This window comes from Saccostrea echinata, unplaced genomic scaffold (assembly GCF_033153115.1).
Source record: "Saccostrea echinata isolate AGI-Se365-2 ecotype Australia unplaced genomic scaffold, CSIRO_AGI_Sech_v1 ptg000056l, whole genome shotgun sequence".
Lineage (NCBI taxonomy): Eukaryota > Metazoa > Mollusca > Bivalvia > Ostreida > Ostreidae > Saccostrea > Saccostrea echinata.
Window position 1 is genome coordinate 10,315,001 of NW_026889805.1, and position 274,423 is coordinate 10,589,423.

The 274,423-nt window shown below is 33.2% G+C and overlaps 10 protein-coding genes across 14 annotated transcripts in view; 3 read left to right on the forward strand and 7 right to left on the reverse strand.

Annotated features, from left to right (window-relative positions):
• Window positions 1-5,032, forward strand: part of LOC133173228 (N(G),N(G)-dimethylarginine dimethylaminohydrolase 1-like) — an 8,921-nt gene extending 3,889 nt beyond the window's left edge. Inside the window, exons 4-5 of one of the 2 annotated variants that reach the window (XM_061308204.1) lie at window positions 746-877; window positions 3,860-5,032. In XM_061308204.1, the coding sequence (XP_061164188.1) occupies window positions 746-877; window positions 3,860-4,039 (312 nt within the window). In that variant the 3' untranslated portion in view covers window positions 4,040-5,032. Of the gene's footprint in view, window positions 1-745; window positions 878-2,121; window positions 2,296-3,859 lie in introns of those variants that run through there. The other variant, XM_061308205.1, reaches the window with a different exon arrangement.
• A 9,999-nt stretch (window positions 5,033-15,031) lies between these two features.
• Window positions 15,032-17,240, reverse strand: LOC133173397 (uncharacterized). Its single transcript, XM_061308377.1, has 2 exons — window positions 16,682-17,240; window positions 15,032-15,107 (listed from the first exon to the last, which is right to left on the reverse strand). The coding sequence occupies exon 1, from the start codon at window positions 17,238-17,240 to the stop codon at window positions 16,701-16,703; it is 540 nt and encodes a 179-aa protein (XP_061164361.1). The 3' UTR covers window positions 15,032-15,107; window positions 16,682-16,700.
• An 8,090-nt stretch (window positions 17,241-25,330) lies between these two features.
• Window positions 25,331-44,649, forward strand: LOC133173080 (uncharacterized). 3 transcript variants are annotated; one of them, XM_061307997.1, is made up of 6 exons: window positions 25,331-25,549; window positions 29,808-30,373; window positions 34,744-34,899; window positions 36,573-36,714; window positions 42,201-42,380; window positions 44,224-44,649. In XM_061307997.1, exons 2-6 carry the CDS (start codon window positions 29,835-29,837, stop codon window positions 44,425-44,427), a joined length of 1,221 nt encoding a protein of 406 aa, XP_061163981.1. In that variant the 5' UTR covers window positions 25,331-25,549; window positions 29,808-29,834; the 3' UTR covers window positions 44,428-44,649. The 3 variants fall into 3 exon arrangements, with proteins under 3 accessions (XP_061163981.1, XP_061163982.1, XP_061163983.1); XM_061307998.1 differs by having other exon boundaries at window positions 25,331-25,399; XM_061307999.1 differs by lacking the exon at window positions 44,224-44,649 and adding an exon at window positions 43,134-43,219.
• A 2,084-nt stretch (window positions 44,650-46,733) lies between these two features.
• LOC133173681 (uncharacterized) lies at window positions 46,734-85,711 on the reverse strand. Its single transcript, XM_061308672.1, has 21 exons — window positions 85,389-85,711; window positions 83,824-83,970; window positions 83,287-83,460; window positions 79,971-80,054; window positions 78,253-78,426; window positions 77,803-77,905; window positions 77,014-77,180; window positions 63,503-63,691; window positions 63,226-63,285; window positions 62,475-62,714; window positions 60,182-60,517; window positions 59,954-60,100; window positions 59,402-59,572; window positions 59,092-59,175; window positions 58,744-58,920; window positions 57,283-57,385; window positions 56,697-56,863; window positions 54,189-54,371; window positions 53,333-53,392; window positions 49,499-49,753; window positions 46,734-46,858 (listed from the first exon to the last, which is right to left on the reverse strand). Exons 1-21 carry the CDS (start codon window positions 85,692-85,694, stop codon window positions 46,775-46,777), a joined length of 3,411 nt encoding a protein of 1,136 aa, XP_061164656.1. The 5' UTR covers window positions 85,695-85,711; the 3' UTR covers window positions 46,734-46,774.
• A 7,817-nt stretch (window positions 85,712-93,528) lies between these two features.
• On the reverse strand, window positions 93,529-111,957 carry LOC133173615 (uncharacterized). Its single transcript, XM_061308593.1, has 21 exons — window positions 111,655-111,957; window positions 110,011-110,157; window positions 107,418-107,591; window positions 106,584-106,667; window positions 106,065-106,238; window positions 105,799-105,901; window positions 105,331-105,497; window positions 103,287-103,475; window positions 102,345-102,404; window positions 101,842-102,081; window positions 101,031-101,366; window positions 100,804-100,950; window positions 99,791-99,961; window positions 99,456-99,539; window positions 99,081-99,257; window positions 98,434-98,536; window positions 97,088-97,254; window positions 96,486-96,668; window positions 95,227-95,286; window positions 94,155-94,409; window positions 93,529-93,612 (listed from the first exon to the last, which is right to left on the reverse strand). The coding sequence occupies exons 1-21, from the start codon at window positions 111,955-111,957 to the stop codon at window positions 93,529-93,531; spliced, it is 3,408 nt and encodes a 1,135-aa protein (XP_061164577.1).
• A 2,402-nt stretch (window positions 111,958-114,359) lies between these two features.
• On the reverse strand, window positions 114,360-127,905 carry LOC133173617 (DBH-like monooxygenase protein 1). Its single transcript, XM_061308596.1, has 11 exons — window positions 127,849-127,905; window positions 125,023-125,169; window positions 124,284-124,718; window positions 124,006-124,152; window positions 123,663-123,833; window positions 121,674-121,850; window positions 121,312-121,414; window positions 119,045-119,211; window positions 118,700-118,882; window positions 114,563-114,817; window positions 114,360-114,440 (listed from the first exon to the last, which is right to left on the reverse strand). Exons 1-11 carry the CDS (start codon window positions 127,903-127,905, stop codon window positions 114,360-114,362), a joined length of 1,923 nt encoding a protein of 640 aa, XP_061164580.1.
• An 11,060-nt stretch (window positions 127,906-138,965) lies between these two features.
• LOC133173137 (uncharacterized) lies at window positions 138,966-150,443 on the reverse strand. Of its 2 annotated transcripts, XM_061308077.1 has the most exons (16): window positions 150,336-150,443; window positions 149,018-149,127; window positions 146,054-146,168; window positions 144,714-144,793; window positions 144,040-144,131; window positions 143,232-143,285; window positions 142,437-142,515; window positions 142,083-142,164; window positions 141,365-141,485; window positions 141,176-141,258; window positions 141,001-141,064; window positions 140,705-140,894; window positions 140,470-140,593; window positions 140,197-140,344; window positions 140,007-140,090; window positions 138,966-139,821 (listed from the first exon to the last, which is right to left on the reverse strand). In XM_061308077.1, the coding sequence occupies exons 1-16, from the start codon at window positions 150,437-150,439 to the stop codon at window positions 139,597-139,599; spliced, it is 1,755 nt and encodes a 584-aa protein (XP_061164061.1). In that variant the 5' UTR covers window positions 150,440-150,443; the 3' UTR covers window positions 138,966-139,596. The 2 variants fall into 2 exon arrangements, with proteins under 2 accessions (XP_061164061.1, XP_061164062.1); XM_061308078.1 differs by lacking the exons at window positions 146,054-146,168; window positions 149,018-149,127; window positions 150,336-150,443 and adding an exon at window positions 145,451-145,552.
• Window positions 150,444-175,108: 24,665 nt separating this feature from the next.
• LOC133173680 (LIM/homeobox protein Lhx3-like) lies at window positions 175,109-200,394 on the reverse strand. Its single transcript, XM_061308670.1, has 5 exons — window positions 200,059-200,394; window positions 194,161-194,335; window positions 182,526-182,737; window positions 176,122-176,433; window positions 175,109-175,926 (listed from the first exon to the last, which is right to left on the reverse strand). The coding sequence occupies exons 1-5, from the start codon at window positions 200,180-200,182 to the stop codon at window positions 175,556-175,558; spliced, it is 1,194 nt and encodes a 397-aa protein (XP_061164654.1). The 5' UTR covers window positions 200,183-200,394; the 3' UTR covers window positions 175,109-175,555.
• Window positions 200,395-236,224: 35,830 nt separating this feature from the next.
• Window positions 236,225-240,930, reverse strand: LOC133173201 (N(4)-(Beta-N-acetylglucosaminyl)-L-asparaginase-like). Its single transcript, XM_061308157.1, has 8 exons — window positions 240,822-240,930; window positions 240,327-240,480; window positions 239,707-239,819; window positions 239,509-239,621; window positions 239,065-239,288; window positions 238,871-238,978; window positions 236,732-236,865; window positions 236,225-236,649 (listed from the first exon to the last, which is right to left on the reverse strand). The coding sequence occupies exons 1-8, from the start codon at window positions 240,928-240,930 to the stop codon at window positions 236,468-236,470; spliced, it is 1,137 nt and encodes a 378-aa protein (XP_061164141.1). The 3' UTR covers window positions 236,225-236,467.
• A 13,733-nt stretch (window positions 240,931-254,663) lies between these two features.
• LOC133172874 (myotubularin-related protein 2-like) lies at window positions 254,664-268,739 on the forward strand. Its single transcript, XM_061307706.1, has 16 exons — window positions 254,664-254,927; window positions 255,806-255,884; window positions 256,090-256,184; window positions 256,620-256,730; window positions 256,838-256,939; window positions 257,699-257,782; window positions 258,936-259,010; window positions 259,120-259,194; window positions 259,381-259,572; window positions 259,700-259,791; window positions 261,678-261,771; window positions 261,885-261,983; window positions 262,206-262,406; window positions 263,191-263,304; window positions 268,031-268,210; window positions 268,347-268,739. The coding sequence occupies exons 1-16, from the start codon at window positions 254,754-254,756 to the stop codon at window positions 268,503-268,505; spliced, it is 1,926 nt and encodes a 641-aa protein (XP_061163690.1). The 5' UTR covers window positions 254,664-254,753; the 3' UTR covers window positions 268,506-268,739.
• The last annotated feature ends 5,684 nt before the right edge of the window (window positions 268,740-274,423 follow it).

The following is a 274,423-nucleotide window of genomic DNA, read 5'->3' on the forward strand; positions in this document are numbered from 1 at the left end:
CCCCCCCCCCCCCCCAGTTCATTACTGAACTGATTTGTGCCTTAGTCTAGCCAATGTGCTCAGGTGAGCGATGTGGCCCATGGGCCTCTTGTTTTGGGAATGTTACAGGAAACAAACAAACATATTTTTTTTTAGGCCTAGAAAGTGTAAAAGAAGCAGAACAACAAAGAAAATAATATATAATATATTTTATATATTCATGTTAAAGAAATAGTATGAAATAATTGTAATAGTCTGTTTTTTGTATACAAAACTATGAAATCCGATTATAATTGGTAAAATCGCATCGGAAGCAGTAACCGATTCCAACCGATGATCGATTATGAAAATTAACCGATGTCTTATCACTATGTGATACAGCAAGTTAATATTTTACATTGGATTAGAATAATTTTGCACACAATCTCAGTACAGTAAAACATGCTTATAAGGAAGTGCCAGGGACGGACAATTTTGCTTCATTATAAGCGTAATACGTTATATCCTTTAAGTTTACAATATGTTTTAAACTCACAGGGAATGACAATCACTTCACTGTAAGCATCAATTCATTATAAGTGTGTTCGCTATAAGCGTGTTTTACTGTATTCCAATTTCTCACAAGGAATTAATCATAAAGTGAAATGATAGAATATAATGATATATTCAGGAAGTTTACATTTGCTATGATTTAGAATACTAAACTGTTGATTATATTTTTGATGACATGAAAATTAAAATTATGTTTGTTTTTCTTTTTTCATAGCAAATCAAGCAAGTGGCACAGTACAGTTATCGTATTTTGAAACTTGACAATGATAAGGCAGCTAACATGTTGTATGTAAATGGCCGACTGATACACAGAACCAGGGAAGAAATCGGGGATAGAAGTTACAGTGTAAGTACTCACAATAAAGTTAGTTAATGTAGTGACATCAAAAATAATATACAGATCTATACACTGAGTAGAACTTATAGATTAGGACCTTGCACTATAGCTAACTAATTAACTCAGTAATATTAGTATATTTGACAAATCTATACACTGTGTAGAACTTATAGAGTAAGAACTTGCACTATAGCTAACAAATTAACTAAGCAATGTTAGAATATTTTACAAATCTATACACTTGGTAGAACTAATATATTTTTAAGTTTTAATTAATCAAATAAAATATTTTTAAAGCTTTTGCATCAAAGAAAATCTTGTGTTCAAGTCAGTTATTTTTCCAAGACTTTGAGATGTGACAACTTTATGTAGGATTTAAGTACAGAGTTATTTCTCTTGTTTTAATGTGGTATTTTTAAAAGATTAGGCAGAATACACAAAATAAAGTAAAGGAAATGTAACAATTTGATTAAAAACATAAATTTTCACATTGAAAAAGAAACAGATTTAATGTCATGTTTCTTTCCCATAATTTTTTTTATTCTGAAGGAATTAATAAATATTAATTGGAGAATTTCAATGTTTTGTAGTTGGATATGGAATCTATTTCACAAGTGGGACATCATTTTTTTAAATATTTTATGAGTGTGAAGCATGAGTAAAAATAAAAAAAAAAATCCTGTTTTACTAGCGATTGTGAGATTGAAAACTTGTAAACATATTTCAGCAACATATTTGGAGAAACTGGGACGGAAAACATTGTAAACATATTTCAACAACATGTTTGGAGAAACTTTGGCAGTTTTAATTTCTCTGTCAGGATGCTTTATTTACTCCCAGACTGTATTATAACAGTCCAGGGAGTATTTTTTTAACAACACCCATCATGAAGGGAAGAAAGTTGAGAGTTTTGCAGCACTTCTGATATTCTTTCACACTGTGACAAAATATCTGTTTTATTCAATTACAGTATTTCAGTGTTGATAATGTAATAAATGTTCATATGTGGCACACATGTTTCTTAAATATCATTTAAAAGTTTTATCTTTTTTATTTTTTTTTTTTGAAAAACATGATTAGGTGATCAAAATCAGTCTTGACATTAGAATGAAGTGATGTGAAACCGCATCATATATACATATTGATATTAAGGAAATTGATTAGATTAGCAATAAAATCAAGCAATTAAAAGTGATATCAAATTGATTTTGATGATGGGTTCTTGATGAAATATCTTTTTCGGCTTGAAATAGGTTATACAGAAATTGATAGAGGACGGCATTCCAGTCTCCCAAAAAGAACTATTTCAGGCAGGGGGGACCATTCAGAACTGTTGTTTATTGTGTATGAATGTGTCCAAGTTCAAACATATAATCTCCACCCTTCCATCAACAGGTATTATTGTTACTTAGGCATGGATTGGTTGATTTTTGTCATCATGGCAAGGATTAACTAATCCTTATTGCCAATGCAGGGGTTGGCTATGGGACTTCAAATTCTCATTTTTAGCTCATCTCGACAGTCAAATTGAACTTACTCTATACCCCCGTTGTCAAGGTTAAAGTTTTTGGAGCAATTCCATTCCAAAGTACCGGTAACTATGATTACTATGTTGAACAAACATGAATGGATGATGCACTTAGGGTTGCACATTACCAGACATACTTTGGATGCTAGATCTGACCTAGTTTTTCTAGATAAATTACCAGGTTAAAGTTTTCAAGCAAGTCCATTTCAAGTAACTATAAGCCCTACATGGACTAGTCTAAACTTTTATGAATGATGCATCTAGGGATGTACACTACTAGACATGCTTTGGATGCTGGATCTGACCTAGAATTTCCAGATGAGTGACCAGGTTAAATATTTTGGAGCAAATTCATGTCCCAGTAACTATGAGTCCTACCTGGATCAAACTTGCATGGAAGATGCATCTGTGGATGTAATCTACCGTATTTATCTCAGATGCTGTATCTGACCTAGATTTACCATATGAGTGACGAGGTTAAAGTTTTTAGAGCATGTCCATTCCCAAGTAACTACAAACCCTATGTTGACACTACTTGACAGGATGATGCATCTAGGGATGCACATTGCCAGACATGCTTGGGATCAGATGCTGGATTTGTTCTACATTTTCCAGATGAGTGACCAGATTTAATTATTTGCAGTAATTTCATTTTCAAGTAACTATAAGCCCTAACTGGACAAAACTTGCACGTATGATCCATCGATTGATGCACACTTCCAGACATCCTTCAGATACTGAGTCTGACCAACATAAAATTAGCTATAACCCCTATGTTGACAAAACTTGAATTGATGATTCATATGGAGAAGCACACTAGCAGACATGCTTCAGATACTGGATCTAACCTTGATTTTTCCAGATGAGTGACCAGGTTGAAGTTTTTTGGAACAAGTCCATTCCCAAGTAACTTTAAGTTCCATCTAGACCAGACTTGCATGAGTGATTCATCTAACAATGTACATTAATACCAGAACTTTTATTGATGTGACACTTTGCCTCACTCCTTGATAATATTCGTCGAGATGAGCTTCATAATTTTCGATTACCTATGTTTCTATTTTTCCCCTCTAAATTTATTAACAAAAGGTACTGTTGTTTGCAGAATTATTGCATGACAGATCTAGGTATATTAAAAATGACTAAAAAAAAATTGCATGACTGACATATTTCTGGGGAAAAAAATTGTAAATGTGGTACTCCACATTCACCAAGATGGACATCACAATTAGTGAGCTTGGTGCCTGTGTTGGAAGGGTATTTAAGTAAAGAAAATTAATTTCTGAATGAAAACTAACAAATGGTTTTGCATGTAACTAATATTTTTAAGATAGAGTTCATTGATGACTTTTGCAGGTTGAATAAACCAATGAAATGTTATTATTGCTTGTAAAATTATTTTTATTGGTTTTCCAACTGATTCTTTAATAAAATCAAACTAAAGAAGATAAAACTTATTGTAGGTTTTAGATGAGAAGATAACATATGCAAAACACAAAGTGCAACTCTCAGAAATAGAAAAGTCTGGTGGTGTATTATCCAACCTTGTCTTATTCCTTAAGAAGTCAAGTCTTCCAAAAGAGATTGTGTCTACTATTACTTCTCGAGATGTCACCATGTATTCAGAAGTCAACTTCATGTGAAAAAATGGCTGTATTTCTAAAAAATGTGTTGTAGCATTTATATACTTATGTTACATGTTAGATGTGCTTTAATTAACAGTATTTGCTTAAATATAGACATGACATGTTTTTCCTTCATATGATAGCCTGTTCTTGACATTGATAGGATTTTTGATTTTTGCAGTTGCACAGAATTTTTCAGAGCTTTTTGCTTGCCATCTGAGATGAAAATAATATACAGAGCTTGTGTTACTTATATGTATTTTTGTAGGAATTTTGCAAAGCAATTGTTTAATATGCTGTAGACCAGTTAAATTGTGTTCATAATTCTCATTAAAGTTTTTGTTGAATTATTCAAAGGAAAAAGTTTAAATATTGTGGTTACACTGTACATGTGTTAATTTTGACAAATGTCATTTAACCCTGTCAAATCGTATTGCTCAGTTGTCCATCAAGATAGCAATCAGATGGCACTATGATTGTGTGATAACATTCTTGTAAGTTTTTTGTGTTTAAATTATCTTTGTTAGGTTGTGATAACTCGGATATCAGATAAATCGTTGTACACATTCCTTTGGACACTTTTTAAGTTTGTGATAATTCTGATATCAGTTAAATCATTGTATACATTCCTGGACACTTTTTTAAGTTTGTGATAAATCATGGAGTTGTGAAACAAAAACATTTACTGTTTTTTTTTTTTTTTTCACAGTCAGGGATCTGAAGTTTTCTAATATTCTTTATAATATTGTTACATTGTGTTAAGATACTTTTCGTGTACATTAATATATAAATATACCATGGAGCAATGAACCAGATAGTTTTTTTGTCGGATATCACTTTAATATTGTTGCTTTTTATATATGTGTTTGTTGGTTCTAGACTACTTGTATATAAAACTTTATGCATAAATAAATAATCATGTTCAGAAAATCTTAAATTTATATATGTATGATTCAACACAAAATATTGTATAAATTTATTTTTTATTCAAATAAATTAAGATCAACAACTGCTCTAAGTTAATTTTTTCCATAAAGAATTAGAAAGGAATATAATGATTTAACATTTATTTACGAAGACTAAAAAATATATCCAGCAATATATACCTGTATGGGAAAAAAAATCGTTTCTGATGCATGCATTATAAGAAATATAAACTTTGAAACTTGAATTAAACTGCAAAATTGATCATCTTTTAAAACGTAATATAAGTGCTGAATAGTTCAAACTGTTAATTTCTGTAAGAATGACCTCCTCCTTACTGAAAGGAAATTTCTCCTCTAACGTTGACAATATTCCACCTTTTGGGTCGGATAAAAAATGAATTTCAAGCAAAAGTTTACAGTGTGTGGCAATTTTTAAAACGACCGTGTTTAAAGATGAACATTTTACAAAAGAAAGTTTCATCAATTTTAGAGTTAACTCTCCTACCGGGGGTCACCTCCACCTTAAGTTATTTGCAGTCACTCAGTAAAGTGAATCAACTTGCAAATCCAGAGTAAAAACATTTTGTTGCTAGTAAACTGAAGACAACTGGTAAAGATGATTTCTCTTTTGGAATTCCATCTCATTGAAACCTCACATATAACTTCTTTTTCAATGTATCTTCCTAAACCCAAGGCATCTGGTGCATTAACAGTCCTTTATGAAGTACATCCGGGTGTTGCCGAAACCCGGGAAACTTTTTTCGCCTTTTGATGATGCAAGCTTTCGTTGCTTTAGTGGGGCCCTCGTATTTAAAGCTAAGATGACTGATATTACTGCGGCTCCAGGCAGGGTATTGGTTTGCAATCTCGATTTCTGGATCATTGTTCCTGTGTTTCTGTTGATACAGGCGACTGATGACATCACGGATTCCGTGGCGGGAGTAAGTTCTGAACGCTGCAGAGTTTGGAAGATGACGTGGCCCTTCTAAAGACTTCTGATACTGCAAAGAATTCAGCACTTTGTGCTTCATGTCTGCTCTGTCCTTTTGAAGCCTCAGCTGGTCAAAATTAGGATAGTCCGGACTTGTACGATAAGTCATTTTTATGGGATCGCCAGTGTACAGATAGTGAACGTCATTCTGTAGTGCGTAATTTTGTGTCACTTTGAATTCTCCCATATCTAATTATGAAATCCTCGACTTCAATCCATTCTTTGCACCTTAGATATGACGAGTGTTAAGCCTTCTCAGCATTCACACTACTGGTGCTAGGTTTAAAACGAATGAATATTAAAACCGTGTTAATAAATTCATGGTATGTAACAAAACTGCTAATTATTGCAGACATATTCTCTGTGTAATTTAAAGAACTGACAATGTATTTAAAGGTTGGATTAAATCCTTTTTTTTAAACAATTGGATAAAGCAAGACTGAATAAAGCAGATGATCCTTATCATGATATCTCCGGTAGCATCTTACTGAAGAGTTTGATCCCGTCATTTGACCAGTGATGTATCTCTCAGATTGGTGTTGGATTTCTTCTGTAAACCTCTCCCACAAAGGCATATTTGACAGTGGATTGTTTACTGATAGATACATGCTTTTATTTGATTCGAGATAATTAAAAATGACATGAAAGTTTTTACAATTCATGAAGTGCATTGCACAGAAAGTATAATTAAAACTGGCTTATACTGTTATCTGTAATGTTTACACACAAGCGTGCATCTAATAGCTAAAATTTCATGATGAGTGAAAAAATGTGGAGATAACGTCGATCAACCTTCAAGTAATACGAATCGTTAACGGGACAAAAACACGAACATATGGAAACACAGAGACGGGAACAGGTACATATGAAAAGTAAGCAACACAGTCATTATAAGTATAACAATCGGTATGAAACGTGTCACTCAAAATATGACCCAGAGATAGGTTAAGCTGTCATTTTAACGACCAAAGAATTTGCGAAATGTTTACAAGATTGTTGAAAGCCCTGTAAAATCAAATTATTTGGCAGTAGCGCACCTCAGCTTAAAAATTGATTGTACATGTACTATGAACATGCTAATATTGTGTACCGCATCAGTTGCTGTTATGAGACATAACCACCAGATAGTGGAATATTACAATAAAGAAAGGAGAAGTTAATAATGAAAAGCTAAAGTCATCTCTTCTGCCAAATAGGTTAGTTGTTTGTTAGCCATCATGAGGTATTTTCTGTGAGCACTTAAACTTTTTTGGCACGCATGATCATGAATTTTCTGGAAACTTGTGCACAAGTACATGTAAAACTTTCTCTATCCTGCAAAGTGAAAGCGAATGATTTTATGATTGCAATAGATGTCTATTTCCATGGCAATGAACCTTAAAGTTGAAAAAATTATATTTTTTAAACTACCGTGTACCTGCATGTATGAAGGAATGACAAGTCTTATTTCTCAAGATGGTAAAAAGAGACTAATGGGAATCCACGTGAAATAGGTTGTAACTGTTGTTACATTTGAACAAAATCTTGAAATTAACAAAACTCCTAATTATTTCTAATTTATTAAGTCTTGTGCTATATTTTGAATGAGTAAATAGGTCAAAAGGCATTAAAAAAATTTAAAAAGACCTTAAACAGGTATAAACACATTAATAATTTGTTTACTGCTGTCTTGGTTGCCATGACAACAGGGCTTTACGCCATTATTTTTGCACAGGAAATTGTGAGTTATAAATTGTAACATACTCAAAAATCACCAGAATTTATTTATCTGATGTAATAAGACATAATTACATGTATATTAAGGTGTGGTACATAGAATTTAAAATTCTAAAAAGTGGTAATCCACCTTATATTCATAGTTTCCTTTCTAAGGAAGACATTCTTCAAAATCATATGTCAGTTTTGAATATTTTTAATATTCAAACAAACAAAATGAATTTGAATTACCATATCTATATTGGACTCCGAAACTTCGAAAATTCCTAAAATTCCTTACAAACAAAGATACAAAGTGGGTTCCAGTAAATGTTCAACCAAGCCTCTTTCGTTACTCCTCACTAAGATATTAAAAATAGTGAAGGAGAAACTTCAAGAGTACTGTGCAACAATATATTCGAGAAGTGGTGTAATTCAGATGTGAACACTTAAAAATTCAAAGGTACTTTTGGAAAATTTGAAATCACAAGATTTTGCCAAAATCAACAGCTTAAAACCTTAGAACTTTTCAACTTTATGCACAACCATTCCCCACGATAAATTAAAGTCTAGGCTTTTTGATATCATTGACAGCTGCTTTTTCAATAAAAATGGAACTCGTAAATTTACTTACCTTGCCATTGGTCATTTGCAAAATTATTTTGTTTAAAAACATTCTGATTGTACACACAAGTACTCTGAAGTTGACATTAAAAAAGATGCTTGAGTTTCTGATTGACAATATCTATGTGGTTTTTTTGGAGACCAGGTCTTCCAACAATCTATTGGAATTCCCATGGGTACCAACTGCGCCTCGTTATTAGCAGCCTTATTTTGTATTCATATAAAGCAGAATTTGTCCAAAATCTTATACATGAAAAGAAGAAAACACTTGCTGTGGCCTTCAACTCGACATTTAGATATATCGACGACGTATTGTCAATTAACAATGATTATTTCCATTATTATGTCGATACGATATATCCCGGTGAGCTTGAGATAAAAGATACCACAGAGTCTGATACATCTGTTTCATATTTGGATATTTTACTTGAAAAAGACGTTAATGGTAATCTAACAACCAAGCTTTATGATAAACGTGATGACTTTAACTTTTCAATCGTCAACTTCCCTTACTTATGCAGCAATATATCTTCATCACCTCTATACGGGGTATATATATATCTCAGTTGATTCGATACGCAAGAGCATGCTTTACGTATGTACAATTTCTAAAACGAGGTAAATTATTGACAAACAAGTTGATGAATCAAGAATATCAGCTGTCTCGTTTAAAGTCATCATTTCGTAAGTTCTATGGTCGATACAATGACCTTGTCAGCAAATACAATTTATCATTGAGTCGAATGCTAATTGTTAGGCCATTATTTACACACTGAATTGTTGACGGATTTTTCCGTTATTTCCCGATCATGATAAGGAGCACACAGCGGGTATGACCGGTCGGCAGGAGATGCTCACTCCTCCATGGCACCTGATCCCACATCTGATGTTTTGGAGGTCCGTGTTTGCTCTGCTCCTATTTTGCATTGTTTAATGGACTTTTGAGCTGGAATACTGTTCGTTATCTCCACATATTTCATTGAAAAAAGTTGTTTCCATAGGTTACTTTGTACGTAAGTATAAAAAATATTTCAGTGATTTAGAAAAATCATGCAGTTAGATTTCTAAATTGTCAGAAATTTGCATTTTTCCAATTTAGAGACCCATTGTCATGTTAACCATTTATTCATGACATTCCAGATTTCCCAAAAAAATATTTCTCGAATGAAGCCTTCATTTTATGCAAGGTTTGCAGGAACTCTGTGTGCCACATCACTTAATCCTTACAGAAAATGGCTCTTTATGTATATAGCGAGCTGAACATCCAATATGAAAATGAAACACTTATGTCAGACTCTGAAGTGTTTGTAATTTCGAGTTCACGTTGATATCTCGATCCTCAGGTTCTGAAAACCAGCGGTTAAGTAATTGAAAAGTCTCAAAAAATGTCTGAATTCACGAAGTAATGTGTATTTACCCATAGCAAGGCCATAGCAAAAATGTTCTTAAGTAGACGTTTTTTTTTTAAAAATAAATTCTGCTTCATTTGTATTTGAAAACAGGTCTTATAACAAAGGAACACAAGTAATGCCCATCAAAATTCCCAACAGATTGTTAGAAGACCTGGTCTCTAAAGACTCCTTATATATTTTCAATAAGGAAATACAGCATCATTTTATTATGAAATTCAGAGAATCAGAATGGTTTTATGACCAATCACAAGATATGAACATTTCCGAGTTCACATTTTCATTGATGAAGCAGTTGTATATAATGTCAGAAAGTCTCAAGGTGATCAATTAAAAAAAAAACATTCTGCGTAAACTTATTTAAAGCATACATAGTTGCATTTAGCTGTTATTCGCACAAAAAGGGGAGCAAATAAGACTAAAAAATAAACCGCAATCCTGAATAAAAATATATTATAAAATTGCAAAAATTCTTTATATCTTGTGTCTGTCAATTTAAAGTAGCAAAATTTTTATTTCCAAAATGTGCGTTTGATTAATTTGTTCACAAACGTTTACAGACTTTGAAGCTGATTATATGTACTATTATTTCTTCAAATTTAAGATATTTAATTGGCCAAACAAGGTCACAGGAAACATCTTAGCATATTTACATGAGTACAATTGAAACATTTCACAACAAGAATTGAATTTTTTATAATGAAAAAGATGAAAATAACGAAAAGTAATCGATCAAAAATAAATAAATAAATAAATAAATAAATAAATAAATAAATAAATAAATAAATAAATAAATAAATAAATAAATAAATAAATAAATAAATAAAATAAAATAAAACTAGAGGTACTGTGAGCACTTAGCTCACTAAATGATACCCCAGCCTCCCATATGATTATAATGGCAAAGTCCATGTTTTTGCCCTGGGAGACCTGAAATAAGTGTCAGATCAAAAAGTAAAATAGGAGGTGCACAATGGCACTATGTAACAAAGATTCTGTGAAAGTCTCATTAAATTTCATTCAGTGGTATAAGAGGAGTTGCGGATAAGAGATAGGTACCCCAAAGCGTAACAGACGGACGGACGGACGGAAGGACGGACACCCTAATCACTATATACCCTCCCACTTTTCAAGCGGGGGGTATAACAGGGCATAAAATATTGATCCCCGGAAATTCCTCGGATAGGATCAGGCGCCTAGGAGGATAAACATCACCTGTCGATCGGTCACACCCACCCTGAACCATATGTAATCAGAAAGACGTAATAATCCGTTGTCAAATTTAGAATAAAAACAAAAATACGGCCCAGTGATAGATTATATCTTCTAGCAAGGCCATTATAACGACTATAGAATTTACGAAATGCTGGCTTGAAATAAATTGATCGTTCTTCGAGCATGCTCTTGAGTTCGAATAAGTTGGGAGACATAAATAGCATATGCAGGTGATGCTGGAATATTACTATATAAATAATGAAAAAAAGTGAAAACGAACGTGATCGATCTAAAACAAAATCTTCAAACAATACAAATCTATGAACAGGACATAAAAACGGACCTTCGAAAACTCCAGAGGTGAGATCAGGTGCCTAGGAGGAGTAAGCATCCCCTGTTGATCGGTCACGCCCTCCTTGAGCCTTAAGTATTGATCAGACAGATGGAATATTCCGTAGTCAAATTTAGTATAAAAACAAAGGCCTAACAATCAGTTAGAAAAACGTCAGCTATAAAATATGACCAAATTATAGGTTATATTTTGCTAAAAAGGTCATTATTACGACCACAGAATTTTCGAAATACTGACTTTTAAACAAGGTTTTTGAAATCCTTGTTACATCAACTTATCTGTCAGTAGCCTGCTTCGGTTTGAAAATTGAGAGTACTCGGAGCATGCTCTTCAGTATCGAATTACATTGTAGTTTGGAGACATAAACATCATATGCAGGTGATAGCGGAATATTACTACATAAATTAGGAAAGTTGACGATGGAAAAGACGAAGTCGTCTCGCTTGTGATAAAATTTAGTTGATAGTCAGCCCTTATCGTCTATAGTCAGTAAAACATCCAAATATGAAACAGGTGTGGCAGACTGAGTGGTGGCTTTCATTTAGAATTCACTGGGATATATCGAGTCGACATATAAATGGAAGTAACTATATTAATTGATAAAACATTGTCTATATATCCGAATGTCGAGTTGAAGACTACAGCAAGTGTATGTTTTCTTCTTCTCGTGTAGAAGTTTTCGAATAAATTCTGCCATAGGAATATATAAAAAAGGGCTGCTAATAAGGGAACAAAATTAGTGCCCATCAGAATTCCAACATTTTTTGGAAGACCTGGTTTCCAAAGACTACACAGATGTTGACAGTGAGGAACTCCGTCATCCTTTTAATAATTTATCAGGCTCCGTGTAAAGTTTCAATGATACTAAGACAGTTATGCATGTACATGTTCATTTATGCATTAATGCATTTGTTGTTTTAAATTTCATTTTAAAAAAATACAGATCATTCATGTACTGTTAAACAATGTTCATGAATTAATAAATTTTTAAAATGTTTTCAGAAATAAATTTTCCATGCAAGAAAAAAACTTCTTTACTTTCAATATTTAGAGTCCATATCAGTCTCTTGGAAGGTGTTATACAAGCTTTATTGTTATATTTTTGGACAAACAAACTCCTGCGTTTTGCATTGAAAGCATACTTTAAATTCTTTGGTTTGAGTTCTGTGTATCTTCTTTTTAAATGAGCAAAAATGCAGAGTTTAGATATGTTTTCCCTCTGATCATAGTTATTAACAACAATGGTGAGCAACATGAAGCGTTCCCTTCCAAAGTTGTGTTGAATGTACTGTATGTATTGGTGTCGTATACTAAACGTTCAGCAAAGCAAACTTCCCACATTTTTGGTTGAAAATCCTGAAATCATCTGCTCGATGAAAACGTTGCACATGATACTAAATGATACTAAATGTTACCGTGGCACATGATATTATTCAGAGGAGTTACTCTTTAAGATATTGAATCAATTTTTCATTTATTTTTCATTTATTTTTGTATTTTTTCCTCCAATTTTTCATTTAAGGGCTACCCTGGTGTTTTGCTTCGGTATATTCTTGTAACAACACTGTTTTCTTATGCCCGTATTTTTTTTTTTTCATTTTTTTCCACCGAGGAGTGAATCTCGACTATAAGAAAGATTACTAAATTAAATGCTGTACTATTTTTGATGTAAAAATCTTTTCCCTTCTTTTCTTTCAAACCTTAAAATCTTTAAAAAAAAAAAAAAAGATTATTACCACATTTCTTAGGAGATATATTTCTTTTTGTTATGATCGTCTGTCTCAAAATCGAGTCATTATGTAACTATGACTTTCTGACTATAATGGATTCAAAGTTTAGTATGACATTGCCCATGGCCTGAAGGTGCGTCATGATTTTGATCTTAAAGGAATAATTCTAATCTCTAGCAGGCTATTGTCCATGATGTAAACGTTTGTTGTCAATTTGACTCAAGGCGATATATCAAAGTGCAATGCAAAGCTGAATATGTGCCCTTAAGTCTTTTCTCTAAATGAATTTAAACTCAAGTGCGTTGTTTTATATGTGTCATGGCCTAAGCTGAAAGTCATATTTTAAAACAGATGCCAAAAACAATCTTTTTTTTTTAAATCATCAAATTAACTTTATGAATGTCTATTTGATTAAAATAAAATGGTTTAGCTGCATTTTCATTCAATGTTTCTCAACAATGTACTATAAAGTGAAGAAAAAAAATAGCATAGATTTATAAGTAGTGGCAAAAGGGAACAAGTTGAACATCATATAGAAAGTTTACATTTTCTTAATATTCTAGAAATTTGATATAAGCATCATTTACAACCTTTTTTTCTATCAGTATAATCTAGTTATTATTATTTCTCAGTTTGATTTTGCTTTTTATGCCCCGAAATCGAAGATTCGGGGGCATATAGTTTTTGCACTGTCCGTCTGTCTGTTTGTCCGCAAAAACTTTTACCTGCCCATAACTTTAGATTGGTTGGAGCTATGGCTTTCATATTTCACGTGTGTATTCCTTGTGATAAGAGCTTTCTTTGGGAATTATCATATTTGACCTTGCCGTCTGACCCAGTTTTGCTAAATTTTACCCAACTTTAACCTTCATCATAACTTTTGAACAGTTAGTGCTAGGGATTTCATTCTTCACATTTGTTATCCTTGCGACAAGACCTTCCTTTGGATACCAACAACTCTGACCCTTTGACCTTGGAGTTTGACCTACTTTTGATAAACTTTAACCATGGTTATAACTTTTGAACAGTTGGTGCTATGGCTTTCATACTTCACATGTTTATTTCTTGTGACAAGACCTTATGTTGGATAACAACAACTTTGCCCCTTTGACCTTGACTTACTTTTGAAAAACTTTAACCTTATCCATAACTTTTAAACAGTTGGTGCTAGGGCTTTCATATTTCACATGTGTATTTCTTGTGAGACGGCCTTTCTTTGGGCACCATTAATTTTGACTTTGACCTTAATGTTTGACTTACTTTTGAAAAACTTTCTTTTTCATACCCTTTCAATGGTTGCTGCTAGGGCTTTCATATTTCACAGGTATATTCCTTGAGACAAGACCTGGCTGTGGGTACCAACATATTTGATTTGCATTTAGAGAAGGTTTAACCCTCGCTATAAGTTGCCATACGGGGGGCATCGGTGTTTCACAACACACTTTGTTTTAAATTATTATAAAATGAATTTAAAATGATCATTGTACGCACCCCCCGATGTATTCAGAAATATAAGACGTTAGATCAATTAAAAAAACGATCTATTGAAAACTTAAGCATATTATAACGTAGTCTCATTTAATTCTGAATTCTGCAATGGAAATTCATTTTGCAATGAAATCAAATAATTTGTTTTAATTTTCTAAATTTTACGTTGTTTTTAATCTATCGTCATTTTTTAAATTATATTGTTCATTGCTTTCAGTGATTTAAAGATTGATAATCAGTACAGTACTATCTCTTTTGTTTCATACATCAAAATTAACACAAGCAGAGCTTATAATCAAACAATCAACTGATCAATGTTTATTCTGATTTTAAATTTAAGAACAGGATAAATTACACATATAAGATATCTTTAAAAGTCTCAAACAACAAAGAAATAAACATATGTACTTGAAAGACGACAAAACAAAATATTGCAACAATATAAATTATAATAAATAAATATTCTTATAAACATGAAATGGGTAATTTATTCTCGTGTGAATGAGAAAAGGTTGAAGTGAATACCAAATCTTGCTTAAAAACAGTTAAAGATTTAAATTGATGACAATGCTGTGAAATCGACATATTTGATTGTTTTAATTGATACAGGACCTCTCGTGAAGAAATGGTATGATCTTGCGTAACTAAAGATGAGCCTGAAAAAAGTAAAGAATTTCCAATTAAAACACAAATCATTAAACTTACACTTATTCTGCAAACATACATTTATACATGTAATACTAGTAGTTATACCTGCACTTGGTACCCTTTTTTAATGTACATAAATACATGATCATTTGCACAATCAATATGTTTAACATATTGCGCATTGACCATTTAAAAAATGTGTATGTCAAAAATTATGAAATTAGCTTAAATTCATTCACCGAATAAACGAATATTGGTTTGTTTCTTTGTTTTTGTTCCCTTCCAGGAATGGAGTACGGTTATCGTTTTGCATTTTGTCCGTCAATCTGTCCATCAGTCTGCACAGTTTTCTACGTTTTTTGAAGATGCTTGCATGCAGATTTAAGATATGCGAGTCTACCTTGACAAGTTACAGTCGATCGTTCCGCTTTGATGATTTTTGACGGAATAACGACCCAATAACAATAACGCATATTCACAGATTTTCCAGACATTTTTTTTCTAGACTCTGCAGATATTAAATCAATTATTTTCCTTATAGATATAGAACTTCTAGACTTTTTTAAAGACACTTTGCACATATGTATACTTTTAAAAGAATTGTGAATCTTCTTTCTTCGCATACTGGTTATATGCACATTTTGTTCAGGTTTGTTTATTTTTTTTAATGTTCTTGGACTATCACTTTCTGTAAATATTAATCAGTAATATATGTATATCACTTCTGCCTTAACTAAGGGGATCTACAGTGCACATGCATGAGGGGCCTCAGTGTTGCATATGTAATATCAATACTTTCACTTTCCCCCCTTCTTTTTCAGTTTATATTTTATTTTTCCGCAATAAGAAATGGAACTATAGTTTTTGTCGGATGGAGTTTCTTTGCTGACAAAGCAGAATGAATTAAAAGGATTAGACTTACTTCATTTAAAATAGAACTATCCAATTCGCAGTTTTGGTAAACATGTACGTGGTTTCCTTTGTGGAGTATTAGTATAGGGTAACGTGTTTTAAATACTGTTGAAAGATCAGCTTTACTTTGATTAATATTAATATGGACGTCATTAATTAAACAAGATTTTATGGCACTGAAGTGTAACAGCATTAACAAGGAGCTTATTTACAGCGAGTAAAGCGGTAAAAAGACACATTTACATTACGGTGATCCTCTTTAATTATAATTAGTTGCCCTAAAATCTTGACATTATAATGCACTTAGCAAAATGCACAATCACTGCTTTCCAGTAACAACAAGCATAAAAAAGTTACATTTAACAAGCCGATAAATTGGAACTTTGTAAAAATGTCCAGTAATCCCTCGCAAACTGGAGCGGATCCAGGATTTCAAGTTAAGGGAGGGGGTCCGAACTTTTAAAAAGTGGTATGACAACAGATGTTCACAATTCTTATAATCAATATGATTTTAATAGCACAAACTTTACAAACTTACTTAATTTTATGAAGAATCCCCCTCCCACCGAATCCGCCACTGCTAGATGCCATGGAAAATGTGTTTTTTCTTTGGTAGAAAAAAAACACACCCCAACTATCCCCTACAAACTAGAAAGAACGTTACTCATACCTCATGGAACTGTTTTTTGTCAACCATCAACAATGGGCATGCTATGCATCTGGACAACTCTCGCTCTGTCTGGGTCTTGTCGTAGAGGTGGGGGTGGGAGACGCTGTTTCAAAGTGCTCATGTGAGTCGGCTTCAGCAGCCGTGACGTAATTCCTCGTACCTGGTCCTCGGGTAATTTCTGATAACTCGGAAAACGTGACTTATCTGGGTCCCGGGTGTACTCTTTGCATCGAAATTTATCCGAGTGCTTCTCCGGAGAAAATCCTTCCCGGGCAATCGTTGGCTTTAGCAAACGATCGATAACTGGATCCACTGCATGCGAAGTGAACTTCCGGAAAGCAGGTGCTTTAGGGATGAGGAATGTGTTCATGCGTCTTTGATACTCATCAGACTGCAGAACTAGTTTCTTGAGCTCAGAATTTTGCCTGGTAATTCGGAGCATGTCAAAGTTCGGATAATCTCCACTTCCTCGGTATTTCATTGACTGTGGAAGTCCACTGTACATGTATCTCACATTATTTTGTAATACATATTTATGTGTAACCTTAAACTCGCCCATTATTCTCTTCTGCTCCTAATAACCAAATGTAGTGGTGATCAACAGAAACTGCAAAAAATGGAAAGATGCAGAGTCGTCAATAAGTTTAAGACAACTGGAGACAAATGTAGATCTAAATCAGATCGAGATCCTTTTCTTCCCTCACATTACCAAGGCCAATACACTATAGTAACTAATGGCTTACGTACAGGTATGGTCAAATAGGTTTTTTGAATTGTAAATAAAGCGTTCAAATCTTCCAGATTATCCGTGTAATCTTAAATGCGGGCTTCTATTCATTCGGCGCTCGCACGAAGAGGACGCGAAGAAATATGAAAACGTCCATCAACTTTAAATTTTAACAATAAGACTTCATGTTGAATCGGAATACTGCTTATCAAACGTCCGGAGATCACAAAGGTTTGATTACACAGGAAGAATAAATAAAACAATGCATGGATATTAATCGAGGAGGTTTTATCAGATACATTTAAATTACTCTTAACAGAACCTTCGCAATGTACTTGTCAAACAGACCACTGCAAACTCAGCCAATTCCAACTGTACAAAACACTTTTGGCCGGCGGACTGATTTTTTCGAAACGTACAACGAGAACGAGCGATCAGCTGGCTCCTAGAGATTGGCATCAAATATGCAGCTGACGTGTTAAAGTTGGCAGGTTCTTGCATAATTTGAAGATCATGTACCCCCCGCCGTATCAATAGAGCACTTAGCCTGTTATTGGTTCAAGTATATTGTCTTTTTTGTCACTTGTGAATGCTTCCGGTGTTAATGTTTGAAAAGTGATTTTAAAACTCACTAGCACTGAATCATTAAAGTGAACTAAATTTTGGTTGTTACTGATTTGTGACATTGCATGTTTAAACTTCTAATAATTTTAGTTTTTATATTAGTCTAAATTTCATTTTTTTTTTAAAGCAGAAAACCCAAGACCGGTCAACTACTACAAATCAAAGTATAGCCAACTTACCCGATAATATTCTGAGCCAAGCAACCACTCGAAGAATTACCTGTTTTAACAGAAAAGTTCAGCTCCCTTAAATGCAATTAAGTCCACAGTGTATATTTTTAATTATCAATTGACCATAACGATAAGCCAATATTTGTAGTCTGTCACTAAAAGGCGTTTTTAAACATTTGATAACAGGCCTGATGTCGGATCAAAACAAGAACTACTTAGGTATTGTCAAAATAAATCGGCTTTATAACTGACCACTTTAACCGTTTAAGGTTTTATATATATTACTTGTACCTTAGGGTATTAAAGTCTCTTTCTTATTGTCGACGTTAATAATGTTTTATTTGTTTTTGATGTGATTTCATGCGAGAGTAAAAACACAATGTTATAAAGATTAGATATTATTAATACATTTAGTATGAAATTTGTCCTAGTACAGTTTTGACAAATACCTATTTTATTAAAGTACGTGTATACATGTATATCTAAGGAGCAAGATCGATATACTAGTACTTATCTCTGGTTGATTTATATATCCAGGGGCCCGTTTTATAAAAGAACTTACGACTACGATGATTGCAAAATAAAGTATTCTGTTAAAAAATGCATACATAAATAAATCTTTCTAAAAGTTTTTTTCTTTTTTTAAAGATCAAAACCATTTACAAATTTATGTAAAAAAGAAAGTTATTCCCAAAATTACGTTTTAGTCTAATTGGTCGTCTGTTCTTTTGTAAAATGAAGCCTCTGTCTCCCTGGAAGATTTCAAGTATATATAATAATCATTAAATTTTTTTAATATAAAAATATATTTAATTTTCTGTCGTTTGTCATTTTTATCAGTTGTTGGCATATAATGAGCGTGGGGGTACTAAGGGCATCAACATCATATCAGAACCAGTGACGTATTATTTTTTTAACCTTTAATGATCTACATATGTATATTATTTTCACACTAGATTTTTTTAACACGATCGGATGTCTTCTCTTTCCCCATCCATTCCTGAATCCATATTGTGACATATGAATGCAATGGTCTAGAAAATACAAAGACTGAACATTGGTACCACAGGCACCTGACGTTACCTATTTTTCTTTTAATAAAAAAAATATACCCCCTACCTAATAATTCACGTGAATTATTAGGTAGGGGGTATTTTTTGTTTTGATTAAAAGAAAAATAAGTAAGGTCAGGTGCCTGTGATTGGTACATGTATTTAGAAAGTTGACGAGATTTCAACATCAAATATCAATATTATGAATCATCTGTTAAAAATACTGTTACCTTCTGGAGGATAAAACCGCGCCCTCAAGCGCGTCTTAGTGGATGGGATGCCATTATTTATGGCATATTGTGTCAAATATATACGCCCTATCATATGTCATTCCAAAGTAATCACCAAAGTTAATTTTTTTTTGAAAATTAGGTCAAACATGAAAGTCAAGGTCAAGGGGTAAAAATTTATAGCATGCTCGGAAACATCTTGTTACAGCAATGCACATGTCAAATATAAAGCCCTATCTTTTCTCTATAAAGTTGTAAGGAAAGATAACTTTTAAAAGTAGATCAAACTTCAAGGTCAAGGTCACGGGGTCAAAAATCATAGTATATTTGAAAAGGTCTTAATACAGGTAATGCACATGTGAAATATAATGAGAAGTCCTATTCACATTCAAACGTTATGACCAAGGTTAAAATTTTTGTGACAGACGGACAGACGAATGAGATTTAATGTCCCTTTGCTTTCGCGAAAGCGGGGGACAATTATTGGGGTATTCTGTTATTGTGGTTACAGCATGAACTACCAGTAAAAATTAACCCACTCCCCGCCAAACTGAGAGAATTTGTACTGCTCATCTCATATTATGACTACTGTTCGTTTGTTTTTGTTTGTTTGTTTGTTTATTGTTTAACGTCCCTCTCGAGAATTTTTCACTCATCTGAAGACGCTGACTACTATTCGTAATATGGGAAATAGTAGAATTAAACAGGGGGAGAAGGAGTGGGGGTGAGATAATGGAAAGGATGGCAAGAGCTAAGAAAAAGAGGAAGAAGGGGAAACGGGAGGGAGAACAGTTAACGGGGGCGTGGGATGGGATGCCAGGTCAAATTGAAAGAAAAAAGGGTATCCTATGTCCGCCCAACATTACTGCATGGGTATTAGAATTCAACTAAAGTCTAGAAATATGTGCTGTTAATCGTGTTAATCGTCGATCTCAGAGTGCAGAACCTGTTTTCAGACCCGTAGGAAAAAAAATCAGGGGGGGGGGCACGACCAAACATTTTCGGTTGGGGGGGGGGAGTATGGAAGCAAAAATTCCTTTACAAGAAGAACAAAACAAGATGTGTTTGTAAAACACTGATGCCCCGTATGGCAACTTTTAGCAAAGGTTAAACTTTCTCAAATGCAAATCAAATATGTTTGTACCAAAAATAAGGTCTTGTCTCGAGGAATATACCTGTGAAATATGAAAGCTCAAGCAGCAACCACTGAATAGATATGGAAAAGGTTAAAGTTTTTCAAAAGTAAGTCAAACATCAAGGTCAAGGTCAAATGGTCAAAATTAATGGTGCCCAAGGAAACGACTTCTCACAAGAAATACTCATTTGAAATATGAAAGCCGTAGCACCAATCGTTCAAAAGTTATGGCCAAGGTTAAAATTTTTCAAAAGTAGGTCAAACTCCTAGGTCAAGGTGTCAAAGTTGTTGGTATTTAAAGGAAGGTCTTGTTACAAGGAATAGACATGTTAAATATGAAAGCCCTAGCACCCACTGTTTAAAAGTTATGGCCAAGATTAAAGTTTTTCAAAAGTAGGTCTAACTCCTAAGTCAAGGTCAAAGGGTCAAAGTTGTTGGTATCCAAAGGAAGGACTTGCTACAAGAAATACACATGTGAAGTTTGAAAGCCCAAGCACCAACTGTTCAAAAGTTATGACCAAGGTTAAAGTCTCATAAAATTTTGCAAATGTTAGTCAAACTCCAAGGTCAAGGTTAAAAGGTCAAATATGATGGTACCCAAAGAAAGGGCTTGTCACTAGGAATACACAATATGAAATATAAAAGTCATAGTTCCAACCAATCAAAAGTTATGGACAAGGTTAAAGTTTTTGCGGACAAACAGACGGACGGACAGGGTAAAAACTATATACCCCAGAATCTTCGATACGGGGGCATAAAAAAGTCATCATAACGTAGCTATGTTTTCAATTATAAATTGGAAAAATGTTTGGAGAACCGCCCCCCTCCCCCCGATTCCTTAGGCCATGGTTCTGTCCTCTTTTTATCGGTATTACTACATTCAATTTATCTCTTTTCATGATGAGGAGTTTAATTTAATTCACGAGGAAATAAAAAAAAAACCCACCTAGCATTGAAACTCTGGTTATTTATTACCTAAGTATTTTGGACCGAATTTGCTGGAGAAAAATTGTCAGAAATCTTGATAGTTCGTCTTAATAATTCGGCGAATACTAATTTAACATGTCTACGACTTAAGCTCCTTACACAGGTAATAGGACGGAATCAATCATCGATGAAGCTTTGGAGACCCGCCTTATCTTCTGTAAGATACAAATAAATTACCTTAATACATAGAATATTGGCGAGGTCAAGCTTTTCTTTCTTTGATAAAACCTTTCAAATTCTTTGTGTGTGTTTCCATTAAAACACGATTAAATTAAAAAAAAAAAAAGACCAGAGAAGGCTTTCATTATTACACTGTGTTTGGTAGTCTTGACAGTAATCATTATTTTAATTAATTTTCTCTAACAATTATACTGTCTTCTCAAATTTGCTTCGGTCAGTGGACCCCAAATGTGGTTCCTTTCATTGCTCTATATTGATTTAATTTGATATTTTCCTTTAATTAGTACATAATCAGTACCCAAAAGGCCAAGTCATACTTAAAAAATGGACCCAGTTCATTTTTAGCTCACCTGAGTTGAAAGCTCAAGTGAGCTTTTCTGATCACCCCTTGTCCGTGCGTCCGTCTGGCCGTCCGTCTGTAAACTTTTCACATTTTCAACTTCTTCTTAAGAATCACTGGGCCAATTTTAACCAAACTTGGTAGTTTAAGGGAAGTTGAAATAGTTAAAATGGAGGACCAAACCTCCTTCCAAGGGGAGATAATCAAGAAAAGACACAAATAGGGCGGGATCATTAAAAAATCTTCTTCTCAAGAACCACTGGGCCAGAAAAGCTGAAACTTTTGTGAAAGCATCCTGGGGGTAGTGTTGATTCTAAATTGTACAAATCAGGACCCCCGGGGCAGGGCGGGGCCACAATAGGGAATCCAAGTTTAACATTGAAATATGTAGTAAAAATCTTTAAAAATCTTCTTCTCAAGAACCACTTGGCCAGAAAAGCTGAAACTTATGTGAAAGCATCCCGGGGTAGTGTAGATTCTAAATTGTTCAAATCATGACCCCTTGGGGTAGGACGGGGCCACAATAAGTACTACAAGGGGGGAAATCAGGTGAAAAACAGCAAGGCCAAAGTTATTCAGGTGAGCGTTGTGGCCCATGGGCCTCTTGTTAACTTAAGGACAGACGATACGTTTCTCAATAATATATATATTTTTTCTAAAATTTTGTCATTGAAGTATTGCTACTTGAACATATTTACTCACAAAAAATTGAGGTACCTTACCAGACATTTGTGCAAGATATCAGATGATGGTTTTCTTATATAATCCTTTTGCAAATAACTTAAATTGCCAATATCAAAGGTTTTAGCATTTGGATTTTTTAAAGACAATTAAAAACCAGTTTAGAAATCATAAGGTAATGATAATTTTACACATTTTTTTTATATATTACAAAGATATACAAAACAGATATCTGAGGAACGTATCGTCTGACATTAATGTTGGGTTCAAAAGAATACAACTCTTTTCAACCTAACATGCTTCTGTGAACAAAATAGATACATATTTTGGAACTACATGTATTGCTTCTAATCAAAGATATGATGAATTGTGCACTTTTATAATAGTTTTAATAATTTTTAGTTTCAATATTGAGTCGCCTGTAGAAAAGAGCGACACTAATGGATTACTTTACCCGGCCTTTGTCCGTCTGTGAGTCTGTCCCACATGGTTTTTCACACTTTTTTATTCAGGCTTTTAGAATGGATTTGAAACTTGTTGGGTAGCTTCATAGTACAAACTACAGATCAAGTTTGAATTTTGTCACAGGTGTTAAGGTGCACCATTACTAAGTGCAGTATTGACCTGATCCTCTCTTGCAAAAGTTCTCAACTAACAATTAAATTACTGGTATGGTTCATACAATGAAATATAAGCATCACATGCATTATTATAACAGTATAACTTGATCCAACAGTCCAAAGAGCCGTATCACGTTAAGTTGACAGGCGCGGATCATCAGATCAAACGAGACGGCTCTTCGGATCAAGTTACTGTTATAATAATAAATTAATTAACTAGCAAAATATAATAAAAGGAAACTTTTTGGATCAATTACATAACTTTTATACATTTATCAAACCATTTTGTCAAGGAACTTTTTGATGCGTGAGAATAAAAACGCCATTTATCTGTGTACTACGTCATCAGTTTCAGAGAGGTGTGAACCACAGTGTGGGTGATCTGGAACGTTGGGTCACACCTTCACGTGATTGCATAAATTCAACAGTAAAACTGAGTGACAAACATTTGGGTATATAATAAATAACTAGAGTGTTCCAAGGAACGCACGTGTCGCCTGCTTAAAAAGGCTTCTTTAATTGTAGCTTTATTAAAGAACAATCAGCTTTAAATCTCAAAATATGTTGTATATCGGCACTGTGAACTATTTTGAGAAGTAGGTCAAAGGTCAAGGTTGTATATGTTGTATATCGGCACTGCGAACAAATTTAATTATTGAGAAAAAAAATTGAAAAGGCCCGGGGTCAATATGGGGGTGGGTGGGGTGTCCTGTCCTCCAACACCTGTGATAGATAATATTTTCTGTAAAACTTCTTTGTATAATTTTTATGTATCATATCTAAATAAATTAAATTTGAACGTGAAACAAATATAATGGAGAAGTTTTTGCTTTTATTATAGGTTTTCATATATCCAGTGATTTTTTTTTGGGTCAAAATGCCACCGATATTCGGCTGTTTCCCCTCACAAAAATTAGCTATTTTTTCCCAATTATTAGTATATTTTTCCCAATTTCAAACATACGGAAATTACGTTTTAATTTTGAACAAAAGTCGCTAAATTTGCTGACAGAGTAAATACGTTTTTATTCTTCAATTTCATTCTCCAAATCCATGCATATGCAGCCGATTTTTTTAATGAATGTATAAAACAATGCAGATATCCATATAAGCAGATAAGTAGCTTATAATATCCTAAATGAATTGGTAAATAGTTCCCAGATACAAGTCATTTTGCATGTTGACATAATGAATTTGGTTTGACCGCCATTATTACATAGAGGGTCAGGCTAATATCAGGAAATGGTCAATACTACAGGGTTTCTCTAAAATCAGGAACAAACAAACAGTAAAGAATGTAAACTTGATTACCAATATAAGACAGTTTACTAAATTATGAGTCTAAATGCTGGGTTTTTTTATGAAATTAGACAAAGCAATTCCAAGAAAATAGATACAAGGTGTGACTAATATAAGCCATGTTCAGATTCAATAAAATATTCATGTTAATTTTTTTTCAATGATTATTTTATGAATTTAAATCAAATTTAAAGATAAAATCAAACAAAAACTGTTGTTGTTACTTATGTTTGATTATTTTATGTAATTTTTGGCATTCTAATTTACTATAAATGATTTTTCCCAATTTGAGGAAAATGTCGCTAATTTTTCCCAATTCAAAAGGAGGGGGTGGTGGTTTAAAAAACAAAAAAAAATCACTGATATCAGATCATTATCAATTTTAATTGCTTGTTATATGAACAAAATTTTTAAAAAAAATTCTTCCATGAATCTAATAGAAAAGGAGTATCTGGATTCTAATCAGTTAAAAGTATTTTTTTTTTTTGGACTTTACAACTTCATATTTTAGAATATATAACAATGTATGTGATCAGGTCAATCAGGGCATTATACTATCGGGACATTATGCCCTACCTCGTGCATCTTGGGCAGAAGAACGAACTCGATTCATAATCATTAATGTCTGACTAACAGTCTGTCGGTCTGATTGGTTTTCTTTAGATTTATGTAGGTATGGTATTCATGTATGTCAGGATCCCACAAAAGTGAAATCTATTAACGCTGATGCACCTTAGCTAAAAGCATGCTAAACTCAGAAAAAAGTGCTCCCCCTTCCCCGCCGGTGCATCGAAACGCCGAAATGTCGGGTTTGTACCGAAATGTAAGTAGAATGCGCCGAAATGATTAATGAAATACTGCAATGACTGTGGATATTGATTGATACGGATACTAATACCCCACAAACATAAACTTTTTGAGGTCAATCCTTACCCCTAAGGTTTTAGAGCCCATTTTATCGTAAATATTGGAGAAAGTCAGCCGCCATTGACGGGTTTCATAGTATACCGTATACCACGGGCAAGCGGTAAATCTAGTCTTCCCGACTCCCGACGGTCCCGGATTTGGGTTTTTTGGCGATTTCTTTTTTATCGATGCACAGAAATTCTTCAAACTTTTCAGGCACCTTTTCTAAGTTTAAATGAATTCATTAATGCATAAAAACCTTTATAAATTTAAGTATTTAATACTGAATCAGCAGTATCACCTGCCAAAAAGCGGTAAATCTAGTACTCTGTTAGAAATGCGAAAACCAAAAACGGACATCGATGTTTTCGTAGAATTGCGATTAAATACAACAAATTGAAGTATAGATTTTTAAAGAAATAAGAGGAAAACCTCATTTACATGCCAGTTAATTTTCATGCACAAAACCCCCACATTTTCTGTTTTTCTTTTCTTGTTGAACTCTTAATTTGCCACAACATGTTTGTGTTCCCAGGCTCTACGACGTGGACGTGGTTCTACCCCAGAGCTTCCTCACCCTTTTTTATTTAATTTTTTCTTCTTTTTCTTTCAAATGTGAATTAACTTTTTATTTATTTATTTTAAGTTTTCCCTTTCTTTTTTCTTCTTTTAATTTTTTTTAATTATAGTTAATTATACAATCGTTTCTTTCTAAATTCAAAAGCTTTATATCGGAAGAAATTTGTTTTCTAGAACATTTTTTAATGTAATATTCTATAATTTTCAATCTAATTAAAATATTATATATTGTATTTTAGCCACATCTTTTGGAATTACGTTTGCTTTTTTAATTATATGTTTACCTTAACGAAATGCAATAGATTTTAAAATAACATGCATACGATTTATGAATCATCTAGCAGTATTCAGGGTATTCCCTGGCACAACCAAGTTACTATAATAGCTTGGACTGTATCTTCACTTTGAACTGTATCAGATGATTAGGAATTTAATTATTTTACCCAAGCTGACATTGCTAAAATATAGCTTTAGTTACTGAAGTGATAATTGTATTAAATAAATTTTCTATGATTAAAAATGTCTTAAGGAACCTGACTTTAAAATCACTTTGATGTTATGGATTATTATAGAATTATTTTTTTTTTTTATTATTATTGATAACACCATGCAATTATTCCCGCATTCACTGAAATACTTAATCCATCTTTTTGAGAAAAAATATCTTCCCAATTAATATCAATAATTTTTTTTTTATTATCTTTCATATCTTTAATATCTACGAAAACCCACGTCTCCGTTATGTATCGATGTCCGTTTTTGGTTTTCGCATTTATAACAGAGTACTAGATTTATCGCTTTTTGGCAGGTGATACTGCTGATTCAGTATTAAAAACGTAAATTTGTTAAGGTTTTATGTATTAATGAATTCGTTTAAACTTAGAAAATGTGCCTGAAAAGTTTGAAGAATTTCTGTGCATCGATAAAAAAGAAATCGCCAAAAAAAACCAAAATCCGGGACCATCGGGAGTCGGGCGTCGGGAGTCGGGAAGACTAGATTTACCGCTTGCCTATACCACGTCCGATTGGTTTTTTTTTTTTTTTTGTTTTGGTTTTTTGGTTTTTTTGTGTGTTTTTTTTTTTTTTTTGTCTTATAAATTACAGATATGTTATAAATGTTTCAGTCATTATACAATTATTATTATTTATGAGGAAAAACATTTATTTTTTCAAGAATAAAGGAATAAATGATTAAAAAATATAATTATCAATTATAAATTATTGTAAATATCAATGGAATAACATTGATATACAATTGATCAATTTTTATCGTAAACAATGTTTGGAAACTGGGGATTTTGTTTTCTATTTGTTTGTGTTTATTATTATTTTTTTTCTGTGTATTAATGAAATAAATCTCGAAAAGGACAGGATGCAAGTTATTTCAACTTAATTATAAAAGATCCTTTCCTCATTATACAAGCAGTGTATAAAATATGATTGTCATAACAAATAAATTGAGACAAGTTATACAGTTATATCATACATGCAATATATATTAATTTGAACAAGAAGATTGCATGTTTATCAACTTCATGCAGATGGATCAAGTACTTAATGAATTTTTTGAGAATTTGGAAATTTGTCACAGTTTCAATCACCTTATAAGTAATAAAATAAAATTGTCTCTCATATGGTGTGTACATTAATTTGTTAGACACAATTTGTGCAATAAATTATTCATGTATCATGCTGGTATCAATTGAACTTAACATATATTAATGATGTGGATTAATTAATTTAACAAAACAAAGGGAAACACTGTAACATAGTAAATGTCATCTGATTCATGTTTTGGTTTCTTAAAAATGCTTTTAACTATATAAATACATATGTTTACATATTGAATCTAGTTTAATCTTATAAATCTTCTGCCTTTATTGTATATGTTGTGCCTCTTTCATTAAAAATCATTAGTGAACCTGATACAAGTCAGGCATCTTCAATTTCACACAGGGAAGCATCTTGTGTATACACTTGCTGACACCTGGGCATGGTGGTATAATCAACTCCTATTGTTTAAACACCTGTTTGGTTCACACATGGTATAATTTGTATACATGTGATATACACCTGACCTAGTAATTTGAATCTGAATTCCAATTCACTGATCTTACATTGTTTAACTTACAGTATTTCTACATCTAGTAAATAAACTAATTCCTAAATTCTCATTAATTATTTTCACTTCCTTATATCACAATTATGCAAGATTAAAAGAAAGTGATTTAAAAATAAATTAATTAGAATTATCATTATAAATTGATTTGAACATCAATGATTTATTGAAATTCACTTCAAAGGATTGGATACAAGTTCTTTCAACTTAATAGATCCTTTCCTCATTTTACAAACAATGAATAGAATATGAACGTGAAAACAAATAAACTGAGTTATTTTACAGTTATGTTATACATGCAACAAGAAGATTGCATGTTTATCAAATTTATCCCAGTTTTAATTAAATATTAAAGAAGCATAAAAATTGAGTACTAAATGAAAATCATTTAATTTGAATTAAATACTGAATATTAGCATTATAAAACAAAGTTATATACTAATTTAGTAAGGACGTCAGTCATAAGGAAAATATGCGTTCTACGGGCCTGTTTATTTTATGTGAAAGTTAACGACTATGATCATAAATCACACAAACCAAAAATTTTCACATAAAAAACACAAACACAAAAAAGATGAAACTTAAAGGGACAAGTCTTACAATTTTTTCATTTATTACTCTCAGACACAGAACATTATATAGGTATCATATATATGAAGTTTAGGTCATCTGAATGTCTGTTTATTTGTCCATTAAATTTTTAGCTTACCTGAGCCAAGGGCTTAACTGAGCTTGTCTGCTGTGAAAGGTGTCTGGCGTCCATCTGTTGTCTGTAAACTTTTCACTTTTTCAACTTCTCAAGAACCACTACCATGACTAGGGCAATTGAATTTCACCCAAACTTAATTACCACAAAGCATTCTGTGTGCATTATTAGATTTGAATTTATTCAAATGAAGGGCCACACCCTCTTTCAAGGGGAGATAAATAAGAATTAACGAAAATTTGATGGCATGCTTTTCTGACTCAAGGGTACAGGGCCGCATTCAGCACTTCCCCTTAGCAGGTCTAGGGAAGCTTCCTGAGGTAGTGTAGACAGTAAATTGGTCAAATCATGTCCCCAGGGTTAGGGTGGAGGCACAATAGGAAATCAAAGTTTTACATAGAAATATAAAGGAAAAATCTTTAAAAATCTTCTTCTTAAGAATTGCTGGACCAGAAAAGTTGAAACTTATGTGGAAGCTTCTTGAGGTAGTTTAGATTATTTTAAAATTGTTCAGATCATGATCACCGGGGTAGGGTGGGGCTACAGTAGGGATTATATAGGAAAAAATCTTCAAAAATCCTCTACTCAAGAACACCAAAGCTATGATGAATCATAATAAAGTGGAAGCATCCTCTGGAAGTGTGATTCATTTTGTTCAAATCATGCTATGGGGTCACAAAAGACGGTCAAAATTTTATACAGGAATATATGTACCGTTATATAAGGGAAAAAAAAAGCTGATGCAGTACATGGGCCTCTTGTTATTTTTAGGAAGAAGTGCTACATTAACAGAAAACAATGGAAGAAGATTCATGGAATCCTAGCCCTTCAAGCTCCATTTCACAATCACCACTGAATTTCTTATCCCCTTCAGAACCACGACGGAAAAAAAGAAAATTAACCTCAAGCTCTCGATTGCAATCTCGATCTTTTGAAAGTGATGACAGTTACAACTCTGAAGTGAAATATGGGAGGTGTTGTGGAAATCATGTTTCAAAATGGGATATTTGTGTGTTAGAATCAGTTGGAATCTTATATGATGAAAAGGCAACAGAATTGTCAGAGTTATATAAATCATCCCTGGAAGACTTGTATCCAATAGTATTTGAAGGTATCAAGGATCATGCAGTGTTTTGGACTAAACTTCTTGAGATTAAGGAATGTCTGATAGAATCAACGGAAAAATGCATGCAAAGCTTAGATGCTGGTCATATGTCACAATTGGAGTCAAGTGTTTATAGAAAAGAATTTGACAAAAGTTTTCAAGCAGTAACAAAAATTAAAGAGGAAATGTTGATGAAGATTGGATCTCCATCATCATTAGATTATCTTTCCAGGTTTGGTTTTATTTACAGATTTTGATCCATATTTTTATCTTTTAACATTAAAAAGTGCACTGTTCTTGACCATAAACATTTATGTTTGTTTCCTATGTAGCTGGTAACACGAGCTTTGATTGGTTACAAAGTCGGGTGTAAATTTCTGTACACCCGACTTGAGCCAGGGGTAAAAAACATGATGTCACAATGCATAGTTTCTCTATGATAAAAAGCAAATAACATGACGTCACGATGCATTGTAGGACATAGTAAATCTTATAGATAGATTGAAACACAGTTGATTGGACTTGTATTTGAGTACATAGGAAATAAATTCATTATCCAGGTCCAATCAAGGGTGTACAGGGATTTACCCCGGGTTGTATTCCATACACCCTTCAGCCTTCGGCCTCAGGGTGTATGGAATAAAACCTGGGGTAAATCCCCATACACCCTTGATTGGACCTGGATAACTAATAATATATATGATGCATTTTTAATATAATCATAATAATGTTGGCAATTATAACCCATCCCACCACCCGAGGCGGTCTCTTTCTTAGGTGAGCGGGGACAACACCTCAAATGATAGCCAGGTGGTTGGACTAATTTTAATAGCCAGTTTCTATTTTTAGGTCACCTGAGTCGCTCAGGTGACCTATTGCTATCTGGTTTTGTCCCTCATCGTTTGTCATGTGTTATTAATTAAACATTTTCAGCTTCTTTTCAAGAACTCCTGAACCAATTTCAATCATTTTATATCATCTGTAGGTGAAGGAGAACAAAGATTGCGAATTTTTTGGTCCCTGCCCTTGGCAGCCTGAGGAGAGGGGCTAATAAATCTTCCAAAATGAGTGCAATCTTTAAAAATCTTCTTCTTTACTCCTGAACACCAAGCAGTCAAACTGTTGGCATGGTTGAAAAAATCATTAAGCCCTCTACCAATACTTTGAAATTCATGGCCCCTGGGTGAAGGGTTCTCTAGATCATATAGTGAAAATTCTTTTAATATTTTCTTCTCTCCCCCTGTATTTATAGGAGATGGTTTTATGATAAGCAAGGGTAGCTCTTCCAAATTTGTGAAATTTTGCCATAGGGTCAGTGGTTCTGGTGTTGGGGTGGGGGCTCTACTGATAACAGATTATATAGTGAAAATGCATTAATTCATTAAAAATCTTCTTCTCTGCTCTATGTATTTAGCAGATAAACTAAGTGCATAGTTATGAAGAGCAGGGATGCTTCTTCCAAAATTGTGAAATTTGTGGCTCCTGGGTCAGGGATTCTGGTGTTTGGAGGAGGAGGGGGGGGGTCTAGTGATTAGGCCAAATAAAAAAATATGTGTGGGTCCGGTTACCCGACCGTCCCTATTTTATACCCCCGACCTTAAACTTTTTTTCAGCAATTTTCATATTTTTTCCGGAATTTTCCCAGATTTCTATCAGTGGCTCCGGTTTAAGTTTTAGTTTCAGCAATGACTGCCTCCTTGCAAAACATAGTGCAAGTGTTTAATAGTGTTAAATCCAAAGCAAGCTAGCAGGTAGGTGTCCCCTACCAATATTGACTAGTATATTATCACACCACATATACCGGGTAAATGCCATTTGCAAAGGAGTGATAGGTATTATTTAAAAAAATTAAGAAAATCATTTTTTTTTTTAAAAAAAGACCCTACCTACCTACCCTAATTTTTTTGGAGGTGTAACCAGAACCACACATATTTTTTTGTTTGGCCTTATATAGTGAATGTGCATTATTTTTTTGAAAATCTTCTCTGCTCCTGGATATTAAGCAAACAAAGGAAGCTAGTGCATAGTTATGATAAACAAAGGTGTCTGAATGTGCAATCTTATCTGGGCTATTAAACTTTGTAATAGAGAAGCATCGCAAGCTCATACTTGGTACAAAGATTGTTTATGACCCGAGGGTGTGTCATGACTTGACTAAATGATCATGATGATACTGTATGTGTTCTTAAAAAAGTGGGCTTCATATTTTAGCAGCTTTGGTGCAGACAATGATGCGCTAATTCATGAATACTGCTAAGAAATCATTTATAAATACAATTTATCATATACTTAGTAGTAAATACACCGATTCTGCACTGTGCAATACGGGTGACGTCACAATACCACATATCAAGGACCGGTCCAAAAATCCATATCACGTATCGGACCGGCAGGCAAAAATCCATATCAAACTGGAAGTAACGATTGTTTAAAATTTAAAAGTTAATTAACTTGATTTTATTTAAATTTACATGTAAAATAATTCTTTACTTAAAATAATTCTTTACTAACATCTGTGGACTTAATTTGTTTTCAAAGACCTAAAATTTGCTTTATTAGATTTGAAAGAAAAAGGTCATATTTTTTTTTTATACGCCCGTCTTTAGACGGGACGTATTATGTTATGGCGTTCATGTCCGTCTGTCTGTCTGTTAGCTTTTCTCGTGTCTGGCTTACAACTTTAATACTATTAGGCCTAGGATTATCAAACTTTGTGAGCTAGCTGATATTTCTTGGGTAGAAGGTGTGTCGTGCACTAAAAGTAGGTCACTCTGACCTTTAATTAAGATGCTATGGCCAAATATGGAAAAATCCTGTCCGGCTCATTACTAGAAAACTATTAGACTTAGAATCATCAAACTTGGCCGATTTATGCATCTTGGGTAGAAGGTGTGTTGCAACCTATTTCAAGGTCACTGTGACCTTTAATATAAGTGAAATAAAAAAAAACTGTCTTTTTACTATTAGATCACAGGGATGCTCACTCCTCCATGGCACCTGATCCCACCTCTGATGTTAAGAGGTCCATGTTTGCTCTGCTCCTATTTTGTATTGTTTAATGGACTTTTGAGCTTGAATACTGTTACGTTATCTCCATATATTTAACAATCCAAAAAAATGCAAGAGCGTTGCAGTATCCTTATTAAAAAAAATGTTAAATCAAGAAAATACTTATTTTTTTTCATTATATACTTTACAGCAGTCTATAACAAATGTAATGTTACAAGAGAAATTCCACCTCTCCCAGGGGTGTAATTATCAAGCAATGGTCAAGGAGAATTTGATAACAGAAAATTGCACGTCAAATTAGAGAGAAATTAATTGAGTTTAGTGTGAGGGGCTAACTGGTAGAGCATCTCCGATCAAGCAGGTGTTATCTATATCTCTTGGGAACTAGGCAAAAAGAATCAGCTGTGTTGGATTAAATAGTTGGCTAGCCTAACTTTTAAAATATTTGATGAAACGAAATTAAAACTTATTTGATATTGTATAATAAATTAATTTGATATTGTATAATATAATTAAAGCTAATTATACCCGGGGAGGGGGGGGGGGGATATTGGAATGAATTGCGGCTTAAAACCAGTCTGACATTAAATCTGAAAAAAATCAAGTATTTAAAAAAACGTTTAATTATGGTAGATAGTCCCTACAAATCTAAGGGTAATGCAACAAAAATGTTAAAAATGTTGCATCAAGATTACACAAGTTTTTTTTTCTTTTTATAAATCTTTGTAACAAATTAAAAAAAAATCTTTGTTTTCAAATTTAATTTCAGAATGACATTAATGTGCATTTTTATTGCACTACAAAGCAGATATAGTATGTATAGATCCATTCATCCGTTGGGAGTAATGAGTGGACATGCATCCAGTTAAAGATTAATTTATGAGTTCAGGGTAGGAAGGCTAGCTGTCTCAATCATTTCTTTTAGAGGATCTCTGATCAAGCAGCTCTTATCTGTATCCTTTGGAAATTAGACAGAAGAACTGCTTGTTAGTTTGTAGCATATGTCATTTGATGGCCAGCCTTTTATTTTTAATATTAATTTGATATAGATTAAGTTGTTAAGACTAAATTGATATTGTTTAATATGATATTTTTATTGAATTTTTTGAAAATATCAACTAATTCAGAGCATCATGTCTCACAAATCTGAAAGCTGGGGGGGGGGGGGGGGGGGGCTGCAGATGGGCATTTGTCAAGCTCTAACACAACCAGCTGAGGATCTATAATGTAATATTTGTTATAATTAATGCCTACACCACAGGAGATGTATAAACAAATATTATAAGGAATGGAAAAATCATTGAAATCCTTGTATCAAGGTTGACATGATTTTCTTGCACTCTGAACTGTTATGACAATTGAACAATATTTGACGGGCGTATCATGCTGTGGCGGGGCACTTTAACTTTTTGGCAAGTTCAAGATCACATTAACAAAATTTGAATGGACACTTTAAAAACAATTGTAGCAGGGGGTATTATTTTGTAAGCTTGCTCACAGTACCTCCAGTTTTATACTTCTATGGATCCTTTACAATGTCGTATTATACTCAGGTGACGATTAAGGCCCTCGGGCCTCTTGTTATTTTTATAGGTACATATTTAGCATATGGGGCACTGGGATTTCGGAGTATGTTCACTATTACTCTGGCCTAATAAAAGAATTGAATACTGAGAGAAGATCTGGAGTGAATGGAGAATTCAGTCAGCTTCTAATATTCTTCAGCAAGATATTCCTGTTGAACCCTTTGTAAGTTTATGTTATAAATGCTTGAAACAAATTTAGAATTTAACTAAACATTATGGAGGGATTTTCCATGTACTTGTTTCTTTTTTGTCCCAATTCATGAAATAAATGCACATTTTACAAGAAACGTGAGATTTCTGGAGGACATTTCATGTAAGGGCTACAGTCAAGTTTTCTGACCATTCTCTGTCTTATCATCCCAAATGTGGTTGTGATGACATTGTTACTGCTTTTTGAAGAAACTTGGTACAATCTTAATGAAACTTTCCGGTATGATGATCAGCAACTCTAGTTGTACACTAACAGTCAACATTTTGAATTTTCAAAATGGCTAACTTTCCGTGGAAACATAAAAAGTGAAAATTGTTTAATTTCATTTTTCTCAGTAACTGCTCAGCCAATCTTTTTGAAACTTCATAGGATTGTTCTTTTCATGGTGTGATTTCTGGAAAAAAAAGAAAAAGAAATTGAAGTGGTTGCACAAAGTTTGTAGCTTTAGCTGTCCAAACAAATTCTAGGTAACACTTTAATTGTTCCATCCAGAAAGCTTTAACAATCCATGAAACTTTACAGCAATGATAATCAGCAACTCTTACTGTAAATCAAAATTTTAATTTTCAAAATGGCCACCATTGCCATGGAAACAGATGAAAAGTGAAAATTCTTTAATTTTATTTTTTCTCAGTAAATGCCCAGCCAGTCTTTTTGAAACCATTAAGGACTGTTCCCTGCATCTTGTTAAAGACCTGTTTCTGGAGAGAAAAAAAGTGGAGTTGGTCAAATTTTGTGGTTTCATCGAGGCATCCTTGGGTGAAGGGGATTCACATTTGTTCAGATGAAGGACCACAAATAAAATGTTTTCTTTACAATGAAAATTAATCATAAAATATGTTGTGAAAAGGGCTACAGGTTAATGTTTCAGGGTAATTTTTTTGAACAGGTCTAATTCCAAAGTACCCTGGTAGCTAAAAGCCCTAGGATGACTTAGCTTGCACATGTTGCATGAATTATGCATCAAGGAATGCACACAGAATTTTTCTGATACTGGATCTGGCCAGCATTTTTGGGATGATTCAGCAGGTTAAATTTTTTAGAACAAGTTTCATTCCCAATAAATGTAAGCCCTTTGATGAATGATGAACAAGCTAGATGGATGATACATCTAAGGATGCACACTGTCAGACTTGCTTCTGATGCTGGATTTGTCCTGCATTTTCTGAGTAGTTGACAATGCAGATTAAAGTGGATCTATAAATCCTACCCAGACAACTTGCACAGATGTATCATTTAGGGAAGACCACTATCAGAACATGAGGCTTTGCTTTATACATGTATTTGTAGATAAAAATTGTCAAGGTTCAAGACATGTCAAAAATTTTTCTTAGAATAGCAAGTCCTTCTTTGTTGCATGTTTGAATGAACAACTTTCAAAAAACATAACTGAAGGACAGTGTGTATGTTTTCCTGTCTTTTATTGTATTTTTTCATAACAAATGAGGGGAAGAGTTTTTTTTTAAACATTTCATGATCAATCATATTTGATAATTTTATCATGAGAGTAAAGAAAGTTTAAAACATGCATAAATCTAGCTTTAAGCAGATTTATTTGATAACAGCTGAATATTATTTCATCAACGTACTAGAAGAAAATGTATTATAGTTTTGAAATTTTGCAGGAGAGGGGATGCTAAGCGGAAAATGCAAATGAGGCTTAATGGTGTAGATACAACTAGTGTTCCAGATGTAAGATACAGCTTGCTTGGAGATTGTACACCTTATCAGAGAAATTCATCTGTGCTGACAGTGACTTCTGGAGAGGTTGGTGTAAGAGTTCTAAGTGGTATCTGTTAATGATTAAGATTTTGAATAATGCATACAGTAAGTGTATTACAATTGGCTGTGTATTCTATTTAGTGCCTTTCCAAGAACAGTTCCGCTAAAGCTCAAGTGAGTTTTTCTAATCCCATTTTGTCTGACGTCTGTCTGTCCATCCGTTATCTTTTCACATTTTTGACTTCTTATGTATCACTGGGCCAATTTCAACTAAACTTGCCACAAAGCATCCTCGGGTGAAGGGTATTTGCAGTGACCTAAGAATAGAAATTCAATGTCAACTCTTGAAGCCATCAGGCTTCCTCATAGAATGCACCTTATCCTGCACATCAGATATGCTTGGTTAGGGGGGAAATTTTCAAAAAATGAAGTCTTGCAACCGGAAGCCAATTCTATAATGATACTGGACATTATTCAAGATACTGTATAAGCAGAAATTTTTAACAAGGATTCAATTTTGGGCATTTTTATCTAGGATGTTGAGATCCCTAAATTTAAATATCACTAACAATTTATTCCACACAAGAGGTAACCTTATGTTTCTATGCATAATAAAATCGCTATAATAACTTCTCTCTAAAATTATATACTTAATTTTAGTGACAGTTTCTTAAATGACAAATTGCTAAATTTGTGTCTTGCTAAAAATTCGACTTATACGGTTTATATGATGTCAATAATATATGAAAGTTTTTTACAAATCTTAAAGCAACAAGTGAAATTTATGGGAAATTCAAAAACTAAATTTTTCAGGTTTTTATAAACCCGTCTAAGATGGGCCAAATTATTGTATAGTGTTCATGTCCGTCTCTCTGTCCAGCCATCTATTTGTTAGCTTTTTCATGTCTGGCTCATTATAACTTCAATACTAGAAGGTCTAAAGTCAACAATCTTTTTAGATGTTGCTACTTGGGTAGGTGTGTTGCACTTAAAAGTTGAGTCACTGTGATCTTAAACTAAGATGATATGGCCATATATGGCAAAACCCAGTCTGGCTTATAACAAGAAAACTATTTGACCTAGAATCATCAAACTTGCTCAGTATATTACCGGAGTATGAATCTTGTGAAGAAAATGTGTTGCACCCAACATCAAGGTCACTGTGACCTTAATGTAAGATGACATTTGAAAAAAAATGCTATTTTTAAAGGTAAGCAATCCCTACAAATGTAAGAGTAATGCATTAAGCTAATGCAAAAATGTTACATTTTTTTCATGATATATTGCAGGTAATTAACATTGCTTTTAATAATTATTTTGTTTCTAACAATAATTGCATAAATGTGCAATAATATTTTCACTAGGATATGCTCAGTCTTAACTAATTCATCAAACAACAAATAAATTAACTCCATTTGTCCCATAGGAGTAATGGTCTAAGCCATGGAATTTCAAGGAGTTCAGTTGGACATAAGAAGGGTATTTTAATAAGAGCCAAATTGCTTCTGTCAAGTTAAAGATTAATTAGTGAGTTTAATGTAAGAAGGTTGCATTAATCATTTCTGTAGGAACATCTCTTATCCATATGTCCTGGGAATTTAGCAGAGGGATTAAAGATCTGTCCTCTTAATTGCAATTGATAGTATCTGTCAAATTAAACTAGTTTTTAATGGTGTAAAATTATCTAAATAAATTTTGTATTGAATAATACCATATTTTTATTTTTTATATCCCAGCAACCAATTTGCTGTGTCGAGTCTCACTAAGATAGATTGTTGCAAAAGTTTTGTCAGTCTGATAAGCATTTTGTTGTTTTATTAAGCAGTGACATTATTCATCTTTCATAAAAAGTTCAATGAACAAAGCTGCAGATTGGACATTTGTGTCACTCAAACATGACCAGTTGAGAAATATATGAAGTACCGTATATACTCGCCTATAAGTCGGTTTTTTGGGAGTTAAACTTTGGCCCAAAACTCTTTATCCGACTTATACCCGAGTTATAAAAAGACTGGCATTTTAGTGGGTCAGTCCCTCTAATTTAAGCTTAAAAAATACAACCGACTTATAGGTGGACCGACTTATAGGCTAGTGTATATGGTATTATTTGTTCTGTCTGATTAATAACGACAGCAAACTAGATTCTCATCAGACATCAGCAATAGAGAAATAATTAAAATTTGTATACAAATTATTGAAAATTCAGGCAAATCCTTTGAACCTTCTCAAGAAATCATGCAGTCTCAAAATGGGAAAAATAATTGAAAAATTGAATTGATGGATCAAAGAGTGTTGTGTTGATTATATTATTCCTTAAATCATCACATCAGAATAAAAGATAGCCTCGACTTGATTCTAGCCATTATAAGCTGAGAACCCCCATGATATGATGATATTAGAAAGCATAAAATAATCTCAGCCAAAACAAGGATGACTTTAAGGATTTCTTTTTATTTGGGTCAGTGAACAACCTGTTGTAGAAATCTTGAACTGCTGTGCCTTGTGGTTCTCTTTTCATTCAGATTTTTAATGCTGCCCATTCTGTCTCCTTCAGATGCCCCTCATTGCATCCAATCTTGTTTATGTCTCCTGCATAGAACTTACAAAGTGCTTCTTTTTCTTCTTCACCATACACTGCTATCTTTTGAAGGGAAGTTATCACGGTTAAAAACTTGCATTTCCTGCAAAAGATGATTTGTGTCAGTGTCATCAATCCTATTGTCATTGTGCTTCATCATAGATTCAATTATTTGGTTCCTTTTTCTTGTGAATTGCTCATCTGTTAGCGTTGAAGACTTCAGCTTGATGTCTTTGAATTTGTACTGTTCATTTTCTTGAGTGACACCATCCAGAAAAGTTTACAAGGTTTTTCCAAGCCGCTGTTGTAATGCTATCAGTTGAAGGCAAGTTGTTTCCAGAGCCTCTCTAGCATCAGGTAAGCAGCAACTATTCAGATAGAATTGAAGTGATAGATCCTTCAGGACTGTGAGCATATCTTTGAGAAAATGCATGTAAAAGAGAAGATTATATGGGTACAGTCCACTAATACATTTCCCATAGGTGACAATGTTAACATTTCTTCACTTAACTTTGCCCTTATTGTCATTGAACAATGAGACATCCCTTAAATGGAAGCTCAAATTCTTTGTCACTGATTTAAGTCTTTAGGTGACATGTCATATTCATTTTCCAGCAAAATGCACATGTTCTGAAAAACATCTGAAAATGAAAGTAAAAATAGGGGCTTTTACAATTTCAGGTTAGGCATACTTTAAGGAGGAATGCCACCCCAAAATTTTATTGAATAGATCTTTAAGAAATCCCTTTTAAAGTAGGGTTTCAGCATTGAAAGGCCGATATCATCTTCGCTAGCCAAGGGTTTCTGATACGCTACTCTCCTCATAAGCCCTTGGCATACGGTGTTAAAAAAAGTTGGGATTTTTTTCTCAAGTTGTGATTGGAGTTGATCGACATCGTTCGACCAATCAGAAATTGTTTTTTGTAAATGACGATATTTGCGTTCGGGATATATCTTGACTCTTTAATATCGGGAATGAAAAACGCAAGCAAACAACGATCCGTAAGATAACATGCCATTCTATGAATATAGTTATATGGTGTCATCCAATATCTTAAGCTACGTGCAAAATATGTGATTAAGAATCTATACTGAAGATGTAGATTTGCATTTTAACATGTTTAAATAACAAATTAACATAATTCAATACCTTCTTGTTAATTATTCTTTAAAAACATTATATTTTTAAATACGCTTTTTATTTCTGTCGATGACGCAATCCGTGCGAACCTGGTAAGAATCGTGATCACGTGACGAAAACAATCCCGTCTTTTGTCAGCACCGTATGCCAAGGGCTTATGAGGAGAGTAGCGTATCAGAAACCTTTGGCTAGCGAAGATGGGCCGATATTAGCTTTTAATTATTTGAATTTTTTGGCATTTTTTCACTGAAAATAAAAAAAAAATGTTTTATTTGCAAATAAGATGCTTTATGGTTTAAAATTTGCTATTAATAAATGCATAATATGAATGTCTAATAAAATATGTTAATAAATTAAGGCTGGATAAACATTTTAATCGTTTAAATAAAAAATTATTTATGAAAATAAAACACATAATTTGTGAATATTTGTTAAACCTGTGGTTAAAATCTTCAGAAAACTAGTCACAACTAGGGAGAATATCTTAATCAATCATATTTTAAAAAGAAATTGAAATGAAATTGAGAAATTTTAGGGAAAATAATTATTTTAATATTTGGACCAATCCCGATCAAAATTAAACTGATCCCGATCAAAATTAACACAAAATAAATAAAATAATAATTTACTGCCTTCTTTTTGTATTTACGTCTAAAAAATCTATTTGATTACCAAGTTCAATTTCTTTTTAACCTGTATTACACCTAAACAAGCTATAGTATTATTATGAAAATGTTATTTATTTCCAATTATTACAAAATTCTGGTTGGGATCAGTTTAATTTTGATTGGGATTGGCCAAAATTAAAAAAAAATAATTTCTCTAAAATTTCGCAATTTCATTTCAATTTCTTTTTAAAATATGATTGCCTAACATATTCTCCCTAGTTGTGACCTTTTTTGTGAAGATTTTAACCATAGGTTTAAAAAACATTCACAATTGATGTGTTTTATTTTCATAAATAATTTTTTATTTAAAAAATTAAAATGTTTATCCAGCCTTTATTAACACATTTTATTAGACATTCATATTATGCATTTATTAACAGCAAATTTTTAACCCTAAAGCATCTTTTTAGGAAATAAAACATTTTTTCATTTTCTATGAAAAATAGGAAAAAAATTCTTATTAAATAATTTTAAAGAGCTAATATTGGCCTTTTAAATGCTGAAACCACTAATTATCATGGATGTCTTAAAGGTCTATGAAACAAAATTTTGGTGTGGCATTCCTCTTTAAAAAAAAAAACACAATTCCTTTCCTTTCATAGATATTTCAAAACTGAAAATGTTTTCTGACTTGAATTTTCTTTTTTTTCATATATATATAAAGCATCTTTAGTTCAGGTTACCAACTTATTTTATATACAGCTTGCAAGTTCAGGAACAATTTTGTTTTAATGAACTACTTTCTACCCCTACCAATTCTAAAAATAATTAGTGGGGTGTACCCATATTCTTCCAGATGCTTTAGAATTATTTTGGCTGTGTACATCAAATGTGCAACTTTACCTTCAACTGTACTATTTTCAAAGTGGGCTATAAGAACTTGGTATTACTTTATGATAACATCAAGATAACCACTTAAGTGGCAATCAAAGTTTTACATAGGAATATATAGGGGAAAAATCTGCTGATGAAGAACGTTGGGGCCATAGTGACAGAATTGAGCGCTGTGGGTAATGGCTTCTTGTAGTGTTTTGTCTTCCTTTATTTTAGTGTAAATAAGCTGAGCTTCTATGTCATCATAGACTTCTAGTTAATAATCAAATTCATAGATTTTAAAAATAGCACAATAAAAATTTAATTTCAGATGAAGATGTGGAAGTTTAAAGATTTGGAATCTGCCCCTGATTTCAATATCAGAGACCTGAAGTTTCAAGGGCAATCTTTAGACAGATTATTAGGACAGCATGGTGGTGAACTTTTAGTGGAAAACTTGAATTCTGTTCTATTTAATACAGTTTTAGGAATAATTTGCATTCAAACCACGGTTAGTAATTTTAATTAATTTTATTACCTGTAGAAGTGATAACCTATTTCTAATAAAAGTTTGTCAATTGCACATCAGTCCATTAACTTTTCATATTTTCGACTTCTTCTTTAGAAGCACTGGATCAATTATAGGCAAACATGCAACGAGTAAACAACCTTGGGTGAAGGGATTTCAAGATTGTTCAATAGAAGGGCCCCACTCTCTTCCAAGGGGAGATAATTAAGAAATAATGAAAATTGGATAATTCAGGATGAATCATACTTGGATTAATTTCTTAAGAAAATTTTTTCAACTTTAAACTTTATTTTAGTATCTCACATAAAAACGTAGTTACGGTTACAGGGAAAAAAAGACATTTTTCAGTAGTGCCACTATAAAGTTGGAAGTACAGATTGATCCTGCATGGCAAAATCATCCTCAAAAAAATCATATCAAGCTATAAAAAAGAAATCACTCGTAATTAAAGAAAGATTTATATAGGATTTCTTTGACTTTTATTATACTTTAGTATGAAAGAATAATTTTTAATTGAAAAAATGAATAAAATATGTTCATATACACTTCACTAATGATGCAAATACATGTACACCCTTGCTGAAGTTCTTATTGTGCAAAGTATGGAATTAAGAAAAATGAAACTTTTTCTGCAGAAATTTTTTTCAGCAAAAATTAACATGATAAAAAAATATTTTGGTTTTCTTTGGGTTTGAACCCAAGAGATAAACTTTGAATATGAACATCTTCTTACAGACTGACTCAATAACCGCTATGCCATGCAGCTTATAAAAGAATGTGGCATTTAAATCTTGTTTTTGATATGACCCTTGAAGGAAAGGACAGAGGTATACAAATATTGTGGCATAAAAGTGTACTTTTAGGTGTATTAGACCTTGCTCCATGTTTCTGTTAAATTGATCAAAAAATGAATCAAATACTCCACTCATATAGAAAAATTGTATTATAGTTTGAAGAAATGTGCTGGATTTACTGTGTGTATACTGTTTTATATGTGTTGTTAAGTCTGGTGATAGTGAAAATTGTAGTTTTTTATTTTCATATTTTCACAGTGAAAGTATCACATTGGTTATTTTCACTGTGATTATAATGAAGCACATTGAAGTGGTAAAATTCTCCGTATGAATGGAACGTTTTGGGCTCTCTTTAGAAAGTTGATTGTCGTATAATGACACGCCTATTTCTTTAGAAAGGAAAAAGAACGGTCAAATGGTTCATTTGAATACCTGTATATTAGGTATTCCATAAATATGAAAGCCAATCAAATTGACAGTCTACATAAACTACGAGTAAATGCGTGTTAGACCGATACATCTGTTGTAACTTTAGTAAACAGATTCATAATTATGTACATATTCGTTGCAATACATGTTTTACAGAAGCGGAGTCTTTAACTCTCTCATCTAACTTTGTAAAATCTCCATTTCAGTGTAACCTATGTTGCTAGTGGCAGAGAGTGGGGGTGTCCTAAAGCATCACGACGAATATTTCTTTCTCGTTTGTAAAGAAATGGGCGTGTCGTTTTGTAGGAATTGGCGTTCGATAAGAAACACCCAAACTTTCCACTAAAACGAAAAATTTTACCACTTCAATGTGCTTCATTGTACAACACTTGCAAAAATATATCTTTCAACAGATAAGTTACAGTATTTCACTATTGTTATAAATTGTATCTGAATTATAATTAATGACTACATGTAGCATATAAACAAGTGATTTTGACAATAATACATGTATATGAAACATCCTTAAATCAGTCCATGAAAAATATTTTTTCACATTATTGGTATAAAATAAATATATTATGGTTGTATTAATATTCCAGGTCATTTTCACATGTTTGAAGTTGGACCCTGAGCATTTAAGAGAATTAGAGGATGCTTCTAAGCCGGAAAATGGGAGAAGTAGAATTCATTATTCAAAGCCTTACAACTTTTTAGTGAAAAAAGATCGAGAAGAAATTTTGGATACAATGTTTCATCTTGGATTGCTATGCAGAGTTAGAAGTTTACACTTTTATCAGGATTAGCAACATACACATTTTGCCTTTTTGTGTTACTAAGTCCTTTACATGTAATAAAGATCTTTCTGCCCCACCATTAAAATGGACAGGGAATATAGTGTTCGGCAAGAATGTCCATCTGTTATTCCTCTATCTTTTTGTCCATTTGTCTGTCTGCCATACCCTCTATCTTGTGAACTGTAAGAGGTATGAATTTGATATTTTGCACATATATTGTTTGGCACTTTGGCTTTTGTTAAATACCATGGTAATCGACCTCATGACCTTTGAACTTGACCTTTGACCTACATTTCAAGAAAGTTCATTTGTGCAAATATACAGCTTATTTTTGACATTTAAGGGGTAAATCTATGCTATTTAGCATAGGCACTATTTGTCATAAAAAACATCATGACTGTAAAAGTCCACTTGACCATAACCTTTGACCAACTTTGCAAAAATATTCTGGACGGCTGATTTAACTTGTGTCTGTTGACTTTTGAGAGACAGGGTTTTGAATTTATTATACTTTATTTTACATGTTTAGTAGTTCATTGCACTCTACTTTAAAATTGTATGCTATATACCACACAAACTAAAATTTCTAATACTATGAAAATACATGGGGATCGGTATATCAAAGGGATCGTTGTAGACATACAGTTGCAGTAAAGACAGACTGAAATCTTTTGGAGATAGTTGGATTAAACACGTATAAATTCAAGCGAAAACTAAATTGATTGCGTGTTGCGCGTGGCCTGTGTTTACATACGGTAACAGTGGTTATAGTTAAGTTCACTCTCAAATAGGTATTACTTTTCCTTAAAAGCTTGTAGGACATGAGAAAATTTCTGATATTTGAGAATTTAAAAAGTTTAATCCAGCGTCATGAATTATTTGAGAATGGGAACTGATCAATTTGAAAAGCGTAATTTATTTTTATGGTTGTTGGATTACTCCGCGCAGATCGGCATCCCTGTAACTAAACCATGAAGTAGCTTAAGCTATGGAGCCTGGCTATAAATAAAAAAATAATTTCAATTTCATTATTCTTCGTAGCTTTGAGGGTTGTGGAATCATGTTCCTGTTTGATTGTTAAATTTTATACAATTATTACTATTCTATCTCTCTTATTATCCTTCGATGTTTCATTTTCTTTGCATGAAAATGCCTGAAATACATGTATAATGCTAGCCCTATCAAAAGTTAACTATAACTCAATATATGTTACAGTAAATATGTGTAATCAGGAATTTCAGGTATTTCCTGAAATGTTCAGTAAATACATATATACTGGCTGTTTTAGGAAATACATGTACATATAATCACTGATAGCGTTAGGAATTATATGTATTTACTGAAAATCTTAGAGATTTTTTTTTTACAAGTTTTTAGCTCTTCTGGTCAGAGACCAGAAGAGCTTCTGCGATAGTAAGGTGACTTCTGGTTACTGATCATGATTGTTAATCTAACATCCTTATGAATAGCTGCAGAACTATAGCGTTATGGTTTTATATAATTTTAGTCTTTGACCGTAACGCTTCAGATCCCTTAATGTAAATAAAGTGCAATTTACGGACCAAGATTTTCTGCGCACTTAGGGAATGTATTTCGCCACTTTCCAGCAATGGTCAATCAACGACTTTTCATCCCTTAATTCTAGACGTATTCTATAACCAACCTGTATATTTTGTCCACCTTCTAACCGTTTATAGTCGTCTCTACAGACCAATAAACTCGTTTTGCCATCTGAAAACAAATTCAAAACAAGCGAATTTATTGGTCTGTAGAGACGACTATAAACAGTTAGGAGGTGGATAAAATATAACGCTACAGTTCTACAGCTACCTTATGAAAAGCGATATGACACATAAAACTTTAAAAAAAAATTATTAGTGTGCTTATTGAATACATTTTAAAAATCATACGAGATTACTATATATATATATATATATATATATATATATATATATATATATATATATATATATATATATATATATATATATATAAAGAAACAATGTGCTAAGAATATTTTGTTTAAAAAGTCCTTTGTACTTCAAGTTTACTTATTGTGGCATGAAAGACTGTTGTGGTAATCTATAGCAGTATTTCTATCTGTGGATGTTTTTTTCCTTTTCAGCCAAATGCATGAACAATATAATGTCAGTAGCAAATAAGTAGCTTACTTCTCTTAGATTTATTTACATCTTAAATGATGTCGCAAAGCAGGCAACACAAGGTTTCTTGGAACACTCTAGTTTATATGCATAAGCTAACATAATGTAGTGCATGCCATATTTTATTCAAATAAAAAAAATAAACATATACACCCTCAACGTTACATGCTAAGATTTAAAACAAAGTCAGTAGTTTAAACAGTACAGGTTGTGTCTATCTGCTCTGTGTAAGGTACTGTAGGGTACATAGTCTGGGGGTGGAAGACACTGTAGTTATACTGCAAAGAAAGATATATAAGAGAAAATAAGAAAGGATAAATTACACCGCTTACATATACAATGGTTGATACACTGTTAACTGTTGGGGGTACATTGTAAGTCATAACATGTTGAAATACAAATAGAATTTCTGTTATGGAAGAGAAATATTTTTTATCCATGCACATGCCATATAAAAAAAATCGATTCGAGATTTTAACCCTATTCTTACCCCCAGGGTCCATAATTTGAACGAAAATTGAACCCACATAATTTTGGTTATATTTGAATTTAAACACACTTATTTTTAAGAGATATTTTGTGTCGCCTGTAGAGCAGAGCGACCCTTAGGGAACACTTTACGTCTTTGTGTCTGTCCGTCCGTTTGTCACACCTTTTATCTTGAAAACTGAAAGACCTACGGTATGGATTAAAATTTGATATTTTGCACATATATTGCTTGGCCCTAGAGTTTTTGTAAAATACCGTGGTTACCGACCTCTTGACGTGTGAACTTGACCTTTGACTAACTTTTCAAAATAGTTTATAGAGTCGATATACAGTTTTTTTTTTTAATTTAAGAGGTAAATATGTGCTATTTAGCATATATACTGTTTTTAATAAGATATTTAAAAATGCCAATCCACTTGACCTTTGACCTCCTTTGCAAAAATACTTCGAACAGTTAATTTAAAAATTGTCTTTTGAATTTTGAGAGGCAGATTTTCGATAACTAGAATATATATCACATGTTTATGAGTGCCTGACACTGTACTTTGAAACTTTATTATGTACAGGTACCATACAAAATGAAATTTAAAATCTATGAAAATACATCGGAATCGGTATCCCAAAATGGATGACAACGTTGACTGAGAATTGAGATAAAGGCTGACTGAAATCTTTCTACTGATTGTGGAATAAACAGTGAATAAAATGACAAATAAATTTTAATAATTTATTTCATTATTAATTTTAACCTTGAGAGTTTGGGAATCATTTTAATCGTCAGATTTTATATTCTATCGAAGTCTATCTATCACAGGCACTTGTTTCGGTAATAAATTTTTAACCCATAGTATAATAAGATAACAAGGTATCGAACTCCGAATTACACGGAGTACCCCCCTCCCCCAGAATCGCACTCATTTACACTTTCAGAGGAAATACACTGACAAACTGTTTATACCTATGTTTTCTACGATAATTTATATACACAACCATACATGGCATGCTTGTCTTTATTTTCTTTAGTCTCCGTAAACAGCGTCAAAACTCTGCTCGCCGTGTGGAAAAGTCGAATTCAACCATGAAATGGTATGTGCTAATCCCTCAGAGATTTTGATTGGCTAAAAATCTGTTTCTAAAATTACATCGGATAAACTTCTTAATGTTTTCAGGGAAAATCAGACGTACACAAGTTCTATTTACTCATGCAATATTTAAACACTGGAATTGAATTTTTAAACCCACTCATTTTTTAATTTTGTTCTCTGTGCGGGATTAGCACATACCATTCCATGGTTGAATTCGACTTCTCCACACGGCGAGCAGAGTTTTGACGCTGTTTACGGAGACTAAAGAAAATAAAGACAAGCATGCCATATACATTGTATGGTTGTGTAGTCTAGTTTGTAGTCTAGACTCTGACATCACATGACGTCAATGTAAGTTGCCTTACCAAACCGAAGCCTGAACATTGCTAATTATATGAAGAATATTTAATCTTTTTTTCTGCAATATTCGTTTAAAAATCAATTTGTTTTTCTTTTTTGTTGAACTTTTTGTTGCTACCGCGAGAAAATAGTTTGCGGTGAGATACAATTCGCAAAACGTTATGGAACCACAGGTTACTGCGGAAAAAAATCATTTGGATCAATGTGTAAAGTCTGATTTTTCTCTTCTCCCGGGCGTTGCTTTAAGAGCTTGCAGTGACGAGAAGCGCTTCGCGCCGCTCGCTATAAATAGTCAGGGTTCTGCTGTTTTGAGAAGAAATTTTTGAAATTTTTTTTTCCAATATGTTCCCAGGCAAAAATAAAATCCTCACTGTCACCCCATTTAACACACGTGGATCATGATTTGGAAAAAAAAATGAATATGCACTACCTAAGGAAGCCTGCGTATTAATATCACTATTTACGACTCTGCTGTTCTTCGGGAGGAGATTTTTTAAGATTTATTCCTATATATTCCCATATTTAATACCCTATTGCAACCTCACCCTACCCTTTGGAACAGTTTTTATGGTTCAGTGGTTCTTGTAGATTTTAATATAACCCTACCTATTTTTGCCGTTTCTTGACACCCCCCCTTTTTTTTTAAGATGACAAAACCCTTCGTTTTAGCATTTTGAATTTCTTTTACCAAAGACTGCCATGTCCCAAACTTTGATTGAATTGATATATCTTTAAAACTTAAACATGCTGAGATGTTGGGAGTTTATTTAACACGGGGGGGGGGGGTTGCAAATATAAAATTATGAGAATTCGCAATCCACTTGGCTTGATTTCTTATGTTACAGACTACAGCATCATTATACAATGTAGTACCTATCTGTATCTTAAAAGTAATTTGTTTTGGATTCTATCCTTTCTTTTATTGCCTTTTTAAAAAAAATAGGACAGATTTTATCCACATCAAGCTAGATTTAAAAAAAATACCATATTTTTGTCGTGACCGTATACGTAGAAGTAAGAGTCGTTAGCCAGACTATCATTAAACTCTTGGAACACAGTCGAGTTCTTCCAGTCAAAGCCATTAAACTCAGATGCCAATGTTCCTAAGAGACTCCACTGATTCTTGCTATTATGATGGAACCTGTTATACAGTGGTTTGCTCAAACAGTCATAAAGTCGTGTGCGTGGATAGTGGAATATAAATGAAATACACATTTCTTCACTTGTAGAAAATCCTCCCTGCAAGACAAAGAATAAAATTGAATAAGTAAATTACAAATACACAAATGCCATATACAATTTTTGTTTATGGCAACAGTAGAGAATAACCCTTTTGTAACATCTTGTCTGAAAAATTATCAATGTGTTTGATATCTCAGGCATGTTTTTTTTTTTTTTTTTTTTTTTTTTTTTGGTCTCTTTATAATTATTTTTTTTAAATTTGTGCCTATTGAAATTGAAATAAAACAAGCATATTCAAAGAATTGTGGTTTCCCGCTTTCAGTGTCTTAGTGGGTGGGATGCGATTATTGTTGGCATATTGTAGCTGTTTTGTTTGTGTATCCTGTCTTGTCTGTCCATCATACAAAAAGACATAGATTATTAACAGTTATGCCAAAGATAAAAGCTTCCCAAAACTACATAAACCATCAAGGCCATGACGTCAAATATCATAGTACAATCGGAAAGGTCTTGTAATAAGTAATGCATGAAATATATGGTGATAACAATCAGTATTCAAGCTCAAAAGTCCATCAAACAATACAAATTTTAGAGCAGAGCAAGCACCGGACCTCTAAAACATCAGAGGTGGGATCAGGTGCCATGGAGGAATGAACATCCCCTGCCGGTCGGTCACACCCGCCGTGTGCTCCTTGTCATGATCGGGAAATAACAGAAAAATCCGTCGACAATTCAGTGTGTAAATAATGGCCTAACAATTAGTATGAAAAAAAGTCAGTCAGCATTTGACTTAATGACAGATTGTATTTGCTAACAAGGTCATTGTATCGACTATAAAGCTTACGAAGTAATGACTTTAAACGAGACTGCTGATATTCTTGTTTCAAAACTTGTTTGTCAATAACCTACCTTGTTTTAGAAATTAGTCATACGTAGAGCATGCTCTTGTGTATCAAATCAATTGAGAGATATAAACCCCGTATGCAGGTGATAAAGGTATATTGCTGCATATGTGAAAAAAATGAAACCCTGTCTCTTCTGGAGCAAAAAATATGGCTAAAGTTTTTTTTTTATACAGGTCAAACTTTTAGATCAAGAAAGTGATGAAATGATATGATATATCTTTCTGAAAGGTGTTGTCATAGGTAATGTACAGTGAACATGTAAAATATGAAAGCCCTTTCTTTTTTCATTCAAAAGTTATTATCAATTTTATAAAAAAAGAAAAAATGAAAATGAGTATAGGTTAAACTTTAAGGTCAAGGTCACGAGGTAAAAAATCAGAGTATATTTGGAAAGGTCCTCAAACAGATAATGCACATGTTAAAAGAAATGTCTTATCTCTTCTCATTCAAAAGTTATCAGTAATGTTAAAAAATTTGAAAATTAGATCAAACTTCAAGGTCATGGTTTTAAAATCATAGTATATTTAGAAACGTTTTGACACAGTTAATGAACAAATTTGAATGCCCTTAGTCCTCTCCAAACGTTAGCAGCAATGATAATTTTTTTAATAATTAGGTCAACCTTCAAGGTATCAAGGGGTCAAATATCAATGCACATTCAGAAATTTCATGTCACAAGTAATGCGCTTGTCAATGATTAACGCCCTATCTTCTCGTATTCAAAAGTTATAACCAAGTTATATTGTAATTTTTAAGTAAAACTTCAAGATCAGGGGTGAAAAAAGTGCATTACCTGTGACAAGTAGTTTTCGAATATGGTTTGATGTTTTTACCCCGTGACCTTGACCTTATTTTCATACATAATTTTTTAAAAAATTCTCATTGATGGTTATAACTTTTGAATGACAGAAAATAGGGCATTCATATGTGACAAGTGCATTACCTGTGTCAAGAAGTTTCCTAAAGTGCTATATTTGACCTGTGACCTTGACCTTCAAGTTCCACCTGATTTTTAAAATTTTTATCATTGCTGCTAACTTTTGAAGGAACAAAGATAGGGAATTCATATTTGACATATGCATTACCTGTGACAAGACTTTTCCAAATGTACGATGATTTTTTTTTTTACCACATGACCTTGATGTTTGACCTCATTTTCTATTAAGATTTTAACATTGCTGATATCTTTTGAATGTGTCATGTGCATTACCCGTTTCAAAACCTTTCCGAATGTACACTGGTTTTCGGCCTCGTGACGTTGACCTCTAAGTTTAACTTACAGTCTTTTTCAATTTTTTTTAACATTGGTAAGAACTTTTGGATGAGAGAAGATAGGGCTTTCATATTTTACATGTAAATTACATGTACCTATGACAACACTTCTCAGAAAGGTATATCAGTGTTTGACTTCATGACCTTGATCTTTAAGTTTGAAGTATTACAAACAAGACAGTTGACATATGTCATAAAATCATTGCATCCAAACCACTAAGACACCAAAAGCGGGAGAACAAAAATCTATTTTGTAACAGGAATATATACTTACATAATTAACAGATCCTTTATTTATAGTTACTTACATATGTTACATTGGTTACTTACACATCTTACATTGGTTACTTAAAGGTGCTTGGACACAGATTTGAAGTTAATATTTTCTCAAATTTTCTGTATAATGTCATGACTTATATGTTGCTATAGCATTTCATACTAGAATATAATAAAAATCTTATTTCATCTCGAACTTATTAAAACTTCGATTTTCTGGACGCGTTGGATTGACACATCCTTACGCTTTCACATATTTTAATTTTATTCTTAATACTTAAGAAAAGTGTCAATTTTGTTGTGTATTAATGAAAAATATTAAAACTATAACCCAGAAAATTCAGAGTAGAAATGTTCGAAAGCAAAACCCACTCACAGTATTGTAAGTCCGTGCTCAGTGGTGTGTGGAGAGTCTAACCATTGAACACATCCGGTGAATCGTAAACATTAACAATAACAGAGCTCGTGTCCTGTTTACAGAAACAGTTTACGTTTCACGGGTGTGTTCAATTTGTTAAACTCTGTACACTTCACAAAGCACGGACTGACAATACTAGTGAGTTGGTTTTGCTTTTGAACATTTCTACTCTGAATTTTCTGGATTATAGATGTTATATTTTTCATTAATACATAACAAAATCGCTTCTTTTCTTAAATATTAAGGATAAAGTTAAGATTTGTGAAAGTGCAAAGATGTGTTAATCAAACGCGTCCCGAAATTCGTAGTTCCAATAATTTCCAGATAAAATAAGTTTTTAATTATATTTTCGTGTGAAATGCTATTGCAATATATAAGTCGTGATATTATACAGAAAACGTGAGAAAACATTAAGTTTAAATCTGTGTCTAAGCACCTTTAACATATGTTACATTGGTTACTTACATATGTTACACTGGTTACTTACATATGTTACATTGGATTTTAACATATGTTACATTGGATTTTAACATACGTTACATTGGTTACTTACATATGTTACATTGATTATTTACATTGGTTACTTACATATGTTACATTGGTTATTTACATATGCTACATTGGTTATTAACAGATGTTGCATTTTTTATTTACATATGTTACATTGGTTATTTACATGTATTGCATTGGTTATTTACACATGCTACATTGGTTATTTACATATGGTTGCATTGGTTATTTATTTTTGTTACATTGGTTACTTACATATGTTACATTGGTTCGTCCAGTGGAGTCATAGGTACACTCAACTATAATGCTGTCGCCCTAAAATAGATTAATCTTCTTTTTTTTTAAATAAAAATGTGCTTTAAAATTAAAAATTATATAATTAAATATAAATAATTACTGAGTATAAATAATTTAGATTAATAAAAGAATAGAAAAGTTTATTTTTAGTGGAGAAATTCAGCAGGAGGAGGTACTGAAAAAAATATACATAATTAAAAAAAAAACACGTACATGTGCATAAAAGTAATTCAGAAAATTATTTTAATTAGTAAAATGAAAATTGTAATATCGTCATATGTTTCGAATAAGAGTGAAGCTTATACCGGGTATTAGAAGTTGGCTTACAGAGAGATTAAGCAAATCAATATTCAAAAATCATCATAAATAATAACATATTTATGAAAATATTTACATCCACTGAATATTATTTCCTTTATTTCTTATGAAAACCATTGCCATTCATCAGTCAGTAAACGACACTAAGCTAGCCACCTGCATAGATTTCTTGAGCAAAGGCTGTTCCATCAATTATGCATACAGTGACATACACATCTCTAATACAATACATATTTAATTTTATTTGAATGGTTTTTTTTTATGCAGATATAAACAATAAAATGTCTTTCTTTGTTTGTTAGTATGGGAATTAACGTCGCAGCTATTGCAGAAAAAAATACATAACCCACGTAATAACGTCGCAGCTATTGCAGGAAAAAATACATAACCCGCTTACGCGGGTTATGTATATTTTCTGCAACAGCTGCGACATTAATTCCCGCACTAACAACCAAAGAAAGCATTTTATTGTTTAATAGTGTTTCATCATACATACGTCTCTTAGTGTTCTGTTTGTTCGACGGAAATCCTGATAATTAAAGTCGTAATGTCTGTCGTCTGCTAACGGTTTCTGTTCCACTCCACCTCGAATAAGTCGTGTTTTTATCGCCTTGCCGAGAAGATGGGCGTGTTGCTGGACTCCAAAGACATGGATACCGTCTGGAAAGTCTTTCAGTCCCTGAATTGTCCAGAGCATCAATTGTGTAAAATGTATTTGTAAGCGTTAACCTTGTATATAATACAATGTTACAATCAACTAAGCAATACCTGTAGATACTGAGAAAAAACACGGATTTCTACCTATATGTGAAGTAATAGGTAACTCCTCAAAGGTTCAGGGAACTTAAATGTTCAATACATTAGCAACTTAGCAATCAAGTGGCCTTATCTTGAAACCATTGGAAATGTTGTTTAACGCCCTTTCGAGAATTTTTATATTAAGACGCGCCACCAGTTGCCGTTGGAGGCCTGCAAATCTGTAGATCTGTACTCGGCACTTTCGGCTTTTGAACAGTGAGGGATCTTTTTCTTGCCAGCACCTACTGTGACACAGGGTCTCGGTTTAATTATACGATCTCATCCGAAGGACCGGTCTCTGTAGTGGATTCAAGCCCGCGACATAAGGATCAACGCCTTACTCCGCGACTCTATTGCAACGCTCTTACCACGTACTGCGAGCGACCCATTTGAAATGAATGTCACGATTATCATAGAGGGCTATTTCTTCTTTAAAATAAAGCAAACTGCTTGTTAAATGTCCATGAGTAAGGAAGATTTTCAAAGACGTAATGTTTTTTCAATGTAAAACCAGCTCCATACCATCCTGGGGACTAAGCCCAATGGAAATAGACTTTAGTTTTAGGAGATTTTTCATTTAAGTCATGCAATTTGCTTGTTTTTTTTTATGCCCCCGGATTGAAAGATCCCAGGGGTATATTGTTTTTGTCCTGTCTGTCTGTTTGTCTGTTTATCTGTTTGTCTGTTTGTCCGTTTGTCTGTCTGTTTGTCTGTCTGTCTGTTGTCAACTTTAACCTTGCCCATAACTTTTGATTGGTTGGAGCTATGACTTTCATATTTCACATGTGTATTCCTTGTGAGAAGACCCTTCTTTGGGTATCATCATATTTGACCTTTTGACCTTGACCTTGGAGTTTGACCTACTTTTGCAAAATTTTATGAGACTTTAACCTTAGCCATAACTTCTGAACAGTGGGTGCTTGGGGTTTCAAACTTCACATGTGTATTTTTTGTGACAATGCCTTCCTTTGGATACCAACAACTTTGACCTTTTGACCTTGGAGTTTGACCTACTTTTGAAAAACTTTAACATTGGCCATAACTTTTGAACAGTTGGTGCTTAGGGTTTCAGACTTCACATGTGTATTCCTTGTGACAAGACCTTCCTCTGGATATCAACCACTTTGACCCTTTGACCTTGACCTAGGAGTTTGACCTACTTTTGAAAAACTTTAACCTTGGCCATAACTTTTGAATGGTTGGAGCTAGGGCTTTCATACTTCACATATGTAATCCTTGTGACAAGACCTTCCTTTGGATACCAACCACCACTTTGACCTTGACCTAGGAGTTTGACCTACTTTTGAAAAACTTTAACCTTGGCCATAACTTTTGAATGGTTGATGCTAGGGCTTTTATACTTCACATATGTAATCCTTGTGACAAGACCTTCCTTTGGATACCAACCTATTTGACCCTTTGACCTTGACCTAGGAGTTTGACCTACTTTTGAAAAACTTTAACCTTGGCCATAACTTTTGAATGGTTGGTGCTAGGGCTTTCATACTTCACATATGTAATCCTTGTGACAAGATCTTCCTTTGGATACCAACCACTTTGACCTTGACCTTGACGTTTGACTTTTATTCAAAAAACTTTAACCTTCGCCATAACTTCTGAACAGTTGTATCTAGGTCTTTCAAATTTCATAGGTGTATTCCTCGAGACAAGACCTTTCTTTGGGTTTCAACATTTCTTATCTTTTGGCCTGGATTTTGACTTGCATTTGAAGAAACTTTAACCTTCGCCATAAGCTGCCATACGGGGGCATCAGTGTTTCACAAACACATCTTGTTTTTTTTTAAATCCAATGTATTTTCAAATATGAAGATGATATTTCCAATCATGGACTTGAATCACGATACCAGGATCATGAATTTCGCAGTTTTTGGTGAAGGGGTCAATGTTCATTATAACAATGTCACAATTTCATTGCTTGATTATCCAGCAGTAAATAAAAGATTTACATTTTATATGGCCCTGTTTATCTTGAGGGGTTGTACCGTGGGGTCATGAATTTCACAACGCTCATTGCTCATTACAATCATGCAATCGTTTTGCTTCCTTAAAGTTCGGGCGTAAAGAAAACGATTTTAAAAGACATAACGACATATCTTAAATACCAAATTAGATACGCTGAATAAATAGTAAAAAGGAAAGTTTATGCATGCGTCGCATATAATGCTTTTTTAAGAAAGTTGAATACCTGATGTAAAATGGATGCGTTACAGAAGACGGTCGAGATAAAATTGGGCTGATGAGGAGGAATTACTTGACTCTGGTCAACCATGGCCGACACCTCCAGAATACCAGCGTCATGAAGTCTCAGGGTGGGGGTCACGGTCAACCGGAACCCGGAGCTGTCCACCAAGTCTACAAGATAGATAATATACACCCCAATGTACGTAGAACCTTTTTTAGACTACCAAGTCTACGCTACAGGTGCTAAACAATTCAGCCACGGATCTTTCTGGATTTTCAATTTGACCATTATTTCCACTAAAAATTAAATTTTTGTACACGTGTTTGAAAGAAAATGGAAAGTAAAAACTACAACAATCAATCAATTTAATGATTGAAAATAATTTTTAGAATGCACAGGAACTACCCAAAATGGTACCCATTTTTAATAAAAATCCTTGCTTCTGGGAGGGGATACAACTCCCAGACCAGACACACACCCTCATTTCCAGAACCCTGGCGATGGCCCTGCATGACTTGGACTTTACTATTTTTTCGAGCAGAAGTGTAGAACAGTCTAGAATTCTTAAAGAATGATATGAAATATTAACCATTTCTTAATCCTGGATTGTTGTAATGGGTCTCCATGATGTACAGATCTGTGTCCCCGGGTTCTGCCACAGGAAGTCCAGCCTCGTCAGGGAAGTAAAACGCCTTTAAAATAGTTAATATTTAATTATGTTGCCAAATAGGATTGGATGAGTGGAATCATTTCTACGAAGCTTTTTCCCAGGAAGTAATTGCAAAATTGAAAAAAAAATGAACTACTATATTTGAAAAATTTATATGAGATAAAACTTTTTTTTTATCAAGTAACTCCCACACGATAACAATAATCATCGCGTAAAAAGAAAATCAAAATATTAACACTTTTATTATGTTAAAGGGCATGGACACTTTTAAATTTATCTGCCTTTTTGAAACATAGCTTAAGTATAATGAAATGAACTTCATTACAGGAAATTCTAACATTAATACTCGATGACAACGGCATTTTTATAACCTTATACTAAACACCTTGTTAACCAGGGCAGTAGCTCTATTACTGTATCTGATAACGTTTTATCGGATGTGTTCGATTTGTTAATATTGCTTAAGTGTCACAAAAACACTGGTATGTTAATTTTGATTTCTTACATTTTTATTCTGACTTTTCTTTATTATAGTTTCAATATCTTTTATGAATGTACCTCAGATTTGAATATTAGGAAACTTTTGTTCGTGAAACTGCAAAGATGTATGAGAATCAAACACGCCCTGAAATTCGTAGTATTCATAATTTTCAGATAAAAAGTTTCTATACAAGTTAGTGTAACATGTCGGTCTGAAACACTCCAGAAAAATATGTCATCAAATTCGCCAAAAGTTTCGAAGATTTACACCTTTAAGACAACAAGGGACCCTCTAGATCTGAAAGAGTATACAAACTGATACAGTGAATATACGTTCATACATGTCATGTTATATATACCAAAGACTATACCAATGCTATATACATATTGGAACACATGGTAATTTATGCACAAGGGCTTGGCCGTTTATGCAAATGACCATGTGCGCCGTTGTATCTATTTGCTTTACGCTCAATCATATTGGGACGACATCAAATGTTGACCTGCTCTCAAGACCATAAATTGAGAAAAAACTTAGGTCAAAATTAGTATAACTTTTGAAATAATTGTGAAAATGTGACAAAATTTTCATCATGTGTTTGTATTTGAATTTATACAACCTTGCAACTTTTTAAGCATGTTTGTTAAAGAGATCTTAAACTATTCAAATCTAAATTACAAATGAAGTCTGTTCTCAGCTTGCAGCATTTATGGCCATGGAGGAGCTGTGAGAAATCCTTTTCCGTGTCAGCATCTGCGACCTGACACCTTGGTATATTCGTTTGGTCTCAACGTCCCGCTGTGGGATTCTAACCGGCGACTTTAGTACTGATATCTACACCTTACCCCTCGACTCTAAAAAGAAACGCTCTTATAACATTTACATGTATCAAGATTTACCTCTCCTCCCACGGCCCAGATGGCCACGATTTTACCACACGGATGTTTGGATTTGTCTGGATCCTCGTAACACACGTAATTAGGGGAGTTGACGAGGTTTCTGTTGATTCCTGGACACTTGTAAATAACCATGTGGTGAACCAAAACTTCATGACCTTTCTGTACTATAACCTCGAACTGTGATAGAAATCATAATCTAAATATCAAAATGAATTGAAAAAAAAGTTCATTTCAAATATTAGTAGCTGTTACGTGTATCATAGAAAAATTCATCCAAATATAAAATGTAAAATATGCTTTGAATAAAAATATATATCAGTCCATATATAGTCATGATATTATCAATACCTTTGTTAGATGGTGCTTTTTGTGAAGAGAAGAAAAGTCAAAGATTCGGCAGCTGTACGTCGTGTCGACAGCAGGTACGTGGTACTGAAAAGAAGCCGGAAAAGTTGCAAGTTACCCTTTCTTATAAACAAAAGTAATTATATATTTTCTGACTAAGTGATGCAAAACTGAAGATTTCTTTAGAAAGTTCAGAAACCATATTAAAGTAAAAAAAAAAAAAAAAAAAACATTTTCTTTAAAAAAAAAATCCTATTCCAATCTCTACTTATTTAAAAGTTTTTCTGTTTTACAAAAAAAAGAAAAGTCTTACGTTATTGTTGAAAAAATCAACAACTTGGGAATCGCTCTCTAGCACTGGAGGGGTTATTTTGGACAGAAGCAATAGACTTTTGACCCCGCGGTTGACTCCATGGTACATAATGGCGTCATGATTGACGGGATCATTGTGGTGGTACGAATAAATTATCTTCACTGTGTCATCCTGTGGGTCAAAAAAGTATAAACTGTAATTACAGAACATGGTGACGATTTTGAAAATTAATTTTTAGATATACATTCTTCAATAAAAATATATCTTTGGAAAACATGATAGATGTGTATAAACAAAATAGATAATTTTGTGTAATTTAAAAAAATAACCCCGACTTAAAAATTATCATTTGGAGAATATTTTTAATATCTCCAGAAACTAGACAAACGTACTATACATTAGACTACTATTGAAAATCTAAAACCTGAAAACAGTTTTCACTTGAAGAAACGTAAGTTATACTTTTTTTTTGATATGACATTGCATTCCCAACAATAATGCAGGTATGTATACCGTGGTTTTTCTGACAATTACGTATGTAGATATGCATACCGTGATTTTGAAGTCTTTATCATCACAGGTGTCTAGCTTCCTGACCATTTTTAAGGAAGTCCGACAACTATCCTCATTTGCGTAAAGAAGATGCCAGTCTTGAGACGAATCCACGATAGGTCTAGAGTGACCAACACTGTACATGTCCTACAGTGAGAGACATTTTGGTTTAAATTATTCTAAATAGTAATGTATCTCCCCCTTTTGATGTCAGAATTACAGTTATACCTTGAAATGAGGAACTCCATCTTTGACCCATCCAACTATGATGTCTGCAGGATACATTTTACCGTTTGGTGATAATCCAAATCCAATGTAACCCTTAGTTTCTACGTGTGCCTCAAATACAATGTGTGTTTTGTTCACATTCCAGAAGAGTACATATTTTCCATCAGGATCTATGTTTTCCTGAAAGTCAAATTGTTCCGTCGGTTTAGGAGATCCACATGGATTAGGCGTTGTTGGAAGTGACGTCATCTTTAGATTCAACGACGTAGGACAAGTAGATGGCGGTTCAAAGTAAGGAGAATCTGGGATAAGCATCTGGAGTTCTTGATGGCTGTGCTGAAATTTTATCCATTTCAAGTCTTAGTTTTATCAGATGTCTATGCACAAATTCAGTTTCATTGAGGTACTTCAATTTCAAGTGATCAAGTAAACGTAAATAATTTTGCGTACTTCTCGCTTCTAAAAGCTACCAAAAGTTGGAATAGATTACTTGGAATATCTATCTATATAAAAATATTATATATATATATATATATATATATATATATATATATATATATATATATATATATATATATATATATATATATATATACAGGGTCATCCGTGGACACTAAAAAAGTGAATTAAGAAATAAGGTATCATTTTTAAACATCAATCCGGATATACGAGGGGTTATCAAAAAGTTCGTGGACTGATGCGATAAAATTAATACTATGTAGTCTGTGCTTATAAAATTTATGAAAATCATAAATCAACAAAAGTTTAAGAAATGTTGAACATTTTAGCTTAATAAGTTGATAATTTGCCAAATTATTCTAAATTAAAAAAGACATTGTGTAATCATCCGGCGCAGTCGCCGTTTAGTTTCATGACGTCCGACAACGTCATTGTTTCTCAATGTCCACTCCGTCTACCTTATACACTTATCTTGATGTGATTACCTGGAGTAAAGTAAGGACTTTAGCCCGTCTTGTTTATGTGACTTTACAATGTCATGAACAGCTGCTTTCATTGCATATAATATTGTAAATGTATCTATATATAAGGAAAGATCCTCACTTGATTATGTCAGAATACTTAGCTTGTTGGAGTTCAACTTTTACCAAACATGATCAACGTCACTTTTCGACGTGACTGATTTTTGACACCCTGACTACAAATTGACTTTAACTGTGCATCTTTCAACTCTCTGAATCTTTTTGGGTATTTAAAACGAGTACTCTGGGTGTATCTTATTTTTCTGGAGCCGATTTAAACATTCTCTAGGTCTATACCAGTTTTTCCAGGTGCGAAACTGTAAAGAATGTTGGAAACAGAAACCCCTCCCCCTTTTTGACGCCATTTTCAAGTCCTTAATTGTTTGGATACTCCATATAAAATTTACGATAAAATTTCATAGAATTTACAGAATGGGGTAAAAATTGAAAATTTTACGGAACAATTGTGTTGTATCATATGCCTGAATTAACCGGGTTTTTGGACGACAAATGCTCATATCAAAAGAGTTTTTCTCAGTTACACTCAGGTAGATAAAACGTCATATTTGAGGTTGCGCCGCTTGGACATACCATTGCTTACAAAAACATTTACAATTTATTAAAAAAAATATTTTATGATTTACGGTTTATTCTATAGATAGAAAAGATGATGCTAGCTAGATGTATTAAAATTCATTGGTGTATTTAAAGCGGTTTTAATTTTATGGCGCTAGTCCACGAACTTTTTGATAACCCCTCGTAAATACGGGTTGGTCACGAGATAAAGTAAATTTGATCTCGTACCAGCCCGTATTTATAAAAATGATACATTATTACTTATATTTACATTTATGACTTATTCATATTTTATATTTTCCTGATTATAATCTTTAACGCGTGAAATATTTTATTTTTTCAAACTCAACGTCACGTATTTGATCCATTGATTGCGCGTCGACCCTTTATGACTTCACTGAGAAATTACGTCGAACGAACCTGTGTTTATACGGATATAGATACGCGTTGCTTTCTATAGTGTTATATAAAAGAAAACATTTGCAAATGTAAATATAAGTAATTATTTCAAATAGAGAACTGCTAGAGTTACGGACCGAAAAGTTGCAAAGGCTATAGTCGAAAAAATCGACTTTGCCACAAAATGGCAGAAGAGATACAATTTATTAATTAAGAATTCTTGTATCTTCTTCAAAACACTAAGAGTTCGCGGTTAATTAAACAAAATTAAAGTTTATTTTCGCTTAAATGTTAGTTTTTTAAAATTATATGTAAACATAGAGAAATAGTAAATGTACCTTTGGTGTCAATGATGACCCAGAACAGGACGTCCGGTGGTTTGTCGATGCGAGAACAATATTGAAATAAGTTCTGGAGGCTGATGAAGTCAAATCAAACATGGATGCCACTGGACGTCCGCCATAGCCCACTCTGTGGATACTGTTATACATCGGGCTACTCTGACAGCTTTCTACAGCCATCCGTGGATAGTAAACCAAGAAAGATAGACACATCTCATCAGTTGTAGCTAATCCTCCCTAAAGAATAAGATTTATCAATATGAGAGCAAAATTCGCATCAATTTAAAAATGTGCGTGAGTATTCGAGTAGATTATTTTAAACAAACACACGAGTGCGCGGGAAGCAATATAGTTCAAATTTCATTCTTAATTCTAAGATGTAGGCCAAAAGATATGCTTTAACATTATATCTCCTTTTAGAAAGACGTAGGTTATTTGTATGTGACCCTAAAAATCAAGGTCCCGTGTAATAGTAGGCGTAAGCGCGATACAGAACTCTCAATGCTACGTCAGTAAGCGCCCACCATGCATATATAGGTAAAAATTTGCGGCACTTTACCTAAAGCTCGTTACACACTAGTATCTAAATGAGTGAAAAATTCTCATCAAAGAACTTAAACACAGAATCAAACTGAGAAATAGTAATAAAGAGTCCATTAGATTTACGTTCAATATCTAAGTTTCTTGACACATGATGAAATCCATTTCAAACGTCAAGCTTACCACGTTTTATATGTTTTTTACTTACATAAGTAACAGCAGACTTTTGTGAAGAATCGTAATTGCATTCCACAACCAGTTCATCGCCCTAAAAATATTTTAAGCAAATGTTTAAGATTGCCTAATGTTTTTCTCTAATAGTTTTTCCTTTTTAAATTTAATTCACAAAAAATCCATAATTTTCAAAAAATTGTTCACAAATGATATATTTTGTAATTTAACTTATATAGAATAAACAAGTTTATGATTTAAAAATTGATGCCTAAAAGGATGTAAAATGTATGTCCTGTAATGAAATTACTCACCGACATTAATTTTCTAGTCTTGGTAAAGTATCGATAATCTTGGTAATTAAAATCATAATTATTGTCCATTGCTAACGGTTCTAGTTCAGTCCCATTACGGATAATTCTAGTCTTAATTTTTCTGGCCAGCAAATGACCGTGCTCGAGAATTGCAAATACGTTTACTCCATCGGAGAAAGAATCAAGACCCTGTAATAAAGCAATACATATTCTAGAAAAATGTCGTCAAAAACGGTGTCTTATCCAACATTCACCTGGCAAAAACAAAGAAAAATTCTGGTTTTTATTAGGGCAGGCGGACATATCAAACATGTAGCAGTGTGTTTTAACTGTATATAATGTATATCACATAATATTTGAATAAATATTATGGATATAAATGAAATTAAATAAGATTTTATGATTTAATACAAAACCCAGATCCACCCCTTTATTTACTTGGTGAGCGATAGAGTTCAAAGGTTATGACATTAGGGTTCTGTAATTTTATTGGTTTTAAGTTTTGGTGGTTCTGAGTTGTTCTCAGATGGACTACTCAGAGAATTTGGTCAGGATAGTTGTGGTTTTTGTAACAAGAGAATTTTTAGACAAAGACAAAGACTTTGAGACCTTTAAGACCAGACCTGACAGTAAGTATAAAGTTTAACATTCTATATCTTTATAATATGTCTATTTAGCTAATATCACTGTTTGAAAGAAGAGTGAAAGTTTAAATATGAATAAAACTAAATTTAAAGCATTTTACCTCAGAGTATAAATTTATTTGAATTATGAGTATTATAGTATGTATAGTATAGTGTACAGTATTTGTTATTAGATATGTAGACCTGTATGACGCATCCAGGCTATTTACTATGTTTTATGGAATGGGCCTTGTCCCATAGAGAGGTAATTTGAATATATGTTACCTTTTGTATATTTTAAGTTATAATTACATATTGTTACATTTCTTGAAATGTGGCAGTAAATTATTTGTGTAAAGAATATTTGTACAGTGATTTAAGTATATGCTAAATATTCAAAGTAAAGGAAGATAACTCTTAACTGTTAAATCTATTTATTGTACATCAATAAAAATAAGTAATATATATTGTATACATTTGTTATCTCATGTGATATTCATTGTTATTATTTTATTTTATAGGGCCATTTTGTTTATATAAATACTTTCCATGAACATCAGTAATAAACATAATGATGAACCCTTAGCCAGGAGTTGAGCTATTTACATTTAGTATAAACCACCCCTGCAACATTGGCGCCCATGTAGGGACTGGATGCCTTCAACCATGATGAGATGGACAGGTCAACATGCAGCAAATTCGGTGCAGTGTGACAAACTGTGACATTTCAGTGAGCCGTGTTTGATTTTGAACTTGTGTGCGCATAAGAGTAACAGCTGTGAACTTCAGTGGATTCGAACCTGGCCAGTAGAGGTATTGTGTACGTACACTAACTGTTAGAAACTGTTTACAAGGTACATGTAATTTTTACAGGCATGCCATACAGTTGTTTTTAAATCTTTCGCAGATAGTGTGTAAATCATGTGAATGCTGTAATTTAATTTGCAAAGGGTTTGAATATTTTTTTGTTTGATTACCCTTGATTTCTAAAATGTAAAATGTAAATTTTTCTTGTTTTACTCAAATTTTGGGTTTTAAATCCAGTACTGGTTATCTTTGTATTTTGGCCATAGTTTATTTTTTTTTTTTTTAATTTTTGATTGAAAATTTCTAGCTAATTTTTTTTTTTTTTTTTTTTTTTTTTGTAAATTCATTGTGTAAATATTTATTTTTTTTATCAGTGATATCTGGTTAAATAATTTTCATTTTAATTAAATCACTTAAAGTAAAGTAAATTTTGTGAAAGTTATGTGAGAAAGTCCCGAGCACAGCATTCAGTTTCTCCATTTTTTTTTTCAGCTTATCCTTCTTAGCACTAATATGTGACCAAAAAGTTTACTGACCTTATTGACAGTGACATAAAATTTGACTGGTGTATATAGTTTAGTCAGTGAGTTTAATTGGTCAGTTGTTTGCATTGTGGTTTGTTAGTTCCTGCAGTTTTGTGTAGATATGTAGTTACTAGAATCTGATCAGTGTTTGTCTGTCATAATCATCTTTTATACCCCACAAGCTTTGTACAGGTAATTTAAAATTTACTGTAGAAATAAGTACTGAGATCCGCGCCCGTTATCGTGTTGTGATCACAATCATTAAGATCGGGTTCGAGGTCCGCTTCTAGAATTTCACCGGAAGTCGGTTTGTTTTGATGTTTTCGTGAAGAAGTTAGAGAAATATTTTGTTTCTTTTCTCAGTCATTTAGGTAAAGTAATTGGTTCAAAATACACAGTGAAGTTATTTTACTTACTGTTATCACACTTGTTCGTCTGGGTTAGCTGAAATAAATTTTAGTCCATACAATTGCCAGATTTCGTTGACAGTTAGACCTCTGTCAACTTCACGTGTTTTTGTTGTTATTTGACAAGCTTAAAGTTGGAACGAAGCCCTATTGAAGTGTCAGCATTCTCAGCATGTAATTAGAATTCTGTTTCAGAAATTCTTTATTGCAGATTTATTTTTTTTTCCAGGAATTATTAGTAAATACTTTGCATACATTGACAAACATTTTGAGAGGTGTATTTTTTGTCTTTGAAAATTGCACATAATCATATTTGTTTACATGTTCTGCAAACCGGAAGTGCATCTTTACATACCGGAAATACTGCTTGGTTACAGGAAGGGGTTTGTTTACATTGATTATGCAAATATTTTATAGTTTTTATGCTGCATGCTTGTGTTGCTGCCATGTACTTTGTGTTATGAGAATGATTGAACTTAGAATAATTGACATATGTATTTCACACTGATTTGTACCATTTTGTGTACTTTGTATGTCACCATAGACACTCTGAGTTTTCATCTCATAGGTGATAGTGAAATTACATACAGTAGTATCATGGAGTTTTCAGCAAAAGAGATTGACAATATTGTCACAGCTTTTAAAGAATTAGATGTTAAACCAAATGTAGATTCACCTCAAAGTTTTATCGATTGGATGGTAGATTATCATGAATTTGTTTGGCCTATACATATTCCTAAATTGTCATTGTTTTCAGGAAAAGGTGCAACTTCATTTCAGGTTTGGCACTATGAAGTTCGATGCTTAATGCAAGAAGGATATCCTACAGATAAAATACTTCAAGCCATTCGACAGTCCCTGAAAGGAGAAGCCAGCAGAACTGTCATGAACCTAGGTGTCGAAGCAACTCTATCAGACATTCTTGCTAGGTTGGACAGTGTATATGGACTTGTCGATAGGGCTGAGGCTATTCTTGCAGAATTTTATTCAGCACAACAGAAACCCAGTGAAAATGTTACATCATGGAGTTGTAGGTTGGAGGATATTATGTGTAAAGTACGTCAGACTAAGGACATTGACCATACAGAAAGGAATTTAATGCTACACAACATGTTGTGGATTGGACTTAAACCTTCACTGAAGCACATAACTGGATATCTGTATGACAGCATTCAAAGTTTCGAAGAACTGTTAGTGGCTTTGAGGAGAGTGGAACAAGAACACTTGGTTAATAGTGATTGTCCTATGGAAAACAGAAATTCTATGGAATCAGAGGAGAAACAGAATTCACACAAGAGACAGAAATCTGTGAAAAAGAAAGACACTAGTGACAATGTGAGTTCTACCACAATGCATATGTCCATGAAGTCAGACGTAGATAATTCTATCATGAATAGGCAGGATCATGAACAAATGAACATTGGAACTGTGTCATCGTCATCCTACGTACCATATGATAGTCCAAACCATCATACAGCGAATGAACCTGTGTGTTACAAATGTGGACAACATGGTCACATTGCAATTGGATGTCGAGTAATTACGCACCACAAGAGACGACCCTACTACACTTGGAAGTCTTCAGAACGAGGATACATACATCAGCAGTATACACCATCCTCAAAGACTTACAATAAGAAATCATCATTGATTGGAGAGTGTAATGAAGTGTCCGTCAAGATTTTTGATGTTGCAACCACTGCACTACTTGACACTGGATCAACCGTCTCTACCATCAGTGAAACTTTCTACAAGGAACATTTCCCTGAAATTCCCTTGCAATCTTTAGACTTTGCATTGAATGTGGAATGTGCAGATGGACTACAACTTCCATATTCAGGATACATTTCACTGGATGTACAGATATCGGGAATTTCATCATTCCCATTACTGAATAACTGTTTGTTCCTGGTTGTTCCACAGAGTGCGTATAATTCGAAGGTTCCTGTTCTTATTGGGACAAACCTACTATGCATCATAATGGAGACTACCAAGGATATGTATGGAAACCAATTTTTACAGAGAGCAGACATGTATACGCCATGGTACCTGTCCATGAGATGCTTGGTAATGCGTGAAAGAGAACTTGCCAAGAACAGAGACATTCTAGCTTTCATCAGATCAGCAGAGAGTAGGAAGATAACTATACCTGCCAACAGTGAAGTTGTAATTAATGGTTACCTGGACAAGAAAGTTAATTATGAACCAGTGTGTGCTATTGTACAACCAACAACTTCATCGTTCATTCCTGATGATTTGGATATTTCCCCTACTCTTGTCTCATACCATTACCAAAATACTGAACTAGTGCCTATCCACATAACGAATGTATCAACTAGGACAGTTACAGTTCCACCAAAAGCGTTATTATGTGAACTCCAGCCTGTTACAGTGGAAAGTCAGAAGCAGTTTACTGGAGAGAAAATGCCAGATTTTGACATCATGGAAAAGATAAAGATTGAAGATAGTAACTTGGATGCAACAGAACTACAGAAAGCAATTCGACTAATAAGGGCATACAATGATGTATTTTCCAAAAATGATGAGGATATTGGACTTACAGCTAGAGTGAAACATCAGATAGAACTTACCAATACAGTGCCATTCAAACAGCGACACAGAAAGATTCCAATCAGTATGATTGATGAACTGAGGAACCACATACAACAACTTCTAACAAGTGGTGTCATCAGGAGATCAAGGTCGCCATGGGCCAGTAATGTGGTGTTAGTGAGGAAGAAGAGTGGTCAACTAAGGATGTGCATTGACTACAGACAGTTAAATCAGAGGACAGTAAAGGATGCGTACGCTCTTCCTAGAATTGATGACATCTTAGATTCTCTTCATGGTAACAAATATTTCACCGTCCTTGACATGAAGAGTGGTTATCATCAAATAGAGATAGAGGAAAAGCACAAGGAGCGCACAGCCTTCACTGTAGGTCCACTTGGATTCTTCGAGTATGAACGAATGCCATTTGGATTAGCCAATGCGCCCGCCACCTACCAACGGCTGATGGAAGACATATTTGCAGATCTTAACCTTAGTATTTGCCTAATCTACTTGGATGATATTATCGTGTTTTCAAGGACATTTGAGGATCATCTCGAGAGGCTAGACAAAGTTTTACAAAGAATACGGAATTCTGGATTAAAACTATCACCATCCAAATGCCAGTTCTTCAAAACTAAGGTTAAATATGTTGGACATATTATTTCTGCAGAGGGAATATCACCAGACCCAGACAAAGTGGATAAAGTGAAGTCATGGCCAGTACCAAGAACACCCGAGGAAGTACGAAAATTTTTAGGATTCATTGGCTATTATCGGAAATTCATTAAGAATTTTTCCAAAATTGCCAGACCACTTACAGATTTAACACCTAGTCCACAGTCTTCAAAGAAAAGAAGAAAACAACAGATATCAGTGACATGGAAATGGGGTAAAGATCAACAAGAGGCTTTTGATGTTCTACGCCAGCACTTAACATCACCGCCCATACTTGGCTATCCAGACATGACACTGCCATTTGAACTTCATACTGATGCAAGTTCCAGAGGACTTGGTGCCATTCTTTACCAAGAACAGAACGGGATGAAGCGAGTCATTGGATACGCTAGTAGAGGACTTACACCTGCAGAACGAAATTACCCTGCCCATAAGCTTGAGTTTTTGGCTTTGAAATGGTCCATCACAGAGAAGTTTAAGGATTATTTATATGGATCCAAATTTACTGCTATTACAGACAACAACCCATTAACTTACATCCTTTCCAATGCCAAATTAGACGCAACAGGCCACAGATGGGTTGCAGCATTATCTGCCTATGATTTCGACATCAAATACAGACCAGGGAAGAACAACGCAGCGGCAGATGCATTATCACGATTGGAGCCTAACAGTACAGAAATGGTTACCATCTCATCTGATTCTATCAGTGCCATCAGCAAGTTACAAACAACACCTTGCATAGAATCAATTTCCATCTCAGAACGACCACTTGCCCAGTTACAAGATCCACATGGCTTGATGAGGTTTGATATTGCAAAGGCTCAACAAGATGACCCTGAACTATTACCCTGGATACAGAGTATTTATGATGGATACAAGCCAAAGAAGAGTGAGTTATCGGGATCCTTTGCAGACACCATATTGTTTAGAAACTTTGACAAACTAAAGCTAATTAACAACATCCTGTACAGAGAAGTTAAGGTGGATGAGAACAAAGTCAATCAGCTTGTTGTACCCTCAAGCTTAGTAGGTCATGTACTGAAGTCTCTACACAACAACATGGGACATCCTGGAAGAGAGAAGACATTAGGTTTACTTAGGGATAGATTCTTCTGGCCTGGACAGTACAAGGATGTAGAAAACTGGATTACAGAATGTAGAAGATGTATACTTAGGAAAACACCGGCCCAGGACAAAGCTGAACTTACCAACATCATCACCTCGCAGCCACTTGAACTGGTGTGTATGGATTTCCTGTGTTTGGAGAGAAGTAAGGGAGGTTATGAAAATGTACTTGTGATAACGGATCATTTTACCCGTTTTGCCATCGCCGTACCAACTAGAAACACAACAGCCAGAACAACTGCGGAAGCATTTTTCAACAATTTTGTAGTACACTATGGACTCCCCAAACGCATTCATTCTGATCAAGGTGCAAACTTTGAGAGTAAACTTATCAAGGAATTATGTCAACTTTTTGGCATTTCAAAATCAAGAACTACACCATATCACCCCATGGGGAACGGACTTTGCGAGCGCTTTAACAGGACTTTAATAAACATGTTAGGATCATTAGAACAATCAAGAAAAGCAGACTGGAAATCTTACATAGCTCCCATTGTACATGCATACAACTGCATGAAACAGGAAACTACAAAATTTTCGCCTTATCATCTTATGTTTGGAAGAGAACCTAATCTGCCAATTGACATTGAATTTGGATTAGATAAAGGAAATCAGAAATCAGCATCCCTTACAAAGTACATAGACAACTTGAAAGAGCGACTAAGGAAATCTTATCAGTTGGCATCAGAAGCTGCAAGAAAATCACAGCAAAGACAAAAGGACAACTATGATCTTAAATCCAGAGGAGCTGTATTAGAAGTTGGTGACAGAGTCCTGGTTAAGATTGTGGCCTATGATGGACGTCATAAACTTGCAGACAAATGGGAAGAAGAACCCTATCTGGTGATTAGCCAACCAAATGAAGGGATCCCTGTCTACAAAGTTCAGAGAGAAGACGGTGTTGGTAGAGTAAGGATACTTCATAGAAACCTACTCTTACCCATTGGACATGTTACAGAGTTTCAACCAAAGGAAGATTCCAAACAAGAGAAACCTATTCCAGCAATGCGGAAACCTACACCAAAGCCAAGGACTAGACAGAACAAGAGGGAAAACAGTGACACACTGTCCACTGTCGATACCCAGTCAGATACAGATGATGAAGAAGCAGTCTATATAACAATACCAGATGGAACACAACGTCATCACATTGATGCCCCTAACATTGTGTTACCTGAAATTGAGACGGAAATTGGGATTGTTGATGAAGATCTCCAAACAGTTGGGGACGCCCATCAGATTGGAGAAGACATATTGCAAGAGAATGCAGATAAAGAGACTGCTATGGAACCTGCACCACAAGCAGATGATCCAGAATCTGAAGCTGAACCAGCACCTGTTATTGAACAGGAAGATAAAGTTGAACTAGCAGAAGAAGCTGAACCAGCAGAAGAAGCTGAACCAGCAGATGAAAGTGAACCAGGATTAGATGACATAAGTTCACCTGTTGCTGCTCCACGCAGATCAACCAGGCCTAGAAGAGAGCCAGATTGGTTAAGAAGTGGAAATTATGTGCAATTACAACAGGCGAATATTGATCCGCATTGGTCTGAAAAAGCAAAGTTGCTACAGAACCTCCTTCAAGATGAACGATGTCAAGGATTTGAACGAGGTGAGATTTTAAAAACTTTACTTGATATTGTAAAGAAAACTTAAATCTGTAAATTTCAGTGAATTGTATTATAATTTTACATGATTTTAAATTTTACATTCTTCATTGAGAATGACGAGGACGTCATTTTTCGGAGGAGGGGAAGAATGTAGCAGTGTGTTTTAACTGTATATAATGTATATCACATAATATTTGAATAAATATTATGGATATAAATGAAATTAAATAAGATTTTATGATTTAATACAAAACCCAGATCCACCCCTTTATTTACTTGGTGAGCGATAGAGTTCAAAGGTTATGACATTAGGGTTCTGTAATTTTATTGGTTTTAAGTTTTGGTGGTTCTGAGTTGTTCTCAGATGGACTACTCAGAGAATTTGGTCAGGATAGTTGTGGTTTTTGTAACAAGAGAATTTTTAGACAAAGACAAAGACTTTGAGACCTTTAAGACCAGACCTGACAGTAAGTATAAAGTTTAACATTCTATATCTTTATAATATGTCTATTTAGCTAATATCACTGTTTGAAAGAAGAGTGAAAGTTTAAATATGAATAAAACTAAATTTAAAGCATTTTACCTCAGAGTATAAATTTATTTGAATTATGAGTATTATAGTATGTATAGTATAGTGTACAGTATTTGTTATTAGATATGTAGACCTGTATGACGCATCCAGGCTATTTACTATGTTTTATGGAATGGGCCTTGTCCCATAGAGAGGTAATTTGAATATATGTTACCTTTTGTATATTTTAAGTTATAATTACATATTGTTACATTTCTTGAAATGTGGCAGTAAATTATTTGTGTAAAGAATATTTGTACAGTGATTTAAGTATATGCTAAATATTCAAAGTAAAGGAAGATAACTCTTAACTGTTAAATCTATTTATTGTACATCAATAAAAATAAGTAATATATATTGTATACATTTGTTATCTCATGTGATATTCATTGTTATTATTTTATTTTATAGGGCCATTTTGTTTATATAAATACTTTCCATGAACATCAGTAATAAACATAATGATGAACCCTTAGCCAGGAGTTGAGCTATTTACATTTAGTATAAACCACCCCTGCAACAAACATATTTTCAAATATCAAGATTATAACCTTGAATTTGTACAACTTTGTAGATATCTTGGTATATACTTAATGTGTCAGCCATCTTCTCCTTTGCTCAAACTCTAAAACATGCCTAAATGTATTTGATTACACAATAAAACATGCATCTTCTGCTATATTTATTCGAAAATTAGGGATCGTTCAATTGCAAATCTCGTAAATTCATAAGAGATATAATGTTTACTAGTATTTGGATCAGATTAGATATACTCTAATGCCGTACATTAAAAGCTTCATACAAAGGCTTAAAGGTGCTTGGACACAGATGTGAAGTTAATATTTTCTCAAATTTCCGGTATAATATCATGACTTATATGTTTTTATAGCATTTCACATAGAAATAAAATAAAAAACTTATTTTATCTGGAAACTACTATTTTTGTAAACAGGGCACGAGTCATGTTATTGTTAATGTTTACGTTTCACCGGGTGTGTTCAATTTGTTAAACTCAGCACACATCACTGAGCACGGACTGACAATACTGGTGAGTTGGTTTTGCTTTCTTACATTTCTACTCTGAATTTTCTGGATTAAAGTTTGAATATATTTCATTAATACACAACAAAAAATTTACTTTTCTTAAGTATTAAGGATAAAGTTCGCTTTATGAAAGTGCTAGGATGTATCAATCAAACGCGTCCCGAAATTTGTAGTTTCAATAATTTCCAGATAAAATAATTTTTTTTTATTTACATTTGAAATGCTATAGCAACATATAAGTCATGATATTATACCGAAAACTTGAGAAAATATTAACTTTAAATCTGTGTCCAAGCACTTTAAACTTGTTAGTTTCTTCTTGGTCATCGTCGGAAACCCACGGTCGGTCTCACTTCTCTTGAGGTAAGAGAAGCGAGACCGACCGTGGGTTTCCGACGATGCTTCTTGGCGTGCACATAAAATCAGGAAATTTTGCTATATTTGAAAGCTTAATACATTCCAAATACACTTTGACATAGTGAAATGCATTTTTTAATGCATTTATTAGTTACCGGCAAAGACTAAAATATTTGGAAGAATATCAGAGTGAATTAGCAGATCTATTTTGTATTCATATGAAGCAGAATTTATTCAAAAAGTTCTACATGAAAAGAAGTTCGCTTCCTGTGTCCTTTAACATTCAGATATATCATCAATGAACAATTTTCATTTTCATTCCTACATTTATTCGAAATATCCCTTTGAACTAGAATTGAAAGGTACCATAGAGTCTGGCACATCTGTTTAATATTTGGATATTCTACTAGAAAAAGACGTTAATGGTAACCTAACAACAAAAGTTTATGATAAAAGTGATGACCAACTTTTCCGTTGTCAACTTCACATATTTATGTTGCAATATACCCTTGTCACCTGCATAGGGAATTTATGTCTCTCAATTGATTCAATACGCACGAGCATGCTCTACGTACGATTCGTAGACTTTTGTCTTAACATTTTTATTTAACGGCATATTGTAACAAACTTTAACCTTAAATCCAAGTAATTTGAATAAGAAAATTCAACTTTATCATGCTATATATATATCAAAATTATCTAAAATTAAAGACTAAGAAAATGGGATCGCGGAGCACGATCAAAATTGAGTAATTCTCTAGCAATACACTTAATGATGTTTATAGTTATATCTCTAAAAATGGCGCTAAACAAAATAAAAATTCAACGCTCAAATTTAGTTTTGTTATATAATTTCAAATGCCAAATTGTAATGGAATACACTGCTTCGTTATTTAAAGACAAAGCAATTTCAGAAGACAGATAGCCATCTTTGATAAAAGGAAAACAATGTGACTTTGAAGGAGCAGTGAGAAACTCTGAAAATGCTGGAGGAACCAGGGAATATATCATATATGGGTTGTGCTTTTGTACATGTAAATAAAGACAGTGTTTGATTGGTAGCCACTTAAATCAGACAATGGACGGTCTGTGAGGAAACGGATTATCATTAATCATTAAAAAAAAAACCTAGTCAGTACTAATACTTGATAGCACTGATACATCCTGTCACCCGCGTGGCGCAGTGGTAGAGCGTCTGCTCTAGAGTCGCAGAGTAAGGAGTTAATCCTTACGTCTATGGTTCGAATCCCACTAGGGGACGTGGAGACAGGTGCTTCGGATGAGACCGTATAAACCGAGGTCCCATGTCGCAGTAGATACTCGCACGAAAAAGATCCCTCACTGCTCAATGGCCCTGAGTGCCGAGTATAGGTCAAAATTTGCAGCACTCCACCGGCAAGTGGTGGCGTCTCCATATGTGTGAAAAATTCTCGAGAGGGAAGTTAAACAACAAACAAACAAACAAAAACCAATAATACACCCCCTGTGTCCAAAGGTCAACTGCAATGATTTACAAAAAGGAGATGGGCGAACAAGGCGTGCAGAATGCCTATAGCTTTAGATATATGAAAATCATAGTCAATTTGTAAATTAAGCATCAGAAAGAGTAAAGTTCCCATTATTGATATTAATGAAATTGTGACAAACAACACTTTTCTGAGGAAAAAATAATATTAAAACAAATAATGTGGTATTCATGGGGTTCTAACCCTAGCAATAAAAAATCCTGGTTATCATTTTCCTTTGAGACAAGAGCTCTTCTTTTTTTATCATCAACTAACACTCTAACCAGTACGCTACACAACTCCTGATGAATAGTGGCATTTAAATCATGTTTGTTGTATTACTCTTGACTGAATGGACCACGTATTTCTCGGGAAGATACATATGTTGTGTCATAAAAGTGCATTTTTAAAGTATGGTGGTTCTTTGCTCCATGTTTTTTTTAAACCAAAAATTGTATATTTTTTATCTCAAGCTCTGTGGGATATATCGTGTCGACATAAGAATGGAAATAGCCATTGTTAATTGACAATACGTCGTCGATATTTCTAAATGTCGAGTTGAAGGCCACAACAAGTGTTTTCTTCTTTTCACGTAAAAGATTTTGAACAAATTCTGCTTCATATGAATACAAAACCAGGTCTGCTAATAACGGGGCGCAATTGGTACCCATGGGAATTCCAATAGATTGTTGGAAGACCTGGTCTCCAAAAACCACATAGATATTGTCAATCAGAAACTCTAGCCTCTTTTTAACAGAGTACTTGTGTGTACAATCAGATTGTTTTTTATCAAAGTAATTTTGCAAATGACCAATGACAAGGTAAGTAAATTTACGAGTTCCATTTTTATTGAAAAAGCAGCTGTCAACGATGTCAGAAAGTCTGGACTTTAATTTATCGTGGGATATAGCTGTATATAAATTTGAAAAGTCGTGAGTTTTTTATGTTGTTGATTTTGGTAAACTTTTAATACAATGGAGTGAAGACTCACTCATTTGGAAAAGAAAAATGTGTTATGAGAAAAATCCTTTTTGCTTTGGTGTGTGTATGCTATTTCAGAGGCACATATTTTCAATCTTTGTGAGGTTTTTACAAACTATGTAGATTTTACATAAAGTACACTTTAATGTTAGATGAAATATCAAAGAAAACTTTGTTTATAATTGAGATTTAATATATCATATCTGTCGCTCTATAGGCATTTCGCTCGCTTTCTTCATCCATCTTCTTAGTATATTTTCATAATTTGATGACTAGGGCATTGTGTTGGGAGGTTAAAAATTTATAAAACAGTACGAAGAATTTACCTCTCTACTTCGTAAGATTTCTGTGCTGCATGATGACACTTTTTAAATACGCCAATTCCCGTATTCTTCTTCCCTATACAGTATCTATGCATATATTGATCTGTTTAATTTAAATAGGGCCCTTTTTGTGGCAAATTCTCTCTGGCTTAATGGTTCTTGAGGAGAAAAAAAATCTAAAACGACCAACCTATTTCTATTTTTTCTTGATTATCTCCTTTAGAGTAGATCTTCTTTTCTCACTATCTAAAGATTCTTTGTTTGCAGGTTTGATTGAAAATAGCTTATTGAATCTGGAGAAGACATGAAAAATGTGAAACTTTCAAGACCGAAAGTCGAAAAGGGAGAGCAAAAGTCTTCTTTGTGACTAGGTGCCCTGATAAGTTTAACTATTTTTTATTACCTTTTTTAAACACTCTTGTGAACAAAATCCACTAGATAGGAACTCCTTTTCGAATGGAGGAATTATCTGCATATCATTGACTTTCATTCCTGCTGTCAGAATACCAGCATCATGTCTCCTGAGTGTCGGGGTCAAGGTCAGACGAAATCCAGAGTTATCCACAAAATCTGACGAAAAATAATTGTTTTTTATAAACTTTCATTTTTAGTATGCATCTTCTAGAAATTTTTATCGTCTAATGATCATGATTGACCCCACAGTCAATGACAAGCTAATACATGTAACAGGATCGATTGAAAAATAGTTGAAATAATTTGCTGTCAAACTTAATGTGGAATTTGCAGGGGAAAAATATATATTTATGTTTTAAGAGACGTTGTTTTGCATTATTAATGACCAAGTAAAGAATTACCTAAAACCTGGTTGCGCGCGTGGCGCAGTGGTTAGAAGCGTCTGCTCTAGAGTCGCGTAGTAAGGGGTTGATCCCTACGTCACGGGTTCGAATCCCACCGTGGGACATGGAGACCGGTCCTTCGGATGAGACCGTATAAACCGAGGTCCCGTGTCACAGTAGGTGCTGGCACGAAAAAGAGCCATCACTTCTCGATGGCCCTAAGTGCCGAGTATAGGTAAAAAATTTGCAATTCTCCACCGGCAAGTGGTGGCGTCTCCATATGAGTGAAAAATTCTCGAGAGGGACGTTAAACAACAAACAAAAAACCTATGACCTGCAGACAAACACTGTACTGGTCACTAGAAAACACTTAAAAGAGGGCACAGAAGACGTACCATTTCTCCTGTCAGGATTGTTAAAATGAGTCTCCATGATATAAAGGTCATTGTCTCCTGGTTCTCCGATAGGTAGACCCGCTTCCTCGGGATAATAAAACTCCTGAAATATACCGAATTTTACTTTACTGGAAAATATATACTTTTTGACACACAATACAAAGCATTGTTACTTCTTTCCTCTTTAAAAAAGTTTCTTAATATTACGGTTTCATTAATTTCGTTGGGATAGAATTTCGTTGTTTTGGCAAAGATAAAAATGTACATTCGTGACCAGCTTCTTCTTCCTATTCTATCATAAGTAAAATTGGTGATTCGTTTATAATCTAAATTCATTGTTTTGAATAACCACAAAAAACAACAAAAATTGGTGTTAAACGAAAAACAATAATAAAACCATAACATAATTATTTCTCATAGAAATATATTCTTTTTGTAAGACAGACTGACCTTTCCTCCAACTGCCCAAGCCAGAATGACTTTGCCGCAGGGTTTGAGTTGGTGGTTGTGATTAGAATAACAATTAAATCTAACGCCAACATATTTTCTGTCTATTCCAGAACACTTGTGAAGAAGAATGTGGTGAACCAATCCTTCATTGCCTTTTTGTATAATTGGTTCATACTGCAAAGTATCGAAATTTTCAACTGGTGAATTGTGTCGAACAAATTAATAATTAATTAATTTGATTGGCTATAATTCTTACAACTTCAGAAAACAATAAATGTCCTTACCTAAAAGCAAGCCTAAACTGACAAAGCACCAGAGGCACTCCAGTTAAGGTAAGAATTTAATTGACAGAAATATTTTACATTGACAGAGATCAAAAACTAATGTGTTTTTTGTATACTGACTACAGTGGCTTTAAGACGCAGTTTTCGTTTTGCATGTAACTAAACATAGTCTTGAAAACAATTTTCCTCTTCCACTTAAAATAACTTTGAAAAATTATTAATCCCCCCTTGTTTTTAGAAATATGGCTAAACAAACTGCAATAAATAAAATAAACAATATGTATAAGCTTTGACATTAGAATAAATAAGCAATGAGAGTACATAATATGTATTAATTCATTCAATAAACCTTGAGTAAGTCAAATGTTGGGAGAGTGGCTTTGTGTACTTCAGTTGAACGTGAAACACAGAACCTGTCAACAATTAAAATAAATCCTCTTTAAGATCTTGACTGGCTAAATTTCTCAGAAAATAAGTTTTATAGATGTAGTATACTGCTGTTTGACCCCCCCCCCTTTTTTCATCCCATTCCTAATTGACGACCCTTCAAAAATGGTTTCTGCAAGTGATGTGTTGATATTTTCTGCGGCCAATCTTGATTTCCCAACATGACTATTAATACCTTCGCAATGCGAGTTTTGTGCATGCTCAAAACTGTTGCACGTGTATCTCTTCCATGACCTACCACACGCAATGACGATCTCAGTTATTTTTTTTTAATAAGCTCTCTTTATCTTTTTTAATGCAATACCATGTAAATGCTTGAGCATGTACGATATGAACTCTTAACTGATAGATTCAAATTAAACGGAGTAAAGGAAATGCTTGAATTATACTGAAGTCGGGATGTTACAAACTTTTTTGTGATAATTAAGTTAAGAAATAAAGTTACGTCAAACATTTTAAGTACGATCACCATCATTGGATCTGCCAGAATTGTAGTAAAGAGTGTATTATTTAAAAAATCAGTTCATAGTCGTGTGAATCTACCAAACTAGGCGAAAAGCACATACGATATCTCGGGGAAGGGTCAATTATTGACAATTAAACGTTAAAATCTAAGTCTCCTTTCTGAAACAAAAGCGAACTCATTCTTTGACCGCGTATATTTTTCGTTGGAAACAATGTGATATTCATACGCCAGTCGTATTTGAGTAAAAAGAGTGACATCTCTGCTTAGAAGATGTTGTGGTTGCGGTGCATCACTATTCTTCGTCAAAAATATAATCTGACAGTTTATACGAGTAAAATAGTTGATTATACACACAATTTCAAGATAGACTGTATTTTATATTCTACATTCTACAAATTTTATTATTTACCCATGGCCAATGAATATGGTTTGGTGTTTTTAAAATAAGTAAATCGAGACCATCAATGTTTTAGATGAAAATAAGAAAACTTTGATAATTAACAAATATGAAAATCCATTACCTTTATCATGTGATGTTTCTTTCCAAAGTCAGAAAGGTCAAATACTGTACACATATAATAAGTGTCAACATCTGGTACGAGAAACTGGAAAAAGTTTTACAGTAAAAGGAAAATAATATTAGAGAAGATAAAAAAAGATTCGTGGATAAAAATTAGACGGAACATGAATAGTTTATCAATGAGAATGATTGTGACTGTTTGGACAAAAACATTGACACCAGAAAATTTTAAGGAAAAATGATGATTGATACTGTAGTGACAAAACGCTGCAAATAGACTGTTGGTTGTAATGATGAAATTGGGAAAAATCAGATGACTGTCGGATGACTGGCACTCACTGCAGTGATAAACTTGGGGTTAAAATATGATTAGTAATGCAGTGAAAAAACACTGCATAAAGGGCATATAATGATTAATACTGTAATGATGAAACGTGGAAAAATTGTTAATGATAAAACAGTACAAAAAGAGATGATTGATGCTGTAGTAATAAAACATTTGAAAAAGATTATTGGTATTGTGATAAAACATTGAGATCGACAGGTGATTGGTTCTGTAGTGATATAACATTAGGATCGACAGATGATTGGTACTGTAGTGATATAACATTAGGATCGACAGATGATTGGTACTTTAGTGATATAACATTAGGATCGACAGATGATTGGTACTGTAGTGATATAACATTAGGATCGACAGATGATTGGTACTGTAGTGATATAACATTAGGATCGACAGGTGATTGGTTCTGTAGTGATATAACATTAGGATCGACAGTTGATTGGTTCTGTAGTGATATAACATTAGGATCGACAGATGATTGGTACTGTAGTGATATAACATTAGGATCGACAGGTGATTGGTTCTGTAGTGATATAACATTAGGATCGACAGATGATTGGTACTGTAGTGATATAACATTAGGATCGACAGATGATTGGTACTGTAGTGATATAACATTAGGATCGACAGATGATTGGTACTGTAGTGATAAAACATTGAGATCGACAGGTGATTGGTACTGTAGTGATATAACATTAGGATCTACAGATGATTGGTACTGTAGTGATATAACATTGGGAGCGACAGATGACTGATACTGTAGTGATATAACATTGGGATCGACAGATGATTGGTACTGTAGTGATATAACATTGGGATTGACAGGTGATTGGTTCTGTAGTGATATAACATTGGGATCGACAGGTGATCGGTTCTGTAGTGATATAACATTGGGAGCGACAGATGATTGGTACTGTAGTGATATAACATTGGGATCGACAGATGACTGGTACTGTAGTGATATAACATTGGGAGCGACAGATGATTGGTACTGTAGTGATATAACATTGGGAGCGACAGATGACTGGTACTGTAGTGATATAACATTGGTAGCGACAGATGATTGGTACTGTAGTGATATAACATTGGGATCGACAGATGATTGGTACTGTAGTGATATAACATTGGGATCGACAGGTGATTGGTACTGTAGTGATATAACATTGGGATCTACAGATGATTGGTACTGTAGTGATATAACATTGGGAGCGACAGATGATTGGTACTGTAGTGATATAACATTGGGATCTACAGATGATTGGTTCTGTAGTGATATAACATTGGGAGCGACAGATGACTGGTACTGTAGTGATATAACATTGGGAGCGACAGATGATTGGTACTGTAGTGATAAAACATTGGGATCGACAGATGACTGGTACTGTAGTGATATAACATTAGGATCGACAGATGACTGGTACTGTAGTGATATAACATTAGGATCGACAGATGATTGGTACTGTAGTGATATAACATTAGGATCGACAGGTGATTGGTACTGTAGTGATATAACATTGGGATCGACAGATGATTGGTACTCTAGTGATATAACATTGGGATCGACAGATGATTGGTACTGTAGTGATATAACATTAGGATCTACAGATGATTGGTACTGTAGTGATATAACATTAGGATCGACAGGTGATTGGTACTGTAGTGATATAACATTGGGATCGACAGATGATTGGTACTGTAGTGATATAACATTAGGATCGACAGATGATTGGTACTGTAGTGATATAACATTAGGATCGACAGGTGATTGGTACTGTAGTGATATAACATTAGGATCGACAGATGATTGGTACTGTAGTGATATAACATTAGGAGCGACAGATGATTGGTACTGTAGTGATATAACATTAGGAGCGACAGATGATTGGTACTGTAGTGATATAACATTAGGAGCGACAGATGATTGGTACTGTAGTGATATAACATTAGGATCGACAGATGATTGGTACTGCAGTGATATAACATTAGGATCGACAGATGATTGGTACTGTAGTGATATAACATTAGGAGCGACAGATGATTGGTACTGTAGTGATATAACATTAGGATCGACAGATGACTGGTACTGTAGTGATATAACATTAGGATCGACAGATGACTGGTACTGTAGTGATATAACATTAGGATCGACAGATGATTGGTACTGTAGTGATATAACATTAGGATCGACAGGTGATTGGTACTGTAGTGATATAACATTGGGATCGACAGATGATTGGTACTCTAGTGATATAACATTGGTATCGACAGATGATTGGTACTGTAGTGATATAACATTAGGATCGACAGATGATTGGTACTGTAGTGATATAACATTAGGATCGACAGATGATTGGTACTGTAGTGATATAACATTGGGATCGACAGGTGATTGGTACTGTAGTGATATAACATTAGGATCGACAGATGATTGGTACTGTAGTGATATAACATTAGGATCGACAGGTGATTGGTACTGTAGTGATATAACATTAGGATCGACAGATGATTGGTACTGTAGTGATATAACATTAGGAGCGACAGATGATTGGTACTGTAGTGATATAACATTAGGAGCGACAGATGATTGGTACTGTAGTGATATAACATTAGGAGCGACAGATGATTGGTACTGTAGTGATATAACATTAGGATCGACAGATGATTGGTACTGTAGTGATATAACATTAGGATCGACAGATGATTGGTACTGTAGTGATATAACATTAGGATCGACAGATGATTGGTACTGTAGTGATATAACATTAGGAGCGACAGATGATTGGTACTGTAGTGATATAACATTAGGATCGACAGATGATTGGTACTGTAGTGATATAACATTGGGAGCGACAGATGATTGGTACTGTAGTGATATAACATTAGGATCAAAATATGATTGATATAGTTGTGATATAATATTGGGATCGGCAGATGATTGGTATGGGAGTGATAAAACATTGGGATCAAATGATACCTTGTTATTCAGCAGATCTCGTGTTATGACGTCACTTGGTATGGCGGCTTTTTTGGTCTCGGTCAATAACATGAGACTTTTGGCGCCTCTGTGGGTCCCATGATAAACAAGACCTTCGCCCTCGTGCTGAGGTTCATGGTCACTGTAGGCGTAAATTACCCGAACGGTGTCGTTCTGTAAAAAAAAAAATCAGCATAAGATAAGCAACATTTAAATGTTAGCAAATCAAGAACAATATCCCTGACTTACTTCCATTAAATTGTTAAATCTGAATATGGAATTATCTGGCATATTTAAAGAATAAGTGGTTAATGTTTTTGTGTAGCGGGATAACTGGACTGGAGCACATATCGGCAAAACCCTTATGTAAGAATGATAATGTGCGTCCTGGTCAGTTATCCCCATTATACCAAAATAAAAAAAAAGATTCCTTTTATTACATTTACAACAGTGAAATACTCTGGCATTTTTTCTATCATCTGTTACTTCTTCAAGGTCAAATCACAGCTAAGGAATAGAACAAATGTTGCTAATTACCGTTATCTTGACGTCATCATCGTCACACGTGTCCAGTTTACGGACTGTCTTGATTACAGTTCCATGATTGTTTTCTTCTCCATGAAGAAGAACCCAGTCCTGTGAAGCGTCAATGACTGGTTCAAAATGTCCACTTGAGTGTCTATCCTAAATAATGTAGAAAGAAATCGTTAGTTAATCTTATGTTTAATTTTTCTGCTCATCTTGATATGAATGTTCTCATACTAAATGAAAAGGGTAGAGATAACGAACAGTAATAGATCTCAGAAAAACCTACAAACAAAACCGATCTGTGAATAGGGCATAAAACACGGCCCCCTGGGAACTCCAGAGGTGGGATCTGGTGCCAAGAAGGAGTAAGCATCCCCTGTTAATCGGTCACACCCGCCATGTATTGAAAACAGGTCTGCTAAGAAAGGATCACCCATCAGTGCCCATCATAATTCAAACAGTTTGTTGGAAGACTTTGTCTCCAAAGACTACATAGATGTTGTCAATGAGGAACATCAGCATCTATTTATATTAATTGCAGAGTAAATGTGTGTAGAATCAGAGATGTTTTTTATAAATATCTTTTGTTGATGACCAATCACAAGATATAAAAATTCATTTTTATTGAAGAAGCAGTTGTCTATGAAATCAAAAAGCCCAGTTTTTAATTCATCGTGAGGAATATATGTACAAAGTGTATAAAAGTCAAACGTTTTGATGTTAACAACTTTTGGGAAAAAAAATTGTGATTTTAATTTTTTAAGAAAATTCTTTGGAGTTTTTGATAATCCACATTTGATATACATTACTTCTAGAATATGCTGTGCACAGTGGTCTGAAGTTTCTTCTTAACAGCAATTAATATTTCTGTGAGGAGTATAAAGATAGGGGCTTAATTGGTATATATATACATTGAAAATATAGTTAATGTTTACGGGTTTTTTTAATTAATGACGTATAAAAATCATAATTATATTTGATAAACATTGTATATCCGGCATGATTCTTTATATCATATCAGGTATGATCGTTGATCGTTGAACTTGGTGTGATGAACAACATTAACTCTGCAGACATGTTGTCCCTGACTTCCTAGCGGCAGTCATGGAATGTGTATATAGAGAAAATGTTGTTCCCAAGAAGACTGTCAATGTTAAATACTTTACTAATAAGACTTCTGAAATGTTAATTAATTTACACAGAGATATACTAGTTCAGCTTCCACTTATTTTAATACGAAGATTAGATACACGTATCTTTGTCGATGGAGTGTAATAATACTTGTGAACTGTTTACATTTTCAGTATTCGTTAACAGTGGAAGAAAAAAATAAAGAATAATAAAGAAATGTTTTGTGTATGCTTTCCAATGCCAATAGAACTTCAAAATCTTAAAATAAGTATGATTGTTACATTATTTTTCCTCAAAAAATATATTTCTTTGAGAAAAAAGTAACCTACGCATTGAAAAACCATTGTATATTTTAAAGTACGTTCTTAACATTCATGCAAATAACCGTTAATGAGAAAAAAGCATCGACAAATATTTTCAATTGGAGAATGAGTTTCTCTTACCTTCAAGAATGCATGCCCGTGTTTTACCCATCCAATGACGATGTCTGCTGGGTACATCTTTCCGTTAGGAGAAAGGCCAATGCCCACATATCCGCGTGTTTTGACATGAGCTTCAAATGTTATATGAGTAGAATTAAAATTCCAAAATAGATGAAAATTTCCGACAGGGTCTAGCACTGTATGTTTTGAAAACTTCTCTGTCGGAATTGGAGAATATTTTGTCCCCGGTGAGTGTGCAGGAAGACAATTAATTGTGTTTACTACTAGTAGGCATACGACAAGGAAATCAGCTACTTCAGCCATCATTATGTATGGCTAGTTTAAATTTTTCGACGCTTATATATAGTGGCTATTGAGAAATAGCATTATGTAATCATCATATGACTGATAATCATGTTTTTTTTTTTCATGAGCTGCATGTATAAAGCTTTTTGATTCATGATAAGATATAACTTTATTTATTTCCATCGTTTTCTTTCAAAGCAAAGAAATAATTCTTTCATTTACTAAAAAAATATAGAAATAAATTTTCCTTTCAACAAAGTGGGTAGAAGCCTGGCCTCGTCAACCAAAGAATGTTACAGTTCTTATCAGCCTACTGATGGGTCATATGCAGAGCGTACCGATTTGTAACACGAGCGCCCATTTGAAATGCCCCGGTTTCGTTAGAAGTAAAGTTACTTACTTGTTTGCGCATTTAGTTTAAATAACAGGAAATAAATCTTATATTATACATCACGTACAATGCATGCAGTGTAGTTTTTACAGTAAATAAGTTCTCGAAATTTTGTTTCGTTCTGAGCCCGATATTGATCAATTGGTAAATCAATTAAAATGTCGTCTTTGTAAAACTGTCAAACAATAGGCAAAAGTTTCGAATTATTCCTTTAAAGCTAAGAAACAAAGTTGCACAATTCATATTTTTATTATACCTTTCACAACTGTTAATTTAACACGTAGTATATTAAAGATGTTTAAATATTCTAATTCAGGAATGATTTTCACAATTTAATTCTATTTCCTATGCTTGAAGTATTCTTGATCTTGATCAATTTAAGAGGCATATTACAGCATGCATACACATTTATATCTATTCTGTTGTTATAAGAAAAATGCCCTAAACGAACTTTAATCTGCGTACTAACATAAAAGACATAGGGGATATTCAAGACTTATTATTTGTTATCAGATAAACAAAATCCCTGTTCAATTTATTGCCCTCAGTTGTTATTTGCATAGAGAAATTTATCAATTTTGGAAAATTTTATTAATGATTCTGCTTTCAAGAAGTATTCTTAAAAAATTAAGTTGTAATTCATATATTTTATAAAGCATTAGATCGAGAACGTAGTACTCAGACATACTCTAGATGACCAGTTTATGGGTTAAGTTCTACACTTGCTTTCGGGCACTGTGTTCCAAACTTGGATTACCCATTGCGGACATTTATGAACTTGGAAAGGTACTAGAAGTAAAAAGTGCGTTAAAACCTATCAAAAATGTATATCAACAATAAAGAAAACATATTTATATTCCCTCAAACAAAGTTTGGGTGTATAGAAAAATACCAAATGCGCCTCTCTGTTCTTGGATCCGTTTCTCAGTCCGTGCAATCGTGCCCGATCCATTACTTTCTACTGGAGAAAAAAATCGTTCTTCACATAAAGCTTCTTGCTTATGACCTGAAGGTGTGTCATGACCTTGCCCCAAAGTCAAAGTTCCAGGTCACTTTCAGAAAAAGAATGTAAAATTTCCATCTAAGAAACATTGAAAGATCATACTTGACAAAAAAGATTGCTTATAATCAAAGGAGATGTCACGACTTTATCCCAAGGTCATTTAGAGAAACAGTGTATAATTTGTTTCACGTCCATACATATCGAAATCGATACAAAGATTACACATGAACTGAAGATGTCTGATGACCTTGAACTTAGGTCATTTTGATAAGTTCAAAGTCACTTTGACAAATGTAAAATGTAAAATTCCTGTTCTATTTTTAACTTGTAATTATGAAACGTTGCATGTTCATTCAAAATGAGCTGAGGCTGTACGCTAAGAACTTGTTTTCATCACCATGATTTAAGGGTAACAAGAATTTCTTTAAAGTCAAGAGAGAGAGAGAGAGGGGGGGGATATTCAATGTTTTGTAGATGAATATGGAATTTATTTCACGAGTAGGACAGGATTTTTTGATATTTTCACGAGTGCAAAGCAAGAGTGAAAATATCAAAAAATCATGTCTCACGAGTGAAATAAATTCCATATTCATCTACAAAACATTGAATTTTCTGTTTATTACATTTTCTTAGATTTTCACTTTGCCTCTGTCTTTTCGTAACACAGTGTCATAGGCTGTGACGTCATAGTTGAGTGGTTGAGACGACATAGCAAAGCGATTGCAAGTAAACATGGATTTTTAACGACATATTTGGAAAAAAAACTTTGGCAGTATAACTATTAGTCTCTGTCAGGATGGCTTATAAACTCTATCTTATAACAGGCTAGGGATTATTTTAAAATCACTCTTCGTGAAGGGAAGGAAAATTGTGAGTTTTGCCGCACTTCTGATATTCTCACACTGTGAGAATACATTTTGATATCCTTTCACACTGTGTCAGAATATCACTTTTATTCAGTAAATAAATAACAGTATTTCACTGTTGAAAATGTTATATATATATATATATATATATATATATATATATATATATATATATATATATATATATATATATATATATATATATATATATATATATATATAGGTATGTATGTATATAGAATAGTATAGTGTAGCACAAATTTCCTCACCAATTTTTTTTTAATTGATTACATGAACTGCTGTCAAAGTGAAAATTACACATTTGTTCTTTAACTCGTGGCCCCACAATATTAATGTAATTTTGTATAGAATTCAAGGATTGTGATGTGATAATCTAACCATCTTGTATTCCATTTCTAGCGCCAAGGCTCACAAGCGCCCCCAAAATCCAAATTACTAGTGCTAGTATCAATATACACAGATTAAGCTCGTGAGAAGATTCCCATTTATCAGACAGAAGAATCTCTTACGTTTGAAACTCACTGCATATAAAGGTATTAATATCTGTTCTTGCTTCTTTTGTGAGCTAACTATGATGATAAAGTTTCTGACTGAAAAAGTTGTAGTTGTTGGAGATCAAGTCTTCCAACAATTCTTTTGGGTACCAATTGCCCTCGTTATTAGCAGACCTATTTTTATATTCATATAAAGCAGAATGTATTCATAAACTTAAACACAAAGAAGAAAACAATTGCTGTGGCCTTTAACACGACATTTAGATATATCAACGACGTGTTTTGAATAAACAATAGTTAGTTCTATTCATATGTCGACTCGATATATCCCAGTGAAATGAACTTATGAATTAAAGATACCAAAGATTCTGACACATTTGTTTCATATTTGGATATTTTACTACAAAAAGACGTTATATAATGGTAGATTAACAACAAAACTTTATGATAGACGTGATGACTTCAACTTTTCTATCGTCAACTTCCCTTATTTAAGTAGCAATATACCCTTATCACCTGCATATGGAGTTTATATCTTCCAGATGACTTGATACGCACAAACATACTCTACGTACGAACAGTTTCTTAAAGAAGGCATGCTCTATGTACGAACAATTTCTAAAAAAAGGCAAGATATTGACAAATAAGTTGATGAAATAAGAATATCGATAGTGTTGTTTGAACTCAACATTTCACAAGTTCTATAGTCGATACAATGACCTTGTCAGCAAATACAATCTATCACTAAGTCGAATGCTGACTGACGTTTTTTCATACTTATTGTTAGACCATTATTTACTCAATGAAATGTCTGAGGATTTTTCCGTCATTTCCCGATCATGACAAGGAGCACACGACGGATGTGCCTGACAGGGGATGCTTCCTCCTCCATGCACCTGACCCCTTCTCTGATGCTTTTAGAGGTCCTTGTTTCATCTGCTCCGGATTTGTATTGTTTCATTGAACTTTTGAGCTTTAATACTGTTAGTTATTTCCATTTTTCATTTAACTTTCCGTTACGGCAATAATTCTCCTTTACACACAAATTCAAGAGCCCGACTAATGACTGAATTTCTTCTAGTGTAACTGTCCTGTTTTTTTTTTTAAATGTTCTTGACGCGTGATTTTGTAAGCTTCTTGAGGGGTTATCTAACTTCCATCTCGGAATCAAAATCTAGTTTCAAGTATATTATGATAGTAAGTTGAAGAATTGACAAATTTATATCCTCAGCAATATTTTAAAAAGCTGTGATAATGGCTCTGCATACATAATACTGTAAACCAATTTTTTTTCGCGTGAGAGAAATATATGTGATTTTCGCGACCTTCTTTAACCCGCGAATATTAATCGCCGCGAACCATTTATTTTGCTTTGTATTTGTAAAGAATGATTCCTCAGTCACGAAAATTAATCGTCGTGGATTGATTATAATCTGACGAATCGCGAATAAAAGATGACGCGAATAATAGTTGGTTTACAATACAATAGAGAACCAGTTGGTCCTAACAAAAACATCCAAAAATTGAACACATGTATACCCACCACTTCTGATTTTATTGTTTACAATCCTATGTAGGGAACTACTCAATGTTTCAAACAACCTACATGAGTAGCTCCAACCCATAAGCAAAGCTTTTTTTCATAGTAGAATCGACTTTCTTTTGCAAAACCCGACAAACCATGACAACTGGGATGTATGGATATAATTTTATGATTATTTTTTTTATATCTGTCTTTAATTATTCAGCTTTCCCATAAAGCTTGACCAATGTAATGGCGCCATCCACAGTCTGGTACAGAAGTGAGAAAACATCGTCTGGAGTTCCATCATTGATTGATTTATCATTGGGATTTGAAAGGTGATGGATGACCCTAAATTCCCCTTGGACTTTTTTGGGGACCAAACCTAATGAGGAAACTTGCAAATAAAGGGAAGGAACTTCAACAAAATCTCCAACAACTGTTTCTTTGACGTCTTTTGACTTTTTCCCCTTCAAAATATCTGCAGATTGTAGAATTTTACTGAATATGAGTACATTCCTCTATTTTTAGAATCGGTAGGGGAAGAAAATAGTTCACTAAAACGAAATAGTTCCATAACTTGCAAGCAGTATATAAAATATGTAGGTCATCTGAACTAAAGATGCTTAATATGTATGAAAGAAGAGAAATTTCCACGTTCAAAACCATTTTCATTATTGTGTTATCTTAAAAGGAAAGGGTTGGAATTGTTTGACATGTGCATACCCTGACTTTGGGAATTACCCAACTTTTACTTTCATTATCAGATGTTTTTGTGAACATGTGCATTCTGCCGGAAAACGAATCTGACATGCCACCTCGAGATTTTAACCATTTAGAGAAAATTTTACAAGCTTTTACTGAGTATTTAGGGGCTGTCTCATCCTTCAACGAAAATTAGGTGAGGAACTGTGTGAGAAAGCGTTAACATTGTCACCTATGGAAAATGTATTAGTGGACTGTACCCATCTGTATTTTCTTTCCTCCTTGAAAGGCATTATGAAACCTTGCATAAACCAAGTAAAAAGAAATTGTTTGTTTTGTGTATTATACCAATCAAGCCAATTGATTTTTTTGTTTGTAGTTAGGTACAAAGTCACATGATTTTTATTGGAAATATTAAGATTTTATCAATTTTTTCTTTATTATTTTAAACGAAGACTTTCAAATACTAGCTCCTCTTGAGGTAGTTCTGTCACAGGTGACATAACAGAACATTGCACAAATATTTTGGTTAATGCTTTATCCTTTGACATTTACTATATCAGCATTACCATACCCAACGCCCAGTTGAGGAATCTTTACTGTTCATTTCATAAACGATTTAGGGTTCAATTAGAGAAGACTCCGGTTATTTATTACCGTAATATTTTGGACTGACTTTGCTTGAGAAACTATTGAAAGCCTTGTTAGTTCTCTTCAGTAATTCAGCGAAAACTAATTAAACATGTCCACGACATAAGCACCTTATATTGTTTGTTTGTTTGCATGTTGTTTAACGTCCCTCTCGAGAATTTTTCACTCATATGGAGACGCCACCATTTGCGGGTGGAAAGCTGCACATTTTGTCCTATGCTCGGCACTTACGGCCATTGAGCAGTGAGGGATCTTTATCGTGCCAGCACCTACTGCGACACGGTACCTCGGTTTATACGGTCTCATCCGAAGGACCGGTCTCCACGTCCCACAGTGGGATTCGAACCCCCGACGTAAGGATCAACTCCTTACTTCGCGACTCTAGAGCAGACGCTCTAACAACTGCGCTACGCGGGCGACTTAAGCACCTTATAAGAAAAGGACGGAATCAATCATGGATAAAGCTTTAAAGACCCATGGTATTTTTCTTCAAGATACAAATACCGTATAACTAGAAATTTTAGCGAGACGCAAATTTATCGATTTATCCAAAAAAAATTGGTATATATTGTTAGCGAGAACTAATTTTTTATCGATTTTATAATGTCAAGAGATATAACTATAACAACCGAAATGGAATGAAATGTTAGCGATATTTAATTTTAGCGATCTCAGAATCCTCACTAATAATTCCAAAATTAAATAAAATTAAACGTTCAAGTGTTTTTTTTCTTTGATAAAATCTCTGTGTATGTTTGCATTAAAACAGACAATTTTATTTTAAAAAATAGCGAAGGTTCATTTTTATATCGTACTAGTATTTTTGATCAGTAATAATAATTTTACATTTACTTTCCTCCCCAAATGTTTGTTATCCTTTTCCATGTGTTCTTTTTCAAAACTGCTTCAGTCAATGGAACCAAATATGGCTATATTTTCAATGGAAATAGGGCCTATTGCTACATAGTGATTGTTATAACAATTTCATCTGAAGTTTGCAGATTTGCAAGTGAATGTGTACACGTTTTGAATTCTTCGGCCGTGTATGAAATTTTAATATAGAACAAAATCACTATTTTAGGACAGGTTTATCACAAAGGGTTGTCACACGTAAAATGATTCTCAAATCGTTTATAACATCTGATGTTGTGTATTATATATGTAGGACTCCAAAGTGCGATGGGACTCCAAAGCCCGATGGTCACGCCAAAGTCCGATGGTCTGCACCAAACTCCGATGGTTCACACGCCAAAGTCCGATGGCGCAGAAAAAATAATTATTGTTTATGACGTCATAGTACTTCTGCGACAAATAGCGAGGTAAAACGGTTTAAAATGAATTAAATGAATTTTAAGTATTTAAACGCCAAAGTAATCTGGTTCACTAAAAAACGCAAAAAATATATTGTACCACTAGCCATAATTTCTTAAGTGGTTTCGAGGCAAACCTTTACCTCTCTGATGGGTGCAAGGCTAACCCTAATCTCTCTGATGGGTGCGAGGCTAAACCTAACCTTTCGGATGGGTGCGAGGCTGGCCCTAATCTCTTGGATGTGTGCGAGGCTACTCCTAATCGGTCAAAAAGTCTGTAACATATCTTGGATGGGAGGAAAACTGACCCTAATCAGTCAAACCTCTTTTGGGGTGCGAGACTAAAACTATTCAATCGAAAAGTGTACAAGGATTAACCCTTAATGTCTTGGGTGGGTGCAACCCATCACTAACCCTTATCAGGCAAGTGGTGTGCAAGGACTAATCCTACAATGGAATAACTCAGGTGAGTGTAAACATTAAGTAAAATCGGTCAAATTGTATTCGATTACTCATCCTAAATTATTGGTTTTGACTATGGCGTCAAGGATTGACGTCGGAATATTGTGACGTCATAAATGTTAATTGTTTCTCCGCACCATCGGACTTTAGCGTGTCAGACCATCGCACTTTAGCGCACGTGTAACATAGGAAACGAGCCACCGGACTTTAGCGTGACCATCGGACTTTGGCATCCGTACCGACGTCAAACCATCGGGATTTGGCGCAGACCATCGGACTTTGGCGTCACCATCAGACTTTGGAGTATTACATATATATAATAGTTTTTTATGCATAAGCTAAGATAATGATACCATAATTTATTTAAGCAAAAATAAAAATCTACATCCTCAATATTCCTAAATAAAATTTAAATCGAGGATCCCGTTGATTAAACAGTACAGTTTGTGTCTATGTGCTCTGTGTAAGGTACTGTAGGATAAATAGTCTGGGGATGGAAGACACTGTAGTTATACTGCAAAGAAAAGAGGTGTAAATTTTATCATACACAAAACACAACAGTGGTTATACAGTACATTGAGAAATACAATTTGACGGGTAAGAATATACTCTTAATCAATATATACAAACTTTCGGCGTAATTTATGCTTCACAAAAAGAAATCATAGAACTGTATGTCTAATAATTCAACATTTAGTATTATGTCAACGAATATCACAATGTTAAAGGTTTTTTTTATTGTAAACCCCAAAATACGACTGTCATATCTATGTACAGTATATGTACGTGCTGAGAATGGAATTTCTTTCTATTTCAAATACCGGTAATCATTTTATAATCATCTTAAAATCAAGAATATACTGACATGATTTAGATTTGAATTTACTGCAAGGGGGAGCAAATTTTTAAGCATACAATGCACGTTTCTTGGTGTCTTCAACGACAACACCAGATTTGTAAATTTAATGAAAAAGTTATGGATGATATCCTTTCCTAAGAATTTTTTCTTATCAAAATCAAAATATATCAACTTCAACACAGACTAAAATTAATTACCACAGTTTTATCATGTCCGTAAATGAAGAAGTAAGAGTCATTGGCCAGACTTTCATTAAACTTTTGGAACACAGTTGCGTTTTTCCAGTCAAAGGCATTAAACTTAGATGTCAGTGGTGCAAGATAACCCCACTGTTTGTTTATGTTGTCGTGGAGTCGATCATACAGTGGTTTACTAAGGCAGGCAAACAGTCTTGTACGTGGGTAATGGAATAAGGAGGATACACACATTTCTTCACTTGTAGAAAAGCCCCCCTAGAATGCAAAAATTATATGCAAATATGGGATTTATTATAATCAAGAACTGAAATAAACAGTATCTCCCTAAAGGAGTAACTTGAAAAAAGGCACGTATAATACAAACTACTACAAGAAATTCGAGGAATATATTATGTATTGCATTTTTACATTTTTTTACTACAGTTATTGTGCTAGTAACTTAAATATAAATCTTTCAAGGTCTCTAATTTTAGTTAATGTGTTTAATATTTTCAATGTATTTAATAATGTAGTTAATACATTTAATATTGTTTAACTGTTTTACTTCCTCTAATATCAGTTATTTTAACATTTATTTAACATTTATTTACTACTTAAATATGTTAAATTTCTTTATATAACAAGTATTTTGCTATGTTCCACTTCCTCTAGTTACAATTATTGCGTTCAATACTGACATTTGTTATAATTCTGAATTCTTATTAAGGTCCTCAATATTTAATTTCCGCCCAAGAATTTGTCATTAAAGTATTTCTACTTTAACAAGTTTCCTTGCAAAAAGTTGAGGTACCTTACCAGGGATTTGTGAAAGGTATCGGAGGATGGCGATCCCTACATAGTTCTATTGGAAATAACTTGAATTGCTTATATCACATTTTATTTGTTCTTTATTTTTTAAAAATATTTTGAAAAAAATTCAGAAACAGCAAGATAACAATAATTATTAATATTTTGGTAAATTACAGAGACACAAAAGCAATATTATTTGGGGAACGTGTCGTCTCACCTTAATGTTATTTTGTTGAACATTTTCACTTTCTTTTACAGTTAATGTATTTTATACTTAACTTACATATGTTACATTGGTCCTTCCTGTTGAGTCATATGTACACTCCAAAATAATGCTATCGCCCTGTAAATAAATATTTATCTTTTTCCCTCAATCAAATAAAAAGATGAATTTTAAAGACATAAGGTAAAGGAATCATCTATTTTCTAAGTTTGAGTAGAAGTATGGATTGAGAAGAAAGACTATATAATGAAGAAGAAACTTTAAAGTTTGAGAAGATTCAGAGAAAAATGAGTCTCACATATCTGTTTCAAATGTTGATGTTGCACTAGAAAAAGACATTGAGGGCAAATTAATAACTAAACTGTATGATTAAAATGATGATTTCAGCTTTTCTATCGTCAGCTTCCCTTATTTATGTATACAAAGTATCACCTACATCAGGGGTTTATGTGCCCCAGTTGATTCGATATACAAGAGCACGTTCAATTTCTAAATCAGGCAAGCTACTGAAATATTAGTTGATAATACATAGAAATAAACAATCTCGTTCAAAGGCAATCTTTTGTAAATTCTATGGTCGATATAACGAACTTTTTGCACATACAATCTGTGGTTAGATCGAATGTTGACTTACGTATTTTATACAAATTTTGGGCCATTATTTTCATATCGAATTGTCGTCGAATTTTTCTGTTTACCCGATCATGAAAAGAAGCACACAGCGGGTGTGACCGGTCGACAAGGGATACTCACTCCAACTTGGCACCTGATCCCATCTCTGTTTTTAGAGGTCCGTGTTTGCTCTGCTCACATTTTGTTTAGTTTAATTTGACTTTTGAATCTAACCATTTGCTATTTTCATATTTTATCATAAAGTAATTGAAAAAAAGATGTACTTATAGAGCTAAAGATGTCTATTAAACTCTCTGTTAATGGTAATCAAACTTCCTTATCACAACATCATACATACGTCTCTTAGTGTTCTGTTTGTATCATCATACATACGTCTCTTAGTGTTCTGTTTGTATCATCATACATACGTCTTTTAGAGTTCTGTTTGTTACAACATGCAAGGGGATGCTCACTCCTCCATGGCACCTGATCCCACCTCTGATGCTTTAAAGGTCCGTGTTTGCTCTGCTCCAAAATTTGTATTGTTTAATGGACTTCTGAGTTTGAATACTGTTCGTTATCTCCATACATTTCATACATACGTCTCTTAGTGTTCTGTTTGAAACATCATACATACGTCTCTTAGTGTTCTATTTGTAACATCATACATACGTCATTTAGTCTTCTGTTTGTAATATCATGCATACGTCTCTTAGTGTTCTGTTTGTTCTACGGAAATCCTGATAATTAAAGTCATAGTGTCTGTCATCTGCTAACGGTTTCTGTTCCACTCCACCTCGAATAAGTCGTGTTTTTATCGCCTTGCCGAGTAGATGGGCGTGTTGCTGGACTCCAAAGATATGGATACCATTTGGAAAGTCTTTTAGACCCTGAATTGTATAGAACATAACTTGTATAAATACATGGGCCTCACTGAATTTGAAACCAACAACTTTTTAATAGTATATACTAGTAAAATATTTTACTACAAACAATTTCTGATACAACACAGACATTATCAAACATTATGATGATACCAGGATATCTACAAATTCGTTTGAAGTCAACATTTCCCAAATTCTATGGTCATTATTATGACCTCGGTTGCAAATACAATATGTCGTTAGGACAAATGTCGACTAACGGTTTTCATATTTTCCCTCCTATGATGCTTTAAGAGGTCCATGTTTGCTCTGCTCATAATTTGTATTATCTCGGTGGACTTTAGAGCTTGATAAGTTCTCGCTCTCTCCATATTTCATGTCTTTGTCAAGCATTAGCATAACTCTGTTTTATAAATATTTAATACCTGATGTAAAATAGATTCGTTACAGAAGACAGTTGAGATAAAATTGGGCTGATAAGGAGGAATCACTTGACTCTGGTCAACCATGGCTGTTACTTGCAGAACACCTGCGTCATGAAGCCTCAGGGTGGGGGTCACGGTCAACCGGTACCCAGAACTATCCACAAAGTCTGCAAAATAGATAACAAACTCCAATTTAAGATTCTTTTCGAGGCCTAGTGTACGTTACAGATACCTAACACTCCTGCTAAAAAATTTCTCGTGTTTATTCTCTTCCCTTCAAAATCACCCTTTATTGCATGATAACCTAGTACATACATATATTTTATACATGTGGTTTTAGTGTCCACTTAAATAACAATCTGTAACGAAATTTGTAGGCTTCGTATAAAATATTTAAATGACTAGGTACTTTACCAAATTGTTTGTTTCTTTGCTTTCCATTACTTTCGAGATTTTTTTCTGTTATGTCTTGAAGCCATTAAATTCTGATTACAAAATTGTACTCGACAATTATGGTCATTGAGTAGTGGGGGATCTTTTTGTGCCTGCGTGTAATGCGATACAGGACCAAGTTTCCAATTCCAACAGTAAGATTCGAACCAACGAGGTAAGGATTAACTCCTTACTTTGCGACTCTCAAAGCAGGACTTTGCTCTAATAACTGCGGGTGTCTTATATGAAATAAGGTTTATGGTGCAAATGTTTTTACTGTTTGAAAGATTCTCAATCTTAAGAATACATATACATACAGAATGGAGGGGTTATTCAGTATAATTAATTAATTAATTTTGTAGATCTAACTCCAAATATCTGCATTTGCTAGATTTTTTTCAAAGATAAACAGGCCAGTTAAATCTTTGGTTTTACCTTCATAACTGCAAGCCTGAACTATTTTTTATTTCTTTACTTGATTATGTCAGATAGCATGACTAATGTATCGAATAGGGAGACAGATAGAGGTCAAAGGAGGGAAGGCAATAAAACGATTGTTTTAACTATATTTCCTGTGAAATATTACTTGTTTGTTGCAGGGATAGCGTAATAGCTACTGTGAGGTGAAAATATATATATGTAACAAGTCCCTATCTCCTGTGTTTATGAGGACCATGTGAAAATTCTTAATAAAGTGGCTTCACTCTTTTGGATTCTTAATTGCTCCAAGGTCTTTTATTAACTCATGCAAACAAAAACATTGAAACCTGTTTTTAAAAAAAATCAATTAGAAAACATTGCAACTCGTTTGAAACTTAAAATATATATGAATAGAATAACTTAATCTTCGACATTTTTAGGCTCATTTGTTTACATTAGGACAGTCATTTAATTGCTTGATTTAAAATATTGACCATTTCTTAATCCTGGGTTATTGTAATGGGTTTCCATGATGTACAGATCTGTATCCCCGGGTTCAGCCACCGGAAGTCCAGCCTCATCAGGGAAGTAAAACGCCTATGAAAAGTTAATATTTACTTAGTAATATTTATAATTATGTTGCCAAGGAGGATTGGATAACTGGAATTTTAATTCAGATTTAACCCAGGTAAACGAAAAATGAAGTTAACATTAATTAAGTAGCAAATGAAATATTAATTAAATCGCAAATCAAACTATTTCAAAGTAGTTTTTAATGAAATATTCCCACAATATTTTTTTCATTTGCTTATACAAAGAATTTAAGCTCAATAAATAACTGCTCAATTATTGGTGAAATAATTTCTTCTTTTCAAAAATATTTATATTTAACTAATGTTAATACAATAACAAACTCTTTATTTCAGAAAGTATCTAAGTTCATACATACTATGTCATATTGTACGTTGTATTTCAATTAGTATTAGGATATAGTTTTTGAGACAAAAAATGGTAGTAAAAATAATTTTGCATAAGCAGGTTCTCTATATAAAAAAAGATAGTTATCTTTTACAAATTATATTTTTTTCATTTAGATTCGCTTTATCAGTGTGATGTTGGATAGTTGTTTTTTAACAATTACCTCTCCTCCAACGGCCCAGATGGCGATGATGTTACCACAGGGATGTTTAGACTTGTCCGGATCGTCGTGACAAACGTAATTAGGTGAGTTTATAAGGTTTCTGTTGATTCCTGGACACTTGTACATTACCATGTGGTGCACCAAAACTTCATGGCCTTTCTGTACAACCACCTCAAACTGTGAAAGAAATCAGGAATTGGAAACGGATATTAAACTGAATTCAGAAAAAAGAATTTCCCATTCAAACATTCCGATTAAATCTGATAACTATTTAACTTGCTATATTGCAACATTAATTCATATTCATAATGTAAAATATATTTTGAATAAATATGTACGAAATCAGTCTATATATAGTAATGACATTATCAATACCTTTGTTAGATGGTGCTTTTTGTGAAGAGTAGAAAAGTCAAAGATTCGGCAGCTGTACGTCGTGTCAACAGCAGGTACATGATACTGAAAAGAAGGGAAAATTGAAAGTAACCCTTTGTTATAAACATAAGTAAATTTTAAGATTTCTTTCTATGTTTAAATGCACATTGTTTTTTTTTTCATTGAAACTGTGATGTTCCATGTAAATTTCGACAATTTCTTTCAATTACAAGTACCGAAAGAACGATTATCACTCTGAAGAATTTTATGAAAATTAAAATTTCAAACACTACTTTTGTTCAAGTTTTTCAGTTCATAAAAAATTAAAGTCTTACGTTATTGTTGAAAAAATCAATGACTTTTGAGTCGCTCTCTAGAACTGGAGGGGATATTTTGGACAGAAGCAATAGACTTTTGACCCCGCGATTGACTCCGTGATACATAATGGTGTCATGGCTAGCAGGATCATTATGGTGGTATGAGTAAATAACTTTCACTGTATTATCCTGTTGTAAATGAACAAAAAGAATGAGAATATAGAGTGCTGTAACATTGTCTATGGCTAACATTAAAGGGGCATGAACAGAGTTGCAATTGCGTTTTGGTTACAATTTTAAACGTCTATTTTCATTCATTCAAAAAGTAACATCAGTATAATGAGTTAAACTTACATTAAAATTCTAAAAATCCATTAACAACTGCATTTTTCATAACATTAAAACTCCCGTGTTTGTAAACTGGGCTCGAGCTTATTCTTAATGTTAAAATTTTTCATCAGTTGATTAACTTTGCACAGATCAGTTAACACTAACTGGCAACACTGATGTGTTGGTTTTTGCTTTCTCATATTTCAATTCTGACTTTTCTTGTTATAGTTTCAATATTTTCAGTGATAATCATTACAACTCAAATTTAACTTCAAATTTTCCACTCTTCCTAATTTTTAAGGATTTATCTTAATTCAAAATAGTGCAAGGATGTAAAACAATCAAACACACCCAAATTCGTATTTTTGATTATTTTTAGATAAAGGAAGTTTCTTTGACAAGCTTTCATAATTAATCGGTCTGAAATTCTTTCGCAAAATGCAAGTCATGATATTTAATCGAAAATTTCGAAAGATATTAAGGTCATATCTGAGTCCATGCTCCATGAAGCCGATAATTATGGCCTAATAACAAACAAGAAGTAAAAAGGACTTTTAGAGTCTTTACTGAAATCAGAAAAGCTGATTACGTCAGAGAACAATTGAAAGTTTCTTAACATCAAACCATTTTCAATAAAAGAATGAAATCTCTTTTTCATGACTTACTGAAATTCTGACAATTACGTATGTAGATATGTATACCGTGATTTTGAAGTCTTTATCATCACAGGTGTCTAGCTTCCTGGCCATTTTTAAGGAAGTCCGACAACTGTCCTCATTTGCGTAAAGTAGATGCCAGTCTTGAGACGAATCCACAATAGGTCTAGAGTGACCAACACTGTGCATGTCCTACAGTGAGAGACATTTTGGTTTAAATTATTCTAAATAGTAATGTATCTCCTTCTTTCGTGACAGAATTACAGTTATACCTTGAAATGAGGAACTCCATCTTTAACCCATCCAACTATGATGTCAGCAGGATACATTTTACCATTTGGTGATAATCCAAATCCGATGTAGCCTTTAGTTTCCACGTGTGCCTCAAATACTATATGTGTTTTGTTCACATTCCAAAACAGTATATATTTTCCGTCGGGATCAATGTTTTCCTGAAAGTCAAATTGTTCCGTCGGTGTAGGAGAACCGCATGGATTAAGTGTTGTCGGCAGTGACGTCATCTTTTCATTCATCGACGTAGGACATGTAGATGGTGGCTCAACGTACGGAGAATCTGGGAACAGCATCTGAAGTTCTTGATGGCTGTACTGAAATTTAATCCAGGACACGTCTTATTTTCATAAGATATCCATGCATAAATGCAGTTGCATTTAGTAACTTTCGTTTTCGGATCAACTAAAAGTAAACTGTAGGAAACCAGCTGCAGTATGTTAATGTACTATCCAATTTTTTTTTACTCTTCCCAAGCCTTAAAGTTATTACATGTAATTGCAGATAAATTTGATGTACATGTCGCCCAATCTTAGGACAATTGAAAGTATTTGAAATTTTATAAAGAACGGTCAGATTTTTTGAGAGAAGACAAGGAAAAACAAAACTTGGGGAAAAAATCAGAATCTTGTCACGTATTGGCGGCGAAGAAACAAAAGTTTATTTACTGTAAATATGTGTCTATACTCTTTCAAACATTTAACAGACCAAAGTAACGTTAACTTACTTATAACATTAGCATGACCTTAAGGATAGCTTATACGTTGTCTACATAAAGAAATAGAAGATTACTTCTGGGGTCAATGATGAGCCACTACAGCCCGCCCAGTGATTTGTTGTTGAGAGTGCAAGTTTGAAATACGTTCTGGAAGTTGCCGAAGTCCAATCATAGAAAGACGCCACTGTATGTCCGCTAGAGTCTTTTCTATTGATACTGTTATACATTGGTGTACTCTGACAGCTTTCTACGGCCATCCGTGGATAGTAAACCATAAACGATAGACACATCTCATCAGTGGTAGCTAATCCTCCCTAAAATAATGTTATCTAATTAACTATGAGAACAACTTTTACGTCGGCTGAATGATAAATGTTTATATTATCCAGGTATGATTTAGGTTGTGTATAGTTTAACATACACAAGCACAGGCAGGTACTGGCACAGGAAGCAATCCAAGTCCAAATAGGTATCCTTTAAAATGATGTCAACAATTTTTACGACTGGGAAAGAGTACTAATAGAATTTCCCTGATAAGTTTTCTTTTTAAAATATACTGTTTTCTGTTTTTACTTACATAAGTAACAGCAGACTTTTGTGAAGAATCATAAATGCATTCCACAACCAGGGCATCGCCCTAAAACGATTTTAAGCAAATGCATAAAATTGATTAATAAATATTTTATTCTTATTGTTTAAATGATGAAAAAGGTGTAAATGAGACTTTTCTTTATTTTAACAACTGAAAGATGAACCTCTGTAATTTATTATAGTAACAATTTAAAGATGTACTATGGCAGAAAACATAATTGAGCCTATACAGATAAACCAATCCTCTGCAGTTCATTTGTGTCCTTTAGGCTTTTAAATAACGAGGAAGATTTAAAGATTGAATGCAAGTTTTTTCATACAAGCATACTGCTTTCAACCCAATCCTGGGGAATGGCTCCTTCATTTGGTCCATTTATTTTACACTCAATGTTCAGATCCCCTTGCATATTATTGTTATGTTCTTCGTTTGTCTCCTAGTTGCTTGCTAGTAAAGATGATTTTTTTTTAAAAAAAAAAGATGGAATGCATTTAACCAATCTTTTCCCCAGGCTTTCTATTGCTATGTACTCGGTCTGTCTCCTTAATGCTTGCCAGTAAAGACGATTTTTATGGGTGAAATGCCTTTTCACTAAAAACTGAAATTCGTACACGCTGTGGATTAAACCGAGACAGGGAACATGAATAACACAGTTTCTGTTGAGTTCACTTTCTTGTTCTAAATATGTAATCTATTACCTTGATGCTTGCCAGAAAATACGATTTTCAAACAGTACAGTAATACTATGCTGATATATTACTTATTAACCCGGAAGCCTCTGAATCTCTTCAGCCAAGATAAGACTAAAAATTTTAAAAATTCTTTGACACAACTTCATATAACTAGGCACTCAGTATGTTTTCTAGATGCTCACTATTAAACGGTCACATATCGAAGATGTAAAGAGGAAAGTTCCAGTGATGAACTTACCGACATTAATTTTCTAGGCTTGGGATAATATCGATAATCTTGGTAATTAAAATCATAGTTATTGTCCACTGCTAACGGTTCTAATTCCGTCCCATTACGGAAAATTCTAGTCTTCATTTTTCTGGCCAGCAAATGACCGTGTTCCAGTATTGCGAATACGTTTACTCCGTCGGAGAAAGAGTCAAGACCCTGTAATATAGCAAAATACATTTATTCATAATTGCTTCGCACTCATTATATATATATATATATATATATATATATATATATATATATATATATATATATATATATATATATATATATATATATATATATATATATATATATACACAGTGGCGCTTCATTTATCCGGACACCTCCGTCCCCAACAAAATCGTCCGGATAAATGAATCGTCCAGATAATTGAATCATCTGTTAAAAATCCCTCTCCAAGCATGTATATATGCACATATTGGTATCAGATGTGAAGACAAAGGGAAAAAACTTAATATTTTGGTTTATTGTTTTTATATTATAGTTTTAAAAGAAGTAATTAATTAATTAATTAAAGAAAAATATATTAAAATGTTATTTACACGATAGAAGAAATGGAAAGGCAATTTTATGCCGAGACCTCCCTTTTTAACACAGGGAAATTTTTTTTCGCCTTCTCTTTGGCATGTGACTTCATGGGCTGAGCAAATTTTGATCTACAAGTTTTATTTCACCGTATTTTATAATTATTGAAGCTCATTAAGTATGACAGCATCATCGTTGAAAATGTTCAAATATAAACTAACCCCGTATCTTCATTACACGGGACTATTATAGTAACTGAACACTGAAAGGTGACTCAGACACGTGCATTCAGTGAAAGCATTGTAAACATTCAACATAAACATAAGCCATTTTAATGTCAGATTATCAATATTTTTTCTACAGACTCTAAGTTTAAATTTCGATTTAAAAAAAATGCATTGAAAAACGTAATAAACTTCTATACCCAACGCCAGTTTTCTATTTCTTTTCTAAAATTACGTGCGTTTATAGGCGGACTATTACATTAAATAGAAAGGCATTCTTCAATAATGTACCTTTTTAAACTGCCCTATGAAAAAAAAAGCGTTTCAAATACATTTTCGTTTTTATAGAAATGAAAAACCGTATTTTAAACTAATGCAGTCAACATGATCAAGGTCATAACAAAATCGCTCGTTTTATTGTTCATTTTTATTTATAACTCTCCAAAATTCTCATAAATTTACAGATGTATATAAGGTTAGCAATTTGATTTTGAACGGTTTCTTATTTAATTAATGCACAATGTAAGCTTAATTCTTCGAGCTTCATAATAGACGTCTATTTTATTAAGGTAAACACACGCTAATTTTAGACGCTATTTGTAGGTCACAGGTAACCACCTTGAAACTGACTGCATGGCCAACGTTTTTTACAAAAATTAACACTACTGCAAGATAAGTGTGAAAATGTCGTTTCTTGAAAAATTACCGTCCGGATAAACGAGTCATTTTTCAATGAACTACTACATTTTGTAGTAGAAATTGACCGTCCGGATGCGGAACGCGAATTTCCGGATTAATGAGACAGAATAACGTGGAAAAAATCGGTTCCAAAAAATATCGTCCGGAAGGTGAAGCGTCCGGATAAATGGCGTCCGGATAAACGCGGCGCCACTGTATATATATATATATATATATATATATATATATATATATATATATATATATATATATATATATATATACGTGTGTGTATATATATATATATATATATATATATATATATATATATATATATATATATATATATATATATATATATATATATATACGTGTGTGTGTGTATATATATATATATATATATATATATATATATATATATATATATATATATATATATATATATATATAGTTTTGTTGAAAAATTTGTTTAGATAGAGATGTCGAAAAGTAAAACAAATTGAAGCAGAAAGGACGATGAAAGATGAAAGAAAGCAATATATCAACTGACAGGTGACCAAACAATTCAAGTTTTTTATTACCTTTTTCAAACACTCTTGTGTACAAAACCCACTGGATAGGAACTCTTTTTCAAATGGAGGAACAATCTGCAAATCATTGACTCCCAATCCCGCCATCAGAATACCAGCATCGTGTCTCCTCAAAGTCGGTGTCAAGGTTAGACGAAAGCCAGAGTTGTCCACAAAATCTTTTGGAAAAAAATAGTTTTTAAATTTTCATATTATACAGTACTTCTAGAATTCTTCATCTTCCAATAATCATTGCTGATCCCGGTCAATTACAACCCTCTATACATGTTAGACAGATCGGGTAAAGTGGCAATTGTTGAAATAATTCGCTGCAAATTTTGATCAAAGAAAACAGGAGAAATATTCGGAGGGTTGTTTATATAAAGAAATACTATAACCTCTAGGAAAACATGCTACTAGAAATGAATTACTTGTAAATTATAAAACACTTAAAAGGTAGAGGATAGAAAGAAGAGGTACCATTTCTCTTGTCAGCATTGTTAAAATGAGTCTCCATGATAAAAAGGTCATTGTCTCCTATTTCTCCGAGTGGAAGACCCGCTTCCTCGGGGTAATAAAACGCCTACAATATACAATTCCATTCACTTAATTAAACATTTCACCTCTGTAATATTCTACTACACAATAAAGTTGTTTTTAACTCTGGTAAGTACTAATTCTTACTTAACAGAAATATTTCTCATGCAGGTATTTAAGAATGTATTTCCTCTGTAAGACAAACTGACCTCTCCTCCGATGGCCCAAGCCAGAATGATATTGCTGCATGTTCTAAGTTGTGGATTGTGGCTATTGTTACAATCAAAATTAACGCCAATATATTTTCTGTCTATTCCAGAACATTTGTGAAGAAGAATATGATGAACAACTTCCTCATTGCCTTTCTGTATTACTGGCTCATACTGAAATGAAACGAAACTTGGAATTGATAATTTTTTCGCACAAATTATAAAAATGAAAATGATTAGCTTTAAACATGAAAATTAAAACCAAGAGACAATCTCATCTAAGAAAGCATACACAAAAAAGGTAAGTTACTCAAAACTGGTGTAAGAAATATAATAAATAGTTTATTACATTGAATTATGATTTTAATATATATATATATATATATATATATATATATATATATATATATATATATATATATATATATATATATATATATATATATATATATTTGTATTTATATATAAAGTCCTTTGGGATAACCACGACTATCAAGAGATATGAAAGAATTACGTTACCTTTATCAGGTGATGTTTCTTTCCAAGGTCAGAAAGATCAAATACTCTACACATATAAAAAGTGTCAACATCTGGTACAAGAAACTGCAACATTTTAAAGAAAAAAGACCGTTGATTAGTAATGTTGTGTCAAAACATTAGAAAAAAGGCAATTGATTTGTGCCGCCGTGTCAAAACACTACAAACAAAAATTTCGATTTCCACTGTAGTGAACAACTAAGTTAAACACAAATGCTTCGTAAATGTACAGACATATGTTGAATATGATGAAGTCAGAGGAAAAACAAACGTTAGTTTAAGACGGAAGGAGTATAATACTGCGGTGACAAGCAAGACTTTTTATCATGTAGAAAATTGCAAAATATAGTTCATTATACTGACATGGAAAACATTTTTTAAAATAACTATTACCCACTGAATGATGAAACCACGCCCTCCAGCGTGATAGAATAGATAGCAACAGTCAACATTGCTTGGCGACGGGTGATATTCCAAAAACATTTTGACCGCACAGAATTTATGCGCACACGGTTCACTGTTATATGTATTTATATAAAACATTCAAAACAATATTAAAGATATTGCATATAGTTGAAGGTAACATTGAAAATTTTCATCAATTAATACCAATCTCAATCTCGGCTACACCTCGGTTAACAATGGTTTTTCTTGGGATGAAAATTTTTAGTTTACCTTCAACTACATGTAATACATGTATTTATATACTCATATTGTTCACAAGCATATCAACACAAAGCAATATTGATACGTTGATGTCAACTTAATTTGAATGAAAAATTGATAATTGTTTTAAATGTAAGCTTCTGCTGATACCCTATTATTAAGCAGATCTCGTGTTGTGACGTCACTTGGTATGGCGGCTTTTTTGGTTTCGGTCAATAACATGAGACTTTTGGCGCCTCTGTGGGTCCCATGATAAACAAGACCTTCGCCCTCGTGCTGAGGTTCATGGTCACTGTAGGCGTAGATTACCCGAACGGTGTCGTTCTGTAAAATATCAGCAAAAAAAAAAATTAAAACAAGAACAGTATCCCTGCATTACTTTCATAATATTTTTAATTTGCAGTTGGAAAGTTTGATGTATTAATGGAAAGTTTCTAACTCTGGAAGTGTTTTGTTTAATAACGGACCTGTGAGCAGATGATAAATCACAAAGTCGGCCATGTCGCTTTTTACAAGAATTATCATGTTGCTTCCTGGTCAGTTATCATCCTCCATCATACCAAAATAAGAAGGATACATCCTTACAAATTGAAATCATATGTATACCTCACAGTTTCTATATCTACACCTTGTGCAAAGTTGATACAAATTTTAAAATATTGCATAATAATAATAAGAAATTACGTACTATTCATTTCAAAGCGATAGCTTTTAAAATATTATTATCGAACAATCATATAAAATATGTATGATATAAAAGAATGTAATCCTCTTTTTGGACTAATGATATGTTAGGAAAATAATATGCAAAAGTAAATGTGTAGCAATATAAAATATGTAAGAGGAGATGAATAAAAAAAACTAAAATTAAGTTAATTAAATATATTAATGGAGCAAAGTTTGATTTCTTTTCTAAAGGTGGAAAGATCTTCAAGGTCAATTGTTATTTTTTCAAAATTATGAAATAAATACTAGATCAATTTTCATATAGGCTTAGGTATATTCATGACATGTAGCAACAAAATTTTATAAAAATATTTCTTAATTATGTCATATTTTGTCTATTTTAATTTGAAATTTGATATATGTATAATTTACAACAAAATGAAATCCAAAAATATATACCAATTCATGCATCCATTTTTGTGCATGGAAATTGTCCTTAACATTAAAAAAAAACAGTTTATCCATTTTGAAGTAATCTCTCAAAGAAGATCTTAAATCTTATCTACTTAAGGGCCTGAACACAGTTGCATTGTTTACATTTTAAATTTCTACGTTTATTAAAATATAAATACAGTTTAATGAATTGAACTTACATGAATATTCTTAGGGTTCAATGACAACAACATTCTTTACATCACGTCAAACATCTGTTTTTGTAAACGGGGCACGAGTTCTGTTACTGTTAATGTCTACGTTTAATTTGTTTACTCTGCATACATCACTGAGCACAAACTGACAATACTGGTGAGTTTGTTTTACTTTCTTGCATTTCCACTCTTAATTTTTCTAGATTATACTTTTGATATTCTTTTAATATACTTTTATCATTAATACACAAAAATTTTTTTTCTTTACTTAAGTATTAAGGATATAGTTTACTTCGAGAAAATACAAGGATATGTACATGTGTCAATCAAACGCGTCTCAAAATTCGTAGTTTGATAAAGGAAATTTCTAAACACGCTTTATTATGTTTCGGCGTAAAATGCTCTAGCAACATATGAGTCATGATATTATACTAAAATCTTTAGAAAATACTAACTTCAAATCTGTGCCCAATCCCCTTTTAATAATGAATGATTGTTATTTACATATTAAGTATGCTTAAATTTTGAACTTCTATTTATAGGGTAGTTTTATTCAATTAGATTGGTCTGCCCTTAGAAGAAAAGTAAAATAAATGGGAATCTACAGTTAATGCCACAATTTGTAGTGAATTAAAGTATTCTCAACGTTATATTAGACCAACATTAAGTAACTGAATACATAATTTCCATTAATTTTCCCAATGTAAGTAAACAACAGTGATTTCTTTTCGAAAATAATTCATTGTCTTTGTTTTTTTTTTTTTTCTGTAGAAGTAAGATAGGTACATACATACGCGGAATATATGCACTTTTTATGATATATTTTTCTAAAAGTCCAAAAAGCAATTTTCGTTAATGTTTAGAGCTTCTTTTACATGAAATTTTTTATTTGTTAAAATAAAATTCGAGTTAATAGTTATGGTATGAAACTCTTAACATATTGAACAAAAGATATTTACAATATAAAACAATTGTCTCAGATATTTTAATGATATAAAGTACCCCATTATTTCCCCCTCCCCCAACCCCAAAAAAAGGAGAGAGAGAGAGAGAGAGGGCAAAAACTATATACCCCCGAATCTTCAATACGGGGGCATGAGAGGGAGAGAGAGAGAGAGAGATCTGCAATGCCAAGATTAAAAAAAGGTACATCAAAAACGATAACTTCTAAAGTCTTAGTGCGTTCATAAACAAACAGATGTATAATAGAGAGTAATCTGCTTTGTAAGTCACCCCCCCCCCCCTCCCAAAAAAAACAAAACAAATTCAGATATTATGATTGTTGTGAAACATAAAACATCTTTTCTAACAATTTTTAAGTTATAAGTAGATGTATAAACATCGTTTTATTAATTTTTCGTTTTTATTTGTTTTGAGAATTCTTCAAGATTCAAATCGCTTACAGTTAAAAGTAAAAAAGTGCTACTTACGGTTATCTTGACGTCATCATCGTCACACGTGTCCAGTTTACGGACAGTTTTGATTATGGTTCCATGATGGTTTTCTTCTCCATGGAGAAGTATCCAATCTTGTGACGCATCAGTGACTGGTTCAAAATGTCCACTTGAGTGTCTATCCTATATAGCATGGATAACAATTGGTAGTTACTCTCAAGTTTAATTTTTTCTGTTTTTTATTCTGTCATAGCTCAAGAATACATGTATGAATGTGCTCCTGTTTGCGTACTTTTTAAATTTTTTTTCCCCCACAAATTAGTCACATTGTTACAATGCGATATTGTGTATCCAGACAAAAATATACAAAATATATTCTAAAAGTGCTTGTTTATCTTATTCGATTTTGATTTCATTCACTAAAAACATAATTATATAAAATTTACAGCTAATATTTGGTAAGACTTGGATATACTTTGCATGGCTGATAAATTATAACAATTCTCAAATGCTTTTTGTAGTTTTTGGTAGCCGCCGTCTTTTAAAAGAAGAAGATTTTTGCAGAAACGTAGATGTTCTTTTCACACTTTCGATATCTTACGGCGCACGGATGATGACGTAAAAGTGTCTAAAGCAGCGACAGGTTTTCTCTTTGCTAAAAAGGTTGCATAAGCCCCACTTAAATTCGGGAATTTCATTGATGCACATACTTGAATTTCACTTTATTCGTCCATAAACAGCCGAGGAACCAATTTCGCAATCACATGGGACCTTCTAAAGATTTATTAGCTAGTTATGGACAGTACTCTCACTACCATTCAACTAAATGGGCTATGTTATATCGAAGGTCTACAGTGACAGCGTCTTTCGCTATTGCCAGTAGCTGTTTGTCCATATGTTTTGTTCTACCCGGGGACTCGATCAAAATTCTTCCACTTAGAAAACTCCCATTCACTTGTATACTAAAGATCTAGTGATGCTTTTGGGTTTTTTTCTGCAGTAGTCATTTGAAGTCTCTTAGAGCGTCATTACTACATCTCTAAATCAAACTGAACTGCCGCAACGTCATCAAACGTCGACCTTTTTCGTGTGTTGTGATTACCACTTTCCCATTTCAAATGCTCGGGAAACTGCCAAAACGTAATTAAAAGCCTTGAAATTTTCCAAAAGACGATATAATAATTAGTGGATTAAAAATAGGATAGTTTTTACCCCAACCTTATCTATTTAATACTTTTATTTCCAAATAATATTCGTGTATTCTCTAATGATACCCTGGTTTTTGATCGTGCGCCGTAGGACCGTACCCTGTGCACATTCAAGCATAATGAAATCTTTATTTTGTCTATTTTTTTTTTTAAATTAAGATGCACTTGAATATGAAATAAACATTTGCTGAAAAGTTCAGCTTAGTGCGCCCATTACTTTTTCAATGAAAATGCTTTGTCCACGATTTTACCGGACAACCCTCGTATAACAACAGTGGATATTTATACTTGTGCATGGTACTATCACACTATTCTTTGACAGAATAAGGAAAACCATAAATCAACGTGAAGAAAATTACACATGCATTGAAAATCGACAAGTCCTTCTTTAACATGCATTCAACCTTAAGGGAGGGAAACATGAACACTTTTAAATGATATATCTCCAATGCAAAATAAGTTTTTTTCTTACCTTCAAGAATGCATGCCCGTGCTTTACCCATCCAATGACTATGTCTGCTGGGTACATCTTTCCGTTAGGAGAAAGTCCAAAGCCAACATATCCGTGTGTTTTAACATGAGCTTCAAACGTTATATGAGTGGCATTGAAATTCCAAAATAAATGAAAATTTCCATCTGGGTCTAGTACTGTATGTTTTGAAAACTTTTCTGTCGGTGTTGGAGAATATTTTGTCCCCGATGAGTGTGCAGGAAGACAGTAAATTGTGTTCACTACTAGCAAGCATACGGCAAGGAAGGCAGCTGTCTCGGCCATCGTTATGTGGAGTGTCTTTATTCTGCAACTCGTATATATATATTGGTTATTGAGAAATACCTTTGTGTAATTATCATATGACTGATAATCTTATTTTTTACATGCTGTCTGTACACTGACATAGAGCGATTTGAAACATGTTAATGATTCAACTTTCTTTTTTTTTTGTTCGAAGCAATGGGAAAATTCTTATTCGGAAATAAAAGTTGAAACCCATTTTTATGCCAACAAAGTGGGTAGAAGCCTTGTCGACCAAAAAATGTCCCATTTCTTATCAGTCTTCTAATAGGTCATACCAGTATGAAAGAGTGTGCCGATTTTTAACACAATGGCGTGAATTCTAATTTCTCTCCCTGGTTTCGATAGAATCAGAGTGACGTACTGTATTGCGCCTATAGTGAAAATGACATTAATGAAATATTTCTATAACATCATATACAACGTATGCAGTTATTACGTTCTGGAAACCTGGTTTTGCTAAACTTCAGAAAAAGTAAATCAGTTGAATGCTGTCCTATTAAATCTGATAAACAATCGCCTATACGACCAGTGTCAATATTAAGCACAAGAAACTAAACATTTGGTTCTCGATTCTGGAATTTCAAGTTGTAGGAAGTAAAGAAAAACCAGACCAAGGTAGCAGGCGTGAATACAGCATACATACATATTTATGATTTTTATTAAAAAGAAAACTAATTTTCAATAGATCGTAAAGGACACAACTGAGATTGTGTACGAGGGTTGTCCTGTAAAATTGTGGACACAAAGCGTTTTTATTGAAAACGTAATAGGCGCACTAAGCTGAACTTTTCAGCAAATGTTTATCATCATATTGAAGTGCATCTTAATTTTTTTTTTTTTTTTTTTTTGACCGAGTCCCCGGGTAGAACAAACCATACGGACAAACAGCTACTGGCAATACCGAAATACGCTGTCACTGTATAGATCGTCGACATAAGATAGCCCATTTAGTTGAATGGTAGTGAGAGTACTGTACATAACTAACTAATAAATCTTCAAAAGGTCCAATGTGTGTGCGAAATTGGTTTCTCGACTGTTTATGGACGAATAAAGAGAAACTAAAGTGTATGCATCAATGAAATTCCCGAATTTAAGTGGGGCTTATGCAACTTTTTTTAGCAAAGAGGGAACGTCACGGTGCTTTAGACACTTTGATGTTATCATCCGTGCGCCGTAAGGTGATACCACACATAACATGAAATCTCGTATTTTTTGTTATTTGAGCATATATCTGAAATTTGCTATATGTATATTGATGAAAAATGTACTAAAAAGTAGTGAAAATCTCAGGACGCAGATATATTAATTATTTGATTTTACCTATTGATAGTTTTATACACATGTTGACTTTATTTATGGTAGTTTGAACACAATATGTCAAATACCAACATTCTGAGATATTGTTTAGAATGGTGAAAAAAAGAAACATCAAGACAATATGCATCCATTGTTTTGCATAAATATATCAGAAAGCTTTATAATGTAACACGATTTAAGGTAAAACATGAGTAAATTTGCTATTAGCATTAGTCATGCAGTATCTATGTATTCCTGTCACAAATGCCCCGGAAATCTCTTCATTGTTGCAGGAAAATCTTTAAAACCGATAGATGTAAGTTAGGCGACACAATATCTAAGAATTTCATTAACATTTAAACAATGTTATTGTAAAAAAGAAAAATAAATAACTGAATCTAATATAAATATAAAGGACCGTTCATGACTTCCTTTTATAAGTTCCTAAATGTAATTTGTAATTTAATTAATTACATTTGCAAAGTAATTGTAATTTAATCAATTATATTTCAAAAATCCTTGTAATGGTAATGGTAATGTAATTGAAAGTTTTGGGCAAGTAATTATAATTTAATTAATTACTTTTCTATATAATTGACCCCATCCCTGAGAAAAGGTATTTCATGATTGATTGTATATTGTTAAACGTCTAATTCGAGAATTTTTCACTCAATGTAGAGACGTCACCATACATGTATACAGGTGAAGGGCTTCAAATTTAGACCTTTACTCGGCACTCAGGGCCATTCTTTATCGTGCCAACACTTGCCGTGACACACAGGGACTCCGATTTTAAGGTCTCATTAGAAAGATCCTCAACTTACACTTCAAAGTGCCGAGTGCTTGGCGAAGGAACAGTTGCTTTTATCAACTTATAGGTCAGTCGCGGCCAGGGCCTGAACCCACGACCATCCGATCACGGAGCAAGCTTTCTACCAACTGAGTGAAAGTGACGGTGAAAATGTATTTAATACGTTTTGCTTTTACGAAATATATAAAAAAAAAAATTATATATATTTGAGCAGATTTATTAAGAACACAGTATTTTTATAAGATTTTTTTCACTTTGATGATAAGTTTAAGCTTTAAGTTCTGCACTCATCTCCGGGCGCCATGTATCGAACTCTGGGATATTCGTTGTGGGCATTGGTGAAGTTGGATCGGTACTAGAAGCAAAAAAGTTTGAATCTCTCATAAAACAGAAATCGACCATATAAAGAAGACATTTTTATAAATTATCTCTGAAAATTTTTTTTTCGTGCGAATGTATTATTTCTCCGAGACTTACTTGGTGAAAAATTGAGCCACAAAGCATGAAATACGTAGATGATGCAAGACTCTCATGAAACTGATTGACAACAGTTGAGTTTTTCCAGTCCATATGTAAAAACATATCGGTAAGATCCGCCCTATACATTTGCTTTGGGTCGGAGTCTGTTTGAAGGTGATCATACAGGGGCTTACTGATACAGTTCATCGCGTTTATCCGGGGATAGTGGAACAGGAAGGAAACACACATCTCTTCTGTCGTGGAAAATCCTCCCTTAAAGAAGAAAAGAATTTCAAATGTCTCCATCCTGTACAAAAAGAAAGTTTTGACTTTAATTTTCAAAATTATTCATCCAAAGGTTATATCTTTTATCCAAGTTTGAATCATCAAAACAAAGAAAAAATTACAACATGTAGTGAATGAGGTGAACAGTGTGTTAATAAATTCAAATCATAAATCAAGGTTATTTTTAATCTGATAGCAAAGATTTATAAACGAATGTGCAATTCCAAAATCAAATCATCAATACGCTTAATACTCAGGTGATTTCTTGCAATTGTCCATATTTATGGTCAGTGTATTTTGACTTTCACGTCAGATGGTGTTCGTAATTTAATGATAATATGTTCTCAACCTTTCTTTATTTCCAGTAATTCAGAAAAGATTGACGATTAGATAAATGACAAGATCAGTATACAATGACTCCAGCTGACAAAATATGGTACAATGCTCTATTAGTTTTTGAGATTAATTGTATTTTAGAGAAACTTTTATTCTTAAAGTTGTAATATAATCTTTATTCATAGTTCGATCCTTTCAAAGGAAGAGATTCTTGAAAATCATTTGTCAGTTTAAGAAACTTTTGAACGACTTTACTTTACCGGTCCTCAGAAAAAACGCGCTAAAATATAGCGTCGCCGTAGGCGACTTCAATAAATATGAGAAAAAAATTAAAAGTATGAGGTTTTAACCTTTCTGACCCCAAAATCGAATTCTACGGTTAAAAGTTTAGTTTAAAACTTCGTTTTTAAACTAAGTTTTTAACCTTCTTTTCTGAAAAAAAGTAATAAATATTGTTTATTCAGTGAAAAGGAGACAAAAAATAATTGTCAACGAAGCGCGTGCGGCGCATGCCTAGTGCCGTTTCTTTCGTACTTAGCCATTTTTTTTCACGTAAATAAACCAACGAGTTGTTGTTGAAGCTGAATTAAGATCTTGCAAAAAATACAGATGCAACTGAATTTCTTAATTAATGTAAAAACCAAGACACTAACCCTAATCTCTCGGATGATATGCGAGGACTAACCCAAATCTCCCAGGCGGATGCTAGACTAACCCATGTGCGAGGACTAACCCTAATCTCTCGGATGGATGCGAGACTAACCCTAATCAGTCGAAAACTTATGCAAGGACTAACCCTAATCTTTAAGGTGGGTGCAAGACTAACCCTAACCAGTCGAAAACTGTGCAAAACTAACCTTAATCAGTTGAGTGACGTAAATCTTACGTCATATTGCAATTAGCGCGGATCTTGCGGATCTGGGGACCGGTAAAGTAAAGTCTACCCGAAACTTTCGGTATTTCCAAAAATAAACTGAATTTGAATACATTCCTATATTGGATATTAAAACTTCAACAACAACAAATCCCTATAAAGTTACATAACAGGATTTAGTAGATGTTCTACCAAGCCATTTTTTAAATTAACCCCCCCCCCCCCCCAAAAAAAAATATTAACAGCAGTGAAGAAGAAAATTCAGATGCTTTATACAACAATATATGAAAGAGGTTGTGTAATACAAAATTTGGATACTAAAACATTTGCAAAGAACTTTGAGAAAATTTGAAATACAAAAAATTAAAATATGCTTGTGTTCGCGACTGACAATATTTATCTAGACCAGGTTCAAGTCTTCCAACAGTCTGCTGGAATTTCCATGGGTATTTATTGGACCCATTATAAGCTAAACTGATTTTGCATTCTTTGAAAGAAAATCTATTTTAAAAAAGACATGAATAGAAGTCTCTCACCATTACTTTTAATCATGCTTTTACTAGCACATCGCCTACTATTTATCAATTAGCAATATTTATTTTTATTCACACGTTTTCTCGCTTTATCTTGCTCAACTATACAAACATAATTAAGGCTGGCACATCTGTTATAATTGGGTTTTTACTGGAGAAAAACATTTAAGACAAAAGAACAATGAAAGAGGCTATGATAACGAACAGTAATTTTCTCAGAGAGTCTTCAAACAATACATATTTTGAAGTGGACAAAAAAACACTACAGCTGGAAACATCAGAAGTGGGATCAGGTGCCAAGGAGGAGATAGCACCCCTCTGTTGACAGTTCACATCCGCTGTGAGCCCTCTGCATTGATCAAGTAAACTGGGTAATCGGTAGTCAAAATTAGTATACACAACTTTTTATGAAACATATAAATACAACAGCCTAACAATTTGTCTGAAACATTCAATCAAAAACGACCAAAAGATAAATTGCATTTGCAAACAAGTTCATAATAACAACAATAGAATTGGCAAAAAGCTGACTTTAAATGAGATGGTTGAAAGCCCTGTAGCATTAACATATTTATCAGTAGAGTGCTTACTTTACGACTTCAGTTTTTCTATTGAAACTCCCTTGTCTAGTAATTAGAAGTAGTGTAAAGTAGATGTGGATACTTAAACCCTCCAAGGAACTTTGAAATGACAAAATTTTACCAAAACCAACGACTTGCGACTTTTCTACACTTTATACAACCATTCACCTCTATAACTTAAAGATTTATCGTTTACTCAATCATTACAAGAAGTACATGGCGTCGGTGACTGTTCAACAGGGGATGCTTACTCTTCCAAGGCACCTGATCCCACTTATAATGTTTTTAAAGGTCCGTGTTTCTCTGCCCCCAATTTGTATTGTTCCATTGGACGTTTGAGCTTGATTTTTGTTCGTTATCTTCATATTTCATTTCAGTTTCACCCATGCATGGTTTTTATGTCTCCCAGTGGATCCAGTATGCAGGAGCATGTTCTACGTACGATCAATTTCTAAATCGAAGAAGACTGTCGAAAAATAGGTTGACGTTACAATAGTATCCACATCTCGTTTCGCAACATTTCGCAAACTCTATGGTTTGAAAATGAATTCTGTCGTTATGTCGAATGTGGACTAAATGATTCTAATACAAATTGACTTATTTGTCTACGGATTACTCCAATAACCTGATCAAGATAAAAAGTTCAAGGCGGGTGTGAGCGGTCGACAGGGGATGCTTTATCCACAGTGGTACCTGATCCCAACTTTAATGTTTGATGTATCAAGAGGACGCTCTTCATATTGATTTTCCACTTTTTTTATTTGTCCAACCATGGGCACTTAACAAGACTTATTTACCTGTTATCTCAGGAAGATACAATGAACATACTTATTTGGAGTTCCAACTTAAAAATGCAAGCAACAATTTTCAGAAACATACTACTGATCTTAAATTTTTAAAATATCTTCAAATTAAATTATTAGTTTTTAAATTGGTCAATTGCAAATGCAATCAAATAACCCACTATCAACTTGAATATTGGTCTTAACCACACTTCTCTGCCACCGCAATGATGCGCTCGGTTTCCCTTCTATACACCAACTAGAAGCCTGTTTATCCTTCCTTTTTTAAGGATTAGGAGACCAAGTCATGTCGTCTGTCATTTATATCTTCATGGTGGCAAAGAATATGTTAATTAGCACAGTTACAGTGAATATATTCAATGAACTTCAAAATAATTTTTCTTAGACTTAATTGGTATTTCAAAATAAAGCAGCAATGACATGCTACAACATTAAGGATCGTTGATGAATAACCTAGTTTTAAATCAGATGTACTAACAAAGGTAACGTTCTTTCTTTCCATTGAATTCAATGTACATTCAACAATTGCACTGTCACCCTGAAAAAAAGGAAGCAATTTTTATTGAAATAAATAAGGTATAACAATATGTTTTGAGAGCATGTAAAGCAAATTTTTAACAAATTGTGAACAGTTGTCTATTCGCGTCCATATTCTTTCCCGAAATGTTTGATTCGACATGCAAATCTTAACGTATGCAACCAATTCTATGCAAATAACAAAATGCTGATTCCTATAATCTTACATCTTTTAGCGTTCTGTTGACTCGTCGGAAGTCCTGATAATTGAAGTCGTAATGTGCGTCGTCTGCCAACGGTTCCTGCTCTACTCCTTTTCTAATCAGTCGGGTTCGAATACCCCTTGCCAGGAGGTGGGCGTGCTGTTGTACAGCGAAGACCTGAACGCCATTTGGTTCTCTGCGTAAACCCTGGTAAAAGATAAGAACAAATGTAAACATAACCATACTGCTGACCTTTGCAAGAAGACTTCAAGTGTATTCCATTTTTAATTGAAGTGTTTGCCTCGAATATTTGTATTTGTTCAAAATCATGGATCTTCTACGTTTTTAAGTAAAATTAGAAAATTCTACCTCGTGCATACATGCTTGAGGACAGAACCCTGTTGTGACAAATTTGGGTTGATGGGGTGGAATGACTTGACTCTTGTCAACAAATGCAGAAATTTCCAAGATGCCAGCATCATAACGGCGAAGTGTTGGGGTCACGGTCAGACGAACGCCAGAGTTATCAACAAAGTCTAGATATAATCATATGAAGCTTTGAAAAAAAATCACATGTGTGGGTGATTCATGTAAAGTGGTAAAAAAGATAAAAACAAGAAGTCTTTAATGAAATTGTGTCTCTACTAGTTTGAAATCTGAAAAGGTTGTATTTAAGGTCAAGATCTAGTAAATGACTTTAGACTACCTTTTGGTGCTAGATCCATTATGACGTCATAATCAATTTTAACTTTCTTTTTCCCGTACTTAACGGCTCTAATAGAATTATACCGTAAATCTGGAAATTTTTACGTCGATTTATTTTTGCGAATCTGGGTCAAAAGTCTGTTTATTAATTTTTACGTTTAAAATTTTTGCAAATCGTCATTTGAACTAAAATATATACAAAGCTCTTAAAATTCTCTAAAACGTTTTTAAGTTACGCATGTGAATACAATAAATTACGAATAAACATACAATATTAAACTACGCCAACGTTCAATAATCAGATAAAAATATTAGAAAAGATAAATCATCCAAAGTATTAAAAGTTTTCAGAGCATTTTCATAAATCACACATGTATATAAAATATATATAACGTTGTAATCTTTAATTAATCTTTAGATAAAATCATTATTTGTTGTTGATTTATTTTTATAAACATATTTTTGCGAATGCAATGCATGCGCAAATTTGCTAAAAATTTATCTACAACAAAAATTTCCAGCTTTACGGTATAGAAAATATAGTATTTACACGGAATTCAGTCTGAAATCGTGTGAAAAGTAATCCCGATACCTATATTCAATTTAATATTATTTTACAGAAAAGGCCAAGAACATACAAATTATCGTTTTCTAAGAGTGTGTAGGCAATCTGGATACATTTCCTTTGTCTGATATGGAAAAAACTCCCGTATTCATGTCTGGTTTTCTTAATTTTTCATTGAAAATGACAGTTTAAAATGTGATGTTTTCCTACAAATTATGCCCCGAAACACTTTATTTGACCAAGCTAAAGTTATAAAGCATCATTAAAGGAATTTATTTCTCAAATTTGAGAAATCTGTAGGCACTTTTCATTTACTAGATCTTGACCTTAAGGAATAACTGTCTGGTTTTTTGGTTTTATGATGTGATCAATCAGTTTGCTCGCGTGATAATTCGCTTCAACGCCGAAGACGTTTATGTGTAAAATAATCACGGAAGCAAACTTATTGATCATTGTCATGAAACCAAAAAACAAGACAGTTTTACATTTTACTGGATCCTTGATTCAATAAAAATATTGTTATTCAATAAAATTAAATTTCAGCATCCCCGCCCAGTGTATTATTAAGCAACACACAGCAAGAAAGCATGCAGTTCTGTGACGTGCTGATAAATCAGTTTATGTGGCAATAAAGCTATTACCTTGTTTGTAGTTTTATCTTCGACAAAGACATTTGACTATGTAAATATAAGACAATCAGAAAGACATTAATCAAAAGAGCTTCAAAAATTAAAAAAAAAATAATTTAACGCTTTACACAGTATAATAAAACAGCTTTTAATCCTATTTTCTCGGTAGAGCGCTCGCTCCGTGATCGGGGGGTTTGGGTTCAGGCCCAGGCCGCAACTGACCTAAGTCGATAAAAAAAATAAGTAGCAACTGTTCCTTCGCCAAGCGCTCGGCACTTTGAAGTGAAAGTTGCGGATCCTTCGGGTGAGACCTTAAAAACAGAGGCCCCGTGTCACAGCAGGCGTTGGCACGATAAAGATCCCTCGCTGTTCAATGGCCCTGAGTGGCGAGTAAAGGTCTAAATTTGAAGCCCTTCACCGGTATATGGTGACGTCTCTATGAATGAACATTTCTCGAACGGGACGTAAAACAACATAGGATCAATCAATCAATCAATCCTATTTCTCAAATACCCTGGGTATTCAAATCTCATTTTATCACAAACAGTTTTTCATGCATATGTCTCACTTATATATCAACTGAGGAAAGAAGTTTATAAAGAAATCAAGCTACCTGAAATTTCTTACTTGTGGATCATTATAGTCATTACAATTATTTAAGTATAAGTTCCTGGGTTACCAATGTGTGTGCGTATCTATCTACTCTATTCTGTGTGTCTTAAGAGTTTTGTACCTACCACTCCTGAGTTGTGGATTGTTATAGTGAGTCTCCATTATAAACAGGTCATTATCCCCCGGCTCGGCAATTGGTAGACCGGCCTGCTCCGGGTAATAAAAGGCCTAGAAACAGGATAACACTTACCAAATGGCTGTCCAATTCTGAGTAAAATCAAACTTAAAGAATGTACATATACAGTAGATAGATGTAGGATACTTTAAGGACAGAAATAAACTGGTCGGTTAAGTAAATTTAACCATTCAACACTAACATCTATTAAATTCAAAGCATGGTTTTGATAGTACCATCATACTAAATGTATGCTAAAATTAAGGAAGTATAATTATGCAAAATATGATTATATACGAAATATATATATACTTCAGCTCCTACAGCCCAGACCACTATTATGTGTCCACATGGTCGTTTCATGAGGTCGGGGTTGTCGTAGCAGACATAGTTTGGAGAATCTATGAGGTTTCTATCTATCCCTGGACATTTATGAACCAGTACGTGATGTACCAAGGTTTCGTGGCCCTTGTCCACCAGAACCTCAAACTGTAGTCAAAATAATCAACAAAAATATTAAAATCATCAAAACCGTAAGTGAAATCAAAAATTGCTGAGATATGTATTCAGATACAGATTTTAACCTGACCTTGATCATGTGGTGTTTACGCCCAAGTGTGGACAGGTCAAAAATCCTGCAACTGTAGGTAGTATCATTAGAGGGAACTGAAAACTGAGAAAAATAGAATTTAAAGATATTTTAAGGTATTTCGTCTAAAACAATTCATATATTTATTTTTTTTATATATAAGAAATTATGTTATGCGGGAATATGAAACATGACTAGAAATAACGCCAATCAGAAATTCCTGACTTATTGCACAATAAACAAATAATTCTGCTCCATACATCTATATATGAAACATCACATACTGTATGATGTGGATAAAATATCCAAGTTTCTGTAAAGATGTCGATTCCTTAGAATCTATATCTATAGTATGATTAAATATTTCTCTTTAAGACATCAATTAATCCAGCATCACTAGGTATAGTGAAATAAGATATTGGAGTGAGTCCTGTAATGTGTTTGACAGATTTTCTATATTCATGTAACTAAGTTCTGCGAACTCACAAAAACATCAAGTATACAATGTTCGTGAACTACAAATTAGTAGACAGTACAGTGTCTGCTCTTGATACAAAATTTTCATACTATTAATATTACTTCTCAAGACATTGAGAGTTACTATATAGAATTTCATTGAAAAAGCTCAACGTAAATTTGAGTCATCATCTTGGAAACCATTTTTGTAATATTTGAATTTCTGATTTTGACTTTTAACCTCAAAATCATTTTGGTTCTTTTATAGGCAAGAGGAATTTGTGAACTAAAATTTCTTTGAGATAACGCACATAGACGAAGTGCTGCACGTAGACAGTATGCATGATTTTTTTTTTTTACCTTGACCTTTAACCTTCTCACCTCAAAATAAAAAGTGGTCATTTTTAGTCGATATGGAGTTGATACATAAGAGTAATTCGAAAATAAAAGCTTTAAAAGCTGACGTCATCATTTGGAAGCAGTTATTTGCAATGAATGAATTTCTGGCCTTAACAGTAGAACTGTTCTCAAAATTAATAGGGGTCTTAAAGCCTTAGGTAGTTGTGACGTAAAATTTCATTGCAAAGCTCAAAGGCTTTTTAGATGTTTCTGGAAACGAAAGTGTTACACACCGAGAGAATGTGTGAATTCCTGACCTTGATCAACAGGGGGCTTTCTTGGCTCATAGGGAGTTTGATATGAAATTTCATTGCAAAAGCTCATTGCAAAAGGGTTTTTGAGATATCGTCCGGAAACGAAAGTGTTACACGCAGACAGAATGTATGGTGTTCTGATCTTTACCTTTGACCTTAAAATCAGTAGGGGTCTTTCTTGGACTATAGGGAGTCGTGATATAAAATTTAATTGCAAAAGCTCAAAGACTTTTTGAGATATCACCCGGAAACGAAAGTGTTACACACAGAAAGAATGACAGACGGACGAACCGCTGGACGGACAGACCTAAATTAATATCCCCACTTTCAGTGAAGGCGAGTGACAATTAGTGATTTTTTTTTTTTTACACACCCAATAAAGACAAACATGTAGTATCCATTTTTCGAACAATCACAATCAATGTCAAATGTTCTAATTGTACATATGCAGAAGAAAATTAAATATACATTTAGTCCTCATCTTTCTGTCAAAAGTATCAGAAACAGTGAGAATCTATTTGCATCCTGTCATAATGCAAGACTAATTTCTTTAAAAGACATCAATACCTTTATTAATTTTGCAAGACAGTGCCTGGTACTCACGTTTCTGTTTAAAATATAAATATCTTTAGAGTCATTGGGTATGGTAGGAGGGGATATTTTAGATAACAATAACAGGCTCCTGGTCCCCCTGGTCATGCCGTGATATGGTATATTGTACTCATCCGCTGGGTCTTCGGCATGGAAGGAATAAATTATCTTTACGGTATTGTCCTGCAAAAAAAGGAGATAAAATGTCAAATATTGAAGCAAATAAAGGCGAAAAAGTCTGATGACCTCTGGATTGTTTAATAATTACAGCAGAATATTAACCAATTGAAGCAATACTGTACAAGCACAGGAGGAGGCTATTTACTCCATGGATTAGTTTTCCTTGCATACTTACCGAGATCTTGAAGTCGTCGTTATCACAAGTATCCAACTTTCTGGTCATTTTAAGGACAGTGTGACAGTTGTCCTCCTTAGCGTAGAGAAGATGCCAGTCCTGAGACACGTCCACCACAGGAGGAGAGTGTCCAACAGTGTGGCGATCCTAAAGAAAAATTCTCTAGTCTGTGATCTCCTCTCTCTCTACATTATATATTGTATATATAATGTATATTATACTATTGACAGTCCTATCGTTTTGAATTCAAAGCTTTTGTAGCAGAAGCTTGTATCTACCTTAAAGTAGGGGACACCATCCTTCACCCAGCCAATAATGACGTCAGCAGGGTACATGTTCCCGTTATGCGACAGTCCGAATCCGACGTAACCCTTAGTTTCTACGTGTGTCTCAAATGTAATGTGAGTTTTATTCACGTTCCAGAACAAGAGGTACTTTCCATCTGAATCGATGACGCTCTGGTATTCGTATTTTTCTGTTGGTTTGCCGAGTGGACAGTATTGTTGAGCATTGATTTCAGTTGACGGAGACTTTGTGATGTAAGGTAGTGGGGTCTGGGAGATTGAGGGCCGATGATGCGAGTTCATCGTCATATCTGACTCTGTTAATAACACCAAACTTTTATATCCCCTCTGACTATGGTGTCTTAACTTCCCGTCCTCGGTTTGGGGCTCATAGTCGCTATAAGCATATATTACGTTTATTGTTCCATTCTGTAAGTAAGAGTACAATTTTACTCAATCCTACTCAAAATTTTAAGTACTCAGAATGAAGTAAAACAAGCTATCTGTTGGCATCAATCCTAGAAAGACACAAAAAATGAGATACATATGTGCCTAAATTAAATATTGGCTTGAGTCCCCTAAATAGTGAACTATTTTCTCTAATTTCTATCAAAGGCAAGAAACAGTTATTTTGTTCACAAAAAGGGAAAATGCAAAATATTATACTTCGGATATTTTTCACGAGTCGGTCGAATAAAGAAAACATAGTTGAATACTTTGATATTTGTCATACCGTAATCATGACGTCATCAGAGTCCTTAGTATCCAGTTTCCGGATTGTTTTAATAATTGTTCCAATTCCATTTTCCTCTCCGTGGAGAACGAACCAATCCTGTGACGCGTCCACTAGAGGTTCGGTATGCCCTGTAGAGTGTCTATCCTTCAAAAGAGAATATTTTGTGGAGGTTAATTTTTGATTTCGTTGGATGAAGAAACGATTCCATGTCCCCCACGAAACACTACAGTTTCAAAATCCAGTATCCCTTTGCAAATAAAATGAAATATCCATGAAACAATGTTTTTCCCTAAACCATGGAAATTCGATCCAAAATATATGTGATTTTACAGTATTTTTCTCTTAAAAATGCTTCTATGTTACTTCGATCGTCATGTATGGATATTTGGAATTACTGAATATGCAAACAGAAGTCTCTGTCGAGACTGTAGCTCTACTGATTTTTACTTAACAATGGTAAAGAAAGATAGCACTTGGACTTGAAACAATGGTAACATCAAAAAAATAGAATAATGATCCTTGCTTTAGCCTCTTTCTGAGTCAAGTTTAATTGCAATTGGACAAAAACTATAGGGGTAACGTTTTGAAAGAATTTTGCAGAATTTCTATTTTTAGTAAACATGACAACCCCTTTCATCAAAATTAAAAACCGATGCAAAGAGTTATGTATTAATTACATATATTAAAGTGTAATCTACCTGTGTTCTATGTTATATTAAAATCAGACTGAAACTTTAGTTAGAGTAGCCCTTTGAAAGAATTTCAGAGGAATATCTATTTTAGTAACCATGACAACACTGTTCATCGAAATAAAAAGTCGGTAGACAGAATAATGTATCTTAGTGTAGTCTACGAGTGTACCCACTTTATACTGAAATCGGACTAAAACTAGGAAGAAAGAATCCAACAGAAATGTCTATTTTAATAAACATGGCAAAATCAAAAACCGATACAAAGAATTATATTTACTTAGTGTAGCCTACTTTATACCAAGATTTATTGAAATTGGATCAAAACTGTAGGAGGAGTAGTATTTTGGGGAAAAAAAGTTTTTACAAACGAACAGACAACTAGACAGACAGTTAGACGGACGGACGACAGACACCTTACTATCTTATAAGCTCTCCTAGTCTCAAGACCAGTAGTACAAAAAAAAGAAATAGTTTTCTAGGTTATCTCCCTTTTTACAGTATATTACTTTTTTGTCACGCACGCGAAAATTAAAGATTCAACCAAAATAAAATTAATTTTGCGTGAAATAATATGAAGCAAATCGGTGTTTATCATTGTTTATGTAGTAAAAAATGATCACACTAAAAATATCTTAAGAATGAGCAAAAATCAGTGTATACTCTTCTCCTCAACATGAAAAAAAATTATCTTATATTTTCCATTCTATCATTTTATTGATAAAGTTTTCCAGTTGCACCTTATATATAATTAACATTTAAATTACAATGCTTATATGGAATGAAATAAAATGTAAATTGATAAAAGTCCTAAATTAATTTGACCTACATCATAATTAGATAATGTCACATCTAAAAAAAATATATATACTTAAAAAGATTCAAATGAAAAACTTTATTCAAATATCTGTTTGACATTTCTTATTGGAATATATAGCACATTTTAATGAATTACATGTAACTTGTTTTCTGTCTACTTATGTTTTATTACATTTTTTAACAGTGAAAAAATGTTATTTCATTATTGAATAAAAGTTATATTTCTTTTTCACAGCCAGTGTGAGAATATCAGGTATATTTCTTCACAGTGTGAACAAATATCAAAACTACAGCAAAACCTAGATTTTCCTTCCTTTCAGGAAGGCTGTTGTGAAAAATACTCCCTGGCTATTATAAGATAACGAGAGTAATAAACTATTCTGACAGGGACTAAAACTGCCAAAGTTTGTCGAAATTGTTGTTTTAAAATCTATGCTTACGATTTTTAACCTCACAATCGCTTAGCTATGACGTCTCAACAGCTCAACTATGACGACACAGCCCACGACACTGTCTTTTTGGTGCTAGATCCATTATGACGTCATAAACAATTTAAACTTTCCTTTTCCCGTACTTTACAGCTCAAATAGAATTATGAAGAAAATAAAGTATTTTCATGGCATTCAATTTGAAATCATGTGAAAAGTAATCCCGATACCTATATTCAATTTTACATTATTTTAAAGAAGAGGCTAAGAACATACAAATTACCGTTTTCTGAGAGACTGTAGGCAATCTGGATACATTTCCTTTGTCTGATATGGAAAAAACTCCCATATTCATGACTGGCTTTCTTAATTTTTCATTGAAAATGACGGTTTACAAAATGATTTTTCGTCTTGTTTTCCTACAAATTATGCCCCGATACACCTTATTTGACCGAGCTATAGTTATAGAGCATCATAAAAGGAATTTATTTCTCAAGTTTGAGAAATCTGTAGGCTCTTTTCATTTACTAGATCTTGACCTTAAGACCGTCGGATTGGATGTTAAATGGTGCCACGTGTCAAGGCCTGCAGAGGCAAGGGAAAATCAAAGTAAATGTAATAAACAGAAAATTCAATGTTTAGAAGTTGAGTATGGAATTTTTTTCACTCGAGAGACAGGATTTTTTTTTATATTTTCACTCATAATTTGCACTCGTCAAAATTAAATAAAAAACCTAACCCACAAGTGAAATAAATTCCAGAGTTTCACGATTTTCTCGAAAATAAAGCTAAACACACTTTTCAAAAGACGAAGGAATAAGAAAATTATATTTGATCATGCAAGTTCATACATTTCTTAGAATTAAAGATGGAAACGGAATTCCTACCTGGAAAAATATCCGACCCTGTTTAACCCATCCGACAACAACATCTGCCGGGAACATGTTCCCTGTCGGAGAAAGTCCGAACCCGATGTAGCCACGTGTTTTTACATGGGCTTCAAAGGTAACATGAGTTGAATTGTATTTCCAAAATAAGTGAAAATTTCCATTCGCATCTAAGACATCGTGGTGAGTGAATTTTTCTGAAGGGGATATCGGTACAGCGAGTATAGAACTCACTAAAATTTCTAGGTACCAAAAAGTGGCAATGATTTGCGCTATTTTCATCCTTTAATTTCAGTCTTAGAAGAATATCTTTTAACAAAACGCTTTAATTTATAAAGATTTCTAGTCCAATGCCCTACTTTAATGGTAATTTTCAATGATAACCGATTTGATTATACACCTGATGGTATTCTAAAACACAGGCTGTATTGGAGAGAAAAGAATCGATGGTGCTTTTTATCTAAAGTACTATGTACACGTACTTGACTTTTTTTACATGAAGTGTAAAAGTCACTGTGTTTTTCTTTTTTTTTTACATAATGTGTGTAAAAGTCAATGCTTTTTTTTCTTTTTAAGCACTACAAATCTGTAAACAGGGCACAAAACACGGACCCCAGCAAATTCCAGAGGTAGGTTCAGGAGCCTAGGAAGAGTAATCATGCCCTGTTGACCGGTCACACCCGCCTTGAGCCCTATATATTGATCAAGTAGACGGAATATTCCTAGTCAAATTTATTTTAAAAAGTAAGCCCTAACAATTGGGATGAAACACGTCAGCCAAAATATGACCCACCCAGTGATAGGTTACATTTGTAAAAATTATCATTATAATGACCATAGAATTTATGATGATGTTAATTGTTATAAGAGGTTATTGAAATCCCTGCAATATCAACTTATCTCTCAGTAGCCTTTCTACGACTTAGTAGACTCGGTTTAAAAATTGAACGTACTTAGAGCATGGTCTGAGTATCTAATAAGTTGGGAGAAGCAAACACCATATGCAGGTGATAACGGAATGTTACTACATAAATAAGAAAAGTTGACAATGGAAAAGGTGAAGTAATCTCGTTTGTTATACAATTACGTTTTTTGTTGGCCCTTATAGTCAGTAAAACATCCAAATATGAAACAGATGTGGCAGACTCTGTGGTGTTATTTATTTAAATTTCACTGGCATATATCGAGTTGACATATGAATGGAAGTGACTATTGTTAATGGATAAAATGTCGATTTATCTGAATGTCGAGTTGAAGGCAAAGCAGATGTTTTCTTCTTCTCAGGTAGACGTTTCTGCCTCATAGGAATATAAAAACAAGTCGGCTAGTAAAGGGGCACAACTAGTGCCTATCAAAATTCCAACAGTTTGTTGGAAGACCTGGTCTCCGAAGACAACATAAATGTTGTCAAAGAGGAAATTCAGCATACTTTTAATTAGATTACGGACATTTTGGGCTTTTAGAAATTAAATAAACATAAACATATCTGAAAAGTTACTTTTAACAATACTATCAAACTGTACTTGCCTATACCCTATCATATTATTATGTATATTTCGTTTGTGTTTACCGTATCGTTTTATACGTTTATTAAAATGTGTATTATATCGGTTTAGGTGTTTATGGTGTTCTGCTTTTTTTAGGGAGTGGAAGATTTCCGTTTATTGATTGCATATATGAAAGGTATCTTATTTACCTCTTTGTTACCATAAAACTTGAGTTATACCTGACTTTTACAGTCATGTAAATACAGTAAAACCTCTTTATCTCGAACTCGATGTGACCGAGAAAACATTGTGAGATAACCAAGGCTTCAAGATTTTGAGGATAAAATTAATACATCAGGGAAAAGTGGTTGGGACTTCCAAATGACTTCGACATAGTATTCATTGTATTCGAGGTATTGATGTACGAGATACCTACGTTCAACTTTTATTGAACTGTATTGAATTTATTTGGTAGAGATTTTTACAGCATAATACCGCAACCATCAAAAAGATTATTTTTAAGTTTTAGTCACAAATCCATTTCTTTTAATTATTAGTTGAAGGAAATAGTTTCAAAATTACAAAATGTGACTATTTGGTGCTCTATTTAAAAGCTCTTTAGGCCTAGTCAAAGAATTTTACTAGCAGTGACTAGTGCATTTTTAAAACTTTGAAATTGAAATTGAATCCCGCAATTTACCACATTCTCGATTCAAATCAACAGATTTGTCACTTGATTCTGGAAAGTCTGGACTTTAACACGTACGTAAGAGAAATCCGAAAGAAAAGAAACATTGTTTGAGAAAAATGTAAAATCAGTTCTTTATGGGTCAGAAACTTGGAAACATTCAGTACAGAGAACAACCCCCATGTGCTCCCTAACAAGTGTCTCTGTCAAATTTTCAGAGTAAGATGGCATGAAAGGATATCAAATCAGAACTATGGAGAAGAAGCACCAAGCTCCCAAAACAGACAGACCTAACAGGTAAAAATGGCTATGGATTTGACATATCCTCCATTCAGCTCGATGTTTACTATACGCAATCTCTGCGTCATAAAGGATTACCACGGATATAATTACTTGGCCCACCTTAGGTTTTTTTTTTCATTCGGTCTGAAAGTATCAAGGTGATAAATATTATGCCTCCCAAACCAAAAATAACAGTTTTATTGGGACAATCACCGCCATCACCACTAGGACCCAATGTCAAGGACGACAAATTGGTACAAATACTGCAGATCACCATACTTCCGCGACACCTTATTTTCGCGAGATAGCTATTTAGTATTTATTAGCGAGACAAAATTTTCGCGATTGGGATTTCTGTTGCTTATAAACCTAAACAAAACAAATATACTCGAGAATAAAATTTTTGCGAGTAGATTATCTCCCGTAATTACGTGAGAATAAAGTTCTAGCGAATAAAAAGTGATTTATAGTATGCACATGTATAAACCATTAACCTTGTAAACTACCCGGCAACTTAATATCAACTTTAATTTATAACCTTCATGCACTTAACATGATCATACCATAAGCCTTAGGAGGATGAAGTGATTACTTGATTTACATAGCAACGATCAAGTGTCACTGAAGTACTCTAGTCCCTGCTGCTGCAGAGCGACGACGAAATCCACACGAAGTATCGGTTACATATACCTACTATATCGTGTCAATACCGCCGTTACTATCTTTAAAAAGTCCTTGCTACGTGATGGATAGAAGGTAGAATATATATATTTATATATGCTTATTTTGAACATGTAAAATTTAGGAGTGCACGTAGTTTCCAAGACCATACCGTTGGTCCTTAGAGGTTGCATCTGTGTTCATTTTACGTCATTGTAAACTGCGTCCATGAAATACGTATAGGTGGCTATATGCTAATTAGTCAGAGTGAAGTGGGAATTTTAACATGATGAGGTTGGGACTTTCAGATATGACAACATGTTGGGTTTGAAATGATTGATTGATTGCATGTTGTTTTACGTCCCGGTCGAGAATTTTTCACTCATATATACACGTCACCATATACCGGTGAAGGGCTTCAAATTTAGACCTTTGCTCGGCACTTAGGGCCATTGAGCAGTGAGAATTCTTTATCGTTCCTACGACTACCGAGACACGGGGCCTTGGTTTTTAAGGTTTCATCCGAAGGACCCGCAACTTTCACCTCAAAGTTCGTGGCGAAGGAACAGTTGCTAACTATTTTTTATCGACCTAGGTCAGTTGCGGCCGTGATTCGAACACACGACCTTCCGATCAGAAAGATTTCAGCCCCAAGTTTTCTTCCATAGGGAGACAGCAGGCCTCTAAGAAAGCTGATACTGGGTATGATATCAAGTATTAAAAGTTTGTATAATTTTTTTGTATCAGATAAACTTTTTGGGGTGCCCAGATATTTAGTGGCCAAACATTTACTTGAAGGGAGCGGATTAAATAGAAACCACAGCTGCTGAGCTGTTTCCCATTCGGAGTGTGTCGTCGCTACAGACCAATAAACTCGCTTGTTTTGATTTTTTTGCATGTCGGATGGCAAAAAATTCAAAACTAGCGAGTTTATTGGTCTGTAGAGACGACTGTAAAGGGTTGGGAGGTGGATAAAATATCAGGTTGGTTAAAGAGTATGTCTAAAATTAGGGAGTGAAATACATAGTTGATTGACCGACGCTGGAAAATGGAGAAATTCTCCACAACCGAGAATTTCCATAAATTGCACCATATTTGCATTACGGGATCTGTACCACTATGGTCGAAGATTAATATATAAAACCATAATGCTACAGATCCGCAGCTAGGCATTTCTATATGATAGAAAAGACAATGTCGATAGTGTTCGGAATATTTCAAGTCCACAGTGTAGCAATGTGAATGTGGCTGGACTTTTTAACAATACACAGAGACGAAAGCGTAGTGATCTTACAATAAACCTATTATACACGATTTCTCCTTTGCTTCACTACTACCTCATGTAAATAAATAGTTAGGTCTTCATCACATTCGCACCAAACTTTACTCTGTGTTTTAATTACAAAACAACTCTACAGAGCCTTGAAGTCGAACATTTTAAACATAATCCTCCAACGTGTTCATATTCTTCTTCACCCTACGACTATAGTCCTGCTGGACACGTCGTTACTGGTTACTTTAAAAGAATTAATAATGAGGACTTTTAAATTACTTATTTTAAAAGGGCCAAATTTTAGGGAACGCCTTTCAACTGGCGTAATAATTTCTTAAATATTATGAATTCTGGGGAAGATTACGCCAGGCGATGGGCCATACATGAAAAAGAAGACCTTGACACTTTGTCAGAATGGATTAAAAGTATCAAATGGGTGGTAAAATCTCGCATTAAGCGATTAAGGGGCAATATAAAAACCATCTATCCTTCTTCCTTCAATAATTAAGCCCGCGTGGCTCAGTGGTTAGAGCGTCTGCTCCAGAGTCGCGGAGTAAGGAGATGATCCTTACGTCGCGGGTTCGAATCCAACTACGGGACGTGGAGACCGGTCCTTCGGATGAGACCGTATAAACCGAGGTCCTGTGTCGCAGTAGGTCTCGGCAAGAAAAAGATTCCTCACCGCTCAATTGCCCTGAGTGCCGAGTATAAGTATAAATTTGCAGTTCTCCACCGGCAAGTGGTCTCCATAGGAGTGAAAAATTCTCGAGAGGGACGTTAAACAACAAAACAAACAAACAAATATCAATAATTAAGAGGTAAAAAAAAAAAGAGGATTAGATCGATTACACGATCAGTATGTACTGGTTCCGGCTGAAAAAGGGGGCGACAACATTGTCTTTCTTTGTAAGACTCATTAGTTTAATTGTATTTTAGAGGAATTGGGATTTAATTCTGCAAGTGGTAATCCAACGTATACTCATTGCTCCCTTTCTAGGGAGGAAATTCTTCAAAATCATGTGTCAGTTTTAAATATTTTCAATATTCCCAACAATCAAAATGAATTTGAATTAGCTTACCTATACTGGATTCCAAAACTTCATAAAAATCCTTAGAAATAAAGCGGGTTCCAGTAAATGTTCTACCGAGCCTCTTTCTTTACTCCTAACTAAAATATTAACAGCAGTGAAGGAGAAACTTCAGGAGTACTCTACAACAATGAATTTGAGAAGTGTTGCTTAAAAACTGCTAGGAACTTTTAGAAAATTTGAAATCACAAAATTTTACCAAAATCAATAATTTCAAAACGTACGACTTTTCAACACTTTATATAACCATTCACCACGATAAATCAAAGTACAGGCTTTCTGACATCATAGCTAGACAGCTGCTTTTTTCAATAAAAATTTAACTTAAATTTGCTTACCTTGTCATTGGTCATTTGCAAAATTAATTTGTCGAAATGCATCTGGTGCATCAAAAGTGGTACCGTATAAAATTTACATTGTTAAAAAACATTCTGATTGTAAACACAAGTACTCTGAAGTAGGTATTAAAAAGATGTTTGTATTTCTGATTGACAATATCTACATGTATATAGTTTTTGGTGATCAGGTCTTCCAACAATCTGTCGGAATTCCCATGGATACCAATTGCGTCCCGTTATTAGCAGACCTATTCTTATATGAAGCAGAATCTATTCAAATACACAGGAACAGAAGAAGACACTTTCTGTGGCCTACAGCTCGACATTTAGATATATCGACGACGTATTATTAATTAGCAATAGTTACTTCCATTCATATGCCGACTCGATATATTTCAGTGAACTTGAAATAAAAGATATCACAGAGTCTGCCACATCTGCTTCATATATGGATATTTTACTAGAAAAAGATGGTAACCTAACAAGAAAGATTAACGTGATGACTTCATTTTTTCTAATGTCAACTTCCCTTACTTAAGTAGCAATATACCCTTATCACCTGCATATGGGGTTGATTCGATATGCAAGAGCATGCTCTACGTACAAAGAGTTTCTTAAATGAGGCAAGCTATTGAAAAACAAGTTGATGAAACAAGAATATTAACAGTCTCGTTTAAAGTCATCATTTAGCAAGTTCTATGGTCCATACAATGACTTTGTCAGCAAATACAATTTATCATTAAAACGTTTTTCGTACTAATCATTAGGCTATTATTTTCACATTGAATTGTCTACGGATTGTTCCGGTAGGAAGGGAATAATTACTCCTCCGTGGCACCTGATCCCCAACTCTGATGTTTTTTAGGGGTTCGTGTTTGCTCTGCTCCCGATTTGTATTGTTTCAATGGACTTCTGAGCAATAACTGTTCGTCATCTCCATATTTCATATAATATATATTTGCTAGGGCTATTACATTAGCTTTTTTTTTTTTACTGGAAAACGCTCTTATCTACAGAGTGAGAAGGAAAACTTCAATGAATGCAACGATACGATATAAACTAAAGTGTATTACCGTAGAAACAATCAACTCGCGCTGATTTTTTTTAATTAATAGTAAGCGACATGATTTTGTAAAAATAATAATGATAATAATTTTAAAAAAAAAAATAAAATTGAATAAATAAATAAAATAAAAAAAAAAAACATCCTGCGATATAAAGTTTTTTCCGTGGTTGGCGTAACGAAGAATTTTGCCTTGGGTTGAAAATGGACAAGTCCTGGGATCCTTTTTTTTTTCAACGTTGGCTATCACACCGGGGGTGGCTTTTCAACGTTGAAAATTGAGACCAAAAGTCGTGAAATTTATATCAAGGGTCATTTTTCAATAGCTTGGTTTTTTTTCTCGGCACATATGACATCAACGCGTTGAAAATTGACCCTTTTGAATATTGACCCCTACATATACAGCGTTTTACCTTATGTTCGATCTGGAAGTTGTTATACATGATTTTATATACATGTATCTACTAAGATATCTATCGTGATCAGAATTTTAATTTCTTCTAGAATATTTAGTTCGGATTGAAATCAGCAAACTAATAGCATCCCATACATATTTGTAAGTTAATTGTTGTTCAGTACACGGTATTTCTTATTTCGTGGTTATTTATGACAAAAGTTATCAAAGATGAACTAATAGAATTGTCATGTTCTAAATTTTGAATGTAGACACTCTACTGGGTGGAAGTAAATACAAAATTTAAAACATGACACATGTTCTGAATTTTGTATTTACTCCCACCCAGTAAATTCAAAATTTAGAACATGACAGAATAACCATCTACAAGAGCCCTTTGATTGCCCCCCCCCCCTCCCCTTTCAGATGTCTATCATGATGTACAGTTATTGTGCCTAGGAAAGTTTTGTATTGGTTTAGTTTTTTTTTTTATTTTAGACTTTTGCATTGGGAGGAAATTCGGAAGATATTTTTTTCTGCATCTTCTTATACAGCTGTATATACATACCGGCGACAAAAAAGAGCAAAATTATACAACAAAAATAACCAGGTTTACCTGTAGGTATATGGCACTAATATTCTAATCAATGGATTGCAAAATAAAGCTATTGACAAATAAGTTGATGATTCAAGGACATCAACATTCTCGTTTAAAGTCAACATTTTGCAAATTCTATATTCGATACAGTGACCTTGGTAGCAAATACAATCTATCGTTAAGTTAAATGTTGACTGACGTTTTCCATAAAATTTGTTAGGTCATTATTTTCACACTGAATTGTGAGTATGAATAGTCAACGGGAATAATTACTCCTCCATGGCACCTGATCCCACCTTTGATGTTTTTAAAAGGTCCGTTTTTGCATTGCTCCCAACTTATACTGTTCCAATGTACTTTACAGCTTGAATTTACTGTTCGTTATCTTCATATTTCTTCTGTAAAACATCAGAATTCATATCAGTACATCCAGCTTATACTTTCAGTTAACTGTCTAATGAGGAAATTCTGCAAAATCACGTGATAGTCCCTGCTCTGAAGGAGATACTATAGACGTACATGTACTGTGCTACATATTCAAGAAGTAGTGTCAAATTATTGTTTTTTTTTTTTGTTTTTTTTTTTTTTGTTTTTTTTTTTTGTAATTTTACAAAGAAATGTTAAATTGTGTGTCGAATCACTGTGAGATATAATCCCCATATAAGTGATAATGGTATATTGTTTCATAAATAAGGAATGTTGAAGATAGAAAAACTGAAGTCATCCCGTTTATCATAAATTTAAGTTGTTGGTTTGCTTTCAATGTATTTCTCAGGTAAAAAATTCAGATATGAAGCGAATGTGCAAGACTCCGTAGTATCTCTTTTATTTCGAGTTCAATTAGATATATCGAAACATTTTATGAATGAAAATCAGTGTTTTTTGAATAAATTCTTCTTTTGAATTAATTCTTCATACATGAGAATACAAAAACAAGTCTGCTAATAATGGGATACGTGATTGCATTTTACAGTGTATTTAAACATTCTTTGCATAGTTTAGAAAGGAAATACATGTATAATAATGTGCACTTTAGAACATTCGATACCTCCCTTCTTAGAGTGCTTCATGTTTGGTGCAAATTTTCCATTTTGAATTAAAAATATTTCAGTAGGCCCATGCATGTTAATAAAGAATACAAATAAATCTAGTGAACAGCTCCGTGGGAATTAAATTCATTTGGGGGGGGGGGGGGGGCAACAGAAATTCATTGACAGAGACAAAACAAAAAGGATCATCACACGTTCTTTATAAAGAAACATAACTGTAAATTAGCTTTGTTTCCTATTGTATATAGTATATAATGGTATATATATTAAGGGAAACAGTCAACCAAGTCCCCCTTCCCCCACCTGGTTCCAAAGAACCTGCTGAAATATTTATCCAAATAAATATAGGTGTAATTTTTTAAAAATGAATAAATCATTATTTACAATGTTGAATTTTTACCCGGTTTATTGATAAAAAAATTCAACGATGCAACTCAATTTTAGGGTCCTAATTCAACACTGTTGGTCTTAGTATTCAAGTTGGAATATGACTCCCGGGTCAGTTTTCAACCAAGGTTAAAATTCTTTGTTATCGGAAAGGTCCGAGAAGATGCAATTGCTACAAAACAGTACTTGAATGCTTTTTAGTTCTACCGAACTCTTAAAATTATTGTATTTTCCACCTCAACATTGAAATTACAGTGAACGACAGATTACTTAAAGCACAACGATGTCATTGCCGATATGAGGCGGTACTACTCTCCTTACCAAGTTACAAGAAGAAGAAAAAAACATTCACTTTCAATAATCATACACTCAGGGGTAACCCTTGTATGTAAAGATAGATTCTAAGCTTAATTATGCACAATAATTTGAATCCAACTTGAAATTTAAACACATAAAAAAGAAGTACATCCATTGTCCGAAACCTAATTCCGGAGAAATGACATTTACCAGATAAATGTTTTACAAATATTTAGAGGATATGATTTTTTTTTAACACGTAAACAATCAACATATGATGAAATTCATTTAGAGGCGAAGAGGTGATCTTGTAATCCAATAATTGTAATTTTTTCCTTCTCGTTATTTCATTATTATTTATGTACGTACACATTGTTCTCCTGTAAATCATCCACTTCTGTACTGTATCTGATTGTATATTGAATTATATTGTATAAACTGATACGCTGTAAAGCTTAAAGTAACAATAAAGAAAGATCAACCCCCGGGGACTGAACATTTAAATAAGAGTAGATAAATAATATTATTTCAGTTTTTTACATGGCTTATGATATGTTATTATAAAATAAAGATAACATAATTTAAAAACATGAATCTTTTTTCCTTTGAAGATGCTCTAAGGTTTCTTTTTTAATTTAAAAAAAAATGTCCGAAATATTTCTAAATTAAGCAGTCTGAGAGATGTCTTAAAATGACACATTGATAAGAAATTTCAAAATTAATGTTGATCTAATCAAAGTATGCAATAAAATAGCCTTCTCCCACTCCATTAAAACTAAACAAGCCTTCGCCAAACATTTCACAGATTTCTCAAACTAAATAGGGTAAGACCTTTATTTTGCAGAATACAATGTATTACCAAATCAACAAAAAACACAAACCTTAGCATTTTCAATACTTTTGTGAAAAAAATTGTACTCAATCAGATAACTTTAATATACAGACTATCATATTGTATCGGAACCTCTCGTGATAGATGTTTTTTTTTAAATAAACACAAGTCTTAAATAAATGTCAGAGAAGAACGCCCGGAAATGTCATTACCGAGATATTTTCACCACAACACTTCACGTACAGAGCTTTTAATCTTACAAAAAGATAGTAATCAATTGATTCCATGTCCTAATTAAATAAATAAATCAATTAAATGGGTTGATTTATTATATCGTCATTAAAAATTAATGACATGCACGGGCAATACATCAGATGGTTAGGAAATTGTTCACAATAAAGAAAACCCCTACACGTATACGTCAGAAAGACTACTAATTCGTATAATTCGGTTAAACACTGATGAAAAAATTGAGGTACTGAATACATTATCTGTATAATTGTATTATGGACACAGAGCTCTCTGTGTAAGCTTTCTATTAATGTGAAATTACAAAAGACTTGTCAGAATTGTGTTTTGGGGATGGGGTCTGAACACCTCAATGTTCACAGATAACTTCCATCAAAATCAGCCACTCTGCTTCCTATTTATTGACATATGACAAATAAATAACATTCAAACTAGCTTTTATTTGTTTTATTTTTTACAGTACATAAACACAACTTAGTTCACAAACTCATACAATAAAATATTAGAGACTTCCTGAGAAAGAAAGAAGAAACTTCAAAATGGTTCTATTCTTCAAATTTGCATTTCTGAAAACAGATAAAACAATACCTGACATATAAAATTAAAAAGAAAACAAAAACAAAAACCCGTTTCGTTATCTGGATTTACATAATGGACAGTCTACATTATTGTAGCATTTAATGAGGTTGGCTTCCTATTCTATAACAAGAGTTGCTTCCCTTTTGCAAATCTGTTCTACTTTCATTTTCCAACTAAGACGCTGATAGAGACAGAGAGGTAGAAAGAAAATCTTGTTTTGACCTCAACAGAAGAGGATAAAGTCTTAGTCAAGGCAGAGACATAATTAACGTATGTCTTTGGTCAAAGATGAATTGATGAGGGATACGTCACATGGCAGCTGGCAATTAGTCGGCAAATTAGAGGTTCCTTCCTCAAAGGTTGCCACAATGCCTCAATCCATGGCTAACTAGAGAGTTGCTACATCAGCAACAAGCACAGTGTGTTACCACACTAATGATGAGATAACTCCCTGGGATGGGGAAAATTCATCATTATACAATCTCTACAGCATGGGACTACGGATCTTTACAGGAGTGTTCGGTCGAGAAATCTTCTGTGGTGTTCCAGCCCTGGAGACCGAGGCCACTGAGCAGCGCTCCGGAAGACTGTCTATTGCACAATCAACGGCTTCACTTATGTCCTCAAACAACTGAACGCCTTCACGACTGGCAAGGTCAATCAAGTAGGAGCGCCCTCTATTGTAGTCATCTGCTGCCGCTTTTGTTATCTGTACACAGATACAAACATAATATTAGTGCATGTCACTGACCTTGACCATAAAATGATAACAGAGACTATCTGACAATGGGAGATTATCATATTTACATGGATTTATACTAATAATACTACAGTTCACCTCACTGAATACTTTTATCAGTGAACTGATATTTCACAAAGAGAAATAACTGTTACCTTTTCGCCTCCAATGTAAGTGTCTGGCACCATTTTCTGAACACAAAGAACTACTTTGCATCCCTTTCCAATGTAATATCCAGCCTATTGTAATACAAAGAAGCCAATTAATTATCATATACTACAGTATACATTTTGTAATCCATTAAAATATTAAGTTTTTATATTGTTCTTAGTAAAGCAGACTGACCTCTATCATGGAGGAGAGAGACCTGGTTTTTCCGGTGATCACATACAGCAGAACTCGACATTTTTCACGATTCGCCACCTGCATTGGGATGAATTTATGCTTCCATTCTGCTCTTACATGAGGATTGGCATAGGACAAACCATACTTCCTAAAATGTTGAAAGACTTGATAAAAAAAGTTACTTTTTACTGATTTACCACGATTCCACATATAACTTTGCTCTTTTTTTAATATCCCTAGTTTGAATATGTCAGGACATATGTTTGTCCTTACCTGATGGTGGGAATGGCAATGTTGTCCCTCCATTCTGAGTCTCCACAGCTTCCACCCAGGTAAATGTCAAAGGTCGAGTCATACTCTTTGTTACAATCCATACCCAGGGCATGCTGGGACACACCTACGAGGATAAAAAAAAAAGTAGAGGAGATCATTACAAACTCAGATCTTAAATTTAGCTTTTAATTATTAAAGAAAGGAAAAAGAAGGGAGGGAATGTTTTGCTGCTTACTTGATGGTAACATATTTCTTGCTATGTCAATAACTCTCTTCCAGACAGACTTTTTTTGTGAGTGGTACTCGGCCAGGATACAACAGAATTCCTCAAAGCTATATGTTGTGTTGTCATTACAATGACCATATTTCTTAAGCCAGTTAACATCTAGATCAAATCCCATGCAGCTTTTATGAGCCAAACAAATCTGTTAAATGAAGGACATTGAATAAGTACGTTTTCTTCAGTATTAAAATGAGAAAGTCACAGTTTTCTACATTTTCATATCTAAGCAGAAGAAAAAGATCACTCACGTCTGACAGATTGAGTCTCCCATCAGTAGAAGTGTTCATGGAGTTAAAAGCCTCTCTAAGCTGACTGTAAGAAACCGAAATTAACTATTAACTTTTCTATTTTAAATTATCAATCTATAATCCACTGTTGTACAGTTATGTAACAACGTTGTGATATGTTAGTGTTTTTACTTACAGTAAAAGCTCTCCAACTTTAAGGAAGCCATATTTGGTTGGCACTGCCCCTTGTTCTTTACCGAGATCTGATACTGGGATATTCTAGTAAAACAAAAGAGAACAATAATAATTAAGCACTACTACTTTATAAGGCCAAGGCTATACATTTATCACATACATTTAGTTTGTTTATCGTTTTCTGACTTACTTTTTGTATGACATGTGCAGCACACCGTAGGGCTGTGTTGACATCCTTGAAGACTGGGAGGGCATTTCTTTCAATCAGATCAACCAGAATTTGTCGACCTCTTAATATGTCATCAAGCTCCCTATAAAACAGGGGAACGATTGTTAGAAATATGCATAAATTAAAGAAAGTGAAAGTCATTGCTGTTGTTAATCAATCTTCTATCAAATTTTCAAGAAAAATGACAAGCAGAAAAGATAAAATATCTGTGCTAAGCATAAATTTGAAAATTCCTTTTTGATTGAGAGCATCTGTCAAAATTTTCTTTGATTTCCAATGATAAATCATTAAATGAATTAATAGGTACCGGGGTAATTAAAATAATGATCGATTGCATAAAGTGTGATTTCCAAATACGTGAAAGTGTAAAATCTGGGACTGTATATTTCCAAAAATAAAAGGTACAAAAAATATTGGAATTTCAAATGTAAATATTAAGAACAACTACATGAACTTGAAAATCCAATAGAAATGATTGGTTTGTAAAGTAAAATATAATACAAAAGCATAAATTTTAATACAACTTTAGTCAAATCATGTACATGTAGTTAGAAGATAAATAAAATTGTGTTTTGGTTTTCACATATTGTAAAACTAACAGGAAACTAAAAATGTTTATATGTATAAACTGTGGTTTTTTTCCTATGAAGAAGCTTGACCTTGTGGTTATTATCCTTACTTTGCTGTGACTCTCTCCTGGTTGAAATAAACATCGGTAGAATTATAATCATCCATCACCGCTATCACCTGTCTGCCACGTGCTGATAAAATTAGAAACAAACCTCAAATTAACAACCTAAAAATCCTAAAACACCATGCAAAAAGTGCAATTCTTATCACACATGTATATCTGACCTAGAAAACAAGCATCTCATTTGTCAGCATTCTATACAGTCTAATTTCTCTTGCTTATTAACTTTACCATTAAACATTTTGCAGACCTTGCTAATATCTTGGCCAGGGCAAAAAAAAAAAATCAGGAGTTTTGGGGTAGTAATTGAAGTAGAATCTTGTATTTTTGTTTTATCCTTACCTGTTAAATAAGCTGTCTCAATCATAGAGGACACTGCTCGAGTTCTGTTATCAATCACAAACATCAAAAGATCTGCACTCTAAAAAACACCAAATTCCACAAACTTATACAATGCATTCACAGTTCAAATGTTTACAAGCGAAACAAGCACTTTACTGTCCTCTTAATCCATTATGCATTCGACCTTCGGGTCAACAAATATTTAATTTTATGACTCCTTGGTGGCAATAGGCATCAATCAGAATTTTTACACTCACTTCCTCATGATTTTTTGTCTACATTTGATTACTATTTAAACATCGACCATCATTAGTATGCCACTATTATTAAATTTATTTCCTTTAAAAGTACATGTATAAATGAATGGGAGAACTTTATGCATGGTTTTTTCCCTTGGTTATTAAAATCCTTTCATTTACAATGAAATTTAATATTTTAACTGAATTTTAATAATTAAACCATTGATAAATTCACTCAAAGAACTAAATACAATCCTTTATAATCATCTAATATTAATTAGATAAATTGTCATCATTCAAGGATTGGTTAATACTATCTAATTGAATTTAAAAAAATTATTTTCTAAAAATCAAATCTGGACCTATTTGCCATTTATCATGGTAAACATGTTTTTTTTATATGAACTACTGTCAAGTACGTTTAGCTTTTTCCCCAGTAACACCACTAATGTAAAAGTTATAAACTAATCATGCTCCATCTTGGTATGAAATAGTTTTAGGACAGAAGTCCTTATTTTGTTTCTTCACACGTCATGACCACAAATTTTTAACTAACCTCTTTAGCTTGTGCCTCCACTTCCATTAATTCAGGACGCCATGTCTGAACTTGCTGAAAAAACAAAACATTTGAATCAATAATTATAACGGGTGTATATTCTACATTTCAGCACTCTTCTTTTCAGAATTGTGGAGTAGAATGTCAAAAACAGGAAAATGATAATATATAGCTCCACTTATTTTAAAGAGTGATCATCAAAAAATTAAAGGTATAAACATTCAGGTTTTGAAATGTCACTGACGTAACTAAATATGCCACCTGTCAAACAATGGGATAATTCAGAAATTAGTGAAAGGTTACGTTCAGATAAATATACCAAAATAAATGACAACAAGGTCAAATTCCTCGTAAAACTTAGAGTACAGGTACTCTGATAATTATTCCCCTTTACATGACATTGCCTTAACAGAATTCCTTTGAAAACTAATTAGCAATTTAATAAGAGATTTTTTTCTACCAATAAACAACACTTGGAGATTTACTCCAAGATAAAATAAAATGGTACGTTTCCTTATTCTGTACATTAGTATTCCTTTCATTGCCTACAAATAGTGCTTGTTGGCTAGTGATTTACTACTGAAGTGATTGGAATGTGACAGCAAGATGTCTTCATAAAAGTAGTTTATAATTATAGAATGAACAAATATATTTTAACAAGCAAAAAAATTATGAGGTCAACAAAATTATATTTCAGACAATAATTCATTGACGAATACAAATTTTTTAAATAAATATATGCTCTAAAAATGCTAGATAAGCATATTATACACCCCCCTCTCTCTCTCTCTCAGGAAAAGAAACCTACTGGATTATAGAAAGTTATTCCTTTTTTCTTAAAGAATGGTATTGCTGCTTCCTGTCTCCATGTGGTGGGGTTACAGGAACCACCCAGAAACACTGAAACAAAGGGGAGGATCATAAAATTAAAAGTGCAACAAAGGGGAGGATCATAAAATTAACACTAAAACAAAGGGGAAGATCTTAAAATTTACACTAAGGAGGGGATCTTAAAATTAACACTGAAACTAAAATTCACACAAACAAATGGGAGGATCATAAAATTAACACTAATTAAAACAAAGGGAAGGATCATAAAATTCACACTGAAATAAAGGGGAAGGACCATAAAATTCACACTGAAATAAAGGAGAAGGATCATAAAATTAACACTGAAACAAAGGGGAGGATCATAAAACTAACACTGAAACAATAAAAGAGGAGAAATAGAAAATTATCACTGTAACAAAGAGGAGGATCAGAATTTTTTCTTCTTCTTTTTTTAAATTCTATTAATTTAATGCTTGTTTTCCTAAACAATTTTGCCATTGACATATTCTTCACTTATAATAAGGTTAACATTTTCAACTTTTTAAATAATTGAAATGACTTTTAAATCATCTAATCTAGTCAAATTAAGGGAGGTGGATTTTGAAATCTATAGCAGAAAACTGTGGAGTTAGCAGATTTTAGGTGTCTCACCTTTTCGCTTCCACTTTGAACATTCCATGGTGTCTTGACACTTTTCCTTGTAGAGGGACTTAGGGACTGGAGGCGAAAGCCTACAAATATATAGGCACCAGTTTAACATACTGCGGACAAACAAACTGTCTTATCTGTGTACACAGTCATTAATGCATCAACTTTGTCACAAATATGTCATGTCAATTTCACTCGCTGAACAAAGTTTACCCATAGTCCACAATGTTTATCTACTTCATATAAAACTTATGTAAGACTACTTTGATTAATTCTCTCTATCAACTTAATAAATTTATCATCTATGGTTTTTATCATGAAGTAGATAAACAACATTTCAAATTTTAATTTTATTTTGATTAGCTTTGTTATGAATCATCTTTAATAAAGATTTTGTAAACATGTTATTATTTCATCTGCGTTTAAAAAAAAAATAACAATATTTCAACCTCGTATTAAAATAATTATTGATGACATTTGTAAAACAGTTATTAATTTCTGGATAAATATTTTTTATTTAACCTATCAAACAAAAACAAAAAAAGAAAGAAAGAAATAAACAAAAAAATTTGAGACAGGGTCTAGTTTTTCATGAAGTTATGTATTTTAAAAAGGTTTTAAAAACTGCATCTTTATAAAATCATAAAAATTAAAAAAAACATTTTTTCTATAAATAAAAAAATAAATAAATAAAGGGGAAAAAAAGTAGTTTAAAAAAATTCCCAGAGTAAAATACTTACTGTCTCTTGATGTTAACCATTGTTATGTGACTGAAAATTTTCAGTTACTATTTCACTAGGATCATAAACTGTCGATTTATAAACAAGGTGGGTGAACGAGAGTTTTAGGTAATGTGACTCTGAGATCACAGAATGAAGATATATATAAACATATTTTGTAACACTTGGTTGATTCTTGATGTCATAGAGCGATGGCTTAAACCACATAAAAACGCAGCCTCCTCCTTGATTAATGATAAATTACGTCGACATGTGACAATTAATAAAGATATTTACAAGGGCAGGTACTTTATACTTTACGGAGAAGGTGAAAAATTATTTGGTTTTGAGATTTTACCCAAGAAACCCTTAGGGTTCATTCTTCAAAGTGAAAATTTTGGTGCATTTTTTAAATGCAATCTGTAGCATTTTGAAGCATTCAATCATATGGATCTTGCAAATTACATTTAACACTTTTCAAGTATATAGCAATGATTCTATGCATTTTCTTACTTTTCAAAATTTTATCACACTTTTCCAAAATGATTTTAAAAAACCTTATATAAAATTTTCTTAAGATTTTTTTTTTTTATAATGAACATTCAATAAGGTCTGAGTACCCACCTCCTGGTGTAATAATTCTGGAGTTCTGTCACTAGAATACAAAACTCTCCAAAGGTAATGTGGTCTGGTTCACAGGGACTGCCATACTCGACCGCGCACTGCACCATCTCATACACTGCAGAATAAAAGTCATAATAAAGCTACAAACACACACAGACCCTGGCTAAAAACAAAACAAATGGTTTCATCATACTTTATCTTGTACCTGCAGTCATGCCTGTCAGGTTAGATTTGCTGTACAAGCAACCCACCATAGTGATTTTATACTGAGAAAATGGGTCCTACACGAGATGTTTCAGCGTGATCACGTAAAGCTATGACAAGATAAGTAATTCTGAATTCCTGAATTCTTAATTAGACAAGCACCTGTCAAAAAACTTTTCAAATCCCCATAGGTAACTCTGTACTTATTTTTAGCCTCCAATCCTGCGATGGAGAAATTTTACATGGACTAAATTGACCAACAGTAAGTATTGAGATATTTAATAATGTATTATATAAATATATCATAATATTTATCTATATAAACAACTCATTAACCACATACTTGTTGTCGGCACTTAATTCATCATTCATTAATGAGAAAACTATGTTTCCCAATGGAAGAATTTGTGTTCATTGAATTAAAAAAAGAGTTATTTATATCTCAGATCAGCATACATCTGTTAATTTGCATTATTACGAAATATTGTGGAGCAATTTCATTCTTTTTTCAAAGGTATGAATTTTAATGAAAGAGCACTAGGCTTGTAATAACCCAAAGATTTTTGTTAGATAGAGACAAACCTTAAGGATTCTTCATAATGGACAGACTTAACACAAACCACAGATCAATTGTCAAATTGTACTGAAACTTAATGAGTGGTTAAAAACAAATCAGAATAAGATGCATGTGTGGGGTAAGAAAATCAGATCGCCACAAAAATAAAGATTTCACCTTAATCTACACCCAGCAAATCAGTATGAAATATAGATCTCTACTAAAATTTCTTTCGGTTTCTAGATTTCTAGAAAACTGCATAAACTTTACAATGGGACACGATTATAAATTAACCTCCAATCAAATGTTATTTCTTTTTATATGACCCATTCCTGTCCAAAGTTTATTAGGTTTTGATATAAATAAGACCCAGCTTTACCAATCAAAAGAGGCTTCTTTGTTTAATCGTTAATAGTTAACATAAAATTACACCGATGAATTCATTATCTCCACTCTAACTCATTATTATAACTAGAACTTCTCAGGCTTGTCATTGGTTCTTGTTTACTTCTTAAAATATGTTACATGTTACTTTCTATCATTAATAAACAATCTGTACTGAGTGGCCATGCAGCTATCAATCTGGAATATGGAAAATACGTACAAATTCATTTCTTCATTTATTTGCATATGGGGAACTATTTAAGCAAATTAATTTTATGCATTAGAGATATAAAATTCAATCCTCCAATTCTACTTATAAATACAACTGAAAACATACTTTTCAATGATATCAAATAAAAACAATACTTACTGTGAGAGAGAGAGCAATTCTTATACATAGCTCTTTTATACACAGCTCTCTCTCTCTCTCTCTCTGTATATATATAGAATTTACGTTTCTATTTAAATTTTATATTTATACTTTAATTGATAAATATATGAAGGCCTCTCTTTCAATTCTCATGATTTATGACTGTAAATGAATTGGAATCATCATGTTTATAATGTGCATGTTAGATAATATACTTTTGGAGTAAATAAATAACTGTCAATTAAAAAAAAGCATTAATACAAATAAATCTGTTTTATATCTATATTTACTAGTTTTCTTTTTTCAATGACGATTTGTCAATAATAGTTCAGCTATGAGTATATAATAACACAGTACTATGACCCAACATTGACTTGTCAGATCGGCATTTTGGGGTTTGGGTAATGGGCGGTTGTAAGGTGCTCCGACCTCTCCTGACTTGTGTTGACCTCTGACCTTCCAGGTTAATCACTCTCTCACCAACCTTCACACTATTTATTATTCTCACCTACAATAAAATACTAATGAAGACAACCTACACTGTCATAAATCTATCAACACCTCACCAGTATTTGAATTGCAGATTTTCGCTTCTAATACACAGGTACATGTACAAGATCTGAAGAGCAACCTTATACAGCAATCTCGGGAATTTTATTTTAACAAAGTATTTGAAACTTAATGTAACTTTCAGAAGGGCCATTTCAAATTAACCATGTTAATGGTGAAATTATGAGGGTTTTTTATTGACTTACAAAGTGTTAATAAAACATGGCATGGATTTATGAAGGTAATAAAGTAATGGATAAGTCAGAATGGATCGAATTAAAGCACTGTAGACTTTTCAATGGAAACAAGAGGACAGTATTCAAAGTTAAATACAATTATCCACACAACTACTTCCCATGTAATCTACTTTAAAAATACATCTACATTGAGTTCAAATTTACAATTATTTGTAAATATAATTTTTCTTTCATGAAAAATGAGAGAGAGACTCAGATACAAAAATTTCCTCAGGTAAAAAAGGAATAACAAAGGTTTTAAGAGCCCTTTATACACTGCACACTAGAGAGTTCTGATTTTGTGGTATTTTTATGCAGATAGAGTGATCTGCCCTTTGATCAAGAATAAAATAAATTGAAATGTACCGTTTATTACTTCATTTGTGATAAAATCAAGCTTTGAAGTTTCATAACACTTTAATAGGCCAAGAGGCTTCATTTGAACACTTCATTTGCAGGTATTTTGCCCATTTCAGTAAACAACAGTGATTTACATGTATGTTCATCAGTACTTCATCGTTTTTGAACATTTTTCCTTGGGGTAAATGCAAGGTACCCTATGTTGAAAATGTGACAGATAAGCTCAATACTTACACCTTTACACACTTTAATTTTCTCAATGTCCAAAAACTATTTGCCTTTCGTGCATAGAGGGTCCTCATTACCTTGTGAGTTGGAAGGGTACAGATTAATGCTGTTAAACACATCTCGGATTAGATGGATTGGTAGTCTTTCATTGCCGTCTTGAAATTTGTTGAAAACACGTAAGAGGTCCCTACAATAAATTAAGATCCATAAAGAAATTCATCATTTGTCTGTATATTTATCACAGTTAAATCAATCTACTGTTGAGCTACAACAGGCACTGTCAAGTATGTTAACCTAAAACATCCAATAAACACTGTTTTTTATGCATGTTAACCACATGAGAATTATAAGATCAAAGAAATGAATATCAGATTACAAAAAAGGACACCTAAATGTCAAACAAAGTTTTGCGGATAATTAATGACCATCGCCTTTATTTGCAATTGTTAATGTAGCTATTGGTTAGGAGTATTTTTATTTCTTCATAAAAAGCACCAATGATGTTGAATTTACCTTATACAGATTACATTAGAACAAGCCAGTCATCTGTTATCTAGATATGCAGGGCACAGTTTTGCAGTACAGTACTTAAACCCACAAACTTGTTATATGTTTTAAGATTCTCACAATCCCTTGACTCAGACAAGACCAAACAAATATATTTCAAAAAAATCTAACCTGTTCTTTGCAGACATGGATAAGCTAAATCTTGTATGTCTACTGTTCAAACTCCTAATGGTTATGCTTTCTAAATTTCAAATATTACATCATCAAATATCCAGATTTGGCCACCAATATTTACTAACACACTGTATTTGTTCAACCACGTATTTCTTATGCCATATTAGGAATTTGTTTTCAAGTTATTTATTAATGAATAAAGAACCTGTTGTATATCCCCTGTTCTTAAACTGTGCCCGTTTGTCTCTCGCATGTGTTGAAAGGCTTTATATCATTTTTTTAAAACTCCAATTATATGTTGAACTCGTGTAATTTTGACCCATAATTACATAAATAAGCGAAAAAGGGACAATGACACCAAGGGGTTCCAAGCCTGTATTTCAGTAGCATAGTACAACCATCAACCCAAACATTTACAATATACAAGTAAGAATACTCCAATGGCCGCATACCTGTAAATACCTTAATTTTTCGGTGCATATACCTGCAACAGTATACATATCATTTTAATTTACTGCAAATATGGAATACATAATTTTAGATCTTGGTGAGTAATTAGGTTCTTGAGAGAGAAAACAAAAGTAATTAGTCACAAAAACCACAATCTTCAATTACACCGCAAAGACTTGAAAAAAAATTGCGATGCAGTCAACTGTTTCTTCACAGTAGGCTTAAGATTTATATATCAAAACTATTTTAAAGGTGATAACTAACCTGGTGGTTTTACCCCATACTCGATGTTTACCGTTGCATTTCTCAGCATTTTCTCGCTCGTCCTCAGAAAAGATGCTGAGCACAAATGCAACCAAACTGGACATAACCCTCCTTCCCTTCGCAACTCTACTTTCACTTTTGAAAGACTTATTAACTCGTCCTCTCATTAATTCGTTTATAGATTGGATTGTGATCAGTATTTACACCGTATATAAAGCACAAATTAATGTAATGACAGCTAAATTGCAATTAAGAACAGATGATACAAAAACAATGAAAATAACAAATAAAGTCATGTTTATTTAAGTAAAATGAACAACTTTAAGCATATGAACTTTAAAACAATATGAGCTGCATTTTTGAAAATTTTATTTTGCTGTCAAAATGTGCTGTTAAATGTGCTGATAAATCTGTATGTAATTTTATCCTTTATGATCAATTAGACTAAAATAAAGTTTGTTGTTTTTTTTTTCAGAAGAAAGATTCTGTACAATGGAATGTATAGTATTATATAAGAAATCTATATTGTACATGACGACAATAATTATGATAATGTAATTTTGCTTCAATCAAAGCTTATAAATAGTTCTCCCATCACAAATATGAACAGAAGAAGTTTATAAACGTTCTTTTTTTTTTTTTTTTTTTTTTTGGTCATTGAAATAAGTAATTACAATATTGCAACAAACATTTCCAACATCAAAGTTGCAGCTTAAATTGCTTTAATTTTTCAGTCATGAAATTTCGAAAATTCACAATAATGTACTAAGTACTAGTAATAAAAAATGCACAGATATATAAGGGATGATTGCAGAAAGGTATATAATTTATTAATTTTGAACATCATAGAAAGTGTACAATTTCTTATCAATTTAGGAATTCGGTATTTGCATCATTTGCATCCAAAATAGGTCCAAAAATATATATACCAAACCAGGCATCCATCTTTTTGTTTGTATCTTCTGTCCTTTACGAACTTTTTTTTAAGTTGAAAGTCAGCTTCAGTACATTATTAAACATGAATCCATTAAGATCTTGAAACCCTGCACATGTTACACGGAGGTTTATTAAAAGCTAAATACTTTGTCTTCAAGACTGATGCGCATGCATGTTGAATATTCAATATGATATTTTACTTGATTTATTTGTGCTATACTGTATTATACAACTGAACTTTTTAATCAAAGTCCCCGTTATATTTTTGTTTAAAAACAAACTACACAAATGCACACAAACATGTAGTGATGATTTTTGTTACAGTTTTATACAAGAAAAACAATAAATATGTCCTACCTACATTATTATTGTTGTTAAAAATTTACTTGTCCCACCCTAATGAATGCCTCAAAAGTACCTGTCCCGTTATACTTTGCATCAGTCTCACTCTTTTAATAAATATTGTCTGGTCCCTTAAGGTCATCTTATTTCTATCTGCAAATCTCGACCCATTCAGTAGTTGGTCTGCATATCTAGATGGAGCCCGGAAACACTCGGAATCTGTCGAACATTTAAATGAGAAAATTCTTGCTCACCTAAGTTCATGATGTAACATGTAGGTCACAAAGTTATTTAGACAATAAAATGCTTTATTATATTGTCAACAGTGAAATACTGTAATTTATTAACTGAATAAAAGTGATATTCTAACACAGTGTGAAAGGATATCAAAATGGTATTCTCACAGTGTTAGAAAATCAGAATTGCGGCAAAACTTGCAATTTTCCTTCCCTTCACGACGAGTGTTTTTAAAAAAAATCCCCGGCCTGTTATAAGATACAGTTAATGAGCCATCCTGACAGAGACCAATAGTTACACTGCCAAAGTTTTTCCAAATATGTCGTTAAAAATCCATGTTTTCAACGTTTTTTAATATCGCAATCACTTAGCTATGACGTCTCAACCGCTCAACTACATATGACGCAACAGCCTATGACACTGAGTTACGAAAAGACAGAGGCAAAGGGAAAATCTAAGAAAATGTAATAAACAGAAAATTCAATGTTTTGTAGATGAATATAAAATTTATTTCACTCGTGAGACAGGATTTTTTTTTATATTTTCAATCGTGTTTCGCACTCGTCAAAATATTAAAAAAGATCCTGTCCCACTCGTGAAATAAATTCTATATTCATCTACAAAACATTGAATATCTTCTGTTTCTTTGGTTGTTAGTGTAGGAATCAAATGCTTCAGCTGTTGCAGAAAATACATCAACCTACACAAAAAATACAAGCGATGTGAATACATTTCTACGGAAGCCCTGGAGGGACATTGACTTACTTCTTAGTGTTTTGATTTAGTTTTTATGACTTAATCGTTAATCCATGTTATTTTAAATTTATCACGCGTTTACTTAACCCATATACGTGTGAAGATGGAGGCTATGTGTAGTTTCAAAAAAGAAGAAAGTAATATTTTGCCTTTGAATTAGCAAGTAACGACAAGATAATAATGTAGTTATGTTTAAGTGTTCAATCATCATGCAGACTGGACGTTGCAAGTAAGAATTAAGTACTAACTATTAAGTAACAAAAAATAATAAATAAGAATTAACAAATAAAAATTAAGATATAACAACAAAGTTACAAGCTAGAACAGATAAGAATTTAGTAGTCACAACTATACAGGACGTTAAAGTACAATTAATCAATCAAAAATCACAGTTAAACTAGGACTAAACATATCATTTTAATAATAAACGTAAGCCAAGCTACACGTTCTCCATAGCTGCGTTACACTAAGTTATAACTGACGACAAATAAGTCACAACAAATAAGTTATAATAAATAAGTCATAACAAGTAAGCCAATGTCCCTCCAGGGCTTCCGTACATTTCTATGATTCAGCATATATCTTTTGATATTTGGCTAAATATCCACCAAAAATCTCATTAACATCTAAGTCAAAAAAAAATTATGACCAAAATGATGTTAAAAATAACAGGAGTGCAACACCTTTTTGTGACATTTTGAAAATCTGCTTTTTGAAGATCTGTGAACTAAATATACAATTATGGACTCCTTGATGGTGAATACCGGTATGGTTGGATATTCACCAGAAAAATATCAATATTGACCGAGGCGATTTTTGCTACGTCTTGATGTTGCCAAATCTTTATGAATTTATATGTACTTTGGTTTTAATTTAAATTTTAGTACAGTCAGAAGAGCAACAAAACTGTTTTATAATTATCAATGAACTTCATCTATAACACAATTACTCAATGTGTTTGGATTAAGAAGACTTTTGTAAGTTTATAGTTTTATTATAATAAAGTCACAGCAAAGGCAAAAACAATGGTACATAAAAAAAGTTCAATGGCTGTAGGTCTCGGAGCCAAATGGTGAAAGCTCACATAGTCAATGCATCACAGAGGTCCCAGAGCTGAGATCGTAAAAGCTCTCATAGTTTGTCTCGGAGCTAAGATGTCAAAAGCTCACATATTCAGTCTAGGAGCTAAAATGGTAAAAAGCTATTGATACCCAGTGCACACATCTTTTGTACAAGAAGCTGCATCATAGGGATCACGTATTAGGTAATAACAATCAGTAAGTTACAGTGTCACATTATTAACATTTAATATAGTCCACCCCTCACTGAAGCTCTGTCTCATTACCTTATAGGATACGGCAAATATCCTCTGTTTACATTAACATTGTGTATCTTGCACATTCTTCTGTTAATTAGAGGCTTGCAGCTTTGCACAAAGTCTGATTGGAAGTGTCAATGTTAGAGAACAAAACATCGTAAAAACTAATTGTCCGTCACATGAAGACGCTCACTTATTGTATCAATTCTCCCAGAGTTTGTAAACAAGTTCATAATTTAATAATTATATGAGGTTATTGTCCGTCGCTCTACACACTGATAGTATCGATTATAATTAATAACACAATATTCTAACATAAATAAATGCACTGTACAAATTAATATATTAATTAAGTTATAATTTATACGCTCATAGTGTTACACATCTATATTTTCCAAAAAAAAAAAATAAGTAAATAAATCTCAGAAAATGTTTTATACAATTTGTAGTTGAAATCATTATGTCTATCAACAAATTACAGGCAATTTATGACATTTTACAGTCAAATCAGAAAACAGTTTTCATCGTTTAATATATTTTTAACAACATATATTACATGGCAAAAAGTAATATTTCGAAGACAAGAAGATATGAAAAACTTCACGTAAATGATAAAAAATATCAAAACAACAAACTGCTTTACAAACTTTGAATGAGTTATTGTGTGTGATGATTTTTAAAAGAATGTTTGATAATTTTAAAAAAAAATCAGATGCCAGGAGTGCAACAAAATAAGGTAAAATAGTTTAGTATTTTTATGTAAGAAAATATTTAAAAAATATTTTTTTGAAGAATTGACTAAATGGAGAAATAAGTTATTTTGGGGTAATTTATCATATCATATTTCTTTCATATTAAAACTTTTCAAACTTAATGTAAAATAACAACCGAAAAGTCTTTTTTTTTTTCAAATATACAAGAAAAGAAACTCAATCAAGGTTTAGATCATTTATTTCCCTGACACAGATTTGAACAATGATTACTTTTAACTATGTATTTCAGAAAGTCTTTCAGGATGTGGTAGTATTTTCCTTTTTTCAAATGAAGTTCTACTGATAAAAATTCGGAAACTTTTAAAGCATTTGTATTTTTCTATTTTCACTTCAGAAATAATAACTGGAATGTACATACAGTATGATGTTATAATTGAAAAATATAATATGATAAATTGATTTTTTTTTTCTCACAAAATATTGAATTTGCCGGCCATCATTTTTGATTTCACCCAAATGTACAGTAACACACATTCAGTTTAGTACTACAGTGTATATGTGTCTACAATTTCAGCATTTCATATCAGCTTTATCTATGCACAGGTAATTGGGTCTTAATTTTTATCAATATGTGAAAAAGTATAAATAAGGAGCAGTGTTCATCCTGTAAACAATACGAACCATGAACATGGCAAAACATGGACCCCTGGAAACATCAGAGAGGGATCAGGTGCTTAAGAGGAGTAAACTACCCCTGTCGTCAGATCACACCCGTCATGATCCCTATGTATTGATCAGACAAACTAAGTAATCCATAGTAAAAATAAACATAAAAATGATGATGCCTTAAAATTGGTATGAAACATGTCAGTCAGAATTCGACCCAACGGTAGGATGTATCTACAAACAAAGTCATTATAACCACTATAAAGTTTGCAAAATGCTAAATTTAAACGAGATTGTTGAAAGCCCTGTAATAACAACGTCTTTGTCAATAGACTGCCTTGTTTTTAATGTTTAAAAAAAATCGTGTATTCAGTACATGCTCTTACCTTCCATATCAGTTGGGAGATATAAACACCATAATCATGCATGTGATGGTTAATCATTACAATATACATAGAGAGAGTAGACGATGGAAAAGCTTAAGTCATCCCGTTTGTCATATGAATTTGTTTTTGTTTGTTTGTTTTTGTTTTTGCATTTGTGTTTTTTTTTGGGGGGGGGTTTTGTTTGTTTGTTTGTTTGTTTGTTTGTTTGTTTGGTTTTTTTTGGCCATTGACTTCTATAGTCAGTAAAATATTCATATATGGATCAGATGTAGTAGACTCTTTTATTTCGGGTTAACTGGGATATATTGAGTCGACATATGGATAAAAATAAATGTCGTTAAATGATCAAGCGTCGATATATATCAATGCGACAGAAAAGATTTTCTTCTTCTGTTGTAGAAGATTTTGAATAAATTCTGCTTCATAAGAAAATAAAAAAAAAAACAGCTCGGCTAATAAAAGAACACAATTTACGCCCATCGAAATTCCAACAGATTCTTTTTAAGACCTGACCTCTAATAAAAACCAAATAGATATTCTTAAATTCTAGCATCTTCTTAATATTAACTTCAAGGTACTTGTTTGTAGAATCAGAATAATTTTTTAACAAAGTCATTTTGTAGATGACATATCAAAAGATATGAAAATTTCCTACTCTCATTTTTATTGAAGATTGTCCAAGATGTCAAAATGCCTGGTGTTTAATTTAACGCTGTGAACAGTTATATAGAATGGTTGTTTAAAAAAGTCATATGTTCTGATGTTATTGATTTTGGAAAAATAGTGATTTCAAATTTTCTGAAAGATCGATGGAGATTTTGACATACTCTATTTAGTTTACACCACGTCTTGAATATTATTTAGAAGTAAAGATAGGAGCTTGGTAGAACATTCAGACCCTGTTATGTATCTTTGTTTGGAAGGATTTTATCATTAGACAAATCTCGTTAGCTAGCTAATAATTCATCCAGAACAAATTTATAACTTTAGATGGTTCGGAATTGAAAACATGCTATTATCACTACTACGTCCCACTTTTGCTTCCTTCTTAATAAAACATAAATAAAACATAAATAAAACATAAATAAAACATAAATTAAACATAAATAAAACATAAAACACAAAGTAAAAGATCTCATTACCTTTAACTCAGTTTTCAGAAATAATATGTGTCCGATACATTGATGCAAAGAATTCTGAAAAAGATGCAAATATACAAATATAAACGGCACGGTTCAGTATACAAAAATTCATAATAATTAGACTAATCTGACTAAAGCCAGACCTCTATTTACGCTATCGCATAGAGCCTCTATGCGATAGCGTAAATAGAGGTCTGGCTTTAGTCAGATTGTAATTGGACTAAACATGTATGCCAATACTTTTGTCTTGATATTTTCATTTTTATGTACAATTTTTTTTTTTTTTTTTTTTTTGAAAATGTGATAAAAATGCTTTTATGTGAATTAGAAAGGCTTAAATTATCTCAAACCAAAGATTATCACTTTTACAGTAAAAATTTACTATTCTTAGAAATCCTACCTTTGCATTCATAAATATCATCTATGGCTTTATAAAATTTTTATCATTTGTAAAAATTTCAAAAAATTATGAGAATGTAATGTATGTTATTTCAAGAGAAATAAATCAAATGTATTTAGCCATACCTTAGCAAGGAATAATTATGAATCAACTCAAGTTGTTCACAATACATACTTGCAATAAAAAAAATCATATGCTTAATTGAAGATTTATGAGTTCAAATTTTTTTTAGCTCATGCAACCTTAAAGTTTATTGTCTGTTTAGTTTTGACGACTTTAAAAGATCAAATTTCCCCATGATCTATACTTATGTTAAGTATATTCCATATTAATTTCATAATATTTTTGCAAATTGAATTACAAAGTTATTCCTCCTGAAGTTTCGAAAATATATAACAGTCGACTAACATGCATAATCCAATTTACATTTCCCTTAAATATTGATTAAAAATCTGGATCCAAAACACGTCTATTTTATTCTCGCGGATAAAATGTCGATGCTTCATTTTATTATCGAAAAAGGATGAATCGTTTTAGTATAATAATTATGTCTTTTGGACATTCAAGTTTGAAATCAAGTATAGTGATGGGATTCAGGGAAAAAATGTACAAAAAAGTAAATAAATTATTTATCATGAAATATAAGTTAATTAAGCTCAAGAGTCTATTAGAACAATACAAAATGGGAAACAGGGAAAACACGGACCTCTAAAAACACGAAAGGTGGGATCACTCATCATGTGTCAAGGAGGATTAAGCATCCTCTGTCGACCGGTCACATCAGCCGTGTGCTCCTCATGATCGGGCAAACGGAAAATCCGTAGAGAATTCAGTGTGAAAACGATGGCCTAAAATATATGTATGGAAAAGTCAGTCAACATTCGACTTAACGATAGTGACCTAAACGTTTTACAAATCCTTCGTATATTGTATAATTCATTTATATTGATACAGTAATAATACAAACACTCGGCCCATTGGACCTATAAGTCACTGATTATATCTGCAATGTTGGAAATCGTAAGAATTTGCCTTAGAATTTACTGCGTCGTATTTTACAAGTTCGCAGTTTGTCACAGAAAGTTTCAAATGATATTTTGAAATAGATTGTTGTCTAGTAGTAAATGAAATACAATTGAATTTTTGGGCATTGATAAAGATCATTTTAGGTAAAGATTTTTTTTGGCTGTTAGTGTTTAAAAAAAAATATAAAATATATTTTAGAAATATTTTCATGACCAGTTGTGCTCAAATTATATTAGGTTGTAAATCTTTCCTTGATATCATATAGAAAAATGAAAAGTGGTTTAGGCTATAGCATAAGTATCATTAATATAAAACTTACAAAGTCTTGATATTCGCTCCAATAAATATTTAATGGTTGCAAATTTGATCGGAAATGTTCTATGAATGACATTTTAGATATACCTGAAGTTTATTTAGCTTATTTACAATTGATAAAATGGTATGTCATAATTGTTATCTTTCACCTTTTTTCACAGCAATGACATTTTCCAATCGTATAAAAAAAAAGTCGAATTTAAACTCTAGTGACTAGTGACATTTTCGTTTGTAAATTGTGTAATATACGTATTGAGTAATCTTTTCTCTTTTTTCTGTAATGTCATTTAACGGTGTGAGCGCCTTGTGAATGCATAAATCATTAAATTATTCTTTTCTAGACTAGAGTTTTTTTGGTAATTTTGCCTAACATTTAAAATTTACAAAAAATCTCTGGATTAAATAATCTAAGAATACAAGATATCTGAATGAATATTTGATGGTTATCTAACTTATCTTCACATCAAATTGAATGTTTGATAAAGGATCATATTTATATCGATAAAGGAACAGTCGATTCACAGCATAAATGTATGAATGCACTATAAATAGATGCACAATAAAAAATCTTTTAAGTTATTTTTTAAAACGATTCTATTACTGAATATACGCTTTGAAAATGAAAAAAAAATGTAAAAAATGATAAATATTGTTCCTATGAAAAATACAAAGGGCCCTTACAAAAATGCTATAGTAAAGTAAAGTTTACTGTAGTTAACTATAGTGTATCAACGTTTTTACAAAAGTAAATTAAAGTATCAAAGTTTTCATTATAGTAAATCAAACTTTCAAAGCTCTCACTGTAGTTTATCAAAGTAACAAAGTTTTCACTATAGCAAATCAATGTATCAAAGTTTTCACTATAATAAATCAAATTTTAAAGTTTTCACTTGATTTAATATAAGTATTATATTTTTAACAGTAGGTTAGTGAAATTTCATGGAAAATGCGGCATCACATTAAATCATTGCATCTTTTTTTTTCTTTGCGAAGGGTGGGGCAAGGGTTATTTGTATCTCTTATTATAAATTTACAAATATTAAGAAAATACATGTTAAGTGAAGTTGACTGAGCTGGTATTTTGCTTCTAAATGACTCATTTTTATAGCATATTTTCCTTTCTCCAAAATAATAAAACTTACACTACATCAGCATTATATTTAAATACTTTTGAATTAATGTTGCTTATCTGTCGCTCTGTTGGTGGGCAAAACATTCATATTAAAAATCATCTATTCCCCTTTTTAGGGACAGTTCTCTGAAGCTTGTATGAATTCTTACCATGACTTATCACAAAATGTCTAGAATGGTTATTAAAAACAGAATACTATACTTATTCAATGTTTTCACTATTATAAATCAAAATTTTAAAGTATTATATATATATATATATATATATATATATATATATATATATATATATATATATATATATATATATATATAGTGAATCAAAGTTTCAGTTTTCACTATAGTGAATCAAAGTTTAAAAGTTTTTACTATTATATAGTAAATCAAAGTGAGAACTTTCACATTATAGTTAACTATAGTATTTTTGTTAGGGGAATAGCATGCTTGGGTTATCCTTCCTGGAATGAAAATTTGAAAGGAAGCATCGCCACAAAATGTAACGACATAACGATCATTTCCTGTCTCTTAAAATTTAGGCAATAGTTCTTCTGAATGACTTTTTTAAAAAAAAAAATTCAGAATTTGTATGAAAATTAACTATTTCATTTACCCCTTCACTTTTAAAAAAACTGCCACGGGATCTTATCGCTGTGCTAATGCTTTGTTGTTGTTATTGTTGGTGTATTTTTTTAAATTTATTTATTTATTTATTTTTGCTTGCAATGTACACCTTATTTCACATGGCTTGAAACAGGAACTGTTATGTATCAAAATATATAATTACATTACATAATTAATCACAATTTATACTAAGATGATTGAAGAGTTTTATTCAAAACACAAAAAAGAAGAAATTTATAACACCACCATTTGTTAATTTTCAACATTATGTTGACAACTAGTAGACATTTTTTTTATTTCGAAATGTTTATTTGTGAATCACAAGATAAAGTGCTTTAAGCTAATTGTAAAAATTCTACATTAATTAAAAGTGACATACATGGTTTAGAGTGGAGTTTACAAATGTACCATAAGCTACTCCACTGTTACAAGGTTTGGAAAAGTTTGGGTGACAATGGTAATTTTTCATGAAAAAAATGAATAAAACTTCATAAATCAGTAAGTGAAGAAGCAGATAAAATCTACCGAAAAATTGAAAATGAAAAAGGGATATAATTTTTTTTTTAAAGTGACGAATAAAAGAAATAAACATAACAAACAATGGTATTATTAATAGGGAAACATGAAACAATGAAAATGAAATAGTGACATTGTCAGGGGAAGTAACTTTGTAAGAACGATAAGGAAGGTTTTTAATGAACATTCGAAGTATTTCTGACCACCTGGGTGGAGTGGTTCGGTTGTGCATCAGAACTTCTCTTATTTATTCTCTTATCTATTTGACATCGCCATTCTATTATTATTTTGTTCTTTATAAAGACAAAATCAATTTAAAAACTTCCTTATATAGTGTAGGATCAAATATGTTGATATAAAGGAATATGTAGGAAAAAGATTTTCCATAACACAACGACCTAATTTAGACTACTTTATATGTAAGCATGTCTATGTTGAGTACCTGTTGGATACTCTGTTGTAAGGATGGTTGAAATTGTCCCACTGTTTCTAAAAAAAAAAAAGATAAAAATCTGAAAAATTGCGATAAGTACGACGACGACAGACAATGGAAATATTTCGATCAGAAAAGCTAACAAGAGCGTTCGGCTCAAGTGAGCTACACTATATTCCAAATGTTTCAAATAGATATTAAAATATATTTATGTTGCGCAAAATCAAAAGTCGTCAAATCTTTTAAGAAAATCTTTGTAGGTGGGGAATCGGAATCAGAGGTTCAAAGTTAAAGTTGATGAAACTTTTATAAAGATTTTCAAAAACCCCGAAAATCTTTTGGAAAATCTAAAATGATTTTTTCCTCAAAATTAATATTTATCAAAATATGTAACTTCAACACTTTATAAAACCTTTAATGACGTTAAATAAATTTCCAGACTTTGACATCATAGCCATATTTTAAAAATTTTATTTTATTATTTTTTTTTATTAATTTTTTTTTTTTTTGGGGGGGGGGGGTAAAATCGACCTCGGAAATCTTCATGACTTGTGGTTGGTCATCTACAAAATAACTTTGTTAAAATGTATTCTGATTCAACACACAAGTACTCCACGTAGATATTGTTTCCTTTGACCTTGAGTTTTTCTTAAATTTGTGGGGTTTTTCAAGTTTTAAAGAAACTATTCAAGATATTTTAATCAAACCTAATATTTAAACAATATATAGAGGATATTCAATGTTTTGTAGATGAATATGGAATTTATTTCACGAGTGGGACAGGATTTTTTTTTTTATATTTTCATGAGTGCGAAAATATATCATGGGCAATACTTATGTATTCTTCGGAGACCAGCTAGGTCTTCCAACAATCTTTTGGAATTTCCCTTAGCAAAAATTGTGTGCACCTTTATTAGCCGACCTGTTTTAGTCCAACATTCTTAAGGGGCTTGGAACCTGCAATCAAAAATATTAAGATTTTTTTTATCAAGTGTAGTTTTTAGAATCTACACACATAGCTTAATTAAAAATCAAATAAAAAAATGTGGGTAAGTGCGCTTCCTTTGGTGCTGAGCATTTGCACTATAATTAAATTTTTCCCTCAAATACGAAAGGGTTTCAAATTACTTCGCAGAGGCAATTATATGACATTTCTGCAATCAAAAAATGTCATATTTCTGGCTTTAAAAATTTAACAATTAAGTAAAATTATTTTCAAGTATAAAGATTTTGCTGAATTTCAGCAGAATGATTAAAATTATCTGATGTATTCAGAAAAAAGAAATTAAAGCTGGGGATCTATGATGCTTTCGATATTACTAATGAGACTATAACTGCACAAGATACACACACCAAATCACAGTACTCAAAGGTGATTATTATCATTAAAGAATTACAGGACGGTTGGTGTAATGACATGGTGTTTTAACAGTAATTAACACATCGCAAACTGACCAATTACCCCACAATTTCAACCCGGAAAGCCATAATTCCTCCAAATCAGCTTAAATAAATATGTTTATATGCTAAATTATCTACGTTTATGCAGAGATTTCTTTTTTTTTTTTTTTTTTTTTTTTTTTTTGAAACTGAATCTTAACAAGATTGCGATCAAATTACATAATTTGAAATTTTTCGACCAACCGATTACAAATTTTCTAACCGATTGCCATTGTTCCGTATTTTCAAGCTAATACCGATGTACTTAGCTACTTGGCTGTAGAGACCCTCGGGGACTATCAGTCCACCCGCAGAGGCCTCGACCCAGGGAGCATTAATGTAAATCTCATACGGTACCAATTCTGATGCACCATGGAAAAACAGGTATCCAAATTTAACAGTACTGTAAATACTTTGTAACAGAAAATTTAAACATTTTCTTCTTAAAAAAAACCTTCCGCCACAAAATATAGTTCTTCACTTGATGCTTTTGAAATGGAATTGAATCGTGGGGTTAATTTTAACAAGATATAGTTTAATTGGTATTGTAAAATCCCAAAATTATTGTAAGAACTAAAATATTAAGTAGAATTTTTGAAGTAGAGGTCCAGATAAAAATCTACTCAAAAGCGAAAAGCGAACCTCTTTAACAAGCAGAATTTTCTTAAAAACTTCTACACGAGAAGAAAAAAAATGTCCTACATTCTAAATGTAGAAATATCGATGACTTTTTATCATTCTTTTTCAATCATATGTCGACTCGACATATCTCAGTGTACTCGGAATAAAAGCCATCTCAGCGTCTTCAACATCTGTATCATATATGGAAGTTTAAACTATTGACTTCATGACAACTAAACTATAAGCAAAAAGGGATGACCTTTTCATTGTAAGCTTCTCTTTTCACCTGCATACAACCTAACAGACTGTATTTGCAAGCAAAGTAGTTATATTGAACATAGAGTATACAAATGACGACTTTAAACAAGACTGTTGAAATCCCCGTATCATAAACTTATTTTTCAGTAACCTGTCTCGAAAAATTGATAAAACTTACAATATACCCTTGAGTATCGAATTAGAAGGGTCGGTTTTTTCCCAAATAAGCTTTTTTAAGTATTTCAAGGATAAAGGTTGAAATAAATATTTCATGCATATATATCAAAAATACAGAAGTACTCAGTAGCATGAAAAATGGAGGCAGAAAAAGATAGAATCCCACCTCCTTCTTCAGTGATGTATTGTTAACAAATGTCTGCTACACAAAAAGGTATTCCTACGTATTTTTTTCCTTTATTCTCAAAAAGTTCTTTTTTGCCGATGAAATGAGAAGTAAAAAGAATATGTCCATCTTTTCTGTTGCACACTTCAAATTCTGTCGTGACCACAATGTTTATGGCTTTTTTAGTATAAGGACTGGTTGACAAGGGTTTTCATCCTTTCCTGTTCAGAAAATAAAACTGAGAGAAGCATCTGCATCTGGTGTCCTTTATGATTTAACGACTCTGTGAAAAAACATTTATTTTCCTTTTTTTATCTTTCTTTGGTGTTGGGATTAAATTTCATGATCGAACCAGAGACTACTATAGCACTCAATCTACTGAGCCTAAAACGTCAACAGAACAAATGCTCAGTCTAACAGAGAGGAAAATTTCTGTATGATAAACAAATATTCTATAAAAAAAAATAAAGTAAGTTAATACGCTGTCTTAAAACAATAAATGATATCTTGTTTTTGTTTTTTTTTAAAAACACCCTTGTCACCTACGATCTGTTAAGAGTTAAATTTTGACTGAGTCAAAACGTTCAATAATGTTGATATCTAGTTTTCTGATAAACATGTCAATGGATGATTTCTAGGCATATAATGCCAAATTGTCATCTCTGGACTTCTTGTAATAATTTCTTCCACTAATTATCCTGAGCAGATTATCTTCAGTATCAATACACTTCTTAAATTTCCGTCAGGTGGAAGTTACAAGTCAATCAACAAAAGAAATACACCATGAGACTGCAGAATAAATTCTCATATTTTCTCTTTACAAAGGGTTTGACGAAAAACCTTCTATGTTTACAATGTAATAACACAAAACAGTACTAGAGTTTTCTGTTGGTTTCTGTCTAAGGATCTTCTTACCTAATATCTGTATGACATCTATTGTAAAATCACATATTTTCGTGGGGGCAAATTTTCGTGGTTTGAAGAAAAACTATGGGTTCGTGGGGGTTTGAATTCGTGGATGAAGAATTGTTAAGTAGTTATGTTGAAGACATTTTACATTTCGTAGTGAACATGAATTCGTGGGTCTCTTCATACCCCGAAAACAACAAAATTAAAACCCTACCAAAATAAGTGACTTCACAGTACATATATTCCAAATAATCTGTTTAAGGATAATTTACAAACCTAATGTCTGTAAAAAAAAATCTATTTCCTACAAACTTTTTAAACTCTTCCCTACTAAAAAACATCAATTCCAAACAACTTTATAAGAATTTCTTCCTTGTCTAAATTCTGTACTTAAACATCTATCTCCAAACTTTTCAAGGAGGGGTTGGTGGTGTGACTTTCCAAATTTAATAAGCATAGCATAATAAGTTCTCTAAAATACACATTATACACATTTTCTTTCTTAAAACGACTTCACAAAACTTCATTTTCCTAAATTGTAAGAAAAAATATAAATAGATATTGCTTTCAAATAATATAAAAAGAAAGGTCCAGTTGACATCGCGATGAGTCGTCTAGCCTTTTAAATCATATTTTAGCACTACTTTTATTCTTTCAGCAATAAAATTTTTCAGCATACATCAATATATTTTATGAATAATACGAGTAGTCGTTTCAAAGCTCGACAAAGTATTGACTTTAAATATTGAAAATGTAGTTTTTTGCGAATAAGATAAGCAGATACTGAAAGAAGTTAAGTGCCAAAGGAAAGACAGCTTCTTTGCAAGACCATACTGATGCTTAAACATGAACGTGTTTCTCTAAATTTCGTTCCTTAAACTTCCTAGCAATACAATTTTATGATTCTAACACCATGACAAAATCTTTAAAAAGAATAACCAAATATAAACATTATTGTAAGTTGTATTTTAAATTATTGAGGGAAATTCTAGCAATTATTGAAATAAATTTATTTAAGCTTAAACAAAAGATCATAGATAAAACTGTCTACTGTCACTGTGGAATTTGTGTATGAATTTGTGGTTTACCACTATCTGGTAAGAATATCGTGCACCTCATATCAAAAAAGTCATTAACAAAACAAAAAGTTATGTAAAACTCTTGTCTAATTTAATCAAAAACCAGTTGTTGTTTTTTTTATAACAGCTATATAACACTGTCGACCGACTTCAGGACAGCCTTGAAATTTGACAACCGGGATAATATATCATAAATACGGAAGATTCTTTAAAAGCACCGATTTACTTTCGTGGGCAGTGGTCATTTTCATCTTTCATAAAAATACATAATTTCGCTGATCCAAACTTGGTCATTTTCATCTTTCATAAAAATACATAATTTCGCTGATCCAAACTTGGTCATTTTCATCTTTCATAAAAATACATAATTTCGCTGATCCAAACTTGGTCATTTTCATCTTTCATAAAAATACATAATTTCGCTGATCCAAACTTGGTCATTTTCATCTTTCATAAAAATACATAATTTCGCTGATCCAAAATTGGTCATTTTCATCTTCCATAAAAATACATAATTTCGCTGATCCAAACTTGGTCATTTTCATCTTTCATAAAAATACATAATTTCGCTGATCCAAACTTGGTCATTTTCATCTTTCATAAAAATACATAATTTCGCTGATCCAAACTTGGTCATTTTCATCTTTCATAAAAATACATAATTTCGCTGATCCAAACTTGGTCATTTTCATCTTTCATAAAAATACATAATTTCGCTGATCCAAACTTGGTCATTTTCATCTTTCATAAAAATACATAATTTCGCTGATCCAAACTTGGTCATTTTCATCTTTCATAAAAATACATAATTTCGCTGATCCAAACTTGGTCATTTTCATCTTTCATAAAAATACATAATTTCGCTGATCCAAACTTGGTCATTTTCATCTTTCATAAAAATACATAATTTCGCTGATCCAAACTTGGTCATTTTCATCTTTTATAAAAATACATAATTTCGCTGATCCAAAATTGATATTTACTGTCCATACTAATATTGAATACCGATTGTTTCAGATTTCTCAAAGGACTTTATAAATCTTGCACTATTTTGTCCACCTTTAAATAACAAAATAAAAAAAAAATGTCGAGGGGGATACATCATTACATCATTGACATGAGAGAGAGAGAGAGAGAGAGAGAGAGAGAGAGAGAGAGAGAGAAGATCTATGAAAATTATTTTTGGTCAACTTAAAAAAAGTTTATTTCATACATTAAAATATGGCTTTTTTAAATAAACCTAAAGGTACTAGTCGAACTGTACATTGTGGAAAAAAATACTTATTATAAAGAATACCATCTCTCATGGCCACCAGCGGTTTCTTCTGGAAGTCAACATATGTACTTGAATTGTATCAATGATGGTATTTTGACACACTACATATTTCATGGAAATATTTAGTTATGGTGATGTTTAAAGGATAACAATTTGAAAATAAGGGTCATATCTATGGATATTAAAATTATGCTGCAAAGTACCTCATACTATTAAACGTTTTTTACCCGACATGTCTCATAAGAAGAATAATTCTACAAGCAGAGTTCTCAATTTATATTTGTTTGAAATTTGTATGATGCCATTAGAAATAAAAAAAATCTTACCTGTAATTTAACTTCTGAACTGTTTATGATAAGCCATCAGAAATAAGACGTAAAAAAAGAGAAACAAATGGTAAAAATATGAAAGGTTATTGATCAGCTGTTGATCCCAAACATCTGACAACTTCTAGAAGTTGATGCTGTTCTTTTTAAAGAAATCTTTATAAGATGTTTATTTAAACAAAGATTTGTAAAATCCATAGCTTGTTGAAACCACTGTCTGTTCGGTGTATGATTCATTAATATAAGGGACTGGTGTGAACATAAGGTCAAAGTATGATGGGACAGGTACTTGGGGTGGGGGAGGGACAGCCATTAGGGTCAGACAAGCATTTTTTTTTTATTACAACAAGGCTTTTTTTATTGATGCTTTCAATAAAAATTCGTAATTTTACAATGAAATATGAAGATAACGAACAGTAATCAAACTCAAAATAAAGTAAAACAATACAAATTTGGCATGGCCGTAGGAACCGGGGGGCACGGGGGGGGGGCGTGCCCCACCCCAAGAATTTTGCCGATATATAGATTACTATAGGAAACATAGGTACTATATGCTTGTGCCTCCTCAATAAAAACGTCTGATGCCCTTTTTTTCTGCTTGTCACGAATTTTTGGTAGTTGATAGTGCCCCTCCAACTGAAAATGTATGGCTGTGCTCCCCCAAACTGAAATTGCTTCCTACGGGCCTGTTTGGAGCAGAGAAAACAATGACCTCTAAAAACATCAGAGGAAGAATCAGGTGCTCAGCCCTCAAATCAGACCTCTACTTTCTTTTAAATAAATATCTTTAAAAAAAATCCTTGTTTATTCTAGAATTAAGATACATGTAATGATTTTTTTAATTTGTACAAAAGAGCTTAGAAGTATCTCAATATATCTGCAAAAGATAAATGAAATATAACATAATATTTTAAATATATCAGGTTGCATATTATCAAAGATAACATTTATAATTCCCAAATGTTTAGCTCCAAAAAAGAAAATTGTCCTTCAATAAAAAGAAATCTGTACCATACAAGTTATTGTTAACAATCCCACCCGTCTAGATGGTTGATGCTGTGTAATTAAAGAGAAAGGTTACGTTATATGGGTATGGGATATAAATTTTACTTTTGTCTCACAAATGAGGATAAGATATATATAGATATAGATATAAATATATATTACATTCTGTAAGATATGGAACATTTATTTCAGGGATATTGCTTAGTCCCTAAACATCTTAACACACCCGTACCTAACAATTGGTTTTAGAATACAAAAAATACAAAAAACAGACATTCAATTTTTCTATTACAATAACCCATAAACGTGTATTTACATATTTCTTTACATATTTATTTATGAACCAACTATAACTGTCAGAAAATTAAAAGGGCTAATCCAGTGAGCGAGAAAATGAGATATGGACATGCACAGTTTATGTTTTACACAAAAATGAGAGGTTTCAATCCCGTTCATAAACTCCATATATATTTTGAATTATTTAATCTATTAAGTTAATGCCTAAATTCAATGAAAAACTTGATCCTGTACATGCTGTAATTAATTATTTTAGAACGATGATGGTGATTTTTTTAAAAGATAGTTTTAAGATTATCTTCACTAACCAGGTTTTTTTTTATCCTCTACTCTTCTCTAAATCCTTGTTTGTGAGGAGAGCAGCGGATCAGAAATACTTGGCTAAAGAAGATGTTTAATGGTGTATACATGTATGTGGCCATTTCGGTGTAATGAAAATTATTTTAGATGTTAAGGTAGGTCCCTACTCAAGAGACGTCATCAATATTGGTAATTTATTGAAAATATATAATTATCAATAATAGAATTATTGTAAACCTTTTCTAATGACATTGCATTAATTAAGTAGCAGTGCATTGTGAATTTGTTTCTATTTCTAAAAAGGTTAAACAAAACGTTGTAACTGGTATACATACATATGCACACTGTATATAACTTACATCTACTGTTTATACAATATTAACAATAATTACTTATTTCATAAAAATAGTAATGTTTTTTTTTTCTCTTAAAATAAAGACTCTTACATGTACCGTATATCAAAACAAACAAATTGAGTCATTGGCTATTATTTGAAGAAATATGTTTCATTTATATTTTCATATATAGAATTTAGCAATAAAATCTATCAAACAGAAAAAAACGCTTTAAATTATGTAAAAATATTTAGATATAACACAACATATAAGTAAAAGTAAATAGTCATAACACATCATATGTTAATAAGACAATAAAAAGTAAGACTATATATGGAGTTATAACACAAGTGTAGAGCCATTTACGCTTCCGTAGGTATACATGTTCTAGAATTTGCAAGAAGGAAAAAGCCTGTGAAGTACAACAAATTTTTAGTTTTTTTAACAAAAGAAATGAAAATCTAAAATTTTAAAGAGAAAAAGAAGGTGTTTAACCATGAATTTCTGAAAATATGTACATAAATATTAAATTTTGTGATAATTTATAATTTTCTATTTGGTATACTTTCCACATAAATTTTCGCCTTTGTTAATATATTAATGAAAGTGACACTTATTATGAATATTTAGCATGAATACAGATATATTGATAGATTTTGAATGTTATTTTGCTTTGATTTTGTGTTTAGATTAGTCAAATATTTTTTTCAGTTCAGATAGTATGATAAAATAAGGGATATACGCCTTCTAGAGTCTCTAGTCAGAAACGTAACCTGTCAAGATTTGCATTTTGGGGGGCTTTTTAATTACATGATAATATATTATTCTAATGATTGCAATAGAAAAGCACCACTTTAAACCAAAAAAAATATGCCGAGTAGGGACCTAAATGTATCTAATATATTATTTTTCTTTCTTTCTTTTTATTAATCACAAGGCACGTTAACATCTTTGATCACTTGTACTCTTGTCAACATGAGATCATGCAGAAAGTGATGAATGGCGGTCCACACACACACACACACACACACACACACACACAGAGAGAGAGAGAGAGAGAGAGAGAGAGAGAGAGAGAGAGGGAGTCAATGAAAAGCATTGATTATATACAATATGCGACATTATTGTGAATCATTTTACTCCAATTAAGAAGAGATTATACAAACAAAAAACAATCTTTCCTGGATTGGTGTATATTTTTGGATCTATTGGATATACTTTTGGTTGTAAATGATGCAAATATCAAATTTATCAATTTTTTAATATATTAAGAAATTGTAAACCTTTTATAATGTTCAAAATTCTACCTTTCTGCAATCGCCCTTAGGAATCTATCCATTTTTTTTTATCCCTTTACAGGACATCATTGTGAAATCTTGAATTAAAAATGAAATCTATGCGGTTAAATTTATTCCGTTTACTTATATAAACAAGAATTAAGTTGTTATTTTCGAAGGTTTGGGTGAAAAAAGTTTGTATCATCTGTCATTTACTTGCTTTAAAAAGGATTAAATATAAAACTGTAAAAGTGTTTATGTAACACTGCGTTCTAATGAGTAATAGTGGGCATAAAAGAAAGCCTAGATTTGCTACTATCTGTGGAATCTCCAGTAATAATCCGGGCAGCTCGCCGATACAGCCTCCTAGTGTCGCGATCAGCGCCGTTACCAATAGATCGGAGCTTTGATGCGCCCCTGCCGTCAATTTGTTAATTTCCCTTGATACGTGTCATCAATATATTTATATCAAGTCATGTCATAATGTTGTATCTTTCGCTAGGAGAAACGTCGACTGTGACAGAAAGCGATCGGCGCTGAGTGAAATGGAAATTCTGGTCTCAATTGCCTCAAGCATTCGTGGCCATTTAGCGAGTTTCATTTTCGATTCACCTCCAAGCCAATATTCTGCAATTTTAACAATGACTCCCTGAATGCCTACCAAATTCTTGCTCGTGTTAGCAATGATCTTAAAAATTTACTGTAAAAAAGTTCTTTTTCTAAGTTTAAAGTGCCTGTGTTATTTATTAATGCTTGTTATATATCTGTAAAGCATATCACATTTTTTCCAATCACTGCAAATTGAAACAGTTAAAAAATCATTAAATAATAATTTTGTTATTGAATTCAGATTGTGGTGGTTTACAAGATAATGTCGGAGGAGTATCAGAAAGATATCTATGAGGCAAGGAGAGGAAGTATGTTTTCTTAAATATTTAAATTAAAATGCTGGATCAAGGACTAAATATGGTGAAAAGAAAGGAATCCTTATTTGTATTTTATAAGTGACATTTTATATGTTCACACATGTTCAAATATTGAATAATTCAAGATGATCAAAATTTGTTCAATTTTGTATAAAGTTGTATTTATAGATTTTTGACACTAATTAAATGTTAGTCTATTCATAAACCATTTTTATTTTGCTGAAGAATAATTACTCATTTTAAGCTGTTTAATTGTATTTAAAAATATTGCTAATCAAATATGTATAAGAGCCATTAAAAAATACGTAAACGTTTGTGATTTTTTTTAAAAATTATATATCGGTGATTTTTTTTTTTAAATTATTTAACATTATAGTATAACCAAAATTGGTAAAATTATTTTGACGATAAATCTGTATAAATTTGAGCTTTAAAAATTCAAATATATAATGATATATATCAGAGTAATTCAAAATTTAAAACTGAAAAAAAAATAGGGTTACGGAATAAATCCATTAGTAAGGTTATCACAATACACTTTATGTCAATAGTCATATCGCTATAAAATGACATTAAACAAAATAAATATAAAACACTCAAAAGCGGTATGGTTACATAATTTGATATGCCAAATTTTGTTGTTATATATTGCTTAATTAAACAGAAATTAATTTCTGAAAACAGGTAGTAGCTGAAGATGTCGTAGGACGTCTTCGAGCAGCAAGTAGCGATGCAATTTAGTGTTGCTCTCGGAAAAACGCCTTAAGAAACTCAGAAAATGCTGTAGAAAGAAAAAAACCCCATATTTTAGAAGTTAACAATGCCTGGGTGTATAAAAGATACAGGATTTTTTTTTTAAGTTTTAGAGGCTCCATATTGGACGATAAACGCCTCCATGGAAATGGATATCAACAAAAATCTGATCAAACCGTTAGTAACTTCAGCGTTAAGGAACTTGGAAAAGCAGAGGTACGCATTAAATAAATTTAAGAAATTGACGATTTATTTTGATACTCGAATAATTGTAAGCAAACTAAGTGTAAAGTGGTGTAGAAACCCTTTTAATAAATGGGTGATGCGCCACAGGCTGTCTGTTAAATAAAGAGGTGATGTATTTTTGAGAAACTGTTATGACGTTATGTTTTGTCATTATGTTGTTAAAATTGCTCCGTGATGACAAAACTTTAAAATAAATCTTCAAATTCTTAAAATAAATATGGCGAAGAGCGATATTTTCTACGAATTTTTTTCAATGACCCTCGTACACTGATGATAGATAAAACATTTTGGTATGAATTTTAAATGTGCTAAAAAGCCATTGTAAAATGTAAATAAAAATAATCTTCAGGATAATTTGCTTTGTGTTTATTTTCTAGAGAAATAAATAAACTTTATCTTGCCTTGTGTATTATGATTAAATATTAGCGTGGTCATTTACCTTTCCAAGGCTTTAGATATTCATGTGTCTGGTATGATATGTGCACTTAATCTATTTCATTTTACTTTGATTTCAAGCAGATAAAGAATTTACTTTTGCATTAATATTCAAAATATTTTTTGACAACTCTTCACTATTGTACACAGATTTATAGATATCTTTGTCCTCTATAATATATCCCTTAATTTGATTGTGTGTTTTAACTTGAAAAAAATTATCGAGGTTGATAAAATTGTTAATGTATGTCACAAGCAATTAATGAAAATGCGTTCTTTAATTGAGTAATTCCATCAGTTGTTAAACCTAGACAAACGTAAGAAACGCATTTATTTCAAATAAATATATCATTTACTTTGTTATCATTCTATTTTTTGCAGCATTAACAACTCAAATTATTAAAAAAATATAACAGTCAGTGAAAACTTAAGAGTTTATAATTCTTGCAAATTTTTATACTCAAATAAACATTATACGTCAGTGGTTCTTCTTTCATTTAATATTGTCAAAAAAAAAAAATGTCCGATAACAATGCATGATATTTTTTTTATTTTGAAAATATGAAACATTAAAAAATATTGAGTTATTTAATGAATCTCAAATATATATTCTTAGGAAAGCTTAAATTTCAGTTGAGCATAAATTTTACATGCCATTCAAAACAATAGGAAAGTAAAATCATCAGGATAAATACTTTATTCCTTTTTTTTCTTTTAGGAAAAAAATGCTTAGTTTTGGTTCTGTAGTCTAATATTGATTAACAGATATTTCTAGATTATTTATCATTTTAACAGACTTTGAATGACCAAGTAACAGAGTGTTCTTTCCATGCACTGCTCTAATCCAGTTTTCTGCGTCACTAAACTGCAGATCATCTAACTCAATTTTCTCCTTTTTTTTTGCCATTGATATTTTAAATTTTGTAATAAATCAGAATGATCAACTTTGTTTAAAAAAAGATTTAAATAAATGAATAAATAATTGTTATTCGTGATGCTAATGCTATTGTCACCTCTAAATTGTTTAATATGTTGACGAACTTTAGTCATTGGACTCGAAAAATATGTAAACTAAATATTGATATTTTTTAACAAATTAAACAAATATATATATTTTGATGAAAATTTTATTCAACACAGTTTGAAAAAAAATATCACAAAAAACAAAAAATAAGTATTACCTTACTAAATCAGAACAACAGTATATATATATATATATATATATATATATATATATATATATATATATATATATATATATATATATATATATATATATATATATATATATATATATATTTCAAGACTGGATAAAATATAATGGAATCATACCAATATTCAAAAGTTCTTCGCGTCAAAAAAAAAATCCTTTAAATTCATGTTTTGTGGAATGAATGAAATCCATGTTTTGTGGAATGTATTTAATCCATGATTCGTGGAATGTATGAAACTTATGTTTCGTGGAATGTATGAGTATTTGGTCGTAAGGAAATACGAGTGTTAAGAGTATTGTAAGTAGTTATAGTATTGTATGGACGCGATAGAGTATTTTTCACCTCAGAGCTTATAATAACCAGCAGGATTGCTTTGTTTGCTTCACTTCTTTTTTCCTTAAATCTTTTAAATTGTATATATCTTTAAGATATAGCATGTAAATTTACGAATTTGAAAACAATTTAAAATTTGAATAGAAAAATAACTCTTATTGTATATTTGAATAAAACTCTTTTTTTTGGATTGTATGAAAAGTTAGCTCTCATCACTTCTTAATGTGTATACATCGATTTCAATTTCCCTTTTCTTTCAATAGAAGTGACTTCAGGGTATGTTCTATTCTAAACAAAATCAACTTGCAACTTTACACTAAATTATCTTTATCATGCTATTAAACAGTTAAAATAAATAAATAAATAAACTAATATTATTTAAAAGGTATGAAAATGCAATATGTTACTCATAAAATCATACCAAGCAAGAATAAAATATAGTAGAGATATGAATATTTGATGAATGATGAACAGTTGCTTAATTTATGTTTTAAAACAAAATAGATAACAATAATAGTTTAAAATAAACATTGAAAGAGAAAAAAAGTTCACAATATATAATAAAGCATATTTCTCCATAAAATTCAAAATAAATATTGCACATACCAAGGGGAACAATAGGACTAGAAATACAAACGGGACCTGCGCTATATCTAAAATACATGAAAGCCACTGAAACAAACAGTACTCTAATCATCAATGTTTTTATCCTCGAGTCTCGCTCGCGACAAATAAGTGTTTTGTATATTATCTTATGATCTCTTTACTTATCATAACACACCATTGCAATATAGCTATTAATCGTGACTTCGAAACATTTTGCAACATTTAATAACATTTTTAGTGTGTTGTTAAAAAAGTCATATTGAAGCTGATGAAAAACATTTTTATCCTACTTTACACATGGTTTCAATAAGCTTCTACGTGGTTATGATTTGAATTTGACGAGTACTCGGAATACCCTTGTGAATTATCGTTTAAATCCCCTCCCATCAGTCTAGCAACACTGGACGGACCACCCATCATGGGCAATGGGTCCATGGGTATTAAGTGTGAATTTGACATGGAGATATTGGGAGAATGACGTCCAAGAAAATTCGGGTTATTTGGAACATTTCCAAAATGGGACCAAGATTCCATGGATGGCGATTCAGGAGGGACAACCGGCACACTTCCCATGTTGGGCTCTCTGTCCATAGGTTGTCCCGAACCCGAACTAAATATATCCCCGGACAGTCTTCCTGATTGACTTATTGATTCATCTAAATCATCTATATCATCTGAAAAAATAAATTTTAAAACATCAGTAATTCCAAGCTTTGATCAGAATTTTAATTTTTCTAAAGATTCTGCAATTGTGCAGAACAAATATATTTAATATATACTTTTTTTCTTAAGCTCGCGATATTTTTATTATAGTAACTAAAAGGTTTTATTCTTCTGCTCTTTTGCTATATCTGTAAGATAAGACCTACCATCATCAAGACAAATGTCTGATCTGTCGTCTGCACTATTAGAACTATCTTGGTCACCATTGCGTTTTAACTGTCTGAAGTAAGGGCTCCACCTGTTTCTACCTGCGTCTTTCTTGAGTCGCTTCTCTTTAGCGCGGCGATTTTGAAACCAGACCTGTACAACACGCATGTCCAGTCCTGTTTCTGCACTCAGCTGCTCTCTCACGTGTCGTGCGGGTTTTGGGCTTTCGTTGTAAGCTCTTTTTAGAGCCTCTAGCTGTTTGGCTGTAATAGTTGTTCTTGGCCGCTTGTTAGCTGCATCTATGTCGTATTCTGTAACAAATTAATATATCTGTGGTAAAGTTCTTATAAATGGCGATTAGAAACATCGACGAACATTGAAAAAATACTTTATTTGAATGGGGTTTTCAATTTTTTTGTTTTTGTTTGTTTGTTTGTTTTTTGTTTCTTTGTTTTTTGTTCATAAAAGGATAAACGGTTGCAACATCCCGAGTAAGCGGGTGATGCAATTTTTTTATGCATTTATCATTATATAAACAGAAAGAGAACATTTTTATCGTTTGTACATGTATTTAGTTTTGTTTATTTTGTCTTTACCTATAAAGGTGGAAAAGTACTTGAAACATAATATTATCGATCCATTACAATGGTGGAAGAGCAATGAAACGGCTGACCGCTGACCCATCTTAAAAATCCTTCATACAGAAGGTTTCTTTTTAACCGGATCAAACTAGTTTAGAAGCAAATTGTGTTTACTGCTTTAGATAACCATCATTCGGTCTTCATCAAAAATCAAGGGAAAAATATTCAGCCGATAAAGATATTTTTTTTATTTGGCCATAAAAAATATTACTACTAAGACGAAACTGCAGAGAACATGATATAATGAACTGGATTCTCTTTGGATCACAATGTAAAGTCAATGAGAAAGATGAGCACGATGAAGTGAAACGATAAGCTTTAACGTACTTCAGCCTCGATCAAATAACCCGAATCAATCCCCAATCACGTCTCTGGGGGAATTATTGATTACTGTGACATGTGCGCAGGTGCGCGAGCCGAGATAACACCGATCATAACTGCGGAACGTCAATAGTCTTGTTCTTACCTGAAACAAGCTGATAAACACTGCAATTCATCGCTTACAAAATATACCTTATTTTTTTACTGAAGTGCAATATTCTCCTGTCTCTTGCCTCTTTTGTTTATTCAACATTTGTCTTGTTACGTTTAATCACTGTGTAACACAGAAATACATAAATCATGTGACTCCTGAGACTTCATTCATTGTTCAATGTAAAGAAAACTCGTTCATCAAAATTCCCTTCTATTTTGACTAGTAAATAACAGCTGAGGCTCGTAACATTTTGACTTATGTAAAGTCATAAGTAAAATTTAAGCGCAATCCTAAAACCTAAGTCCACCTTAAGTATGACGTATGCCATAACATTGACTATTTTAGCTATGTAAAACTTATACATCTACAGAATTTCTTACGAGTCTGTGTATCAATATTACTTATACAGAAAATGGATTACTAATGAAAGAATTCATATATGTTTCTATATTTAAATAAAAGTCCTAAATTACCTATTATAGGTTAAAGTATATTTTGCATTGAAATATTGTTTGAAAACACCCATGGCAAAATTACTTTGCAAGAATCACTCTGATTCTACACACAAGAACTCTGAAGTTGAAATTAAAAGGATAGGATGTCGGCAGGGGATGCTTTCTCCTCTTAGGCACCTGATCTCGCCTCTAGAATTTCCAGGGTCCGTGTTTTATGCCATGTTTACAGATTTCTATTGTTTATATGTTTCTTTTTATGGATCGCTGTTCGATATCTTCATCTGCATTGAATTTTAAAGATCGCAGTTGATTCAGTCAAGATAGATGTAGCAGGGACTCCACGTCTACCAGTATTTTGAAGAACTCCAAAAGAAAAAGATCTCCATCCTAAGACGAGAGCAAGACTTGCTTGACATAGAAATGGAAAGATTAGAGATACACGAAAAAAAATTATTTATCTACATAAAAGCTTATTTTTTCACATCAGATAGAAAGGAAAAGACTGGATATAGATTTAAAAAGTCTGCGGATAGAGGGTAAAAAATAAGACGCCGTTCAAAGATAAAAACAAACAGACAGTGATTAATCGTATGTAACGATAACAGAATTAACAGAAATTACTGACTTTTAATAAAATAATTACAGTCTCAGTGCGGGTTTTTTTATTTGTTTCCCTCCCGTCAATCACACTTGCATCGTAAGTTACATTGTCATTAAACTGGACAGTTACTCCTTTCTCCGGCATAGAATTTTTTGTGATGTGCAACACAGCTGTTGCAACTATCACCTGAAATTGCAGTTATTGTTATCAATTTCATGGGCTTTCTATAATAAATACATGAATGAAAATATAGTCTTCATTACATGCTTTTGTGTATCGAATACTAGTAGTATAGACCTACTGTTTGTATCGAGACAATGAAAACAAACCTTCCAACTCATAAGCAACACTTTATCGCGTTTCTTGGGTTACAAGTCATGCGTTTTAGCGGCGAATTTTACCGTGTGTGGAAAATTTTAAATATGGAGATATAATCCAGGACCGAATCCTCTAGAAGCCGCCTATTTCACTTAAATACATGCAAAAAATGTAAATTTTATGATTGATATCTAAAATCACTCCATAACCGTCTGATTAATTTTTTGAGCTGTATATAACAAAGAAAAAAAGGAGAAGATAACAGTAATCGATCTCACAAAACCTGAGTCGCCCGCGTGGCGCAGTGGTTAGAGCGTCTGCTCCAGAGTTGCGGCGTAAGGAGTTGATCCTTACGTCGTGGGTTGGAATCCCGCTGTGGGACGTGGAGACCGGTCCTTCGGATGAGACCGTATAAACCGAGGTCCCGTGTCGCAGTAGGTGTTGGCACGAAAAAGATCCCTCATTGCTCAATGGCCGTAAGTGCCGAGTATAGGACAAATTTGCAGCTCTCCACCGGCAAGTGGTGGCGTCTCCATACTAGTGAGGGACTCGAGAGGGACGTTAAACAACATTCAAACAAACAAACAAACACAAAACCTGCAAACAATACAAACTGGGAACAGGGCAAACGCAAGAACCCCAGGAAACACCAAAGGTGGGATCAGGTACCTAGGAGGTGTTAGAATCCCCTTCTGACTGGTCATACCCGCCTTGAGCCTGTATTGATTAGGTAGACGGAATAATCTCTAGTCAGAATTAGTATTAAAGCAATGCCTTAACAATTGGTATGAAACAGTCAGTCAAAAATATGACCCAGCGATATCTACAACGATATCTGCAAACAAGGTCATTTTACTGATCATACAATTTGTGAAATGCTGACTTAAAACGAGATGTTGAAAGCCCTGTAACTTCAACTCATTTGTTAGTAGCCTTCCATGGTTTAAATATTGATCGTATTCAAAACATGCCGAATCAGTTGGAAGACATAAAACCATTGGCAGTGAATATTGGATGGAAAAGGTGAAGATAACGAACAGTGATCGATCTATAAACAATACAAATCTGTGAAGAGGACATAAACACAGACCCCTGGAAATTTCAGAAGTGGGATCAGGTGCCTCGGAGGAAAAATACTGCATAAATGGGGGAGGTTTACAATGGAAAAGCTGAAGACATATAGGCCTAGTTTGGTTGTTAGTTACCCATTAACATCTATAGTCAGTGAAACATCCAAATATGAATGCTTACACCTCTGATGTTTCAAAGGATCCGTGTGTTTGCCCTGTTCACGATTTTATTGTTTATAGGATTTATGAGATCGACTGTTTGCTATCTTTACCTTTTTTATTTGTTAAGTATAACTCAAAAATAAACCAGACAGTTGTGGAGTGAATTAAGAGAACAATCACAAAATATATATTCAATGAAGAAGCATTTGCCTATAATGTAAAAAAGTTTTATTTTCGCCTCATTCGCCCTAGAGACAAGTAGGCGAATTTTAAGACGGGGCGAATTTGAAGAAAACGGCATAATTTCTTTGACAGAACTGTGATCGGACGGATTTTAAAACGAGGCAAAATTGTTTGCAAGGACATGTATGAAAGGGCAAAAATAACCTGTCTACAATATTACCAAGTGTGTTTAGATCGCTGACATTGAATATCGCTAAAAATTCATTCTGTGTAGGAGGTAGGATTGATCTTTCATAGTGTATAATCGCTAAAATTACCTCTCACTAAAATTATATACATGTATCAATTTTTAAGAACAAATCGCTAAACTTGAGTCTCGCTAAAATTTCAATTTTACGGTACAGGGAACAATACAAAATAATTTGGTCATACTATTTACTTTGACCAAACCTGATTCATTTGAAAACACTTTGAACATTTTATGCTATTGCTAACTGGGCAGTTATATGATAAACAATAAAAGGTGTTTTTTCTTAAATGCTAAAACTTGTTCTTTCTTCTTTGTAACTCTTTATTTTTCGTTGGTGTCTGATTCACAAGATTCAGTTACCAATAGTCTATCAATTTTTTAAAATTTGTTTTCTTTGATTGATTGACTGATTGTATGTTGTTTTACGTCCCATTCGAGAATTTTTCACTCATATAGAGACGTGACCATATACCGGTGAAGGGCTTCAAATTTTGACCTTTGTTCGTCTCTCAGGGCCATTGAGCAGTGAGGGATCTTTACCGTGCCAGCACCTACTGCGACACGGGGCCTCGGGTCTAAGGTCTCATCCGAAGGACCCCCAGCTTTCACTTCAAAGTGCCGAGCGCATGGCGAAGGAACAGTTTCTATCCATTTTTTATCGACTTAGGTCAGTCGCGGCCGAGATTTGAACTCACGACCTCCCGATCACGGAGCGCGAGCTCTACCGACTGAGCTACCGTGAACGGTTTGTTTTCTTTGAATGTGGACACTATTCAAGAAATACCGTGCCTGAATGATACTCAACGCAACAACATATCGGTCGACTGGATGCAGGTGCCATGCAGTCTACAGTTGCAAAGGTTTTTTATGTTGCACAAAGCACCATATCTCACCAATGGGCCAAATACCAACAGCATGATGCAACATATGATCCCCAAAGATTAGGCAGACCAGTTTGACAACAAAAGTACCGATTTTTTCATTGGCTTGCGTCATCTTCGTCAACATTTAATACCATGCAGCATTCTACAATATCAGATATCCTTGGGATGTGCAGAATTCAGACCAATAGGGATTAAAGCCAGAAAAACCTGCTCCTGGCATTGTCCTGACTCCTCAACATTGCCAACATAGTTTCAGTGATCTAACACCCATAGAATTGTAAGGACCTGATGGAAAAATCAGAATCTATAGGTGTCGTAAAAGAGTTTTGTAAAAAATGCATTCAGGAGGGCTGTAGTGGTATTATTTGGACAGGGTTAACCTTTACAGACAGGACCGATTTGATTTATACACAACGGACTTTAACAGAGCAAAGGTACATTGTCGAGGTACCACGCCCACACATTTCTCTAATAATGCGGTATCCTGGGGCGTATTTCAACATGACAATGCAAAGCCACATTCAGCTCTTCTGACAAGTGTATTCTTCCAAAGACACATCAAAATTCTGCATTGGCAATCTTAATTGTAAGATTTAAACCCCATTGAACATGCATGGGTTGAACGGGATGGGTGTATCCGCCAAAGACAACCGCAGCCCAAGACTCTGCAACAGTTGCTCAAGCTCTACAGCTAGATTATTTAAACAGTTTTGGAGACTTAATTGCATCCAGGGAAAGATGTTTCAGGGTGTCGTTGGTGTTCTTTGGGGACACATCAGATGATCTTTAATGACTTTGAACACCCTATTATTGTGAAATTTATATGACAATCTGATTGAAGATACGATGTTCACAATATCAATATTTGTTTCGTATCAATAAATTATTTTTAGGTAACCTTTATGTCTATCTGTTTCTTATTTTGTCCATCATACTTAAGTCAGCTTTTCCGGCTGCCAAAGTTTTGCTTTAATTCTCAAATCTTGGCATTCTAGTCACTGTCATAAGAATGTACTTATGTCATACTTAAGCATAATCTTAGACTTAGGTACCCTTTATTATAGGATCCCATAGATATTAAATATGTTTGGTCATTAGTAGGATTTTATTCTATAGGCAAAATCACATTCTGTTAAGCATTTAAATGATTGCATAAATATTTCTCTCTTTTTATTTCATTGGAAATTGAACTTGTATAACTCTAGCATGCCTGGTACTACTTTAGCATCATTAACCTGCAGGGTCAGTTATGAAATTGAAATTTCACCTTTTTTAACAAAATAGTATACATTTAAATATTTATAAAGACATCCAAATCAGCATAAACAAGCTAGAAGCATTTATACCATGTATTATACACCTACCATTGATCCCTCGCGCCTTGGCAGACTCGTAGTCAGCTTTACAGACTAGTTTCCGGTCCTCCATCAAGTAAAATTCATCCCCTGTGTTTAACTGCCGATTGCACATCAAACAAGAAAAACATTCCAAGTGATAGACGTTGTCCTGGGCTCTACGTACCACTTCTGTAGGGGGAATACCCTTCTCACAGCCGGCACACTTAGTACCATACCGTCTACAAGAAAACAATAACCATTAGTCATGATTTTTAAAAAAATCTACATACATATATCCCGATGCTATTCTGTTTTATTCCTTTAAAATGCATGTTTCACCCAAGAAAGTTCAGAAGAGTTTTATTAGTTTCTAACGTCAGGAATCAAGATTATCTCAGGAATACTGTCACACAAATGCGTAAGCAAGATATCCACATCCAGCGGTGTTTATATTTTGAGTTTATGTACATCTTAAATCCAGTCAAAAATACAGCCCGTGGTTTGTGGTTTGGACAAGCTAAAGAGCCCAACCCCACCCATCCAAAATCATATTTTGACTCCTAGGATAAAGTTTTATAAATGTTTTCTAATGGCATAGAAGGCATTTTCTAGTGGAATTACCAATGAAATTACCAAATATCATAACTAACATCTTTTTAAAAAATTAAGTTTAAGAAACCTTACATATTCAAAACCCTACACTTTTGAAACATAGGTTATGGACGAAGATGGTTCATAATATTATATGACAGATTGAAAGCTTAGAGATATTACTCAGAAAAGGTGTGAAATAAAAAGATGAAGATAACGAACAGTGATTAGACTCACAAATCCAGTACAGAAAACGAATCATGAAAAGGGCAAATACAAGTCCCTTAGAAAGCCCAGAGGTGGGATCAGGTGCCTAGAATGAGTAAGCATCCCCTGTTGAGACCGGTCATACGCGCCATGGTGCCTTTTTATTGATCAGGTACACGAAGTAATCCGTAGTCAAATGGTATAACAAGAATAAATATGGGTTGCCCCATACCCATGATATTTAACTTATAATTTACTCGAACTTCAGTTAACAAACTTAGAAAAATTGATAGCTTGTGCCTTTACATCAAGCAAATTTTAATTTTAAAAAGAAATCGGTTAGTTTATGCAACTGGCTTCCATCAGTAGCAAACAATGTAAACACATATGCATTTGCAATGCTTGCAAGGCATGTAAAACACTAATAAAGTCGGATTGTTGACTCATCTGTACGCCTACCTGCGTAAGATGTAAGAGTTATTCGTAAATTTGTTAATTCTATCTTTAAAAAAAAAACATTTACATGAATAGACTGTATCCGATTTTAATAATGAAATGATATACAAATTTGGTCAACCGTCGCTCTGTTAAGATTTCAAAGTCATTTTATCATATTGGATTACTTCTACGAAATACCCAGGAATTCTAAGCATTTGTTATAACGTTGTCTCTGCAAATAGAATGCGCTGAATGAACATATATTAAAAACAATAAGCCAGCAAATTGCGGGATGCGATGGGAATTCCGTTAAAAAGTTTGAAGACCTTTGGCTCGTTTTACAAAAGAACTTATGACTAAGACCAAACTTTAATTCTGCAAGTAACTTTCTAATTAACATTAAAAACATAGAAAGATACTTTTACGCTAGCAATTTTAAACAGAATCAGTAATTTTGCAAAATTTTACAATCAACTGAAGTTTTTAGTCTTAGTCGTAAGGTAAATTCTTTTGTAAAACGGGCCACAGATCTCCAAAACCTACATAGATATTGTCAATTAGAAACTCAAGCATCTTTTTAATATCAACTTCAGAGTACTTGACTGTGTGTACAATCAGAATGTTTTAACAAAATAATTTTGCAAATGACCAATGACAAGATAAGTGATTTTACAAGTTTCATTTTCATTGAAAAAGCAGCTGTTTATGACGTCAAAAAGCCTGGACTTTATCGAAGGGAATGGTTGTAAAAAGTATTGAAAAGTCGCATGTTTTGATGTTATTTATCTTGCTAAAAAATTTGTGATTTCTAATTTTCAAAAGTTCCTTGGAGTTTTTAAGTATTCACATTTGATAAACACCACTTCTTGAATATATTGTTGAACAGTACTCCCGAGGTTTCTCCTTCACTACTGTTAATATTTTGTCGAGGAGTAAGAAAAAGGCTTGGTAGAACATATACTTGACTCTTCTATGTATCATAGATGTTAAATCTGTATTTCCAGTCAGTTCTGTATCATGGATGTCTATAATCTTTATCATCTGTCAGTTCTTGAATTGATATGGTCTGGATCCTTGGTTCAATAAAGAAATGTATCTGGCATATTTTTTTTCTGCCAAAGTAACGGTGATTCTATTAAACGAAAACACCTCGGATCATATGGGGGAAAATAAATTAAACTTGTTAAAATGCAAATTTTTAATGCTGCCATATAAAGCTGTACATAGAATCAAAACAATGCGTTAACAAGTGCATAATACCATCTACAAAGTAAATTACGGCACCAATAGTCTTAATACGGTTATAATGCGTCATAAAAAAGTACTATTAACCTATGGTGGCGGGAATCAACAGTAGTCATTCTGGAGTTGTCTATAAATTTTTTTTATGTTCGCCGACACGCTGATGTTGTACTTAATATCTCAATATACGTATACATATGAAAATTAACGAGTATTCTCTTGAAAATTCAGTTTTTAAACATATATAAAATCAGATGATAAAGCTTATCAGTACGTCACGTATACAGTGTATTACATTGAGGGTTAGTTGAGAAGCTATGATATACATAATATCACAATACTAACACTGACTAAGGCATAAAAATATCTATCTTACCTTCCTTCTTCAGTTTTTTACCTATCTAGTTTTTTTTGTAAATCTATGAAACAATTAAATGAGGTGTTTTTTTTTAATTTGGACGAGTTTTCCTCCTTTTTTTGTTTCCTTTATATCACGTTTCCTTTCCTGTATCTGTGCTGTTAAACAGATTATTTAGATTCCGAGATCTCGCTTTGTTACTTCATGTGTCTAGCTGTTTCATTTGTCAAAACAGATGAAAATTATGGAAATATCTTTTTAAACAAAAAAATCACACCTTGCACGTAATGGCAATCAATAAAACAAATAATATAAAGTCAGGAGTATCTTTGTTAATCACCTGTGGAGAGATTCCAAGTCAGTGAATTATATAAACACTATTCTCAGGGGGACCAGGAATTTACCTTTGTGTTTGTTCTTGTCTGAGAACCGTAAACAAAGGCATAGCTATAGCGTGCCTTGAATCACTTTCTTCTTTTATGATTTCGTGTTCAATGAATATTCAGCAGCTCTGGCATAATAGATCTTATTCTGATTTTTTTTTATTTACAATTAAGTTCTAAGTTCTAAAGACTTCTGTCTGATTCCTATAAATATTATATACTTTCGGTTTGGTTGATAATAAACACAGTAAAAATGACTTAATATTTCTTTAAGTTTTATAATTTTTTACAATTTTGACACAAAATTAAATTTCTCGGCAATATTTATTTATTTTGTTTCTTTGAATATTTTTCCAGAAGTGAATTCAAGTCAAGTGTTGATGTTTAAAAAAGCGATGTTTCAAAGCTATTGTTCAATTATAGTAACTTTCACGACCACATCTATTAAAAGTTTAAAACTAATTCCAAAAAGTAGAAACTTTTGGGCCACTTCTGTTGTACAAAGGTGACAAAATTTAATTTGGTTAAGCTACGAGTTATGTATTATTTAAAAGATATAGTATTGAATGTCGTGCGGACCTATTTCTTCGGTAACAAACTTAGTTCCCATAAAGTTGCGTTTCCTAAAACCCGATTACCATGGGAATCTAATTATATGCCTGGTGCACGAAATTGATTAAATATTAACGTCTGTGGTCGACTTTGCCAGATGGGCCGAAGTACAATGTAGGCAAGGTGCAGCCATTGAATACCATTTTTTTAAGTTCAAAGTACTGAATCTAAAGAAAAAGAGACATTTTCATACTTTTTTATCACGGAATAAACCTTGTTAATGTGAAAGAACTACATCTATACGACTTGACTTGTTTAAGGAACACGGACAGGAAAAAAGATTTATGGCGGATATGACAAATTTTCTTACTTGAATATTTTAAAATATACTGCATGTATCAATTTATTATTATTTAATAGATGGATATGATACATGTAACTTTGCTAACAAACATGTGAAAACGAGAATTTCAACAACAAAAAAATGTGTTATCATAATGATTTTAAAATAATATTTGCAAATTAAAGGCGCTCTACAAACTTTTAGCTTTCAATTTTTTTTATGCTTACGTATATTCATTTGCTTCCACTTACCCGCAAACCAGTGGCATTGATAGTTTACATTAAATCAGTTGTGTGTATTTCCTTAATTAGCTTTATACAATATTTCCATGTCTAATATTCTCTCTCTAAATTTTAGAAATGTTATTTAAAGAACATTTGCATGTATGTGTATTTTCAAGGACGTGAGATTCTCAAAAGGTATGTTATAAAAATTTGTAAAACCGTTTATACGGGATTTATTATTGCTAAAATACATATTTATCACGTTTTCATATCAAGCCATCCTTATTTTGCATTTTGCGTAAATCTACACTTTAATATCTATATTGAAATTCAATATAAAAACATGGAAAAATTTAAATCTCCCAAAAATGAACATGAACTTGTTCAAATTTCACCATGAAATAAATTAACTTGAATCCACAATTGCAAAAAATAAAATAAACAAGATGTGTTTGTGAAACACTGATGCCCCCATATGGCAGCTTATGGCGAAGGTTAAAGTTTCTCAAATGCAAGTCAAAATCCAGGCCAAAAGATAAAAAATGTTTAATTTGAAAGCCCTAGCTACAACTGTTGAAAAGTTATGGCGAAGGTTAAAGTTTTTAAAAAGTAAGTAAAACATGAAGGTCAAGGTCAAAGTTGTTGGTATCCAAAGGAAGGTCTTGTCACAAGGATTACATATGTAAAGTATGAAAGCCCTAGCACCAACCATTCAAAAGTTATGGCCAAGGTTAAAGTTCTTCGAAAGTAGGTCAAACTCCTATGTCAAGGTCAAAGGGACAAAGAGATTGATATCCAGAGAAAGGTCTTGTCACAAGGAATACACTTGTGAAGTTTGAAACCCCAAGCACCAACTGTTCAAAAGTTATGGCCAAGGTTAAAGTTTTTCAAAAGTAGGTCAAACTCCAAGGTCAAGGTCAAAAGGTCAAAGTTGTTGGTATCCAAAGGAAGGCCTTATCACAAAGAATACACATGTGAAGTTTGAAACCCCAAGCACCAACTGTTCAAAAGTTATGGCCAAGGTTAAAATCTCATAAAATTTTGCAAAGTGGGTCAAACTCCAAGGTCAAGGTCAAAGGGTCAAATATGATGGTACCCAAAGAAAGGTCTTGTCACAAGGAATACACATGTGAAATATGAAAGTCATAGCTCCAACCAATCAAAAGTTATGGGCAAGGTTAAAGTTGACAACAGACAGACAGACAAACAGATAAACAGACAAACAGACAGACAGGACAAAAACAATATACCCCCGGGATCTTTCGATCCGGGGGCATAATAAAAATAAGAAGTTATTATAAAAAGCCAAACTATACTGATTTTGAGTATCCTACTCCTTGAAAAATGGTAACCTGCTCTTTCATAAATGGCAAACATCCTTACAACGGTTATGGTTTCCTTTGAAATGTACACTTTAAAACTAAAATAAATGCTAAAAGCCCTTGCTTTTGAACAAATAATTTGTAATTTTGTAATTGCATATATATCTGTTTTAATTTTGGTGAGATTAAACTTCATCTCAAAAAGTGAATACATGTGTATTATAGTGGCTGACACTGTTATAATTTCTGAATACGGACGTGCTATGACGTTTTGACTTATGTCATACAATGAAATATATGACGTTTTGACTTATGTCATACAATGAAATATATGACGTTTTGACTTACGTCATACAATGAAATATATGGAGGTAACGAACAGTGTTCAAGCTCAGAAGTCCATACAAACAATACAAATCAGGAGCAGACCTCTAAAACATCAGAGGTGGGATCAGGTGCCATACAACTGTATGTTACCTCGTCACTTTGTGTGATTTATCGTTGATAGTTTGACAGAGGATGCTTGCAATATGGTTACTTATAAAGACTGTCAAGTCACCATATACACTGTATTTGTAACTCTAAGAAAATCATTGTATTGTCAAAAGAACTTTAAGAAACATTCAAAATTACGAAACAATAATTCACAGTCATTAAAATGGGGGAAGGGCTTTACAATGTCTACTAAGCACAGCTGGTGATAGTTCTTCTATATCTGAATAGAAGGTCAGTACAACACGCGTAAACAAATGTGACTATCTGCATTGACTATAACGAGTTCTTCTCTCTGTAGTAACAAATGTGACTATCTGCTTTGACTATAACGAGTTCTTCTCTCTGTAGTTCGTTCTTAATCCAAAAAAATATTTACTCTTTAAAAAAACCCATCGCTTCCTATTTGAACTGATAAACGTCTACAGATATCTTAATACAAAACTAAGTAGCACTGTGACTGCTATTAAATCTACATATTAAATTTCTTTTGCAAAATTGATTAGTATTTGGGTACGCAAATCATATATGCAACTTTACAAAGTCATCATTATAATTATTAATAATAACAGTGTATTACTTATGGAGCTCATGATTCGAATTTCCATTGAATATATTCAAAGCAATAGCGAGTGTAATTTAAAAAAACACTTCTGTCATTATTTTTCATTGATAAACCCAAAAATATACACTACACGTTTCATATACTTTGATTAAATTGAAATATACCCTGTCTGTGTCTACTTTTGCCTGTATTTGATACAAATAGTATTTGGGTTAGTCTCAGGCTGCAGAATAATAACAGATGAACTGACTTTATGGTAATATTTTGATGGATTTTTTTTAGTGTCTATCAATTGTTTATGCATTAATCATTGCGATGAAATCTCTTACAATGAAGACTTAGCACGATTATTAAACATCAGAACCAAAAAGCTTGTCCGAAAGCAAATTGCTGTGGACAAAATTTGTATCCTTTCCTCGACAGCCCTTTTGATTTGCTGCCATATTGTGCTGAAGAAAATGTCCGCTGTATGTTTGCTTGCATTGATAAATACACACCCTAGTCTCTATCCACCTGCCAGACAATTCGTGCACATATTGATGTTCATGACTGACTGAATCCTTTTTTATTTTAGAGTTCGATCACCATTTTTATCCAAAAATTGTATTGTGTTTTGGTCTTTGAGAAGTTAACCAAATGGCCATTTCTCGTAGAAACAAAATCTGCACAGATGTTGTGCTAAATTAAGAGAGGTAATGTTCTGCATTTTTTTTCCAAAGTATGAATTTCTGATTGTCCGTCTTCTTTTTTCTTTTAAGGAAACTATCAATCGTTAAAGTCTCATCAAGGAAAAACATTTTCTGTCATTCAATCTCTGTATTTTATCATATGAGTGCTAAATAAAAGAGGTCTCTGAGACAATGTGCCTTTTTATCTTCACGACACATAATAGTCATTATGGTATTATAAGGTAAAATAGATCACTTCTGAATAGTCAAGCACTGTTCATTGTTTTGTTACGAAAGTTACTACTTTTCTCGATAGTCATTTCTATTCGCTTAGTGTTGTTAATTGTTCATTAGTGGTTTATGCAAAGGAAATAACTTGTAACAAATGTCAAATTTATTGTTTCAAAATACTGCTGTCTGTTCTTTCACTATTACAGATACATATACAGTGTTTGTATACTTAGTATTGCTTAATAATAAGGGGCTTATAGGAAGAGGTATTATAATATGTCTAAACGGTTTCAATGGCTATTTTTTTTTAATTAAAAATATGTATAAAAACATATCTTTTAATGAAAAAGAAAAAAATTACATGCATTTTACTTGTCTATTTTATTCTTATTTATCTCATAAATGTTTAATTTTGTAAATATAGGTAACGCAAAAGAGGACGACTGTATAGCTGGTACATGTAAGTTGGGATAATGATTGTTCACTAAGTTGTATCATTATTACTTCTTTTCTCACGTACGTTTTTAAAATAAATAATTTTAGGTGCTGTGCGGTTTTTTTTAAGGAAAGAAAATCTAATGATTTTTTTTTTCTTCAAGTAAATATTAAGTAAAGTGATAAATATTTCTGTAGGAGTTTAACTAAATAGACTACGTAAAACTATCGTGTCTTCATTAACATTTCTGATTGTTGACACACTTGGGGATTAAATACTCTTCTAAATCTTAAGTTGTCTCTTATCTGATTTTTGCAGTAAATCTTTTCGAGTAACATAGCAAAAATCGTTTTAAAAAAATCTTATTTTATAAAACAAACAAAAAAAATTGGAAGTATAAATATTGTAATATAAGGTACAAGAAATTAATCTATTCTGATATAGACAAAAGGGGTTTGATCCAAGACAAAAGAAAATATTTTGAATAAAACGCTTCGCTGATACGAAGTTTATTCTAAGCATTTGCCTCGTTTTAACATCCATTTCCTTAAATTAAAATAAAAAAATGTCTCGTGTCATTACTACCATCTTATTTTGTTCTTGGTGCTTTTAATTGGAAATAATTCAAATAAAAATTTCTGGAATATTTTGAAAAACCCTTATTATTACAAGAAGTTTTATGATACATAAAATATTCATAATGTGTATAACACATTTATTACAAATCAGAGTAAAAGCTTTCAAGATTTTGTTCAACCAGTTAATCTTTAATTATACTGTCATTGAAATTCATATAAGGACTGGTCCTTGAAAAATGAATATAATATTAAGACTTTCTCAAGAAGAACGGAATCAAAGAAAGTGGAAAACAAACAACAATGGTTAAACTCAGGATCTGTTGGAAATACGGAGTAAAGAAAACTGGAGAGATTTACTTTTGATCGAGCGCCCATCTGTCTCAGTGCACTTGACTTTGGGTCACATATTAATTAATCAAGACCGCACCAAACTTGGTTCTGGGAAATGTTATCCTTTTAATCAAATGAAGTTTCATCAGGCTACTGGGTTTTATTCTGCCTCGTCAGGACAAGATAAATCGGGCACGACATTCGATGTTTACATTTGCTAGATTAATACGACGAAGATGAAAATTATAAAATCATCGTAAAAATCTCCAGGAATGGTTCTTTCATCTTTCGAAATCTCAGACGAAGAGGACATAAAATGATAGGAAATTTAATTCAACGTAAATCTTGTCTTTTGATACCTATGATGACGTCATTCTCTGTAATTGTTCTTGGGTCACGTGTCTCTGAACTTCTACGCGTTTCATCATATCTCTATTTTTGTAAATTGGCTATCAACAAAGGGAAAAAAAAGGTATTTCTGTCGTATCATTTTAGCATGACAAAATTGTTTTCGTTTTTATCTGGTCAAAGTCCACAAAGATAGATCAACAATACAAGAGGGAGATGAAGAAACGATATATTTTATTTTAATTCACTCACTTCATTGTCCAAATCTACAAATTCTTGCTGGCAATGGTATTTCAACATACATTTCTGTGAATTACTGTTTAACATTTTTATGATACACAATCAGATAAGTAGATGTTTATTTTGAACATTGTTAGAGCATTTATCAGTTATGTTTTGGGGGTTATAAATTACAAATAATTTTAAAACGTTATGTTTGTTGCTTTTTTAATACATTTTTGTGCTCAAATTTTTAACCATTTTTGTGAAAGTGCAAAGTTTCAAATAAAAAGCAGTCTCCAAATTTCATTTATTTAAGATCAAAATCTTAGTATGTGCTGTAAATAGCTACAGCTGACAATCTTTTTCATTTCTCATAACTTCATACCTAAAAAAAATTAGGATGTTAACCAAATTGTTTTGTTTTATGTGTGTATGTTTTGAATTCTTTCTTTCTTTTGACTTTTTTTTTTTTTTTGGTTGTTGTTTTATTTTTATTGTTTTAATTTTGATGTTTTAAACAGTGATGAAAGAGTAAGAGTTGTTGAGGTTTCAAACAATTCCATGTTCATCAATTCAAAGATTTGAAACGGTATTTTTAAGGGATAGAAATCAAATGCTTTTACTGTTATTTAATTATTTTTTCCAGGTTCGACCCATTTCATTAGTTGAGAAGACTTGGTTTAAATTAGAATTTTAGGGGAAAAGTTTGGCTAAATTTTTTTTTCTCTTTTTAATTAAAGTAACAGTTTTTCTTCAGCTCGACTTTTTTCTTCTCTCTTTATGTTAAAAATTTAGATTCTAGTTCTAACTTGATGCACAAATGTGCGTGTCTGGCGCTAATGATTACAACTTCTCTGTTATCGCCTTTTTTTCTGACGGAAAGAAATTATTGCAATTATCGACCGATCACAACAGTTGTTTAGAAAGTCCCTGTATTGATAGATTGCTACATTATCAGGCAGAATATCTCTGAAAGACAGGTATAAAGGAAATCTTGGAGATATAGTTTTCCATCTTACACCGAGCGAAAAATACTAGGATAATTAATTGTTTTCCTAGGCATAAATACGTTATTATTATGCAAGAATTTCGAATGGTGATATGCATTAACTAGCGATGGATGGGGACAGCAAATCCTTTCCATTGAAAATTGATATTTCGTGCCATCCAGTAGATTCAAAAGTTTCGTAATACACATGTACCTTTTGGGGAATTGATGAGAGCTAAAAATGTAACACATGGCAGTTCACAGACAATTCAAATGATGTTTCTAACTTTCAATCATTTAGTTTAAAATTCTAAGCTATCAAACACAGGTACGATCTATCTTCATGTCAAGTGTGATAGATGCACGAAAACAATCGGAGCGAGCTTGAACATTAAATTAACATTTCAGAGAAAAGAGTAAAATATGTTAATTGGCTTAGATTTGTAAAACATCTGTCAATTCTCTAATTACTTGACACCATATCATACAAAATAGTTTGCATCTATCCAAATTAATATTCAAAAGAATGTTGTACATTGACGTGTATTTTTACTGCAGTTTTTTGGAGAGGTGGTTTCTGTTATTTTTAGATTGCCGAAAAGTTGTCTTAGTGTAGGCATCAACACAATTTTCCCAAGATTTTGTCTCTCTGATTATGTCAACCTAGCTGCAGATCTGTAGCTCGCTGGTCTAGAAAAAAATAGGATGGACGGCTAAGGAGCTATAGTGCCATCCGTTTATTTATTGTGCTCAAAAATGCGCTTTTTTCTTGATTTATTTCTCCGTATATATTATGCTGCCATCTCAAAATATTACTAACCGTGTGTTCCTAACATATACTTTTACTAGTTCCATAACAAGATTTCCCCCAAATTCGTTGTTAATAGCCATCATGAGCCTGAAATTGAGACCTTCCAAAATTTCGCCTATTTTGGGTTGCAAGACAATTCGGTCCATCGCAGTTCGTGCATGACTTGCACATACAATTTTTGTTTTGGAAGGCAGTGGATGACAGTGTAGCCCTCTGGTCGTCCATCCCAATTTTTTCAGACCAGCAAGCTACAGATCTGCAGCTAAAGTCAGACCTGCTTTTAACGAAATTCTAAAGCAGACTAGATGTATTTCGTATTTAAAGGTAGCTGACCTGAAGAAGTCGTCTTTGCAGAAGACCTTTTCTCCTTTGGAGAAGCACTTGTCGCTCAATCTGACATGGCAATCATGGCACTGCAGACAACGGGAGTGCCACGACCTGTCCAGTACCTTCAGAATGAACCGGTCCAAGATCGGCTCCCCGCACCCAGCACATTTTGGTATAGCAGCTGTAAAAGAGGCATACAGTGTTATATTATACAGTGGTACATTTTTAAAATTCAATGTTCAATAGTTATAATTATTTTTTTTTTAGACTTTTAACAGAGGTGTTGAATTGAAATGAAAGAAAACTTGATATAGGTAGTTATTCAAGCTTACAGAAACATGTTGCAAAGAATTTGTGTTAGAGCTTGAATTTCTATTTACGCACATGGACATGCGACGTTTCTCTTTGAAAATGAAAGCACTTTCTGGAATGAAGTGTTGAGATTTAAGAAATCTTGCTGGTTTTTCGGTGTTAATTGATTTTGGAAGTAAATGTTCAATACAGGGGATTTGAAATTTTTTTTGTATGTTCATCAATACTTTTGTGTTTATTCTATTACACTTAAAGCATTTTTTTTTAGTAAAATTGTAACAACCGATGGACATTTCTCTGAGCGTTGTTTTAGGAAATTTATTACCTTGTTTAAGAAAAAATCTCTTCGTCAACTGATTTTATTCTTGATATTCTCAATGATCCTTTTAATTTTGGAAATATATGAACATCACAGGTCATTGAACAGAGGTTTGTATGATAAGTATTCTATAATAAAAATTATTCCCTGTGCAGGAGATGATATTCTGTAATTTTCTGAGTACCTTGTCTGGAGGAACGGAAATATTTTTTATGTTATGATTACATGTTAATCAAAAGATATGTGTCATTTCTCTAGTCCTAGTGATTGGGAAACTTGAACTCAATATATCTAATCAAATTTTATTTTACGGCTGAATTATTTTGCGCACCACGCAAAGTATTAAACCTCATTCATCAAATTGGGTAAATATTGGACAACAACACGAACAGATAGATTTTGTTTTTCCAGAAAATTGGGATGAGTGGCTTTGTCAAAAAGAATTGGATGTATGCAAATTTCCAACGAAAAAAACATAAATTAGGCATTCATGGGATTTGTTGGCGTAAATAGACTTTGATTGCTAGTTCATTTTCCCGATCCTAGTCCAATTTTAATTGATAACTTTGGCTCCAGGGGTAGTTTAGCAGAGCGAGCGAGTGCCTGAAACCGACACCAGTTTTCTAGTTCTCGTGGCATTGTTTGGCCATCTGTTGATGACGGTACTGGGTTTAATGTGATGTTCCCGGGGCGGGGACAATAGCCGTCCTTACACGATAAATCCAGAACGTCTTTGTGGATAAACACAAGTTACAAACGCAATGAATAAGCATGACTGTTTAACACTACCAGAAGTGCCATATGGGGCTAGATTTTTTTCCTACAATGCATTGTTTTATATATTTCATAGGGTTAATTAAGTATGAGTTAACGATGCCTGTCGTCTATATGATTTAAAAAAAAACCCAGATTCAACATCGACAGAAGTTTCAGCGATTTTTTTTTTAATTTTTGCCAGAATCCGATCTTCAGTCAAGCTAAAAATCACTTTACTTGTGTCAGTGTTGTCTCAACTATTTGAGAGAGTATAGAAAATGTAGATTTATTTGGCGCAGATTACTGCAAGTTATACATATAAGGATAGGTATATGTAAAGTAGTTGTAAGGTCTATTTTAAACTTCCCCCTGAATATAAGGGTAGTATACTAAACTGTTTCAATCGTTAATCGGTTTCCATTTGATAAAAATTCTTCTTAAAACAACTAATATCATGTGTTTGTCTCTAGTCAAAATGTTAATAAAAGTAGGATTAAAATATTTTTGATATGAATTTAGCATTAGTAAAGGAGCTGAAGACATGCTGTCCTCCTGAAATGTGAGAATTTGTTCAAGTACAGTTAAAGTATTATGCTGCTTTATTTCATTTTTTACTGCTGTGTCTGATTGAAGAAAGTTTATCTATTTATTTATCTTTATATAGGCCTGGGCAGTCTAAAACGTCCACTTCCAAAACGTGTTTGACAGAAATATGTTAATGCAAGTATAAGAAAAAGAATCACCTGTGATGCATAATCAGTTATTTCTAAAATAATTAAATTATTTTTATTCTGTCTTAATTTTTGCAATGTAGAGAAAAATGAATAAAGAAAAGAATATACAAAAAAAAAAAAAAATTAATAATAATGCACAGGAAGACTATTAAATTCGGGATCACAAATGAAGAGAAACTAACTGTTTATGAATCGATCGCTACGATAAAAAATATAATAAATTAGTTGCATTGCCTTTTTTTATTACGAGCAGTGAGATTTTCCCCAAGTATTAATTCATATTTTGAAAGATTTCATATTTTTTTATCCGCATCAGGAAATTTAATATCTCTGACTTTTCATTCATTTTACGCGGAGATGAACAGCAAATAAGAACAGATTTTATTCACCGTAAAATTTAAGAATACAAAATGTTATAACAAGTAAATTTAATGAGCGGACCATCCCCATAGGAATTTTAGCAAAATGGCAACTCTGTGTCCAACAATGCCACCCTACCGCTGCTTCTCAAGTAATGCCCAATACACGTGCTTGACACTCCGTCATCGCGCAAAACACCATATTTGCCGAAAAATGAAGTAATGCAGTCGCGTTCCGTTCGTGTGGAAAATTATTCAAATGGAACAAGCACGCGCCACCCATCTGGAGGTATTGCAGAAATGTCAACACGGACTTGTGACTTGGCCAAAGAATTATTGTCAGAAAACAGGGGACCAAGTACTTCAACCAATTACATTTAGTTGTTTTAGTTCTACCGAAAATCTTTTTTCTAAAACTGATTGATATCACTGAGAAAAAGAAGAACATTTTGTGTGTTTTGATAAAGGTTTATTATTCATTGATTTTCCCCCCGAATCTTTTCGTCTTCACGGCTTATTAAATTACACCTGTATGCCTTGTCATAGCGAAGAATAAATTCACCGGTCGGCACGTGTCATTATAACATCAACAAATCATTTCCGGCTACAGGATGCAAATTTTTTGTGGTTGTTCTTCAGAAAATTTACTACAATATAGTTGCTTCAATTTCTTATCATCTCCCATTGTTTAAAGCAAAATTCTTTTATTTGACATTACTCTTCTGTTTTTAATAGGATAAATAAACTGGATTTCGAGAAGTCTCTGGCATGTTCTAAAATAGCCATAATTTAGATTTTAAAAAATACGCAAAGGTATATTTGCAAATACCAAAATTATGCACACAAAATCCATTTCAGTTTAGAATGATGAAATTAATTTGTCAAAATTCATTTGTTATCCATCTCGGTCCTAAAAGGTTTTAATTGTGTTCAAAGCTACAAAAGTTTGTCATGAACTATCTTAAGAGATCCCCATTTAAGCGAACATGATACTCGATCTTCGGCAAACATTCAGCATTAGGTGGCCTTTGAATGGACTCGATTTTGTTTCAATATTCATCTGTATATATTTGACGCCTTAGCCTCTCACGGGACCGATTCGAAATTTGATTGAGCACAAAATAAATGTTTTCATTTAATGATTCCTCATTAAGGTCTGTAATTAAAACTGGGAATTCTGCCGTTTAGTGTATCAAATAATGCTTTTTGACGGCGTGTTATGAAATAATGGCCCTGCGCTTAACGTTCGCTCGGATTTTTCTGGCAAGTGTTGATTTAAAAGATTACAAAAAATTCTACAAAGAGCGAACTACAGACGAACTGTATCCAAATTATTGTCACATTTTCAAATTTTATGGGCAGGTGCATTCAGAAACAAAAGCTGCACGCATAGTTACCTAGCGAGCACGTGCGGGGATACCGTTAGATCGTCACACATCAGTGGCCACACGATTACTATCAGTCCGTTCGGTGACAAATGTGGGAAATATTAGGTTTAATTTCTCATTAAACTCAATTCATTCACTTCAACCTATGGCCATTGTCAACTTCAAAGAAAACCCCTCACGTCCCTGTCTTTCACTTCAGGTGATAACAAAATAAATAGAAGATACAGGGCGGGGAAGACTGCAAAACACAAAAAATGTTGTTTTCTTCTTTTCTTTTCTGATATGTCATCCTAACCATCGACTTTCTTTAGATTTCTTTAAAACATTAAATATAAATAACAACTATAAATTCACTTTTTTACATATCATTTCATTAAAAAAAATTGTAGATGAATATATATACTTATAATTTTTATATGATTATGTTGAAAAAAAAATTTGCCTAAGGTACATTGCAGTTTCGCCGTGTTTATCAGAGGAGCTGACATCCGATTATCGGGCGCTAATTACACCTGGAGTTCTATCTTGTCACAAATCCGGACTCACACCGTAAGAGGATTAGTCCGGAACTCCAACAAGGATTGTCCCAATCTAAAATCAATTTTTCAGAGCAAATGTCTAATTTCCGAACAAAAAATCTGCATTTATAAGGAATTTTGATGCCATGATTTTTTTTATGCGAAAAGTAATTTCTTTTTCAATTTTACAGGTAAATCTTCAAAAAGTATATAAAAAGAGAAGAGATAGAAAATTCTAAATATCGTTTTAAGTGTTAAAAATATATATTTTTATGGGACAACAACAATTAAAGTACCAAGGTAACAGAAAGCGCCATGCCCACGCACACATTCGCCGAAATGTGACATACATTTTCTCCGATTCTATTCTAACCAAAAAAAAAAAAAAAAAAATCCAGATTTATTCCTTGTTCTCGCCTTTATGATGGAATTCGATGAAACTTTCTTGGACTGACAAAGAAAGGTGCAATTTGACCATTCAGCTTAGTTGCCAAAGTTAGTTATAATATGACGAGATCTAAATTTTTTGACAAAAAAGGAAACATATTGTATGGAAACGTACTTCCCCGATAATAAGTAAATTATATATTATATAAGAAATGTTAAATAAATTGCAGGTTGGCTCCTTGATAATATTAATTCTTTAACTCGAGTTCAAAAATTTCGAAGATCGACATCGACGTTGTTCATTTACTGTCTGAACGCGTCCATATATTCTAGAACGATTTTAATTCGGTATTTTTTTTAAACATATAATTAGATTGTGACAGACTTAACCTGGTTTTGATAATTAATGCCATCTTTCTGTTTAAAAATGAGACATTGAATCTGCACTGAGTATCTAATACTAGTAAACTAGTAATGTCAAATTAACTAGTATACGATGTTAACAGAAATTTAAAATTGAAAGAACGTACCATGACAATAGAAAATCCTCCTATCAGTTCGAATAAAAAGAATTCAAACTGAGTTCAAACAGAAAAAATCTAAATACGGAGTTCCGTCTTTTAGTAAAACGAGGGTTCCGTCTTTTAGTAAATTGAGGGAAAACACTCGGACGATTTCACTCCACTCCACATCTTGGTGGGAATTTGTTGTTAATGAACTCCAGAATCAGGTCGCGTTTTCCCATTATATTAAATTTAGATGCCCCAATAGAAATCAATTGAGGAGTCGAAAGTTAATTAAGAAGTCTACATCGCTTCGCCAAGTTTTAATCCTCGCTGTCCCTCCATGTTGATTGTATAGAAAACTTGATTAGGAAAAAACACTAATCGTTATACATAATACCCAATTCCAACAAACCTGGTCTATTATTATTAATTTATATTAAGCGAAAAAATTAATTTGATTTGCATCACGATATCGTTGTATTTTCCAATCACGAAGTGAAGGGTAGTATCAACTGAAATATTAAAGCCGACAAGCTAATTGGTATCGGACTACCGGAATGAAATTAAGGAAATTGACTGCTGAAATTGACATCAAAGAGTGTATCAATCAGATTTAATCACTTACCTTCCAAGAATTTGTTTCGACTTATCATTTCGGTAAGCGAAGCGGGGCTAGGACTCGCCCTGGTCCCCTCCGAGTGATATCCTGGGTGGGCCGGGGGAAACTCACTCAAGGATGTCATATTCATTGGGCTCCTTGTTTTTTTTTTTTAACAAGCCAAAGAAATATCAGCTCCAAGTCACTTGTTCAGATTTCGGAAGTTTAGCGATGAGACAGTTTTTCTTCTTTTCCGATTGAACCTTTAATTCTTAACATAACATGTCATCAGCAATTGGTCGAGATGCTTTTGAAACTTGCAACCGGGATATCGCACGTGACCTTTACAAAATGAATATTCATGTAGAAATCGATCGTTCATTGTTTATAGGCAGACAGTATCAGCCTTTCGCAGGTTTCAGTGGAGAGGGGACGAAAGAGCGGTCTTTGACAACAGAGGGAACGAAGCCGTGGAAAAAATCGGGCACCTGTCCGCTTGGAGGGCAACCTAAATAGGGAGAAGTTGTCAAGAGCACCGGGAATTGTCACACCTTACGGCAATGAGAGAACCGCGAAACCGCCGCTACAGGAGAGAGCCATCTTTCGTAGATGTTTGAATACTAAAATGAAGTTTTACTCTCACATTGGATATAAAACTAGATATATTTTGGGAAACACATGTATTTTATATATATATATATATATATATATATATATATATATATATATATATATATATATATATATATATATATATATATATATATATATATATATATATATATGAGCCTATCTTACAATGAGACTTAGAACTGGCTTATTCCTTACTATTAATTCAAAATAAAAAATATATATATATATATAAATATTTTATATGACTAAATACAAAAAAATTGATACCAAATAAATGAATTAACCTTAAATAAATGTATGCCTAAATTTAAAAAATATTAGAGTGCTTGGGATTTCTATTTCGTATTCATTTTATATATATCTATTTACTATTTTTCTTTTAAATGAATTGAAAGTGGGAAAATAATTCTTAATTAGATGCAGTTCTTAAACTGCACACATTTTTCATTTGAAATGGAGAAGTTGTAGGTTTAAAAAAAAAAACCAAACAGATAATTGTGAATGGGATTGGTTTATTCCTCGTTGCTTAACTAAGAACGCTGTTCACGCTAGTGTGTTAAAGACGGCCAAAGGATCAGTTACAATTCGCCACGGTATTGTTATTTTGGATTATCCAGCTCTCATTTCAACCGAGCACATGCGGGGTAGCTGCATGTTTTGCAATTGTAAGTGGGAAATTTGTTACGAATGTCGCCTTTGGTTTGTCTTCGATGCCACCTGAGAAAGCGTGTTCACACCAAATACAATCGTTAGAGCTAGAATAAGAACGTACTGGAGAAAGAACAATGAGTGTTCGAATCGACATCTCAAAAGTATGTGCAAGTTTTGTAAGTTGTGAAAGAGAGTGGGTTAGAAAAAAAACATATTAGACAGAACATGACAAACTAGAGACATTTAATGGTCAATATCAAACCGCGGGAAAAATATCAAGTACGTATAATTTTCTGAAGATGCAAGGGTTCAGAGAGGGGTAGAAGACGAAGTCTGCAAAATTTTCTATGACAGCGAAGAAAAGACGATGTGTTATTTCAGGGCGATAATGCAATCAGGCCAATGGTAAAGCAGTTAGTTTACGGGCATAAGGGACTTAAAGGGTCTCAAATCAAATAATATTCGCACGTTGGGGCTTCTTAATCCAGTAACGACAGGCATTAGGTTCGTAAATCAATGGCAATGACAGAGCGCTTCGTCTAAGGTATCGGATTTTTAAGGTGATTTGTCACCGCCATGTAGGGAGAAGAGGGAAGACTCACGATTCCTTACCGATCTTAAACCGTTTTTTGTTTTAACAGTTTTGTTGTCCAGGGTTTCCTTTATACAAGCAGCTGACAGTGTTGGATGATTCATTCTTTTTCTACAAAAGCCTTAGTGAATTGTGTGTTCTTTTAGGTTATTTTTTTTCTACAGAAATATTTCGTAACATCTATACACTTAGTCTTTTTAACAAATTCAGTCGAGTATTTTACTTTTTTTGGGGGGGGGGGGGGGGGGGTTACACCATTTTGTAGGAAAATTCAAATTAAATGTGTTTTAGATTTATTAAATGTACATCATATTTATGATACAGAACAAACATGTATGTAGTTAGATTGAAACCTGTGATATGTTATCGTGTGTATTTGGCGATCATAAACCTTTGTTGTCGGTCGCTGACCATTTCCTGCCAGCATAAATAATGAAATACCACAATCGTGGAATCTTGACTCCCGGTCCATCTTTTCAATATTTCATAAAGTACGGTGCCGGAATAACGAGCAATACCTTCATGGCTCCACGGCGCATCGCTCTCTTTGATCAGCAAAGATAAGTTCCGACTATTTACCTGTTCACGTCCACAACTGGTGTTACCGCCCAAAGGAGTTTTCTCGGGATCTGTAGGTCCCTGCGGAGCGACTTCGGTATTCATTTCAAAGACTGAGTGGACACTATTTTCCAATTTTTGCACCTGAAGTCGTTTGTACCCGGGAAGGTATAATTTGCTGGCGATGTGTAAAGGTTCATTAGATAATTATGATCTATCAATGACAGTGATAAACAGGTGAAGATTGTTTATCGCATCTCCAAACTCGCCATTTCTAACTTGAAAAATATGAATGCATCATGCACACAGGGGCTTATTATGACCCAGTGCCTCAGTATAGAATGGTTTTATACATAAACACGTTACCATCCTCATTTTAACATTTTACCGTTGATTACAGATGCTCTATTAGGTGTTAAGATGATACTATGCTCTCCCGTTATTAACGTAAAGTATCAAACTTTTGACATTTTTGATTGATTAAACATCGTACTTTAGTCACCTCAAAGTGCGGAGTTTCTCGCCATTATCCAGAGTTCATTTACATGAATGAAAAATAGCAAACCCCTCAGTTCAATAGTAACAAATTCCATATATATATTAATTTATTTTGGCATTTCGTTGTGTCAGGTATGATGTGTGTATACAGTTTTATCTAAATTCGCGAGATGTATGGTGTTAAATTAAGTTGATCCCGAAAAAATGAAAATGAACTTTAACACTTTTTTTTTTTCAAAGCAGCAATATGAAACCTTTTGTACATGTAAGTTTCACAAGGTCTTTTGAAATGTTCTTTAGAACAAGATTTAATTCCCAATATACATGCAAGGGGCCATGCGATATTTTCACCAGGCTGGGACCGTTCAGTGCAAAGTATGATGGGGCAGGTACTTTTTTTGGCATTCATTAGGGTTGGACAAGAAATTTTTTTAATAACAGTAGATAGGAAATCAATATTTTTCCTTTATAAAACTGTATGATTAAAAATAAACACTTAAAATAAATTACCAAATCATACATGTACAATATGTATGCAAATACCTAACTATGGAACCTAATATTATAATCATTTTATTATTATTTTCTGTAATCCCTGTATTTTATAATGAAGTGAGGGAACACTTCATTGTCTTATATATGAATTGTAATTTATAACCCTGATCCCTCAAATCACAAGTTCCTCCTTTTTTCCAGCATTTAGACCTGACCTTGAGTGCTAAACTGTCTTCTGTTTCCTTTAATGTTTCCAGATTGTCTGGAAATTAAGATATTATTTTTAGATTTAGACTGTGTAAGCTATTACAAAGAAAAAAAACAATACCAAATTTGCCATATTTCATTGAAAAATTGAAGGAAAAAAAAACAGGTGGTAAATTAAGGAACACTTCAATATCGATTTGACTGACCTTATCATGATGATAGATGCTTGCTATGAAAATTCAAGTCTTCTTACTATTTTTCAGTTCTTTAAAAAAAATTTTTATTTAAATATTTCGGATTTCCAACGTCACTGAAGAGACATAATTTGTCGAAATCCGCATCTGGTGCATCAAAATTGGTACCGTATATTAGTTACATTATATTATTTTAGATTTATAAAGTACATGCTCTTACAAGAAAAACAATACCACGTTTTCCATTTTTCTCTAAAAAATAAAAAATGTTATAGTCATTTAAGAGAACACACCAATATAAAGCGACCTTAACATGGTAATAGATGCTTTCAATGAAAATTTAAGTCTTCTTACAATATCAGGAACTCTCTCTTTTTTTCTAGATCAGTAGCATTAAGAATCTTTTGACTATTTCCAATGTAAAAACATGTAAAACATTTTAGATTTTCAAGGTTAAATTGTACCAAAGTGATGAGAGATATCTCTCATCGTCCTGCAGTGTTAAAAATGAAAAAAAAAAATATGGTTCATATTCTTCATTTAACCCAACTTTTTATACATTTTCAAATGCACGTAATCCAAAATCACATTTGAAATTCCCAAACATTTCGTTCTGAAAAGAAATATACCAACTTTTCCTCAACTAAATGGAGTCTGCACCTACAAGTGGTCCAAATCTACCCGACCTCTCTAGATGGCTGATGCTGAATAAATGTATGCATGGATATAAATTTAATTTTGTCACACAAAATGAGGATGGGGCATGTTTACTTCACCTGACTGACATTTGTCCGGTGTCTGTCGTCGGCGTTGTAAACTTTTCACATTCTTCTTCTGCAGAACCACTGGACCAATTTCAACCAAACTTGCCACAAAGCATCCTTGGGTAAAGGAATCAAGTTTGTTCAAATAAAGGACCACGCCCTCTTTGAAGGCAAGATAATTAAGAATTAGTGAAAAATTAATGATTAGTTCAAAAAATCCTCTTCTCAAGAACCACTGGGCCAGAAGAGTTGAAACTTATGCGAAAGCTTCATTGCAATTTGTAGATTTTTTTTTTCAAATCATGACCCCCGAGGGTAGGGTAGGGTTATAATGGACGATCAAGGTCATATAATGACCAGGTGAGTGTTGTGGCTCATGGCCCCTTGTTTTCATTCTGTAAGGTATGGGACTAAAACTTAAAAAAATTTTTTTTTTACCTGTCCTTAAGTGAAATTGTAATTTTTTTGAAAAAAGAAAACTTGGGGATAGATCATTTTATCATAATTGTCAAAGTAGAAGATTCTTATCTTGTATATATATGTATGTTTGTTTTTATGTATGTGTATAATTGTTTGTTGATCCTTATCATGTTTATGCAATTATTTTAGATTGTAGTCGGTGATGCAATGGAAAAAAAAGAATACGTACCATTTGTCCATACACCCAAACAGTAAATCCTAAATACAAAATATTATATGAGAATTATTTTCACATCTGTAGTTTCACAAGTTAGCATCAAGTTAGCAAATGTAATCTTAACCAACATTGCCTTTCTTTTATACCCTGATTTATAAAATATGATTCGATTGTTGATGTTGTACTATATAGACTGAATTATTTTCATAAGTTATATACGGGGCACTCAAAGAAACTCTATATTTTTTTTAATTTTATTTTTTTTTAAACTCTTATTAAAATATACGTTGCATAAAAGTTGGTCATTGTTTTTTTATTATTATTTTCAATTGTAAAATACATCATGATTTTCAATTCAAACAATTTGTTATTCACTGAATTCTCTTTTTACATAATTCTGAAGAAAAAGCTGCAAACACACTACATATTGATCAATTGACAACCATGAAGAAGTCTTTTTTTTCCCATTCATATAAGGCATTTAAGATGAGTTTTAAGAATATGGTTGTTAAAAATATGAAGATAGAGGGTAGTTTTTTTGTTGTTTTTTTTTTTAAAGAAATGTGCCTCGATTCTTGTGTGGTACATGAACTAGATAATACCCATTCATGTTATTTTAAAAAAAAAAAAAAAGTCATCAATTAACTCATATGTAAATTATCTTTTGAATTATACAAGTCACATTATTAACATTATATATGTAGCTATCGACATCCTCAACATAAAGCCACACTCTGCACTTTTTTTCGCATAATCAAATATATTTTACTTTTTTAATTATTTTTTTTTCTTTTTAAAATTATTGCTCATTTAATTCGCGATCTATGATATTGGGTAGCAAACTTTTTACTTTCACTTTTTCTCATGAAAATCGGTAAATGTATGAAATCAGAGTCCAGGGCATTAAGTTGGACGACGAAGTTTTAGCTCATGTCATTATTAAAATTATAAACTATGAAAGAAAAAAAAACATCAATTTATAGAATTCATCCAATTGTCTCCTAAAAGTGGGAAGAATTGAATTGAGCCAAAAAGGCCCACGTTTCGTTGTCAATAACAATAAAATTGTGACAAAAAACTCGTAATGGATCAACAGTCTCAATTTTTCTCCAGGGACGTTCAAGAACGGAATATTAAGTGCTTGAAATGGCCCCCAGAAAGGTTTGCAATCTCTTAATTTAACATTAATGATTTTGTATACATTTCCTCATTAGTGTTAGATGTACTGCTATGTGTGCCGTGACGTGTCTTGGGTACCTTCATCACTTTATATTCCAATGGTCGCCCGGGGAAATCAGCGAAATGAAAAAGTCGATTGATACAGGGAGGATAAAAAAATAAAATTCACAAAGACTTTAATAAAATTGATGTATGGATCAAGAGGTAGCTATCGGTTTGCCACAAGAAATAAATTTTATTTGAGGGTTTTCGGTAGTCGTAAGAAAACAAATGATATTCTGATGATCATAATGGTATTTTGTTTGTATTTATTACTAGATTTTACATTTCTGTATATTTTTAATCTACCAAGTTTGTGATTAGATGCGATCTTTATCCGAAAAGTGTTGTTTTCTCTGTCCTAGCCTTTTGCGAGGAAATAGAGAATACACAACGATCTGGGTAAAAATTAAATCCATTCACAAAACATGGGAGATTCTTATAAACATTTTACTCCCTCTTTCCTGTTTGTTGTTTTACAACACATACTAACGTCAACAATATAACGCTGTTTAAAAGTAGTGTTTATTGTAATAAAAATGAGGTATTGTTTAATACATGCAATATCTTTTGTTCACCAATGTTATTAATTGAATTAAATTAAGAATTCCATTTCGATCCTCCAGAATTATTTTGTCCACATCTTGCGACGATAGAATAAAAAGTGTGGAAAGCGAAGTTTTTCCAGAGAGTGAAACCCAGCTCCTTCTTCATCTGATGTCTCAAGTATTTTCGATATACATAATTTATATATATTTATATATAGAATAAAGATGCTACACATTGTCAAATCCTTCCCTGAGTAATGAAAAACAATAAAGAAATTATTTCTGAATTGCCTCTGTTCTTATATATTTTCTGGATGTTCATGTATTTCATGTATTTATGATTGATTAACATTGTTGTGAGATTACATAATAGAATTCCAGTTTAATAAAGACAAACTTCCTATTTCATCTGATGCTTCAAGCATTTCTTGATATATTTTATATATATAGAATAAGGGTGGCTTTAAGGGAGAAATTCTTTATACAGTTTACATTAAAAAAAATAATAAAGCCTTAACAAATTTCAATAATGATTTATTTTAAAGTATCCCATATCTAATATTGAATTACAAAGCAAAATAAGTATAGACAAGCAAAAAGCTAGCTCTTTAGAGGGCACACAAAGCTTCAAAATATTCTGCCCCTTATGTGTTTGTACTCTTTCTGTCCTTTTGTTCTCTTTATTTCTGACCACCCCTTCTGTTTTTATTCCTTCTGTTCTTCATTTTTTCTTCTTTTTGACCACCCCTTTTGTGTTTGCCCTCCACTGTGGTGATCAATCCTCTTTCTGTCTTTTCCTTTTGTTCTTATCCTCTTTTCTGTTCATCCTTTTTTTTTTGTTATTTTTTATATGTCCTCGATCATTTTTGTGCCTGTCCTTTTTCACTCCTCTCCAGTTCTTTTCATCTTTCTGTCCATTTGTTTATATCCTCTTTCTATCCATCCCATTTCTTTATATTCTCTCTCTTTCATCCTTTTTTGTGCCTATCTTCCTTCTGTCCTCCATTTCATGCTTTTCCTCTTTCTGTCCTCTCCTGTGCTTGTCCTCTTTTAATTCTCCCCTTCTATCCTTTCCTCTAAGCAAGGGAAGATCTGCTACAGTGTCGGATTGATTATCCATTAGTATGATAATGTAACCGCAGACTGAGACTATTGAAGTTTAACCGGCCTCTTTTTGGTACCATCTGCTGTGTGTTAATTTCTTTCAGTTCATAGTGTTTTAGCATTCTTCTTGTATTGGTTTATTGTTTTGATTTCATATAGGGTGAAGTAAAGAAAAAAGACCAAACTCATATTTATCAACCTGCACTAAAAATACAGGCAATGGGAAGAAATTTCTATGTCTCAGCATATGTCTTTACATACATGTAGTGTCTAAATAGCTGCCAAATATCTCAATGATATCTCAATTCACAAAAAAGTTATGCCTAAAAAATGATGCTAAAAATGTCAGGAGTGCAACACCTTTTTTTGACAATTTGAAAATTCAATATTTTTTGAAGATCGTGGAAAAAATAATAATGGTTTATTTAGGAAATAAAGACTTTTCTGATAATATTTAAAGTATTGAGCTTTAAATGTAGATTGTAGCGACTTTTGTTTGACCAAGTCGCGGTCATGGCTGATGTTGAAAAAAATGTTATACCATGTCAGGAGTGCAACAGAAAAAATGTAGTGTTGCCAAAAAAAATCGATTTTAAAATCTGAAAGACAATTAAGTCAAAAAAGAATTTTCAAAGTGTAAAGCATTAAATATCCAATTTAAAACTTTAAAATGTTATATAAATCACAAGCAGCATTAATGAGAATCAATTATCTGTGTATACCCAATAATGTCAGGAGTGCAACATTTGATGTTTTGCTCCAAAGCATGAAAAAAAAACTTTTATCAGTATATGATTCTTTGGTTTTTATTTTGGAAAATAAAGATACAAAGGACATGTTTACCAAATAGATTTATTAATTACAGGGTCTGTGTTTCAAAAAAAAAATCCAACAAAAGAATAACGTATCTTGCATGGAGAAAACAGATACAAAATGGCAGTATACACAACAGAAAATCAAATCTGTACTCGATCTAAACCTCTGAATTGAATAATTTAATTACTCAGTTTAACCATTTATCATTGAGTAGAGATATACAGTGCGTTTTTTTTTTTTGCATGTGGAGAACGACAAAAAAAAATAAATAAAATAAAAAAAATGGGGGTTTATCCAAGTACAAGTTGTAAGATAGAGAGACTTTGATGCATTGAATAGGGATATACGGTACAATCCGAACAAATGTGAAATAAGGAAAAAAGAAATCTCTTCTCATTTGAACTATAAGTACATCTTCATTTCTTGAAATACCTACAGAACAGTGATGTATGAATCATGATACTCGGATTAATGGACAGTTTGATATTTCTTGACGCCAATATTTCACTTTGAGACTGCCGTGTTAAATGAGCCGTTGACTCACACGCGACGATCATTCAGTCAAGCATAAAATGGCCGTCAAATGTTTACAAACTTCGGAACCTTCACTCCATAACATAATCGATTTCTATTCAATGAGAGAAGGAAAGAGAGTCCTTTTTTGGATATCGTTATAAGTGGTTGAATCAAAGTATGAAATATTAAAGCAATATGAGCTGCAATTTTCGTTTTGGAAATTTTTGTCCTAAAATTGTAATTTTCAATTTCAATGATAGGAAAGTTGAGGGTTTATAAACTTCGTATATTGATATTTGCATTGGAAAAGCTATATAGAATCTCTGATTGAAGAAACATCACATTATTGTCATCCTATACAAAATTGATTTTTATTGTATACTATACATTTAAAAGTACATACACAGAATCCTGTAACTAATGTATTATATAATAAATGATGTAGATATAAGTATGCAGCCCCATGGACTAGGCAATATTTATCACCAGGGTAGGGCCGGTGCAAAAACAAATAATCAATTAAAAAAGACTTGGTCCCATACAGAATGAAAAAAAAGTATAGGCCTCATCCTAATTTTGTGTGAAAAAAGTGAAATCAATGTCCCATACAAACATAACCATTCAGCTTAAGCAATATCAATCATTAACAGCTATCTAGAGGAGTGTGATAGACAACTGCCATTTGTAGGATAGAGACTTAAACTGAAGAAATGTTGGTATTTTCCTTTTCAATACTACATTTTTGGGAATTCTGAATTGGTTTAAATTACGAACAAACAGGAAATATTTTTTAAAATGTTGGCTTAAATGCAAATTATGAACCGTATTATATTTTTTTAGTAGCAGGAAAATAAGGGATACTTTCGTTAAAAACCTTGAAGTCTAGTTAAATTCATTACATGTCTCTTCATTTGCAAATGACCAAGGTTTCTTAATACTACTGATTTGAAAGATAAGGTTTGAGATTGTGGTAAGGTCTTTCAAGCGATATTGGGTGGTTTCCTTAATTGATCATAACTTCTTTTTTTTTTAATGAAATATCACAGGTACATTGGGGATGGCCCCCTCTTTATTTTTTTTAGTCCCCTACCGGTGAAACCGGAGGGGACTATAGGTTTCCTCTGAGTCTGTCCGTCCGTCTGTCTGTCCGTCTATCTGTCTGTCCGTCTGTCTGTCCGTCTGTCTGTCAGTCTGTCCCACTTGGTTTTCCGCACTTTTCTTCTAAACGCTTGCAGATATTGAGCTGATTTTTGGTATGTGAGTGCATCTTGATGAGTTACAGAACAAGTTTACATTTCGTTCCGCTTCATTGATTTTTGACGGAATTACGGCCTTTTCAATTTTTAGGGGTTTTCCGCAATTTTCTTCTAAACGCTTTCAGATATTGAGCTGATTTTTGGTAAGTGACTTTACCTTGATTAGTTATAGATTAAGTTTGCATTTCGTCCCGCTTCATTGATTTTTGACGGATTTATGGCATTTTCAATTCTTAACGGGAACCAGATTACACTTGCCGGTAGAGGACTAGTATTGCTAATGCAATACTCTCAAAATGCTTGTTATTTTTAAATCTGGGATCGACACACCTTTTTCCTATTTTTGTATTCTAATATGCACTAAATGTTATCGATAATGTAAACCTTTTGTCTCTATAAGCTGTTTTTAAATATATCGTTTTCAGTTTCAGGTGGGCTCAAAGTGGACATATCACGAGAAACTCATAATGCTCAGGTGATTATCAGGGCCCACGGACCTCTTGTCTATCCTTTTATCAACTATAAATGTGTAGTGTTTGACTTTTAAGATGATATGTTTATTAGTTATTACCAAATAGTGTTTTTTTTTCCAAAAGTACATGTCACGAAAAGGCCGCGTGTCTTCGAAATAAAAGTTTTATATTACCTGGCAATTTTAGTTATATATAAGTGCCTTATGATCAGGATTTGGGTGAATTACATTGTAAAGTTATGCATTACATTACCATTACCTCAAGAATTTGGGCATTGAATTACCATTACCATTACTTCAATTTCTGAAAGTAATGCATTACATTACCATTACTTTAGCAAAGTAATGCATTGCTATTACTTTTGGAGGTTTTCAAAAATTAAAATACAAAACTTTGCAACAATTTTCATAAACATGCATCCCACCCCTTCAAAACTAAACATGATGATTGATAATTTAAATTTAATTTCAAGTACTTGTATTTATTAATTTATTACACTGTAAATAAATTTACTTATCTTTTTATTATTCATGGGAAGTTCGAAATTTTCAATTGCAAATAAGATTAAAACATGTACAATATGCAGTTTTTGTGGAACTATTGGTGTCATAAAGCATTTTTTTTAACTTAAGGGGCAATTTATTCCCTCCCCAAAACTTAGACTAAACTCAATAAGACATACAAGACATACACGATTATTTGGATCTAGTACCTCAACTTATGACAAAAATGCATTGATAAACTTGTAAAAAGGGTTGGACAGTATGTGCATTTTGCTCTATTAAAAGTAGAATGCCTGTCTTCCTTTTGGGGAAATGGATTTGTCGTGGTCAGCTCAAGCTCAACTAATGTTTCATAAACACAGTCAGAAAGGGACTGGTTTTTGGAGCTACATTGTTTAAATTGTTACATAACCTTACAGGCATTGTGTGCTTGGATGACACTCTATTCACAAGGTGGCAATTATCAGTTTACAGTGTACATTAATTAGTGTGCCTCACACCAGAACTATTTTTAAAGGATATATTTTTAAAAAAAAAAAACTCTTTAAAATATTCTTTGAAATTTAATCTTATCTAAAATAAGTATGAACATTTAAATGTGTGGTAATTGTACTTTCAACAGAATAAAAAAAATCATTCAAATAGAAACTGAGAGTTAATTTAAATAGGTTAACTTTTTTCATTCATTTCTGTTTAAGAAAAGTAATCTAAACAATAATTTCCAGGTCCATCTTCAATTTTTTTAAAATAGGTATATATACAAAATAATGCTTTGTAATGATATGTAATGCCAGCATTACTCTGGATTTGAGAAACTAATGCATTACATTACCATTACATGTAAAGCAAATTTTTTGGCATTACGCATTACTAGCATTACTTCGAGTTCAAGTAATGTAATGCAATGCATTACCATTACATTTAGCATTTCCCCAAGCCTGCTTATGATGAAAAAAAAATATGCCTGAATAATATTGTCACTCGGTTAGGTATTGTTGAGTCATTATGTCTGAGAGATCATTTTCATAGGTTTTTGTTGTGAACTCTGTCGAGAACATATACATGTATGACGGCGTCTAATAAGATGGATAATTTGTTAATAATCACTTAATTCTAAAACTTTTTACAGATACATAGTAATATTCAACATGAAAGACATTAAACAATAAAAAATTGATAACTAAACAGCAATATTTTTTTCTTTTTAATTAGGTTGAGTCTTTGGTGATTTATTTACGATCACTTGAATCATACGAGGATAATTACCTGTAATTTAAAAAGTGAATTTAAATACACTGTTACAATATGAATTTATGAAATAATTTATGTGTCTAAATTACAGTTGCTATCTTTTTCTGTTGTCATTAACCAGTGGAAAAAAATATTTATAATTTATGTTTATAGAGCCATTTCCATCAAATTTTGAAAACAAAAATCAAATTATGACACTGCAACATTTTGAAGTAAAATGATTAACACATAGTTTGTTTTTCTTCAAACACAGTTCTTGACAAACCGTATCTATATATATGATTTGTTGTAAATTTGACATGCATACCATTGAAGTACAGACATATTATCCGCTGATAGATATTTTATCAACTAAACTTTGCGATATGTCTACTTAATTGTCATATAGAAATTTTGCATTAAAAATGTAATGAGGACAATATTCTAACTTGAGTGATTCTAGTTTAGTAATTAAGTTTATGGATAAATGATTATACCTTTTGCATGGTTAAAATTTAAATAAAGTGATCAAAAATCGTGTTAATGTTTGTATAATTAAGATACGGATGGCTCAAAGTAATGCATTTTTGTTTACTCTTTGTAGACAATCTGACTTCTGATGAAGAGATAAGGTTTGGAAACTTTTTTGTAATTCCCTGTAGTAAAGTCACACTACATTTGTATTATCTTTGTTCTAGATCAAGCAGAGATGGAAACCTATTGATATAATTGTAAAACAGACTCACTGTAGAGAGAAACTCTTTGTCTTTTTTTTTTAATAAACCATACTGTTTCTTGTGATATTCTACAAATCTTCTGATGACGATTTTCTTAATAATAGGAATAATGTATATTAGTAATAAGACTTATTATGATATATAATATTACAATTTAATTATTTATTTTTTCACATTCTAGCTGTGATATATTTATCTGCCGTATACACACATACACACACACACTATTGATTACCTAAATCCTGGGTAGACGCCCTAGAAATCTGATACCTTAATTACATTAAAGAGTAACACCCAGTAATATTTAGATATTTATTTAAAATTTGTATTTTGTGTAAAGAGGTTTATATTCTAAAATAGATTTGTCTTTTTTATCTATGGTTAATTGGCTAAAGTAACGGTTCTTATGGGGTAGATTAATTGAGAAATACGACATTCTTCAATGTTATCTAGAATAAGTCTAATTCTAGGGGTAGCTTGTAATCAAACGATTTGTTGTTATTTATTTGTAAATTATAGTTGTTATTTTGAATTCAGTGATCTTCATGGATTAAAAGAGTGTTGAATGTGGTAGATACACAGCTTACTGGTTTGAATTTTTCTGTGTCAAATGGAAAGGCAAATGTAACATTTTGATTTATTGACAGAGCCTTTAAATCAGCTGTTCATCTATTCGTCATCAGAAAGACGAATAGGGACTCCCTTTAATTTGATTAAGCCGCCTTAATGTGAACAGTTAAATTTCGTTAACCTTGCATCTCAAGGGACCACATTCCGTAACTAGGGTTATTTAAGTTCTTTGTTTTTTCTCCGCGGTGATTGACACGGTGTTGTAAAGGGGAGGGGTTATTTTGCTCTACCCAAATCCTCCAACAATTTCTTTGCAAGATGAACCACCCTTCTAACAATGGTTATAATGATATCGCTTTATACGAAATCTGGAACAACTGAACTGAACAGCAGGAGATGCAGGTGCCCTGTTGGGGGGTTCCTGAAATATATTCATCATTCAACTCCCTCTAGGGTAAAAAGAAGTCGTAAATAAGAAATTTTTTGCAGTTGAAAATCCTAGTTTGAGATTAATTTCATATCACATTATCATGCTAGTATCAGATCCCGTAAGAGAGAGAAAAAATGAAAACTTTTTTTAATTTCAGGTTCTTCTCCTGCATTCCTTTTTTTTTTTATTTATGCTTATGCACCAAAAAACTCAGAACCTCATTAAGCAAATTGAGATTAAGGTATTTTTTAGAGTATGTAGAGGCAAAACTCGCCAAATTTTGAACACATATGAAAGGTTTCACAAGTCACTACTTTTTCTCAATACGCTCAAAATATGGCATTACCTTTGTCATACTTTGGAGCAGAGACTATTGTTACACGTAGTAGGAATGCAATTCATACATGATCAGGTTTTAATTTACTTTACAACATGTAAAGATTCTTTTTTTAAGTATTATATGATTGAGTTACAATCTAGTACCTTTAAACATACTCCAGAATATCTATTATAGATGATTTTATATCTTATTTCAAATCAAATATTTACCAGAACTAACGAAAGGAAAAAATACATGTCATCCAAATATATATATTTCCTTCTATGGAAACCATAAAACCCACTCAAACACAATATAACTGTGTTTGAAGAATAAAAAAAGATGGCGTTTACGGAAGTTTTACTCACCATGCAAAGAGTCCTAACTTTTCGTCGTAATGTCATAGAATAGGGGGAAATATAACAGACTAGGGCGGCAATTTTCATTTAACTTGATTAGCAGACGTCATATAATTTAACAAATTGCTACTGTAAACAGAATAGTTAATTTACTTGTTACTTGAATAAAAAGTAATTTTCTGCTCTATTCCGAATCGATTCATTCTGAGTTCTCCTTTGCATAAATGTTCTAATCCCCCTGTTAGAAGCTGGTGCTGTTCAGAAGCTAATCAAATTAGTGTAGGATGATTTTGAAAAAATAAAAAAAAAATCTTTTATCAAAAGGCAAAGGAGAATTTCCTAGAGATAAAATTTCACAATATTAGATCTCCTTTGGTCTACAAATTCAATTGTTACCCATGCGATCAAATTTGATTAGTTTCCTTTAAAGCAGACGTTATTGATGAGGCAGTCCGTCGTTATGGTGTCACGAGAGATTCTGTCTAATTCATCACTGAGCTGGCCCAGAATAAAAAAAAAAAAATAGACGCTTGTTGATGCTCAATGGATCTCTAACATGTACTCCCCTTTTCAGGAATCTTGAACAAGGTTTTAAGCGGAAGAGTTTGAAATGAGCAACTTTTATTTGATGACATCATGGTGAATAAATTATTAAGATCAATTAGGAGTTTACATCTATTAAGCACAAATTCATTTTTGACACAACGAAATTTTAAATAAACAAACATGCTCAATTTATGCTTAATATAAAAAAAACATCATAGAATTAAGGTTTTCAAATTGACTTTTTAAAAATAGATTATGCATAGTACAGTTAAGAATGAAAAATAACAGGATTTTAATAGTATACATGCATAATTCTGGGTCTAAGATTCTGAGTAACGTTAACGTTACATGAAATGATTTTAGATTTTTTTTCTACATGGTAATATCATAATCGTATCAAAAAAATTGAGGTGTATTAACTTTAACGTTAACGCTTAATATTTGCTTTTATTTTACAGTAATATGATTTTATCATGCTTATTTTGAGCAAGACAACAGTTTGGTAGTAGCTCAAAAATCTCCTTATGTAAACATACCAATAGTGATTGACGAAGAAGCGTAAATAGAAGGCTATGATAGGGTTTCCAGCAAAAAGCAAAAAAAAAAAAAAAAAAAAAAAAAAAAAAAAAAAAAAAAAAAAAAACGTAAAAGTAAACAAAATTCATATGACAACATGAAAGTAGACTAACTTAAATCGGAAACATTTCCGCAAGTGGCGACTATTTTGTCTTGGAAAAGAACGTGTGTACTTGAAATTATTTTTATCACCTAAAATATTTTCAACACGAAAAAGCAATTTTTATGCCCCCTGTAATCGAAGATTCGGTGGCATATAGTTTTTGCTCTGTCTGTCTGTCTGTTTGTATGTTTGTCCGCAAAAACATTAATCTTGCCCATAATTGATTGGTTATTAATTGGTTTTGATTGCTTGCAGCTATGTCTTTCATATTCCATATGTGTTTTTCTTGTCACAAGTCCTTTCTTTGGGTACCAATATACCTCTTTACGTTGATCTTGGATTTTGACCTATTTTGCAAAATTTGACTAAACTTTAACTTTGGACATGACTTTTGAACGATTGGTGCTAGGACTTTCACTTCAAATGTGTATCCCTGTGACAAGACCTTTTACTTGGGTACAACCTTGACTCTTGAGTTTGACCCACTTTTGAAAAACTTAAATCTTGGCGATGACATTGGAACGGCCAGGGCTAGAACTAGCATATTTCACAGGCGTATTTCTTGTGAAAAGACCTTTCCTTGAGTACCATTTATTTTGACTCTTTGATCTGAGTGTTTGACGCACTTTTGAAAAACTTTAACTTTGGCCATAAGTTTTTAATAATCAGTGCTGGGACTTTCATATTTCACATGTGTATTCCTTGTGACAAGACCTGCCCACAGGTACCAACAGTTTTGAACTTTTGTCCTTGACCTTGGAATTTGACTTACGTTTTGAAAAACTTTAACTTTGGCCGTAACTAATAAATGGTTTGTGCTAGGGCATTCATATTTAAGATGTGTATTTCTTTTGACAAAATATTCCCTTGGGCACCATTTTTTTTTACCCTTAGTCCTTAGCTTTGGTCTTCTTTAGAAAAACTTTAACCTTGGCCATAACTTTTAAACAGTCGGTGCTAGGGCTTTCATATTTCACAGGTGATTCCTTGTGACAAGACCTTTCTTTGCGTACCAATATTTTTTATCTTGTGACCCTGACATTGGAGTTTGAATTGCATTTGAGAAACTCAGCTGCCATACGGGGGCATCAGTGTTTCACAAGCAAATCGTATCATTTATTTAAAAAAACACCAGAAACAACAATCGCATTCATCATCAATTGCGCCCCGTTATTAGCAGACCTTTTTATGTATTCATATGAAGCAGAATTTGTCCAAAATCTTATACGTGAAAAGAAGAAAACACTTACTGTGGCCTTCAACTCGACATTTAGATATATCAACGACGTATTGTCAATTAACAATGGTTATTTCCATTCTTATGTCGATACGATATATCCCGGTGAGCTTGAGGTAAAAGATACTACAGAGTCTGACACATCTGTTTCATATTTGGACATTTTACTTGAAAAAGACGTTAATGGTAATCTAACAACCAAGCTTTATGATAAACGTGATGCCTTTAACTTTTCAATCGTCAACTTCCCTTACTTATGCAGCAATATACCTTCATCACCTGCATAGGGGTTTATATCTCTCAGTTGATTCGATACGCAAGAGCATGCTCTACGTATGTACAATTTCTAAAACGAGGTAAATTATTGACAAACAAGTGGATGAAACAAGAATATCAGCTGTCTCGTTTAAAGTCATCATTTCGTTAGTTCTATGGTCGATACAATGACCTTGTCAGCAAATACAATTTATCATTGAGTCAAATGCTGACTGACGTTTTTCATACAATTGTTAGGCCATTATTTACACGCTGAATTGTCGACGGATTTTCCGTTATTCCTTATCATGACAAGGAGCACACGGCGGGTGTGACCGGTAGGCAGGGCATGCCCACTCCTTCATGGCACCTGATCCCACCTCTGATGTTTTGGAGGTCCGTGTTTGCTCTGCACTTATTTTGTAATGTTTAACGGACTTTTGAGCTTGAATACTGTTCGTTATCTCCATATATTTCATTGTATACTAGTAATATGTACTTGTAATTAGACCAGATTTTATGTGATTCTTTTATTTATTTTTTACGTTGTACTAATGTACCATATGTATTGAGAGAATAAAGAACTTGAAGTTGACGGGAAAATATAAATTCGAATTGAGACTGTTCTGTTGTGACGATGATATAAACAATTGCATTACACTGAATTATTTTTCAAAGAGAAAATTAGATTTAAAGGCACATAATTTGTAATTACAAAATATTCATAATTAGATGATCACAGTTACAAAAAATGCTGTCATTTGAGCAAGTCAAAATGCGGAATAACCCCTCATGAAAAAAGCACACCTTTAGAAATCAAAGTTTTCTTTCCACTGTTTTGGTGGAGTTAAGCATACGATAAAGGCGTGAAAAGTACACATTTTTCATAGACGGTAATTTTCAAGACAACTTTCTTTCCTTTGAAAAATATCTACATTCCGTTGAAAGTCATTACCAAATACTCTAATATTATTACATAATGTACATTTTCTTAATTTCTTGTCTATTCCATAACGAAAGAATACTATAATAAGCCATGGTTTACTTTAGTCAACTATGGTGTTAAATTTTTAACCATAGTAAATCAAAGTTTTTACTATAGTAAATCAAAACATTTTCACTATGAATCAAGAATTATTAGATTCCATTTTCTGCAATATTAACGTACATACAATTTTTGATAAATAAAAGGAAATATTTCTTGTATGTTTGCATATTATTTCAAAAATTTACATCATCGGTATAGAATTTAGAAGACATTAAGACTCTAAATCTTCAAAAAAGCTCAAAAGTAAAGTTTCATAGTAAATCTAAGGAAGCGTATTGGCGCCTCATTAGATTTTTATTCCCTTAACATTCAATATTTCAAACTTTAAGTTTGTTTTTTCAACTTCAATCTTGATTTTTCTGACTTTAAAATTAGTAATTCCAGATTTAATGTTGGCTTTTTCTAATTTTAAAGTTGGTACCTTCCATACTTGGTTATTCCAACTTAAGGTGGTTTTTCAACTTTAAAATTGGTAGGCTATATGCAAGTTGCAGGATTTTTGTTCTCCAACGATAGAGGCGCAAATAGCATTCATCCCAGCACGAAAGTGGGACAGGTAATTACGCCTAAATGAAAGAACAATGGCTTTTAACTTTGATTTTATTGAGAATTCAAAAGATGATTGCGTTTGTGATTGAGTTTTTGGAGAGCAGGTCTTCCAACAATCTGTCGGAATTTCCATAGGTACACATTGTGCCCCTTTATTAGCATACGTATTTTTGTATTCATATGAAACAGAATTTATTCAAAATCTTATACATGAATAGAAGAAAACACTTGTTGTGGCCTTCAACTCGACATTTAGTTTATCGACAACGTATTAACAATAGAAACTTCATTCATATGAAGACTCGATATACCCCAGTGAACTTGAAATAAAAAGATACCACAGAGTCTGACACATCTTTTTCATATTTGGATATTTTACCTGAAAAAGACGTTAATGGTAACCCAACAACCAAGCTTTATGATAAACGTGATGACTTCAACTTTTCATGCTTCAGCTCTCCTTACTTATGAAGCAATATACCCTTATCGCCATGCTCTACGAACGAACAATTTCTAAAACGAGGCCGGCTATTGCTGACTGATGTTTTTCATACTATTTGTTAGGCAATTATTTACACACTGAATTGTCTTCGGATTTTTCCTTTTTTCCCGATCATGACAAGGAGCAATCGGCGGGTGTGACCGGTAGGCAAGGGATGCTCACTCTTCCATGGCACCTAGCTGATCCTACCTCTGGTGTTTTAGAGGTCTTGTTTGCTCTGCTCCCGATTTATATTGTTTGAAAGGACTTTTGAGCTTGAATACTGTACGTTATCTCCATATTTCATTCTACTATACCTATTAATCATATTTACAAAATCTGCTTCCAAATAGCATACTTGAAAGCAAATTGAAAGGACCTTTAGTTTTTTTGTTTTTTTTTTTTTTTTGAGAAAAGAAGCTTGTACAAACCTTTTCTTAGACGAACTTTGTAATTATTTATAAAGGAACAGATTTGTGTCCCTCTGACGACCGAAGCTGAACAAACAGATCATATGTGTTTTTATTTAGGACCAAGGTCTTCTCTCGTCTGACCATCAGTCTTCGCTACTGATTTCTTTCTTTTATTCTCATTTTTTGGATGAGAAAAAAATGTGATGTCTTTGAGATGATGGTATTTTACTTAAAGTCATTTGTTTTCGAGTTGACACACAGCAATGAGAGCCTATTGACCTATCGATAGTATAACGTATGTAAAATAATGGAAGATAATCTCGAAACTTGCGTATTAAATGTACCAACTTCAAAGTTAGAATTACCAACTTTAAAGTTGGAAAAGCCACTCTTAAAGTTGGAAAAGCCACTCTTAAAGTTGGAATTACCAACTTTAATGTCGACATTTTAAGGAGGAAAATCAACGTGGTACTTATGCGCTTCCCTTTAAATCGAGGTGAACTATAGTTAACTGTAGTAAATTTTTGTTAGGGTCTCCTTTTTGTTATGGTCCTCCTTGAAATAGTTAGAAATCGAAATTCTTCCGAATCAAAGAATTTCTATTCACTACAATTTAAAGAGTTTTTTTTTTTACAATTCTTTGTCATATGGGTACGTAAATATTTTTAGAATGAGACTTGGGCACTTAATTTATAAATTAGACATCAAGCAATTTTTACCCTCAATGAATGCACACATACACTGTATTTTCGTTTTTGTTATTTAAATAATTATTGTCTTGCAAGCCAATAATTGCTCCTGGTTTATTTTCTTTACCCTACAGGCAGTTATGAAACATAGTAATATTAGGTTTCTCTTCTTTTTATACTAAACAAATTATCTTATTTGACAATATATTCTTATGCAATTGATAGATTTCGAGAAAAGATGTTTACAATCATTTTTACCGTTAATGTCCTTTTAAAAAGAGAAACTTCAAGATGTTTTGAAAGTTTACCCAATCACATTAGTAGGGAATTCTTCAAAACAACAACAACTAAAACTAAATTCTAATTAGAAAGAACTGAACGCGAGTTATAAAACCACTGTGAAATGATAAATTTTGTTCATTTATAGAAAGAGAGTAAGAGAGAGTTTATCACAAAACCATTAACATTTACGGACTCCAAATCTATTTTAATTTTCGAATTCCCACATGTATTGGCGTTTCTTAAGATCTTTATACAACAGTGTGGTAATATCTCACGTACTCCCCAGTGTAAAAATAAATCTGTATCTTGAGACTAATTTAGAGAATGCATAGATATCTGTGTCAAACAGGCATTTCTTCAACTCGCGTTGTCTACAGTACATGGACGGGAATTTTGAATTTAATTTGGAATAATGCTATTTAGTCTAATTATAGGCCGCATGCCGTCTGTATAGACATTTTAAATGTGCAAATACTGGTAAATGATTAAACGATATATGCCTGTAAAAGGTGAAAATAACGAACAGTGATCAATCTCATAAATACAGTACTTGTCTAAAGTATTTATTTATTTATCAACGAAGATGGGCGTACTACTTAGCGTGTTATCTGCAGGAATCATCTGTATGAAACATTTATAGTTTAAATGTCCACGATTTGGTCTAGATGGACTTTCCAAAGTTACCACATAGGAAAATGTTACATTTAGTTTGAAATATCTTGTCAAATTGTTATATTTAATTCCGCTTATATTAATATTTACTATACCGTATTACACAGTCATGCTTCATATAAGTAATAAATACCTCGTATACGGTAATAAGGGTATAGTTAAATGCAATTACAAGTACATTTGTATATTAAAGTATTCGTAGGTTGAAGCAATTTGTATTCGCTCTCGGTGCAACAGAAACAGAATTTATCCATTTTAAAATAAAACAGTATATAAAATTAAACTGATAAAAGAATTGAATGTTTGCATTAAAAGATAAATACGTTCCGTGTAAGGATCGAACCAAAAATTTTTCGATTCCATTGCACTGTACAGGTAACGCATACTATTGAGCTATCATCGCTACACTCACGATTTGGACTTTAAAACGACATCGAAGCACCGCATTTTAACATTGAGATTTTGTCGGAAAAAAATTCATTTTTTTATGGTTTCTGGATCTTTTCTCCATTTTTTTTTTTGTTTCTTTGAATTAAAAGGCACATAAATAACGTTTCAAAATCATGGAGAGATGACGCAGAGATAGCAAATTTTAGAAATATAAATGTTTAAAGTGTTTAAAAATGTAACATTTTGTACAAAATGACTCATCTAGCAAATTTTCAAGTTATATTTTTAGCAAATTAAAACACAATATCAGGAAAATATTTCCCGTTCCTATTTTACAGGAACCCGATACATCAAAAGAATGCTGAAATTTCATATGACATATCATGAAACCCTGCATACGAGGTTAATATCTCTCAGTTGATTCGATACGCAAGAGCATGCTCTACGCATGAACAATTTCTAAAACGAGGTAAGTTATTGACAAGTTGATAAAACAAGAATATCAGCAGTCTCGTTTAAAGTCATCATTTCGCAAGTGCTATGTTCGATACAATGACCTTGTCAGCATATACAATTTATCATGAATTAAGTGCTAAATGACTTTTTTCATACAATTGTTAGGCCATTATTTACACACTGAATTGTCGACGGATTTTTCCGTTAGTTCCCGATCATGACCAGGAGCACACGGCGGGTGTGACCGGTCGGCAGGGGATGCTCACTCCTCCATGGCACCTGATCCCACCTCTGATGTTTTAAAGGTCCTTGTTTGCTCTGCTCCAAAATTTGTATTGTTTACCGGACTTTTGAGCTTGAATACTGTTTGTTATCTCCATATATTTCATCAAAGAAATTTTCACTTTTCAAGTGCGCCCAGATTCCTGCCGAATGCCAATCTGAAATGAACTCGTTCTTTGTCAGTACCTTGCATCGGTTTAAAGTTTATCGTAAACACTGTGTGCGGATGATAGTGCTCAGAGCATGTTTTTGCGTATCAAATCAATTGGGAAACATAAACACTATATGCGGGCGAAAGAACTCAGAGCATGCTCTTGCATTTCAGATCAGTTGAGAGACATAAACACTATATGCGGGTGATAGTGGTTACTTGTTGCTACAAAAATGAGTGGAGGGGTTGACAATGGGAAAACTGAAGTCACACCTCTGTCATATAGTATAGTTATTATACTTGACCATTATCATCTAGACACTCCATTCGATTTTCAGGGGCCAGCATGAAAATGCAGGAGCCCTATACGAATCCCATTGTCCGTCTGTCTTTCCATCTGTCCGTCAACAATTTTGTTGCGACGCGATAACTCAGTTTTAACGTATTTGTACACTAGTACATTGATCGTAAATTTGTTCATATGGAATTGACTATAAGATAAGATAAGATTTATTGAAACCAATTTGAGGACCTTCAGCGTATACTAGTAAAGAATAACATGCATAAGAAGAAAGTCAAAATTGATAGCAACATGTCGACACTGAAAAAGAAAAGGAAAAACTATAAGAGCAAGACACCTATAGATTTTCGGGTCTTTTCACTTTGTCTGTCTGTAGGTATATTTGATGTTCTAATTTATCAATGACACTTTTGTTGTTAAACCGTAACTCAAACTGTTTTCAGCATACTGCTTTCAAATTTTGTACAGAAGTACTTTACTAAAAGAGCAAGGTACTTTTTAGATTGACTGAGTTAGCGTAGAAAATGCATTGCGTTTGCGAAGTCATTGTATCGACCATAAAACTTGCAAAATGACTTCAAACGAGACTGTTGATATCCTTGTTTCATCAACTTTTTGGTTAATAGCTTGTCTCGTTTTAAAAATTGATCGTACGTAGAGCATGCTCTTGCGTATCGAATTAAAAATTTAAATATATTTTTGGACATTTTACAGTTAATAGTTTTCCTTACAGACATATATCTTTAAATATAAGAAATCAGAAGATAGTGAACAGTAATCAAGTTCAAAGGTCCATGGAAACAATACAAATCTGGAGCAGAACAAATGTATCGACCATAGAACTTGCGAAATGTTGACTTCAAACGAGACTGTTGATATCCTTCTTTCGTCAACTAAAATTGAAGGCTGACTGACGTTTATCATACTAATTGTTTGGCCATTATTTACACACTGAATTGTCGACGGATTTTTCCGTTTTTCCCGATCATGACCAGGATCACACGGCGGGTGTGACCTGTCGATAGGGGATGCTCACTCCTCCATGGCACCTGATCCCACCTCTGATGTTTTAGGGGTCCGTGTTTGCTCTGCTTCTGGTTTTCATTGTTTGAATGGAGTTTTTGAGATTGAGATTGTTCGTTGTCTCCATATTTCATGGCAGTGATGTCATTGATTCATAGACGAAGATATTTGGCGCGAAAATTAGTCAGCGGTCCCCCTCTTATACGTTTGTGATTGATCTCAATGTCTGAAGCAAGAAAGATAACTCTTGTATTTAACAGACTTGTACTGGTGAACTTGGAAGCCCTTAATACACAAGTAATTTTATCGCTCTACAGGAACATTGATTATTTGATTCTATTTATTATGAAAAGCTAGAAATTCTTTTTAAATAATTGTATACTTTTGAATGTTTTATTCTGGTAAAGGTATGTATCCTTTTAACTACGCAAAGTCACATCTAGTTCAAATCATAAAAGTCAAGTATATGTATATTTTGGATCTAGGAAATTCAGTAAAATGAACTTGCCTATTGATACACAGGAGAACGTGGCTCACATGATATCCATGCGATTTTCCTTTTTATAAACATTAAGTGAAAATCGTCTTAAAATCATGTGAGTATTTTTATGCGCATATCATGCGAATGGGTTCGTATGATATTCCCATGATTTTTTATTTATTTATTTTTTACTTAATTTTATTTATTTATTTATTTATTTTTGAATTTCCATATAGAAAATGTATGCTATTAATATGAAAGGTAAATGACAAATTAAGACTAAGATCTGCAGTTTCTTTCATTCACTCTTCCTACAATGATAAAATTCTAACCGAAACCAGAAGTTCCTGCATCACAGACTAAAAGCCACAAGCTAAAAATCTATATCTATATAAGTAAGATGAATAAGTTATATTTTGATTACGTTTTCTTTATAATGTTATAGAATTTGAATTTAAAAAAGCATAGATGGCATAGAGTAAGAATTTTGAATATCATAGAAGGTGTACAATTTCTTAACATTTTATTAATTTGACATTTGCAATTAAAGCACAAAATATCCAAAAATATAAACAAATACATGCATTCAATTATTTGTTTATATCATGGTCCTAAATTTGATATGAATAAATTTTATACAGATAATATTTCTCTGTTAAATAACATACAAATAACATGCAATCTAGTATTTCAATACATATTTGTACAGATAATTTTTTCTTCAGAATCAGCAATCTGTACAAATAATTTTTTGTACGAATATCTTGCGAATTTTAAATCGTATGATATTCATATGAAAGTTATGTCAAAATTGCAAGACATTTTCGCATAAATTTCATGCGAACCTCTTTGTCTGTGTAGGCGACTGCAACTTTTTTAACATCTTGGTTGTTCATATTCTGCTGTATGGTGAAAAGGTAGGGGGTTATAAAAGTTTGTACATTTTAGAATCTTTCATTTGGAATTTTGTTTTAAAAAGATGAAAGTAATAAAGACTTATCCTGATTGTATATGGAGATCTGGGTTGAATGGACGGTTTCTGGCAAGGAATTTTGTGTGATAAAAAAGAGAAAATTTCATTTTCACTGTATTCATTTTGTATCAGATTATGTCTAGAGGCTTTCACTATTCAAAATGGCTTAGGCCCTATGGTAATTATTTTCATCGACGCTGGTAGTTATGATAGACATTGTGCACAGTGTCTGTTACAAAACTTAATGAACTTTGTGATGGATTTTTCTATTTACTTTTGAGATTTATACCTAGCAATATATATGAATCGAAACATCTTTTTTGTGATTTTGGTGAATACTTCTGGTAGATGATATTTTTGATACATGATGAATACTTCTGATATATAAAGAATACTTCGGATACATGAAGAATATTTCTGACTTCTGATACATATTTTATCTTGTAATTATGTTATTCTGATAGAACGAAGGATTAAGCAAAAAGACTGAGATGACATCAACTCAAAGTGTTTTTTTCTCCAAGTTTCATTCAATGTTTTGCTTAAATAAATATACTCAGTTAAACAACTACAATGAATTTTGATTCGTCAGCAACAAAAGTATAAGTTAATCAACTCAAATAAAAAAAAACATTGTCGCCATTCAATCAACTGAGCACTGTACTAGTATATATAGTGGGTTTTTTGTACCACTTGGAATTCTTCTCTTTTATCTTGTCCCAATTTTAATATTAAGAAGTTCATTTGTTGAACGATTAACTCAGTCGAGCTGCCCTTCCAATTTTCAATGACCATTAATAGCCATGACGATCAATTCCCTGTTACCCTTCGGCTAATCTATTGTAACTGTGTGTCATTTGCTAAATAAAAATTTCCATGACTGGATTTTTATCATGTAAATCAACAAATGTTACGTTTAAACATAAAGTATTCGTTACATTTCAGTATACAGGATTAGCAAAGTGAACCTGAAAATCAAATGGCCAATAGAAAGTAAGTATTATTATAAGAATTGAAGGCAACTTTAATTTTTGTTAAAAAGTACGGGTAAATGTCTATTTCTGAAGGATATATAGGCAAATGCATTCTTTTATAACCTATTCATAATTTACCCTTTGACTTTTCCCAAAGTGCTTTTCTTTTTATAACGACGCTTTTAAACGGATATTTGGATATGAATCATAAATCATTATTATTTCTATTTGTTAGTTTGTTTTCATTTAAATTTGGTTTTCTTTTGGAAATATTTATTCATTAATTTTGCTTTTATATTGTTGTTTTTGTCCAGTAATTGCTATCATTTTTTTTAAATTCTCTATAACCATTTATTTGTTGGCACTTTGGTTTTGATTTGTTCTTTTCTTCTTCTTCGTTTTTTTTCTTTTCATCTTAAATAAAATGTCAGGATTAGATTTTATTTATCCTTTATTTTTTTGGATTTGTTATTTTTTTTCTTGTTTTGTTTTGGTTTGTTTGTTTGTTTGTTTGTTTTTTGTTTTGTTTTGTTTTGTTTGTTTTAATTTTTTTATTAGTTGATTCTTTTTGCCAGTGGGGGGGGGGATGTTTAGGATTGCAAGTGTTCTATTTTGGGAGGGGGTCCTTAGAATTTTTGTTAGTGGCGTTGTTGCCGCTGTTGTATTAAAAATCATATTTTCCTTTGCAGAATGATTTTCAACCAGTTGACATTTATGTTATGGTGTATAATTCTACTCCATGTACGTATCACCACAGCCTTCTCAGTGATGGAGTGTAAGACAAGGGCCGGTCAGAGGTTCGATCTTTGTACATTACGATGTATCTCCATCAATCAACTGTTCTTTACTAGATGTAAAAAGACGTGTACCATTAACTATGCCAAGGTTTTGAAGGCGTGTATCCACAATACTTAACCTTACTATATTTTTTCAATATGCCTTACTACATGTACATGAAGGATTTTTAATTATGTGATAATAACAGTCAGTAATAACATTGTATAATCATAGGTATCAGTTTTGTTGCACAATTAAACAAAAACAAAAAAATGAAATGTTATATTTACATTATTATGTAGACGTGAAATTAAATAGTTTAAGTGATGGAAAGAAATATGCAATGACCATTTGTGTTAAACTTTTCCGAGTTATTATTTGCACATACATAAAACGCTTAATTTCACCACCTTCGTGCCACTTGTTGCAATTGTAAACTATAGTTTAGAGCTATTTGATATACTTTATGAATCAGGTAATGATAATTTAAGATATTGAGAATCAAATCGCGAGAGGCGAAACAAAATGTCGCCGTATGTTCTAGAAATGGTTCCTTAGAGGGAAATAAAGACAATTTTGCCTTCTGTACAAAAATGCATTATCAATATGAATTCTCTCCTTTATAACGCTACAAGTGAAGCCAATGGCGACTCGTTTGACACTAATAACATTGCACGGTCACCATGCCCGATTTACGATGTAATATTAAAAGCGCGACGCAGCATCAACTCTCGCTACAAAACGCCTACGTATTTTAAACTTTGATTCCAATTAAATAAAAAAAAATCATTAATTCAATTTTGTCTTCAAATGATGGCAAACGTATTTTTCTTAAAAATAAAATTCATTCTTTATTTTTTTAGTACGGCAATTAAATAATAAAAATACATATTTTTTCTGCAATAGCTGCAACTGTTACTTATTGTAATAACAGACAAAAAGAGACATATTATTGTTTATATTTATGCATAAATAATCATATAAAGTAGGCTTAAGTACGTTAAATATTGTATTATTGATATGTACGTTATTGCATGTTTAATTGATTGAAAAGCACACTGCATAAGAAATCTACAGTCGGCTTGAAAGGTGTCTTCCAGACCTTTTTTGTATTCATATGAAGCAGAATTTGTCCAAAATCTTGTACGTGAAAAGAAGAAAACACTTGCTGTGGCCTTCAACTCGACATTTAGATATATCGACGACGTATTGTCAATTAACAATGGCTATTTCCATTCTTATGTCGATACGATATATCCTTGTGAACTTGAGATAAAAGATACCACAGAGTCTGACACATCTGTTTCATATTTGGATATTTTACTTGAAAAAGACGTTAATGGTAATCTAACAACCAAGCTTTATGATAAACGTGATGACTTTAACTTTTCAATCGTCAGCTTCCCTTACTTGTGCAGCAATATACCTTCATCAGCTGCATACGGGGTATATATCTCTCAGTTGATTCGATACGCAAGAGCATGCTCTACGTATGTACAATTTCTAAAACGAGGTAAATTATTGACAAATAAGTTGATGAAACAAGAATATCAGCTGTCTCGTTTAAAGTCATCATTTCGTGAGTTCTATGGTCGATATAATGACCTTGTCAGCAAATACAATTTATCATTGAGTCAAATGCTGACTGACGTTTTTCACACTAATTGTTAGGCCATTATTTACACACTGAATTGTCGACGGATTTTTCCGTTATTTCCCGATCATGACAAGGAGCACACGGCAGGTGTGACCGGTCGGCAGGGGATGCTTACTCCTCCATGGCACCTGATCCCACCTCTGATGTTTGGAGGTCCGTGTTTGCTCTGCTCCTATTTTGTATTGATTATGGACTTTTGAGCTTGAATACTGTTCGTTATCTCCATATATTTCATTCCACCTTCTGTGATCACCAAAATTTCGCGAGACCTTATTTTTGCGAGTTATATATTTGGTATTTATAAGCGAGACATAATTTTCACGACTGCTGGTTTCTGCTTTATATATTCTATGATAATAAAAATATACGCGAGAATAAAATTTTCGCAAGCAGACCCTCTCGCGAGATTACTCGAAATAAAGTTCTCGCGAATAAAAAGTGATTTACAGTATTCCCACTTATTAAAAATCACTACTTATCCTTTTTTCCACCTGCTTATAACAATAAATACTTTGATAGTTAATTCGTTTATACCGCATTTAAAGTTAATTAGATGTCGCTTTAGATTGTCACCTGTATAAATTCTGAAAATACTAGTACATAAAAGGGGGGGGGGGGAATTGCCAGATTTTTAAATTTTATCCTCATCTCTGTTGTTGCCCATCTTGTCCATGCATCTTAGCCTCTCTTTCTGTTGTTCTGGCTTTCCTCACCTCTTCTACCATTTTTTTGTATTTCAGCCTAGACCATCCCAAATTTTCCTTTTTTGTTGCTTTTTATATCTCTCTCTCTCTTTCTCTCTCTGTGTTCTTCCAAACCTGTCTCCCCACTATTAATGTGACCACTATTTCTGAGTGTTTCAGATTACTTTCTGTCTGATGGGCTGCATTACCCTCTGACTGCTTCTTTCTTGTTTTACCTCCTGTTTTTTAATCCATTCCTGCTCTTTGGATCTTCTCTTCTTTTTTGAGCCTCTCCAAGTGAGAACTAGTCTGCCTTTTGCGACTTTGAATTTTTCTACCAGGTATGATATTGGCAACTGGAGTTTGGATAGGCACTGAGTAGTCCTAAGATTGTGAGGCATTGTGGAACATCAAGCCAACTGCGTAAAAATTTATTGACCGTTCTCTATAGTGATTCTACTGTTGTGATGAAGACCTTAGAGGGTCAATTGTCATAGCAATCTAGGCATGCTGGTACATCATGGCTTAAAATTTCCCTGGTAATTCAGTCTTTGCAATGTACTTCAGGCCTTTTGTTTTTCGTTCTTCCGCTTCGATGATGAGGTTCATCCCCATTATAATTAAGATGACTGAGATGGTACAGCTAATTAGTATTCCTCTGTCAAACCTCTGTCACTCTGTTGTGAATTGTCCTAAAGTAAATCTCAGGTGAATGCCTTACAGTAACTCGTGTTGATTTTCTTGATCTGCCAGGTACATTATAGTGCTGCAGTGCCTTCATAATTAACAAGTACGGTACAGAGCCGTACGCGTTTGTAAGGTCTAGCCAAACTGCAGTTCAAGTCTCCTTGTTTTATTCTAGCCTCTCTGATAGTTGTGTGTTAATCTCCTTGCCAATACTGCAGAGAAGATCGTCCCTTTTACACTCAGGAGTGAAATGTTTCTAAATTGGTTGATCCTGAAGGAATCTTTCTCTTTTAGTACCATCACCCTATCTGCTCTTTTCCGATTGTCCACGATGTTTCCCTTTCTCCATACGGGTATTACTTTTTAAAACTTCCAGGATTGCTGCAGTAGCTTTTGGCACCTCTTATATACTTTGTATGGAATAGCAATGGGCCCTGGAGCTGATTGCGATCATGCTTTTCTTACCACTTCCAAGACTTCTTTCCAAATTGGTTCTTTGCAATAAAAGGGTGAAGCTGCTGGTTTTGCTTCTTTGACTCTTTACTCTTGAACACTCTCCTAGCAGATTGTCTTTCATGGAATCTGAATGGCTATCATTTGAATGATACTCTATTTTTTTACTTTCTGGTCTCAAAACTTCAGACTTTTCCCAACCTAAAGTTGCTTTTTTTTAAACCTATATGGATTGAAATATATGGAGATAACGAACAGTATTCAAGCTCAAAAGTCCATTATACAATACAAAATAGGAGCAGAGCAAACACGGACCTCCAAACATCAGAGGTGGGATCAGGTGCCATGGAGGAGTGAGCATCCCCTGCCGACCGGTCACACCCGCCGTGTGCTCCTTGTCATGATCGGGAAATAACGTCGACAATTCAGTGTGTAAATAATGGCCTAACAATTAGTATGAAAAACGTCAGTCAGCATTTGACTCAATGATAAATTGTATTTGCTGACAAGGTCATTGTATCGACCATAGAACTTACGAAATGATGACTTTAAACGAGACAGCTGATATTCTTGTTTCATCAACTTATTTGTCAATAATTTACCTCGTTTTAGAAATTGTACATACGTAGAGCATGCTCTTGCGTATCGAATCAACTGAGAGATATAAACCCCTATGCAGGTGATGAAGGTATATTGCTGCATAAGTAAGGGAAGTTGACGATTGAAAAGTTAAAGTCATCACGTTTATCATAAAGCTTGGTTGTTAGATTACCATTTACGTCTTTTTCAAGTAAAATATCCAAATATGAAACAGATGTGTCAGACTCTGTGGTATCTTTTATCTCAAGTTCACCAGGATATATCGTATCGACCTTGTACGAAGGTTGCTCTTTTCTTAGCCGTTGTTTTTGCTTAGTCCTTGGTTTTTCTGCAATCTGAGGATATTCCAAGCGAGATCTTAAGGTTTCTCTAATTTGTTCCAGTCTTTCTCTTTCCTCTGTGATTGCTTCTTTGTGCTGTTTCCTCAAGGCCCTATGTTCCTGCATTATTTAGCTTATTTCCCTTTGTCTTCTGTTCTGTTTTGGTGGAACTTCTTCCATTTCTCTAAACCAAAAGCGCTCATACGCCAAAGAAAATGCGACTTCTCTGTGTCTCCTTGCAGGGCACAGTTTAGGAACTAGTGATTGTAGTCCAGATAGTCATCAATCTCGTTCCGTTTCTGATTATCGTTCATGCCCTAACAAAAATTTACTATAGTTAACTATAATTTACTATAGTTAATTATAGTGAAAATTTTGATACTTTGATTAACTATGGAACTTTTTTTGAGATTTCAAAGCTTAATCTCTTAAATTCGATAACAGATATGTAAAATTTGGGGGGAAAAATATGTGAATATACAAATAATATTTCCATTTAATCTCAGAAATGTGTATGTATGAATTCAAGAACAAAACATATAACAATGTGAAATCCAATGTTAAAATACCTGATTTACTATAGTAAAAAAAATTTGATACGTTAGTAAACTATAGTATTGTTGTTAGGGAAAGTTACTGATACATAAGTTGCCTCCTCCATTTAAGTCATGGTCTCTTTCTGTGCCTGTTCCGGCGCGTAGAGGTCCTCAGCACTGTGATGTGTATCCTGATTGTGAATATCCTGATTCTCTTCAGCTGGAAAGAACCGTGCGCTGATGCTGAGTGGCCTGAGGTCGACATCCTGTTTTGGCTTGGTGAATTCGCAAACCACTTGAGTTCTTGCACGTCTAGTTTCATCAACATCTTTGCTAGTCAACGTCCTTTGTACAAAGTTGGTCATTACCGATGTAACTGTCCTGTTGAGACTTTCATCCTTTCTCCCTCACGGAGGCTATGAGGATACTGTTCTTCTAAGTTATTGTACTTGGTACATTGGATGATTCCTCAAGGTAGCTGTGACTAGCCCTCATCAACCCTATTTGAGTCTTTCTTAGTAACAACTGTCTTTTTGGTGTCTTTTCTAGTTTTCTTCCATTTTTTACTGCGTAAAATAAATGTATCACTTCTTTGAATAAATTAGCGATATGCTTGATTAATGAAATATTTGCATTTCCAAATGCTTCTTCTTATATTACTTTATTTTAACAAGGCGTATTTTAGCCTGCATAAAAAACAGGTTCGATAATACCATAAATTCTTTGTTAAGTCATGAAATATGAAGATTGCTAACATCAATCAAACTCCCTGAAACAATACAAATTGGAAGCAGAGCAAACAGGGATCTCTTAAAACATCAGAGGTGGAATCAAGTGCCATGGAGGAGTAAGAATCCCCTTCGACCGGTCACACCTGTCGTGCGCTCCTTGTCATGATTGGGCAAACGTAAAAACTCGTAGTTAATTCAGTGTGAAAACAATGACCTAACAATTTGTATGAAAAACGTCAGTTGACATTCAACTTAACAATAGTCTGTATTTGCTGACATGGTCATTGTACCGACCATAGAATTTGAAAGATGTTGACTTTAAACTGTACTATTGATATCCTTGTATCATAAACTTATTTATCTATAGCTTGTCCCGTTTTAGAAATTGTTTGAACGTACGTAGAGCATGCTCTTGCGTATCAAACCAACTAGCAGACTTAAACTCCATTTGCAGGTGATAAGAGTATATTGCTACAGAAATGAGGGAATGTGAAGATAGAAAATAAAGGTCGTCACGTTTATCACACAGGATTTTTATTAGGTTACCATTAACGTCTTTTTCTGGTAAAATATCCAAATATGAAACAGATATATCAGGCTCTGTGGTGTCTTTTATTTCGAGTTCAAAGGGATATAACGAAGCAATATAGGAATGAAAATTAATATTCTGAATTGATAAAACGTCGTCGATATATCTAATTGTCGAATTGAATGCCACAGCAAGAGACTTCTTTCATGCAGAAGTTTTTGAATAAATTCTGGTTCGTATGAATACAAACAAGAGGCCCATGGCCACAACGCTCACCTGAGTCAATATGGCCCTGCTGATTTCTTCTCCTATTTATTCATATGTAAAGCTTTCATCATCTGTTCTAGGCTTACCCTACCCTCAGGTGCCATGTTTTGAGTGAAACTGAATCTTAACTTTTTAAGGATGCTTCTGTATTTATAAAAAAAAAACTAAACATGGCTTTGCTAGTCTTGTAAACGGAATTTTAAAGATGCCTGCCACCTTACCCTGGGAGGGAGGGGGGTCATGATTTGAAATAACTTGAATCTACACTACCTGAGAATGCTTCCGTATCAATATGACTAATCATGGCTTTGTTGTTCTTGAGAAGAAGATTTTCAAAGATATTTCCTATATATCCTTTTTGTAAAATCCCCCCCCCCCCACTACTGGAGGATGCCTTGAACAAATTTGAATCTTCCATATCAATATGACTAATCATGGCTTTCCTGTTCTTGAAAAGATTTTTAAAGATTTTGCCAATATATTCCTGTGTCAAACTCTGATCCCCCATTGTGGACCCACCCTAACCCGGGGGTCATGATTTGAACAAACTTGAATCTACACTACCTGAGGATGATTCCATATCAATATGACTAATTGTAGTTCTGTTGTTCTTGAGAAGAAGATTTTTAAAGATTTTTCCTATATATTTCTATGTAAAACTTCGATCCCCCATTGTGGCCCCACCCTTCACCCGGGGTCATGATTTGAACAAACTTGAATCTACACTACCAGAGGATGATTCCATATCAATATGACTAATTATGGCTTTGTTCTTGAGAAGATTTTTTTAAGATTTTGCCTATATATTCCTATGTAAAACTTTGATCCCCCATTGTGGCCCCACCCTACCCCCGGGGGTCATGATTTGAACAAACTTGAATCTTCACTACCTCACAATGATTCAACATAAGTTTCATATTTCCAAGCACAGTGGTTATTGAGAAGAAGATTTTTATATGATTTCATTAATTTTTCACAAATTCATAATTATCTCCCCTTGAAAGAAGGCGTGCCCCTTCATTTGAACAAATTTGAAACCCCTTTACCCAAGAATACTTTGTGGCAAGTTTAGTTGAAATTGGCCCCGTGGTTCTTGAGAAGAAGATGAAAATGTGAAAAGTTTACGACAACGCCGACGGCGACAACGCCAACGACAGACAACGGACAAATTTTGATCAGAAAAGCTCACTTGAGCCTTCGGCTCAGGTGAGCTAGAAAGGTCTGCTAATAATGGAGCGCAATTAGTACCCTGGAAATTCCGAAAGATTGTTGTAAGACTTGATATCCAAAAACTACATAGTTATTGTCAATCAAAAACTAAAGCATCTTTTTAATATCATCTTCGGTGTAGTTGTGTTAACAATCAGAATATTTTTAACAAAATAATTTTGCAAATTACTAATGACAAAGCAAATAAATTAAGAGTTCCATTTTAATGAAAAAGCAGCTATGATGTCAAAAAGCCTGGACTTTAATTTATCGTAAAGAATGGTTGTATTATGTGTTGAAAAGTCGCACGTTTTGATGCCATTGATTTTGGTAAAATTTTGTGATTTTTGTTCCATGGAGTTCTGAAGTATCCACATCTGATTAACACCACTTCTCGAATATATTGTAGAACGTACTCCTGAAATTTCTCCTTCATTGCTGTTAATATTTTAGTGAAGAGTAGAGAAACAATCGACGTAATTTAACAATGAAGTCATAAGTGGTCTACGTGTTTCATTGTTGAGGATTAAATGTTTATTATATTAAAAAAGGAAGATCTGTTTGCATGCTAGTTCATTCATAAAATTATTTCGAATATTCTACTTGATCATTTATGTTTACAAATTCACAAATATGTACTTGTTTATATATCATAAGTCGTCGAGATATAGATTGTGAAATACAAAAAACAACACCCCATGACCCAAATATCCACATACACTATATAATGGGATAAAAAGGGTAAGCATGCGAGATAAATGAATATATTTACAGTCACTCATTTAGCAGCAATATTTCTAGATTAAGAGAAAAATACAATACAGTATGATGAGGACAAAAACTGTTGGAAGATTGCGAGTATTCGCAGAGTTTACATCTTTCATACTGTTTTTACAGTCTATATGGTGTAGTTGAACTTCCGGTGTAGTGTCGTCTGCCACACAGAATGTCCAGTTAGTGTAACCATGGCACACAGCGCCTGAAAAGAAATTCAAATTTTGCAAAATTCTTAGTTATATCGTATTTGGAAATACAGTATTTGTAATTTCAAAATCAAATACCATATTTTCCATCCTTATTGACTGCAATCATCGCCCCTCGGAATGATGGGTAAAATTTAATTATCGGTGCCATTGATTTCTGCAGTGCAGTTACTGGATCCACTCCATTTTGCATTTGAATCACTGCATTATAACTATGTATGAAAAAAGGTTATTAAAATTACAAAACTCGCCCCTACGAATTAAAATTGTCGGTATGGCAAAGTTTCATAAGAAATCAATGTTTCTAAGATGCGCTGTTTTTTTTTTTTTTTTTTTTTTGTTTGTTTTTTTTTTTTTTTTTTAAAGCCCTCATAATAGATCTTCTCCTCTATCCGTGATCGGACAGTTGGGTTCAACACCAGCCGCGACAAACCTAGGTCGATAAAAAAAGGAAACAACTGTTCCTTCGCCAAGCGCTCAGCACTTTGTAGTGAAAGTTGCGGGTCTTTCAGATGAGACCTTAACAAGAGGCCCAGGGGCCACATCGCTCACCTGAGCACTGTGGCCAGGAAAAAAGAAAAAAATCAGTTGAGTATTGAAAAGTTTAAATGCATAAGTGGTCCCAACCTACCACGAAAAGGGAGTGGGGGTATGACTTGAACAAAATTAAATCTACACTTGCTAATGATGCCAACATAATTTTTGACTGGCATTTTTCTCTACAAGTTTGAACTTTCATTGTGGCCCCACCCTACCCCTGGAGGTCATGATTTGAACAAACTTGAATCTACACTATCTGAGGATGCTTCCATATAAATATGACAAACAGTGGTTTTGCTGTTCTTCAGAAGATTTTTAAAGATTTTTCCTATATATTCCTATGTAAAACTTTGATCGTTCATTGTGGCCCCACCCTAGCCCCGGGGGGCATGATTTAAACAAGCTTGAATCTACACCACCTGAGGATGCTTCCACATAAATATGACCAATCATAGCTTTGCTGTTCTTGAGAAGAGGGTTTTTGAAGATTTTTCCTATATATTCCTATGTAAAACTTTGATTGTCCATTGTGGCCCCACCCTAGCCCTGGGTCCATGATTTGAACAAACTTGAACCCACACCACCTGAGGATGCTTCCACGTAAATATTACCAATCACTGCTTTGCTGTTCTTGAGAAAAAGATTTTTGAAGATTTTTCCTATATATACACCTATGTTATACTTTGATCGTCCATTGTGGCCCTACCCTGCCCCTGGGGGTCATGATTTGAATAAATTTGAATCTACACTACCTGACAATAATTGCACATGTTTCATCTTTCCTGGCCCATTGGTTCTTGAGGAGAAGACTTTTCAATAATGCCAATAATTTTTTGCTATTTCGTAATTATCTCCCCTTGGAGGAGGACGTGGCCCTTCATTTGAACAAACTTGAATCCCCTTTACCCAAGGATACTTTGTGCCAAGTTTGTTTGAAATTGGCCCAGTAGTTCTGGAGAAGAAGATGAAAATGTGAAAAGTTTATGACAACGACAACAACGCCAAAGACGACGACAGACAACGGAAAATTTCGATCAGAAAAGCTCACTTGAGCCTTCGGCTCAGGTGAGCTAAAAACCGAGGCCCCCTGTCAAGGTAGGCGTTGATCTCTCAATGCTCAATGACCCTGAGTGTCGAATAAAAGTCTAAATTTGAAGCCCTTCACCGGTTTATGGTGACATCCAGTAAAGTGAAAAATTCTCGCAAGGTACGTGGAACATCAACCAATTACCTAGAAAATTTATCACCAACATCATTGAAGCAAAAGTATCTGCATCTCTGAATGCACCTTCGATGAGGTTTTGTCTAGGTACAGGGCTTTTATATTTTTAAAGGACGGACTTGCTCCATAGACTTGTATTTGGTCAATTATCTGGAAAGTAAACATTTTGTGGGCAAGATGCCATATCTTGGGTAGATCTTGTAGCATGTATCCGCAGATATATCAGCCACGCATCCACCCATATTTGTCTTATTTTGGGCTTATAGTACTTTAAGAATTGGATCTGCCCCAAATTCACCCATCCAGAAAATATAGGAGACATTATATTCCTTGATGAATAATTCATTCAAATTTAGTCCATACAGAAGAGGCTGATACGATGAGGTGTCTTACATAAATATAAAGTTCTTAAAATATATCTAAGTATGAAATGAATTATATCAGTTATTACATACGACGGAAGGAATCGCATCATGATGTCGCCATTACCGGTCGCAGCTGCTCCTCCTGCACCATTCATCGCGTAAGATCCCGCCCCCATTATCGGGGAATCCCCAACACGTCTAGAAAAAAAAGTTATATTGTTATACATGTATTTAAAATGTTACAATTTAGTATACGGGAGTGGCTATACGAGAAAAAGACTTGCCCTGGGACTTTATGTGTAAGACCATTTGTTGAGGTACCGGCGCTGATGCTTCCTGATTGGTCAATTACAATCATGCCTATTGTGTCGTGATTATCTACGTCATATCCTGGGTCGGGGTCACTTTCTATATAATTCCCCGTAAATAACGGTTCCTGGAGGTCTTCTATTGTTTGTGTTTTGGGTTGGTAAGGCCCACAACTGTGTTTTGGATCTGGTGTAACATTCTTCGATGAAAAATTTAGAAAAGAATAATGTACAGCTTTATACGTTTGTCCTGAATACACAATGAAAACGAAGTCAGAATTGCCAAATATTACAAAGGAATTATCATTTTATCAATTTGCTTTATCCAACATTGCGGATATAAAGTCATTTTGGCTGTCCCGGATGGTTTACTATAACCATGATACACTTTTAATGACATTTTCTACTCCCACTTATCACCTCTCTGAAATTTGGTTGACAGTTGTGTGATTTCCAGTCTTTCCAAATGTTCAAAGACCTGTTCCCGGTGAGGTTTTTCTCTGAAAATCCCATCTCCAAAGCAAACTTTGTCGCTGAAAGTAATACATGAAGATTGATTTTCAAAAGGAATACCAAAGTGGCAGTCTCTCGAGAAGAATTTGAACACTTGCTAAGTACCCAAATCTCCTACAAGAAGCGTGTGAGTGGTGTGGTCCATCACTGCTCGTGCCACAGCTATGGCCGTCTTCACCCTTCGTAAGCAACCTACAGCGCCCACGTCCATAGTCATCCTTAAAGTATATTGTAAGGAGTGAATAAAAAAAGGTCCATAAGCCTTAGGTTTTTTTACAATGGTTTTTTTTTTACCTGGAAAGTTATCTTTCTTATCAGAGGGTCGGCCCCCCTTAAATAACATCTAAAGAGTTATCTTTCCTGACTGCGGATATCCCTAAAGAGACATACAGCAAACAAATTATCGCACTTCCCACACTGAAGAAATATATTGCTATTTTTTCAATATTTCATTCAATGGAATTTTACTTGTATATATATATAAAAAAAAATTTTTAGTGGGAAAGGCGCCTACCTATTTAAGTAAACGTATGTGAATTTTGGAAGAAAAAAATTTAGTGTTATTTATCCTTAAAGTTTCAAATTCTGAATAAACTAATAACAATCCATATTTTGATACAGGCTTAATGCAGAAGAGAAAATCACTTAACTTTTTTCAAAAAAGACTCTGCACATAGTACATGTAGTTAAGGTAGTGTGGAAGCAAATCTGAAGGCTATTCTCACCCGTCCATTATCATAGCATCAAGCGTGGTTTCGCCATCTTCATCTGGACTTCCGTTTGCACCTACGGTACCCCGGCATTGCTGTGCCTCGCACTGACTACATCCGCTAACAACAGCATCAACAGCACTTCCGTTGTTCAGTAATGTTGTCCATGCTGTAAGAATATGCATTGGCAAATTTCAAATTTTACAAAAAATATTACTTTTTCACCAAAAGGTGTGTTATGCAAAAAAATTCTTACACCAGCATCATCATAGTTATGTTGAATGTTGACTTACTGTTTAAGTTGTATGTCAATATACTAGTAGTTAAAAGTTAAATATCAACATGTAAAATATTCTATAGAAAAATAACTTGCATTGGAGGAGGGGGACAGAAAAATGCCGGAACTAAATTTTCGATATACAGTGTAAATGTTTGCGCTTTTTGTTTTCATGTGACCACAATTTACATACAGAAGAATAATTAAGCTGATATTGAACTAATTTTTCTTACCTGCCATCGTTGAGTTTGTGACGGGCCAGGTGTTGATGACTATACGATGAGTGGACCCTCCTTTCATCACAAGGCCCGATAAGGCCAGCCACCATACTGTCCGTAACATATCACGGTCCCAAACTGACAGAAATAGATACATAATTATATTTTTGCTGGCATTTAAGTTTCTGATAAGTCGCAATTTCCGCCATTTTCAAAATAGCTGCGTCTGAAACAAAATGGCGACATTTCTATACTACTTGGACTCACATACGACCGATTTACTGTAATATTTATCATAAATTATTTTGGTCATTTTGTGATATACTATGGTTGCAACTAAGCTTTGTACAAGACATTTTAAACATCATATTTTAAAAAATGAAAGCAGAGTTGTGTTTTATAACGCAATTCTATTCCTTAATATAATTATCGTTTCTAAATTATAAATCAGTCAAACGTAATTTGCGTGCACTACGATGGTAAGGAAAAAATCCAAAACGTCATTAAGACCTTAAAGTATGACATGAATGCAAAGACAGCTGACAGAGAGAAAGCAATTTGAAGGCATGTTGCATCTGCATAATGCATCTGGGGACGTGCATATAAATAGAAAACTTCTTGCTGAATTTCGTGAAACAAATGCAGTTGTTAACGGGGGCTTCATATTCCCATATATGAATATCTATAAAGAAGAACATGGGAGTCCCCAAATGGATTTTTAAAAACTAGAAATATGTCCATAAGATACTCCGCCTGGAGTTCATTTTTAATGCAATATGAAAATTTGTATTAGTGTATGAAGTTTGATGAAAATATCTTGAATTGTTTCTAAAAATCTGAGTTTTGTAAACAATAAATAGTAGAGTCAAAGATCATTCGGAAGGTCAGGTAAAAAAAAAAAATGGACACAGTTGATAAATTCTCACCAAATAATGTATTAGTGCATAAGCTTACATAAAAAATGTCTTGGATTTTCTTTGAAACTGACCTAAACACAAATATGAAAAAAGTGAGGTCAAGGTCAAAGGAAAGGTCAAGGTTCCAACGATGAAGTTGAATAGCTCTCTTCAATATGTATCAGCATATGAAATGTGATAATCAAAAAAGTTTATGCTACTGAATAGCTCTCATCATATGTATAAACATAAGCTAAAGGCAAATTTTAAGTCAAGGTCGAAAGAACGATCAAGGTATAAAATGTTGATGCACTTGAATAGCTCTCATCAATATGTATAAGCATTTAAAGTTTGAAATATCTTGAAAAATTTTGTTAAAATTAATCTAAATACGAACTGGAAGTAAAACGAGGTAAACTCTGACCACCATCTACTACTTGACAAATTGAAAATAAGACTAGCAAATTCAGAACGAGGGGTGCATAAGCGCATTGAGTACAATGTTGAAAAACTGACAGACACGAATCGCAGAAAAATTCCAACTAAAGAATCGAATTCAAAGTCTAGACACACGTACAGAACACCTTGATAAAGAATGGGATACAGGCAAGGGCATTTTCAAAAACACAAGTGAAGAAATAATAGCAAAAAAGATATTAAATAAAATGAAAAAATTGATGCAATTAAATATTGGCAGGAAGCTATGGAAAAAAGGAATTCAAGTATGCAAAAACAAGATTGCAAAGACGTAAGCTCCAAACTAAATATCAGGAGCTAGACAAAGAGGTCGATCATAACTACAGGCAAGAAAGATACTTTATAAATGAGCCTGCCTAGGAAACCAGCAGGCACCATATATAGGAGATTTCAAGACTTAAAAAACATCACAAAAACTCAGAGAAATAGAAGAGCTGGTAAAACTCAGTGAAAAAGAAAATGTTGGTAAAGTTAGATCTAGCGGAATGACTAAATAGATGGACAAAATAACAATTTACCTAAGGAAAGACATGAATATAAAAAAACAGATGGAAGAAGTAAGAAGAAAGTGACAACAGCTTCTAATGGTAAATCTTTTTAATGTGAAAAACAGCAAGAATTGACGAAATATTAACTGAGGAATTGAGAACTGGAGGACAAGAAAAAAGGGGGAAATATGTATAGATTGTTAAACAAACTATGAGAAGCAGGAAGAATCCCGACTTAATGGAAGAAGGGACTGATTGTCAAAGTACATACATGTATATCAAGGAAAAAAGATCTTATTCTCTGCAAGAAATGGAGAGGCATCATTTTACTTTTTTGTCAAGATTCTAAACAGTGTTATTTGGAATAGAATAAAAGAGACAATAGAAAAGTATAAAGAGACGAACGAACCAGGTTTAGATCGATGAGAATCTACACAGACCAAAAAGCTACACTACGCATTCTTTTAAGAACAATATGTAGAATGGCAATAATCACTTTACATCAACTTCAACGATTTTCAAAAAGCATAATTAAAAAACTTCAATGACGTCACCCATTCTTATTAGTCTACGTATATTTTACCGATTCAACCATCACTAGTTGGATATTTAAAGATCCAACTGGCCATCAGTTAGATATTCAAACATCCAACTGCCTATCGGTTGGATGTTTAAATATCCAACTGTGCATACAAACATAATTAAGCAATGAACAAAAGAGATAAAAGAGATTAAAATGTATTTCCAATGCACCAAAAAAAATAATTTCTCCGAATTTGTCACACTATTAGAATTTGTGTTCAAATCACTTCGCATTTTTCACACCATTAGAATCGTGTTAAAAATGTATTTCCAATGCTCACAAAAATTACAATTCCTCCGAATTTTGCACACTAGTAGACTCTTGTCGTCAATAAAATATCCAATAATTATCCGATGGTATTTGAACAGAATGTTTCCGGTCTTAAATTTTGAAAGCATCACTTTTTGACTTATAAGTACATTTTCACCTTGAAGCTTAATCCACACCACTTTCTATTGCTCCGTTATCAGCAAATCTTCTTAGATTTTTTGAGGTTCATCTCTGTTCTCATACTTTTCCAGCGTACTTCTCAAAACAATTTAATAAACTGACAGCCCATCTATTTTTGTCACCTTTTTTACTGCAGATCTTGATATGGAATATTTTTAAAGCAGGTTCCGCATAACACCGACAATCTTTTCATCTGTTTTAGCACTACTAGAAGTATTGTACGAATGAACTCCATAAGATTCCAACACTTTTCCTCAACAAATCTTCATCTTATATGTAATGACAGATTTCCAACCTTTTATCAAAATTCTGTAGTTTTCTTCTGTCAAAAGTATTCAAAACACTATCTGAACCTCTCTAAAGATTTAAAACTGTTCTTCATCTGATTTCATGACTGTTCAGACAATGGAAAGGTTTGAAATGACATTAGCACCACGCAGTTTTATGCTCACTAGTCCATGAATAAGGCGGTGTTCGATTAGGCTATTGTGTTGTGTCCCTGTTGTATATCTGAATGGGCTAGATCTCATTGTATTACAGCAAAGTTGGATATATGAATGGGTAAATGTTTCTTTGGGGTCCAAAGTGGAGAAGTTTTTTAATTAAGATAAAGTCTTCGGCCCTCGGAGGGAATGTTTTCTCTAAACTATTCAACACCATCTCGTTATTTATCCATTACAGAAAGTTTTATGGAAAGTACTAAGATATTATGGAATCCCAGTTAAGATCACAACGTGATAACAACATTGTACGATTGATTGATTGTATACATATACTAGTATGTTGTTTTACTTCCCGTTTGAGAATTTTTCACTCATATAGAGAGGTCACCAAATACCGGTGAAGGGCTTCAAATATAGACCATTACTCGGCACTCAGGGTCATTGAGTAGTGAGGGATCTTTATCCTGCAAACGCGGTAAGTGATACGGGGCCTAGTTCTTTAAGGTCTCACCCAAAACTTTCATTCAAAGTTCCGAGCCTTGGCGGATAAATAGTTGCTACATGTACCTTTATTATCGACTTAACTCAGACGTGGCTGGGGTTTAAACCCACGACCTTCCGATCACGGAGCGAGCGCTCTACCAACTGAGCTACCGTGACGGTACATTGTAGGAAGTCAAAAGTGCAAATAATTGACAAGAAAACTCTGACTGAGAGAATCATTCATTGAAAAAAAAATAGTTAAACAAGGTTGTCCCTTATCACCAACTCGATCCCGAAAAATGTCGGCTGGGTAACAAGACAACCTTTTACAAAAGTGCAAGAGGAATTCAGTCACCCTTCGGTTAGAGAGTACTAGTAATACGATCAAGACTTTGCCAACATACCCCTGATAGTTATTAAATGCAATTTTGAAAATCATGGCGGCCATTTTTAAATTGGCCAACGATATTTCCTATTCGGGTACTATAGACAAGGAACCTTCACGCCAAAGGAGATCTGGTAGCGGCCGAATCTGGCCCCTTATTTGATGTAAAAATCAGAACACAGTTAAAACTGTGATAGTTTGTAGTTAAGAACTTAAAACGATGCTTTTTTTTAAAAACAGCACTAATTTTGATTCAAAGCTTACACGGAGGCCACAAAGAGGGTGCTGAAGTAGGACATTTTCCCAAATTTCCTCAATTCTGGTGGAACTTCGTCAAATTTGAGATACTTTTCACTTCGGGAAACATAGAGCACAAGCTTGCCTATCTGAGATTTTTATACACAAGATGCAGCTGATACTAGCGTATGAGAAGCATCTGATGCAAGTGCATGAAATTTATAAATTTGGTAGAGAGGCAAGCTTGTGCTCTATGTTTTCTGAAACAAAATGTGCTGTAAAATCGATGAAAAATTGCATAAAAATGAGAAAATCCGGAAAATGACACATTTTCTGACCTTCCAGTGACCTATGTGTATCCCATAACTTAGAACCAATACTCATTTTGTGGCTTGGGTGACAAAAGGTTTTTATTGATAAACTGTTGCATCATTCTAAAAGACACCCAAAACTAGGGGCCAAAAAGGGGTCTTAGCCTATCTTGTCCTTCGGCAAGGCTGTAACTACCATCGATGCAAGTGAGGCAAATGCCTCACTAAAATTTTAGAGTTTTCTGAAGAATTAAAAAGTTTTACTTTTAACTTTAATTAACTATGTTTGTCTTTGTACTAAATTACTACTTTCAACATATAATGTTTTAATTTCTGTAAATCGATCATTTCACCAGGTGCTTCATTATAGCAACGCATGTAAAGAAAATTTCAAAAGGTGTAACTTTCAAAGATTTAGTTTTTAATTTGCTAAAATCCAGGTTTAGGGAACTCCCCCCTCCCCTCGAGAATCCCCATCAGGATTCTACCCTGGATCCGCTGGGGACTCGGGTTCCCCCTAGATCTCTTGCCTCACTAAAAATCTTAGTCTAGTAACGGCCTTGAGTTGGTGCTTGTCTCACCGAGTGATTTTTTTAATTATCTGCTCCACTGAAATAGTTTAGTGTAAAGGACATATTCTTAGCTCACCAGAATCAGTTGTTCACAACGAATTTATTTCAATCACAAATAACCAATTTAAACCATCCATTAAAGGGGAAATAAGAGTTTAGAAAGAAAACATAGCAGCTCAATGAGGGTACTGTAGACAGGAAAATCATTCAACATCAATAAGGATCAAACTCTCAAATCAATTTTCATGCTGTTTATATCAAACACATGGATGTTGATGCTAACAGCAAGGGGGAACAAGATAGTTAATCATACAGAATTAAATATGCCTTAGAAAAATATTTCAAAATCTTTTAAACGTTAACAGCACATAATGCAAAAATGAAGTTCGGTGTTGCTGTTCAGTTTGGTCTAGGGTTGATCACTACGCTGAATCGACGTTTTACACAGAAATTTACCGGAATATATCTTGCTTTTACTTCCTCTTTTATTACACTTGTTCCTTAGAAAGAAAATGGCGATGTATGTGATCTTGTAACAGTACCTTTTGCCTTTTCTATTCCTTTCCATAAAAAAATGGTATGATCTACAGTTCATACACATGACCTTCATTTCATATATACATGTACACGTATGTTTTAAAAAGCACTTGATTAACAATATGGTCATAACATGTAAACACCTACCTGTGCACCTGAGCCTGTGTTACCTGACTATACATATAAAAGTAGCGTTTTCATATCAACGAACATATTTACATAGTCCACATACCAGTTAATGAATGAAAGATTCTGGGTCACAATGAAGAAGTCCTTCCCAAATTCCTCGGCAAAATACAACTTTATTTTTCATTAGTATTATTCAAATAAACTTCCCCCCCCCCCCAAAAAAAAAATACGAGTATATATCTAGTAGTTGATTCAAATAGACATTTCATAAACATCAACTGATCCATATACTTCCCATCTAAATAAGTAAATATTTATTTAGAACGGCAGTGCCTTTAATCATATCTGGTAGTATCCTGTATGTAAAAAAAATATATGTACTGATATTTATAATGTTACATTGTAACAGAGTTTTCTCTTAATAAGACAAAAAAAAAAAAAAAACTGTGGCTCAGGTTTCCATTTATTACGTTGAATGCAAATTTATAAAATTGATAAAATCCTGAAAATATCAATAGCAAATTATAAATGTTCAGCAAACAAACATATTACATTTATAACATTATTCGTGAATTTAAGAATTACTTTACAATGAAAGATCATAAAAATAACACTTTATACTGAGTATTCATTAGTCACAAAATGTAGTAAAGAACAGTAAGAGTTATTCCCCTTGCATCGATGTACACTTCAAATCATTTCAAGAAAAACTTTATAATAAAATGAATAGTTCAAAAATAAACTTACCGGTCCTTTGGATGAAACCGTATAAACCGAGTTCCCATGTCACAGTTGAAGCTGGCACAAAAAAGATCCCTCACTGCTCAAAGGCCGCAAGTGCCGAGTAAAGGTCTAAATTTGCAGCCCTCCACCGGTAAGTGGTGCTGTCTCAAAATGAGTGAAAAATTCCCAACAGGGCATTAAACAAGCAAACAAATTTAACTTTTAAAAAAATACAATAAGTAGGAAGTATAACTTAAGGAATAACTGTCTAATTTTTTGGATTCACTAGATGAAATCCCGCGCAAGCGCGGGAAATTAAATTTATACCACTACCGACATAAAATATATTGTAGTTTCTACTGACAGCCAACAGGATTATATCAGGAAAAAAATCCCGCATGAAGTAGATGTACGTCTCCCCCCCCCCCTTTTGTAAAAACTCGAAAAATAACAATTCCATTAATTGACGTTTATTGTTAAACCTGTTATACTATATTATTGATATTGTACTTCTGATGCTCTTATTTCATTTCCGTCAAGGATAAAAGCAGTGAATATGTACATTTTACTGATAAATTGATTTAGGGGAGGGGGGTTAAAAACTAACCGGTACTTGGGTCTTGGTTTGTAGATATGTATGCACTTTACTGGTAAGTAACTGATGTACTTTACTTTTACATTTGAATAAGGTGCATACATTTTTAAAACCCAAGACCCAAGTACCTGTGTAAAAATTAGCTTTTAACGCCCTATGAATAGGCCGAGTATTTTATACTAAAGACCGTATTCAGAAAAAACTGAAATGTATTGATTAAAGCACAACATTTTACAGCTTTAATTGTATTTGAACAATACCTTATTCATTAATTTTCTCTTTTCATGTAAGCAAGTTCATTACTAAGTAGAAACTGTACTTCGGGTTCGTTGCCACAATGCTCTCAGTGAGAATATACACAAATTTTACCTATAAATTTATTAGGAAAACTTACTACATATATGTAATTATTAGTCTTTCGATATATAAATATATTACTAACTTATAGTGTTATCAAAGATTTACCATTATTTCAATGACAATTCACACAAAAGCGTTTTAATGTTCATGCAGCGTTTTTCTTTATAACATCGGGTTCGATGCCTTGTGATGTTCTAGAAGCTTCCGTCAATATCAAGATCGGTGAATGACGAAAATAATTTGCACATTTCCCTTTTTAATCGGTTATCACAACTTATTTCTTTTATATCATTTAAATCATGTTTTGATTGAATAATGCAGTGATGACTTTTTATGAAATAAATAAATGATTGCTTGTTGTCAGTTTCATTAAAAATTGCCAGTAACTTAGATCCGCCAACCGGAAACGCCACCGTACTCACGTTTTTGCTATTTCATGGCTGTTTATAGAAAATGAAAGTAGACTTTTAATTTAATGTACGATACTTACTATGCGAGTGAAATCTAAATATAGTTTACGGACATCATCTTGTATCTAGTTTATGCTTAGAGGAGTAAGTAAGAACTCTGGTGCAGCCGTTTCGGAGTTTATTTGCAAAATTTATTAATTTATAAGTATAGATGATGTGATCAATCGAGTGACTTGCGTGATAATTAGCATAAACGCCGAAGGCGTTTATGCATAAAATTATCACGCAAGCCAATCGATTGATCATCGTCATGAATCCAAAAAATCTGACAGTTATTCCTTATATTTACATGCTTCTGATTCTGCAAATTCCCGTGCTAATAGCCCCGCTTCTGTCTCTTTTTATCCTGCCCCGCACTTGATTTTTTTTAACCGCGACCATCGATGAACCAGTAGATTTATGTAGAAATAAGCATTTTTACAATTTGTAATTTTATCTCGAACAAAGACATTGGAAATGTAAATATTAACATATATACCTAATTGTGGATTAGGGTTTTGTACCATCACCCAATCAAAGTAACAGGCCTAAGCACTTCCGCATAGTCTATATACTCAAAGTATTTTTACTTTTAGCTTCATTTAATAGCAATAAAGTTGAACTCAGTATATCTTAATAATTTTACAATAAAAGTAAAGTGAAGGGGATTTATTTTGTTCAAAGGAAGTGCCACGCCCTCTTTCATGGGGATATGATTAAGAATTCGAGATAACTTAGTGTCATCTTTAAAAAAATCTTCTCGGGAACCACTTGGACAGAAAAGATGAATCTTGTGTGAGAGCTTCGTTACATAATGTAAATTCATTTTTTTTCATATCATAACCCCCGGGGGTAAGGCGGGGCCACAACAGGAGGTTAAAGTTTTACATAGGAATACATGTATACAGGAAAAATCTTCTTCTCAAGAACAGCAAATCCATTATTAGTCATACTGATATAGAAGCATCCTTAGGTAGTGTAGATTCAAGGTTATTTAAATCATGACCCCTGGGGAAGGGTGGGTCACAGCAGGGGATGGGCGTTTTACAGTAAATATAAGGAAATATCTTTCAAAATCTTCTTCTCAAGAACAGCGCAGCCATTGTTAGTCACTTTAATACTGAAGCATCAACAGGTAGTGTAGATTGAAGTTTGTTCAAATCATGGCCCCCAAGGGTAGGGCGGGGCAACAACAGGAATCAAAGTTGTACATGGGAAGAGATAATATATACGAAAAATCTTTAAAAAGTCTTTTTCTCAAGAAAAGCAGAGCCATGATTAGTCATATCAGTAAAGAAGCACCCTCGGGAAGTGTAGATTCAAAATTGTTCAAATCATGACTCATGGTGGTAGGGAAGGGTCACATCAGATGATCAAAGTTATACATAGGAATACATGTATATAAGAAATATCTTTAGAAAAATAAAAATCTTCTTCTCAAGAACAGCAAAGGCATGATCACTCATTTTTATATGGAATCATCCTCAGGTAGTGTAGATTGAAATTTGTTCAAATCATGACCCCTGACTTAAGGGTTAATGGCAAAAATTGGGGATCAAAGTTTAACGTAGGAATACATGTATATAGAAGAAGTCTTTAAAAATATTTCCCCCAAGAACAGCAAAGTCATGATTAGCCATAATTAAATGGAAACATCCACAGGTAATGCAGAAATCAAGTTTTGTTCATATCTTGCCCCGTCAGGTAGGGTGGGCAATAAAAAGTTATCAAAGTTTTACATAAGAATATGTAGGAAAAAAGAATCTGCTGGTGAAGAACGACAAGTTCATAGTTATTCAGGATAGCGTTTTGGCCCCTGGGCCTCTTGTTTACATTTCGGCAAAATATGGACTGTGCCATTATTCTCGCATGGGAATGGGGGTATCATTTTGTAAGCTCAGTGGTCACAGGATCACTTAGTTTATTCTAAATTCGTTTTAAAATTCTCCCCTTATTTTATCGCTTTATTACCCTTTACGTTTAATTTTAGGGAACGCCCATTTGATTCTGGAAAGGGGGGGGTAAATAATCTGTCCTCCTCGAAAATGTTGGACATGAAAAACCCGTCCTCGACTGGCAAGAAAGTGAGTTATCTGTCCTTGACTTGTGCTACCACCCAAAACCCCTTCCCAGGATTTTGACATTTAGATTTGGGTAATATTTTATCGCTATTTTTTTTTTCTTAATTTTTTTATTTATTTATTTTATTTATTATTTATTTATTTATTTGATTTTTGCTTTTCGGACTTTCTCCAGTGAAAAAGAAAATAAATAATCTGTAATCTATTCTCGATCATCTTGGAAATACGAAAGCCTATTAGGATCAAACTACGGTAAAAAAAAATTTAAAAGGCGTTATAACGCATTTTCAAAAGGCGTTCTAACGCGAAAAAAGGCGTAATTACGCCTTTTGAAAAGGCGTTATAACGCGGGAAAAGGCGTAATAACGCAAATAAAGGCGTAATTACGCCTTTCCAAAAGGCGTTATTACGCCTTTCCAGAAGGCGTTATTACGCCTTTCCAAAAGGCTTATTACGCCTTTTAAAAAGGCATTATTACGCCTTTCCAAAAGGCGTAATTACGCCTTTCTAAAAGGCGTTAATACGCCTTTTCAAAAGGCGTTATTTTGCCTTTCCAAAAGGCGTTATTACGCCTTTTTTAAAGGCGTTATTACGCCTTTCTAAAAGGCATTAATACGCCTTTCCAAAAGGCGTTATTATGCCTTTTGAAAAGCCATTATTATGTCTTTGATAGGCCCGTGCTTTTGAAGGGGGGGGGGGGCAGCCTCCCATAAAATTGACAAGCAAACAAAAAAACAAGACCCCCCCCCCCCGAAAAAAATAAACTGCCTAAACTTGAGGGGAATCTTTTTCTAACTTTTCGGTAAAACTTTTTTTTAAATGCAATGACTTGCCCGAGTTTAACCATACTGCAACAAAATAATGTTAAGGGGCCAAGCAATCAACAAATTATTTTTTATATTTGAACTATAGCAAGACTATCCCCCCCCCCCCCCCGCATTCGTACTACCGGCCTGTTTGAAAAGGAGTTATATCCAAAAATGGAAAGGCGTTACTTTAAAATGATAAATATATGAAAGATTGAACCAAAGCCATCTTTATTTATGCAATATTTAGATTAAATTTTTGATATTATAAATTATAGTATTTTCTATATTCCTGCATATCTCGCAGACAGCTGTTTGCATGCGTATTAAAAGAAGTCAACAAGCTACTTTTGAAAATCCAGGATTTAGGCAGAGCCAGCTTTGGGCTTTGCTAGCCATGTATTAAATTTGAAATATTTTTCTCCCCTCTTGGAAAAAAACAAGCAAACTGTTTGCATAGGTATAATGAGCAATTACCGGTAGCCTTCAACCAAATTTCTGAAATCCATGCACCTTGGTAGAGGTGTCTGGCATCAGAGAAGGACTAAGTTGGTTTAACACTGCAAAATATTTCACACATTTAAAAATCTTTTTTCCTGGAAATCTAATTATAATCAGCCCCCAGGGTGTGCTAAGTAAGTCATGTAATAAAAAATAAGAGGCGTAATAACGCCTTTTGGAAAGGCGTAATAACGCATTTTGGAAAGGCGTAATAACGCATTTTTAAAAGGCGTAATAACGCCTTTTGGAAAGGCGTATTAACGCCTTTTGGAAAGGCGTAATAACACCTTTTGGAAAGGCGTAATTACGCCTTTATTTGCGTTATTACGCCTTTTTCCGCGTTATAACGCCTTTTCAAAAGGCGTTATTACGCCTTTTTTCGCGTTAGAACGCCTTTTGAAAAGGCGTTATAACGCCTTTTAAATTTTTTTTTGCCGTAGTTTGATCCTAATAGGCTCTCGTATGGAAATAAAGAATCTGTTCTTCACCGACATGAAAATAAGTAATCTGACTCGGAAAAATCCCCCCCCCTCCTTCTCAGAATCAAATGGCCGTCCCCTTATCATTTGCATTTACCTTCAGGAGGACAAACTAAAATATTCAGTATATTTGCAGATTTTAGTCTTGCCTTTTTCCTGCTTTGTTTAACAGTCCAGAGTGTGAATAACAGAACATAAGCAATGTATGATTTGGTTAACTATAGACTTTCGGCCAGAACTGGAGTTCTCAACTGTTTTTCATCTGTTTCAAGTGTTTTAATGATAAAATCTGATCTAATGATACCTCCCCCCCCAAAAAAAATCACTTCTTCAAAATATGGAGATCTATTTGAAAAGTATCACCCCCCCCCCCTCTTTCTCTTCTTCATGACACATTAGCTATGAAAACATTTGGACTAAATACTCAAGTGATTTGAAATACATAACTAAAAATCGTGTTATATTGACCCCTTATTGATTTCAGTTTTTGTATACTTGTCAAAAATTACCCGTGAGACAGAGTTTTCAGTCTGTAGACAAATGTAAAAGGACTAGTAACTTAGTATATTGATCTGTTGATGGAATACAAGGGCTATATTCACCATTTTTATTGAAAGACCCTGTACCCTGCCAATTAGGAATTTTAAATTGAAAAAGTGGAAAATACTGAAAATATCGATGTTTTAAATTTTGTTTTGATATAAAATAAAAACAATTACATGTAGGTTGTAAATTTATCCTTTATACACATCTCTAGATCTATATAAACTTTTTATAATCTCTGATAAAAAGTTCTAAAACATTAAATCTGTTACATGGTCATTTGGGATATTTATTTATTTATTTATTTATTTTTTTTTTTTTTTTTTTTGGCGGGGGGGGGGGGGATTTCAATTGAAACTGGGTCCCTTTACTACGTAAAATTAAATTCTTTTCAATGTTATGCTCCTGTCCATCAACAATACATTTTACAGAGTTCGTTGTCGAAATCTTAGCTTCTCTTTCTTTGGTTTTCTTAATGACTTCAAAATTCTTTATACTAGCAAGTCATTGAAATGTTCAGCGCAGGAATGCAATAAGATAAATGAGTGTAACACTAGCTTCTTGGCAAAAATGGTCTATATTTCAAATTTAACACAAATGACATTAAAGAATCTGTCCCCGTTTTTTAACCAGTATGTGCTTCTCTCTCTCTCTCTCTCTCTCTCTCTCTCTCTCTCTCTCTCTCTCTCTCTCTCTCTCTCCAATAAATACTACGATGATTATATGTTCATTTTATATATGTATATTCAATTCAATTTGTTTATTTACCAATTAAGGGCCCTCATGTGACAAAAAAGAAAGTACATTGTAAACACTTATATATAGTCATATACATATAATATAATATACATACACACAAGAGAGAAAGAGTTGCATGATTGATAGGAGAAAGACATTAAAAAGGAATAACCCAGATAGTTTTTATACATATGCATAAATTCTGCACAAATAAAAAAAAGGTATTTGTATGTTAACACTGTGTATTTCAAATTATAATTTTTTTTTAAAGATCCACTCGCCTACTATCGCTACAGAGATGGTTATATACGTCTGTTAAAAACGCCTGAAGTCCTGTACAATTCTAGATACGCCTCTTCAAAAAATTCAATTGTGCCATTGGTTACACTGTAATTTCAGGGGAGGGGGATTGAAAATATTGCCTTAGTGCTCTTTGAAAGTATCCCAATGTTTCCCTTTATTCAAATCTCAATCATCTATAATCATGATACTTATCATTGTCAATCATGGTACAATTTACTTAATCTAGCTCTTCATTACACGAAAAACCATAAAAGGTATAACCACAGCGACATCTTGTGGTGGAAGATTAAGTGTCAAAAATTTTGACAAAATAAAAGAAATGTTTTGGTTAAAATAAATGGACTGAAAGATAAATTCTTTGGAGTAGGAAAGATAAGAATGGACGGAACAGATAAAGAAAGTGTAGCTGTTACCACTGGGGCAAGCACAGACTCTATATCAGAACCATCGTCCACAAATAGTTCCAAGGAATCGGTATCACCCTCCAAGTCAATTTGTTCAACTTCCTCAAACTCTTCAGGAGAGCAGCCAGCAGCAACGGAACATACAAAGGCAGAGCTTTTGACAAGTCTTTGCTTTTATTTAGAAAACTATAAGTATAGCTACTCAAATGTTGTTTTAATTAAATAGAATCTTTTAATGCTCGAGGAAATTCGAATTTGTAGCGTATCAGTTTTTTTCCTGTTAATTCCATATGCTTTGTGGACAGCATGTTTTCTTTAGTTTTTGGTAGACGATCGAACTTCAATCATGGTTAAGGAAGTAGAAAATTGTGAGCTATTTTCAGGAATAAACCTGCTTTGTTAACAAATGAAAGTAGGCGTGTCCGTTTGACCATCACACACACACATTGTCATACACTCTTATATATTGCATTCCTTTTAACTTAAAAAGTACAAGAGTATTGTTGAAATGAGCAATGTCATTTACTGATTACTATACTGTTCATTGGAATATCTTTTTCTTATTATTGTAATAATTTCATACTTGTCTGTTCTGGACTCTAAATTAGAAATAAAATGTTCTGTTCTGTTCTGTTCATTGTCATTGCTGTGGTTACATGTAACTTTAAGGCTACATCCAGGTTAAATTCTGAGAAATTGCACATTTGAAAGAAGGGAAAGGGAAGAAAAAGGAAGCTACATATTGCACCTCCATCTCTCACTCCTAGATATTTGAGGCCACTTTAAAAAAAGAGGGAATGGGGTTTCAGGTGATGCCTCACCAATGTTAGTAAAATTTACGGTCGGGAATTTAAAAAATTTGTAAACCACAAGGCAAAATATCTTTCTGAAGTATTTAATTAGGAATTTTCTTATATCAACAGATTTTATACAATTCCTATACTAACCAAGATCACAATCTATATAGTGATGTTATAGAAGAACTTCAAGGAGAGTTTAAAATCCATTATTCTATTACTCTTTCAGGTATCATTTTTGGAGTCATCCAAAGTTGTTGCAAATGAAGAAATCCCTTTACTTCCTGGAGAAAAAGTGCAAGGAATAGGTACAGTGCAATTAAAATTGTTAGAGTTGTGTCCCTTAGTCTCCATTCTGGTCAGCGTTTTTTTAACTAAAGGTGTGCTAGTTTAACTAATTTTAACTAAATAAATGCTGTGCTAGTCTACTGACAATACTCATTTCAATGCAACATTGCCCTGATTGTTTATATAGCCTATATATATATTTTTACTTACAATTATTTTTTCTAGATGAAAATGTGACATATCTTTGCCCATACAACAGGCCAATCAAGGGAACATTAACAGTGACCAACTACAAACTGTATTTTAAAAGTGTGGAGCGGGTAAGTTTTAGAATCATATGAACTTGGCTTGAAAACCATGTGCTCAGACAAAACCTGTGGTACACCTTCAGTTGGTAAAAATTCTTTTGTGGTACCTATCTCTACTATAAATGTATGATATTTGCAAAGTGATTCTATGTTGTTGTTGGGAAAATATCAAGAAAGGGAACTGGTAAAATATGATATATTCATAAAGTTTGCATAATACTGAAAAAAGATTTACAGTTGAACTTCAGTATCCCAAACTCCAATATATTGAATACTATCGATATGTCGAAGTGAGTTTAAAGACTAAGCACTATCTTAGCCTCGATATCTCAAATCTTTTTCTTGGTCCTATTCTCGAGATAACAAGGTCTGACTGTAGTTGTTTTTTATATGATATTTTAAATGATATTACAACTTTAAAAATTTGTGTGAAACTTTTTTTATCAGGAATCTCCATTTGTACTGGATGTGCCTTTAGGAGTCATCAGTAAGATAGAGAAAATTGGAGGTGCAACCAGTAGAGGAGAAAATGCTTATGGAATTGATCTTCTTTGCAAGGCAAGTATCTTACAAATGAAAACAACGGTGGGGTTTCTGAATCTACTTGTGATTTTTTTTTTCAGGGAATATCTTGTCAGTAGTGGATATGATTTTTACCATTTCAGGATGTGAGGAACATAAGATTTGCCCACAGACAAGAAAATCACTCCAGGAGGCAGGTGTTTGAGAAAATCCAACAGTTTGCATTTCCCATCACAAACAAACAGGTACTGGTGCATGAAATGTGGTTTTAAATAGTTCTCAAAGTTTTCAGTCTGTTTCTACAGAAATAAATCTGATTTTTTTTTATAGTTCACATTCTTCTGAGATATGCAAAAAGAACTGTGAACGATAGTATTGTTCTCCCGCCTACCTCCAAGTCAATTTTCAAAAGTTAACACATTTGAATGATTTTTTCATATTTATATTCCTTTTTACGGGTAGGGTAATATGGACTGTCAGTTCACAAATTCATACCAAAGCTTTTTGTGTTTCACAGGGGAAGCATATGTTTACAGACAAAAAACTACAAAAATGCTTATTTTTTCACCAATTTCAAAGGGTTTTACAACTAAAATATTGTATTTTATTAATAATATATGTTAAATTTTATATGCGTAAAACATAAGAAAAAATTTAAGGAACATTTATTCATATCCAAGAATATTTTAAAATGTGCTGATGCTTTAAAGCCCGATTTCAATGGAACATATTGTCTACCCCCTTATTTAAAAAGCTGGAATTAGGGGTAGTTAACTATTTAACACTGGCATTAAAATTATCAGTCAATTACCATTGAACTGTTCTTTGCATTCAAGAAAGATTTTACTGCCAAATTGCCATTAGTATTGAATTAAATGGGTGTAAAATGTAGGCGGGAATCAAGAGTTAGCGTGCATTGTTGTTTGATGTTTTTAAGCAAATAAGATAAATTATGTCTTCAGTAGAAGTTATGTAATACATGTATGTATACTTCCTTGTTTCAGCAACTGTTTGCTTTTGAGTTTAAAGAAGACTATGGCATTGATGGTTGGAAGGTGTATAACCCAGAAGAAGAATACAGAAGACAGGTAGATGTTTGACCAAACAATGAAATCTCTTGACCAAGAGCAAGTTTTAGCAATTTCAAAGCTTTCTTCTGGGGAAGGAGGAGGGGGGGGGGGGGTTCTTTCTTAATTTAATTTTATATTTCTAGTAATTTTCTGATCAACGAGTGTCTGGCATCTGTCTGTCTATCAAGTATCATCTGTACACACCTCTCTCTTTTCAATAACTACTTGGCCAATTTCAGCCAAACTTGCCAAAAAAGCATTCTTGGTTAAAGGGAATTCAGATCTGTTAATATGAAGAGCCACATCCCCCACTTTCAAGGGGAAATAATAAAGAAATAGAGAACTTTTCAAATTATTACTCTCAAGAACACTGTGCCAGAAAAGTGCAAATTTTATGTTGAAGAATCCTTAATAAGTTGAATCCAAATTTGTTCAAATCATGGCACAGGGGTTAGAATGGGTTAAGAATAAGAAATCAAAGTTTTACATGGGGATAATTAGGGGGGGAAAAATAAAAATATTTCTTCTCAGGAACAGCATTCCCCAACAACTCTTATTATTATATAAACATCCCAGAATTGTGCATATTCATATTTGTTCAAATCATGGTCCTTGGGGCTAGGGTGACACTTGAAGACAAATTTAAAGTTTACAAGGGGACTATTTAGGAAATCAAAAGGGAAATGTTTTTATAGAACAAAAGGGCTACACTTTATCATGCTGATGTGCAATCATTTTCAAGTCATGTGGATTAATTTTTTTCTCAAATTATTAACCCAGAGGTTAGGGTTGGGATAAAATCAGGAATCAAACTTTACATATATATAGGAAAAAAAATCTTCTCCAGAACAGCATACTCAAGCTGGTCAAATTGATTTTCAGCATGTCCATGTAATACAGATTTAAGTTTGGTGAATTCATAACCCCATGGGACTAGGGTGGGGTCACAATATGGTTTATAACTTCATAGGAATATGGAGGGGAAAAAATCTTTTCAGTTCTCTGGTGACCAGCATGGGTCGAGGTGAGTGATGTGGCCCATGGACCTCTTGTTAAACTGAATGGAAAAATTTCTGAAGGAGGAAAATGCAGAAGTACCAAATGTTCATACGAGTCTATTTGTAGCTTATTCCTTGAGTTGACTATAATTAAGAATGATTTTGTTTATCAGGGCCTTCCTCCTGAGAGTTGGAGAATCACCAAAATAAATGAGAAATACGAGTTTTGTGACACATATCCCTCTGTGGTAAGATTATCAGAAATTAGTATCAAGCAAATCTGCAACAACAATAACAATTCGCTCTGAATTTGATGTTTCTTGTAAGTAAGATATTAAGGTATTCTACATCTTACAGCTTGTAGTCCCTGCCTCAGTGTCAGATGATGACCTCAAACAAGTAGCTTCTCATCGATCCAGAAACAGGCTACCTGTAAGTGTGATATAGTTTTTATAAGCTGTATAATTACATATTAATGATTAACTGTGGTTTATAATTAAAATATTTCTTGTGTTTTGCTTTATATACATAAATATTGAATGTTTATTTCACAGTTTTACTTTCTTATTTTACAATAAAATGCAAAACAATGGTATACATGTACATAATGATAAATAGGTGTTGTCCTGGATCCACCCCGAAAGCCAGGCTACCATTACCCGTTCTGCTCAGCCCCTTGTGGGAGGGGCTCCACTTCGTAGAAATCGACAAGATGAACACTATATACAGACCATCATGGATGCCAATGCACAGTCACACAAACTCTTTATCATGGATGCAAGGCCTCTTGTTAATGCCCTAGCAAATATGGTAACTAATGAAAAAAAAATCAAGTTAACTTATTTTACTTTGAAACATATAATCAATGCCTTGTTATTTTTCAAGTTCAATGAATCTTTGAATTAGAAAATTATCCAAGTTGACTTGATATTTTTAGGCCAAAGGAGGAGGATATGAAAGGGAAGAGTGGTACACGAATGCTGAGATTGCTTTCCTCGACATTCATAACATTCACGTAATGAAAGATAGGTAAATAGTAATACCTCTTACCTGTACTGGGCATTCATGTCTTAAAGGACAGGTAAATAGTAATACCTGTTACCTGTACTGGACATTCATGTCTTAAAGGACAGGTAAATAGTAATACCTCTTACCTGTACTGGACATTCATGTCTTAAAGGACAGGTAAATAGTAATACCTCTTATCTGTACTGGACATTCATGTCTTAGAGGACAGGTAAATAGTAATACCTCTTATCTGTACTGGACATTCATGTCTTAAAGGACAGGTAAATAGTAATACCTCTTATCTGTACTGGACATTCATGTCTTAAAGGACAGGTAAATAGTAATACCTGTTACCTGTACTGGACATTCATGTCTTAAAGGACAGGTAAATAGTAATACCTCTTATCTGTACTGGACATTCATGCCTTAAAGGACAGGTAAATAGTAATACCTCTTATCTGTACTGGACATTCACGTCTTAAAGGACAGGTAAATAGTAATAACTCTTATCTGTATTGGACATTCATGTCTTAAAGGACAGGAAAATAGTAATACCTCTTATCTGTACTGGACATTTTATGTCTTAAAGGACAGGTAAATAGTAATACATCTTACCTGTACTGGGCATTCATGTCTTAAAGGACAGGTAAATAGTAATACCTCTTATCTGTACTGGACATTTTATGTCTTAAAGGACAGGTAAATAGTAATACATCTTACCTGTACTGGGCATTCACGTCTTAAAGGACAGGTAAATAGTAATACCTCTTATCTGTACTGGACATTCATGTCTTAAAGGACAGGTAAATAGTAATACCTCTTATCTGTACTGGACATTCATGTCTTAAAGGACAGGTAAATAGTAATACCTCTTATCTGTACTGGACATTCATGTCTTAAGGGACAGGTAAATAGTAATACCTGTTACCTGTACTGGACATTCATGTCTTAAAGGACAGGTAAATAGTAATACCTTTTATCTGTACTGGACATTCATGTCTTAAAGGACCAGTAAAATATTTATTACACTTATCTGCTTTAACAACACTCATGCGCTATATCACTTACCTGTCTTAGACAATCACAACTGTATTATGTGTGAAAAATAGGATAATATATTTTTTGCAACTCATCAGCTTAAACATACAACATTTAGATAGGTAAATAATTGTTCTTACCCACAGGAACATTATTATGAATTAGCTTATGATGAAGCATTAACATAATTTAGTTTCAATAAGGTTGAAAGGTAAAATTTTCTAACTGTTTACTATTTACCAACTATTCCTTTTTCCAATGGAGTACCCACTTATCTGGTCCTTCGGGAAAAAGAGATACCAGTATTTTTTCTGGAATTATGACTTATTTTCTTGATCACAGTGTTATATGTAAAGTCTTGAATATTTGATGAAAGTTACTCACTTGACTTCACAAAACTGACATTTTACTTTTTTGGAATCAGTGCTTTTTGAAAAATTATTTCCAGGCTTTGGAACTGAGTAATGGCATCTATCAAACACTTTCTTTTTTTTTTTATCAGTGAATACTTTAATACCAGCTAACTCAGCAGAAAGTGAATAAGTAGTTTCTTATTATTTCGGATCAATTTGCATACTACATTTCTTTAAAATATGAGAGTATGTAGCACTCTGCAACAGGGTATAAAGAAGCCATCTATTGATGACTAACAGGCATATTACTGTAAAAAATAAACACCCAACAGGGGACAATTCTTAATTTAAAATGGCAGAGTTTTCCCCCTGTGTAACTGAGATAGTAATTTTGTTATTCTATAATCAAAATTTCCAAAAAGTATCCAGTTAACAGTATACTTGTTGACAGCTGTAGTTGTAAGATATGTGACATATACTTTTGAAAGGTAATCAGTATTTACTTTCTGTTTGTAGTTTGAGGAAACTTCGTGAAGTTGTTTTTCCCACCATTGATGACAGTAAATGGTTGTCCAACATTGAAGCGACCCATTGGCTGGATCATATTAAGGTCTGCTGTAATAGGATTCTATGATTGGTTTCTCAATGTCACACTTTGTTTTCTCAGTGTTTGCAATATTGTAATATGTATTTTTCAAAGTTATGTACAATATTTGTTTACAGCAAATTTTAGCAGGGGCTTTAAGAATTGCAGATAAAGTGGAAAGTGCCAAGACATCAGTGCTAGTTCACTGTAGTGATGGTTGGGACAGAACTGCCCAGGTAATGCACTACATAAACAATTAATATTCAGAGGTTAAATTGATAAGTTTTATATGATTTTACTTGACATTTTGGAATGATAAGAAATTAGAAAAAAACAATTAAATGATCAAAGCAATTGATATTTTAGCGTTATCTGAGAAAACTCCCAGTTTGTTAACCATTTCACTTTACTGACTACCAGTTGAAGTTTTAATGACTTGTGTTAATTAAATCTTACAGCTTACGAGCCTGGCCTCCCTGATGTTAGACCCCTATTACAGAACAATTAAAGGTTTTGAGGTGCTTATTGAAAAGGAGTGGTTGAGCTTTGGTCACAAGTTTGCCCAGCGTATTGGTCATGGTGAGGACAGACACTCGGACACTGACCGATCGCCTGTATTTTTACAATTCATCGACTGTGTTTGGCAAATGACTCAGCAGGTAAGTAGAATCATATTCTTTTATTTTTATCTGTGAAAAATAAATGTAGCTTTTTATTCTTCACCTAGTAATAAAAGGCTGGCTATATATTTCTTATATTTGAAGCATATTTTTTTTTTTTTTCATAGCAGAATCAAATTTTTGCTAACATAAAATGGTCAATCCAGTTAGTAAAATCTTTAAAATAAGGTTTATATGTATGCCTTTATTCATTGAATAATGAAGAAAAACACTCAAAATAACTGTTTTCTAATAATTTTACAACTAAAACAATTTCAGAAAATCTACAAGTCTTCCAAAAAGAAACTATGCTGAAAAGAATTTATTTTTCACTTTTTGAACAGAAAGAAATGTAGGCAACAGGCTCCATGCTTAATATTTGAATGCTGTAGATTCCTAAATATACACAAGGAATATATTATCACAAAATTTCTTAAGAAGCATCACTAACAAAAATAAAATTACTTGCTTTTATTTTCATCTTACTGGAATACATTTTAAAAAAAAAAATCTTAATTAACAATCCACTAGCTTATTCATGTTTTTGCAATTTGGCATCTATGAGTCAGTTCACTATAATAAGTTCTTGCGTAAATAAGGAATCTACAGTAATATAACAAGGAATATTATAAAAATTATTTTTTTCTTTTTTGGAAGTACTGAAAAATATTTATTATGATGTCAAATTGGATCTAAGTGCAAGAGAACCTTTATAAATCAGTTGGTTTATCTTTCCCTTAAAAGAATACTTTCTACTTTTGCTTAGATAGCTCTTTTTTTGTAGTTTCCAAATGCATTTGAATTCAATGAGCATTTCCTGATCACCATCATTGACAATGCATTCAGCTGCTTGTTTGGAACCTTCCTGTGTAATTGTGAACAACAGAGAACAGAAAAGGCAAGATTTATCTCCCTTTTCCATTCTTAACGTTTTTACATTTTACAAGTTTAATAATTCTCTCTTTATAATTGTTTTTGGAGTAGTGAAAAAAAATTACTCTCACTAATAGAATTGATACAAGAAATGAACAATAGTTGTTTCATAGAATATTACAATATTGTACATGTATAAAATAAGAACGGGATCTAGATGTATCAGATATTATTATCCTTAAGAATTATACAGTTCGTCACTCTGATTGGTTTAAAGTATGTCACATGCAGAAAGACAATTCGTGATTTCTCCCTCACATGCAGGGGGACAACTTATGTTATCTCCCTTCAGATGACAATGAAATAGCGCAAGAGAATGTGCAGGACAACAACTGCGTTTTCCCCCTTTAGATAAAAATAAAGTGTTGCAAGCGAGATAACTCATATTATATATAATTGATATACTGTATGTGTAGGATCAGTAAACAGAAAATTCTTATTTGTCTAGTAAACTCTAAAAATTAAAAATATGGAATGCACAGAGAGTAGGAGAACACAAGAGGTTTGACTGATATTTTCTACTCTACTTATTTTAGGTGGGTAGGTAGATTCTTCAAGAAAACCAAACTATTATGGACTATTTAAAAGGGAGACATCACAAGTTAGGTGCCCTCAGCTGACAACCGACAACTCAAACCTGATAATTTGTGTTGTTACACTTTCATGTTAAATAGTCAAATTTGATTGGTTTAAAAATATTTGTTAAAAAGTACTGTTACCCTACCAAGTGCGTAAACCATCCCCTCCAAGTAACATTACATAGCGATGGTTGACAATGCATATTGATGGGAAACAATATAAAAATTGTTAACTCCGCAGAATTCTGCGTGTACAGTTCACTGTGCTTTTTTAGGTCACCTGAGTCACTCAGGTGACCTATTGCTATCCGTTCTCGTCCGTCAGCGTGCGTCGTGTGTTAACATTTGAACATTTTTAGCTTCTTCTCTGAAACCGCTTAACCAATTTCAACCAAATTTGGCATATAGGATCTGTGGGTGAAGGGGAACAAAAATTGTGAATTTCATGGTCCCTGCCCCCCTGGGGCCTGAGGGGTGGGGCTAAAACCACCAAAAATAATGCAATCTTTAAAAATCTTCTTCTTTACTCCAGGACATCAAGCAGTCAAACTGTTGGCATCATTGTAATAAGCATTGAGCCCTCTACCAAAATTGTGAAATTCATGGCCCCAGGGTCAGGGGTTCTGGCCCCAGGGTGGGGCTATATAGATCATATAGTGAAAGTGCATTATTTCTTTGAAAATCTTCTTCTCTGCTCCTGGGTATTAAATAAAGTAACTAAGTACATAGTTATGAAGAGCAAGAGAGCCTCTTCCAAAATTGTGAAATTCATGGCCCCAGGGTCAGGGGTTCTGGTGTTAGGGCAGGGCTCTATTGATTATATAGTGAAAATGCATTAATTCTTTGAAAATCTTCTTCTGTGCTGCTGGGTATTAAAAAAAGTAACTAAGTACATAGTTGTGATGAGCAAGAGAGCCTCTTCCAAAATTGTGAAATTCATGGCCCCTGGGTCAGGGGTTCTGGCCCCAGGGTGGGGCTCTATTGATTATATAGTGAAAGTGCATTATTTCTTTGAAAATCTTCTTCTCTGCTCCTGGGTATTAAATAAAGTATCCAAGTACATAGTTATGAAGAGCAAGAGTGCCTCTTCCAAAATTGTGAAATTCATGGCCCCAGGGTCAGGGGTTCTGGTGTTAGGGCAGGGCTCTATTGATTATATAGTGAAAATGCATTAATTCTTTGAAAATCTTCTTCTCTGCTCCTGCATATTAAATAAAGTAACTAAGTACATAGTTGTGATGAGCAAGAGTGCCTATTCCAAAATTGTGAAATTCATGGCCCTTGGGTCAGGGGTTCTGGCCCCAGCCTGGGGCTATATAGATCATATAGTGAAAGTGCATTATTTCTTTGAAAATCTTCTTCTCTGCTCCAGGGTATTAAAGGTGCTTGGACACAGATTTGAAGTTAATATTTTCTCAGATTTTCTGTATAATTTCATGACTTATATGTTGCTATAGCATTTCATACTAAAATATAATAAAAATCTTATTTCATGTCGAAGTTATTGAAACTTCAAATTTCTGGACGCGTTTGATTGACACATCCTTGCACTTTCACAATTTTTAATTTTATTCTTAGTACTTAAGAAAAGTGGCAGTTTTGTTGTGTATTAATGAAAAGTATTAAAACTATAATCCAGAAAATTCAGAGTAGAAATGTTCGAAAGCAAAACCCACTCACAGTATTGTCAGTCTGTGCTCAGCGGTGTGTGCAGACTTTAACAATTGAACACACCCGGTGAATCGTAAACATTAACAATAACAGAGCTCGTGCCCTGTTTATAGAAACAGTTTACGTTTCACGGGTGTATTCAATTTGTTAAACTCTGTACACAACACTGAGCACGGGCTGACGATATTAGTGAGGGGGTTTGCTTTCGCACATTTCTACTCTGAATTTTCTGGATTATAGATGAAATGTTTTTCATTAATACAAAACAAAATCGCTTCTTTTCTTAAATATTAAGGATAAAGATAAAATTTGTGAAAGTGCAAGGATGTGTTAATCAAACGTGTCCAGGAATTCGTAGTTCCAATAATTTCCAGATAAAATAAGTTTTTAATTATATTTTCGTGTGAAATGCTATTGCAATATATAAGTCGTGATATTACACAGAAATTTTGAGAAAATATTAACTTCAAATCTGTGTCTAAGCACCTTTAAATAAAGTAACTAAGCACATAGTTATGAAGAGCAAGAATGCCTCTTCCAAAATTGTGAAAATTCATGGCCCCAGGGTCAGGGGTTCTGGTGTTAGGGCGGGGCTCTATTGATTATATAGCGAAAATGCATTGATTCTTTGAAAACCTTCTTCTCTGCTCCTGGGTATTAAATAAAGTAACTAAGTACATAGTTATGATGAGCAAGAGAGCCTCTTCCAAAATTGTGAATTTCATGGCCCCAGGGTCAGGGGTTCTGGTGTTAGGGCGGGGCTCTATTGATTATATAGTGATAATACATTGATTCTTTGAAAATCTTCTTCTCTGCTACTGGAGATTATTTAAACAAACTAAGTGCACGGTATGATGCATAAGGATGCCTTTTCAAAAATTGTTAATTTCATGGCCCCAGGGTCAGGGGTTCTGGTGTTAGGGCGGGGCTCTATTGATTATATAGTGAAAATGCAACGATTCTTTGAAAATCTTCTTCTCTGCTACTGGAGATTATTTAAACAAACCAAGTACATGATTATGATAGGCAAGGATGCCTCTTCCAAAATTTTCAAATATATGACCTCAGTTTTTGGGGTTCTTGAGGAAGGGGGGGGGGCTCTATTGATTATATAGTGAAAAAGCATTAATTCTATTAATTAATCATTAATTAATCCTGTCTGCTCCTTAGCATTGAGCTGATAAATAAATTGCTTAGCTATGATGAAAATGGGAACTTCGAACAGAATTTTTAAATCTTGTGGTCCTAGGGTCAGGGGTTCTGGCATAACGAGGGGGGGGGGGGCTTTTGATAATATAGTGGAAAAGTGTTAATTCTTTGAAGTCCATAGTTATGATGATGAGGGTAACTCTTCCAAATTTGTAAATTTCTTGACCCTTGGTCTTGGGTTCTGGTGTTAGGGTAGGGCTTTGTTGAATCTGTAGTGAAAATGCATTGTACCTGTGAAATTCTTCTCTACTTCTGGGCATATTGGAAGAAAACTGATTAAAAGTTTAAATGATATAAGTAAGCGTGTATCTACCAGATTTTTGAACATCTGGACCATTTGTCTAAGCATTCTAGTCCTGGGCAGGGCTCTATTAATTTGTATTCTACTGAGAGAAGTTATTCCCCTTTTCCATTCACCACTGTAAATAATGTATTTGAAAGGTTAATAGAATAAGATAATTATGCAAGAATGTTTATCATATAATTCAAAAAGTATTTTCTTAGTTTTAATAATCAGGTAGACCTGTAGGTAATAGATAAATAAAAATGAGACAAAAATAACTTATCTTATTAAAAGTTCTTCAAAGACCGTAAGAGAGGTTAATGCTAGAGGTCTTAATATGGGTTTAAAAATAGTACAGAGGCACTAATAGTTTGTTAATAGTCTGCATGGCGATAGTGTTAAGTGGGGGACAGATTAGAACTTAATTTATGAGTTGATACTGAATACTAGACTAATTATTTTGTTGATCCTGATCTTCCTACTTCTCTTGCTTTAGGGCAACAAAGCTTCATCTATCAGTGTATTTAACTTCTAAATTGTTGTATTATACTCAGGTGACCGTTAAGGCCCTTGGGCCTCTTGTCGTTTAAATGCATTCTAAATACATTCAGTATAACGAAAAAATATTACATGTTTATTTAGGGTAATGTGAAATTGTTATCCCTTGAAAACCATTGCTGACCTTGGCTTCGCCTCCGTCAGCAATGGTTTTCTCGGGATAACAATTTCACATGCTACCCTAAAAAATATTTTTATAATGTCTCCCTTCTAAACAGTCAATAATTGTATAATGTCACATATGGAAAAGTACCTGTGAAGAGATTTTGTGATAGACATCACAATACAAGTAAACCTATGTTTTACTGTGTTATGACATCTGACGTTTTCTATGCTGTAGGGTGGTATCTCTGTTTTACTGTGTGGTAAGAGCCGATATTTTTATGCTCTAGGGTCTGAAACAGAAGACGGTGTCTTTGTGGTCATTTGTGAACTGTCAGATTGAGGAGTTTACCAATCCTTTATATGCCGCCTCCCTACAGCAGCACGTCCTGTTTCCTGTAGCCAGTCTGAGGAGAATTGAACTGTGGACTGGATACTATTGTAGATGGAATCCTCGTATGAGACCTCAGGTAAATTTCACTTGTTCAAGAGCAATTTAAATTTATAATTAGATCAATAGAATAAGATGGTTATTGTTTTTCTTAGATCTCATGAGATTTTCTTGATTAAAAAAAACATGTAAATATTGTTTTTGCCTCTTTTAAGGAACCAATTCATTTGAGGAACAAAGAACTATTGATGTTGAAGGCACAGTTACAGAAAAAGGTGGATGAGCTTCTCAAAGAGCTTGAAAACAAGAAAGCCAAAGGAAAGCTGGTCCCCCAAAACAGTCCGCCGAGAATCTCCTCCCCAATTAATGTGTGAAACACTGCCACTCATTGGTTGGTTTTAAACATAGAAGAACTCTTTGAATCATTTCATTAGTGTAGATGAAGTAAGGCAATTCAAGTGTTTGGGTTCCGTCATGTTCAAACGTGGAGTCTAAACAAACTCTTAAATATCGTCCAGATGGACAAAATTGTGCAATACTTTTTGTATCAAGTTACAAGTACTTATAGTGTTTATGTCCTTATTAAAGGATCATTGGTGAACTACTAATTACCTGCTTTATTTTTCAATTGAATAAAGATTAAATTATGTGATGAGGGTAACTCAGTAAATGAAGATCACTAGTTGCAGGGGCTGACAAATAGATTTTTTAGGCACTTGTCCAAGGGCAAGTGTATGGTGAAAATTCACTTGCCCTACCTGAATTTTTGCTTGCCCAACCATAAACTAATACTGTATTTATATATATTTCAAAAAAAAAATAGGAAGAAAAATACTGAGTAGAACATGCAATGCCCTGTGCCCATGATTAAATCTATGACTTAAATATTTATTTTATTTTTTTAATTCACTTGCCCACAGGCAAGTGGTTGAAAAAATTTTACTTGCCCTCTCCTAAAATTCACTAGCCCAGGGCGTTGGGCAATGGGATTTGTCAGCCCATGAGTTGGCAAAGAGGTAGGTTTTCTGAAGTACTATATATACATACATACATGTACACCCATCTGATGAGGATAACTCGTTAAACAAAGATCGCTTGTCCGAAGAGAGGTTTTCTGAATAACTAAATACACTCCCGTATAAGTCTGTCGTATTTTTTTTTTTTTGGTTACATTATTGGGTAGGAAACTGTCATTGACCTGTTAATAAGTCAGTATGATTTTTTTTCCCCATATAAACAGATTGTGTTGTGTTTGTCTGTTTCAAGCATGTTTTGGAGTATGACATCAATACATGATCTTTAATTGTTAAAAACAATATAAAATTTAAACAAAAATAAAATCATTAAAATTTGTAAGCACTTTATTGATTGGTAACCTTAGATGCTCCTTTCCTGGATGAAAGAATCCTCAGAACTTGTCCTGACATTGGTCAAGAATAATTGTTTGGGTTTTTGAGAAAATACCACATTTTGTCATCCAGAAAACTGAATGCGCAATTTTCATACAGTGGAAAAATAAATTCTGTGGTCTACAATTCTTGTAACAGTATAGCTGTAATTCTGTAAGAGACAGTGTCAAAAACGAAGATAAAAATATAGATACAGTATATATATTTATTGCAGTTTTCTGGCTTTATAAAAACCAACAAGTACTAAATACAACAAAGAATGGCAAAGCATATCCTGTGTAAATTATACTTCGTAAAAATATTTAAAAACTTGTGGTACATGTTGGTTGTAGAAATGCCGTCACTTCACAACCTGTATCAGTGGTATGAAACTTTCAGTCCTAATCTGATTCTGTGGTCCGGTTTGGGAAAATAAGGTGCTAGTAAAATTTGATGTATTTAAATGACTAGACTATAAATGGAATGGAGATGAGGTATTTTAAAATGAAATGTACAAGACATGAAGGCACAGGTCTTTATACAGAACCTGAGTTGACAATACAATATAATATACCATTACACGTAATTTGTAGACAACACTTGATTTATATACAAATATCAACCAGTACATTTCATGTACCACAGTGTGTAAACTAATTCAAATCTGGGTAGAAAAGACAAATTGACAATGTAAAACAATTTTAAATGAAATTTCTTAACATTTTTGAGAAATGTATACTAAAGGTTTTGTTAGACATGTAGAAGTCTCGATAAGTACTGTATAAACCCCTTAACATTGATATGGAAAGACTATATTTCAATGACCTCTTTGAGATAATGTTAGAATGGTCTATTGCACAATTATTATGGCCTTTCTTTGATATGCATTTAACAAACTGAAGAATATTAAGATTTGTAGAAATCTTGAATCAAGATTGCTGGTCTCTGATTAATGGATGATGCCATTATTTCAGTCTTCATAACAGCAAACAAAATCTCCGAGAGATCAAACTGAGCTGATAAAATACCATACAGAAGTCCTAAATAAATACTGAACTTATAAAATCCCAAACAAAAGTTCTTCAAAACTGAGCTAATAAAATCTCATGGAAAATTCCTTAAAAACTGAACCAATAAAACCCCATACAGAAATCCAAAAGAACAGAGCTAATAAAATTCCATACAGAAGTTGACCTGCAAAACTGAGCTAATCCCATAAAGAAGTCCTAAAAAATGAGCTAATAAAATCCAATACAGAAGTCTCCCAAAAAAACTGAGCTAATAAAATCCCATATAAAAGTCCAACAAAAGTGAGCTTATAAAATCCCAAAAGAAGTCACCCTAAAAATGAGCTAATAAAATCCCATACAGAAGTCTTAAAAACTGAGCTAGTAGAAGTCTTAAAAACTGAGCTAGTAAAATCCCAAACAGAAGTCCTACAAAACATGACAAGGCACTCGAAAAAAAGTTCTGAAAATGTATGTAGCAAAAACCTTTTTTTACAATTAATAAGACTGCATTCTGTTACAGTGTATAGTAAAAATCTGGACACCTACACAATCAGTAAACACTTCAAAAGGGCAAGAAAATGAAGAATTTGGGATATGGTGATGAATTCTATAAATAAAAATGTCAAAGCAGAAGTGAGATTCTAAAATGAAACTGCAGCATTGTAAAGTTAAAAAGTAACTAAAGCTAATAAAATCTAATGATTGTAGACTACTGGTGTTTGTTTGAACAAACAATAGACAACAGGTGCTTGTATAGAAAAACAATCGTGCTATATACAACAGATACTTGTACATAAAATCAATCTTAACCATATACAACTTGTTCTTGTTTGTCAAAACAATCTAAACCATACAACAATTACTTGTATGGAAAACAATCTTACCATATACAACATGTACTTGTATTAAAAAAAAAAACAATCTTACATAATGCAGCATGCAGGTATTTGTATGAAAAACAATCTTACTGTAAACAACAGGTACTTGTATGAAAAAAAAAACAATCTAAGACTTGCTGTTAACAACATGTACATGTATGAAAAAAAATCATACTGTAAACAACAGGTACTCAATCTTGCTATTAACAACAGGTAGTTGTGTTAAAAAAAACCCCCAAAAACAATCATCCTGTAGACAATAGGTACTTGTATATGTAAAATAATCTACCTAATACAATAGGTGCAGTAATTAGTAACTAAAGATTTAATATACATTTACAGAATTAATGGGATAGAAAGCAAATTTTTCTTCAATTCCTGACTTCTCCAACCGACAAATATACATACATGAACTTGATAGTCTCACTGAATTTTAGAGAAAAAACTCTATAAACCATAACACAACTGTTTAAAGTGTCAATTAAATATTTTCTATCAAATTTCTATGATTTTCTACATCAACCACTTATTTCTTAACATAGATTAACATACATAATCTATTTTTATTATGTAAAAATTGAATTTCCAAGTAACACAGTAAATCTGATCCATTTTCTAATTGATAAAAATGTTACTGCACAATTATTCCAGATTGTTCAATGCCATTTGATAATGTTTGGTAAACAAGAGGCCCAAGGGCCTTAATGGTCACCTGAGTACAATACAACAATTTAGAGGATCCATACACTGATAAATGAAGCTTTGTTGCCCAAATGCAAGAAAAATAGTATGATAAGCATCAACAAAATAATTGGTATAGAATCTATCTGTCCCCCATTTATCACTATTACCATGCAGACTATTAACAAAATGTCTATTTTTAACCCCATATTATTACTTCTCACATTGGTCTCTCTTGGCCTTTGAAGAACATTAAAAAAGATAAGTTATTTTTGCCTCACTTTCATTCATCTATTATTTCCAAGTCTACCTGCTCATTAAAACTACAAAAGTACTTTTTGTATTATACAATAAATATTCTTGCATAATTCTCTTATTCTATTAACCTTTCAAATACATTATTTACAGTGATTAATTATCAAAGATGAATGGAAAAGGGGAATAACTTTGCTCAGCAGAATACAAGTTCATAGAGCCCTGGCCAGGACCAGAATACTTGACTAAATAATCCAGGTGTTCAAAATTCTGGTAAAAATACCCTTGCATATTAAAACTTTTACTCTGTTTGCCTCGAATATGCCCAGAAGAATACAAGATTTTCAAAGAAATGCATGTTCACTATGTTATTAAATAAATAAAGCCCCCCCTCCCCCTTTACACCAGAAAATCTTACCCAGGGGCCATAAACTAATAATTCTGGAAGAAGCACTTTGCTCATCATAACTATACACTTGTTTCTTTGCTTTATTACCAGTAGTAGAAAAAATATTTTGAAGAAATTATGCATTTTCACTATAAAATCAATAGAGTCCCCCCCCCCCCCAAAGAACCCCAGACCCAGGGGCCATGAATTTCACAATTTTGAAAAAGGCATTCTTCCTTATCCTAACCATGCACTTCCTTTGTTTGAACAATACCAAGGAGCAGAGAAGAAGATTTCAAAAGAATTTATGCATTTTCCTTATATATCATTAGAGCCCCGACCTAACACCAGAACTCTTCATCCAGGGGCCACAAAATTCACAATTTCTGAGGAGGCAGCCATGCTCATCATAACTATGTACTTAGTTTATTTAATATCCAGGAGAGAGAAGATTTTCAAAGAAATAATGCATTTTCACTATATATATCAATTGAGCCCCACCCTGACACCAGAACCCCTGACCCAGGGGCCATGAAATTCACAATTTTGGAAGAGGCAACCATGCTTATCATAACTTTGCACTAAGTTAGTTTATTTCATACCCAGGAGTAGAGAAGAAGATTTTCAAAGAATTAATGCAAATAATCAATAGAGCCCCCCCCCCCCCCAACAACTGAACCCCTGACCCAGGGGCCATGAAATTCTCAATTTCTGAAAAGGCAGCCATGCTCATCATATCTATGTTCTTATTTAGTTTATTTAATACCCAGGAGTAGAGAAGAAATTTTTCAAAGAATTAATGCAAATAATCAATAGAGCCCCCCCCCCCCCCCCCCCAACACCTGAACCCCTGACCCAGGGGCCATGAAATTCACAATTTCTGAAAAGGCAGTCATGCTCATCATATATATGTTCTTAGTTAGTTTATTTAATATCCAGGAGCAGAGAAGAAGATTTTTCAAAGAATTAATGCATTTTCACTATATAGTCAATAGAGCCACCCCCCCCCCCCACCTTACACCAGAATCCCTGACCCTGGGGCCATGAAATTCACAATTTCGGAAGAGGCACTCTTGCTCATCATAACTATGTACTTAGTTACTTTATTTAATACCAAGGAGCAGAGAAGAAGATTTTCAAGGAATTAATGCATTTTCACTATATAGTCAATAGAGCCACACCCCCCCCACACCCCCCCAACACCAGAACCCCTGTCCCTGGGGCCATGAAATTCACAATTTTGGAAGAGGCACTCTTGCTCATCACAACTGTGTACTTTGTTACTTTATTTAATACCCAGAAGCAGAAAAGAAGATTTTAAAAGAATTAATGCATTTTCACTATATAATCAATAGAGCCCCGCCCTAACATCAGAACCCCTGATCCTGGGGCCATGAAATTCACAATTTTGAAAGAGGCGCTCTTGCTCATCATAAATTTATACTTGGTTTGCTTTTTTAATACCCAGGAACAGAGAAGAAGATTTTCAAAGAATTAATGCATTTTTACTATATAATCAATAGAGCCCCGCCCTAACACCAGAACCCCTAACCCTGCGGCCATGAATTTCACAATTTTGGAAGAGGCACTCTTGCTCATCATAACTATGTACCTAGTTCCTTTATTTAATACCCAGGAGCAGAGAAGAAGATTTTCAAAGAAATAATGCACTTTCACTATGTGATCTATATA

Bases quoted from the DNA above. Each gene is read 5' to 3' on its own strand.
- LOC133173397 (XM_061308377.1), bottom strand. From the start codon at position 17,240: ATGGGCGAGTTTAAGGTTACACATAAATATGTATTACAAAATAATGTG.
- LOC133173080 (XM_061307997.1), top strand. From the start codon at position 29,835: ATGGAAGAAGATTCATGGAATCCTAGCCCTTCAAGCTCCATTTCACAA. The intron at 36,715-42,200 runs GTTGGTGTAAGA...ATTTAATTTCAG, and splicing joins TGACAGTGACTTCTGGAGAG to ATGAAGATGTGGAAGTTTAA. The intron at 42,381-44,223 runs GTTAGTAATTTT...TTAATATTCCAG, and splicing joins TAATTTGCATTCAAACCACG to GTCATTTTCACATGTTTGAA.
- LOC133173681 (XM_061308672.1), bottom strand. From the start codon at position 85,694: ATGATGGCTGAAGTAGCTGATTTCCTTGTCGTATGCCTACTAGTAGTA. The intron at 77,906-78,252 runs GTCAGTCTGTCT...GGTATATTTCAG, and splicing joins CTTGGGCAGTTGGAGGAAAG to GAGTTTTATTATCCCGAGGA. The intron at 57,386-58,743 runs GTAAATCTTGAT...ACTATTTTAAAG, and splicing joins TCTGGGCCGTGGGAGGAGAG to GCGTTTTACTTCCCTGACGA.
- LOC133173615 (XM_061308593.1), bottom strand. From the start codon at position 111,957: ATGGCCGAGACAGCTGCCTTCCTTGCCGTATGCTTGCTAGTAGTGAAC. The intron at 101,367-101,841 runs GTAATCTTCTAT...ATTAAATTTCAG, and splicing joins GCTCATCATTGACCCCAGAA to TACAGCCATCAAGAACTTCA. The intron at 97,255-98,433 runs GTCAATATTTTA...TCTATTTTGCAG, and splicing joins TAACCCAGGATTAAGAAATG to ACTTTGTGGATAGTTCTGGG.
- LOC133173617 (XM_061308596.1), bottom strand. From the start codon at position 127,905: ATGTTCCCGGCAGATGTTGTTGTCGGATGGGTTAAACAGGGTCGGATA. The intron at 125,170-127,848 runs GTAGGAATTCCG...TCTCTTTTGAAG, and splicing joins AGGGTCGGATATTTTTCCAG to GATAGACACTCTACAGGGCA. The intron at 119,212-121,311 runs GTAGGTACAAAA...GATTATATCTAG, and splicing joins CAATCCACAACTCAGGAGTG to ACTTTGTTGATAACTCTGGC.
- LOC133173137 (XM_061308077.1), bottom strand. From the start codon at position 150,439: ATGTCCAGTTTGGTTGCATTTGTGCTCAGCATCTTTTCTGAGGACGAG. The intron at 144,794-146,053 runs GTGGGTACTCAG...ATATATTTGTAG, and splicing joins CAGAATTATTACACCAGGAG to GCTTTCGCCTCCAGTCCCTA. The intron at 141,065-141,175 runs GTAAGTAAAAAC...GGTTTCTTACAG, and splicing joins AAAGTTGGAGAGCTTTTACT to TCAGCTTAGAGAGGCTTTTA.
- LOC133173680 (XM_061308670.1), bottom strand. From the start codon at position 200,182: ATGAATATGACATCCTTGAGTGAGTTTCCCCCGGCCCACCCAGGATAT. The intron at 194,336-200,058 runs GTAAGTGATTAA...CCTCTTTTACAG, and splicing joins TCGAAACAAATTCTTGGAAG to CTGCTATACCAAAATGTGCT. The intron at 176,434-182,525 runs GTAGGTGTATAA...AATTTGTTACAG, and splicing joins CAAGGCGCGAGGGATCAATG to AATACGACATAGATGCAGCT.
- LOC133173201 (XM_061308157.1), bottom strand. From the start codon at position 240,930: ATGTTACGGACAGTATGGTGGCTGGCCTTATCGGGCCTTGTGATGAAA. The intron at 239,820-240,326 runs GTGAGAATAGCC...ATATACTTTAAG, and splicing joins GATGCTATGATAATGGACGG to GATGACTATGGACGTGGGCG. The intron at 236,866-238,870 runs GTATGTAATAAC...TTTCATACATAG, and splicing joins ATGATGCGATTCCTTCCGTC to TTATAATGCAGTGATTCAAA.
- LOC133172874 (XM_061307706.1), top strand. From the start codon at position 254,754: ATGGACGGAACAGATAAAGAAAGTGTAGCTGTTACCACTGGGGCAAGC. The intron at 256,731-256,837 runs GCAAGTATCTTA...TTACCATTTCAG, and splicing joins GAATTGATCTTCTTTGCAAG to GATGTGAGGAACATAAGATT. The intron at 257,783-258,935 runs GTAGATGTTTGA...TTTGTTTATCAG, and splicing joins AAGAAGAATACAGAAGACAG to GGCCTTCCTCCTGAGAGTTG.